Consider the following 288,358-nt stretch of genomic DNA (forward strand, 5'->3'; position numbering starts at 1 on the left):
TTGTGTTTACATTTTTTTTTATTTCTAATTTCTTGAGGTGGCAGCTTAGATTTAAGTGTTTAGTGCCATAAATCCCTTTCTAAAACACTGCTTTAGCCCCAACATACATGTTTCAATGTCTCATGCCATTCAATCAGTATATTTTTTATGTCCTCAATATATTTCCCTCTTAACAGATTGAGTGTGCTGTTTAATTTTCAAGTGATTAAAGATTTCTCTGTGACATTTCTGTTAATTTCTAGTTTGGTTCTTTTATGGTAGTTGGAAAACAGTTCTTTTAATTATTTTTTTAAAATAATTTTATTTTTGACGGTGGTGGGTCTTGCTGCGTGGGCTTTCCTCTCGTTGCAGGAGGTGGGGCTGCTCTCTGATTGCAGTGCACAGCCTTCTCTTGTGAAATTTGAGCTCTAGGGTGAGCAGGCTTCAGTAGTTGCAGCTGCCAGGCTTAGTTGCTCTGTGGCATGTGGGATTGAACTCTGCTGCACTGGCAGATGGATTCTTTACCTCTCAGGCACCAGGGAAACCCTGATTTCAATTCTTTTAAATTTGTCAAGTTTATTCCCCAGAGTGTGATCTATCTTGGTGAATGTTATATATCCGCATGAAAAGAAAGTGTAACCTCCTGTTTCTGGGGTTCCCTAAGTTGATGTCAGTTAGGTCTCATTCCTTGATGTCGTTCAGTTCTATATCATTACCAACTGTACTGTGGATTTGTCTGTTTTCTCCCTTGAGTTCTGTTAGTTTTTGATCATGTATTTTGAAGCTCCAGTATTTGGTACTTACACACTTGGGGTTACATCTTTTTCACAGAATGACCCTTTTATTGTTAGGTAGTATTCTTTGTTCCTGGTAATTTGCTCTGCTTTATGTTCTAGTGTAGCCCCTCCAGATTTCTTTTGATTGGCATTTGCTTGATACTACCTTTTTCCCATTCATTTACTCTATACTTACCGTTATAATTGCATTTGAACTGTTTCCAAAAGTTGACAGCATATAGTTAGGTCACTTTTAAAATCTGTCAGTATCTCCCTTTTAATTAATATATTTATATCACTTAGATTTTCTGTGTGCCATTTTGTTTTTTGGTTCTCTCTTCGTTCCTCTCTTTGCTTTTTCTTGCCTTCCTATGGTTAGTTACCTGACAGTTTATTTAGTATTCCACTTTACCTTGTCTGTTGTTTATCAGCATATCTCTGTAAAGTTTTTGCTTGCTCTGTGGATTACAGTGGACTTCCCAAGTGGCTCAGCAGTTTAAAAAAAAAATCCCTCTGCAATGCAGGTGGTAACGGGTTTGATCTCTGGGTCAGGAAGATCAGCTGGAGGAGAAAATGGCAACCCACTCCAGTATTCTTGCTAGGAAAATCCCATGGGCAGAGGAGCCTGGTGGGCCACAGTCTGGAGGGTTGCAAAGAGTTGGACACAACTGAGCACATGATTATAGTATACATGTATTGCTTTAGTTTTTCCTAAATATTTAGTTTTCCCAAACGAACTGTTAGTGAAGGTAGCTCAGTTGTGTCCAACTCTTTGTGACCCCATGGACTATACTGTTCATGAAATTCTCCAGGCCAGAATACTGGAGTGGGTAGCCTTTCCCTTCTCCAGGGGGGGTCTTCCCAACCCAGGGATCAAACCCAGGTCCCCTGCATTGAAGGAGGAACTGTTTAAAGACTATATTTTTTAGAGAAATCTAAGGTTTACAGGAAAACTGATCAAACTGTATACTTTTACTCCCTTTTAACTTCCCCTATTATTAGCATTTTAGTACATTTGTTACAATGGATGAGCCAACATTAATGCATTATTAACTAAAATCCATGGTTTCCATTAGGGCTCATTCTCGGTATTGTATATTTGAACAAATGTATGATGACATATATTCACCATGACTTAACCATGCAGAATACTTTCACTACCCTGAAAAAAGTCCTCTGTGCTCCACTTAATCCTCCTTTCTTCTCCCTGAACCCCTAGCTCTCATGGATCCTTTTATTGTCTCCATGGTTTTGCCTTTTTGAAAATGTTACATACTTGGAGTCATTTAATGTATAGCTTTTTCACATTGGCAACTCTTCCTTACTAATAAGCATTTAAGGTCCTTTCATATCTTTATGGCTTGCTAGCACATTTATTGCTGGTTAATATCCCATTGTCTGGATGTACCACAGTTTATCTGTTCATCTATTGAAGATTATCTTGGTTGCTTCCAACTTTGGCCATTATAAATAATGCTGAGATAATTTTTGTGTAGATATTTCTGCGGACATAGTTTTCAACTCATTTGGTTAAGTATCATGGAATGTGATTGCTGCATCGTATGGTAAGTGTTTAGCCCTCTAAGAAACTGCCAAACTGTCTCCCATTGGCTTTTGCATTCCCACCAGCAGTGAATGCCCCGAGTCCTCACCTGTATTTGGTATTGTCAGAATTTTAGTCATTCTCTTATTTTAATATTGTAGTTGCATAATAATATATGATCTTGAACATCTTTTTCATATGCTCATTTGCTATCTATATATCTTTGAGTTTTCCATATTTTTGCCCATTTTTAATTGGGTTTTCTAATTATTTAGTTTTAAGAGTCCTTTGTATACTTCAGATGCTAATCCTTTACCCAGATTTTTTTCAAGATTTTTTCTGTGGATTGTTTTTTCATTCTCCTTTTAATGAAATTCACCTTACCAGTTTTTTCTTTCATTGATCATGTCTTTGGTGTTTAAGAAGTCATCATGTCTTTGGTGTTTAAGAAGTCATCTCCAAACACAAAATCACCCTGACTTTCCCCTGTATTATTTTTTAGGAGTTTTACACTTTTACATCTTAAAAAGTTTCCAAATAAATGGATAGTTCTTAATTTTTGTTACTGATTTCCAATTTAACTATTTTATAATCAGAAACCATTCTGTATAACTTCAGTCCTTTAAAATTTGTTGAAACTTGTCTTACAATTCAGGAAATAGTCAAATTTAAATATTCTACCAGTGCATTAATGTATGTGCTGAAATTGTTGCAGCATGTCCTAGAAAAGCCTATTATATTATTTCCATCTTATACACTTTCATTGATTTTTATCTATTTTTTATACTTTTTATTTTTCACATCAAATGAGACAGCTATGTTAAAGTCTCAAGCTGTGACTTTGGACTTAAGTTATATTTTTGCTTTTACTTATGTTGAGAACATATCATTGCATGCTAAGTCACTTCAGTCGTGTCCGACTCTGCGACCCCATGGACTGTAGCCCGCCAGGCTCCTCTGTCCATGGGTTTCTCCAGGCAAGAATACCGGAGTGGGTTGCCTTTTCCTTCTCCCAACATATCAGTGGAAGAATATATATTTAAAATTGTTACATAATATCTTCCTGGCTAAATGAAACTTTATGTAGGCTGTATCCCTAGTCATACGTTTTATTTTACAGATGGTTGTATCTTGACGTAGCCACAGGTAGTGAATGTTACCATGTTCTGCCCAAACCTCCGTCAGGAACTGCCAGCAACCAACAGCTTTTGCTCATCAGCCATGTACAGGAATTGTCCTTGGCTGAAGGAAGTCGTCTCAGCCAAAGGCATGTCCCCTTTCTGGACACAGCCAGCATCCTTTGTTAAGAACAAAATTGCCAAGACCCACCCCCTTGCCAAAGCCCCTCTTTCTCCTCTCCTCTGAGACTCCAGGTAAATCTTTGCACTCACCACCTGTCCTCTCCATGCTTCCCTGTGGGTTTCTTCTAGCCTCTCTTCCAGTTCTCCAATAGCTTTTAACTGTCAAATCTGACATTAAACCTACTTCCATAATTTCTAGTTTTTTCTTTTTTTTCTGTCACTTCTTGTGGTTAATTATTTATTGCTTTTTGAAGTTTGGCTTTATCTCCATGTTTAAGCATGCTCAATCATGTCCAACTTTTCGCTACCCTATGTTATGTAGCCTGCTAGGCTCCTCTGAGGTTGTTTTGTGTTTTTTTTTGCTTAAACTTTCATTTGAGAATTTGTTTTTTGGAAATAATTGAGAACTAAGATGATGGTAGCTTTCTTCAGAATGAGGTTTTGTTTCCTCTGAAAGACCTTGGTATGCCATAATCCCAAAAAGTGAAGCTTGAGATTCTTGAGTTTCCTCTCCAGAGTAAGCCCTTTGGGGACCACACCCACAAAAAGGAAGCGGTGGTAGGTACTGTGGCCTGTGTTACTTAGCGCACGGAGGATGGGCTAAAGAGGAAGGTGCATCTTGCTACTCCAGAGATGATACTCCGTATCGCTCTGCTCCCCTCGTCTGTCACTACCTGAGTGAAAATGCAACAGAGATGCCTTTATAGCTCCTATCACACAGCTCTGTTTTAGCTGCAAAGACTGCTGGAAAACTAGCATTTTAAGGTGTTGTAAAGAGTGTTGCAGACAGAATCCTAAGACAAGCCCCATGATCTCTGCTTCCTAGGTGTTGACATCTCCAGTTAGGTTTACTGCATGGCCAAATAATTACGCAGAACTAATTAAGGTCCCAAATCAGCTGAATTTGAGTTCATAAGGGAGATTTTTCTGAGGGTCTAATAACATGAGTTTTAAAAATTTTCTCCAGCTGGTAGCATAAGATGAGAGAGATTCCACGTGTGAGAAGGACTGAACATGCCACTGCTGCCTTGAAGGTAGAAAGAGCCACACGGCAAGGCAGTCTAGTCCCTGGAAGCGGTGAGCACTGGCCCACCTGCCCTCCCTCCAGCAGCCAGCAAGGAAACGGGCTCCACACAGCAATCACAAGGAATGGAACTCGGCAAGTAATGGGTAGGAGCTGCAAAGCAGTCAGGCCACCGCTGTGATTCCCGTCTTACGAGACTAAATGCAGAGAATTCAGCCAAGCCATCCTAAACTTCTTACGTTAGAACTGAGAAACCATAAAGGAATGTTATTTTAAGCCACTGAGTTTGTGGAAATAATAGTCATTCTTTGTCTTCCACCAAGATTCACAAAGGGGTAAAATGTCCCAAGTACAAAGGTTCAGATACTGGGTGGCCAAAGTGAACAATAAGGTGTTTATTCCAAGGGTTAATAACTGAATGATTTGAGATAAGCTATTCAGTCATGAGGTTTTGTGGAAACTCTTAAGAAATAGGATGGCCCAGTTCTTAAAAATGCCCCAGCGTTTTAGAGCAACTGAGGCCCACAAAAAAGATCAGACAGACAGCTTTCATACTAGCTACAGATACCTTTTGAGTAGAAGTCTGATTTAGCTCAAAATGCAGCAAACTTAAATGTACTAAAATGAACATGTCCTACAGTAAATTAAATCACATCAGCACGAAAGAACAAGTATATACAAAATCTTTATAAACTCACATTTTTGCCAAAAGTGTACAAGCAGTCTCATTTCACTGGGACAAAAAATATTTTTGTTCTCCACAGGTCACTGAAAGAAGTCATTGTACAATTCAGAGAAGCTATACATAGAAACTGAACTGGGTGTGAAAAACAATACTGTGTCACTTACAGTTGAACTGAAACATTGTGAATGTGTTAATACCTGCTATAAAACAATGTTTTATCTAATAAACGGTATTAACCCGCTTGCTAAATAGGCTTTGACTTACGCACGTATTTCCAGAACTGTTCAACATCTCATACTGATACAGGATCCATACAGTTGCTAATTTTTAGTTTTAATAGGGTGTAAGCAAAAAATAATAGAACTGGTCTCTTTGCAAAGCCACACATTTACTTTCCTTCTGTGAAAATGACCCATTAGTTAAATTTTTTTAGCCTCTCCTCCAAAAAGTCTGTGGTGTTTTACCAACCCTGAAACCTCACTAGCTGAGTCCATGGCTACTCTCCACTGACAGACTTGCCCAGACCTCAAGTTGCTCAAGACCTGGAATATCTATACCCAGAAATGTTCCACTGATAAAGGACAGTGGTCCGGGGTGACGCAGCCACAGGTGCCACCCCACCACGGGCTCAACTGCTGCAGTGACAGGACACAAAGCAGGTGAGCCAGGCTCGCTCGCCTCCGGCACTGGGCTTCTGCAGTCACACAGGTAAACTGGTTGGCAGACAGCAGCTGGGGACATGGCAGACAGGACCTGAGTCCTTGAAGGGTGTTCCCTTTGCCAGGCCCTCTGTGGAAGAGAATGGAGTAGGGGTGGAAAGTAGCTGCCCATAAAAAAAATCATTCCTCCCCCTCACTCTTCCAAACCCTCCATTCCCTCTTTATGATAACATTCAATTATAAGAACTCTTCTCTCTCCTTGTACTAGTGGAAGAAATAAAGTTCTACAGATAAGAGTTAAGAGACTTCAGCAAGCAAGGCCTTTAGTGCAAATAAAATGAGTTCCCATTAAGGTCAAAATGTTATGTTGTAATTAAGTACCATGCTGGCTTCTTGATACCTTTTAAGGTCCAATTTTACCTTCTTTGAAATGGTTAAAGTATGTTTCAGCCAACTTCCTTCTGCAAATAGGAGTAGGAACTGTCCAAAACTTCATGTTATTGAAGGCAAAGCGGCCTCACGTCATCTAATCAGCTCAGTTGAGTCTGTTTTTAAAAAGCAGGACCCTTGTCCTATATTCAAGATTTTCTCACGTACGTGAGGCATCTAAATTCTATGTTGTTAGAGTAGCCTATGTTTTATTAGAATATATTTACCTAAGACCAGAGTTAGAAAGAAAAATCTTCTAAGGCTCCTTCCCTTCCAATGAGGAAAGGGGTGACAAAAATTCAAGTGTCAATTTCCCTTTTCTGAGAAGAGGTTTAGAAAGGCTGGGCTCACCTTCAGAACTCTAGCAGTTCCTTTTGAAATCTATCAGATCTAAAATATAAAAGTCAGGAAAAATAGTTACAAAACTGGGCATTTCTTAAAGACATAAAACCTTGGTAATACTGGAAGAACCATGTGAAGGAGATGTTTAAAGAGAGCTAATATACATTCTTGGTTAAATGAAGATAGAGAAAATGAGGATGCAGCATCTTACATATATTTTCTTTTTATGTCAGGACATGATACAATGAGGAGTCGCTGAGGCAGCCTGATCCCTGAAGTGAACTGCTCAGCTATTCTGTTAACCTAAAGAGGTTTGCAAAAGGATTGCTGTGCACAGACTGAGCTTTGCGGACTAACCGTGTCCAGTAGCTGTTCTCCTGAGAGAACAGAACCACCTGGCAAACTTAAAGGCAAGTGTTTCCATTCTTAACTAGGCTATGTTAAAATTAACATCAAAACCAGCTCTGAACCAACCAGCCCACCATGATGTAGTGCAAATCTCGCAGTGGCAGAATACCCTCGGAAAGGCTACACGTTGGTCTCCAGTCCCAGCAAACGTCCCATTCTCTCCACATTCTTATCAATTGTAGCTTGGCACGTTATCTCCTTAGCACATTCCATAGGAAACCAGCCCCGTTCTCCATCTCGAAGTCTTTCCCCTTCATACCAGCCTGCAAAAAAGAGCAGAGGTCTCAGGGGACACCAAGTATTTGGAGGAATCTTGATTGTGTTTGGCTCCAAGGGAGGAGCGTAGGGGCAAATTTCAGAGCCAGCATTCTGCCCCAGGTTGGGTACCACAGATGACGCAAGGTGAGGAGAGAGGTGGAACAGAGGGAAACCTTTCAAGAGGGGATCAATGGCATGTCATGATGAAAGGCAGGACATGATCAGAGGCCCTGAAGTCAGCTGGTTGGGAGAGTTTAGGAGCTTGGGCTGAGTTGAAGAAAGGAATGTTGATGCTTTGGGTAGCGAGAAAGTAATTTTTTTTACTTTTATTTTTTTATTGAAGTATAGCTGATTTACAGTGTTTTGTTAGTTTTAGATGTACAGCAAAGTGATTCAGTTATATATATATATATATATATATATTTTTTTTTTTTTTTTCAGATTCTTTTTTTCCCTTAAAGGTTGGTTATCTCGGAAGTCTCGAACTGTCCTGATTTGTTTTCATTCCTTTATTCTGTTCCATGGCAGTGATTTCCACTACTGTGTATTCCAACTCACTTATCCATTCTTCTGCCTCATTTATTCTCCTGTCGATTCCTTCTAGATATGTTTTTCACTTCAGTTATTGTATCCTCCCACTCTGGTTGTTATCTTTTATAACTTTTTAAAACTCTGTAACTTCTCTGTGCATCTGTTCTTTCCCATATTCTTGGGTCATCTTTATGATCATTACTCAGAATTCTTTCTTGAGTAGATTGCTGATCTCCACATCAGTTAAGTTGCTTTTCTGAGGTTTTATCTTGTTCCCTTGTCTGAAACATATTCCTGCGCCATCTCATTTTGTCTAAACTTCTGTGTGTTTTTTTCGTATATTTGGAAGGTTAGTTGTGTTTCTCAAACTTGGAGAAGTGGCGCTCTACAGGGGATGTCCTGTATGTCTCAACAGTACACTCCGCTCACTCACATCACCCAAGGGCCAGAGGCTAGCTGGTGCCTTCCCACTGGTAGGTGGACCTGGGTCTTGGCTCTCTGGTGGGCCAAGTTAACATGGCCAATCAGCAGGGCCATGTTATGGGTTGTGTCTACAGGTGGCTGTGGGTTCAGGAATTCTTTAGGGAGCCTGTCTGCTTATGTCTGTGGCTGTGTTCCTGCTCTGTTGATTGGCTGGCCTGAGGCTTCCCATTACTGGAGCCTCTGGGATGTTGGGTAGAACCAGGTCTTGGTACTAATAAGCCAGTATGTCAGGCACCAGGATTATCATGTGGTTGAACATAACCCAGTATGCCTGCCACCAGTGTCTATCCAGACAGTGAGCCACAGCTGACTCCTGTTTCCTCAGGAGAACCTCCAAGACCCGCAGGTAGGTCTGATGTAAATTCCTGTGGAGTCACTGCTTTTGCCCTGGGTTCTGCTTACACATGACCTTGTGTATGTCCTCCAAGAGTGAAGTCTTACTTCCCCCCGACCTGTGGAGAGCCTACACTCCCACTGGTTTTTGAAGCCAAATCTCTGGGGGCTACTCCTCCTGATGTCAGACCCCCAGGTGAGGAGCTTGAAGTGGGGCTCAGCACTCACTCCTGTGGGAGAACTCTTGTAATATAATTGTTCTCCAGTTTGTGGATTGCCCACCTGGGCGGAGGGCATATGAGATTTGCTTGTATCGTAAGTGCACCCCTTGATCTTGTTGGGTTTCTTCTTCTTTGTCTTTGGATATACAGTATCTTTTTTTGGTAGGTTCCAGTCTTTTTATTGATGGCTGTTTACCAGTTGTGATTTTTGTGTGCTCAGGAGAGGAGGTGACCTTAGAGTCCTCCGACTGTACCATCTTGTCCCCCATCTGACTTAAATGAGGAAGGAGGAAACTCTGGAGCTGAGAACTAGGTCACTGGGGGACCAGGAAGGAAGGAAACCTTTCATGGTTCCTTTTGACTAACAGCCATGTAACTGCAGCCTATTAAAAAACATTTAGAAACAGTAATGTGTAGATAAAGGAGAGAAAGGTGCATAGGAGAAAACCAAAAAGGTTAGGGAACATAAGCATTGACAATAAAATGAGACCCTGAATGCCGGACCACCACCACCCCACTGAAGCACTCCCACTCACCATCGCTAACACGCTGATAAATAAGGACCACATCCGCCACCTGCAGAGAGAGTTCATCTGGCTGCTTGGCAGTAAATGATCGAATGATTTCCACTTGGGTCAGTGCTGAGGGGGAAAGAGGACATAATGAGAAATGAAACAGGGACAAATCAATAATTTGCATTTACTCAGCCAGCATGGATAGAAAAAAGGTAGGCTCCAAAAAGAAGCAGAAATGAGTTTCTAGGAACTCCCTTACTCGGCCCAGAGCTTCAGTTAGAAGCTCAGAATCAAGAGAGGCCTTTTATGATACATGAATCCCCTCAAAAATAGCCTTGATAAGTCATTAGATACATCACACAATACAACTAGAAACAGCCACGGGGGAAACTGAGGCAAGACAGATTGGGTATGTGCCAAGGCCATGCAGCTGAGGATAAAATCCAAAATCTATGCAGTTCTCCTGGTTCTCACCCAGGGTGCTGCCCCAGCCCACCTAGAAGCACCTGCGAGCTGCCAGAGAAGTGTAGAAATAAAAGAAGTTCCAGCCAAACGTTAGATCCTAACAGACAAACTTTTACTTCAGTGATTTGGTCCTGGCTGACCTGAGTTCTTACTTTGTTTTTTAATATAAAACTTGATTCCAGAGAAATTTCAAGCCAGTCACTAAAGCTTTGACTTTAAGCTGTGATTTGTGAGTGCTCCAGGAGATCCAGTTTTGTTGGCCCAGTTCTTTGAATTTGCCCTTCCAGCTAGAATCACCCAGAGCAGCATAACGTCAAAGCAGAATGCTTAGCACGTGGCACTACCCTTCACTGTGTCAGTTCCTAGCTCCCTAGAAAATTAAAACATTTTTAATATTATTTAATAACAAAAAGTCAAAAGGAAGGGTAAAGTGATTTACCTTAAGGTTAAAAGTACACTTTAGTATGGAGAAGGTTTAAATATGCTACTACTGCCCATTAACAAACTAGAAATGGAGGAGCTTGATAGTATAAGCAAGGCGGTCAATGTACATTTAACTTTATTCTATCATATTATATAAATGGTGCACCTAACTTGCAGGTGATTTAAGAGACTCAGGAAGGCTATGCAATGATGTGCCACATTTATAGAGCAAAGAACTGCACTTGAGGTTGGAATTTGTCCCCTTGTCTTCCAAAGCGGGGTGCACCCAGTGCTGATGTGGGGCAGCAAGAAGGAAACCTTGGAACTTAAAAGCGGGTAGTGTGGAATTTAACCACTAACAACCCAGCAACCAGCAGGGGGCAGAGCTCTCTCTGTTTCAGATTGTCAGCCCTCCGGGTACTTACAGGTCCGATCTGGAGGCTGCTTCCCACTGCTGTGTCCCAGGGCGGTTATCCAACGGGCTCGCTCACTCCTAAACGCAGGGAACATCCAGTTTAGAGATTCGACAGTGCTTAGATACAGAATGAGGTATATTCTAGAATGTAAAGGCTTCTTTCCCCCAAAACAGGGCAGAGATTCTCTAGAAAGGTAAGCACTGGTCTTCAAAACCAATTTTAAAATGATAATCTGGAAAATGTAAATAAGCCCCAAACAAGTCATTGTCAAGAGATTCTGAATGACTCTGTCTTGTTATTAAGTGGAATTTCTCATATGATGGTTTGTTGTTGTTGTTTAGTTGCTAAGTTGTGTCTGAATCTTTTGTGACCCCACAAACTGGAGCCTGCCGGGCTCGCCTGTCCATGGGATTTTCCAGGTGAAAATACTGCAGTGGGTTGCCATTTCCTTCACTAGGGGATCATCTTGTTAACAAATAGCTGATTACACTAATAATCGCAAAAAGATACTCTGTACACTCACAATCTGACATTTAACATTTCAAAATAAAATTTCATGAAAAAAAAAAATCCTAGTAAATCTATCTCTTGCCACTCCCTCCTCTCTTTTCCCTGCACACACACACATTTCCAAATAAATGAGAAAACTGGAAAACTGACATATTTAAAGTTGTTCTGTCCTCCTACAACAAACATTGCCAAATGTAAGCCTTAGTGAACTAGAAATTCTCTGTTCTCAGATGCTTAAAGTGATTTAGTGATTACAGACAAAAGAAATTTTTTAAGGTTTAAAAAAAAGATTTTTTTATATTACGCTATAATTATATGAAACAATAATTATTTAACTAAAAGATCAAAAGTTTAAGATGAGCAAACATTACTCTGTAATACAGTAACCCCAAGTTTCTGATTTGGACAGTCAAATATTAGGACTGTGATTAAATAAACCACACAAACATATACACTTTAAAATCTTTTAGGAAGCATTTGTCAGACATACCACTTGAGATACATTATTTCCTTTAAGTTTCCCAAAAGCCTGTTCAAAGGATGAGAAGACTAAACAGAAGTTCCAAGGTAAGTGACCCAAACCAAGGTCAGTTTCTACTACTATACTCTACCTAAGTAAGGGATTAAGAAAGGGATGCCTTATAATAATACAAAATAACCAGATGGGACCTAATAAAACTTAACAAGGTTTTATACAGAAAAGAAAACCATAAACAAAATGAAAAAATAACCTATGGACTGGGAGAAAATACTTGCAAATGATGGGACCAACACGGGCTTAATCTCCAAAATATACAAACAGCTCATACAGCTCATAGGGCTTCCTTGGTGACTCAAGAGAGTGAAGAGCAATGAAGGAGATGGGTTCAATCCCTGGGTCTAGAAAATCGATCCCTGGCTCGGAAAGATCCCCTGGAATAAGGGAATGGCTACCTACTTCAGTATTCTTGCCTGGAGAATCCCATGGACAGAGGAGCCTAGTGGGTTAGAGTGCAAGGGGTCACAGAGTAGGACTCAACAACTAACTTTCTCACTTTCATACAACTCACTTAAGAAAAACCCAATCAAAAAATGGGCAGAAGACCTAGACACTTCTCCAAGGAAGATGTACAGGTGACCAGTAGGCATATGAAAAGATGTTCAACCTCACTAATTATCAGGGCTCCCCTGGTGGCTCAGACAGTAAAGAGTCTGCCTACAGTGCAGGAGACCCAGGTTTGATTCCTGGGTCGGGAAGATCCCTTGGAGAAGGAAGTGGCAACCCACTCCAGTATCCTTGTCTGGAAAATCCTATGGACAGAGGAGCCTGGCAGGCTACAGTCCATGGGGTCGCAAAGAATCAGACATGACTGAGCGACTAGGCACATAAAAAGATAGCCTCACTAACTATTAGAGAAATGCAAATCAAAACTACAATGACGTATCACTTCACACCAGTTAGAATGGCCATCATTAAAAAGTCTACAAATCACAAATGCTGGAGAGAGTATGGAGAAAAGGGAACCCCTCATACACTGTTGGTGGAAATGCAAGTTGGTACAGCCTCTATGGAGGTTCCTCAGAAAACTAATGAGAACTACCATAAGGATGCCTTAACAGCCTGGACGTGAAAGATGCTTCTGTCATTCCATCTTTATTCTCTGACATGTATCCATCCTTCCATCCAGACCAACTTGTTATAGTCGGGAATTTGACATGCTGTTCCATACCTTTCCTATTCTTCTCAATCTTGAGTGTGACCTTTCCTCTATTTTTAACCAAGCTGTGTCCGCTCATTATCACTACTTAGTTCCCTGTGGTGGCTCAGTGATAAAGAATCCACCTGCCAATGCAGGAGACGCAGGTTTGTTCCCTGGGTCGGGAAGATCCCCTGGAGAAGGAAATGGCAACCCCTTCCAGTATTGCCTGGAAAATCCCATGGACAGAGGTGCCTGGCAGGCTACCGTCCATGTAGTCACAAAAGCACTGGACTAAACAAGATCATATTATTGAAGAACATGCATAAAAAACTGCACTATTAAGTGTATACAGATCTGTAAGTATTACTTAGGTACAACCATGTACTCACACCCCCAGATCAAGACACAGACCTACCAGGAGGTTCCTTTCTGTTCTTTCCAATCAATGAACTCCCGCAAAGGTAACTGCTGTTCTGATTTCCATCACACAGACAAGTTTTGCTTATTTTGAACTTTATGAAAATGGAATCCTATATTGTTGTCCACTTTGATATATCTGGCTTCTTTTGTTCAAAACATTCACCCAATATTGAAAACACAAGGCTCATCTCCTCCAGGTCGGCCTCCTCTGAAGCATGAACCACATTTCTGACGTCATCTCGTTCTGGTAATGCTGTCCCCAGGCCCCCCTCCACATAGCTCTGTCACACTGCTGGGCAGGTACATACTTCCTGAAGGCAAGCACCTTATTTGTGTATCTGCCTGCACATAACAGGAACTAGTAAACACTGACCTCTGCTAAATTGTTACTACGCATTGCACACTGACCCCATCTTTTATGGGCTTATCTGTTTCTCCAACTGGGCCATAGATGCCTCCAGGACAGGAACTGGATCCTGTAAATAGTATCAGGGATTGTGTATATGCCAGGTATGGTGCTTTTTTGTATTTAGTGAGTACCATCTCATCTTTAGAACAGTTTTGAAAATTATTACCATTTTTTTTTTCAGAGGATGAAGCTGAAGTCTGGAGTGTTAAGCACCTGCTCATAGTAAAACTGCTAAGTGGTAAAGTCAGACTGTAAGCCAGGCAGCCAGGGATCAAAGAGGTGGCGCTCCTTAGCAAGTGCTCACAAAATAACCAGGGAGGCAGGAAGGATAGAAACTGCAATTTCCTGAAAGACAGACTTACTTAAAAGAAAAAAATGAGGCCAATCCCTGGTTGAGCTGCTGTGTCAAGTAGTAATATGCAAAGTTCATATAGAAACTCGTGACACAGCCTTGCTTTTAAGAACTTCATCTCTCTCTAATACAGGCCCAGGGCTTTAAGGAGGTTTTATAAGGAGCCAGTAAAGCACTTCCTCTCTCCATACAATCCCTTTGTTAGGTAAGGGATTTTTTTTAATTCAAGCTCAATGAGAATTTCTAAAGTACAAAGGCAATTGAAAACTAAACAGTATCTTAAGGATGGAAGCGCTGTTTGCCAAGCGTAACCTGAAACGATCCATCTGTGTCTCCACACGCCATATCCAAACCTGTCCAGCTCACCATAGCATCTTCACATGGCCCTTACTGCCGTCTGCAGTCCTCAGCGTGGACCCTCTCTGGCCCTGAGTGACTGGTCTCAGCAGCAGCCTCACCCCGCAGCCAGCTTCCAGAAGTCCAGATGAAATCTCGCTCCTGTGGCATACTGCCTGGATGCTAATGGCATCCTTTAGACACAGCAGCCCCTCACAGGGACTCCAGGGCACAGAACAAGACACTCCTTGTTGCCTTGCTGAAAGGAGCCGCTTCTTGAAAGGGCTTCAATGGGATCAGCCCCACCCCCTCTGAGATGCCATCAAAACCGCACGACATTACCCGGGGCTTCCACAGACTGTGCCAAGGAGCTCCCGCCTGTCATGAGGCGGAAAGCACTGCATCTCTAAAGCAGGGAGGAGACTTGCTCCACGTAAAATGGAATTCTAAGAACAAGAAAACCTTGGGTGTAGACATACCCATTATTAAATTTAGATATCAGGTCCAGGGCTCAGAAGCAGACAGCTATTTTCTCTAGGGACAATGAGACAACACAAATTAACAGTCCACACCAAACCTAGTTCATTGAGATTTCCCTCTGCCCAAACAAAGTGCCAGAATCGACAGTCAGTGCCACTAATGGAGACCCGAGGCAGGTCAACTTTTAAGGCACTTCTGACTCCTCCTTTCAACCGGCATTCACCAAGTCCTTGCCTTTGCAGGAGCCCTGTGGTAGGCAGGGGTTGCTAAGTGAGTAGTACGGGGTCTCTTGCTCTTCACAGCCATCAATGAGGGATCAGAGCAAAAGACAAACACACAGAATCCAACGCATCCTGCATTGTGCTGGGATGGCGCCTTCTCTGTAAAACCCATCTGACCAGGAGAGAAAGGGGACTGAGCTGAGGAGAGACCCCTTTGACACAGATATCTGGAAACGCAGTCCTTTCTCTCTACATGCGTGAAATGATGCACCTCCAGTTCCCCACTCAGGAGTCAGCCATCGTAGCACCTTGACCTGTCCCTTATATGATTATGCACAGGTTTAAACTTAATTGCACAAAGGTCAAAGACATAGCCAAGCTGGACTTTCATTGAATATCAGGCATCTGCTAGAAAAGACTGATACATCCTGAGAAAGAGGAAAGCAGACTGAAACAGGCAGGAGTGTGGATGAGATAGAAGGGAATGAATGTGCCCACGGAGGGCTTCACTACTGGAGGGGGTCGTCCTGGTTTTTCAATAGAAGCCCAGAGACTTCAGCTGCTGTTTGACCTTCCTTTATCCCTTTTAAAATGGCATTTGACCAGACCCCTTTTGTGCTCCTTTTCACAGCCTGCAAATTTACTTATGGTTCCTTTTGAAACTCCTGTACCCATGGCCTTTGGAGAAAAAGTCCCCTGAGCCTTCCTAAGGTGACCATGCAGACCGCTGTTTCTGTTCATTCTCTCACACATTCAGTTCAACGAGATGAATTCAATATGTGATCCAAAGAAAACCCGCAGGGCAGAAAACATTTTCATGAATGCTGTGCAACAAAGCCTTATAAAGCTGTACCAGCTCAACTTATTTTAAAAACTCTAACCAAAGCAAAGTAGTTCCCCTAGCTCACTAAGAGTTGTAAAATTCATATTCTGTGACATGTCATATAGTTAAATCAATTGTTTCTTGTCTGTCCTATCAAACAGCTCATGAAACCTAGTCTGGTCCATACATCCTAGAGTTAACTTGAAGTGGGTCAACTACCTGTTTCCTTTAAAAAAAAAAAAAAAAGGCCAACGCCATCACCTGCTCTCGTTTTCCTGGATATTAATGATGAGGAATCACGAAAGATTAAGTATCCTGATGGGCACCTACAAATGTAAAAGATTATTAGACGTAGATTCAAAAAATACTACAACCTAAAATAATTTTTTCCCATACAAAGTGTCATCTCTGGATTTTTCTTAAAGGGTGAAGAGTAGGTTAGACACACTATTTACAGTTTTATTCCATCCTATTTACTTCCTGTTAATTAAGTCATTAACAGAAGCAGGAAGAGAGCAAAAGACTGCCTGCAAACAATGCCCCTTTATCAGGAGGCCCAGGAGTGGGCTGTCTGAATGGCTGACAGGACTAACGACATCCATTAGGCATCTAGTTCATCTTGTGAGACAAATTTTGAGAAGGACCTCTGATTACAGCTTAAGGTGATTATATCTTATAGCAAAATAGAAGATAAAAGTTTGTGTTCATTACTAAACATGTCCTGCACAGGCTGGACCCAAATGCCATCCAAATTCCACTGAGAACACAGGAAGCCAAGGACACCACTTGCCACAGCCTCACTCCATGCCAGCTGCAGCTGTCTGGGCTTCCTTTTAATGAAGGCAGACAAAGGGGGCTCCCGGGCTCCAACATTCCTCTTGAAAGGCCAGGGGGAGAAGCGACAGTAGGAAACCATTCTGCCCTCGTCCTTTTATCAAGGGTCAGCTTCTGTGTTTTCCACAGACTATTGTCTCATTAATAATACAGTGACTTAAGATCTTTAAAAAGCAAACAGATATAACAGTATGGCTTAGAGGTACATCCTTAAAATGGTTTAACCACATCCCTGAGAACAAATGTTGCAAAACAGGTGGAATTTAGATAACACTTGCTCTAGCAGCACAAAACTAACAACAACAAAATCCCAGTGAATAGAGATTGAGAGAGAAGCAGTATTTCCCTGCACTTGGTTGCAAGTCCACCTTGGCTTGGATATAGAAAAATGAATTAGATTAATTGTGGGGCAATTCCAAAAAATACTCATTGGGAACCTGCTATGTACCGAGTGAGAAAAAGACAAAATAAGCCGAGTGTGGGCATTAGTAGTAAAACCATGCAGAAGCGGAGAGAAGAGTTAGAGGCTCTGAGGATGCCTCAAAAGGTAAAGGATATGCGGTTGTCCCGGGGGGAGGTGGTGGGATGGAAACATGTAGGAAGATGCAATACACTTTCATTCAAGAAGAACCAGTCCAGGATGGATCTGTTCAGACCTAGAAGCATCAGAAATGGTACCACGTCTCCCAACTGGATAATGTGAAATTAAAGAAACGGGCATGTTAGGGGAAGCAGAAGGTACCAGTGATGACCAGTTTCAGAAAGGCTGCATTTCTGAAGGGGAAGTGGAGAGGAAAGGTTACATGTGGGGAAAAAATGAGAGTGCACAGATAACAGGTTGAGAAAAATTCAAAAAAGAAGGGTCAGCATAAGAGAGCTGGATGGCTAACGAAATGGCATTAGAAGTAAATAAAAAGGAAATCTGGGCTGCTGGGGGTGGTCCCCAGGAAGCCATTGCTCATCTTCTGATGCAGTGCCCTCAACCGGGCAGCAGAGGAAGACACCATACTGAAGATGGTTAAGGAGTAACTCAGTGTAGGGCATCAGCTGCTCAAACCAAAGCATCATCGATTCCTCTTTCCCTCCCGGCTACCCCAACTCATCCAGTCCTGAAGCTGGCCCTGTTGCCTCTGCCTCCACGGTATGTTTCCATCTCCTCTCACAGACCACAGTCCATGCTGCCATTTGACTCATATAATAGGACCCTAACTGCTCTCCCCCATGAATCTCCTGCCTCCACACCTGCCTCTCCAGCTTATGCAATTCTAAACCAGTGCTTCTCGAAATATCTGGGGTGAACTGGTCTTCACCACCCCAAGACCCCCACCCCTGTTCCAATTCAGTGTGGACCAACTGTTCTCAAATACAATGAAAATGAGTTGCTGTTGAAATAATCACACACTCTGATACTGCAGAAATGTCAAATTGCTGTATGTTTTTAACTGTTTCCCTCAGGCCGGGCCAGGAACAGTTTGAGGACTGGCAGCCCACAGAGCCTACTGGAATAGCTCTGCTGGAATGCTCCAGGCTCCCAGTGTCTCAACTACCCACTCTCCCCTGACTTACTCTGATCTAGTCACTTTCACTACGTTCAGGCCAAGTTTCATGGCAGTTGGGACATGCTGTGCCCTCTGCATGGACCATTCTGGCCATGCCCTTTCCCACAGGTATTCACCTTCATCCCTCAGGGCTCAGTTCAAATGTCCCCGGAGACGTCTTTCTGCGCCATCTAATTTGGAGGACATTCTCCACCCTAGCACCTAACACTCACTCCAGAACACACTGCCTGACTTTACTGTTGCCACTGCACTTTTTTTTTTTTCCACTTATTTTTAATATTAGGTGAAGAGGGCTTCCCTGGTAGCTCAGTGGTAGAGAATCCACCTGCCAATGCAGAAGACATGGGTTTGATCCCCAGTCTGGGGAGACCACACGTGCTGCGGAGCAACTAAGACCGTGCGCCGCAACTACTGAGCCTGAGCGCTAAGGTCCTGGAGACCTCGGTTGGGGGCGGGGGGCGTGGTCAGGAGTGGGAGAGCAGAGGGCGGGTGAGACGGGACTGAAGGGGAAAAATGAACCAACAAGCATGGCGCCTGCAGCAAGCGCTTGGAATTCTCGGGAACAAGGCCGCTCGGTGCTCTCAGGAGCAGCGCTGAGGGGCTCCCTGCAGAGGAAAGACCTGGCACCGGGAGCGAGCCCAAGGACTGAGACATCTGGTAACTTGAGGAGTTCCAAGAAGGGTATTCCAGGAAGTGGGAAAAGTGGGCAAAGGAACAGAAAAGGAAGTTTTTAAGTGGAAAATAACCTGGGGGGTGCAGCATCTATTCAGCCTTATAAAATATTTCAAATCACATGATGCCCTAAATTTACCGCAGACCTTTTCCTTTTTTGAGTCTGTGGACTTACACACTGCACATTTTAGTAGTTTTTCACATTTGATGGCAACTGGCTTCCTGGAGTCTCCCCTTCAGGTCCAGAATAAGGCCAGGTGGGAGTGGGATAGTCTCCTGGCTGGCAGCTCTCAGGAAGAAGCTTAACGTTATTAGAAGGCTAGAATCAGAAAGGTCAAGGTCGAGTCGCATCTTTGTCGGCAACCCATTTCCTGTGTGATTTCAGGCAATTCACTTCACCTTGTGGAATCTCATCTGATATCTGGGGAAAAAGCCGAGGGAGCTGGACATCAGGCTTATAATGAGGGTCACTACATATTGTCTAAAGATGCTCTGGAGAGCCAAACGGGGCTCTTCTTAATTTTGCCAGAACAGACATAACAATGATCCCGAAGAAACCAAGATGCTGTCTTACTTATATGTCATCTTACTTATTACGTGCTTCAAAACTCTGAAGCACCATCCTCGAGAGACACCCACAGCTCCCTTCTTCATGCTCTCTGGCTGGCTTAGTGTCTGGCCCATCCCAGATGCTTGCCAAGTGTTTGCCCCACTTCCTTTCAGTGAGCTTTTCTGCATTCTTTGTGTAATCAAAGCTATTAATCTGTTCTTGCACAATTCCACTGTCTTATGACAGCCGAACTGTCCCTGTGCCAAAGAGCCGCCCCCTTCCTATTGCTGCTTCCTATTCCCAGGTGGCCTCTACTAAGAACAGTTTTTCAAAGAAGGTAAATATTTAGGTACAGACCTCATTCTTTTTCAAACCAAAGAATAGCCAAAGAATGTAAATAATTGATCTGAAATTCTGCAATTAATCAAGGCCAGGGTGGTGATAAAAACCTTGTTTTCTCAACTAGATTGCTAATGGACTATTTTAACCACATATAAAAGCTAAAAAACATTCTCACCTATACCTTTTGCAAACCTTAGATGCAAGGAAAACATTCTACAAAACCAAAACTCTGACTGTTCAAAACCATGTAGCCCAGTGTCAACCTGCACATTTCCAAATACAGCATATGACAGCTTGCCAGGATTTTAAACAGCTGATTTGAAAACAAAAAAAAAAGTGCATTTTGACTGTCCTGTTTTTTTTCAGCACCAAAGTATTTGTCCAGATTTTTACTTTGCAACTGTAACTGAGTTGGGATCAGGGGAGAATGAGGGAGTCATTCCTTCCATACCCAAGGAGAGAGCTACCCGTTCACATCTTCTGGAAAGTTCTCTTGCTATTAAAGAGCTACAAATATGAGTCATACCCACGGGTTTATGGGTGACACAACTAGATATTCTGAGAATTTCTGGTTGAGGAAATGAACATCCATTCAGTCCACGGCAAGAAAAAGGGTGGAACATGGATACAGAAAGTCCCAGGAAAGGACTGAGCGTTGGTATAAAAACTGGACGTGCCGGCTTACTGCCTACTCTCTTGGAATAATCTCAGAAACCAGCAGCAGAGATTACATAAATTATGGATGAGACAGTCAGGAAAAGATCTGTTGATATGTTGGCAAGATCTGAATAAAGAACAAACAATCCTTATAAACACAGAGAAAAGGAAAACATAAGCGAAACCAACAACACTTTCTCCCTTATTAAAAATGACACGAATGTCTTCATTTCTGAATAATTCTTTAGAATGTCTGGACAAGCAGTCATCTCTGAAGTGTTTAAGACTTATTTTCATCCTTAAAGTTCTTTAAGATCTAAAGTTCAGACGTACTAAATTCTCTTTTTTGAGAGAGGCTTCCCCCAAACAGAGGAGATCTAGGTCTGTCTTTACACGCTAAGGGATTTAATCATCTTTTTTAATATAAATTTATTTATTTTAATTGAAGGTTAATACTTTACAATATTGTGTTGGTTTTGCCATACATCAACATGAATCTGCCACGGGTGTACACGTGTTCCCTATCCTGAACCCCCCTCCCTCCTCCCTCCCCGTACCATCCCTCTGGGTCGTCTCAGTGCACCAGCCCCAAGGATCCTGTATCATGCATCGAACCTGGACTGGCGGTTCGTTTCATGTATGATATTCAGTCAGTTCAGTTCAGTTCGGTCGCTCAGTCATGTCCGACTCTTTGTGACCCCATGAATCGCAGCACGCCAGGCTTCCCTGTCCATCACCAACTCCTGGAGTTTAATCATTTTTAAGAGTTGAAGAAATGTCTTCAAGAAATGCCTCAGCCCTGGCCTTAGGTGTGTCCCCCTGCTGGTCACCTGCACAACCCAGTAAGCACCACACCCACCAAAGGTGCCCTCCCCAGATGTGCAAACACAGAGGAGCATCCTTGGAATGCGGCAGGGCTTTCCAGCCCTTTCCTGGAAGAATTCTGGGGCCTGAGGAAGAGGCATTTCTTTGTTTTATAAACAAACACAGGGGATGGCGCTCCTTTTCTTATTCATTCCCTCTGTCAGCTTGAGAAGTGCATTTGGAATACTCCCTTTCTGCTGTTTTTAAATCTCAAATAGCTTTCTATACCCTGCCCCTCTTGGTTTTCTTTACCCTTTGAAAAGTTACTTCTAGTGCCCAAAACATGAAATGATCATTCATCGTTTCACGTGGTTAGCTTTTCCCCTTCTTTTTCTTTTCTTGTATCTCTAACAAACCAGGGTCCCTGTTAAATATTCTTAGAAGAATATTTAAGAAGAATTTAAGAAGAGGGTAGACTTGACAATTAAGCCCCCTTAGCTTACGAATTCTTATATATTAAGAATATTTAAGAAGAATTCTTTCATTAAGATTTTGTTACAGTCTTAGGGTTGTTATTCACCCTGATTCATTTTCATCACACCATGTAAGAGCCAAGTAGGAGAGAGTATAGGAACCCCAGAGAACCAAGGATTAGGGACCTTCTTTCCCTCCAAGGCTTCAACCTCTGACCCAACATAATACCTGCCTATGATGCTATGGTTTTTCCTGTGGTCATGTATGGATGTGAGAGTTGGACTGTGAAGAAGGCTGAGTGCCGAAGAATTGATGCTTTTGAACTGTGGTGTTGGAGAAGACTCTTGAGAGTCCCTTGGACTGCAAGGAGATCCAACCAGTCCATTCTGAAGGAGATCAGCTCTGCGATTTCTTTGGAAGGAATGATGCTAAAGCTGAAACTCCAGTACTTTGGCCACCTCATGCGAAGAGTTGATTCATTGGAAAAGACCCTGATGCTGGGAGGGATTGGGGGCAGGAGGAGAATGGGATGACAGAGGATGAGATGGCTGGATGGCATCACTGACTCGATGGACGTGAGTCTGAGTGAACTCCAGGAGTTGGTGATGGACAGGGAGGCCTGGCGTGCTGCGATTCATGGGGTCGCAAAGAGTCGGCCACGACTGAGTGACTGATCTGATCTGATCTGATGATGATGATTTTAAGAGGAGGCTTCCAGTTTCCAAACAAATTGGTCAACTATCTCTAAGTGGACAAAACTGCAATGTAACCGAATAGGATCCTACAGGGCCTTCTCAGGACAGAACCCCACCCCCAGTGTCCTCTGCTGCAGCTCCTTCCAGAGGTACCTAAATAACAGTATCTGATGCACAGTCTTGAGCTATGTCACAGATACTAAAACCACCACCAAAATGGAAGGAATTAACTACTTGATGATCATGCACCCCCAGACCCACCGGTACCTAAGGATTGATAAGGTAAACCACCCTGTTACCTGAAATCAACCAATCAGAACTGTGCACCAGCTGACCACATACCCTGTAACCCCTTCCCTCACCGGGCCTTTAAAAATGCTTTGCTGAAATCCATCTGGGTGTTTGGGGGTTTTCAGAGCATAAGTCACCCATCCCTGTGTTGGCACCTTTACAGTAAAGGCTGCACATCCCTTCATCACAACCCGGTGTCAGTAGATTGGCCTTACAGTGCACAGGCAAGCCCCGGACTCAAGTTTGGTCAATAAGAGCGAGGGTAGACGACATTTAAGTCCCCTTAGCTTCATCCCATATGGGCTTCCCTGGTGGCTCAGATGGTAAAGAATCTGCCTGCAGTGCAGGAGATCAGGTTCGATCCGTGGGTTGGGAAGATCCCCTGGAAAAGGGAATGGCAACCTACTCCAGTATTCGTGCCTGGAGAATCCTATAGACAGAAGAGCCTGGCAGGCTACAGTCCACAGGGTCACAAAGAGTCGGCCATAACTGAGCAACTAACACTACCGCTACTACCTTCATCCCGCATGAGAATGGACTGCCTACTAACTGCTGCTGAAACCATAGGCACAAACGCGATGACTGTTCTGCCTCTGCATAAACTCTGGACAGGAAAGAGGGTTCATCAAAATGTTCGGGAACCACTGAAGAAAACCACCCACCTTGACCAGGCAAGACGATAACCACTTGCATGAGTTGTCTCACAACAGGAGGGTCCTGATAAGGAACGGGGTGCTGCCCCAAAAAACTAATCAGAAGAATTTGGGAGGGGCCAAAAGGAGGGAGGAGATGCCACCCTATAATGTGAGCCAGCCTCCCAGAAACTGTCATGCCAGAATCCATCATGGCTGAGAGATGTGCATGCCACCAGGGAGGACCCTGAGTCAGACCAGGCATGAGCCAAACAAGATGACTCCTCATGACTATGAAACCTCAGATCGTGCGCTCTGGCAGAGAGGCCCTCCTGGGTTCCCTTACTGCTGCTCTCCACCTGGGCCCCACTTCCCTATCAAGCCTCTTGCTTTGTCAGCACATGTGTCTCCTTGGACAGTTCATTTCCAACTGCAAGACAAGAGCCCACTTTCAAGCCCACTTTCCAACTGCTAGACAAGACCCACCTGCAGGAGGTCCCCCTTCCTATAATAAATATATTTCCCTAAACCCAGTGTCTCTTTTGATAAATCACTGGGCTTTCTGCTGCCTGGCTGAAGGTAGGTGGTTGCAAAATGACTTCAATTTCAGTAGCTAAGGAAACACAGGGCCTAGAATCAAACTACCAGTAAGTCATATTCTAGGGCTCCTGGGTCATATTTTTATCAATAATTAAACTGATTTTTAAACCATTCTGTACGTATAAAAACACACTACCTAAAGCAAAACACATCCATCAGGACTCATGGGGACAAAAATAACATCTCTCTCTCTCAGTACGTTGAGAGGATCAGAGTGAGAAGACGAGTATCTGTATAAAACACCCAGATGCTACGCTTGGTGCATAACAGGCAGGCAATAAAAATACACAGTAGGTAGAGTTTTACTGTTTCTAGGGAGTCTGTGGACCAAGGGTAATTAGACCATCAGCAAATATGCTGAAACCCTCGCCCTGCGCATACTTACTGCGTCTCTGCTCCCAGCAGCATCTCCACTTTCTCATTTGCGTGGTTACTAAGGACGGTCAGCGTAAAGAGGTGACTGGCAGAGTTCTGTCTTGAATAAAGCATTGTGGAGCTGTTCTTCCCTGGAGAAGAATTAAGCTCTTCACTGTCACAAGACTCCACCAGTAGCTGATCTCTTAAAGAATAATCATTGACATTGTAACTTTCTTCACTGTTAAGAAAAGGGAAAAAGAACGTTATCAGGAATTCAGTGGATGAGACTGTGACACTGTCGATTTTCAAGTCACACTTTGGGGGATGTGGAGGGGAATGGAAGGAGGACAGGGAGAGAAGGATTTATTTTAAATAGGAATTGAACTCTGAATTATTCCTACTGATTCTGAGTCAGTATGTGTGCTCATTCACTTCAGTTGTGTCCAACTCTCTGTGACCCCATGGACCGGAGCCCGCCAGGCTCCTCTGTCCATGGGATTCTCCAGGCAAGAATACTGGAGATCTTCAGACCCAGGAGCTGAACCCACATGTGTTATGTCTCCTGCATTGGCAGGCGGGTTCTTTACCTCTGAGCCACCTGGGAAGCCCTATGAGTCAGTATAACCCTCCAAAATGAAAACCTGTTAATTACTATTTTTCTGTTGTATACTGAATTGTATCTTAGGTATCAAAGCAATATCAGGACTCCCCTGGTGGTCCAGCGGCTAAGAGTCGATGCTCTCAATGTAGGGGACCTGGGTTCAGTCCCTGGTCAGGGAACTAGATTGCACACGTCACAACTAAAGATCCCAAGTGCTGTAACTACGACCTGATGCAGCCAAATAAATATCTTTTTTAAGTAATTAAAAGCAATATTAAAAACAATTATTAAACCCCCCAGGTTTCCTTTTCCACTATCCTGGCATTGCTGCAAAAAGTAAAACATACAGACATCATGGTACTGCTTGAACAGCTACTCCCGTCTCACCTCCATCTGCAGGATGAGATCTACTCACACTCTGGGTGGCAAGGCCGCACTACCAGCCTCCAAACCACCAGGCACAGGAGGGAAGACCAGTCCTCTGGCAAGACCCCCAACCCTTCCTCCCAGCATGCACAGCCTCACCACCTGCTTCAGAAAGCACCCACTGATCCCACCACACCCTCTATCCCTGCTTGTGCCCCAGACTGGCCCCCTGGCGGTCTTCATTCCCCCGGATGCACTCTCACCTGCACAGCCTAAGCACGTGCCTAATTGGGCCTCACCTCCCCAAACCTTCAGCTGGTTGCCAAACCCTTCCACTGCGTCTTCTGGAAATCCAGCTAAATCTTCTAAATCCTCAGCCTCTTCTCTGAGCTCTCTCTCTTTACCTTCTTGCCTTAACAGATACTAGGCTCCTTCTAAAGAGCACCGCCTCCCTAGAAGGCTTTCCACCTGCTTGAGTTTCATTATTCCAGACAACAATCACTTCCTCCTCCCAGAATGCCCCCCAGTTTTGTGCTCATGCCATCAGTCTCTATTTTATCATCAAAGTCATCTCCAGGCCCCTGGATCCTGCCTCATCCTCATTCATGAGTGTAGCTGCTGGCTTCCTGGAACTGTCCAACACTCCTTTCTTGAATTTCCATGTGGCAATCCTTCCCCAATCCTGGCCTCTCAGTTCCTTGATTTCCCCTTCAAGGATAGACCCTGTTATCACCAACTGCAACCTCTCTTCAATCCCAATGTCAAAACCACTTCCTAACCAGCCCTGCTAGTCTCTTTGACTCATCTCTTCCAATCCTCAACCCCAACAATTTTAAGCCACCATTCTAACAACCCATTGATTCCACCGCCTTTCCCTCCATCCTTGAACCCTCATGTCCTCTCATTCACTCTTATTCAATTATCCAACTTGAATTTCCTGATACCTAGTTATATAATCACTCCTTGTATACAGTCATTTTCTTGGCAAATCCAACTCTAGTTAGATACAGCTCTCCTCTATCTCTGTCTGTCCTCACAGTTGAACATGGCAGAGCTCAAAAATAACTGGTGAATAAATGGATGACCATGCAATACATTCTAATGCATTCTAAGAACCATATTGAGCAATTAACTTACCTAATAACAAATGCAAATGTATGAACTCAGGAGAGCTAACAAAAGTCCTAGTGCTTAACTATACTAGGAAATTTCAAAAAAGGCCATTTTGCTCAAGATTTCTGAGAAATTTTTTCATCTGGTAGTGGGCATCTGTCAACCATTCCCTTGTAACTCTCCTTTAAAAACTTTATGGTCTTTTTAAAATTTAGTTTGATAGATCCTTCCCCCACCCCAAACCAGCAAATACAGTTGTATCATCCAAAAAAATGCCTTTTGATCAAGGCTGTTTGTTGCTAGGGTAATAATCTGTATTAACTGGAAGTTCACAAGGCAACATCATCTCTGAAACCCGCTGAGACTGCATACTGACCAGCACAACTGTTCTCAGAATATATAAAATATTTCTCATATCAAAATGAGGGTTATCAAAGTTCATGTGACTTTTATAAAAGGAGGAAGCAGGAGGAAATATAACAATATTATATTTTTTAAAGATCTTGTGTACCAGAACCAAAGCAGTCAATTTTGGGCAAAGCAGGTGTGGGGTTGCAGCCTGCAGGCCTACAAGCCTCGTAGTTGCCCAGCCTCAAGACAGACCCAGCAATGACAGAGACGTCAATGGTTTATGGGAGAGGGGATCTCACATCTGAAACAGAAGGGTCCCAGAGTGACAAGTGTGTTGCAGGCGGCAAGTAGACCAGGGCAGCAGTCTTCAGTGTTCGGGGGGAAAAGCTACCATTTACAGGGGGAAGTGACATCAAGTGGGCTCACTGGTTTCCATGAAAATGTCCCTCACAGCACCTCTGGTTAACAATCGTCATGAAGGCAGATGTTTCCCTTAACAGACTAGCATGTGGAGCTGTTCTGGCCAAAGGATCAGAACAATCACCAGCTGGGGCAGTGGGCAAGCACATTCCTGTGAGTTGGGTATAGGTGAGGGAGGGATCCAGCAGGGCATGTACAGAGAATAAGAGAATAGCCATCTTTAGTGGCCTGACCATACAGCAGGTAAGGCTTATAATACTGTCTAGACATCTGAGACACAGATTTAATAAAATCCAGGACTCAGGATAAGACCAAAAGGAAAAAGAATAAAAACGAAAGCAAAACCTCAACAAGAGCTGCAAAAACGAAAGAAAAAAAAATACGAAGCCTTCTTTTGTACTGTCCTCTCTCTTTTGTACTGTCCTCTCTCTGCACCCCTGAGCTACTCTCTTGGTCCAACTCACAAGCTTAAAAAGATCATCTTTTAGTTAAAATCATTTCCAGTTAAAAACAATTCTGCTCAGAGAACTCCAAGCTCCCTAATACTGTGCACATGGAGTATTTAGGCAGTGCCCTATGCCAGGACATTGCATAGGTATTCTCTGTATTCCCAAAGAAATAAAAGGCAAAGAAATCTGCATGCTATGAAGGCATCATTCAAGATGATGCAAATTCCGAAAAGGCTTCAGCATAAAGTGGCTTTACTTACTAGATGGTCCCCAACAGGATTCCAAACCAAGAGTTCATAGGAAACTCATGCAAATGGACATGAATAAGCTACTTAAATCTTTTTTTTTTCCCCTCTTAATTTTCAGAGTTATTACCCCCTGTGTTTGCCTAAATGCAAACAATATCAGCTAGTGTGTTTCACTGATGTGTTGAATCTCTGACCTCAGGAGTAGGTAATTAGAGACAGAAGAAGAAGAAAAATTAATAGAATTTGTTTAAATTGTTCTCTTAAGCCATGACAACTACAATCCCCTTAAGACCTGGGGTGCCCATTTGATCCAGTTTATGCCTGTTGTCCTCTCAAATGTTCAGCCGGGATGGTAAAGAGCGGCCACCTCATTTATAGCCATGCGAGTTCACCTCAAGATATCTGGTTTCCGCATATCTGGGTCACTGAACTTTCCCACTGTTCTAACTTCTGTATCCAAAATAGGGCACAGGAAACAAGTGTGCTGTTTCCTTAACTGATTCAATAGCAGTCACCCAATATCATTATTTTATCTAGACCTGCGAATGTCTTCATTATGTAATAAATAATGTCCACAGCTTCTTCACCCCTCCTTTAACTCACTTAATATAAAAAAAAACTTGATTTAACAGTAGTCAAGTAAGCTATTTATCCTTGTCAGCTACTATTCAAACCCAAAGGAATAAACAAGGAAAAGGAACTCGCTCTTGCTAGCATGTTTGTGCTCTCTCACACAAAATACACACTCACACAATCTCATAAAGGTTCAAATTACTATCTCCCCCTCTCCAAATCTGCTGAATACTGAGTGAATTTCATTCTCCTGATGACAACCAGCACCTACTAACTCTCTCACACTAATACAAAAGGATAACTGTTAAAATATGTGCTTAAGGATTTCTCTGGTAGTACAGGGACTAAGAAGGTGCCTACCAACGGAGCAGACACAGGTTTGATCCCTGGTCCGGTAAGATACCACACGCCTTGGAGCAACTAAGCCCGTATACCTAGAGCCCGTGCTCCACAACACGAAGCCACTGCAATGAGAAACCTCTGCACCGCCACAAAGAGTTAGCCCCTGCTGGCTGCAGCTAGAGCAAGCCTGTGTGCAGCAAGGAAGACCCAGTGCAGCCCAAAATAAATAAATAATGATAAAAATACGTGCATAAGCAGAAGAGGGGGGAATCCAGAGACAGACGCAGCCATTCACAACCCCATTCCCTCCTCTGCTGACCCACCTGTGTCCAGTAAAGTATAAAACAAGCTCAGCTGGGTTGGGAAAGATCCCCCTTCCCTAAGGGAAGTCGATGCTAATCAGACTTCCCCATGTTTGTTTCTTTCATTAGCAAACATATGGTTTCATAGCCTCTGAAACAATCTGGATCATGTATTTAGGAAGTTAAACTGCTCAGAAAAAGGCAAATGGAAAAACCACCTTTCCTTGAGCGGAGCAGTTTACACGTAGACTTCCTCTAATTGTCTTAGCCGCACTCCAAGTTTACCAGCTGCTCATCAAAGAGCAGACGCTTTGTGCAAGCACAGCCTCCTATCAGGCGCAGCAATCAAATCGATACAAGGCTGTGGCTCTGTGGCATAAACAATGATGGGTCTCCCTGTCGAAACTTACAGTCCTAGTATACTTACAGTCCTAGTAACCTTTGGGAAGCCTTTTCTTTTTTTAACATGATAAAAAACTATCAGAAGAGAATGGGATATGGTGGTAAATAAATACCTCAATTATTCTTCCCTCAGAAGGCATTCTTTTGTTAAGCAGCTCAGATACTGTTTGGTTCTACTGCATGCAACCTAGCAGCATGCACTGAATACTTTTCAGCCCATGATACACCTTTTCTGAGAATAGTTGATTCTTAAAGTGAATATTAGGGAGCACTTTTAACTTTCTCTCCTGTCAATTTCTATAAAAGTTGGAATGCTTTCATGATGGGCATATATTTGAAAAAATAAAGCAAAAGTATTAGTCGCTCAGTTGTGCCTGACTCTCTGGAACCCCATCAACTGTAGCCTGCCAGACTCCTCTGTCTGTGGGATTTCCCAGGCAAGAACACTACAGTGGGTTTCCATTTCCTTCTCCAGGGGATCTTCCCTACCCAAGGATCGAACCTGGGTATCCCGCATTGCAGGCAGTCTTTACCATTACCCAGGAAGACCTGGGCATATATTTATTACTTTTAAATAAGGGCAACATTTACAACTTCATACATGCATGAAGTAAAAGTCGCTCAGATGTGTCCGACTCTTTGCATCCCCATGGACTATACAGTCCATGGAATTCTCCAGGCCAGAATACTGGAGTAGGTAGCCTTTTTGTTCTCCAGGGAATCTTCCCAACCCAGGGATCAAACCCAGGTCTCCCGCATTGCAGGCAGGTTCTTTACCAGCTGAGTTACTAGAGAAGCCCACATACATGCATGATGCTAAGTCGCTCAATTGTGTCTGACTCTTTGTGACCCTGTGGACTCTAGCCAACCAGGTTCCTCTGTCCATAGGGATTCTCCAGGCAAGAATACCGGAGTGGGTTGCCAATTCCTCCTCCAGAGAGATCTTCCCAACCCAGCCATCAAACCCCCATCTCCTGTGTCTCTTGCTTTGTAGGCGGGTTCTTTACCGCTGAGCCACTGGGGAAGCCGGTTGCATACAACATACATTTTTAGAATACCAAATTTTACATATTTAGAATATTTAAAATAAAATTTACATATTCAGAATACCAACTTTTAGAATACCAAAGCTGAATGTGTATACACACATTAGTGAGTGCAGGATGACAGACACCCAGCTCAGCACAGGACTTACTTTGGGAAGCAGGGGGAGAAAGAAGGGATGATGATGAAGAGGCTCTAGGTAAACCTGCAATATTATATCAGGACTTTTTTTTTTTTTAAGAGACCTGGCAGTGATATAGCAGGGGAAAAAAAAAAAAAAAAAACTTGTATCTGTTAAACCTGGATTATAGGCATGTTGGTGGTGGTGGTGGTTTAGTCACTAAGTATGTCTGACTCTTACAACCCCATGGACTGTAGCCTGCCAGTCTCCTCTGTCCATGGGATTCTCCAGGCAAGAATATTAGAGTGGGTTGCCATTTAGTGTTTGATAATTTTCTGTACATTTGAAATATTTTGCAATTCAAGGTAAAAAAAAATCTAAATAATAAACGCATAGACGTGAAGACTGTCAGCATTCCAGGTTTTCTGTGGATGCCTGAGGGTACAGGTGAAGGGACTCTTGGGCAATGGAATATTTTTTGCCTTACAAACAACTGATTACTTGCAGATAACATCATTGACTGAAATATATTACAAGGTAAGAGTGAATTCACTAAAATGGCTGGGTTAAAAAAAGGCTTTTCCATATATGAATAACACTCAGAAAATATAATGGAAGAAGCTCTTATTTATAATAGACACAAAACCCACAAAAGATTTAGAATTTTAAATTGAAGTTTCTTCTATATGAAGACAGACTTGAAATACTTTAGAAGAAGGCCTGAATGGATAGAAAAGTTTGATATTAAAGAGATATTAATTCTTCCTGAATTAACATATAATTTTAACATAATTTCCTTGAAAAATCTCGGTTTTGCAGGGGCAGAGAGGAGGGGGAATAGTCAAGCTGATTCTAAAATACGCAGAAAATAAACATCTAAGAACATCCAGATTGTGAAAAAAATGAGAGTGACTAGCCATATGATATATTAAGAACATATTCTAAAGCTACAGTAATTCAAAGACTGAGACTAATGGATATTAGTTGACAGAAGGAGCAGTGAAACAGAACAGTGGGTTCACAACTGACCCTAAATACATCTAGGAATTTTCTACATGATGTAAGTGATATTTCAAATCTGTGGAATATTGATCGTTTAATCAACAAATAATATTGGGACATCTGGAGAAACACCTGAAAAGTTTTAAGAAGCTGGATCCCAACTTCATTCCATTAATCAGGGTATTTCCTTGAACCCAAAGTACGTAAGCATCATGAAGGAGAGGTGGTGATAGAATGAGTCTTTCTGTAGAGCCTTGTGATTAGAGATGAGCTTTTATACATGCAAATACCACAGGAAGAGTTTCCACCTCAACCCTTATGAGCAAACCTCTTAGGTACGTAACAAGGATGACCAGTAATGAGAAACGGGCTGGATAACCAAATGGAACCAGGAGTACAAAAGCAAAGACAGAGACGAGGAAAGCAAGAAGCGTTAGACTTTAAAAGACCAGCTTTCTCCATGCCCTGCTCAAGTCAGCCTTAACTGTCAGTTGTCTTACCTGCCACCTTGCATTTTTCTGGAACTTTCTTTCAGAGCCAAAATCTGACAGACTAGAAGGAGAGCTTCCAATTATTCCTTTTGTAGAAGAATTAAATTTAAAAGGAAAAATGCAAGCAAGGATTACCCAAAACAAAACACAAGGATTTTCTGCCATCTATCGTCAAGAGTAAGATTTATTTTTACCTATTCAACACCTCCCTTTCCACAGGCTTTGTTTAAAACATGCATGCAGCTTCCCTGTCCTGAAAAAATCTTCCCTTGAATCTGTTGGTGAAAATACAAATGTCTACTGAGCTAGCAGCTGCCTGGCATTTTCTCAGACCCTTGTGCCCACCTACCAATGAAATCGCTCTCCAAAGTCATGATGGCCATCACCCCAACAAACCCAGTAACCTGCATATCACCACTGCTCATCTAGGCACTTGACGAGGTTGAGCACATGTGACAACCTGAAACTCTTCCTCTCCTAATGCCTTCCACCACAGTTCTAAGTCATCCTTTTTTTTTAGTGGCCATACTCCAAGTTTCTCTCCTAGACACTCTTGCTTTCCTCAGGGATCTGTAATGGCTCTGCCATGCTCCCTGTATGTGGATTCACAGAAGTTCCTGGGGTTTTACAAAATCAAAGAGATTCTTCCCACTTCCCTTCAAGACATGTACAAGAATTCTTCCTCTGCAGATTTCAACTTGTTTCTCTTTCCCTTCTGAAAACATGATTGCTATTCCCACACTTGATTTTGTGCTTAACTGGAACAAGAACACCCTAGTTTAACATTTCTAGGAAGGAGGAGATAGGATTATGCTGAAGTCTACTTTGAAGTTAAGAGGTTAAAACACTTTCTTCACAGTGACTGAAGTTGATTTTAATTTTAAATCTTGGTATTAGAATTATACAAATTTTTTTACTAGAATAATATACAATTTTAAAGCCGTGAAGTACAGTATAACAGATAAGAGTATAGACTTGATTGAGCGTGTCTGGCTCAATTTCATCACTCATGCACTTTGTGATTTTGAGTAAGTTACTGATCCTTTCTATGTTTTCTCCTATGTAAAAAAATCTCCTGGGGATTACAATACCTCTTAGGATTGTTGGGAGGATTAAATGAAATAATACATTTATTATCTTTTTGCATGTAAAGCTCTTACAATCATGCATGGCTTACAGCAAATGTTGTTAGCTAATATTTTAAATCTTCCTATAGAATATCATGCCTTTATACTGCTTGACATCTTGTTAAAAGCCTAATAATTATATGTACTTTGCAAATAAGCAAGTGGACTAAGCATAATTAGAGCCAAATACCTGGGTCAAAATATTCATTATTTGGCATAGGCTCCAACCAGCAAAACAAGGCATGAAATTTGCCCCAAAACTGGTTTCAAACAGCCTATGTGCTCAATGCCTCAAAATAATTATGAAGACCAACAAACACGCCACACACAGGTTATGAATATTTACTACAAGCCTTTATGAACAGTTTTTATTTCTCTTAGAATGAAACACTGAATGGAATTACTGGGTCATATGGTAGGTTGCTTAGCTTCTTAAGAAACTACTGGGCCACTTTCCAAAGTGGTTGCATCACTGTACATTCCGATGAGCAGTGTATTAGGGCTCCCGTTTCTCCACATCCTTATCAACGCCATCTTTGTCTTTATTATAGTCATCCTAGTGGCTGTGACCCTACTTATTTAACTTATATGCAGAGTACATCATGAGAAACACTGGACTGGAAGAAGCACAAGCTGGAATCAAGATTCCCGGGAGAAATATCAATAACCTCAGATATGCAGATGACACCACCCTTATGGCAGAAAGTGAAGAGGAACTAAAAAGGCTCTTGACGAAAGTGAAAGTGGAGAGTGAAAAAGCTGGCGTAAAGCTCAACATTCAGAAAACGAAGATCATGGCATCCGGTCCCATCACTTCATGGGAAATAGATGGGGAAACAGTGGAAACAGCGTCAGACTTTATTTTCTTGGGCTCCAAAATCACTGCAGATGGTGATTGCAGCCATGAAATTAAAAGACGCTTACTCCTTGGAAGGAAAGTTATGACCAACCTAGACAGCATATTAAAAAGCAGAGATATTACTTTGCCAACAAAGGTCCGTCTAGTCAAGGCTATGGTTTTTCCAGTAGTCGTGTATGGATGTGAGAGTTGGACTGTCAAGAAAGCTGAGCGCCGAAGAATTGATGTTTTTGAATTGTGGTGTTGGAGAAGACTCTTGAGAGTCCCTTGGACTGCAAGGAGATTCAACCAGTCCATCCTAAAGGAGATCGGTCCTGGGTGTTCATTGAAGGACTGATGCTGAAGCTGAAACTCCAATACTTTGACCACCTTATGCGAAGAGTTGATTCATTGGAAAAGACCCTGATGCTGGGAGGGATTGGGGGCAGGAGGAGAAGGGGACGACAGAGGATGAGATGGCTGGATGGCATCACCAACTCGATGGACATGAGTTTGAGTGAACTCTGGGAGTTGGTGATGGACAGGGAGGCCTGGCGCACTGTGATTCATGGGGTCGCAAAGAGCTGGACACGACTGAGCGACTGAACTGAATTGAGTGGCTGTGAAACCTAGTTTTGGTTTTAACTTTCATTTCCCTACTGACTAGTAATGTTGAGCATCTTTTCAAATGCTAAGACATTTAGATATCTTATTGGCTGAAATGTCTATTCAAATGTCTGCCCACTTAAAAATTGAGTTGTCTTACTTTTGAGTTTAAGAACTCTTTATGTAATCAGGGTAAAAGTCCCATATCAAGTATGGCTTGAAAATATTTTATCCCAGTCGGTGGTTTGTAAATTCATTTTCTTAGTTTTAAGGTCCACTTCATAGCACAGCCAGCTTTTAAAGGATAAAGACTAAGTCCAGTGGTTAAGAATCCACCTGCCAATGCAGGGGACATGGATTCGATTCCTGGTCCGGGAAGACTCCATATGCAACTAAGTCTGTGCACCACAGCTACTGAACCAGCATTCTAGAGCCCACACGCCACAACCACTGAGCTCACATGACACACCTACTGAAGCCCCCTCACCCTACAGCCCGTGCTCTGCAACAAGAGAAGCCACCGCAACGAGAAGCCCAAGCACCACAACGAAGAGTAGCCCCTGCTCACCGCAACTAGAGAAAGCCCATGCACGGCAAGGAAGACACAGCGCAGTTAAAAACAAAAAAGTAACTCTTAAAAAAGACTAGACTTCCAAAAACCCAGAAATGTCACACACTTTCTATTTCATTCTTGAGAACGTGACAAATAGTGGAGATGAGGGTCACATTTGTTGGTAAGAATCTGTTATGATTTACTGTCACCCAAAAAGACAGCCAGTGATTCACATAGGATCAGAAAGCCCCCAATCCAGGTTTATCGTCACTGACCTCTCCAAACGAAGGGAAAAACATACTGAACTCACTTCTATCAGCCACGAAGTTACAGTGTCTCCTAATCAAATACGAGGGATGTTACAAGACAACTGCTAATACAAACATGCACACATGAATCAGATCACCATACAAAAGAATAAAAGTTGATCAATGATTATCCCTCAGTCACTTGCCATCTGACACGGGTTCTTGATAGGAAGGGAGAGGCATGGTGTTAAATGCATTTACTCCTAAAGGCCACATTTCAGAGGCCATAATCCAGGTTTGGAGAAGGAAATGGCAACCCACTCCAATATTCTTGCCTTGAAAATTCCATGGACAGAGAAGCCTGGCGGGCTACGGTCCAGGAGGTTGCGAAAGGGTGGGACACGACTTAGCGCCTAAACAACAACAACAATCCAGGTTTGGCCTTGGAGGGCGCCAAACTTTCAGCTGTACAGCAGTGGCTTAAGGTTTCAAGGGTTTCCCTGGTGGCTCAGACGGTTAAGAGCCCATCTGCAATGCAGGAGAACCGGGTTCAATCCCTGGGTTGGGATGATCCTCTGGAGAAGGGAATGGCTACCTCCTCTAGTATTCTTGCCTGGAGCATTCCATGGACCGAGGAGCCTGGTGGGCTACAGTACATGGGGTCAGAAAGAGTTGGACACACTGAGCGACTAACTCTTTCTAAGGTTTCAAACCGTTTTTTAAAATAAGAAAATGTTCTAGAAGTAAAAGAGCAATAATCTGATTTGTGCCAAATCTTTAGAGAAAGACACCCAGTACTAGGAATAATGATGATACCAGCAGGTATCAGTCCCTCAGCAGGGGCCATTCACTGCGTTAAGTGCTCTGTGAGCACTATCTCAATTCTCACAGACACTCCAGGAAGACCATGACATTGCTTGCCTCATTGTACAGATGAGAACACTGAGACTCTGAGAGATCAAAGGCAACCTGCCTAAGGTCAAACGGCCAGGATTTTGAACACCGTTCTGTCTGACACCAGGATATTTATACTGTGCACTTGGTGCAACTTTTGACACTGAATGGCAACAATGACTCTTCTTACAGAGGCAGAGGAAGTAAATACTCTTAGGTCCCAGATGTCAGAGGATCAAGGATGTGTGGGGCAGCAAGAGAAAGAGAAGAGGAAGAAGACGAGAGAGGGTTCTCACATCTCTCCCATCCCATCTCCCATCTTGATCTTAAAATCTGATCCAAGTGATCACAAACAACCAAGCTGTATATTCTAGGAATAAAAGTGATTTGAGTCAGAGCCTTATTGCCTTTTCTTTATCCAGGATACTCAAAAGTTAATTTGCCGAGGAAGGAGTTTATTCTGCAGAGGCAGAGGGACAATGTCAGGTAGCCTCAGCTTTCTATAGCGGCAAAGCTGTCAAAATAGAAAAACTCGAAACGGGGCCAAACTAGGTCATGACCCTTTCCAGGGAGCCCACACCACTTTAAGCTACTGGACATTCAAACTACTTAGGAAAAGGCAAGTTCTAATAACTCTCTGAACTCCTGATAATGATCAGGTAGAATTCTATTACAGAAAAGCCTTTTCTTTAAAACTTGAAGATTTGTAATGTGTCACGGAGTTCAAGTTATGTCAATATACACAATATTTATGGAACTAGGGATCAGGAAGTGGAAAGCTCCGGTCTTAAATATCTGAGGGAAGGAAATGTGAATAGGAAACGCTCTTCCCCACACTCGGATGCTAGATTGGCTAAAGGTAGAGGAAGGCTCACCGTGCACCTCGGGACCCCTTCTAATTTCCTCTCACGACCAGTAAGACTATGAAAATATTCACTTAAACAAAAACCCTCTTTGAAAAATGTGTTATCAAAGCAAATAAAAAAAGGTGCCAGTTTCTAGGCTATTTTTCCAAGAACATTACAGGATGGTAGAAAGGTAAAAATATTCTAGAAAAATGAAATTAAGAATTAATGAACATAAACTGTTAGAAGAGGTTCTGGAGTCAGACTCAGATGAGAATCCTGGCTTTGCTGAGAGACCTTGAAAAAGAGACTTTAATCTTTCTGCCTCAGTGTCCTCATCTGTAAAATGGAAGTAATACTTGATTACTGGGCTAACTCAATGATAGATTCACAAACACTCTGAGCACGGTGAATGGTAAACTATAATGCTCAATAATATAGGCTCTTACCATCATTATCACTACTACTACTCATCTAACTGTAGAGAATACCCCAAACCATCATGGATAGATCATCTGTAGGGACAGAATCCAGGAGAAACTGAAAGAGACACATCACAACATGATTGCATTTACTAGTATGATAAAAAGACTAGATTTCTACATTCCTTTGGTCTTGTGCCCAACACCCACACAAGGTCAATCTATCTGCAGCTCTAAATGTGCTCACGGGCACAGTGGGGCTGGCGGCAGCAAAAAGGCACAGCAAGCAATACACTCACGTGACCACACTGGAGGCCTAGTCCCAGCAAAGGGACGTGGGTTCTACATCTCCAGTCATTTCTGTCTTTTTTGAACCTACCCCCAACCCCATTTATCTTAAAGGCAATGTGTTAGTTCTTTTAAAGAGCTCTTGGGACTTCCTTGGCTGTGCAGTGGTTAGGTCTCTGTGCTCCCACTGTAGGAGGCAACAGTTTAATCCCTGGTGAGAGAACTATAATCCTGCAAGCCATACAGAGTGGCAAAAAAAAAAAAAAAAAATTTCTTTCTCTTTTCCAAACTATCCATTGTCAATTGAGCATCTGTGGAAAAGAAGGCTTCCCAGTTGTGGCTGTAAATGTCTACTACCTAATCCTCTGCCATCTTCCCTTGCTTCGCGGCTAAACTAAAACAATCATGGTTGTCCTATTCCTCTCTGCTATATGCTGGCTTTCCCAGCCTCCTTTGTAAGGTCAAGTCTTGTGACCCAAGACAGATGGGTAAAACACAAGAAGTCTTCTGAAAACTTGTCTGGGAAAGGTTCTCCTCTGCTGAGGAAAAGAAAAGGCACTTGAGAAGAGAGTCCCTTCGTGGTCAGGCTGTATGCCTTGCTCCCCTCCTATGTCCTTGAGTGAAATCGTGATGCCTGGACTTGCAACCATGGCGCTATGAGCACACGGGGCAAAAGCGAACAGCGCACAGAGCATGATGCGGCCAAAGAATGGGAAGGGGCTGGGTTACTGGTGAGCCCGCTCTCGGTCTTCACGTTTGGTGCGAGAGGCAAATGTCTTAATTGCTTGAGCCACTGCAATTTGGGTATCCAGTTACATACAGCCAAGACCCTTCCTAAATAATTTAATAGTAAATTTCCCAAAGTAGAAGAGTATGCAGGGTTTCCCAAGCTCATCTGACTTCTTATGTGTGTGTGTGTGTGTGTGTGTGTGTATGTGTGTGTAATAAATGAACATTTTTATTGCTTAAACCCTTTTGTATGGGTAGCTCAAAACATTAGTTGACACAATAGTACAAAATAAAAGCAAGCCAAAAAAACCAAAAACCAAAAACCCTTCCTCTGCAGAGCGCAATTTTGCAAATACAATCCAAAGTGTTTTTCAGATTGAGGTTATATGTCATTTATGGGTAAGTTTACAGGTAAAATTCTAGAAGATGTGAGAAGCCACATGATAAAGCCCCAGATTTGTTTTTGCCCCGATTAATTAAGCGTGAATCTATAATGGAACAGAACACAAAAATCACATATCTTTTAAAAATAAAAGAGAATTCAAAGAACTTTTAGCTTGGGTGTGGAATGGGGGAAGGCCGCCCACTGAGTAATACTGTCACTGTTTATATTTAACCATCTTCACGACTGGTTCACATTTGACAGATATTTATTAAACGGTCATTATGGGCCAGGCAAAGGCTCAGCACTGAGGATGCAAAGGTCATCACGACAGACATGAGCACATAGTAACATAAATATTATGACAGAGAAAGTGCAGGGCTCTATGGGAACACAGAGCAGTGGAAATAAACCCACTCTGGAGGAATGGATAAGAGCTCCCAGTGGATGTGGCAATTAATCTAAAACCTAAAGAATGAAAAGGACTTTGCCTAGAAAAGATCTGGAGTGGAATGGGGTTATGGGCTAGACAGGAGTATTTAAGGCAGAGAAAGAAGCATGTGCCAGGTTTGGGGGACTAAAAAGGGGAGCATTATTCAGTGAGGCATTTATGCTGAGTGCAAGGTAAATCACGGAAAGGCTGTTTGCAAAGCACAAACTGAGTCTTTTAAAAAGCACACTGTGGCTGTGGAATGTAAACAAATGGAGGGATGGTGGCATGAATCCAGTTCTGGGCGAGTTCAAGGTGGCGGTACAAGGGCGTGGCAACAAGTGAGGTCAAAATCCATCATGGGTAGAAGACTGGGGACTGGACAGATGGGGAGTACGATGAGGAAAAGGGCAAGGAGGGCTTCCAGGTTTACTGAGGAGCAACTGGGTGGATGGAGGCACCTTTTACTAAGGAGGGAATAAACCCTGGAGAAGGGACAGTTTGAAACAGAAGATCTGTATATGAGGGTAACCTGTGAAACCCCCAAGAGCTCTTCAAGTCACATGACCATGATGACATTCAGAAGTGAATGAAAAATGGCATCGTGCATACGTGTTAAGTTGCTTCCGTCATGTCTGACTCTTTGTGACCCCATGAACTGTAGCCCCCCAGGTACCTCTGTCCATGGCTTCTCCAGGGAAGAATACTGGAGTGGGTTGCTGTGCCCTCCTCCAAGAGATCTTCCTGACCCAGGGATTGAACCTGAGTCTCTTATGTCTCCTGCATTAGCAGGTGGGTTTTTTTACCACTAGCACCACCTGGGAAGCTCATGAAAAATGGCATCAATGTTAAAAAAACAAGCAAACGTGTTCTAGAACTGGCTAAGACATTATAGCACACTCCTTCATTCTATGTTTAAGTGAGGCGGTGGTGATTGGCCAAGCAGTACAAGAGACTGAACTCTGGCCCCAAATATATGCTGAAACCTAAACTCCTGGTTCTGTGCACATGACCTGATTTGGAAATCAGGTCTTTCCAGATGGAATCTGTTAAGATGAGCCCATTCTGGAACCTAGAGTGGGCCTGGATCCCAGTAACTGGTGTTCTTACAAGGAGAGGGAGATTTTAAGACACACAGACACACAGGAGAGAAGAAAGCCAGTTGAAAGTGAAGGCAGAGATTGGAGCCACCAAGAGCAGAGGCAAGGAAGGATTTGCTCCTGGATCCTTTGGAGGTGTGTGGCCCTGCCAGCTTCCTGATTTCAGAATATTGCCTGCATGACCATGAAAGACTAAATGCCTATTTTAAGCCACCCGGTTTATGGCACTTTACTACAGCAGCTGTGGAAACTATTACAGGGAGGAAGACTTTGTTTTAGCTCAGAAGAAATTGGAAAGGAAGGCCTAAGGTAGATATAAGGCACTGAATGAGACTGGCAAGACCATTGCAAACTGTTTGGGGAGTCTGGCCCAAGTACTTAGGTCTTGAATTCAGTTTTTATATTTCAAACCTGAAGGCAATAGTACTTAATCTGTGAAGTTGCACATGGGGGTACAGTCTGTGCACTGTCATGGATAATTAATTACAAATATGCTATCGCAAGGCACAAATTAGATAGTACATATATTTATATAGATTATTCTGAGCAACTTCACTTTCACTTTTCACTTTCATGCATTGGACAAGGCAATGGCAACCCACTCCAGTGTTCTTGCCTGGAGAATCCCAGGGATGGGGGAGCCTGGTGGGCTGCCGTCTATGGGGTCGCACGGTGTCGGACATGACTGAAGCAACTTAGCAGCAGCAGCAGCAGCATATAGATTATTCAGTAATCTATGAACACAACATGGCAATCCCTTCCTCTTTTATTATAATATTACTGCTATTGCCATGTCGAGTCTGAGAGATCTGAACATATTCATTCTTCTGAAGGCAAAGCTGGTTGGCAATCTGCCATCATTCTAGCACAGTGATCCTCAACTGGGAGACATATGACAATGTCTAGAGACATTTTTGGTTGTCACAGTACGAAGGAGGTCCTACTAGCAAGCAGTAGGCAGAGGCCAGGGAGGCTGCTAAAACATCCTACACAGAATACGGCACCACCCCCCCACCCACCCCCCCGCCACCCCGCAACAAAGAACTGTCCAGCCTCAACTGTGCCTCTAGAACTCTGATCTGGAAGCACCCGACAACCTGCAGCCAAGCTTCAGGTACCAAGAATACACTTTCTCATCCACAGCAGTCAAACTGATCACATATTCTTCTAAAATGTGACACAAAAGACTATTAATACAGTGACTCACAAGTAGCCAGGAGCTAATGGAAACTTAAGTTCTTCTTGATATCCTAAAAAAGTGAGGATTTCTGTCTTAGAAGCAGCTAGTGACCATGCCGCTCTGAAAGCACCAGCGGGGATACACTTACACACGCTGCAGAGCCGAGGCGTCCACACACCCCACCCGTCAGCATAAACCCTCTGCCAGACTGGATTGGAGGAGGAACAGCAACTGTCCTCCTCAACAGTCCCTCCCAGTAGCTGGGAAACCTCCCTGAAGCTGAGAAATCACTGGAGACCCAGCAGCTGAGCTACCTGACTGAACCCTGGAATTAGGTATTCAGCAGTGGGTAGCTGGATCAGTCCCGCAGTGCTGGCACAGGTAGTTGGTTATCTTTTATCTGGACCTTGTAGCCAAGCCTGAAATACTGCCTCGTTCAAGGCTGCTGTATCTTCTCTGTGGCCGCCTCTGGCACGCGAAGCATTTGTAGTTGCCTCCTTGTAGCTATAATGTAAATACGGCTGTGCATACTGTACATTTTTAACCAAGCCTGTTTATCAAGCCTCTGTGGTCTGCTTGTCTCCCTCACCATGTATTCAAGTCATAAACAACTTGAACCTCCAGTGCTATTCTTGGCGTCAAGAGCACCTTAGAAATAGGATGAGCTAATTGTTAAGGGCAAGAAAACCCCAATTTTGGTAAAGGCAAAATTAGGTACTCAGGGTTGCCCTCTCTGCTGAAGCTGTATGATTTTTTTTATTGACATAGAAGTTCAAACATATCTAAGGAAATAAATGTGCGATAGCTCATAGTGCAACATTAAATGGAAAAATCTCCCAAGGAGGGCAAAGCACACTCCTAAGTAGAACAGCACATAAGTTAATTCTAACTTTGAAAAGTCTGTATTTATTGGTTTCTAGGCAAGTTCAAGGATAAAAGTTGTGCCATACTGGTTTAAATACCCTGAATTTTTCATCACCATAATCAAAACTACATTTACATTTAAAATTGGCTTGGTACTGCCAATGTATCTTTTATCATCAAAATCAAAAGTTTAGTTAAAGCTTTTAGTCCATTGAGACAGAGCAAATATTTCAACAGATGGAAAATGTTAAAAGTCAAGAATTCTGGCATTTGAAGATTCATATATAATTACCCTCCTCTAAAAACAAAACATCATGAAGAAAGCCAAAGAAACATGTTATCTCATAGGAAACCAACAACAAAACACAAAAATACAAAAATTACAATTCCTCTCCAATCTGTAAAATAAAATTTACTGAGCTACTTGAACTTTTTAAACTGCTCCAGATAACAGAGATGATTTCTTCTTGAAGTTATGGGAACACTATTTTCCTAAGTATGAAAAATACTCATCAGCATCTTACTCTATTCATCACAGACACATGGCTTTTCAGGGCAGAACACACAAAATTTTCATGTCACGTTGACAACCAAGCAGCTGAAGCAATTCATAATACAGTCTGATTTGAAGGAGCAGAAAGAAAAGCTCAACCTCTGTTTCAATTCAGTTTGAAAAAGGAGAATTCAAATAACTATTTCATGATAATTTGGACGTTAAATTTATATATTCATAGAAGCCTGTTTCCACGATTCCCTCTGGGCAGTAGTGTGTAGTGCTAGTCGCTCAGTCGTGTCCAACTCTCTGCGACCCCACAGACTGTAGCCCACCAGGCTCCTCTGTCCGTGGGGCTTCTCTGGTGGCTCAGACGGTAAAGAATCTGCCTGCAATGCAGGAGACCCAGGTTCTATGCCTGGGCTGGGGAGATCCCCTGGAGAAGGGAACGGCAACCTACTCCAGTATTCTTGCCTGGAGAATTCCATGATTCCCTCTATCTTGTCTAAACCATACCCTGTGAACTAACAACTGCTATTCCTATTATATGCCATCAAGTCAGCCTACCTTCATCACCTTCATATACGGAAACAAAAACCCCACAGATTTATATTTTAATTCTAAGCTCATATTCTGGGAAAGATAGACTGTCTACAGAGAAATAGCAAGAAGACATTTTATAATCCTATCTATGTAGAGTACATTTAATAAAGAATGCTCCCTAGGGCTTCCCTAGTAGATCAGTGGTAAAGAATCCACCTGCCAATGCAGAAGATAATGGGGTTCAATCCCTGATCTGGGAAGACCTGACATTTCAAGAAGGCACTAAGCCCATGGGCTACAACTATTGAGCCTGTGCTCTAGAGCCTGGGAACCATAACTACTGAGCCCTCACGCTGCAACTACTGAAGCCCACGTGCCCTAGAGCCCTGCTGTGCCAAGAAGAGAAGCCACCGCATTGAGAAGCCCGCACACTGCAACTCGAGAGTAGCTCTCATTGGCCACAACTAGAGAAAAGCCTGTGCAGCAATGAGACCCAGCACAGTATAAATAAATAAATAAAGTTAAAAAAAAAAAAAAAGAAATGCTCCCTAGAGAAAGGTAGCACTAAGGGCCAAGGAGACTGTGTATGTGTGTTTTGAGTGGGGACAGTTAGAACAAATGTCAGGAAAAAAAGGCTTGTACAGTGGTCCTCCTGGAAGTTTCCCTAGAGTAGGCCCTGACGACCCAACCAGAAGTCTAAAGTAAGAAGAAAAAACACTCTGCCAACCATGAGACTGACTTTCTTCCCCAAAGAGGGGAGTACTGGAGCACTGCTAACGTCTTCCCCATCACAGGGAAACTTTTTTGGACTGACAATTTTTAAGAACACTGAATTTTAAATTAAGCTACAAGAAGCACTAGAGTTGCACTTCAGCCTGCTCTCAATCACAGCAACTTTTATCTGTTTCATACAAAGGTCCTACAGCAGAAGTGTGAAAAATGCTGACAGAGAATAATACCATTGAATAATACCATTGCCTCCCTAGGGATGTCAAGAGAATCCAAGGACATAAACGTGTGAAATGCTTAGCACAGAGGTTTGCAGGCTATCAAAGCTCAGCAGCGGTTGGCTAGAACGATGATGCCGATAACAATTCGAATCTGCTGCAGAGGTAATTTAAAGAAAATGAAGCACAGATGTTCGTATGATTCCCTGTGTAGAAATTTTACACTTAACATCTCAAAAGCTTTTAAAAGATGATCACCTTCAATAGTTGCTTGCACCACAGAGTTTTAAAACTGGACGCACAGAGGGCAATGCCACAAAAAGGCTTACCTCTTCTTCTTGGTGATAATGAGCACATCATTAAAAAGGAAGAAGTAGACTTGCTGTTTGGACGTCCTTTTTGAGAAAAGCACCGTGTCTTCCACGTAGGCTGTCAACTCACCTCTTTTTACCAACCACCGGGAAGAGGAGACTAGAGGAAAAGGCTACAAAGAGAGAAACACTCAGTACCCAAAGCCAAAGTTAAGTCTTTTTAGGATTACTGAAAGTAAAGTATAAAACTTACATTCAAACAAATGATATGCCATTATTTTATAATAGTTCATATAATAGGTACATAATGGCAAAAACATAATTAGGGAACACATTCTTCAAGAGAAAATCAAAAGGAACAACTTATTTTCCAAATATAAAAAAACTATTAATATTAACTTGTCTATATAAAAACTGAAAGTCAGAAAATGTTACTGGGTCAACCAAAAACTGTTACCCTTCCATTAACTCTCAACTTTTTGAAAAAGACGACTGATAAGAAGTCACTTAAAAACGAAAAACCTCAAAATGAAATGTATTGGTATCAACTGCAGCCATTTCAAATACCACAAATCAGAATCTAAATATACCAAAAAATATTGTTAACTGTACTTAAAAAGAGACAAATGTAAAATAAGAGATAAATATAAAGGTTTGCATTTAATTCATGAATTAAAAAGACTTTATTCAAAAGGAAAGAAAAAAAAATCCCTGCAAATGTATGTTATGTCTATTGATTATCTACTTAGCTGTATTCTGGAGAACACATATTCTTAAAAGTTTATGGTAGTTTCCCTCATGGAAGTTAGTTCCTGAAAGCATCATGCCACTTTCTGGTTTTGAAAATGAACTTCTTCCAGAATAATCCATCTTAATCTCATAGAAAAGGCTATATTCAAGGAATCACATATTGCCTTTTCTTTATTCAGTTTACAGTTTCCAACTGGAAAACTCTCAAAACCTCAGAATAATCCTTACCCTTGAGAGTTCTTTTTTTTTTTTTTTTAATTACCAGAAATGCTTACTGCCAAAAATCTGATTTGAAACACGACATCCATAAAGTAAGCAAAAGTTCTTGGACACACAAAAGATAACTCTAGTAAGTGTGGTGCAACCAAATGTCAACCATTTCAGAGAATAATGATTAAAAATAGCCAAAGGAAATTGAGGATATAAGGGAGGAAATTTGAAGGCTAAGAAAGGATTTCATTTCTGTTTTTTTTAATTTATAAAGGACGTTTCTAAGAAGTCTGCTCACCAATATATACTTTTTTGGTTGGCCAAAAAGTTCTTTCAGTTTTTAAGTAAAAATAAAAGACACATTTTTCATTCTCATCAAGAACTTTACTGAACAGAATATTCACCATTTTGTTCCACTATCATCTGTCATTTTTCAGGCAACTTCATAATTTCATCTTCCCAAAACTCTTAATTTTTTTAGGCAAAGAACTAAGTGCCTAGAATTGAAATTTTTTTCCATTAAGAGAATTTTGTAAAGAATGAATTAGATGGAAATTCAAAGGTGCAATGTCTTGTGAATATGGCAGATGAATCAGAACCTCCCAGCCACGTTCTAACAGTTTTTGCCTGGTCATCAAAGAAACAGGCGGTCTTGCGTTATCCTGATGAAAGATTATGTGCTTTCTGTTGACTAATTCTGGGCACTTTGTGTTGAGTGCAGGTTTCAGTTGATCTAACTGGGAGCAGAACTTGTTGGAATCAATCCTTTGGTTTTCTGGAAGGAGTGCATAAGAGAGGTGAGCCAATCCAATCCCATCATACACACAACATCACCTTCTTTGAATGAAGACCAGCCTTTGGTATAGGTGGTGGTGGTTTATCATTTGTCCAGTGATCTCTTCCATTTATGTGCAGTGTTCACTTTTCATTGCCCATCACAAAAATGGGGCATTTTCATTATTTAAGTAGAGAATTGCATGGGGAAAGACGGTCAAGAAGTTTTTTTTTTTTCATTTTAACTTATGTAGAACCCAAACATCAAAGCAATTAATATAATCAAGCTGGTGTACATCATTTTCAATGCTTGACTTGGATATTTTGTGTATGTCAGCTATCCCCCATTTGGTATAACATTGAGCTTTCTTAATTAATGTCTTGATTTGGTCGCTATCAATTTCAACTGGTCTACAATTCAGCAAGAAACTTCACAAACCACATCTGATATACTCAATCAGTCACAGCATCTTCTCCATATACCACACCAATCTTTTTTTATTTTTGCATTTTAGTCGCAATTTTACCTTTCCTGAAATAATAAGGCATAATATGCAGAAAACGTTGCTTTTTCTTCCATCTTCAATATTAAAATGGCTACACAAAAATTCATCAATTTTGATGTTTTTTTCCCCTAAATGCACACTGAAGTGACAGCTGTCATAGTACAATCTAACAAAGTTGTTTTGAATTAAGTTAAAGACAACTAAGCATTATTAGAGCTATCTTGTGAAAAAAAAAAAAAAAAAAAACCCAACAACAAAAAAAAAACATTTTGGCCAATCCATATTTTCCTGAAGATTTAACAAAGGAAGATGAAAGATTATGGCTGATCTTAAAATTTCAAAAGTGTCTAATAAAAGAGTTCATATAGTTATCAGCCTCCAAAGTCAAATCAGTCTATGGCTGAGACTTAAAAGTAATTTAGGAGGATCCCCACCAGCAAACACGAGAGGTCACAAATAATCAGCGTCAGGTTAGGTCCTGCCACAGGACTATAATTTACAAGATAACACTGCAATCGTGCCATAGACTGTATAGGACGAACCAATATGTACGTGCCACCCTATGTCTATTCTTAGTTTAGAGGACAAGGGGAGAAAAAGTTTTTTAAACTTTTATTCTTGAAATAGATTGAGTTTTTGTTTTGTCTTATTTTTTAGATTGAGTTTTATGGACACATGGCAACCCACTCCAGTGTTCTTGCCTGGAGAATCCCAGGGACAGAGGAGCCTGGTGGGCTGCCGTCTATGGGGTCGCACAGAGTCGGACACGACTGAAGCGACTTAGCAGCAGCAGCAGCATAACCCACTAGGCAAGAATAAATTTCCCATGTATACCTAAAATTGACAGTGGCTTTCTCCAAAGAAGACATAGAAATGGCCAATAAGCACATGGAAAGATGTTCAACATCACTAGTTATTAGAGAAATGCAAATCAAAACTACAAGAAGGACTTCCCTGGTGGTACAGTGGATAGGAATCCATCTGCCAATGCAGGGGACACAGGTTCAATCCCTGATCTGGGAAGATTCCACATGCTGGGGAACAGCTGAGCCCATGCACCACAACTACTGAGCCTGTGCTCCAGAGCCTGCGAGATACAACTACTGATACTGAGCCCACGTGTTCCACCTACTGAGCTTGTGTGCACAACTACTAAAGCCCACACTCCTGGAGCCTGTGATCTGCAACAAGAGAAGCCACCGAAATGAGAAGCCCACGCACTTCAATCAAGAGTGGCTCCCACACACTGCAACTACAGAAAGCTCACACATGGCAATGAAGACCCAGAGCAGTCAACAAGAAAGAAAGAAAAAACTACAATGAGGTATTACCTAACACTGCTCAAAATGGCCATCATCAAAATTTATACAAACAATAAATGCTGGAAAGGGTGTACAGGAAAGAGAATCCTTCTACATTCCTGTTGGTGGGAATATAGATTGGTACAGCCACTATGGAGAACAATATGGAAGTTCCTGAAAAAATTAAACCATATGAACCAGTAATCCTATTTTTAGGCATATACCCTGAAGAAACCATAATTTGAAAGGATGCGTGCACCCTGATGTTCACTGCAGCATTACTGATGACAGCCAGGACATGGAAGCAACCTAAATGTCCACTGACCAAAGAATGGATAAAGAATATGTGATACATATATACAATGGAATATTACTCAGCCAAAAATAGGAACGAAATAGTGCCATTTGTAGAAACGTGGATGAACCTAGGGACTGTCATTCAGGGTGAAATAAGTCAGAAAGAGAAAAACAAATACTGTATAATATTGCTTATATGTGTAATCTAGAAAAATGGTAGAGATGAACCTGTTTGCAAAGCAGGAATAGAAACAGACATAGAGAACAAACTTTCAGTTACCAAGGGCTGAAGGGAGAGTGGGATGAACTGGGAGACTGAAGTTGACATATATACACTACTGTGCATAAAACAGATAACTGATGAGAATCTACTGTACAGCACAGGGAACTCTATTCAATACTAAATAACAGGAAGAGGGCATTATAACAGACGTGCGTGTGTTGTTTTTAGCGAGTACTCAGCATCTTCTAAGAAAAATCATGGGTCATGTTTCTGCATTTAAAATGTTACAGTCAGGATGTCATAGCGGAACAGTTTACATTAATCTTCAAGTCAGGACATCTAGACCCTCGTCCTGATTCTGCCACCATAAGTCAAACGACCCTATTAGTGATTAATTATTCTCTGGGCTGTATTTTCCTCATTTATAAAAGGGTGTATCAGTGACCCTGAAACCATATGACACAGTAGAGAGTTATCTGCATAAAGCCATCATTACTCTAATTCCGCCACACAAACAAGGAACCCGTTTACTATGAAAAAAATATGACCAGTCACTTAAATTAAATTCAAGAGGCATCAAGAGAAATAAAATCACAACCATGAGCACTCATATCCATTAAGGATTCAACTGTGAGCAACAAAGGACTTGACAATGGCCTAGCTGTCATTTCCTTCTTTGTTTATCCTCTCGTTTGCCCCTGAGCAGTAAGAGACACGCAGCAACATGCAGCACACAGGCAAAAAAAGAATTATGTAGGAAAAACAAAAGTGAAAAGAATAATCCACTAATAATCCTTTCTGCCAACTGGGAAAGGAGCCCCCTTATTTGACTGAGGAGAAATACCCTAGTCCAGTTCATGGGATACCACTATTTTGCAGGACACTTTGGCTCAGACACTAAAGAATCTGCCTACAATGCAGGAGACTCAGGTTCAATCCCTGGGTTGGGAAGATCCCCTGGAGAAGGGAATGGCCACCCACTCCAGTATTCTTGCCTGGAAAATTCCATGGACAGAGCGGCCTGCTGGGCTACAGTCCATACAGTCCATGGAATTAAGAGTTGGACACGACTGAGCAACCAACACTTTCACTTTTTTTTTTTTTTGAGAGCAGGAAAGAAATCTCCTTTCCAGTCTAAAAATTCTATCATTTTACTACGTTACCTCAAGTTTAATCTCTTCTGAGGAGGAAAAAAAAACTTCTAGTTAGATAATACCTAACTCATTGGTTTAGAGAAAGGTCACTTTACCTGGGATAAGCAAGAGCAGAATTACCCACAACAAGGTATCTGCTGCTCTGCCTGCCAGCCTCTGTGTAATCAATTTATGACCCCGCTTTGACAAGCGAATTCCTCTACACTTTGTTATTCTCCACTATCTCCCTATTCACTGAAGATTTCAACAAAAGCAGTAATAAATCTGTTCATGAAGAAGTACGAGAGAGTACCTTAATTTTAAATTCCAGCTGGGAGTTAATTGTGTACATCATTTCCGTCCTTTCCATCTTCCGGGCTCCTTCATTGCAGAGTCGCACCAACTGGAAACAGAATAATCAGGGAGGGTTAAGAGGTGAAGGAGAGAAACCTCACTTTCAAATGCAGATCTTGCAGGAAATAATTAGCACTTTGGAAAACTCCAGACAGTTCAAGAATTTACAGCTTCACAGTCGAGACTCTGCACCCAGTGGGAAGTGGTGTCATTAGGATGTGCAGACAGAGGAAGAATGTCCTGAGAATTTTCAGGGACAGACAGCCTCGTGTTATGTGTGTTACCACATGACATGCTTCACATACATGAGGCAGGTTCGTCGCGTGGTCCAATCTGTCCGTTCTGCCCCCGGTCCTTGCCTTCACCCATGGGAACCCCACCAACCTCAGGGCAAGCTGCACCTCTCTCTCTTCAAATCAGAGCAGCTGAGGGCAGAATACCGGACTTCAAAGGCAAATTCTCAGCTGAATGCTACGCTCAAAACAAGTGACAGGTAAGCTGGATGCTGGAAGAGGACAGCCTTCCACTGGGACCTAATAGTCAGTGATTCTTCAAGCTGAGGGGAATGCAGTTTAATTAGCACTACTGAGTTATCTACAAATAGATGGACTAATAGTCCTTGGATGAGTAGTTGTGATACTGTGATTTGTAATAAAACAGATATTTTTGTCTTTTATCCACTGTTTCTGGCACATGGCTCCTAAAACCCTTGTAATGTCCTATATAAGAGCCTTGGGGGCTTCTTTGGCTATAATTTAGTATTGTTACCAGTTTCTGAAATAGCTCCAGGACATAAAAGTGAAGTGGGTATCTTCTGTTATTCATAACAAGCCCCTTTCAACCTTGTCTGAATTTATATTAATCAGGCGACTTTTGGAAAGTCCCTAAAGATGGGGTTGGTTGTCAGGGGAACCATTCAAATAATTAGAGAAAAGACTGGAACTTTCAGGCCTACCACCTGACCTCCAGGGAGGGAAGAGAGGCTAGATATGACTTGATCACTACCGAGCAGTGGTTTAAATAAATCATGTCCATGTAAAGAAGCCTCCATAAAAACCGCTGAATTTTGGAAAGGGGAGAATTTCCGGGTTGGTAAGAAGATGGCCATCTCAAACTCTGAGGATAGGACATCCGGAGCTTGGGACCCTTCTGGACCTCACCCTATCTCTTCCTCTGGCTGTTCACTCATATTCCTCAGCATCCTTTGTAACAAACCACTAATCTAGTAAGTAAACTGTTTTCCTGAGTTCTATGAGCCCCTCGAGCAAGTTAATCAAACCTAAGCGGGGGGTGGGGGGTGGGAACTTCTGATTTATAACCAGTGGGTCAGAAGCACAGGTAACTTGTGAAGAGTAACTACAGTGAAGTCTGGGGTGTGGCCTGCTGGGCCTGAGTCCTTATCCTGTGGGATGGGCTATCTCCAGGGGGAGTGAAAACTGAATTGAATAGAGTAAGCCACGTGGGCTTCCCAGGCGGCACTAGTGGTAAAGAACCTGCCTGCCAATGCAGGAGACGTAAGAGACACGCATTGGATCCTTGAGTCGGGAAGATCCCCTGGAGGAGGGCACGGCAACCCACTCCAGTATTCTTGCCTGGAGAATCCATGGACAGAGGAGCCTGGTGGGCCACAGAGTCCGTGGGGCCACACAGAGTCGGACACGACTGAAGTGATTTAGCACGCACGCATGCACAAGCCACCCAGCTGGTAGGGCAGAATTGCTCAGTGTGGGGAAAGCCTGCACACATTTGGTGACCACAAGTGTCAGAAGTGAAGCGTTCTGTGGGTAGAGTATTGAGCACAGAGGATCCACCCAAGAGTTTCTCCTTTACATTGTACTTAATATATAATTATTAGTTTGCTGACCTAAACCAAAAGAAATTTTGTATTGTTAATTTCTCATTAACTGAAAAATCTATAAAACATGCCCATAACAAGGATCATTGGCCATAAAGACAGTGTGATTGTTAAAAACAGAAGCTAGAAATTCTGGTTAGATTTACTTTAATATTGGTGCTTTATTATAATGTAGCTCCCACTATCAAAAGAAATGTTAACACATAAGTAAACAAAACAGGCCATAAAAGGCTCTGACCTAGTCCTACTTCATGGAGGTAACTGGAAACAAGATAGGTTACACACTTCCTCTTTTTTTCCCATGATTATATGAACATATAAGTACATACATATAATGTGTAAAAATTCTTTTATTTTTGTAAATGGATTGCCCAATGCTTGTCTGTGACTTAATTTTTTTCACTTGACAATATTTCTCCTTATCATTCACTGAAAAACAAGTTTATTTTGTACCTGGTATATGTCAGGTGCTAGGGTAGGAACATTTAAGAGATATACAATCCCTACTGTCATAAAAGAAGGGCAGACACAATAATCAGAGACTGAAATCTTAAGGAAGAAACTGGGGGGCAGGGGTCCAGGGAGGAAGAAGGTGGGGAGAGAGGCAGGCCCTCTCCTTAAAGGCCCTCTGAGCTGCACCGAAGGACAAAGGTAGCGGTAGCACACAATCAAGGGACAGCACTGTGAACACAGTGCACAATCAAGGGTCCAGGCAGAGTGAACATCAGAAGCAGATTGCTGTGTGCCTGAGAAAGTAAGATCCTGACGCAGGAAAATGGCACAAGAGGAAACTGAAGGACCAGCCAAGGTCAAAGCATGCAGGTTCTTTCGGCGTGTGCGTTGTATTCTAAGTGCAAAGAGAAGCCACCAGCAGGCTTTCAGCAAAGCAGTGGCAGGATGCAATACATGCTGTGAGCACATGTGCTTTCACAGCACACCTATTCCATTCCCAATTGATGGACGCTTGGACGATTTCCAAGCACTTAACAGATACTCTGGGCTTAAAGTGTATGCCTATCTTCAGTTCCAGTATATCTTTAGGTCCCAGTGGTATGAAGAGTTCACTGATGCAGGGACTGATGGTCCACCTGATCAAAGCTAGGAGCTGAGGGACTTCCCTGCTGGTCCAAAGAATCTGCCTTCCAATGTAGGGGACACAGGTCCCATCCCTGGTCGGGCAACTAAGACCCTACATGCCTTGGGGCAACTAGACTGCCCGCTCACAGTAACTACTGAGCCCACACACCACAACTAGAGATGCCCATGTGCTGCACTGAGGAAAGCCTGCACACCTCAACAAAGACCCAGCACAGCCAAACAAGACAACTCAGAAAGCACAGAGCCAAAAACACTCTGGCTGGGCTTAGGAGCAACCTGCAGTTAAAGTATCCTAAAAGGATTCAGACAGATAAATAGCTGAGCTGCTTGGGACATTTTTAAGATTTCTTTTATTTGTAGTTACCCAATCTGTGTTCCCAGACTTCCATCGTGGCTTGTTCCCCAAGCTCTACCTCCAGCTACCTGGATGGTATCTCTTCTCAGATGTACCACTGTCATCTGAAACTCAAAATGGGAATGCCCAAACCTGAACACCACCTTCATCTCTCCCTGTTCCAGCCCCATGTTCTCTACGTCAGTGACTGACCCCAGCATAATCCATTTCCCCAAGTCAAAAAGCTAGGCCCTCACCACTCAGGCGTGCCCCTCTCCCTTGTCCTCTATCCAAACAGTTCATAGTATCTCCTTAATGCTGTGACCTCCAGAAAAACATGTTCAGTCTTTATAAGTTCAAATCTGATCATGTTACTCCTCAGCTTGAAATCTTTAAAAGGCTCTTTGAAGCTTCCAGAATTAAATCTCACCAAGACCAGGATCTGGCACCTACTTACCGGATCCTGCTTCTGCTAAAGGCCTGTCTTGCCAAAGGCCCTCCCTCTCCCATGTCCTTCACACTTTTGATGTGTTTCCCTCCACCTGAATGCCCTTCACCCCACTCTGTCCAACTGACTCCTTCTTATCTAGATTTATACCACTCTATTTGCCTTTCAGATCTCATCTTGGGTATTACTTTTCTTAAAAGACTGGAGAACAGAGACCGAAATGTCCATATCTGTTAGTTAAGTGCCTGGCCCAGTGCCTAAGACACAAGGAATACTCAGCAAATAGCAAATGTTAATGTGTAAACTTTAAGAATTCTTAAAGAGATGGGAATACCAGATCACCTTACCTGCCTCCTGAAAAACCTGTATGCAGGTCAAGAAGCAAGAGTTAGAACTGGACATGGAACAACAGACTGGTTCCAAATCAGGAAAGCAGTACGTCAAGGCTGTATATTGTCACCCTGCTTATTTAACTTATATGTAGAGTACATCATGTAAAATGCCAGGCTGGATGAAGCACAAGCTGGAATCAAGATGGTAGGGAGAAATAGCAATACCTCAGATATGCAAATAACAGCACCCTAATGGCAGAAAGCGAAGAGGAACTAAAGAGCCTCTTAATGAAGGTGAAACAAGAGAATGAAAAAGCTGGCTTGAAACTCAGCATTCAAAAAACTAAGATTATGGAATCCAGTACCATCACTTCATGGCGAATAGATGGGGAAAAAGTGAAAACAGCGACAGACTTTATTTTCTTGGGCTCCAAAATCACTGCAGATGGTGACTGCAGCCACGAAATGAAAAGACACTTGCTCCTTGGAAGGAAAGTTATGACCAACCTAGACAGTGTATTAAAAGCAGAAACATCACTTTGCTGACAAAGGTTTGTCTAGTCAAAGCTATACTTCTTCCAGTATCATGTAGGGATGTGAGAGTTGGACCATAAAGAAGGCTGAGTGCCAAAGAATTGATGCTTTTGAACTGTGATGCTGGAGAAGACTCTTGAGAGTCCCTTGGACTCCAAGGAGATCAAACAGTCAATCCTAAAGGAAATCAGTCCTGAATATTCATTGGAAGGACTGATGCTAAAGGTGAAGCTCCAATACTTTGGCCACATGATGCAAAGAGCTGACTCACTGGAAAAGCCCCTGATGCTGGGAAAGATTGGGGGTAGGAGGACAAGGGGCAACAGAGGATGAGATGGTTGGATGGCATCATCAACTCAATGGACATGAGTTTGAGCAAACTCTTGGAGATAGTGAAGGACAGGAAGCCTGGCATGCTGCAGTACACAAGGTTGCAAAGAGTAGGACACAACTGAACAACAATGCATAAACTGCATTCAGAGATCATTTACAAATACTTTAAAAAAAGGGGGGACATATAGACCAATGGAACAAGATAGAAAGCCCAGAGATAAACCCAGGTATCTATGGACACCTTACCTTTGACAAAGGAGGCAGGAATATAAAATGGGGAAAAGATAGTCTCTTCAATAAGTGGTGCTAGGGAAACTGGACAGCTACATGTAAAAGAATGAAATCAGAACACTTCCTAACCCTATACACAAAGATAAACTCAAAGTGAATTAAGACCTAAATATAAGACCAGAAACCATAAAACTTTTAGAGAAAAACATAGGCATAACAATGTATAATATAAAACATAGAAAGATCCCCTATTACCCACCTCCTAGAATACTGGAAATAAAAACAAAAATAAACAAGTGGCACCTAATTAAGCTTAAAAGCTTTTGCACAGCAAAGAAACTACAAACAAGGTGAAAAGACAGCCCTTAGAATGAGAGAAAATACTAGCAAATGAAATAACTGACAAAGGATTGATTTCCAAAGTATATAAGCAGCTCCTACAACTGAATACCAGAAAAACTCAATCAAAAAGTGGGCAGAAGACCTAAAGAGACATTTCTCCAAAGAAGACTTACAAATGTCTAACAAACATATGAAAAGATGCTCAACATCAAATTGCAAATCAAAACTACAAAGAGGTATCACCTCACACCAGTCAGAATGGCCATCGTCAAAAAGTCTACAAACAATAAATGCTGGAGAGGGTGTGGAGAAAAGGGAACCGTTTTGCAATGTTGGTAGGAATGTAAATTGATACAGCCACTATGGAAGACAATATGGAGATTCCTCAAAAAACTGGGAGTAGAACTACCATATGATCCAGCAATCCCAGTATTGGGCATGTACCCTGAGAAAACCAAAATTGAAAAAGGCACATGTACCCCAATGTTCACTGCAACACTATTTATATAATAGCTAATACATGGTAGCCACCTAGATAGCCAACATCAGATGAATGGATAAAGAATCTGGTACATGTATACAATACAATATTACTTAGTCATAAAAAATGAATCCATTTGAGTCGGTTCTAACGAGCTGGAAGAACCTACAGCCTATTATACGGAGTGAAGTAAGTCAGAAAAACAAATATCGTATATTTCTCATATATATGGAATCTAGAAAGACAGTACTGATGAACCTATTTACAGGGCAACAGTGGAGATACAGACATAGAGAACAGACTTCTGGACATGGGTTAGGAGCAGGAAGGTGAGGGTATGACAAATGGAGAGAGTACAGAAGCATATACCCTGCTATGTATAAAATAGGTAACCAATGGGAATTTGCTGTATGACTCAAGGGCTTTGTAACAACCTAGAGGGGTGAGAAAGGATGGGAGGTGGGAGGGCATTTAAAGAGGGAGGGGACACATGTATACCTGTGGCTGACGCATGTTGATGTATGGCAGAAGCCAACGCAATATTGTGAAGCAATTTTCCTTCAATTAAAAACAAATAAGTTTGGGGGAAAAAAAGGTGGGGAGACAAACTCATTGTAAAAGACCCTGATGCTGCGAAAGACTGAAGGCAAAAGGAGAAGGGAGTAGCAGAGGGTGAGGTGGTTAAATAGCATCACCAACTCAATGGACATGAATTTGAGCAACCTCCAGGAGATAACGGAGGACAGAGGAGCCTGGCGTGATGCAGTCCATGGGGTGGAAAAGAGCTGAACATGACTCAGTGACTGAACAACAACAACTGGCTACTGGCTTCTGCACTGGGTAGTGCAATTCTACAACTGTTTTCCATATCATCTGAGCAAGAAATTGCACCGCTGTTCTTGTGCTGGGAAGTTGCCAGCCCTGAGAAGAGCACAGCTCTAGAATTTCTCATAAGAAAATGGTCTCAGACTTGCTCATGTACCTATGTAGTGTATTCTCTTGATCAACGTTCCTCTTCCTCAAACTACAAGGATAAATGTTAATTTTATACTCTTCGGGTGGGAAATGGTGGCAAACTAATAATGAAAAATTTTCCAAAAGGTAAAAAAATAAATAAATAAATAAAAAGGGGGTGGGGGACAATTCCTTTATCCCTTTTTAAAATGGAAGAGAAAATGGAAAATAAATTCATCATCTTTATTTCCTAAACTTCCAAATATCAAGTTCATCAGCCACCACTTTTGAAGGCATATTAAAAACAAAAACATTCCCCAAGCATCTCAAGCAATGGTATCCTCAGTGGACTCTGTTTAGTGACTATTTTAAGGGACAAGCACTAATTAGGATATGTGTGCTCTCGTATTTTCCGTAAAATCAGCCTCTGCATATTGAAACTGTGCCTTCCTTCAACATCTGTCAAAGCTTTATTAAATTTAGTTCACTAAATTTTTTGCTTCAGGCAAAACTTATGTGGGGAAAAAACCTCAATCTCTCTAATGAAGTATAAATAAAAACAAAATATTTTCAGTTTGTCAAATTCACAAAGATGAAAAGAATATTAGATGCTGGGGAGTATGGAGAAAGATAAGATACTTAGAAATACTTCCGGTTGTCATGGACACAGGGACAATTTTTCTTACAGGTACTTGGGGGCCCTTAAAACATACCAAGCTTTCCTCCCCAATAAACCCACTTCTGGAAACTTTACAACAGAAATCATCGGAGGAGCACAGTCATTTATGCAAGGCCACGCAGCACAATTAGAGCAGTAAATGAAACGGGCACCACATGAATCCATGTTTAAATGTACATTTACATTCACTGGAAGCACACACCATAAAATGACAACAGTCATTACTTTCAACAAGACTACTAATACATTTTGTTTTCTCTTATTTCAAACTTTCAAATTTTCTGTAATGGGCACTTACTACTTTTAAAAATGTACCTTTGTAAACTTTACATACATTCTTTCAGAGCAATACTTAAAGAGTGAAAACAAAACAACAAAACATTAATTCCTCCCTGCCACACTCCTGTCTCTTCACCATCAGCAATCACAGCTGAAAGTTTGAGTGTGATTCTAAATACTATTTCTGACACACATATGGATATAAACGCATTTTATTATCTAGATGTCATTAGGCTATTTGTTCTCTTCTGCAACTTCATGTTCTTCACTTAACAATACAGCTTAGAGATCTTTTCATGTTAACAGATATCTACCTCTTTGTAAACAGCTGAAGCAGTAAGTTACAGGAAAAGATTCAGGAGGACTTGGCTCTTCTGCCACTAGCAGAAGAGCTTAGAACTTAATACTATCTCCAAATAGAAGTAGAATTTTTATGAGGTATGAAGTAAAGCAGTTATCCTCTTTCTGTGGGAGAGTAAATAGAAGACAACAGCAGGGGAGATTTCACTGGCATCAGAAACCATCTCTTAACCACCACTCCTTAGAAACAGACAGCTCTGCACCAGCTAAACTATCAGGCTCCCAGGAAATTTCCCTCCTCGCAGCTTCACCTCCCGCACAGGAGCAGAAAATCAGAAAGTACATACATGTTTCACTTGATAGAAACATCTTGTTTTTGGGTTGTTTGACTAAGTTAATAAGTCTCTCCAAATGCCCCAATTCAGAAAAATTGTCACCATCATTTCATCAATCAGATCAGTCGCTCAGTCGTGTCCGACTCTTTGCGACCCCATGAATCGCAGCACGCCAGGCCTCCCTGTCCATCACCAACTCCCGGAGTTCACTCAGACTCACATCCATCGAGTCAGTGATGCCATCCAGTCATCTCATCCTCTGTCGTCCCCTTCTCCTCCTGCCCCCAATCCCTCCCAGCATCAGAGTCTTTTCCAATGAGTCAACTCTTCGCATGAGGTGGCCAAAGTACTGGAGTTTCAGCTTCAGCATCATTCCTTCCAAAGAAATCCCAGGGCTGATCTCCTTCAGAATGGACTGGTTGGATCTCCTTGCAGTCCAAGGGACTCTCAAGAGTCTTCTTCAACACCACAGTTCAAAAGCATCAATTCTTTGGCACTCAGCCTTCTTCACAGTCCAACTCTCACATCCATACATGACCACAGGAAAAACCATAGCCTTGACTAGACGAACCTTTGTTGGCAAAGTAATGTCTCTGCTTTTGAATATGCTATCTAGGTTGGTCATAACTTTCCTTCCAAGGAGTAAGCGTCTTTTAATTTCATGGCTGCAGTCACCAACTGTAGTGATTTTGGAGCCCAGAAAAATAAAGTCTGACACTGTTTCCACTGTTTCCCCATCTATTTCCCATGAAGTGGTGAGACCAGATGCCATGATCTTTGTTTTCTGAATGTTGAGCTTTAAGCCAACTTTTTCACTCTCCACTTTCACTTTCATCAAGAGGCTTTTGAGTTCCTCTTCACTTTCTGCCATAAGGGTGGTGTCATCTGCATATCATGAACAATTTCACTGAAGTATTACTTGCACTAGGCAAATACATTTCATTAGCATTTTAATCACCAAAAAACATATTACTCATTTTTCCCCAAGAATGAATAACTATTTAGAGAGACTTGCCCAAGGGCCTTAGGTGGAATCTGCTTCTAAAAAATTTGGGCCTCAACACACAAAATTTCACTGTAAAATAAGTGCTGGGAACTCTCAGTTTCTCTCATTTCAGAAAGAGCAAGCAAGTGAAAGTCTGCATTTTGATTTCGAACCATAAACACTCTATGTGCACAATCTTTTTGTTAAGAATACTGACATTGTTTTCCCATCTATAAAAACTCATTGGTAACTTGCACAAATGAAAAAGAAGATGAATCCTTGAGTTGGCGGTACTGATGACCTCAGTTTCCTACAACACTTAGAGACTGAGGTTATAATCCTGATGTTCATGACTCCTACGCAAGAGAGAAAAATGCTGTCCTAGAGAAAACACTTGCTTAGGCCACTCGAACAGCAATTCTTCACAGAGGGTCTTCCATATAGTAAGTATCAAGGTAGTGCCTGCTTAGTTGCTTCCGTCGTGTCTGACTCTGTGCGACCCACAGACTCTAGCCCACCGGCTCCTCTGTCTATGGGATTCTCCAGGCAAGAATACTCGAGTGGGTTCTCATGCTCTCCTCCAGGGGATCTTCCCAACCCAGGAATCAAACCCACGTTTGTTAAGTCTCTTGCATTGGCAGGCAGATTCTTTACCACTACCGTCACCTGGGAAGCCCTGTGTCAAGGTAAGGCAGTTAATTTTTGCCAGCCTGCCCTAAAAGCACCAGAGCCAAATCAAGTGAAACAGAGATGCCTAAAGGAACATAGCAGTCTACTCAAACTGGGACGTGAAAGTCTCGAAAAAATTAGGTATCGTTCCTAATTCAGTTCAATCACTACTACCTTCCTCCTTTTTCTGTGTGAATTTTTTTTCCAGCTTCTCAGTTACAACCAAACAGAATCTGACAATCTCTTTCATATCCAAGACTCAACTTCTCCATGTAGCTTCTCCTAAAGATGCCCCCATCCACTACAGGATTTGGGGTCCTGGAGGAGAAACCCACAGGCAGTAGGACCATAGGCAACTTCATACCTGTCAGGCTAAGTTTCTTCACTTAGTGTTTCGCAAAGTGGGATATGTGTATCTCCTTCTCTGATGGAGCAAGAGATGCATTCAAGTGGTTGGCAGATCACTATGGTTTAAATGTTCACATCCTCCCAAAATACATTTTGAAATCTTAACTCCCAAAGATGATGGTACTACGAAGTGGGGACCTTTGGGAGTTGCTCAGAAGTCATGGTATAGAGCCCACATGAATGGGATTGTGCTTTATATAAGAGGCCCCAAAGAGCCGCCTTGCTTCCTTCTGCCTTGTCAAGGCTATGAGAAGTCTGCAATCTGGCTGCAAGAGGGATCCCAGCCAACTCTGCTTGTTCCCTGCTCTTAGACTTCCATCCTCCAGAACTGAGAAAGAAATTTGCTGTTTATAAGCCAATCAGTCTGTGGTACTTTGTTCTAGCAGCCCAAATGGGCTAAGACACAGATAAACTAATTTTTAGTATAAAAATATGTTAGAAAAATGAACAACTAGCTTATAAAACTCATGATTTTGTAGTAATTATTGGCAAGGATGAGGATAAATAAAATGGAGTCAGTTTAAAGTTGACTGAGGGACTTCCCTGGTGGTCCAGTGGTGGCTCTTTCTTTGCCTTCCAAAGCATGGGGTGCAGGTTCAATCCTTAGTCAGGGAACTAAGATCCCACAAGCCTTGGGGTCAAGAACCCCAAATATAAAAAAGAAGCAATAATGTAGCAAATTCAATAAAGACTTTAAAAACGGTTCACATAAAAGTATTTAAAAAATAAAGTTGAAACAATGAAATTCAACATAAAGTTCAATTGATAAAGTTGATAGAAAGAAACAGTGCTTCATAGTCAAGTATCACAAAGACGCACAAAACTCGAGGCAGCTTAGAGATGCTTAGGATGCTTCTGTGATCATGAGCTTTGCTCTCCTGGGTCTAGCTCATCTCATATCCTCACTGATTCTCAAACCTTCAGCTGCTTTTTCTCAGCGAACTGTTCCTATTAGCATTTAAACATACCCACAATTTTCTAATCTTTAAACAAAAGACCCTCCCTCACTTCCCTTTCAACTATAGCTTCTCTTTCAACTCATTTTACCCTCACAGCCCAATAGTTGAAACAGCTATACTAACTGGCTGCACAGTTTCATCCTCCACTTATTCCTCAACATGCTCCAAACTGGCTTCCACACCTACCCTGCAAGGACACAACTCACCTGATAATAAATACACCCGGTGAATGCATTGATCATTATCTCACTTTGTCTTGGCAGAGCAGCCAATGGGGCTGCCCTTCCTTCCACCAAATTACATGCCATTTGCCAGGCCATTAGAGGGCTTCCCTGATAGCTCAGTTGGTAAAGAATCTGCCTGCAATGCAGGAGACCCCAGTTTAATTCCTGGATCAGGAAGATCCACTGGAGAAGGGACAGGCTACCCACTCCAGTATTCTTGGGCTTCCCTTGTGGCTCAGCTGGTAAAGAATCCGCCTGCAATGTGGGAGACCTGGATTCAATCCCTGAGTTGGGAACATGCCCTGGAGAAGGGAAAAGCTACCCACTCCAGAATTTTGGCCTGGAGAACAGTCCATGGGGTCTCAAAGAGTTGGACACGACTGAGCAACTTTCACTTTCCTACTTTAGTACTTCTGTTGTTTTTCAAGTTTCCTCTGCTGTTTCCTTTTCCCTACACAAGATGAAGCCTGGTGTTCTTCATGGCTGAACCTCAACATTCTTCTTACTCTTCACACTGCTGGGTACTTTTCATCTACTTTTCCAGCTTCAAAAATCATCCCCATACTGATGATCCACAAACCCATGTCTCCAGTTCAAGTCTCTCCACTGAGCTCCTGACTTGGATATTCTATTGGAACCTCACTCAATTCCAACACACCCACAATGGAATCCTCAGCTTCTCCCTATGCTCGTACTATGGAAATAAGAGCATCCATCTAGTTGCCTAAGACAGGGATGATTTTCCTTGGCTCATGTCCATAAATATACCCACCCAAGTCACCTCCACGCCTACCTCCCCAATGTTGTAGGCTTGCTTCTTTGCCTTCTAGTATCATATCAGAATAGGCTCCAGTCATCTGTAACCTAAGCAACTATAAAGGCTTCATCACTGGGGCCCATTCTCACTGTCAACTTCACAGCACACGAATCTGTAGCTTCCACAGCATCCTAGGATAAGGTTCACAATTCCTTAACATGGATCCTCTGTGCTCTCTCTCCTGGACTGGGCTCTAGTCACACGAAGAACATTCTAGTTCAAATTCTACAAATAAGTCTTTGGGTCTTTGCATGTTCCTGAAACACCCTCCCCAGTCCCTGGCTCAAAGCTGCTCTTGCTCCAGGCTTCAGCTTCAACATTTCTATGTTATTCCTCTCATGTCACTCACCATCTTTTATTGTAACTCTTATTTCATGTCTGCCTTCCCCTTTATACAGCACATTCCATGAGGGCAGTAACCACACATGTCTTACTCATCCTCACATTTTCAGGCGCTGGCATTGTCCCTGGCACTGTAGTGGATATGCAATAAATATTTCTTGAATGAGAGAATGAATAAACAGCTATTCAGACACCAAAAGAAAATGAGATCTCTAAAGGCCATTAAGACTGTCTGAAATAGTAAAAATACCAATTTCATTTGAGTGTAGAAAACATAACTTTGTTTTTCAACTACTTAATGAATGGTGCACAAATGGCTGTGAGAATCAACCAGTTTTTAGCATCAAATCCAGACAGGTTCTCTTTGGAGAGATCTGAGTGTTTTACTGTCTGATAAACTACTCAACGGTTACCTTGCTCACTTCCTTTAAGGCTCTTTTGCAGACTTCATATTTCGGAGAATCCTTAGGAGTCTTTTGACAGATAGTCTGCAATGAAATAAAAGAAAAACAAAATCAGCTGATTTATTCTTTTAAGTAAAATAAAACCAATGTCCAGCCATATACTTACTCATAGCAAACTTAACAATGCTGAACACAATACTATGGATTAATATAAAGATGACATTAAAATAGTCTTTAAAAGCATAGGATCCATGTTCATCCAGAGGATGATTTAATAAGAGGATAGACTTCAGAGGTGGGTGAATCTGGTTTCAAATTCTAGATCTGCTCCTTATGAGCTATTTGACCTTGGGTAAGTCACCTTCCCTTATAAGCTACTATAAGCCTAAGTTTTCTCATCTGTAAAATTGGGATAAATCCACCTCTAAAGCCACAAGGCTGTTAAAAAAGTTAAATGATAATGCATGGAAAGTTCTTTATGAATAACCTGCATACATAGGTCTTCAATTAATGACAAAGTTACTTCAATGATCCCTGTTATCATCATCATTATTATTAGAGGTTATTATATTTGCAGATGATATAATGCGAATAAAAAGGTCAAGAAAAAATGGCTGCTGGGTTTTTCTTGATATGCTTATACTGCAATTTTTGTGATGGTAAAATTGAGTTCAAAAAACATCAACTGAAGATATACTGAATTATATATAACTTTTGAAACTATATCTGTTCAAAGCCAACAAAACCATTTCAATTGTTAAAAATGTTAATCTCAATTAACAAGTTTAACTAAATCTCCAAATGAAGTAAAATCGAAGGGATCATGTTTTAAGTACATTTAGATTCTTCCCAGGTGGCCAGATTCTCACACATGGACAACAGATGAGGGCAACTGGCATCTAGCAGAAGCGGAAGATACCAGAAACTAGCAAACCACTGAACCTTACATGCAGAGGAACACCAAGCCTATGAATCTGAAAGTCAGGTGTCAGGAATATTATGTGTGATATGTAAGAAGTACAGACTGGACCACTGGTGGTTTTATATTAATGTACTCAAATTTTTTTCGACTATGACCCCACTGTAAGAAATACTTTTACACTGCAACTAGTACACATGCACACAAAATGAAAGTTTTTTGTGAAATAATATTTAATCACATTATGAACAATGTATATATCATATACTGTGTGTTCTACTCTATATTCATTTTCTAAAAACACTACTCATGTTCCAAAAGTCAACTTCATGACCCACTAATGAGTACAAAAGCAGTTTGAAAAATATTAGTTTTTATTTCTGGGAGCAGGCCACAGTTTCTTTTGTACACTTCAGTTTTATAAATCTTGCACACACTAGGAAGTCATTCTTAAGAATGACTACAGCTTAATCTACAATCTCAAAAGAGTCTCTGACCCCAAAAAGTATCATTTCTTTTTAGACTCTGTGTGATAGACATGATAAATACTGATACAAAAAATCAGAGCTGGATTTGCAAAACTGCAAGTTTCCCAATATTTACAAGAAGAGAAGTCTCTAAATCACACAAGACGGACAAGGATGGGTGTAAAGGTAGCGGACTAGTAGACTGAGGTGGCCCAGGAGAGCAGAAGGTGCTGTGAATTCTGAAAAGACAGCTGAACCTCCTCAACACTGTGCGGCTGGGCCAAGAAAGTGACCATAATCCCACCTTTTTACTAGTTTCTAAATTTCAGTGCTTCTTTGAAATTATTTGGAATTTCAAAATTCCAAAAATTATAATGGAATAGAGAAAATGGAATTTATTTTGTAATCTTAGACAATCATAATTTTTGCTATATTTCTATCCTGTATTTTGACTTATAAAAAGCAAGCACGTCAAAACTGACATTATATTATCATCCAAATTCAAAGCAGAACTGTGCCAAGATATTTTAACTTGATCAAAAAGATACTTTTTGAACTATCATATGATCCAGCAATCCCACTCCTGGGCATATACACGGAAAAAACAAAAACTATAATTCAAAAAGAGACATGCAACCTGATATTCATAGCAGCACTGTTTACAATAGCTAAGACATGGAATCAGCCCAAATGACCATCAACAGACAACTGATTTAAGATGTGGTACGTATATGTAATGGAGTATTGGCCATAAAAAGGATGGAATAATGCCATTTGCAGCAACATGAATAGACCTAGGGATTATCATACGAAGTGAAGTCAGTCTGACAGAGAAAGATAAATACTATATGATATAACATATGTGGAATCCAAAAATCAATACAAACGGATCTAAAGATAAAAGAAAAAACTCATAGACACAGAAAACAAACTTAAAGTTACCAAAGGGGAAAGGAAAGCAGGGGAGGGATAAATTAGGAGTTTGGGATTAACAGATACAAACTACTACACATAAAATAGATAAGGAACAAGGAGTTACTGTATAACAAAGTAAATATCCTATAATAACCTATAATAAAAATAATCTGAAAAAATATATACATATAGTATGTCTGAACCACTTTGCTATACACCTGAAACTAACACAATATCATAAATCAACTATAGTTCAATTTTATTTTTAAAAAAAGGCGCTTGTTGGCATACTAGCTGGATGGGAGTCACGTCAGGGCACCCCATTCTCTTGTGGCTGCCACTGTGGTTTTAGCCCAGCCAGTGTGCGGCCATCCTGGGCCACTGCCTGGCTGTCCTCCCAGCTGTGCTTCCCACCAGTCCGTCTCTGCTCTTCCCGCAGTCACGTCCTGCACTACTCAAAAGCAAATAGCATTTCTTCATGAATGCTCCCTACAATAAGATCAGATGTCTGGATTTTCCTCACTCATTCTGAGCAATGCAAACTAGGGCAGGTTTATGCCTTGTGATGCTGAAGAGACTCCTTCCCGTGTGAAATGGGAGCACTTCAGCAGCTTGGGGCAGCCCAGGTGGCACTAGCGGTAAACAAGCTGTCTCCCAATGCAAGAAGAGATGCGGGTTCAATCCCTGGGTTGGCAAGATCCCCTGGAGGAGGGCATGGCAGCCCACTCCAGTATTCTTGCCTGGAGAATCTCATGAACAGAGGAGCCTGGTGGGCTACAGTCTGTGGCGTTGCAAAGAGTCGAACGTGACTGAAGCAACTGGGCACACACGCAGCAGCTCGGAACATGACCCAACCGAGGAAACTGAGGCCCAAAGAGATGAAGACGTGCCCAAGGTCTCGTGCCTGGTGTTTCAGACGCAAAGGAATTCAGGACTCCTGACTTCAAGAAGTCAATATTCTTCCCATTTCAAAAAATGTTAAGTGAGGGTTGTAATCTAACTTCTTTAGAGTGAACACACAAGCCTAAATTGAAGAGCTTCCCATGTGGGACTTTCTAACCAAACAGCAACTTCTCACGGAATTGGGAACTTTTATAGAAGGGATATAATTTAAGCGGAAGAAGAATAATTTTCTTAATCAGATTTGTTGCAGCAACAATTATCCACAGAGGAAAAAGATACCAGGTCACATCTTACATCCATCAGCAGGGGAAGGCGGGTCACCCTCTGCATGGGAAGAATGAGAAACGAGATCATGGGTAGGTTCCTACAGTCTTCATGGGACTCGATTCGGGACAAAACTTCCTTGAAAGATGGGTTGGTGGCTCTGAGGGGAAAAAAAGAGACAAAACTTCAAAGTATTTCCTCTTTAAGAAGCAAGTCAAAATGTATTATAAAACACTGTGGTAAACTTATAGATTATCAATGATTTTTCAATATATAAACAACATAAACACATAATTTCATAGGTGGACATGGATGGTTTGATTGCCTTTTACAGTCAAGACTGAACATAAGTTTAAGGCAGTAATAAGAATAATAAGATGAAAATATAGGTGCCAGAAATTTTTAGAAGTAGAAAGTAAACAAATGAAGAAACAGTGGTATCATAATGGTGAATATATACATTAAAAATTAGTATACATACTACATCTCATATCTGATCATCTACAAACATTCCACTAAAAAGATGACACATATGCTTTATACCACATCTCTAGCCTGAGATAATAATCCAAGAAAGAAATCTCAGGATTTACTTACTAGGAGGCTTTTGGACTTTTCTAAAGCTTCTGAGACAGAAAACCTTCTGACTATGTCAGCCAGAATATCCTTCCTCTCCCAGGGACATTAGAACAGGGACAACACTGTCACATTTCTACAGAATTTAGCAGAATACACGACATAAAGGATCTCATGTGGCACCATCCATATAACTTTGAAGGGGATTCCAGTAAGAATGTGGAGTCTCAGCAAGGTCCCCAACTTGCCAAATAAAAGACCTAGCATTCGGTGTAGACAGAAGTCCAACCAAGGTCTCTGACTTTCAGTGGGTCCCTGACACAGCATCTCTCATTCTGTCACCTCACTTCACCCTAAGGGTAGCTCTGTGGAGTTACAGTGTGACCCGAGAAGGGGAGGTGGAGGAGGGGTTGGCCCCAGATTCCGTGATCCCCTGGAGAGGGGAGGGGGAGGCCAAGAAGCAGGGTAACGGCAATTGAAACCTTTCTTCAAAAAAATATACTTTGAAACTTAGATGATTTGGTTCAAGGCTGCTAGAAAGAAATCAGGAAATACCCAGAACAGCCAGTTAAAAGAAAGTACTCAGAAATGTTATAATTTCTTTTTCTTAAACTGAGGAGTTAAGTTTCCTGCTAACTTTGAAAAAAAATTTTAGGAAATTAAAAAAGAATCAAATTTTAAGCCAGTTGCATATTTAAATCACTTCTGCCACCTCCAAAGATTCTGAGGAAACCACCCAGTCTAGGATGGACCCCAGGCACTGTTTGTTTGCTGGTTTTCAGATTCCAAAGTTGCAGGTAAAGCTCAAAGTCACAGCCCAAAATGTAAATTTACATTCTGAACACACAACTACTAATTTCCATGTAAAAGCTCAAATGATGATGTCATTGAGCTAATTTAAATAAAACCTTTATTTTTCAAGAGTTACATAAAGTACAACAGTACTTATTCAAGTTTTTTTGTTTTTTTTTTTAATCTTGCAAAACAAAACTTAATTTAGCTCTAATTCCAGGCTTCGGCTTTTACATGTGTCACTTGGATTTTCCAACCATTAAAGAGTAACATTTACATCGCAATTCCCATGGCGGATGAGGGCATCAGGTAACCTCTGGAGACATTCCTGGTTATCAAGGCTGAGGTGAGGCTGTGCTACCAGCAGCTGGTGGACAGGAGCCTGGGGTGCTAGAATGTATAGAACAGTCTAAATGCCCCAGAGTACAGACAAATCCTGCTTTGTGCTAATAACCTCATTTAGGGCTGGCAGCTGTGGGTTTTCCTCCCTGCCTGTACAAGATTTTAAGGAGGATGTGGAGGGGGAATGGGGCGTCATCAGCTCTTCTTGCCCACATGGGGGCTGTTTCTCTAAGTGGCCATGAGGTAATCATCATCATAGGGTCTCTCACATTGTCTAGAGACTGGCCAGCGTGCCACGCTTCGGTTGTAAACACCACAGCTCACAGAAGGATGATAACAGCCAGTCAGCCCCCAAGCTGAGTTTACAGCGATGTCCAACTGTACACGGAGCTCCTTGTGATAAACAAGCCCCGGCCCCAATAAAGCAATACAGACATTGCTGAACCACTGCTGAATGCTTTTCAGACTAGAGATGGCATATTCATCACACCAAAACTCTCAGTAACCTAAATAATACAAAGGGAAAAGGAGTGTGTGGAAATTTAAGGTTTACTTCTTTTTCGTTTCACAATTAGAGCCTTTAAGAACTTAAAAAAAAAAAAAAAAAAAAAAAACCTTCCTTCAGCCCATCCTTGTTCTCCTCACACCTAACCACCTAGAGGTAAAAGATGAGTTATTCCAACTAAATACAGAGTTGTCATTCGAATGGAGGAAGATTAGAATACCAGAGGACACTTTGGCTCCTAGGCACTAGTTCAAGAACTATATCTTGGCCTCAGGCAAACTATTTAATGACCAGATAACAGCTTAGAGAACAACCTTCTCACCATTTAGAATGATGATCACTGATCATCATTACCCGCCCCCACCCCGAGACCCAAGTCTTGCAGGAATTAAAAAAAAAAAGAAACAAAGAAAAAATCAACAAGCTATAATTTCAGAAGAACTTTAAAGAAAATTCTCCACAACTGGGTTTTTCTAATCTAACACCCCTGCCCAAAAGCACTTCTGTTCCCAAAAGACATTTAATTTAAGAGATCAATTAATTTCCATCAACGTGACCCAATTAAAACATGATTAGATCATTAAACCTGCAACATTCAATACTGCTTACAACAATTTTTGCAGTGTCCGCTGTTGGTAGACTTCATTTGTGCAGTATTTCACGTATGGGTCAAATGTGGATGTTGTGTGCTTTTCCACAATGTCACTTATGTCTTCTATGAAGATATTATTCTGATGCCTTGCTTCCAACTCTGTAAAGAATCTAAAAAAAAAAAAAAGAAAAGCATTTACACTGCCTTCCATATGCTTTAATAGACAACAGATTATCCTCATGAAATGTTATTATACAGGGTTTGAAAATACCAGAAGTACACGGTACCAAAAAAATACAAGAAAAAACTATAAAACAGTCTAAATTTAATCTATCATCAGTTCAGTTCAGTTCAGTTCAGTCGCTCAGTCGTGTCCGCATGTGACCCCATGAATTGCAGCACGCCAGGCCTCCCTGTCCATCACCAACTCCCGGAGTCCACCCAAACCCATGTCCATCGAGTCGGTGATGCCATCCAGCCAACTCATCCTCTGTCGTCCCCTTCTCCTCCTGCCCCCAATCCCTCCCAGCATCAGAGTCTTTTCCAATGAGTCAACTCTTTGCATAAGGTGGCCAAAGTATTGGAGTTTCAGCTTTAGCATCAGTCCTTCCAAAGAACACCCAGGACTGATCTCCTTTAGAATGGACTGGTTGGATCTCCTTGCAGTCGAAGGGACTCTCAAGAGTCTTCTCCAGCACCACAGTTCAAAAGCACCAGTTCTTCAGCACTCAGCTTTCTTCACAGTCCAACTTTCACATCCATACCTGACCACTGGAAAAACCATAGCCTTGACTAGATGGACCTTTGTTGGCAAAGTAATGTCTCTGCTTTTCAATATGCTATCTAGGTTGGTCATAACTTTCCTTCCAAGGAGTAAGCATCTTTTAATTTCATGGCTGCAATCACCATCTGCAGTGATTTTGGAGCCCCCAAAATAAAGTCTGACAATGTTTCCACTGTTTCCCCATCTATTTCCCATGAAGTGATGGGACCAGATGCCATGATCTTCATTTTCTGAATGTTGAGCTTTAAGCCAACTTTTTCACTCTCCTCTTTCACTTTCATCAAGAGGCTTTTTAGTTCCTCTTCACTTTCTGCCTTAAGGGTGGTGTCATCTGAATATCTGAGGTTATTGATATTTCTCCTGGCAATCTTGATTCCAGCCTGTGCTTCTTCTAGCCCAGCGTTTCTCATTAACATCTTATTCCTTCATATGAAAGTGAAAGTGTTAGCCACTCAGTCGTTTTGGACTCTTTGTGACCCTATGGACTGTAGTCCACCAGGCTCCTCTGTCTATGGATTTTCCAGGCAAGAACACTGGAGTGGGTTGCCATTTCCTTCACCAACCCAGGGATCTGAGCCACTGGTGAAGCCCATTACTTCATATGGTTAGCTTAAAACACTGATAGTCCAGGACATTTCTGTGCTTTCAGGTATATTTTGGAATGTACAGATTTCACTATTTTTTCAAGAATTCCCTAGATACTTGGGGACGGGGTGCAGCATTAATCCTTACATATATTATTGTATTGAAAAGCATATGAGCAAAATACCTAAATAAGTGCCTAAAAACAAGTCTGAAACAAACCTAATTCTATGGGGCCTTTCTCTCCAAATAAAAATAATCATATCATTTACATCTAATACAATACATGACATTTAAATGACTTTGTAAATGATTTAGATTGCAATTTAGAGTTGCCTTGTGTGTGTGTCTTGTGTGCACTCACACACACCTATATTGTGTCTAGCCCAGTCAAAATTAAATTTCAGATAAACAATGAATAATTTTTAATACAACTATGTGCCAAATACTGCATAGGACATCTTGGGTGTCTTGCATTTCTTCTGTCAACCTTATATTGGATCCAATTTTAACAAAGTATCAAATCAGCTATTTGAAACAGAGTGTTCTTCCTCTGGCCCCCAGACCAGCAGCATTGATACCACTTAAGAGCTTAAGTAAAATGCAGAATTTCACCCCTCACCTCTCCCAGTCTGAACCTGTACTTTATCAAGACTGCCGGATAGTCTGAATCCACGCTAAAAACTGAGAACTTCCCTAGAGCACACTTACTGACCATGTTCAGAGCAGCAGGCAAATCTATCAAAAATAACTATTACCCAGAGACTAAAGGGTTTTCTTAAGAAGGTGAAATCAACAATAATGTCTAATGTTGACTCTAGAATATTAGTACAAGGGAAGGTTAGTTTTGGTATTTAGCACGTCATTGCTCCTTACCAGTTTGTTGGGTGGACTCCATAAAACAAAATTCAAGACAGCCAGTGAATGAGACAACAGAAATTTATACTAGAGTATTAATGGTAAATATGGGCTAACATTTTCTCACATTTATATCTCAGTTCTTTTCAAAGAAAATCCTGGCACTCAGAAACAAAACAATTAAGACATTAAAGATCTTATTTTTATAAGGGTTGGGAAGATCCCCTGGAAGAGGAAATGGCAACTCACACTAGTATTTCTGCCATGAACAGAAGAGCCTGGTGGGCTACAGTCCACGGGGTTGCAAGAGTCAGACACGGCCAAGTGACTGAGCATGAACGCATATTGACACATACATTAAACTCATTTTAATACAAATTGTATTAGCTTGTCATCATTATCTATTCTATTTTTATTTATTTATTTTTTGACTGCACCACACAGCTTGTGGGATTTTAGCTTTCCAATCAGGACTATGCTGAGAAAGTGAAGGGAAACTGCTGAGTCTTACCCACTGTACCACCAAGGAATTACCTTTACTCAATTTTTAAAAGTCTCCAAAGAAGCTTACGAAACAAAGAAATATATTTTAACTTCTTAGAAGAATTAACATTTATATTCTGGGAAAGCACCTACATGTTTATTACCTTTAAAAAGGACTCAGGAAAATAGTCAATATGGCTCCTATCCACATGACCTCATCATCCAAACTCCTTGTTTAAAGAGCAAGAGGAGCAACTAAAAGCACCCTGTGCTAAACTATTCAGCCTTCCTTCCAATGGGATCAGGCTGAATACGCACAGTGTCCCTCAGGATTAGCAGGTCAGAAGAACAGATAGCCGGTCAGAAGAACACATCTATGTTTCAAAACTCAGTCAGTGACTTCATGTCACTTTGTCACGCTGAGTTTATTCATCATTCAAATAAAACATCAAACCCTCTCTAAAAGGTTTCAGAATTTCAAAAATATCCAACTACAAACCCTAAACAAACAAAAACCATGTTATTTCCTATTTAGACTAGTCCTTCACTTCAAGAAATCTGTGATCTATTAAGGCGGTAAGAATGATAAATATAAATGATACACGAAAACAACATGCTTATATATAACTATATGTTGAAACATATATGCATAAGAGTGCTGGTGGCAGTATCTTTTTAAAAAATTATACAAGCTATATATCTTTTATTCTAGTAAAATATATATTACATAAATGTTGTCATTTAAACCATTTTCAATGGCTTTAATTACTGTCACAGTAATTAAACCATCATCAATTATCATCACTATTTCCAACCATCATCATCTATTTCCAAAATACTTTCCTTTCCCCAAACAGAAACGCTGTACCCATAAAGCAACAACTCCCCATTCCCCCCTCTCCTCAGCCCCTGATAACCTCTCATATACTATCTATCTCTGTGACTTTGCCTATTCTAGATATTTCATTGAGTGGAATCACACAACTTCTTCTCTAGCTTATTTCACTTGGTATTGTGTCTCCTAGGTTCATTCATATTGAGGCGTATATCAAAACGTTTTCTTCTTTATGGCTGAATAATATTCCATTGTAGGTACTTACTATAATTTGTTTATAATATTAACAGGTTGTTTCTACCTTTTAGCTACTGTGAATAATGCTTCTGTCAACATACCCATCTGGGTATCTGTGTGAGTGGCAGTTTTCAGTTCTCTGGGATATATATCTACAAGTTGAATTTCAACCTTGCTGACTCTGCTACTAATAGTGTATTCCAAGAAATAATAGTATAATAACAAGAATCAATACAGAAGAAGCTGAGTTAGATGCCAAGGGGAGGTTATTTCATTAAATGAAGGTTGAGCAAGAAATAAAGGATAGAAATGGTACGGACCTAACAGAAGCAGAAGATATTAAGAAAGAAGTGGCAAGAATACACAGAAGAACTGTACAAAAAAAGATCTTAATTTCCCAGATAATCACGATGATGTGATCACTCACCTAGAGCCAGACATCCTGAAGCCAGAGGTCAAGTGGGCTTGAGGAAGCATCACTACGAACAAAGCTAGTAGAGGTGATAGAATTTCAGTTGAGCTATTTCAAGTCCTAAAAGATAATGCTGTGAAAGGGCTGCACTCAGTATGTCAGCAAATTTGGAAAACCTAGCAGTGGAACTGGACTGGAAAAGGTCAGTTTTCATTCCAATCCCAAAGAAAAGCAATGCCAAAGAATGTTCAAACTACCGTACAATCACATTTATCTCATATGCTAGCAAAGTAATGCTCAAAATTCTTCAGGCCAGGCTTCAACAGTACATGAACTGTGCACTTTCAGATGCTCAAGCTGGATTTAGAAAAGGCAGAGGAACCAGACGGAGAAGGCAACGGCACCCCACTCCAGTACTCTTCCCTGGAATATCCCATGAATGGAGGAGCCTGGTAGGCTGCAGTCCATTGGGTCGCTAAGAGTCGGACACGACTGAGCAACTTCACTTTCACTTTTCACTTTCATGCACTGGAGAAGGAAATGGCAACCCACTCCAGTGTTCTTGCCTGGAGAATCCCAGGGACAGGGGAGCCTGGTGGGATGCCGTCTATGGGGTCTCACAGAGTAGGACACGACTGAAGTGACTTAGCAGCAGCAGCAGAGGAACCAGAGATCAAATTGCCAACATCTGTTGGATCATAGAAAAAGCAAGAGAGTTCCAGCAAAAAATCGACTTCTGCTTTACTAACTTCACCAAAGCCTTTGGTTATGTGGATCACAACAAACTAGAAAATTCTTAATGAGATGGGAATACCAGACTACCTTACCTGCCTCCTGAGAAATCTGTATGCAGGTCAAGAAGCAATAGTTAGAGCCAGACATGGAACAATGAACTGGCTGCATATTGGGAAAGAAGTATGTCAAGCCTGTATATTGTCATCCTGCTTATTTAACTTATATGCAGAGTACATCATGAGAAATGCTGGGCTGGATGAAGCACAAGCTGGAATCAAGACTGCTGGGAGAAAGATCAACAACCTCAGATATGCAGATGACATCACTATTATGGGAGAAAGTGAAGAGGAACTGAAGAGCTTCTTGATGAAAGTGAAAGAGGTGAGTGAAAAAGCTGGTTTAAAACTCAACATTCAGAAAACTAAGATCATGGCATCTGGTCCCATCACTTCATGGCAAATAGATGGGGAATCAGTAACAGACTTTATATTTTTGGGCTCCAAAATCACTGCAGATGGTGACTGCAGTCATGAAATTAAAAGCCACTTGCTCCTTGTAAGAAAACCTATGACCAACTTAGACAGCATATTAAAAAGCAGAGACATTACTTTGCTGACAAAGGTCCATCTAGTCAAAGCTATGGTTTTTCCGGTATCATATATGGATGTGAGAATTGGACCATAAAGAAGGCTGAGTGCTGAAGAATTGATGCTTTTGAACTGTGGTGTTGGAGAAGACTCTTGAGAGTCTCTTGGACTGCAAGGAGATCAAATCAGTCAATCCTAAAGGAAATGAGTCCTGCATATTCATTGGAAGGACTGATGGCTGAAGCTGAAGCTCCAATACTTTGGCGACCTGATGCAAAAAACTGACTCATTGGAACTGACTCTGATGCTGGGAAAGACTGAAGGCAGGAAAAGAAGGGAATGGCAGAGGATGAGTCTTGCTCAGACTCATGTCCATCACCGACTCGATGGACACGAGTCTGAGCAAGCTCCAGGAGTTGGTTATCGACAGGGAAGCCTGGCATGGTGTGGCAAAGGGTCAGACACAACTAAGTGACTGAACTTAACTGAGTAAGAAATGGTTCTTTACCTCCTGATGCTCAGAGGTGAGTGGCCCATGGGAGGCAGGGAGCCAATCACTTGCAATATGAGACCTATGACAGGGTCATACAGTGACGACAGTGTAGGGCAGGGCACCTGGAGGCCCGAGGTGAGGAAAGGCGTGAGGGGCCATCAGTGATGAGGACGGTAATGCAGGAGGCCAGGGGACAGAGCAGCTGTAGCAGCACACGATGTGGGCAAAGACATGAATCTCCTTCAGAAAGAATGTGGGGTTAGCAAGGCGAGACGTCAACCACAGGAGGAGCAGGAGCAGAGAATGGGAGTGGCAAAGCAAGTGGGCCTGGGCTAGACTGCACAAGTCTGACTGTCTACTGAGGAGCTTGAACTTAATCTATGGACAAAGAGAACCTGCTGGAGTTGTTGAAGCCAATAAACCATCCCGTTGGAGAGATACAACTGACACAGAAGTGGGGAAGCCCATTTGCAGGCCAGTGAGACGCTAACCTAGGCAAGTAACAATAAAGCCTGCATGGGAAATCAAAAGGAGAGGACACATTAGGGTAACAGTTTGGAGGGAAAGTTAATACAATGGAGAAACTCATTAGATAGAAGAGTCAAGGAAGACACTGCGGTTTCTACTCAAAGTTTCCAGCTGGGCAATAAGTTGGGTCATTAAGCCACCCATGAAGACAGGAACTTAGAAGGAAGAGGGAGAGGAGAGAAAAACACAGTTTAATTTTCCCTGAAAATATACATCTGTGAGAATTCAGAGCCACAGGAATTCTAGGTAGTATGTAACCAGGACTAGTTCATTTTTAGCTGGTTTTCATATAAATGCAAACTATTTGTAATTTCTTTTAGCTCCAAGTGTCCTTTAAGAAAATGTTCAAAGAAAATTGAAAAAATAAGAAACCATTCATAAGATCATTATCATGTAAATCTAAGAAATATCTCAGAGGCAAAGCTCTCTTCCAATTTCTTGTCTTCAGCTAACTGTTAGTCGGAAAGAATGCAACTATATGACCAAAAACAACAGTAACTTGGCTTTTCCCAATGAAAAGGGAAATTCATCTATCACTCTTGAAAGTTTGCCAAAGTACAAGATTAAAAACAAAGCACTAATGAACTATCTGTTTACGCTACTTATTTTGATACAATAGAAACGAAGCCGCCCATCTTTTATTTTGACATAAGCATAATTCAGACATAATTCAAAGCCTTCTATGTTCAATTCTCTATTGGTTATTTTGGGCAAATTTGCATATTTCACTAAAAGAGCTGAGCTACCAACAGGCCAAGAAAGTATTACTAAAGAATGAGGTATTATTTCAATAACCGAGACTGCTGGAGATCCAAATGAAACCTGAAGCAAAAATAAAAGCATTCTGATTCCCTGGGTGAAATCTGAATGGAGTCTGTGAAGCAATCTGGCTTACTTGAAGAACAACTTTTTAATGGAAATCTATTTCAGCCCAATGAATTTTTTTTTCCTGGCACAATACCTTCATTATTTCTTCTTTGTAGCAGTACCAAGATGATCATGTTTTACAACCGATCATGTTACACAGCCTTTCATTTTTTTTTTTCCAACCAAAATTTTAATGTCATCACTAACATCTAGACTTTGAGAAACCTCTGATGGACCAGGAAAGGCCTCTTGGAAGCACTGCCTCTTAACCAGACGCCCCGGTTAACCCTGTCTGACTCTTGACTAACCATCGCCAGCATCCGGTAGCTCCGAATTCTCACAGATGTGTCTTTTCAGCATCTGTTTCACCTCTCTAAAGGGAAATTAAACTGACTGCTTCTTGCTTCTTCTCCCTCTACCTAATCACATCCATACTTCACAGGAGGGCTGCAAATGATTGCAGCCCCTCCAGGAGAGCTCCTTGGCTGAGCAGAGAAAAGGTCGGGGCCACCAAGAAACACCAGGCCAGCCTCCCAGGAGGTGGGGACTTCAAGATGAGAATCACATGGTCATGTCTGAGGAACTGCTCGAGGCCTGTAGCCTCTCCTCTAATATTTCCTATAACTACAGGGACTGCATATTCTTTAGGCCTTTCGTGGTTGCTTTATCAAATGATGGTTTTAATTGTAGCACGACATTTTCAGGGAAAAAGCAAAGTCAACAGGGAAGTAGCCGCTTCTGACACACTCAGTACATATACTTCTGTGAGCATCATTTTCTCCCTTCTGTAGTAGGTGGAAAAGACCTACCATATGAGGATAAACGTTGCCAGACCACAACTAACAGCCTCTTCAAATTCAACTGGTAATGTCAGTGGCATGTCAGGGATGACTAATCCTGAGAGATCTTTGGAGACAGTATATCCACTCATCTACAGAGGAGAGTAAAATTTATTTAATACAGACAACAAATCTGGCTTCAACTGTCAGCCAACAAAATCTCCTCCCATGTGTTTAGCACAGGATGACATGCTTTGACGGATGTCAAGTAGCCAACAATGGATAACCATGAACACCACTCACTGTGCCAAGTCCAGCGCTTCCCACACACTGCCTCATCTAACTTAACCCTCAAGTTGACTTTATGACTGCCAATGAACCCATTTTACAGATAAGAAAACCAAGGCTAAGAGAACTTAAGTCAAAACTCTAAACACGCTTCCATTTGAACGCAGAGCCTGAGTCCAGAGCCTGCTTGAACTACTTCACCTACTGCCTCTGCTCACAAGTACCCACTGCTCTGTTACTACTGGCCAGTCCTCAATCTGAATATCCAGCAAGAAGGCTTACAGCTGGATCTTAGAGAGGAAATACATTACTTTCCAAGAATGACTACCGAATTATCTCAACAAATGATTTACACACATCTACAGAGTAAAGACTTTCACAGTGGATTTATGCCGTGGCAAGAGGTGCGAGAGAGCAGAGGAGCTGACCGTCTCCCCAGATGCTGCCTCCAGGAGGGTGGCAGCCAGTGATGTGTTCTGGCCCTGGTCCACGGAGTGAGAGCCGATATTGGTTAGGGGTGGCTGGTGAAACCCTCTGGGAGTCATTCCTTGACACCCCTCCCCATTCCCTGTTACCTTCCCCTTTGCCCCACTCATCCTTCAAGTCTCAGATTCACTTTCACCCCCTCCAGGAAGCTTTCCCTGACCCTTCTGAGTCGGGTTAGGTCCCCTTATTTTATGTCTTAATAAACCTCTATGCTTTTCTTTTGGTGTGTCTACTATGACTGTAATTAATTATATAATGATTTCGTTTACCTTTATCTCTCTTAGCAAGGGGGCTAGAGGACAGAAGTCATGTCTGTTTTGTTCAACACTCTATGCTTGGGGCCTGGCCATAGGACTTGAAGTATAAAAGACAATTAAATAACTGATGGATGAATAAATCTAATTTGTGTTTTAAACAGTAAATATGAAGATGGAATCCATTCAAGGAATTTTGTTCTAATGCTATTTATACGACACCTACAAAGAAGTCAGTCTCTACCTTGATCTGTGCTGTGTTGTGCTTAGTTGCTCAGCTGTGTCCGACTCTTTGTGACCTCGTGCACTATAGCCCACCAAGCTCCTCTGTCCATTGGGATTCTCCAGGCAAGAACACAGGAATGGGCTGCCATGCCCTCCTCCAGAGGATCCTCCCAACCCAGGGATCAAACCCAGGTCTGCCACATTGCAGGCAGATTCTTTACCCTCTGAGCCACCAGGGAAGCCCCTACCTTGCTTTATTCACTCGTAAATATATATTAATATTTACTGACCACAAACTGAGTTCCCAGAGTTATTCCAGGCACAGTGAAGGTTTCAATGAAGACACAAACTCCCAGCACAAACTTTTACAATCCTGTCAAGTATGGTCAGCGCTTCCCAGGTGGCTCAGTGGTAAGGAACTCACCTGCCAATACAGGAGACGAGGGTTTGCTCCCCAGGTCAGGAAGATACCCTGGAGAAGGAAAAGGCAACCTACTCTAGTACTCTTGCCTGGGAAATTCCATGGACAGAGGAGCCTGGTGGGCTAGAGTCTGTAGCTCACCAGGCTCCTCTGTCCATGGGGTTCTCCAGGAAACCCATGAAGTGGGTTGCCATGCCCTCCTCCAGGGGATATTCCTGACCTAGGAACTGAACCTGCGTCTCTTAGGCTACAGTCCATGGGGCTGCAAGAAAGACAGGATTTAGAGACTCAACAAGTAGGATCACTAAGATGAGACGCAGTTTAGCCCAAGTTTCTTCAGTGCCAGCTGCCCTTACTGAAAACCTTGCCAGACTGGCTCCAGCTTCACCAATTTAGGGAGGATTCCAGGTGACTAAGAAGCTCAGCAGTGAGTGCTCGGGCTGAGGAAGCAGAGAGCAGGGCTCTGGTTATGATCAGCGCAGCCTTGTGCCTTTCTGAGAATGGCATCCTTTCAAGGTACTTTCCCTTCATTAATATGCATGTGCCTAGCAAACTCAAATCATTCCTGGATACCTTCCTCCCTTGGATGAGCTGACAATCTAAGTGGCTATTGTATAGCACTGGAGAGGATGTTACGCCAGAGGCATGTAACATACCAGGAAGGTTTCACATGTCTAAATTGCTATTATATAATAAAAAATATCTTCACTAAACAAAGAAATATTCCAGATAAGTAGCAGCAAACTATGTGCTCCTGGAAATACTTTCCTAACAGATCAACAAGAGAACATTCTGTACTCCACCAAAATGAATTTCTACTCTGCTGAGGATAAGTGAAATTTGAGGCTTATTTGTTTGCATCTTTTGGGGGTTTTGGGGTCTTTTATTTTTTCGGTTTTTTGGTGGTGGTCACGTTGACATTAAAGCAATTTCTTTTAATACAATAGACTGTGGAGAGCAAACTCATGGCAAGAATACCACCACTAACCCACAGCAGATATCATTAACAGATTATGGTGCTCTGCCCATATGCAGAAGCTGTACTCAAGGGAGCCATTATCAGTCAATTAAAATCAATGATGAACATGATGAAGCTCACCTATAAATCCTTTACTGGACTCACTGATGAGAAATCTGTTAATTCAACAGAAATAGAGGGCTGTTGCTGCTCAGTAAGAATACCCTACATCCTGATCTGGTAATGGTCTCACAGGGTTTCCTCCCCAGCAGACTATACATCTTTTCCCATTCCATTTTAGTGTTTTGTGAAACTTTCTCTCTGGATTAATAATAAAGGGACAAGGGCTGAATCAGAAGTGTTTTGGGAATGTGAGAGAAAAAAAAAAATTCTCAACAAAGATGTCCATAACTTCCATCCTGAGAGCGACTGTTTAATCCTGAAAATCTCTAGGATGGATTTTGTTAAAAGATTCTTAACATCTTATCAAAACCTTTTAAATCAACCTGGACCTAGGACAGAGGTGACGGAGGTGAAAGAGATAAACAAAGGGTTTTTTTCTTATCCTTAATACCACACAACACAGAGCCTGCTAGGTTTAAATCCAGCTCCCCGCAGATGCCTTCAGTCCAGGGCATCCAGCAAATCTCAAAGATGAAAGGCGGAGCTGGGGGCTGGGGGAGGGACGGTAGGGAGCGAACACAACACCAAGTGCTCCCGACACTTCCCTGCATCACTTAAGGTTCCTGCTTGCTTAGTTCTTTCTCTCACTGATCACAGACAAGCTAGAGGGAGAAGAAACAGGACCAAAAAATTGTAAAAAAATACTATTTTTAAATTTCTTGAAATTTTAATACCATTAGAACAAGTTTTTACTTAAAAATGAGAATTTAAAGTATTTCTCATATGAATCTGCTTCACAGAAGCTGGAGGAAAGAGGTCTCGTTCCCATGGTAACCTTCTGCATACTCGATTCTTTTCTTTCAGCACTACTCATGAATTCACTCACATTTTAACTTCACTCAGAATGAAGATAACGCTCTAATGAATGACAGGAAGCATTTGCCAGAACTCTTCTCAAAAGACCCTGAGAAGAAGCTTTGTGTAGGCATAGGCCTGGGACGCTTGGGCTATGATGGACAGTTTTGCAGTTTTTAATTATGGTTTTTAAAAATCTGAACACAACTATACATTTCTATCTGAAAGAAAAATCATACACCCTCCCTACAATTTTATATATAACTGTGAAGACGGAATATGCCTGGCTCATCACTGGATTTCCAGGACCTAACAAAGAATGAGGACTCCATCGCTCTGCTGTGCCCCTGAAACTGTCACAACACTGTTAATCAACTATACTTCAATATAAAATAAAAAGTTTTTAAGAAAAAGAAACCTTTAATTTATTATACAATTAGTTCAGATGTGGAGGTGAGAATGTGGAGGTGAAATTCGCCTACTGTTTTCAATCTGCTGACCTAACCAGAAACACTGTTAGCTTATCTTGAAATTTATTTTGATTACAAAATTGAAGGTTACTAATATACAATAAACTTCAAGTGTGTTCAGTTCAGTTCAGTTGCTCAATCGTGTCCGACTCTTTGTGACCCCACGAATTGCCGCACGCCAGGCCTCCCTGCCCATCACCAACTCCCGGAGTTCACCCAAACTCAAGTGTGTTACACACTGTAAATAAAGGGAAAAAAATCATGATTGTTTATTTTCCATGGCTGACCTGATCGCAAACTTTTATTTAGTGTTGTTCTTGAACATTGTTTCCTCGTGATGAATAAAGATTTGGGGCTAATTTAAAGAAAAAAAAAAAAAGAATGAAGACTTGATAACTGAATTGATTGAATCAACACTAGGTTCCTATTATTCCTCCTTGCTCCACTGTTAAAGTGCTGACTTCCAAGGAGAGGAGCAGTGGGTGATAATATGAAACAAGTATCTCCCAGGAACATGAGTTAATAACTTCAGACATGAGTTAAATTATCAGGGTCCTCACAGGGGGGTGGGCAGGGCCGAATGGCCCTAACGGCTGGCAAGCAAGGCAGGTGTGTGTGTGTGCTCCTGACACAGCATGCAAGACACAGGGCATGTAACTCAAGAACAGTTTTGCTAATCCACTGCCTGGCCAAAATTCTTTGAAAACTCCAAACCTAGAAAAAATTTATGACTTTCGGAGGGACTGTTTCCTTTTATTAGATGACAGTTACATAACCAATTCCATGACCCTTTCCCCTTGGCCGCCTGGAAGGGTGTTTTTGTATTTAACCCTCACTCGAGCTAGCAGCTCTAGCAGGAGAGCTGGCTGGGCACACTGGCTACCCCTGTCCTCGCCCTGTTCCCCATTTCCCACTCAAACAGATGGACTGTGTACATGGCATCCACTGTGGGTAGTCTTGAGCCTTTGGTGGATGCAGTTGGAGGATAAAATATCAATTATGAACAAATAAGCCAGGAAAATGTGGATGCTTGGGTGTGCTTGGAAATAGCACCAAGAATAAATTTATAGAACGTTTGAACAATATCAAGTAAAACAATAACATCTTTTCATGCTGAAGCCCCCTTTCCTATTGTGAACTCATCATTCTTGAATAAAATCAACACAGAGAAGGACATGTTTGCCTTCAGACACTCTATCCAGATGCTTTTTAGGTAAGGCCCTCGGTATTTCAAGTGAGAATTTAACCCACAAGGAAGAGTAACATTTCCAATAAGCCCAAAAGCTTTGCATCTTCACTTTTCTTTATTAAATATGCCCCCAAAAGTTGTCTTCCTAAAAGGAGGCAATGTTTTCTATAGTTCCCATCAGTTTCAGCAGAAAGAAAAAGGAACCAGGACACAGAACTTTGAAAAACTCTAGCAGCTGGTTTCCTAAGCCATAATATCCTAAGAAAAAGGATGCCTGTCTGAACGAGGGAGACAGAATTCCATGTCTTGGCTGACATTTTTCAAACCTGCTCCAGTTTATCGGCAGCTGGCTCCAGTCAGGCCCTTTCTCATACAACCCTCTCATTCACCTTTCATCATGGATTTTTTAAATACTTTCTTTTTAGATGGCTATTAGCACTGGCCAGCAAAGTAGCCAAAGAATATGATCTACAGGGTAAACAAGTTCTTAACCTGGTCTTAAGTGGATTTGCGATGATGATAAATTTGTTCCTGCATTTATTAAAATGGAAGGAAACGAGTACAGAAGACTGGTCAACCATTAGCCCTGCAACATGCAGAAATCAGCTCAAGACCAGTGGCAACACAGGGAAGCCAGAAACCACAAGGAAGAGGGGAACAGATGCTACGGCCCAATGGCAGGGGAGCATGAAGACATGAAAAGAGAAAATGTGCAGATATTAAACCTCCTCAATACCAAAGACCAGACTTTTCACTTTCTTCTTTTTCTCAGTCTTTATACTTTTCTCCAACATTAGCTGTATGTGATCTCTTATCTCATGAGTATTAGATAACAGTATCTATAAATCAACACACTTCCAGCTGAAGTCTGTTTTGCGCTGTACCTACTATATAGCAAGCCTATCATGTACCATTCCATCACACCTCCGGAAGATGGATGCAGGGTACTGGTTACAAGTGCAGGCTCTTACAAGACCCAGATGGCCTGGGTTCAAATCCCGACCTGTCTTCTGCTAGCCTTGTAGCCTGAGGCTACTTAATGTCTCCATGACCTATTTCCTCATTCGAAAAGTGGGAATAATAATAGTATGACCTCATGTGGTTCTCACGATGACTTAATGAATTAAAACAAGTGGCCAGAATGTGGTCTGGCATGAGGTATGTGCTCGTTAACACTAATTATTACTCAAGTGCAATAAAATTCCTTTCCCTCCCATGTGAATTTACACAATTCACATGTCTTTTAAATGAAGCCGCTAAGCTTTCTCGATTTTCCAATCCACTCTGTTCAAGGACACCAAGTCTAGCTCCTATATTTCCATCAATTAAGTCCAGGTGGGTAGGTGTAATATCATCTTGCCATACACCAAATCTGCTCAGAGTCATAGGCATACACTTCTTCATCAGCTTACTAGAAATTGTAATAGGTACTTATCAGTGACAAAATTAGAGGAGGATTAGCTCAGTTCTTCATTGGGCTTAAGAACCACTGGCTTTGAATCAAAATAGTTTAAAGTTAAATTTCTAATTATTTGAGAATTTTATATCTCATTAAATTTAAAAATGTCTTCTCACCATAAGTTTGTTTTGGGGGTCTAGGAGTCTGTTTCTGCTTTGCAGATAAATTCCTTTGCATTATTTCATTATTTTTTTAGTTTAGAGAACTCACGGTTACCAAAGGGAAAGGGGAGGGGGAGGAATAAATTAGGAGTATGGTATTAACAGATACACACCACTGTTCAGAAAATAAACAGTAGGATTTACTGTATAGCACAGGAAACTTTAAGGGCTTCCCAGCTGGCACAGTGGTAAAGAATCTTCCTGCCAATGCAGGAGACATGGGTTCCCCTGGAGGAGTAATGGCAACCTACTCTAGGATTCTTGCATAGAAAATTCCGTGGACAGAGGAGTCATGGGGTCATAAAGAGTTGAATGCAACTGAGTGACTGAGGACACACACACAGGAAGCTGTATTTGATATTTTGTAATAACCTATAATGGAAAAGAATGTGAAACCATACCCCTGGAAAAAGTCTGCTCACAGTTCTAGAGTTCAATATCCATCTCATCGATCTCATATCCTACCCCAGTCCTTTCTCTTTCCCTTCATTATCACAGACATCACTTCCATATGAAGAGGTCAGATTCATTCCAACCCTGTGCAACATGACTTTTGCCCATTTCATCCCATAGACATCACTCCCTCAAAAGTCTCTAGAGTTTGACACTATCATTAGGTACTGCTTGCTTTTTAACCTAAACAGATAATTGTAAACGATGTAAAAGAACACCATTTTTACTGAAACCATGATAAATAATTATAAAATCTGCATGTTCTTTAATTTACATTTTAATGACAATATATTAAAATTTTGTAATTTTTAAAGTAATATTTATTCTTATTTATTTATTTGACAGTGCCAGGTCATAGTTGCAGCATGTGGGATCTAGTTCCCTGACCAGTGATCGAACTTGGGCACCCTGCATTGGGAGCATGGAGTCTGAGCCACTAAACCACCAGGGAAGTCCAATTTCATGCATTTTGAATCTAATGCCACTTTACTTTTTTATTGTTTAGATTAGGACTATCCAATAGAAATATAATGTGAGTCACATATGTGAGCTACATAAGTAATTTAAAATGTCCTAGTAATAATATTTTAAAAGTTAAAAAAAAATAGGGGTAAAACTAACTCTAATAATATATTTACCAGTATCTTAAAAACATTATCATATCAAAATATAATCAATATAAAAGTTATGAATTAAATATTTTACCTTTACATATTAAGTCCTGGAATCAGTGTATATTTTACACTTATAGCCCATTTCAATTTCGACAAACCATATTTCAAGTGCTCAGAAGCCACACAGGTCTAGTGGCTACCACATAGGAAATGTATCTTTAGATCACTGGAGTCAACAGAAATTATAAAATATATGAAAAGCTTTATTATAACAACTAAGTTCATGATTTTGCTGACATGAAGGCAAAGAAATCAAATTTTGTGACATAAATGTATAATAATAAAAAGAAAAAAGAACCATTGGCTTTGTATAATGAAAAACCTAACACAGAAAGATTCACAGAAACAGAGAAATTACTGGAACTTGAAATTTTATACCTGTTGCCAGGGCCTAGATTGGGGGAAACTCAGACCGCCATATCAAATAGCTTCAATTCCTTCCTTAAGGAATAGAGAACCACTGAAGTTTCTTCTGTTTTAGGAGAGAAATCTAGAGGTAGCAGGGTGAAGGACAGGATACGGGGCTGAAGATTAAACTGAGGTACTAACAAGAAGGCAAGGAAGCCAATCACAGTCTACACACATGATCCACTTAAGACTAGAGGAGACTGGCAGTTCCTCAAAACGTTAAATGAAGGGTTACCATATGACCCAGCAATCCCACTCTTAGGTATACACCGGGAGAGAAATGAAATGAGAAATGAAATGAAATAAAAGAAATGAAAACATATGGTCACACAAAAACCTGTACACAAATGTTCACAGAAGCATAAGATATAATACCAAAAAGGGAAAACAGCTCATGTCCATTAACTAATGAATGGACACATAAAAAGTGGTATATGCCTACAACGGAATATTACTCAGCAATAAAAATAAAGACTTGCATATATTGCGACATGTATGAACCTTGAAAATATTATGCCAGGTGAAAAAAGCTAGTCATAAAAGATCATATATTATATGATTCTATTAATATGAAATGTCCAGAACAGCTAAATCCAAGAAACACAAAGTAGACAGGTGGTTGCCGAGAGCTGGAGAAGTCTGGGGGGAAATAGGGGTGAGTGCTAATGGATGTTGACTCTCTGTTTGAGGTGATGAAAATGTAAAGTTGATTGTGGTGATGTCTGCTCAACCTGTGAATATGCTGCTGCTGCTGCTGTTGCTGCTAAGTTGCTTCAGTCGTGTCGGACTCTCTGCAACCCCACAGACGGCAGCCCACCAGGCTCCCCCGTCCCTGGGATTCTCCAGGCAAGAACATTGGAGTGGGTTACCATTTCCTTCTCCAATGCATGAAAGTCAAAAGTGAAAGTGAAATACTAAAAATCACCAAATTACACAACTTAAATGCATTATTTGTATGGTATGTGAATCATTCTCTAATAAATCTCTTTTAATAAAAAGGGCAGCCACTGGGAAATGTACAGAAGGGGTAAGAGCTGATATGCACGCATTCTGTTCATGGATAGAGTCCTCTTTTTCTACTTTCCCAGAGAGTGAATTCTGTGTGTGTTTCACCTCTCTTCAAGAGACTCTTAGGAAAAGTCGCAAGATTTAAACAATAAATGAGAGCTGCCCTGGTTCAGGCTGGGTCAGGAGGCCCAGAGTCCAGTTGTTTGGACCAACACCCAACTCAGCCGACCCTAAAACGCCTTCAGGGAATTCCGGGCCCCTGGGAATGCAATCTGAAACCACTTGGTGGATCCAAAGGGCTGAGAGATGTGGGAATGTGAAGCATCTTTGTAGGGTCAGCAAGAGGGAATCCAGCCAGACTCTGCCTAGTCACACCAGGGAACTGGAGACAAGAGTGTCCGCACCAAAGCAGCCCTGCCCACTGCTCACACCTTCAATACAGTGACAACTGTCTGCCCTCTGCCCTCTCACCATACACACCTCCTTGTAATGGGTTCATTTATAGAAAGCTAAGAAAGGTCTGGTTTTACAGCCTCCCTTGAGGTTTTCAAAGTGCTCCAATGATGGTAACTATGTTCAGAAGAGTCAAAATGATCCAAAATCTTACCTGGTATTTGACTATAACCAAGATGCTAGCAGCCTTCAGTTTTCTTTAGTAACAATGAATTTAGAATTACAAAATACATTATAGCATGCATAATGGAGTTTATGTTTCCTGCTGCCAATCTGTAACCTATAAACCATGAGAAGTGATATTTCACCACTGTTTGTGTTCTGTTTTATACATGTACCCCTTTTCTTGCACTTATTTCTCTACCAAAATCCTGGTCCCCAAACACAAGTCTTCAGGAAAAGTATTTTGCGCTTCATGTTACTCCCCACCCTTTTTTTTTTTTTCCTGCTTCAATCCCACTTTTTCAGAACTAACAAAAACCACTTCTAAAAGCTCTGGCCCCATCATCCCATTCCTCAGGACTATCAGTGAGATCCAGCTGTCCGAATCACATCTTCGATTGCTAACTTCTAACCACACAACTGCCTCTGAGAAAAGCCCATGGACGCCCTTCTCCTGTTTCCTTTCTAACCAGCTCTGTGAGCCACTCTGAGCCACCAAGTCAGCCTACTACCTGCACTCACCTACATCTTGCAGAAGGGCAGTGCCATTGCAGAACCTTCATTGCTTCTTAACAATGTTGACAGTAGATCATCACAACTATTCATTCACTAGAATGTGCAATGGCTGTAGAGAGGTATCTATTTGTTTGTAGGGAGTTAGTCACTCCCTCGGAGAAGGCAATGGCACCCCACTCCAGTATTCTTGCCTGGAAAATCCCATGGGCGGAGGAGCTTGGTAGGCTGCAGTCCATAGGGTCGATAAGAGTTGAACACGACTGCGTGACTTCACTTTCACTTTCCACTTTCCTGCATTGGAGAAGGAAATGGCAACCCACTCCAGTGTTCTTGCCTGGAGAATCCCAGGGACGGGGGAGCCTGGTGGGCTGCCATCTATGGGGTCGCATAGAGTCGGACACGACTGAAGCGACTTAGCAGCAGCAGCAGCAGCAGTCACTCCCTAGTTTTCCCTCTTTTTTTTTTTAATTTAATTTTATTTCCAAACTTTACATAATTGTATTAGTTTTGCCAAATATCGAAATGAATCCACCACAGGTATACATGTGCTCCCCATCCCGAACCCTCCTCCCTCCTCCCTCCCCATACCATCCCTCTGGGTCGTCCCAGTGTCTTCACGGTTGTGGTAGAAACAGTTATCAAAAGCTAATCTGGACTTTTAAAAATTTATTGGAGTATAGTTGCTTTACACTGCCATGTTATTTTCTGCAAAGTGAATCAGCTGCACATATACATTATTGTTTAGTCACTAAGCCATGTCCAACTCTTTGTGACCCCATGGACTGTAGCCTGCCAGGCTCCTCTGTCCATGGGATTTCCCAGGCAAGAATACTGGAGTGGGTTGCCATTTCCTTCTCCAGGGGATCTTCCCAACTCAGGTATCAAACCTGCATCTCCTACATTGCAGAGGGATTCTTTACCACTGAGCCACCAGGGAAGCCCATATACACATGCCCCCTCTTTTTCAGATTTCTTTCCATTTAGGTCACCACAGAGCACTGAGTAGAGTTCCCTGTGCTACACAGTAAGTTCTCATTAGTTATCTATTTTACACACGGTAGTGTATATATGTCAGTGTCAATTTCCCTGTCATCCCACCCTCTCTTTTCCCCTTGGTGTCCACATGCTTGTTCTCCAAGATACATATACACTCGCCTTTGGTCACTTCGCCATAGTAGCTCCCAACCATCTTCACTTTCTGACACAGAAGCAGGGAGGGCAGGCTCCCTGCAAGGTGCAGGAACTAGAAAAAGAAACTGCCTACTTTGGCTTACTCGAGGGAGAGCTGCACTGTGATACCTTCATAAGGGGATGGTCTGATGGTCTGGAGTTTAAAAGGAATGTGAGCAGCTATACCTGGAGGAGGGGAGGGAGCAGCTCCCGGAGAGTTGGACCACAGGATCCCCTGCCGAGGCATGTGACGGCTCAAGTTGTCAGCAGCTTCTCTAGTTTCTCTAGAAACTGAAAATGCCTGGGCACCTGTGCTAATACGGTCAGCACGAATTTCAGCCTCAGAACTGTTACCTGTTATTACACCTGATAGCTTAACTAGACATTGTATAGTACTTCACAGTTTCCAAGTGGCTTTCTTCATCTTTCTATTATACAGTAGTACCTTTTCCAAGGGCTGTCTTTGGCTTTTAGCTATGAAAACTAAATCCCCACTGGCTACTTTCTAAAACAAAATGAAACAAAACATACAGTATAAATTCTTTCTAGGAGATGAACTGAAAAATTGTAATTCAGCAATAGAGAACTACTCCATGAGAAGCAATTTCTCAAACAAAAGGTCATTTAGAGGTTTTATTATTTTTAATGCATCAGTGATATCATAAATAAATCAGAGGCAGTCAGCTTTTAATCTCTAGGAATTTTAAAAGAATTCAAGACCTTTGAAAAATATAATTGTATTAAGGTTTGCTTTTCCTTTATAAACCTTCAGGTTTCACTGTATATATATATATATATATATATATTTTTTTTTTTTTTAAGGTTGACTTTAAGATAAACAATAGGAAAAAAAGAAGGAAGTTCTTCATTTCCATGGAAAGTTGATGGACATATGAGGTTCTAGGTAGGAAGAGTCACCACCGTGCCTGCCCTCCTTCCCCAGTGGTCTAAACGGCCTACAATATGGCATGTCCATGCTCTCAGCATTATGTGCAGGCCGCAAGCCAAGTTAAACTTGAATTGTTTGAAGTGCAGCTGCAGGTATGAGGATACAGATCAAAAGTCTAACCCTCCCCTCCTTTTTTTTTCTTTTTGGCCACACCACCCTGCCAGGTGCAACTTTTAGTTCCCCAAACAGGGATCAAACCAGTGCCCTCTGAGATGGAAGCTCAGAGTCCTAACCTCCGGACCACCAGGGAAATCCCTGACCACGTCCTTCTACAGAGACCGATCAAAGGGATGTCGGCACTGTTCCTTAGATTTTCAAAACCTGGACTTCACCCTCTGCTCTATGACACAGGGTAGTAAATTCAATTTTCTAAAAAGTTAACTCTTCAAGCATTCTAAAGTAGGACACTCTTCAGTGGTAAAATCCCGATCTGCAGGTGGATGGTGCTTCCACTACATCTAGGACCTCCAGAGTCAGACTAATACCTTGAAGCCAACTCAAGTTTTTTAACTGTTTTAAGCAGGTGAGGAAAAAAAAAAAGTGTGCATATGTATCTTTTGGGTTTTTTTGTTTGTTTTCCTGTTCCTTTTTTATTTAAAGGGCATTGTTTTTACTCCCATATTAATACTGTAAAAAAAGACAAATCAACCTGATCCCTCAGTTGCTCTAATATTAAAACTTGACAAAGGAGTATTATTTAACCCATCTAATTTTAACAGAGGGGGAAAAATAAAGGAAAAATAAGCATGAGTTATTAAAAATTAAATAACTGTACTTTCTTAATTGGAGAAGGCAATGGCAATCCACTCCAGTACTCTTGCCTGGAAAATTCCATGGATGGAGGAGTCTGGTAGGCTATAGTCCATGGGATCGCAAAGAGTCGGACATGACTGAGCGACTTCACTTTCTTTCTTTCTATAGTTCCTTTTGGAGAAGGAAATGGCAACCCACTCCAGTGTTCTTGCCTGAAGAATCCCGTGGACAGAGGGGTCTGGTGAGCTACAGTCTATGGGGTTGCAAAGAGTCGGACACGACTAAGCAACTAACACACACTTTCTTAATGCCTCAAATTATACAGTATTAGAGACAAAGGTATATTGAAAGTCCTTATGCTTAATTTCCCTAAGTCCTGGTGAAAGCATTCACCCTAATACATGAAAACATATTCCCCTTCCACCCCCTCCATACTTGCTGAGTTGATAGAGAGGGTCTCTGAGGAGCTTCAAGATTGTGACCCTGTGCATTCGCACAGCCCCATCGATTTTCAGGCTAATTCAGAACAAATGATCAAACCAACAAAATGAACACCCGAGCTCTCAAATGGGTGGCTGATAGGTTGAAACTGCCCTACATATGTGTATTTTTAAAAATCTGAATTATCTTCCAACACTTAAAAATCAAGAGACTGTATCCACACACCCAGATTTCCCACTTTTGAAATATCAGCTCTCAACACTGAGCTCATATTCTCACAACAGCCACAGTGGCTGGGGCTGCACTCACAACCCCATGTACAGTGATCCGCACCCCCCCTGCCCCCACCACCACCACTCAGAACCCATCCTGCTTTTCAGCTATGTGACCTGGTCACCAAGACAATTTCTCCCTCTCTAGAGAGGGCTCAGAGTCAGGTTTGGCTCCCAGTTTTGGCTCATCCTTTAGCATCTAAGTACTTACTCAGTCAGCTCAGTTCAGTCACTCAGTTGTGTCTGACTCTTTTTGACCCCATGGACTGCAGCACTCCAGGCTTCCCTGTCCATCACCAACTCCTGAAGCTTGCTCAAACTCATGTCCATCGAGTCGGTGATGCCATCCAACCATCTCATCCTCTGTCATCCCCCCTTCTCCAAGTCTCTAAGTTCCCTTCTTCTCCAAGTAGTAAGTAATACTTACTACTTGGGTGCAATTTACTTAACCTCTATGCTTCTCATCTGCTTAAAAAGATCTATTTCCTGCACAGATCATGGCAAGCATTAAATAACACAAAGTCAAAAAGGACTTAGCATAGTACCTGGCACATGGGGCTGAATAAATGATGATAAATGTTGTCATTAACATCATCATCAAATGAAAAAGCATCCAAGGGACACTTGAGAAGATGCAAATTTCCATGCAAGTCAGAAAGTTTCTGAAATCACTATTTCCACTTTCTTAAATGTATATATTATTTAGAAGAAATCTAAGTTACTAGGGACTCATTAAACTTTTGCTTCCATGTATCAGGATCTTGTAAGCCCAGACTCCACATATGTGGGGAAAAAAAAACAAAAACCTACGTAACACCTGGTTTTCATTTAATTCCTCAGAAGAGCAACATATTGTTCAGAAATTTTTTTTTTACACAAATCAATCTGCCCTATACACAAATCAATCTGCCCTATACCCCTGAGAAACTTCTCCTATTAATATAAAAAGAGAGAATACAAGCTTTTATCAGCTTGAAAAAAACATTATTTAACTGTGAAGAAGAATTAATTGCAGCAATTAGCATCAAATTTTAACAAACATATGGCTGTAAAATGTTTGTCTTTCACTATAAAGGCTTTGGAGTTCACAGATTGCCATAACTGATACCTCTGTAAGAACTGTAATTAATTGGGAACTTTTACAGTTCAATTACAGCAGAATAAAGGAAGAAAAATTCAGCCATCACTTCATAATCTTAATGCAACCTATGTGAGTGGAAATCAGTAGGAAAGTCTTGTCAATTATATTCATAATTTGAGCCAGAAGAAATTAGATGAGAGGCTAAATCCAATTATTTATAGCATTCTGGCAAAAGTCCATAATGAATTTTTAGACGGACTGGGGGAAGAGGGGAAAAAAAACCCCACAGAAACCTTACTAATAAACTCTCTTGCAATGGCCTATTTGGATATTAATAGCACCTGGCTGAACACATCATATTCTGATGGTAAGTTAACTGTGCTATAAAGCCTTCAGTTTTCCTCAAATGTTGATTTTGGCTACTGAATATTTAAGAAAAAAAGAAAATTGGTATAAAAGGGGTTAAATTATGATCCTTATAACCATTTTACTTCAAAGTCAGTAATAGTAAAGCACAGCCCAACCCCTACACAATAATGTGAAGTTATAAGAACAGGCACCTTGTTTATGCAATAGATGTTTTTATAAAGCTAACTTGTTTTTTGTTTTTATTGCAAATCAAGTCACTACAAATGACTAAAAAATACCCTGGATGTTTCATCTTGTAAAAAAGAAACGCAATCTGGGGGTGCAAATGCTCCCCCTTAGAAGGCATCTGTGCTATGTGTCTGGCTCTTAAGCCGGTCTGTTTTTAAACACAACCAGTACTTCCTGCATTCAGAAAACAAGTGAGACCAGAAGAAACGTCCACTCCCACTGCCGCAGCGAAACTCCAACAACAGCACTGTTGCCTCATAGAGTATGCGCTCTCCCTTCCTTTCTCTGTTTAGAAATGATGCCAATTACTCTGACAATCCTGTTAGTCACAAAAGCCACGTGGAGACTAAGGGGTTCTGAAGGTGCATCCTTGATCACTTGGTCCAGAGCAGATTCATCTATTGCTTCCTGTGCAGAACTTTGCATCTCACAGACACGATGCCAAATACAGTTCCTCAAAAGGATTCCACAAGAGACTAATGTCATCGTTAAGGTATGTTGATTTTTTTTTCCATAAAGGAAAAGAACAAAACCTAGATGCCACTTGGCTTCTAGAGCACACCATTCTTCTTGGGTTTCCTTCTGCCCCCACTGGCTGTGCCATCTCAGTCTCCTTTGCTGGCTCCTCCCCCATCTTCAAAATCTCTTAAGAGCTGGAAGGTCCAAGCACTTGGTGCTTGGTGCCCTCTCCTCTGTCTCCATCCTTTCTCCAGGAAACTCATCCACACCATCGCTTGAAATTCCATCTACAAGCCAACCACTCCCCAGTATGTCTCCACCATTCAGACTGGCCCAGTCCAGATTTATATAACGAAATGCCTCTTCAGCAGTACCTCTGACAGCTCCCAGCCATGTCCAAAGGTACAGGGCATGCAGGACAAAGAACATCATCAGTACTCAATGCTTTGTTAAAGGCAAAACTACAGAGACACTAAAAAGATCAGTGGTTGTCAGGTGCCTGAGCAGAGGGAAGGATGAACAGATAGACCACTGAGGATTTTTAAGGCAATGAAAACCATTCTGTATGTTACTGTGATTGCAGATATATGTCATTGTACATTTGACAAAACCCAGAGGCTGTACAACACCAAAAGTGAACCCTAATGTAAGCTAGGACTTTGGACAATGTCAAAGTAGGTTCAGAAGTTGTTTAAATGAGCTTCTCTGGTGAGGATGCTAATAATAAGGGAGGCTGTGCTTGTGGGAGCTCAGAGGGGCTATATAAGAAATCTCTGTACTTTCCACTCAATTTTACTCTAATCCAAAACTGTTCTAAAAAATACAGTATAAGGACTTCCCTGGATGTCCAGTGGTTAAGACTCCACACTTCCAATGCAGGGCACATGGGTTAAATTCCTGGTTGGGGAATTTAAATCCTACATGCTGCATAGCAAAGTCAAAATAAAATTGCAATTTGTTAAAAATAATAACAGCTCAACAGTGAATGAACAAAGTGAAAGACATCGAAAAGCTTATCATTCCATGTCTGTTCCACTGTCCCAGGGTGTATTTCCAGCATCCCAATTAGACAGGCACATAATGCTTTTCCTAAAAGACCTCCAGAAGAAAGGAGAGTCCTAGGCCCCCTTCAGTAGTGTGACATCACTCACCAGTGTATACTTGCTGACATCCACAGGCAACCTGACTCTTCTCATGAGGTTAAAATTTAACACAGGCTTCATGAGAACTTTCTTAACAAGACTCCGATCTCAGCTCCCTTGACCAGCGGTATTTCCCACAAGTTTCTCCCGGCTCCTGAAGAAAAAACTGACCAGTGGGAAAGACATAGACTCTCAATTCTGGTACCAGGGCCAGACTCTGGACCACTCTTTCATAGAGCAGGAAACAAAATGAGTAAGACTCACATAGCTTCGTGCCACATTGTCTATCCCTCTCCTTTTCCACTTCTCCAAGCAGCTGTCCAAAACTAAGAGGAGTGAGTTCTCAAGTTAGTTCTTGAAGAGGATAAAGAAATTAATCATCCCAATTTGTATTTGCAAAAGTAGCCACTGATTAGGTATTAAGTCATACTTAAGAATCATCCTCACAGCTGACTGGCATCACCACCTAATTTATCCTTCAAACTGGGACACCTCTTGAGTGAGAAAAGAGTAATGAATGATTACACCCAACTACTGAAATTAAACTGGGCCATCAAGGATGTGTAGTTATCCTAATAAATTAAAGAGCACTTCTATATACTAGGAACTACTCTAGCTGCTTTTCAAGTATGGACTAATTTAATTTCCACAACAACCCAAAGAGTAGGGACTGCCATCACCTCCACTTTGCACACATGCATACTGAGAAATGACATTAGGAAGCTTGCTCGAGGTCGCACAGGGCAAGTGGAAGAGCCAGGATTGGAACCCAGACGGACTGATGACACTGCTAGTCACCTCCCCAATACTGTCAGTACCACTATGCTTAATGACATTCTAAGAGTCCCAATGTTTACAGTGTTTTAGAATAAACAAGAGTTAATTGTTGTTTTTCACAGTGCTGAGTTATTTCATTCCTGAGAATTTTTTTTTTTCCTCTCACCATCTAACTGAAATTAGTCCTGCCGTACCTCTGGATAGAATGAGCAGAAATAAACCCAGCTAGAGCTAGCAAGCAGCTGGCCACTTAGGTTTTGCACGTGTTGCCTGTTCTTGTTATTTGCGGTAGTTATGGTCTATAAAGTTACTGTGAACACTGAATTAGCAAACACTGAACCATTACTCCTAAGCAGAAATACAGAGATTCCTATAAGCCTCTGATCACAGAAGTTTCATCAACTGATCGATACATAACCTTTGATTTCTTAGCACTACATTCATGCCAACAGCACTGTCAGTTACGCCTGAACAAAGGTTATCTAACACACGTTTTCTCCGTATGATACACTGCAGTCTTCCTGCACTTGGGAACTCGACACAGCGCTTCAGCACTACACGTGAGGGCCATTTTAAACAGCAAAATCACCCACCTCAAAAACCCATAAAAATGCAAAAAATGTGGATTTAAATAGACCACAAGTCTGAATGACTACAAGAGCACAAGCATTGATTTGGCGTTACAAATAAATTTTAGTGGGAGGCAAATGAACAAATATGGATACCACAAATAATAAGTATCAGCTCTTCATGTCCCTCACTCACTAAGGTACCAAGCCTGTGATACAAAAGCAGCACAGAGACTTCAGTTCTAGCCAGCAAATCTGAGTACAAGTCATCAGTCAGACACCCACGACTTGATGGCTGTGGGTAACTTGCTTTAACCTCCCTCCGAGCTGTCTTTCTTCAACTGTTAACTAATCCTGCCCCAAACCTTCTCTTCCTTGGGTCATATAAGAGCGATTTCAGTAGCTTTCAATCTTGAGTTTTATTTTCCATTTCTCATCGTTCTTCACTACCAAGTCTTTACAGAGCTAAGTTCCCATATTTGTCATGTGCTATGGAATTCAGGCTGGGGCTTCCCCAGGGTCTCAAGATGATAAAGAATCTGCCTGCAATGCAGGAGACCTGGGTTTGATCCCTGGGTCAGGAAGATCCTCTGGAGAAGAGAATGGCACCCACTCCAGTATTCTTGGCCTGAAGAATTCCATGGACAGAGGAGCATGGCAGGCTACAGTCCACGGGGTCACAAAGAGTCACACAATTGAATGACTAATACTTTCACTTTCACTTTTTTTTTTCCTTGGAGTCAGGCTAAACAGAGCAACATGGTCCTGCTCTAACTAGCAAATGAAATATGATCTGTAGGTACAGAAGCTTCTCAAAACTTTTCACTTAAACTTCAATGAGAGGGGAAAAAAAGATGCAGAATAGTGTGTATCATCAGTATGCTACATTTTTTAAAAAGGGGGATAGTAAGAACTAATTTGCATTTGCTTGAATTTCCATAAAGAAATGCTGGAAGCTGAAACAAGACATCTAATACATTAATAGGAAGTGAAGGGTTAACAGGGTTGACAGAGAGAGGGAGTGAGCAGGTGTCTCCGAATACAAGTAGGTATCATTTGATATGGTTGTACTTTTACACCATGTCAATATATACCTTATTAAAACCACAATGAAATATCCTTTCCTGTAAAATAATGAGCCAAGAGTTAAAGGTTCCAGGTTCTAGCCTTACCTCTGATTCTAGTTAGCTGTGAGGCCTGAGGTAGTCTGTGAGTCCCAGAATGGGATAGATGGCCTCTAAGCTCCCTCTCTATCCCAAAACTGCACAGAAGTAATCAGTCACAAGACAAAATAAAAGAGTAAACCGAGCTTGTACCAAAGTGTTTACTAAGAGAATAAATTAACAGCAGGTGAGGTCTCTCTTAGCCAAGCTAACATGACTGACATGTTTTACAATTTCTATCTCCTATTTCAAATAAATTATCTGAATTTTTAAAAACAAGATAGTAATCATGAGAAATTTTAACAAAACCAAATGTTACCTAAGGACATGATACAAAAGGAGTTCTTAGTAAAACTGAAGCATAAATGACTTTCCCTTAAGCTAGATTAACTGAAGGTGTCCAAATCTCCCAGATTTGTAAATAATTCAGAAGCAAGGAAACTGAAGAATTATGCACTCTAGCTAGAAGTATGTTCAGTGTTTTGAACCAAGACATAACCCAGACTCTATTATTTTTCAAGTAAAAATCTTCATATTGTAGTTAAATGACCAATTTAATATGCTGTAGAAATGTTTATTAAGTTCCACTCTGTACATCCCAATTGCCCATTCATTAAAGTTACCAGCAAATATAAAATCAATAATAACAAATGACTAGTGTGGGACTTCTACATATACAGACTAGGTTGACTTACATTTGACCTAAAACATCTATTAACAAAGTACAGCATGGGGACGTACAGCATGGGGACTATAGTTAATAACATTTTACTGTATTTTTGATAGCTGCTGAGAATGAAGCTCTTAAACATCTTTATCACAAGAAAAAAATGTTACCACTATGTACAGTGATGGAGCTTAACTAGATTTATTGTGATCACTTCACAATAGTTTATACGAATATCAAATCATTACATTGTACACCTGAAACTAATGTTATATGTCAATTGTATCTAAATTAAAATTAAAATATATTAAAGATCATTAATATATTAAAGACCAGGCTTCCCTGGTGGCTCAGAGGTTAACGCGTCTGCCTGCAATGCAGGAGACCTGGGTTCGATCCCTGGGTCGGGAAGATCCCCTGGAGAAGGAAACGGCAACCCACCCCAGTATCCTTGCTTGGAGAATCCCATGGACGGAGGAGCTTGGTGGGCTACAGGTCGCAAAGAGTCAGACACGACTCAGCGACTTCACTTAAAGACCATTAATCTTAGGAGACTAATATGATGAGGGAGCATAAGGAGAGACAAGTAATTAAGAGTTAGAGAAAAGACCCTTCCCTGGTCCCCCCACTGCAAGGTCTTGCTTTGAGGGGTATCCTGTTCTCAGGTTTCTGTACTATGTGCATCTATCCCACCAGATCACCAGGACAAAGATTTTTGCCTGCCATCTTCACTGTTGTACTTCCAGTGCCTAGCACGTTGTCTGGTACACAGCAGGTCCCCGATAAATGACATTAAAGACAGTTAACTCTAAAATACTTCATTAAAGAATAAAGACGTAATGCTCAATAAAAATCTCATATTCAGAATAATGCCTAGCTCCCCAAGAAAATAAACCCCATAACTCGTGTGGAACCACTCATTTAAAGTTCCTGAATAGAAGAAACTAGGCAGAGGTCACCCTGGCTTACTTTAAGTATAGGAAGAGAAAAAAATGGATATCTACTGTTTGTCTTCATTTAAGACTCTGGCTATTTTAAAGACTGAAAGAAAAGTAAAACATCAGTGCATAATAGTGTGGACAATAGGCTATCATTGTATTTTTTAAATAATTTATCTTTGGCTGTGCTGGGTCTTCACCGCTATATGGGCTTTTCTCTAGTTTCAGCAAGCAGGGGCTACTCTCTAGTTGCGGTGAGTGGGCTTCTCATTGAGGTGGCTTCTCCTGCTCTAGGGTGCGTGGGCTTCAGTAGTTGCGGCACATGGGCTCAGTAGTTGCAGTTCTCAGGCTCTAGAGCTCAGGCTCAACTGTTGTGGCACACAGGCTTAGTTAATCCCCTGTATGTGGGATATTCCCAGTTCAAGGATCGAACCCAGGTCTCCTGCATTGGCAGGTGGATTCTTTACCACTGAGCCACCAGAGAAGCCCTATAACTGTATTTTAGAAATCATACTTATATATGCAGAGAACATCTCTGGAAGCTACATCACAAACCAGCTGTATGGGGGACTTCTCACTGCATACCCTTTGGCAGAATTTGAATTTTTCACCAGGTTATGTATTATTCTGGGCAGTAGTGGGTGGGATGTCTCACCCACTGTCTGTTGGATGAAAGCAGAGCAGCCTCCCCCACAGGAATCAACACCAAGCCAGCCCTTGACGAGGACATACAAGGCTCACGAGGGAAAAGCACACAGAAAATGTCAAACGGACCACAGACGTTCTAGACAAGTCGAACAGGTATCATGTCAAACTTTGCCTACTGCTCAATCCTAGGCTTGTTGAAAGAAACATATCCACTGAGATTATCAAAATGCCACGCCACGTTTCCCCAAATGCGGTCAGTGTTCAATGGTTCCCAGGGGAAGGAAAAGGCAGCCCTGCGTCATCTGTTTTTCATAGCTTGGATGTTCACTCTCAGAAAACTGTTTCCATATATCACCCTCGTATTAGAGGATTATTCACATCTCTACTTCCTCCAGGCTCTCTTTCCCACATTCAAAAGACGCAACGTGTACATTTTTTCATACCGTCCCTGAAAGGCTTTTTACTATAACCAGGCTCTCTAATGGAAGTCAGATTTCTGAGCTTAAGCTGGCATTTGCAAAGTCCACCCTCTGTGAGACCAACCTGCCCAAGTTCATATGCTGTACAGAGAATATACTGTGTAGAAAAAGCACTGATAGGAATAAGTAATTCTCCAGTGTGAGCTGTGATAATAGACTCACAGCAGGCTAGGACCTCAGTGACCTGGTTTTTGATTCTTCAGTTATTCCCATCACCATTAGCTTGCTGCTTATGGAGCAGCTGACATGCAAAGGGATGAAGTGATCTTCCTAAGGATATTAGGAGAATTCCTTATTCAGGCCTCAGGAAAGAGAAACGTGTTCAATAAAGACTCATCTTCAATGTTGGGAATTAAGTTCATGCCAAGAAATTCTGCAATAAAACAAAGGAAGACAAAGTTCCTCCAATTTGAACATCTAAGTTTCCAAATACAGAAGGTCTTCAAGGAGTCCAGAAGAATCTGTTGTATTCAACAGTATGCAGGGGAAGAGTTTATGGAGTCTAAAGAACTATACTTCCCTCGCTAAGTTGGAAATGATACCTCATGAGCAAAAAACAGATTGCTCAGTCTACCTTTCAGAAGTATCAATAAAATAATACTCTGATCTTTAAATGTACTAATAAATCGGTAAAATTCTGATACTCTAAAAAAATTTCATTCTGGTCACAAAAACTGTTCTATGGAAGTAAACTGGATATTAGCCAGGAAGACTAAAAAAGAAAAAGGGATTAAGGGATAAACAAAGGTTAAAACAGAAATGATTTTAACACAAGTGAGCTCCTGGGACAGCAAAAACACAAACAAGGTAAATTCTTAACCCGTATTTAACATGAATTCTCAAGCGACTCAGATGCTCCAAAATTTATACATACAGTAGCTAAATCATATAGGTTTTTAAAAAACCTTCCTCCTAAAGTTTTTTAACTTAATGCCACTTAGTGAAATCCAAGAGAACAAATTCACGGTTTAATCATTTCTGATCTCTTTGGAACTGGACAGATGCAAGGAAAATTGCAATTTGTTGAGAACGACTTTCAAAGATATCCTGGAAAACATCTTATTCCTGGCAGATTTTTCAAAGATATCTGCATGCACACACAAATACATACCTAAGTATCTATATAACTAAGTGTCATGCATCAAATAGACACGCGATAGAAGAAAAGTAGGAGTTACATGGCAGGACAACTTCAGCAGATAAACACAAACACTACTATTGTAGCCTGTTCTGGTTGTTCATATCACTTCTCTGCTAGAAAAGAAATTCCAATGAACTCCCGATATACAGACAGTTTTCTCGCTACAAAGGGACTTTTGTTTGAATCCCCCACAAGTGACAAGGTCAATCTTAACCAATCTTGACATTTCTATGGAACCTTTCCACCAAATTTTTTTCCAAGTTCAAATCATTTCCTGAAACCTATTTGAAATCCAAAGAAAACACTTCATAGATAAAGTATAGGGTAAATTCTTTAACAAATGCCATTCATGACACACATTTTCCTCAGTATTTTTCTACAAATATACTTGCAAAATCTAAAATCACAAGGCTTGATTGTGATTTAATCCACATCCTTAAAAAGTTAGACTCAGAGTATGGTAATAATACACTGAATTAATATTTAAAACTGTGTTCACCTGTATTCCTAGCATATGGAAAGTGATTTCAGAATTTTTTTAATAAAACCATATTTTCACAGCTTTTACACAAGTTGACATTTTCAAAAGTTAAAACATTTTACCATGGGGTTTCTCTGTATTTACATAACTAACTAAGGGATAAAGAATTCTTTCATTTAAGTCCTAAGAAAGACTTGCAAACTCATTTTTTATGAAAGTTTATTTTGGAAACATTAGTTTTTCAAAGAAGCAGAAAAGTATAATCTGAATTCAGACAGCATTTCCCAAATAAGCATTTTCTTTTCTTCCTTGGAGTTTACTATAAGCAACTTGGATATCTTTTTAATTTTACTGTACTGTTGAATGTTGGGGCATCTGATGAGATAGCAACTATGTAGGGCACTTCTGTAATCAACTGGCTTATTTCTAGAGAATACTGCAACATTTCAACCATGGAGAAGCATTCAGATACTGCTTATGATAAAGATACTGGAAAATACCCCTCACTTAGAGAACACTATCCACAGGGAAATGACAAGCCAATGATGTCTATGACATGCCTCGGAGCTGTGTCAGACAACTGGATGCTCTTTGCTTTTAAGGTATCCACATTCTAAGGGGTCAAAGACATTCAAGTTGAAAATGCGTCTCATCACTCTCCACGACTAGCTTCATGGGTGATATATATCAAAAAGAGCAAATCCTAATATTTTTCCAGATAAGTAATCCTTAGCAGAAGCCCAAAGTGAAATTTAGTTCTTTGGGCTGAAACCTTAAACATACTTAGAATACATGTAATTTTGCAAACATGGTCTAGGAGAATGCATTCTAAAGAAAGAAAAAACTCACTATGAGTTTCAATTTCATTTAAGTAAATTATCTTAAGTTTTCATAAAAGTAATTGGGGTCTCAGTCTCCTCACCTGCAAAAGGGAAATGATGGTGCATCACAGGACACTCTAAAGGATTAAATCAGATAAAACAAGAATTGTTGGAAAAACACACAATTGATGCCCAGAGGCTGAAGAGTAATGCACAGCAATTAGAGGCAAGATCCCACAATAAACAAGCAATCAGAAAGCTTGAAAGAGCTTGCTTTTGAAACATAATTCATCAACCATCTTCCTTGTTCTTAAATCAAGTGCTAGATTTAACTTGGCTAAATCACAAAGTTTACATTAAAATCTTTTCCATCAGCCAGAAAAACTGTGTGGTCCTGTGCTTGTTTAACTTACAACTGGCAAAGTCAAAAATCCATTTAATGGTTCAAAATCCACAGTTGCAAATGCAGTGCAGATGAAATACAGCAACTAAAATCCAGCCATTGTTTCTTTTTCCACAAAGTTCTACCCTAGTTTAAGATTGATAACTGCTAGTGACTAAGCTTGGTAACACTTTCGTCTGTCCCAACCAGGATCGTTAGCCAAGTTTAAATCTCCATGTGACAACTCAGAATCCACAGACTCTTGGAGCTTGCAAAAGCAATGCAAAAAGGCAAAAAAGTACATAATGGCCCAAATGTCTGCAAAAAATAACCAGGAGAACAGCCTGGTTGGCAGCTGGAGCATGTCAGGGCCTGTTTTGAAGCCCTGGTCCAAAGAATGTACTACACACAAGCAAACACCAGTCTGAAAAGAAGCAAATAGCTCAGCTTTAATCCTAAGTCATGATTAATACACTTTATGATTAGGGAAGAATCCATTTATTTTGAAATCATTCAACGTCAAAATAAAGATGATCACTACATGTTGCAAAGCTCGCCACAACCGTCTTGAATTATAAACATGCACACCATTGCCCAAGAGTCTTTACAAAACAAGACCTGTTCTTTAACCTAGTCCTAGACCAATGCCATCAGAGGCTAATACAGACAGGACGTACGATATATACCAAAGTCAATAAATACAAAATCTAGAGATAGTTCAGATTACCAGATTAGATGATCAAAATGACAATAACAATATCAACAAAACCATTGCTATTTGAGAGCTTACCAAGTATTGAACTAACCCCTCTACATGTATTATCTCATTTAATTCTATACCAACCCAAGGAGGTTAGATATACTATTATCCCCACTAGACATCAGGAAACACTTAAGATTTAGAGTTAATAAGTACTTGCCTAACATATTACTGAAATGGCTATATATATATATATATATATATATATATATATATAAATTTGTATTTTTTTTTTACATCTTGGCTATACCACAAGACATATAGGATCTTAGTTCCCCAGGGATTGAATCCATACCCTCTGCAGTGGAAGCCAGGAGTCTTAATTGCTGGACTGCCAGTGAAGTCCCAAAATGGATATATACTTTAAAGTTTGAGGCTTTATTTGTGCTGTACACCTACAAAGCTTAATAATAATAACAAGTTTGAATATAAACATTCTAGTTGAAAATTATAAAATATTACTTAACTTGAATTAATGCCAGTCACCATTTGACAAGAATAGGGTGAAGGTAGCACGTATGTCTTGTTGCCAGGGTTCCAAAAGGAGAGTTAGGGCAGAAGCCTTCAGGTGTCAATAATCAGTATATCCTTGTTTCCTGTACGCTGGCCACTTCCTCACCTGGAGCTGGGTCTCCTGAATCTCTTGATCCAGTGTTCATCTATTTCGCCCCACTGCTGGGTTGAAGTGAGGTATCCTCCAGTGGTGTGGAGACAAAAAGGGAATCTGGGCTCTGACTACAGCTCAAATAGGCTGTGACGAAAACTCCTGTTTATAGTCACACCTTTACTCCAACTTCATCAATTCCTGCACCTTCCAGAGGTGCTGGGTTTAAATCTGGTTCCTTCTTGGCTTTCTTCACTCCCAATTTAAACTTTCTCAGATTACCTGAAGTAATCACTGCGAGTCTTTATGCTTTTTTTAGGTTTCAAAATATCATTCATTGCTGATATCTCTTTCTTGGTTTTGTTTAATTTTCTAAAAGCTTTTGTGCCTTTGTGCATTGACTATCCCATCATTTTTAATGGGATATCAGAAGGGAATAAACGTTAGAGCACATGGCTACTCAGTCATCTGCCTTCCATTAACTTTTACAGAGACTTTAGATACCCTCCCTGCTTTTCTTCAGTCTTAACTAAAAGGACTGGATCTACTAATAAAATATTTGGGGGCTCCCTGCCAGTCAAGTGGTTAAAACTCCATGCGTCCACTGCAGGGGGGCTCAATTCCTGTTTGAAGAACTAAGATCTTACACGCCGTTCAACATGCAAAAAACAATTAAATTTAAAAAATAAATATTTGTTGTCTTTATGCCTCTACTTGAAATGATACTTAAATAATGACTATTTATTACTTCAGACACTGGTTATTAGTAAAAGCTGAATAATGGGGACTAAAATACCCACATTATTGTAGAGTTCTTGAGGTGAATTTCAAATTAATTTCTTTGTTGATTCATCTCAGAATAGAGAAAAAGTCATCATATAAGTAACTTCTGAATGTCACTGTCTCAAATGTCAGCTAAAGATGTTTGGTTTTAGAAAGAACAGTTTTTCTGTTACATCTGTGAAATCGGGCAATTGCTTTAGATACCAAAAAGCTTTGTAAAGTTGGTACCAAATAAAGTTGGTAAACTTATACTGGATATTGTGGAAGCAAAGAACATTTGCTAATGAAAAACAATGGCAATAGCCATTACTTCAGGGCAAAACTTAAACAGGTTCTACAACGTAAGGAATTCCATACTCTCTGGCCAAGTTAAACTTAATATATTTTTCTTTTAAAATTTAGTTTTATGAACTAGTCAGGAAAGACGAAATGCTAGTATTAATACTACAAAACTTTTGATAGTTTACTATCGATGTCTTCAAGCTGACAATTCTAATTACCAAATAGAGAAAACACTGCACAATATAGATACATTGTGCTGTTACTCGAGTAAAATGTCATTTTCTGTGTAATATAGTCATTTTATAAAATAATATTGAAACGTGCATTTAACAGTATCCAGGGTTCCATGATATTTTAATTTTAATATAATCTGATTAAAATTAGATAAAAGAATCTTCTGGAGAAGCAAGTTCTGGGCGAGTCCCATTTTGTCTGTTTACTATTACCGTAATTTACTTCTCCACACAAAGCAGAAACTGGAGAATCTGGCATTAGCTGCTCATTATATGTTGGGAACAAATTCAGTTCCTCAGGACACAAAAGCACATTGATGGATATTTTTATTCTACTCGGCAGAAATTGAAGACAGCATAGTTTTAGCTTTCAATTACTTCCCAAAGAAATACCAATGTTTTAACTTTGTAATGAGAACAAGAAAAACAGCATGTCCCAAAGTTCTTTAGCAGCATAATTTTATAGGTTACAAATAATAGTATATACTATTATTGAAAAATGTAAAAGAAATAGCATAATCTAGACATTTAGAATGAAAACTCAGAATTAAGATTGAAAACATATTGTGTTATAAAAAATCAAAGAGAGTTTCATCTAGTCTTCATTTTGCAGAAAACTTTTTAATACAGAAGACCTTACTTAGACCTTAACCCCATAGCAGTGGGGTTAATAATTTAGCCTTACACAAAAGGCAATTTCCTTTTCTGACAGTATCAGTCCTTTACCATCAGTAGAGCTTAAACTTAAAAACAAGTGGAATTAAGATCATATTCTGTCCCAAATTCATGTAAATTAATCATACTTGGTCTTTTTCTATTAATGTGACATCTAGCTATAAATTACTGTAAATAAACAGATATGTGAAAGCAGAACCCCACCCCCCAAAAAAAATCAAAACAGTTGAAAGTGTTAGTTGATCAGTCGTGTCCAACTCTGCAATCCCATGGACTGCAGCCTGCCAGAATTCCTGTCCATGGAATTCTCCAGGCAAGAATACTGGAGAGGGTTGCCATTTCCTTCTCCAGAGGATAAGGATGTATACAAACAGACGAAGTATGTACTATATGTGATGTTTTATAATGAATTAAGCATTCATTCCTAAACAAAAGATATCTAGTACTACATTTTTTTCATGGGATGTTTAGGGTTTTAGGACATCTTTGGGCCTCAAAAGACAGAGAGCCATGAACCCAGGGCGATTTCCTGCATCTAAGTCAGAGGGAAATGGGCACAGTCACAGGGGGAAGGAAGTAGATCCACAGCTGGGAGGTCAAAGACTCTGCCTTAACACTGGGACAGGATTTAGCTCTTAATCATCCCAAGAAAAAGAAAAAAGCCACACTCTTTGTAGGAGGGGTCAAATACAAGACCAGTGGGGTTCCAACTGCCTCCCCGTGTATGCTTTTAAAGAAGGTTACAAAGCTAACAGCTGCCTGGCCTTTGGCACTGACACAGGGGGTGACAGGTAGGCATTAAAGAGAAGGGCAATTCTCCACAGTCAAGGGGTTTGAGAAAGGTCCATGCAGTGCTTCTTACCCTATCTGCTTCAATTTTGCCCCACCCTCCAGGTTCCTTAAATGTTTCTGTGCCAAAATTCTGACCATGGCTTTCCTTTTCTCTATCCATGCTTCTCAAGGAGGACACAACTAGCATTTGGGTGGGACAATTCACGCTTGTCTGGGGGCAGTCCTACTAACATATCTGGCAGTTTCAGCCCCCATCTACCGATGCTAGTACAGTCCCAAGGTCACTGGAGCAAGCAAAAATACATTCTGAATGCCCCAAGGAGGCAAACACAACGAGCACCACCAGTTCAAAACCAATGCTACAAGCTCTAGTATCTCCTTCAAACCCACAGTGCCAAGAACGTACACGACTCAAATCTACATCTTGTGTCAAGATTTTCCTGGATTTCTAAACTCTTTCTCCTTTCAACTAGACATCTTCCCCTCATGCTCCACAGTTATTTTGCACTTGCCCCAAATTGAATTCCCTTATCTCCCTCAATAAGCCTCAACCTGCTTTTCTTACACCCTGGCTAATAAAACCATCATTCAAGGTCAACGAGGCAGAAACTGGGAGGCAAACAAAACTCTTCCTTTTTCTCGACAAGTCCTCAGAATTGTAAGTTCTAAATATCCCTCAAGTCCTTTCTCTTAGGACTGCTATCAGATTCCCATCATCTCTGGCTGTGTTTAGCAATGGGCCCAAATTTTTCACCATCTTCACCTCCTCTCTAATGTAAACACTGTACTACTATCATCTCCCAGGCCACCAGTTCACTTCCCAACTTAATTGCTCATTGTGCCCACCCAGCCTTCAGGAAACAGAAAAAGATCCTCAGCAGGAACACAAAAGCCTTCACCACCTCGTCTCATCTTCGCCTCTGATTCTCACCAGGGGCTCTAGGCGCACAAACTTTAGCTTGACCTAAATCTGCCCAACTGGGGGAAGCACCCTAGTCTAGGATGCCTCTGCACACACACTGGGGAAGCTTCACTGGCAACCACTGACCAGTGAGAACCAAGAGCCACAGGGCAGATGCTTCCTAGCCGAAATGCTCTAGAACCCAGGCATCTGGCAGAATAAGAGGCTCCACATGTATTGACTGAAATGAACAATTCTTTATATAGAAAATTCAGTAGGAATATCCACTGACAAATGCATACACCCAGAATCAGAATGGTCTTGTCTGTTTTCATATAATGTCATCTTACACAGAAAGGCTTCTTGGTGACACTTACTGGCAAACAGTGAAGAACTCAAGGAATTTATAAGGAGGACCAGACATCACACTATTGAGTCAAATGCTGAGTATGCAGTGAGCTCAGTCTCCACTAAATATCCCATCACCTACAGCGACAATTTTTCATCAGGTAAAAGTAAAGCAATGAAGACAGTCTTGATTATGCCACACTTAATAATGCCACACAATCAGTAATCAGTTTAGACATTGTTCATTAGTTTAGTCAAGGAAAAAAATGAAAATTTTATGATTTCTTAAGACTGGAAACTCTTTCATGGGTAGCACACTGAGAGTCACTCTTGGAGCCCAAACGCTGAAAATTCAACAAGCAGGCATTACATAATTACATAGGTTTTGTAAATCTTCTGAGCACTTTGAATTTTAAAAAGGCCATATTTAAGCCTTCCCTGGTGGGTCCAGTGGCTACAATTCTGCATTCCCAATGCAGGGGGCCCACGTTCAATCCCTGGTCAGGGAACAAGAGTTCACATGCTGCAACTAAAGATCCCGAACGCCACAACTAAGACTCAGCACAGGTGAAGTTGCTCAGTCATGTTTGACTCCTTGCAATCCCATGGACTGTAGCCTACCAGGCTCCTCCGTCCATGGAATTTTCCGGCAAGAGTACTGGAGTGGGTTGCCATTTCCTCCTCCAGGGGATCTTCTCGAACCAGGGATCAAAACCAGGTCTCCCACATTGCCGGCATATGCTTTACCATCTGAGCGATCAGGGACTCAGCACAGCCAGATAAAAAAATTAAAATAAAATTAAAAAAAAACACTGTATCTAAAATGAGTGTTTCAAACTTAAACTTTTGTAATGTAAGTTATTATGATACAGACATAGGATTACCATGTAGAAGCTAATCATTCTTAGTTGAAATATAACAAGAGATTAAATTACACAGGTAGGCATCTCTCCAAACTAAAACACTGCATTTCAAATAAAAACAGAAAAAAAAAAAAAATGTAAAGGATAACGATGTTTCTTTTTTATCATTTAATGGAGGTTGAGATGTTTTTGTTTTAAAAATTAAAAATAGACAAAAAATGTCCAGAATAGCCTCTTAATTATAAGTTACTATCAAAATGAAAACATTTAGATAAAATCGTAAGAGATTTAAATTTTGTCAGGGAAATTAAAATAATAAAATGTTCATCTATAATTGAAATGAAATGACTTATTTCAGGGTTAACCAATTATGCTTTTTTTTTTTAATCTCCATTTTATAGCTAAGTTGGAGAGGTTCAGAAACCTTCTCAAGCCTAACCTACTACCTGCTGGGGACCAGGCTCTTTCTAAATCACGCTCTGATACATGAGCAGTGTGATCAAGGACCCAGAACATCCTCTGTTCAAGAACTTGCTGTTACTCAACAATCAGAATTGACTAGCAGCTTTCTCGAGAGCCATTGATAGGCTGTGAGAAGTGGACTCATGGCCACACAATTCAAAGAACAGTTCCAAAGAGGAGTAAAAATGTGCACCATGATTTTCAGAAAATAAATTCTAATTAAAATCATAACTTACATGTTATAGTTATCAAAACAGTAATAATTCTGTGTAGCAATATAACTAATATAGAGATTTATTGTCATAGTTAAACCAAAGTACAAGTTAAAATGAAAGAGACTCTTTGAAATCTGAACACCTGTTGAACCAGGACACACCATCTAAGGCTCTCCTTTTGTTCTCTTCACTAAAAGGAGAACGATTTTTCATTTCTCTTAACAAAATGGGCGTTCTCTTAACAAGAATGGTGCCCCCCAAAAAGCAATGGGCTGAACACAAGCAACGACTCAGGTTCTAAAGAGGACTTTTCAAGCTGCAGCACATGTCACCACCTGCACACCACAGGCCTTTCTTCTCTAAGGTTCAACGGGTCCTCTGAACATGAATTTTTAAGTATCCGTGTCAGACACAAGATTGCCAAGATCTTTTCTTGTGGCAGAATCTGGCTTCAGAAGTTGTGTAACTAGCATAAAATACTAGGAGCACTCACTGATCTGACCATGAATCCCATCTCTGCAGTAGCCCAAACTCACACACTAACCTGTTCATCACAGAATGTTCAATCTTGTAATTCCAAAGGAAAATCTATTATACCTGCACACAGAGATGGAGCCAGGAACACCTTCGCATTACCATCACTGCCTACCTGGCTCTGTCCTAAAGTGACAAATGAACAACGTCCAGATTCACCAAGGATATTCACGCCCTTGTGGCAGGTCCAGCCTTTGTGGGCCCTGAAGCCTATACAATTCGGAGGCCCTCTAAGAAGAAATCAGGCACTATAGCAAATATTTAAAAGATGCCCTTGCAAAGTAAGCAGACTTAAAGCTTAAGCTTCACAAGTTGAACGATAAACCTACCTTTGACTCAAATAAAAAACTGCCAATATTCAAGCCATTTTGACCACCCAAAACAGCAACTTTGCACAGCTCAATTTAGTGCACTGCTGCACAAGGCTCCAGTAGAACCATGTAGCTCCTCAGGGCAGAAGAGTTCACAACTGAGGTACAAACTGAGCTTCCTGCCCTCATTAAAAATGTAACAATAATGAAAGCTCTTCTAACAGTGCTTATGGAAAGTAAAACAAGGAAAACCTACAGAAATCATTATGGACACTATGACTGCACTTTAAAAATAATATATACATATCTTAACAAAGCAAGAGTGTGAAAATGTAAACAAATAATTTTTGTATTTAAATGTTATGATCGTGAGTTACTTTTTTCTTTTCCAACTAAATGTTGTTATATTACTGGCATAATTAAAAAGGGAAAATAAAAGGGATAAAGTAGGGAGAAAAACAAGGAATATGGAGACCTCAGATACAAACGTCTGCTGTGTCGATTTACTATACACTCAGCATCTATTTACACATCAGCAACTTGAAACAGACCTTAAAATTTACTTCAAGGGACAAAGATAAAAGCCAATTGAACAAATGAGAGGCTTCACACCTCTCCTTTTTAGAGAACCCAGATGTTTGTTAGTAAGGAGTATCTAAAGGCAAATGAAAGTGAACTTACTTTTTGCTTGCCTCACAGACATCTGTAATATTGGAGAAAAGATGGTGACTCTCGGTTTTGGTCATTGTATCACTCAGTGCTTTAGAATTTTTAAACATTCGTATCAAGATCTCCAAACTGAGTAAATATGAATGTTCAGAGGATATGACTTCAAAAATAGCCTGAAGAGGAGGAAGAAGAAATGAACTGTTAATTCTTTCAATTAAAGAATTTAAATCGAGCTCTCATAATTCTGCTGTAGGAATAACAGTATTTTTAAAAATGCAAAACTGTAAGTATTAAAAAAAAAAAAGTACATTACCAAACTACTGTCTTTATACAAGGCACATATATATACCCAAATTTTGAGAAGCACAGTCACTGCCTAGAGTGTAAATAGGAAAATATGAAAGCACTTGGCATCCTGAGGTCATGTTTTGCCAGAGGGCAGAATCTCCGGGAGGAAGCTAGGGCAGGTCGTAAAACCTCAGGGTGACATTCATTAACCTTTGGGGTCATCTCCTCCAGCCCTGATTTCAAAGCAAGCTGTTCTGGGACAGTGAAGATTTATGGACCTCCCTTGGGATTCAGAGACAATTTCTCACAAATCCATTTCTTCCCTCCCCTGTGGGTCCTTTCTCTCCCTGTGTTTTAATTCAACTAATTTGTAGTTAATATGAGCAAATATTCTGGGTGTATTAAAGAGCATGACTGGACCTACCCTCAAAAGGTTCTTATCAGCCACAGGAATTCTTTTATATAAACTCATACAATCGAAAGTAATTCTGTCCAATAAGCCACTCTTTCTGCCCTCTTCAGTGTCTCAAGAAGGAGTGAAGGACCCTCAGCAGAAACTCTTGGTGTCAGGCATACAGTGGTGGTTCACCTGATAGGCCTTCATTAACGATGAAAAGCTAACCCACATATGTGGAGAGATACCAACGCCCTGTGTAAGGAATTCATCTCGGGCCTTAACAAAATCAGATTCTCCTAGAATGGCCAGGCAGAGAGAATTCCTCCTCAGGGAGGGGTGAACATCCTTGCAATTCCCATCCTTCCTGGAGATCTTCCCTAATAACAGAGCCATCATCACCTTGGCCTCCAGGGCTCCTCCCCTTAGGGCTTGGCCCAGAGGGACCCAGAAGAGTCTCCTTATAAGAACTAATGCTCCAGCTGAGGTCAGGTGGGAGCAGGCAGGTGGATGCCCCGCTGCTGGTGGGTGGGCCATACTCTGTAAATCTGTAAATACTCTGTAACTGTAAATCAGGTTAGTGGTGCTAATCTCATTGTCCACCTCTATTCTTAGCATCCATAATCATTTAGGTAAGTCTTACTTCAACCTGCTGATCTAACATTGGTTGTGTTCCAGGGACTTTAAGTGATATAACCATCCAATGATTATGTCATTAGATGTAAAGACAAGGATGTTAATAAGAGTTTCATTTAACTTGTATCTTGTGTGATTCTACTCAATTAATAAAATTATCCCCAGGAAATGTAATACAGACTAAAGAAAGTTCACTCTTCCTGACCAAAAATAATGGATTTCAGGTTGTTGATGGATATGGTGCCTTGGAATGATTAAAAACATTTCAAAGTAGGGGCTTTTGTAATCAAATCCAAAATGTGAAGATTCAAACAAAATGATATGATAAACTATACAGAATCGATCACAGGAAAACATGAGTATGTGGTAGTTTAATATACTACATTTAATGTAATAATTTAAAACATCCTGCAATAGAAACATCAACTACTTAAAGGCAAATCACATTAGATCTGTTAAATATCAGTATAAGAACAGAAATAAATCATAATTAGATTTGCTGCTATCATTACATTTTTATATCACAAATCTGAATAAATATTCTCAAAATGTAGGGGAAATGGAATAGATCTAAAAGAAAAGAAATATTCTAATGGGATCAGGACCCTGGAGAAGCTCTTGAGCTGTTTATGTCACAATGTTAACAGTAAAAAAAAAAAAAAAATACCGCCTACCGTCCATCATTAAGAGAACATATTTTCTTTAGAAGTATTTATAGAATGGAATACTATATAGTAGTTTGAATAAATGACCTAGGTTAATATGTCTTTACATGGATAAATCTCAAAAACAATGTTAAATGTAAAAAGCAGTCAACCAAAACATACGTTCAGAATCATATCATCTACCTACATCTTAACAGGCACACACAAACATATGTACATAAATAGATGTAATACATGAACAGATGGATACACATAGATCCATAATTATAGTTGTCTCTAGGGAGGAGAGGAAAGGAATGAAAGGAGGAGAATGTAAGACTTCTATTTTATTGAGAGTCATATTTTCTTTAGAAAAATTAGAAAAATTATAAATGTAATACTTTTTAAAATTCTCTGTGATGTATACAGCAATGTTATACACTATTCTGATTTTTTTTTAATAGTCCTATAATTCACCCTTATATTTTTGTGTTATTGCAAGCCAATGAAATAAGAAAGGGGTACTTCATATCCTCTATGGAACTTATTTATACGCATATATATGGCTAAGCTTATTTATCTCCAAACTCATATGCATAAGACAGAAAGAAAGTGCTTTGAGAACTTCAAAATATTATTACAATGAGCAATTTTCTTAAGCTGCATTTACTAAATTTCAAGTTATGAAACTATTGCTATCTGTTCTATTTTTTATTAAGCAAATGTGTTTTGGTATAATTTTAGATTTCTAGAAATCTTGCAAAGAGGGTTCAGAGTTTTTCCACTATCGTCCTTTTTCAGTTCCAGAATCTAATCAATGTCTTTTCCGTTTTTCAACATATTTCTTCCAATGTAAATATTATACCTGGACTAGGTGCTTTGTTAAGTTAAAATGACATTTTGTTTTTAGTTTTTCTTTGCTTAATTGCTCAGTCATGTCCAACTTTTTGCAATCCCATAGACTGCAGGGTCCTCTGTTCATGGGACTCTCTAGGAAAGAATACTGGAGTGGGGAGCCATTCCCTTCTCCAGGGGATCTTCCTGACCCAGCAATTGAACCTGGGTCTCCTGCATTGCAGGCAGATTCTTTACAGTCTGAACCACCAGGGACTAGGTGCTTTGTTAAATTAAAATGACACTGGGATATTTTAAATTTTCTTTTCTGGGAGCTTACATGTAATTTTATTTGACAATAATCACATAACCTTTTTGTAAAAAAAAGAAAAGAAAATGCATACGCTGTCAGAGGAAAATGCTCAACAAAACAGGTACCCCTGAGAATCCTAAAGAATCTGCTTGGTAGAAAATATACCTTTTGGAACTTCCCTGGTGGTCCAGTAAGACTCTGTGCTCCCAATTCAGGGGACCCGGGTTCAGTTCCTGGTTAGGGGACTTGATCCCACAAGCTGCAACTAAGATCCAGCACAGCCAAATAAATTAATTAAATTTCAAAAAAAAAAAATACCTCTTGTCGCTTTCTTTCCTCCTGGCTAACTGTTTGAGATAATCCATTTCTTTTCACCTAGAGCAAAAAGCAAAATAAAGTTGAGCTCATTTACTTTCATAAACAACTTATTTATTATGTAAGGCATAATTTTATGCCCTTCAAATATGAATTAACTGCAAAATGCTGAATTCAGTACATAATAATTTTGAGTCTCATATCCCTCAGATGACATTTAATCACATTAATAAATTAGCATAGTACAACATTAAAGGAATTAAAAGTGTCTAGAACACTACCCAATGGGTTTGAGTTAATTTGTTCTGGTCTTAGTTCTGGCTATTCCTAAAGTACTTATGGAATTAATCTCCCAATTCATAAGAAGTCCCTGATAATAAAAGAAAGGAAGCCACTGCCTAAGTTTACTGCTTAGAAATGCTGGTCAGTGATATAGTGTCCTTATTACATTGACAGTGTAATTTTAAAACTATGTGAACCCTCTGTGAAAACAGAGACTCAACGGAACACCAATGCTCTTTATAAAAACCCAATCAAACAAGAAAACACAGTCCTCTTGGCCCAATTTCAACAGGTTTTGGGGCGTATTTAATTTTGACAAATAAGGATGTTAATCTGATATTCTTTGATGAAGCAAGAGTACCTGCAAGAGCCAAGAATGCCAGTACCATACCTGGAATAATGCAGTTGTGTCCCTCGTTGAATTCCGAAGTCCTTATCTCAACTGTTATACATTTCTACTTGATTGCTGCAGTTCCTACCAAAATTCAGTCTCTAACTCAGAACAGAGGTTGAATTATGAACCCCATGAAGGCAGGACCTGGAGTCTGTTCTAATATACCTGGCCCTGAGTCCAGCACGTGAAAGATATTCATGTTTTTCAGTTAAAGTTTAATTAACGAAAAGTAAGGCATGTACACAATACCAACCAATTAGATCTTGCACTTAACAGAAGAGCAGCAAAAAAGGAGAATGTCCTCCCCTTGTGTGAAAAAGCAATAGCAATAAAATGCAACAGAGGTCTTCAAACGTTTTGCTATCTACTTCCTAAAAAAACTAAAAAACCATGTTTCCTTAGACCCATTTTATGTTGACATTTCAAATTTTCATCCAAAATTTAAAGAATCTTAAAGACATATCTTCCACTTGATTGTAAATCTAGATATTTTAACCATGTGCTATCATATTCTTTTAAATGGGTCGCCAAGAGTCAGACACGACTAAGCGACTTCACTTTCACTTTTCACTTTGATGCATTGGAGAGGGAAATGGCAACCCACTGCAGTATTCTTTTTTTTTTTTTTTCTCCAATTTTATTTTATTTTTAAACTTTACATAATTGTATTAGTTTTGCCAAATATCAAAATGAATCCGCCACAGGTATACATGTGTTCCCCATCCCGAACCCTCCTCCCTCCTCCCTCCCCATACCATCCCTCTGGGCCGTCCCAGTGCACCAGCCCCAAGCATCCAGCATCATGCATCGAACCTGGACTGGCAACTCGTTTCCCACATGATACTTTACATGTTTCATTGCCATTCTCCCAAATCTTCCCACCCTCTCCCTCTCCCACAGAATCCATAAGACCGTTCTATACATCAGTGTCTCTTTTGCTGTCTCGTACACCGGGTTATTGTTACCATCTTTCTAAATTCCATATATATGCGTTAGTATACTGTATTTATGTTTTTCCTTCTGGCTTACTTCACTCTGTATAATAGGCTCCAGTTTCATCCACCTCATTAGAACTGATTCAAATGTATTCTTTTTAATGGCTGAGTAATACTCCATTGTGTATATGTACCACAGCTTTCTTATCCATTCATCTGCTGATGGACATCTAGGTTGCTTCCATGTCTTGGCTATTATAAACAGTGCTGCGATGAACATTGGGGTACACGTGTCTCTTTCCTGCCTGGAGAATCCCAGGGACGGTGGAGCCTGAGACCCCATAGGCTGTCGTCTATGGGGTCGCACAGAGTCGGACACGACTGAAGCGACCGCAGCAGCAGCAGCAGCAGTGGAATATAAAAACCATGATGACAATATCCACCATCAACCATTTAAAACATATGGAGATTTTACATTATTCTTCTTTCTCCTTGAAAACCCATTTCTATGTCAATTTTCCCTCCAAATTTCCTGATGTAATTCTGTGTCAGAGCATTTAATTAGTCACTTTAGCATATTTAGGGCATAGGTTTTTACATTTAATTTTCTAAAATTTCTTGTGATCAATGAGCTTTAAGTATAAAGACTCTTCTGGATTGTATAATCACTACAAACACCATTAATAATCCATAATCAAAATGATGCAATTATTTCCAATTTCAATGCATTAAGCACTAAAAGTAAAATTTTACTAAGAATGCAAGTCTGAGTGAGACAGGGATAGGGGTGTATGGTGGCTTCATTAAAGGAGGTTTTGCTGAAACCAATATTTCAAATTGACCCCATTTTATTTTGTGCTGTGATTTAACATGCTGACACAGGGCATCAAACACCAAAGTAAGATTTGAGATGGGCTTTCTTTAGAAAAATGGCAAAATGGGTAACTGAGAAAACTGGAATTTGGACAACAAAATCTGGTGTAACACTTTAACTGCAGATACACTCTCAGTTTTACAGAAAAGAATGCCTAGGAATTGAGGATCTGGAAAATGGTCCCCTTAAAACTATTCCTGCCCACCTCGCCTGGTCTTGCTGAATGCAGGTGTGTGATGTGTACCGCAGTATGAAGACCGCTGGCATACAGTTCTTTACATGGTGGGGTCAGGGAAATAAAGACAACTATATGTTACTGCCTTCAATCTGGTTGTTAGAAAAGATTATAGAGAGTAGTACGTTAGAGTAGAAAGAGTCCTAAGTCAATAGTAAAATCAACAATCATTTACTGACTGCCAGGAAATACGCCAAGTATTTTATATCCCTGTGATCACTGAATCCTCAGAAAAACTCTAAAAAGCCAATACTATTCTTATGCCCATTTCCCAGACAGTAATAACAACGAAGACTTAGGATTCCAGATCACATAGCTAACAGATAAGAAGGCCAGGATCCTCATCCAGGTGTACCAACTCAAGGGCTCCCGCTCTTAATCATGATTTTATCAGGGATAGGGGACCCCCAGTTTTCCATGAAGGCACCTTACTTCTAAGGTTGGGTGACTGTCACTAATGATGATCCCTTCTAATGCCAGGTCTGCACCAAGTCTCCATATGTTTGTTGTCATTGCACATATCACGGAATGTTCTCAGCCGTATCTACCATGCTGATACTGGGTCAGCCTGTCAGCAAGAATTCACGGTTAAAAAGACTTCTTCATACATTTTAATAAGGGAGGAGACTGGCCAAAAGAATGAAACCGTTCAGAGCTGCTCCCATTTGGTTAACGTTGAGCAGGAATTTCACAGGATTTCCTGCCTGACTCAAAGCCCAGCAGATCAATATCCTGGCGCTGTGCCCACAGTCTTGGCAGGTGATGTCACCAGCAAGAATTTCCACGCCACCAGCATCTCCATCCACAGCTACTACTGAGTTCAAACCCGGAAATCTTAAGGGGAAGAAAGTAAAGCATGTGGGCTTAGAGACCTACCTAGATACAGCTAGGTCACTGAGGGATTAAGAATACCTCTACCTATCAAAAAGAAAAAAAAAAAAAAAAAGAAATCCCCAGCTGAAGTAGTTGTCCTTCTGAGGGAGAAGAGAGAAGGCAGTTTTGAAAAAGGCAAAACACTCATAGATAGAATTATCATCTTTCACCAACACTAATAAAAAATGATCAACACTCCTTTAACCAAGAAGTCATCAACTAGAAACGAGTAGCCCATACAGAACTGACCGATTAAGAAAACAAAAGGTTCTAGAAAGTATATTCTTGGGTTATAATTAAGAAAACTGACACACTCAAGGATCCAGAAGGCCAGGTCTGGAGTTATGACAAGCCAGCTCCACCTGGCTGACTGCCAGACCACGGCTTGGGGCCCGGCTGGACAGGTTCTTCTCCGGAGCCAAGAGGAAGCTTTTTTTCCACCTGAGATCTTCCATATGCAACTCTAAATTACACAGTACCTGAGAGCAGGTGCCTGGAGGCAGAAGATCAAGAGTGGGCAAGAGGATTTCAGAGACTGAAGAATGTGGAAAACGAAACCGGAAAAAGAAGGGGAGAGGGGATATATAAGAGGGCCCCACAGAGACTGGCAGAAGACAGGCAGGAGAAAACTGGGGAGAATGAAAACATAGAGCAAAATGTCAAGTGGAAAGAAACAAGGAAAGAAGGGGGAGGAAGGGAGAGAGGGAAACAAAAGAAGGAGAAAGACTGTGTACAACGATTTTAATAGTATGTATCTCTGGAAATTTTCTATTCAAAACCAATGACCTATTGCTAAACCGAAATAAAAATCACTGGTAAGCCCAGGCTTTTCTTTTGCACAAGCACACAAATATCTGTGTAAAACATATGTTTACAATAATATCTACAGTTTTTACATTTACATGTTTTCTGCAGTTTGCACACTTTTGCTAAGAGAATTAAAATATCAACTTTATCACAATTCTCCAAGTGTTCTCCTTGTTTTCACGTGTGGAAAAGATAATACACCAGCTTCCAAAATGGGATTCCTATTCTGTCATCTAAAACGAAATAAACTAAATCATACAGGCTCTTTTTTAAAACTTTTTACATATGTATCTTGTGGCGGCTCCAGCCCAGCACAAACAGGAACACACTGACTGCCAAGCAAAAAGCCCTTACAACTGTCTTCTGACCTCACTAGAACTTGCTCATTGCTTTATTTTTCCTATTTAACTATATCATCAATAAGTACAGTTACAAATGTAGTTGAATGAAACATTAAGTACTATACTCAGTTTGAGGTTCTTGGTTTTATACAATCCAACTAATTCACAAAACTGTTCAAATCTTGCCATGGCAGATTCTATACTCTTAGGAGAACATGTGAATATATGTTAATATCTATTTGACATATACGACATATATTCAAATAAAAGTGGATAAAAATTAATTCAAATAAAACAAAACTGTAGCCCACAACTACAGTTCTGACATATGTTAAAAAATATGAACATATATTATGCGACTTGTCAAGGCAGTGAATGCAGGGAACTAACTAATCTCATAATAGTTCTAAATTAATAATTATAAATTATATTTTTACTGCTGTAATTGGTATTAAAATTCTCCACCTATGATTTTTTGTAATCAACATATTTTCCATGTTCAAAAGAGACAAAAATTAATGATTACCTAAAACTAATAAAGAACAGTAGGAGATACTTCTCCAATGGATATACTGTCTAACTGGCCCCAAGATACAGTTTTTGAAATTTAAGGTAAACTCCCCAAAGGATAGATCCAAAAGTTACTCCACCTAAAACTGATGCCAAGTTACTCTGAGAAAGACAAATATCATATGATATGACTTATATGTAGAATCTACAAAAATTACATAAATGAACTTATTTACAAAATAGAAACAGATTCACAGACATAGAAAGCAAATTTATGGCTACCAAATGGGAAAGGAGAAGGAGAGATAAATAAGGAATTTGTGATTAACAGGTGCACACTTCAACACAGAAAACAGATAAACAGCAAGGACCTGATATATAGCACAGGGAACTATACTCAGTACTTTATAATAATCTATATGGGAAAAGAATCTAAAAAGGAATAGATATATGTACATGTACAACTGAATCACTTTGCTCTACACCTGAAACATGACATTGTAAATTAACCATGCTTCATTTTTTTATAATTAAAAAAATTAATAAAATGGATTCTAATTTCCTTCATGATCTTTTGCAAGTCTGAGCTTGTTAGATGACTATCTCATGAAGGAACAAGCAGGCTTTAGGCAGTAATTCCACTTCTGCACTCATCACAGCTACAGGTGATTTCACCTTGTGAAAAACTGTCTTAAGAAAACCTAGGCAATGTTCCTTGGCTTCTGACGCCATTGACTACAGTAGGTAGTAAAAGCCGGGTTCTCTAAGTCTCTAAAAGAATCCTGAGGTTGCCATGTATAACTAAGCCTATCTACAGGATAGAGCCTGCCCTGTAACTGTGTACAGAGCCAAGAGGAATTACCCCAGTCTCTAGGCTGATGGGATCATTTTCTATGGGGTAAACAGGGATATGACCTCAGGCCCTCTATGACTTGACGTTGTTTCTATATAGATAAGATGGGTGCACATTCTTTCTCTTTTTCCCACCAGCCAAAGAAACCAGAATAGGAGGGCCTGCAAAAGACTGACCAACCAAAGAGGCTCAGAAAAGTAGTCAATTAAAAATGAGATCAGATATTTATAATCCAAGTTCACTCAGGCTCCATAAAGCACTGATGTCCACTGAATACCCACTGGAGCTAAGACCTTCAAACTTAAGAGTTATCCATTCGCTGAAAACCAGCTGGTTTATTCATGCCTCCTGGTGACTTGCTATTCATGGGCTTCTATTCTGGAGAGTTCAAGTGGGAAGAGAATGAATTGCAAAGTAAAATTATACCACTAGACACAATCACTCCTAGGTCTTTTCTACAGACTTAATACAAATTGAACAGTCCCAGAATTTCCAATGAGTTACGAGTTCTTTCACTTCAACAACATAGAACAGCAGCTCTTTGAGAATATGCTTGAAGTTCCTAAAATGAAAAATCTGCCGAGAGCCTGAAACCGTCTTCTGAAAATAGCCCCCGCAGGTTGTCTCAGGCCCCGCCGCGTCCACTGAGAAATCACTGAGACACTGTCCACCTAAGTCACAAGCTGCTGCAGAACACCCATACCAAGGGCCAGAAATCCAGATGATCAAAGATGAGATAACTGAGGTCAAGATGGGGACGGTGCCATATTTTTAAGGAGAAACAGGTACACAGATCACTATTTTTTAGAATAATGAGAGGTAGAAGACAATGGCCCATTTAATAAAATCATATGCTTAATTTAAAAAGATCTCCAGTGACATGCCAGGGATCTCATCATTTGTTCAAAACACCAGAGTGCCTCTCTCATCTACTGCTGTTAAAACAGTAAAATTCTATAATCTTAAAACTATAAATTCTATAAACTTAAAACTGAAAATTCTATAATCCTCACCAAAATTCTTGAATCTCAAGAAACAGCAAGCTCGCCAGCCTCCCAAAGGTAACTTCGGGTCTGCTAAAACTGTGGCAAACTCAGATAAGGCAAGGCAGGGCTCGGGGCTTTGACCCTGCAATGGCCTGTGTCACCCTCTATAGTCAGAGCCAGCATTCCTGACTGAGTCCCAGCTACTTCAATACAGATATGAGGCAGAGAGTACAGACCACAAACAGCAAGGTCATTAAATAAACTGCTGTGCCTTGTAGAATTTAGGAGACAAGAGTACATGTGTTACTTTGTAGCCAGCCCCTGTAAACCAGCATCCTTTATTTAGCCAGGACCTGATTCAGAGTTCTGCTGGTTCCTCTTGTATTTCTCCAACTACTGATGTATCCAATGCTTACCATGCACCAGGCATGTTCTTTCCATGCATCTAAACCTTCTAACAATTCCACAAGAAAGGTATTACTACTGCTGTTTCACAAATAAGAAAACAGAGACAAAGGCAAGTTAAGTCATCGTGAGCCCTAATAAGTGGGCAAGCTGGTATTCAACTCAGGCGTGCCTGCTGCCCACAAGGACTAACTTCTTTACACTAACTTCTCACACTTCTGAATTTCTTCGAGGTGTGTGTGACCCGCAGCTACCCTTCCTTTAAACTAAGGTCCCCCCCTTGGATACCTCAGAAACTGCCTCCCCAAATGAATTCTCAGCTCTTGCTCCAGAGACAGCTAAGCTGTTGGCAGGGTGCCTGGCAATTTAACTTGTTGATTAGTCCTGACAGCCGTGGAATCTCCACAAATTCCTCTACTTGCGGCTCTCAATACCATTCACTCCTCTGTGCGCTACTGAGCCTGGACCCAGGTGGACTCAATCTCTATCCCCCAGTGAGAGAGAAACCCACTTCTGCTTTTTCTATCAGCAACCAAGGGGAGAAAATGAGATCAGGACATACATGAAAAGCTAATGTCACAGAAGTAAGATAAAAAGGAAAACTGGTTTTAGGGGGAAAAGGCAATTCTATAAAATTATTTCATAAAAGGTGAGCAGTTTTTAAAACTGGAATATTTAATAAAATACTGAGGAAGAGACCAGACTAATAATGGTGGTGAACAGTGAAGGGAGTTGGGAATGGCGGTAAAACCATTTTCAGTCTTTTGTGTTTTGTGTTTTGTGCAACTTTCAGTCTTATTGTGTTCAGTTTTGTAATAAGGTGAATGCACCTGCATTACCTTTGTAATTTAAAAATGACTATTTCAAAGAACTTAATTTAAATTTTGTATTAAGAACAAACTAATGACTAACTAAGGGGAATTGGTTAAAAGAACCAAACATTAAAAAAACAAACAAACAAACATCTACCTATTTGATGAAATATAAATATGGGCTTTACAAAGGTTGTTATGGAAGAAAGTTTAATGACATGAAAAGTCATTCACAGCGTTGTTAAGAGAAAAAAAAATGGGTTAAAAAACAGCAGGTTTATTGATGAGCAAATATTTACAACATTATTAAAGGGAAAATATGAGCAAAAAGACAATATTATTTTATTAATTTTTGCTTAAAGGAAGAGGAAAATTCTAAATACACATTAAGGGAAAAAAAAAGTCTGAAAAGTTATATACCAAAATATCCACAGTGACTACACGGGAAGGATTTCAAACAATTTTTATTTTCTTCTTTTTATCTATTGGTAGTTTTTAATTTTTCACTAATAAACATCTCTTAGCTTTGGAATTAAAGCATCGCTTTTAATAAAAACTAAGTTTCAAAGTCTTCTCTCAAAAAAAGAAACAAAGCAAGTAGGGTAGGCAAATGGAACTGTTTAGAGATGCCAACAATACCTGCATTTCTTAGTTGCTGCCCACAGGAAAGCTCATGAGAGGTAACCATTCACAGATAAAAGTAGCTAAGATAAACACAGGCAATGAGAAAGGTTTCAGTCAAGCCCAAACCAGGCAGTGGCTTATGAGGCAGTGTTGACAATGAGTGATGACAGGCAGGTGCGCAGATGGGCGAACAGAGGAGGACAGGGCTAGAGGTGCGTAACTGACAGTGAAGCCGACGACACGTGGCTGAAGGCATGAGTCAGGAAGGGGCTGACGAAGGCAGAACAGGTCTGAGCGCTCTTCTTGCAGAAAAGGACACCTGTTTATAAAGGAGGTGCCAACATCTTTGTTGCCATTCTGTTTTTGCTTGTTATTTTTGTCAAGTGGCAGATGGATAGGAATGATCACCTCCAAACAGTAAACTCCTTAGAACAACACTGACACTGAAGTTAGTTTTCTAGATTTGCAATATAATCTAAACTTGAGCAAAACTGGTTTCGGAAAAGTGGGTACTAAAGTGAACTGATGTTTTACATGCAATGTTCAAAGCACGCCAGATCCCACTGGACAGGAATTACCTTATATGGAGGAGATCTGAGAAACAGGCATAGAATTACCAATATTCTCCCATTTACCTATATTTCAAGTTTCATTTTCAATTCAATTATTCAAGCAATTATTTTATACTTCTATTGTTTTTATTTTTGACTCTTCACCCATCTAGCCCATCTAGATTTAGTCATAATCTTTAGAGAGCACTTTCCTGACCTTTACTGCTTTCCATGACCTCTATCTGTGTCACTCATTTCTGCATTTTGCCCTAAATTCTTTCAAAAACATCTCTTAGACCTTTCATTTCTATTGTCTCCTAAACCAGCTTCTAAGTTCCCACGGAGTAGGTACTGGCTTTAGGTTTGTTTTGTTTGCCCCATTCATCCCGATGCAGTGGAATACACACGAATTTTGGAGTCAGATACTGGCGTTTCCAAACTACAAACTTATAATCACTTAGTGAATGGCAAAACACAGCCCCAAAATTTCTGATTGTCATCTACGTCAGGGTAACAAAACAGAAAGGACAGGACAGAAAATACCATAGTGCACTGTGTGTATTAAGGGTAACTTCTACTTTGTGAAGCTTTTGTTTGACATACACAGACACGTGCACCCATGAACACACATACTAGGTGATAAGTAAAATGTATTTCTCATTATGTTAAGCTACCGATATAGACCATGGTTGCAGGATAACTCCACCATGTGTAAATTCCCAGTAGATATGTCAGTCATGTCACTTTACACTCTCATTCACATGTAAAAGAAAAGCTGTAGTGCTCAGAGATTCTGCAGAAGCAGCAGCCCAAGTGGCCAGATTTCTCATCATGTGGGAGGTCAAAACAGATTGGAACAGGGCTGGTTAAGCACCTGATCAAATAACAGTAAATGTTTAAATGACCTATTTAAGTGGGGGGGGGGGGGGGGGGGGGGGGGAGGGGCAGGATTAGTGTCTAAGTCTATATGATTCTCTCTTAAGAAACTCAACAGGTAGCTATCCATGGAAGCTGAAAGAGTAACATGAGGAGGGCCAGGACATGCTAGGTAATCTCAAGTCTAAGTTACAAGAAGTCAGAAACTGTGTGTGTGCAGGAGCTCTCAGTAGAGCAGACAGACCAGGCGAAAAGGGAAAATAAGAAGACAGCCAACAGGCCACTTCTGAGATGAAGTCACGTTATTAGCCAGGTACCCACCTGATGGAAATGCGGTTTCTGCTCTTTCAGGGCCCTAGGTACATGTCCGTTATTTAGACAAACTTGAAAGGCTCTGCTCCAGGTAACCTCAAGACCATAAGAAAAACAGTAGGAGAGTAACCATTTTTGTCATCTCAGAGTCTCAGCTGCCTCAATATATGGTGGAGAAACAGCAGTCACCCTCATGGTATTGTCACAAGGATGATATAAGCTGAGTGAAATGACCTAGTTCAACCCCCGGAGCACGGTATCCTCTGCAAATACTGGGTTAATACTTCACCTACATGTAAAAAAATTAATATCATGATGATCCAATGACAGGTCCCAGAGCTACAGCCACCCTGCAAGTCAGCCTCTACACTGCCTGTTCACACTGAGACCAGCGGAGTATGAGTTTAGCAGACAGCAGCCATAAACCTTTGTATATCACTACCAGAAGCAGGGTTTCCTGCTGCCCCAAACGGGTACTGTTCCATTTTTATTATTGCAGTCAGATGAGTAGTCGAGTTTATCTCCTACACCAAAGGGGAAAATAATCTTCAATTTCCTTTCACTGGCAATAATACTTCCTTCTGCAGAAGCTGTCCACTGGCTATATAGTCCTTATGCCCCCAAATAACAGATATATAGGTAACAAATGCCAAAATGATCCTAAGACAGAAGAGTACAGATTAATCATGCAGAAAATCAACAGGCTTTAAGTATTCTGGATAAATCAAACAAATTTAGAAACAAACTTTTAAGCACTAGCTCCATATTTATAGATTCAGTAGTAATTTCAATGACGACAATTTCTCTATTCAATCATCTTGGAGACAAATGGCTCTGTGGATGTGGAATGGCCCCATCACTGGACCAAGAGAAGACACACCAGAAGGGGACATCTTAAGGTCAAGAGGGCAAACACAAGAGTCTGATGGATGATTTCCACAAGCCCAAGCTTAGTACTATAGAGCTCTTCCCCATAGTTATTCAGAACTCCTCAAGCAACTGAGCTGGGACTTTCCCTGGTGGTCCAGTGGTTAAGAATCCACCTTGCGATGCAGGGAACATGAGTTCAATTCCTGGTCGGGGAACTAAGATCCTATATGCCGTGGAGCAACTAAGCCCAAGCACCACAACCACTGAACTGGCATACCACAACTAGAGTTCATGAGCCTCAATGAAAGATCCCACGTGCTGCAACTGAGACTAAATGCAAATTAACACATAAAAAAGTAAAAGTAACTGAGCCTTCTTTCCTTTTACTTAATTACACTGTATTCCTATAGACCCCTATTGTTCTTAGATGCATCCCACCTGCCTCCCCAAAAGAAATTATCAAGTGGAGGACAAGGCTGTAATTTAATTTGATTTCATAGTGTGCAAACACCTAACATAGGTAGTTTTAAACTATGAACATACCAAATTTCCTAATGTATCAAAGACATTTATTAAATCCAGGATGTAGCCAAGCAAATGTCAAGAACTTTTCTTTTAAAATAAAAATTTAAAACAGTCTTCCACATAGTCCCTAAATAGGAAACTTTCTGGCTATTTTAACTGCTGGGTAACTTTCTGTTATTTTCACTTATGGGATTAGGTTTTGTCTTCATTCATTCACTCATAAATTCATCACAGATTTACTGCAAGCCTACTGTAATTCAGGCACTGTTTCATGTGTTAGGGATAAAATAGAGAATATAACAGATAAAAATCTGCCTTCATGGAGTTTTTATTTCGATGGGAAAATATGGACAATTAACAAGAAAAGTAAATCACATAGTATGTTACAGGGGTAAGTGTCAGGAAGAGGATAAGAAAAGTTAAGGAGGTGGTAGTGAAAGAGTCATGTGTAAGTTGAGGAGACAGCAAGTGCAAAGGTCCTGAGGCAGAGTGCACCTCGCCCTGGAGGAACATCAGTATAACTGAGCAACAAGCAAGACAGAAGCAAGAGAGGAGTTCAGAAGAGTAACCAGGGGCCGACACACAGTCTCACCAGCCTCTGTAAGGCTTGGTCTTTACTTTGAGTGGAGTTAAGAAATCACTTAGCACTTCAGAAAAAACATGATAACTTAGTACACTGTAACAGGATCACAAATCAACAATATAATTATATAGCTGCTGTTTGGAGAAGAGACCTATAGGCACAGAGGCAGATGCAGGGAGCTGAGCTGGGAAGCACAGGGGACAATGCCCCTCCATGCTGACAGAATGGCAGCAGCAAAGCAGCTCTATTCTGAAGGTACAGGCAACAGGCTTTGCACCAAATTGGAAGTAGGTTATGGGAGACAGAGAAATGTGAGGAATGGCTCCAAGGGTTTTAATCTTCAAGACTGGAAAATGCAGTCATTATTTGCTGAGGAAAAGAAGAGATTGTGAGAGAAGCTGATTTGAGTGGGAGAGAAGGGAGTGATCAGAAGTCACCTTTTGGACAGGTTAACTTTGAGATGCTGGCTGCTGCTGCTACGTCGCCTCAGTCATGTCCAACTCTATGTGACCCCATAGACGGCAGCCCGCCAGGCTCCTCTGTCCCTGGGATTCTCCAAGCAAGAACACTGGAGTGGGTTGCCATTTCCTTCTCCAATGCATGAAAGCGAAAAGTGAAAGTGAAGCTGCTCAGTCGTACCCACTCTTAGCAACCCCATGGACTGCAGCCTACCAGGCTCCTTTGTCCATGAGATTTTCCAGGCAAGAGTACTGGAGTGGGGTGCCATTGCCTTCTCCTGAGATGCTGGCTAGATACCAGAAATGAAGTTGGAGATCCTTGTGTGATGCTCAAGGAAAGGTCCAGTCTACAGATAGAAACCTAGAGATCATCAGATGCAGATGATGTATTTAAAGCCACAAAACTAGAAGCAATCAACCTGGGAGTGCAGATCAGGGAGGAGCCCCAAAGATGGAGCCTTCGGACTCCCATCAGTTAGTGACTGGAAGAATAAGAAGTACTCACAAGGAGATCAAGAAGCTCCAGGTGCACTGACTTGATCTCAAATCCCCTGACCCTCTATCACCTCAAAGGGTCTGTGTACGTGATGTTTCCCTGCCTGGGACTCCTCCACCCTGCACCCACCCCCTCCAACAACAACTCTGCCCTGACATTTATCTTGCAGCTGATCAGATGGCAGCTTTCGTCACCTTCTTTGCCACCTTCCCTTGACTGACAGCAATGTGCCCAAACAGATGCCCTTCCCCACAGGATCTCAGAGCAGCACAAGCACAGCCTTCATGGCAGTCACACAGCAATTCTGCATGTATTTATGGGATTATTTGGTGTCTGTCTTACCAGTTAGGGTGTCTGCAAGGACAGGAAAGCAGGTGGGGTCTATTTGTACTCCATCACCAGTGTCTAGAATAGGGCCCTCCATAAAGAATAGGGGAATGAAGGAATCCTTGATCAACATCTCTCTCATCAATTTTCTGTTAAATGAAATAAGACCCTCTTTGTGTGGGTCCCAGGTCAAGGTTTTCAGTTGAAACATCTCCTTTTGTACTTACGCCAACCAAAATAAAATTCCCTTGTGCTCATGTCCTCCCACTTTCTTGGAGCACCTGTCTCTTCTGCCCCCTACCTCCCCTTGGGGCCTCAGGGATACACACCCATATTTTCACAACCCATTGTTCTCCCCAGAGAATAAATATTGGCACATAAATTAGTGTACTTATTTGCCCTTACTTACTAAGCTCAAGCCAGAATATTTATTTTTATTCTCAATCTCTATATATTTCCAAAAAGGGTTATATAGTTCAAGTTCCACCATCACTATTATTGAGAAAAAATACCATTTCTAATAGTGATATGAACAACATGAAATGCACTGAGCTATACTGATGTGTCCCCAGTATTTGGAGATAAAAGAAAAAACACTCCCAAACTGGAACTGAAAAAAAAAAAATTATAAACACACACTTCAAATATATATGTGTGTACATTTTTCTAAAGAGAAGGTCTGTGGCTCATAGCTTTTACCAGATTCTCAAAGCAGATAACAGCTCCCTAGAAAAGAACGATGACAAAGTGCACTTCCATCCTACAGACTAACACTGAGACTAGAAAGAACACTGAAATCATCATGTATAGACATGAAATAATTTTTAAGAACAAGTTTTAATATCTGCACAGGCTTCCTTGGTGACTCAGTGGTAAAGAACCCACCTGCCAACACAGGAGACTTGAGAGACATGGGTTTGATCCCTGGGTTGGGAAGGTCCCCTGGAGTAGTAAATGGCAACCCACTCCAGTAAAACCCCATGGACAGAGGAGCCTGGTGGGCTACACAGTCCATGGGGTCGCAAAGAGTCAGACACAATTTAGTGACTAAACAACAGCAACAATATCTGCACAGTATATTATTTATGTAAATGCATGTATTCTTTATTTCTTCTCCTTACATGTATATACATGGATTTTGAGAGGAGTGTTACCAAATTGAGAAGAAATTTCTCTCCCTAGAGAGAAAGGGAAAGACTGGGATTGAAGATATGATCAAGAGAGACTTTGGTCTTATCTGAAATGGTTTAATTTTTTTTTTTCATGGAGAATGTGTTAAGTATTGCTTATATAGTCAAAATTAGCTTTCAAACATGTTAAGGGAATACCTTAATTTAATTGTACTCAAATGGCAAGAGAGTAACAGAGCTCTGTCCTTGCCTCAGACTAAGCAGACCCCAGCTCCAGCCCTCTTGGCTGGACCAGGATCTCTGCTAGGGGTCTCAGGTCATGCCCACATAGACCTCCAGTTCTGCTTATAAAGATACAAACACTCCAAGAGACCTATTGTCCAACTTAAAAGCTTGCACCAGTACACACCTAAAGCCCTGACTGTTTACATGGTGAGTACTGAAAGTAAGCCAGATGTGAAAAATGAGAATTTTTTTTCTATTTTTTTTAAACATAAAAGATAGATATGATAAAAGACATTAATCACCATTTAAGGTAAAAAAAATAATTTTATGAGGCTGCTGTGTTGCAAAAATGTAAATGGAAAACTCTATGACTAAAGAGATTATTTTAAGCAGCAAGTCACTGAACAACTGAAAATTAATTCAGACAAGTGTGAAAATGTAAGGGGAAACGATGAAAATTTCAATGACCTCTAAATACTTTAAGCATTTCTGCAAACAGAAGGATATTCAGGTTTATTACATCTGCTGAGCACTGATTTTCAGTAGAAAACAGTCTGTCTTTTACAATAAACATAGTATAAATTCTAAAAGAATAAGTCCCACCAGATGGAACTGCTAAGACTCCAAAGTGTGTTATATTATAAGTATAATGAAATTATACTTATAATCAAATAGCCAGTTTTCAAATCATCCTTTCTAGTTCAGCAGTTCCAGAAAATCATCCAGAGCAAACTATGTGTGTCTTAGGAGCGAAGTCCAGTACTCAAGAGATCAAAGTCCTAATTCTGGTTACGAACCTAGTTGGCCACACTAGGGACAGCCGAAGACATACCTCACAGAACACGTACAGAAGCAGTTCCAGAATAAAGTGTTTAAAATTTCTGAGCACACTGAAAAAATATGCAAAGCGAGCAGGATTACTGAGAAGTCGCCTGTCAGCAAGTCCAAAGGAATAGTCCAGTAAGAGGGTGACTGTATGAGGCATGTATCTGGTGACTGCATTCGGTATTGAGCCCAAGTAGAGTTCTTGCCTCTGGAGCCTGAACACCCTTGTCAAAGGTACCTGGCGTGTCAAGGCTATGGGAATTACACAAACACTCCATGGCAAACAAATGGGGTCAGGGCAAGTGTGGCTTTGGGACTGTCACCAAACTTAACAAATACTAGTTTCGCAACTGTCATTTTTTCAATCTAATGCATAGTACCTGAAAGGGGGAAGGGTCGAGTTATGACAAAAGGCAAAAAGACACCAGGCAAGGTTTATTTTTTATTTTCTGTAATACTGTAAAGCCTTCCGGGATCCTATGAAAGGATAAAACTTATTAAAAACCGGAAGCTCTCTGCAGGGGGTGCTCAGCTGCTATGCACCTGGCACTAACTGCTACAGGTATGTAGTGTTCTATCCCATACCAGTAACACAATCAATATTTTTCTTCAAACCCACAAGCCCAGAAATCCAAGCACTGTGCTCTTAGTCTCCACAATGCCAGTTTAGGTGAGTTGTTGAGTAAATCACCTGTGGATGGCAGGTTCCTTTGTCTCTGGGCACAGATCTCCAGAGGACAGAAAATTAGTTTTTCAAATTGAAACTTCAAGTTTCATTTCAAACCAAGAAAAACCTGAAAACCACGATCATTTAAGTTATTTTGCATACATTAGTATTCCCCAAGACCTGAAGTGAAAGTGAAGTCACTCAGTCATGTCTGACTCTTTGCGATCCCATGAACGGTAGCCTAACAGGTTCCTCCATCCATGGGATTTTCCAGGCAAGAATACTGGAGTGCGTTGCCATTTCCTTCTCCAGATCTTTCCGACCCAGGGGTTGAACCCTGGTCTTCCACATTGTAGGCAGACACTTTACCATCTGAGCCACCAGGGAAGCTCAAAGAGCAGCGAAAAGTTATGTTCCCTGGAATAATGAAGAAATCCTGTATTTCCAGTGAAGAAAAGATTGATGTACTCTGACAATCAAGTAAAGGAAAATAAGTCTGGCACCATCTGATGACATTAAGGAGCCCAGGCTGTGTTCCTGACACGGGAGAAAACCCCACTTCTACGTGGGGGGGGGAACCTGCCAACAAAGCCACATTGATACACACATTCACCAAGTCACTGTAATCCAATCAGGGAAGCCCGAGGCAACCTAAACTTTCTCTACTATGTTAAGGCCCAATTAAAAGCCTCTCTTACTCATTCCTAGGTGACGACAACACTCCAGTTAAAACTGTCGCAACACCTTACACGGAGAACCACCTCTTGCCTATGTGGTTGTCCAATGAAACTGAAGGAGACGCATCATAAACAAATGCACTAAGACAAATTTCACACAGACTGAAGGTTTCAACACCTTACAAAACAAACAGAAGTGACTGCAAACTGCTGCTCTTTTAAAGTCTCCCACACACTGGATGCTTCTTACAGTTAACTGATAAGACAAGTTTCATCATCTCAGGAGGCAGTCAGGAGTTGGCAACAGAGATAAGTCGTTTTCACAGCATAGGACAATCAACAGCAGCTAACACACAGGTGTGCTCATAAGCACCCCTTCCCAAGTAGAAAGTCAAGATAGATCCAAATAGAGAGCTAACCGCTTTGCCAGAAAACCCTTTGTGCTACTCCCTTTCTGGAATCAAGGCCCCACTCAGAGAAGAGTTTTGTGTTAAAGACTGGATGGGGACAACCTTACTTATTTGGTATTATTAAAAATTAAGCATGGAAAGATGATGCAAAAAAATACAAAAAGTCGAAGTGCTCCAAAACCTACCTTAAACACTGTAGCCCCTTTACCAGAAGAAATCAGGGCACAATATCAGACCGAGATAATGGAGGTGCTGACTGCTTATGGAAAATATCCTGACATTTTTCATAATTCACGAAGCCTCTTTTCTTTAGGGTCCTAACTGCCACCTGGATATTTACTAACTACTAGAATTTTTAAAAAGTAACAGCTGCTTTTTGTTGTTAAAAGTATCCAGTTTTTAAAAAAGCCTAAGTGGACTGCCACTTTTTAGTGGACAGGAAACCCATGTGGGAAGGACAGAATACAACTTCAGGACAGTAATGACACCTGGGGAGGCAGGAAGGAGAAAAGGACTGGAGAGGAGGATGGTTAACAGGATCTGCCTTAAAAACTAGAGGCCTGAATATTAAAATGTTAACATCTGTTCAAGCTGGTACTTGTGTGGCAGGTACATGGAGATCTATTACACAGACTTACATGTTAGTTTATCTGCACGCTTGCCCTCTTGCCTTTCAAGATGGCCCACACTCTTGTCCATGGAGTGTGTTTCTCTCTAAATAAATCCACGTCTTACCTATCACTCAGTCTCCTACTGAACTCCTTCTGCCACAAGACATTGAGAGCTTCAATAAATCCTGAGACGAGGCATGATCTCAGTTAAAAGACCATGAGTTCAAGTTCCAGATCAGGGATTTAGCTAGGGTCAAGTTCAAGGCCCAATTTGAATTACATGGTTTCAGAGGGTACATTACAGATGAAACGACTTAAGAAATATGATTAAGTAATCACAATGTACGACCTTATGCAGATTCCCATTTAAATAAATCTTAAAAAAATATGAAAATTGAGAAAATGTGAATACTGACTGGGCACTGGATGGTATTAAGAATTTTTTTCTGAATTTTTAGTTGTAGCAATTTTGATTATTTTTTATTTGAAAAATCTGTATTTCTCTGAGATATATAATGAAATATTATTTACAGATAATTTTTCTGCATACTTGAAGTTGTTGTTGTTCAGTCACTAAGTTGTGTCTGACTCTTTACAACCCCAGGGACTATAGCCTCCAGGCTCCTCTGTCCATGGGATTTCCCAGGCAAGAATACTAGAGTGGGTTGCCATTTCCTTCTCCAAGGGATCTTTTTGGACCAGGAATCAAACCCACATTTCCTGCACTGGCAGGTGGATTTTTTTACACTGAGCCACCAGGGAAGCCCCGAGCTTGAATTTAAAAAAAAAAAAAAAAAACTTAAAGTGTTTAAAAGTGAAACAGAGACACAGAAGGGCCAAAGAAAACGCAGGCTGGAGCCCAAGTGATGCAAAGGGCAAAGTCCAATCATGATGCTTTGGTTAAATGTAATTGCCAAGCAACACAATAAAAACATACAAGCCCTGGGAACATTCAAATCCAAGATAACACAGTTCTGCAGTCAGAATCTACATTTTATCACCAGATAGTCTTCTAATATCAATTTTGTTAACAAAAGGCACAACAGTACATTGATCCTTTGCCAAATAAAATGCATGCCCATATTTGAAGTACTGAAAGTTTGAAAGATACAAAGTGTTATTTAAATTTCCATATGTTAATCTAAATGAAAGCCAAACTCCAGGAAGCATAAATATGGCAGCCTGACTTTCGGTACTAAAGCTAAGTTGGAGAAGTGTGTAAGTGACAGAGAAGTACATGTTTTTATTGAGTATTCAGAGATAAACAGCAAGATTTAGGCCTGGGCTAACAAATACAGCTGCTGCCCTAGAGAGAAAACTCAAAAAATTCAGTTTTCTTCTCGAGTATCCCCTACCAAATGGGCTACACCAACAATAGAATGACAGTCATCTAGGGTCAACTTGGCCTGTTACGTTGCCAACAAAGGTCCATCTAGTCAAAGTTTTGGTTTTTCCAGTAGTAATGTATGGATGTGAGACTTGGACTATAAAGAAAGCTGAGTGCCGAAGAACTGATGCTTTTGAACTGTGGTGTTGGAGGAGTCTCTTGAGAGTCCCTTGGACTGCAAGGAGATCAAACCAGTCAATCCTAAAAGAAATCAGACCTGCATATTCATTGGAAGGACTGATGCTGAAGCTGATACTCCAGTACTTTAACAACCTGCTGCAAAGAACTGACTCACTGGAGAAGTCCCTGATGTTGGGACAGACTGAAGGCAGGAGGAGAAGGGGATGACAGAGGATGAGATGGTTGGATGGCATCACCAACTTGATGGACATGAGTTTGAGCAAGTTCTGGGAGTTGGTGATGGACAGGGAAGCCTGGTGTGCTACAGTCCATGGGGTCAAAAAGAGTCAGACACGACTGAGTGACTGAACTGAACTGGCCTGTGTGGGGGCCTCCCAGGTGGCACTAGTGGTAAAAAATCTGCCTGCCAATGCAGGAGACACAAGAGACACAGGTCTGATCTCTGGGTCAGGAAGATCCCCTGGAAGAGGGCAGGGCAACTCATTCCAGTATTCTTGCCTGGAGAATCCTATGGATAGAGAAGCCTGGTGGGCTACATACAGTCCATGGGGTCGCAAAGAGTCGGACACGACTGAGCAACTACTGGCCCAGAGATAGTCTTGGGCTCATGAAACATTTTTTAAAACTTAAATTAGGATGATACTTGAAGGGACTTCCCTGGTGGTCCAATGGCTAAGATTCTACGCTCCGCATGAAGGAGCTGGAGTTTGATCCCTGGTCAGAGAACTAGATCCCACATGCCGCAACTAAAGATCCTGCATGCTGCAACAAAGATTGAAGATCGTGTGCCACAAGTAAGACCTGGCACAGCCAAATAAACAAACATTAAAGAAGACAAACAAACGGGATTTTACTGTTGTTGTTCACTCACTGAGTTGTGTCCAACTTTTTGGGACCCCATGGACTGCAGCACACTAGACTTCCTGTCCCTCAATATCTCCCGGAGTTTGCTCAAACTCAAAAGTCTGACTTTCTGTATTCTCTTTTCTAAATATCAGAAAATATTGCAACACTGAACTGGTTTGAACTAAGCGGCAGCTGTTCAACTTATACAAGGCCTGTGGATCACATTTCCCGCCACTGCCCATCACCCACCCTCACCAGCATCACTTATAACACTACTTGGCCTGCCTCCCTGTGGGCATTTTAATCTGTGGTGTAACACTAAGGATGTCACTCCATGGTGTGACACTATTAATACATAACTTCCCCTTAGCACAAAATTAGGGGGTAGAAGGGAGAAAAGGTTTGGTTTTTTGAATTCTGAATTCCAATGCAGTGCAGAGAGGGGAGGAAAAACCCGAGCCAGATGTCATCTCCATAATCAACATACACGCATTTCCATGGTCAAGTTTACAAGTGCTTCTTCACTTACGCTGACGGTACACTTAGGGAAGTACACTTACGTACTTCCCTAAGTACGTGAGATTCCTCATTCTGGACTACGCTCATTTCGGCTTAAGAGAGAATCACTTCTGCTTCCATGTTGCTAAATGACTCACAGAGGTGCACTAGCTTGTTTTTCATGCAACATTCCCACCACCCAAGCCAGTTATGGGAACTCTTTCCTACCTACAAACGCTGTACCCAAACTCACATCACATAAACTAAGCGTCACACTGTGACACTGTTAAGCCAGGAGGAAAAGAAATTATGGCTAAACACTAAAGCGGTTTGATGCAGAGAGGAGAATTTACTCAATACAAAAGTAAGTATCAGACACTGGCCCACAAAAGATGCACATGTAGAGACAGGACAGATGCCATTCATTAACCAATTTCAAGAAAATATAAATGTGTCTCTATCAAATGAAATTTCCAAGGAAGAAGTGTAACACATTCCCTGTTTTACATAGGTACTATACATACAAATATCATACATACATATATATTGTTGTCATTCAGTCGCTAAGTCATGTCCAACTCTTTATGACCCCAGTGGACTGTAACCCGCCAGGCTCCCCTGTTCATTTTTCAGGCAAGAATACTGGAGTGGATTGCCATTTCCTTCTCCAAGGGATCTTCCTGGATCAGGGATGGAACCTGAGCCTCCTGCATTGGCAGGTTCATTCTTTACCACTGAGCCACCAAGGAAGCCCCCAAACATACGCGCACACAGCCATAATTATGATACAGTTTAGATATATTAAGAGATATTAAGCTATCCCTTAATGTAGATATATTAAGCTACCACTACATACACACTATATAAAAAACAAGAAAATATGCTGAGAAAGAACAGTTTCCAGAGTCCATAGTACATCAGTCTTAAAGCACTTTATTTTATAAAAACATGATAAATTTTCCTGATCAGAATTGTCAAAGCTCACTTTCTCACTGCAGAGTTTCAAGAAATATTTCACAATCTAAAAGGAAGAATCTTTCTCCTTAGAGTTACAGGATCACTGGTAAAAAAAAAAAATTAAAACCACAACCAGGTATAATTTCCACAACTTGGTCTCTTTACTCCCACAGATAGAAAAACATAAGGTACACACTCACCGCAGACAGCTGGCTCCACGTGGACCTCAGAGGCTTGTGGTGAATCACAATTTTTTCATCGGATTTCTGTTCTTTTGGCTCTGACTCCTCATCGGAGTCGATGTCAAGGGCCTTTTCTTTGTAGTTCTGATACAGGACAGCGTTTTCTGCAAAAAAGGAACCAAACCCTACACATCACTAATTGTCACCACCCCCCATCATGTTGCTACTTGTTCTAAAGAAACCCAATATTTATATAATGTTTGGCCTCCAGTTTAATAAACAAGAGATAAATGGATTTCTTCATGAAGAGTCATGATCAAAAATTTATTTTCTCACTCATACAGCTCTATCCCCCCATTCATCTGCAGGGGACAGGGAAGTGCCTGTACATCAAATGCCAACTGAAGCAAAGTTTCCATGACTCTGTCTACCACTCATGAAGGTCATGTCTATTACCTAATTGTTTTTTAGGTTAAATTGAATTTACACCCTTTTATTTTTCAATTTAACAAATATTTATAGTACATCTACAATGTGCCAAGGGCTGGGAGTAAATAGAAAATAAAAGACACTTTCCGTGCCCTCGTGAGCCAAAAATTTAATTAGAAATATAGTAAAAGTCAGTCATTCATGAATTCATTCAACTGATACTTAGAAAATGTCTACTAGACGCCAGTAAATGCTAGGTGCTGCGGATACAACAAAGAACAACAACAAAAAAAGAGAAAAATCTCATTCTTCAAGGAGCTGACATTAGAGTGATGAAAGAAAGAAAATAAATAAACAAGCAACTTTTATAATATGGCATATGCTGAAAAGTAACATGGCGAAAAATCAAACAGAGAAAGGGTGTTATAAAGGGTGACATGTAGATTTTAAACAGGGTAGTTTAGGAAGGTCTCATAGAGGTGACATTGAAGCAAAGATCTAAAAGAGGTTAAGGAAAGAAACCATCTCTACAACTGGCAACAACAGAGACATCAGCAAACAGAGACAACAGCAAGTACAAAGGCCCCGGGGCAGGAGTCTGCTTGGTGTGTCTTACGATTTGTACAACGATCAGCAAGGAGGCCTGTGTGGCTGGAATAAGTTAAGGGAGGGGAGGAAGTATAGGAGATGGGGGTTGGGATGACTAAAGGGCTGACCATATAGGGTCTTGCCTCAATGCCATTGAAAGGACTTTTGTTTTTTACTCTAAGTAAGACAGCAAGTCATTTTAAGGTTGAGGACACAATGATCTGGCACAAATACATATCTACAAACCAAAAGATTTATACACAAGTACTCTGAGAACAGACTGTCAGCAGGACATGATTTAGTCTGGGGGTCAGAGAGGTGTTAATGAAGAAAATCTTAAGATCTGAAAGCTGAGAAACCACGGAGCTACAGGAAAAAACCACCTCCAAAAGCAAGAGGAAATAAATTACCTTAGAAGAACAAAAGAGGTCACGAACTGGAGTGCAGGTGTCAATCAGACAAAGGGTGTAAGGTGAGTTTAGGGAGAAGAGCCAGACAGTTCAAACCAGACAGAACTGGGTTTTATCCTGAGCCCAAAAGCCAGAGTTTCTTTCATACTGTAAAAGTTGTATTTTATCCCGACTGCAATGAAAATCCACTGAAAGACATTTTTAGATTGGAAGAGCAAAACATTGACTAGTTAAGGAACTAATTAGGGTGCTCTTGAAGTGGTCAGTGAAAAGCAGTGGAGACTTGAGGGGGTCGGACTGGATACAGGGGTCAGACTGGCTGTGGTGGTCAGGATATTTTCTAGCTCTGTTAAGTCCCACAACTGAAGTGGAAGAAGGGAACTCCAGAAGAGATTCAGCTTTAGTGGAAAGATTATGAGTTTGGTTTTGGAACATACTGAGTTTGAAATGCTTTTCCCATCTACTGAAGCCAGCAAACATCTGCCTCATTTCTCATCAACTATGGCATGTTCTGTATGCATCATCACTAAATACTGAGAGTTCATGCAAGATTTTACTGTTCTTGATTGGTCTGCATATGAAAGCAGATTGTAAGGGTATAGATCTCTGCAGAACCCTTTAAAGTACTTAATGTGTGACATAAAATGCATTTGGACATTGTTGATATGATGTCTCATTCATCTCACAACAATGTAGGCAATTATTAGCTTCATTTTACACAGGATAAAACAGGCTCAGTGAAGTTGAGAGGCTTGTTTAATGTCACTCAACTGATGACTAGAAGCAGCAGGACAGAAACTCAGGTCTCCGGTTCCAATATCACAGGATCTTACCACTCAACCACACAGCTTCCTGACTTACATTCTTGTTAGTCATCAACTGCTAAGACTCCTGCATTCCTCATGTACATATATGTGAAAAAGAATGTCTAGGTCATCATATTTAAGAAGAGAGGAGAGGGTGCACAGAAACAGCTCCTTGTAAAAGGAAACAGCATAAAACTAGTTATAATGAAGGTCTGTCCTCAGACTTCAAAAAAGCTCAACATTTTTAACTATTTGAAGCAAAGGTCTCAAAACTAATGCCAAATTCCAGAAGATGCAAAACATCTCTCATGATTGATATTAGATAGATGCTCTGTTCACTTCACAGTCATAACAGGGTACAAGAGAAAGCAAAGTGCGTGAGAACCAGGTGTCTGTCCTGGTCCTGGCTGTGCGACAGTGGATAAGGTACTAAGCCTCTTTGAGATTTCCAGATTCCTCGGTTATAAAATCTGGACGATGACTTTATCCCAGCCAGCAAAAATACTCTATCTGGGTTTCTTCCCCATAGAAAACATTTTTCTAAGATGAATACAATAAGTACATTTTTATAAACTGGTCATATTTAAATGATAAAATGGGAACTGATTTTTATAAGAATGATATGGGGAAATGTTTTGTAATCAGCCAAGTTGATATAACTTTGGGTGGTTTTACCTTTGATTTACTTACAGAGGGGCATACCCTTCTTCACTGTTCTTTTAAAGGCAGGAAAATCTTACCATTTCAAAGAATGACAGGAAGTAACTACCCTCACCTCCACCACACTCCCCCAGCTCTACAAGCTCTTCTGGTCCATTGACACTGGATCCATTTACACAAAGTCCCCTAATCTGATTAGGGTCTGAACACCTGGTGAAAGCAGCTTTTTTTTCCATCCTTCACAAAAACACTATATGAGGTTGAAACTCTTAGCAGTAGGGTTCTGTTAATGAAGTGAGTTCAATTTCCTCCAAATTGAAACTTGGTTATGAAACCATATTAATGATATTAAAATGTAGAAATATGGGGATAAGAACATTAAGTCAAAGGATATATGACCTAAGGAAATACGGACATAAGATCTACATGCCAAACCTTCAGAATTTTAAATTGAAGAGCTAGAGTTTATCCTTAATCTTTCTTCATTTTTTGAGGGAGGTGGGGATGGAGCCAGAGTAGAGGAGAATTAAAAATCCCAGAACACTGGTCTGACAAAGTCATCGGCTTACAAAGAATGCCATTAATTTTATTCACTGCTGGTATTACTGGATGAAAATTTAGCTTAGTGCAGAGCTTTGTGCTGTATAATTTGAGAAGTTGTACATTTTTCTCATCTTGTGTTTTTGTTACTTCAGTTGGATTTCAACTTATAATTGATATTCCACATTGAAACAGCAATAAAAGTCTGGAAAATCAAATGCTTACCTTCCCCATCAAATGTTCCTTGTCCTTTCAGCATTTTTTTCTAAGAAACAAGAAAAGCAAAAAGAAGAAAAGCAAAGCAAACTATGTATGAATGAGCCAAACAGAAAATACAGCTATTTCAAGAAAAAGTACTTTTTTTGTGGTCACATTCATTAGATTTCCAACAGCATGCACAGATGATCCCTGGAGCAGTCATATGACTACTACCACTCACTAAAAAGATGAAATAAAATGTACAATATCCCCCATGCTCAGCCAATACAGCTTGAGAATCCTCAAATGACCAATAGTTTTTAGCTTATTACTGATGATTCACCATCACTGTTAAATTGAACTCTGCTATACTTGCAGAGTTGGAGGGGTGGGGAAGCACATAAAATGTTATGTAATTTCTTTATTTAGAAATTAGTTTGCTTAGTCGCTAAGTCATGTCCTATTCTTTGTGACCCCATGAGTTGAAGCCCTCCAGGCTCCTCTGTCCAGGGGACTTTTCAGGCAAGAATACTGGAGTTGAGAAGACATTCCCTTCTCCAGGGGATCTTCCCAACCCAGGGACTGAACCCAGGTCTCCTGCATTGCAGGCGGATTCTTTACCATCTGAGCCACCAGGGAAGCCCACTCATGATTCACCACCACTGTTAAATTGAAATTTGTTAAACTTGCAAAGTTGGAGGGGGAAAAAAAATACACATAAAATGTTATGTAATTTAAGGCCATAGGATCTAAAATAAAACAGGCTCACTTGTGTATTACATATGTGACATTTATATAGACTGGTTCCAGCTTTCTGATTAATCAGAAAAAGATGTGGCTGCCAAAATGAATTTCTGCCCTATTGCTGAGATCTGTCTTGTGTCTGGAGAAGGCAGCACATGCACACTCCAAAATCTCCTTCCCTAGTCTTCCCTATTTCTTCATGTCATATTTGGTAATATTTTAAGGAGTGCAACTCCTAGGTCTTTATCTGGGAGCAACGCCACACCATTCACTCCAACCTGAAGTTTCAAGCTACCAACTTGTTAAATGCACTCAAGGGTCAAGTGGGCACAAAATGGGAATGAGATGCAACCAAAGCCACTGGTGAAAGAAGCCAGAAAGAACAAAGATGACTACTATGTCTTTTGTGATTCTGGCAATTGACTTTTACGATTCACATTTTACCTGGACGGTATTTAGTATGTGGTCATTACGGAAAGGAAAAATATTTCAGTAATTAAATCACTAATGTAAGTACTTAAAATAATCAACCGGCTGAAAGGAAATCAGTGTTTTCCTGTATCAGCTGTGGTGAATCAGCAACCAGTAATAGACACTTCTAAACAAGCACCACACTGGCGTGACCACTTAATCAAGAGTGCAGATCCACGCCTGCTTGCCACCCCCTTTGCAGCTACCTGTATTAAAAGTGTTCAAGATTCACTCCACCAATACCTAATTTGCTGGGTTTTTTCTCCTACTTGTTCCCCACATTTTGCCAAACTTAGAAAATGAATACAGTGATAAGAGTTTCAGTTCCTCCCATGAAACTGCATTAACCTGGGCTGTGCCTACCAGCAATAAAATGGCCAAGAGATAGATTGCAGGGGTCTGATCAACAAACAATAAAATTAAAAAAGAACAATAACCTTTGGTTCCCTCTGTGCCCCTCCTCCCCACCCCAAACATCTTCACTGGCGGCTTAATGCCTGCCTAACATGCGACACTCTTGCCCACTTTTACCTTTATCCTTCCCAGGCTGGAAAACTTCTCCTTGTCTTCCATCACTGCTTTCAGAACCGGCTGGGACATCCTGTTCTTCTTCTTCGAGGTGCCAGGACTGTCAAAATCAACGCCACTGACCACCGCCCTGCGATAGGAGGTGGACCGCAAGCCTCTCCGCAGAGACCCGGGGCTGTCCAAGTCGTGCTCCGCCTCGCCCTCGTCCTCTGCTGGGCCCAGGGGGGCCCCAAGGCCCTCCACCATGCTGCGCACCTTGAGCAGTCTCTTGTGAGGTTCCACGTTCAGACTGTTGGATTTACTAATTTTAATTTCCGAGGCCAAGCTCTTCGGAATGATCTGCTGTTTTCCCACTTTGAGGGCGGCGGGGCTGTTTGTGCTCAAAACCACCGAAGGATTCTCCAGGAGTTCGTTTTCCGGTGAGGGCAGCCTTTGGAGCGGCAGTTTTTGTTCCAAAGACCTTTTGGGGAGCGAAGGAGAGAGTCTCGAGGGTCCTCGTTCAGGGTCCTTAGCCATACTGCCGGAGAGCGAACCGGCGCCTTGGGAGGAGATATTAGGGGAAAGCCCATTTGCAGCCGGCGAAGGCAGGGGGCTGGTGGGGAATCCGGTCTTGTCCCCCTCGGGGCTGCAGGGGGAGGGCGCTCGAGGAGTCCGCGGGGGGTGCAGCTGCTGAGGCGCTGGCTTGGTCACTGTGCCGTTCGCTGGGGACTTGGGGGAGCCGCCTGACGCCACTCTGGGTACTTGGGGTGACTTAGGCCGTCGAAGCCGAGGAGAGACAGCCCTGTACTCCTGGGAGACGGTCCTCCCATTGGTCACCGCCCTCCGATGGGCGCATAGAAGCAGGGGGCTCCTCTGGACCGTCCTGCCGTCTGAGGCGCCGGGCACTTCGGCCAGAGTCTGCGCCGCAGGGAGCGTCTCTCGGTCCTCCACCGGGAAATCCGTGATCAGCAACCCGCTGGGGCTCTGATAGGACTGGGGCCTCGGCTTGCTCCGGCCCAGGAGCTGGAGCTGAGGGGTTGAACGCCTCCGCCACAAAGGGGTTAAGCTGTTGCTGGAAAAATCCACTTCGCTCTCGGTGTCCATAGCGGAGCCTCGGGGGTCAGCCCCCGGGGGGGTGGGGGACAGCACCTAGTCAGTCTTGCCTAAAGAGGAAAGAAGTCATGGAGCTTGGTCTCCGGACTACCAGGCACGCCTTGCAGACGCGCGCGCTCTGAGCCCGGGGATCACCCGGCTGCCGAGGGACACAACTGCGTTCAATTACCCACCCTTTCTGGGGCAAAAACTGCGCCCACCGCGGCGAGGGGTCCAGTACAGAAACCTGGGTCGCCCCCAGGCGAATTAATCCAATCACCTCCACGCCTCTCTCGCGGCCCAAGACCACCCGCACAGAAACAGACCGCCACCAAATCGCCGGTGCAAACTGATGCACAGGAAACTTGGGACGAGTTCAGCTTTCTTGGGAAACTTGTCGCGGGACGCTCCCCTCCGCCGCCATCCAGCGGCCCGCCCCCGTCGTAGGTCCCCTAGAGCTCCAGCAGCCCGTCTCCCAGGCGGATTTACCTTCAGGGCTTGTAGCGCCCGGGGCCGACGAGCACCCCAGCCCAGTGGGTGGCCCGGGTCCCGGACCGAATCTTTGCAGCCGGAGTTCTGGAGAGCTCAGCAGCGGACCCAGCGTCGGCTCCGCCCCCAAGCTTGATCCCGCCTACGGCATTGGCCACGCCCCGGCCCGCCTCAGTCGCTGCCTTCTGGGAGCCGCTGTCTTCCCGCCCTGGTCTCTCGTTAAAACACTCAAGCGCACCTGGGCTGTGTGCCGAGCTCCGGGTTCCCGGCCACGAGATGCGGGGAGGGGGCGGCGTGGGAGCTGCGGGCGCGCAAGGCTGTTGCTCGGAGCACAGCGTGGGAACAAACGTAGGAGCCCTGCCAGAATGTAATTTGCGAAGTCCTGGGCCCCCCGGGGGATCTCCCTGGTAGAAGCTCGGAATGCCGAGCGTAGTGAGGTCCGTGAGGCTGGAACGCGTAGCTCTGAACGCAGAAAGCCAGGCGCCTCTCAGTATTCGGGGGGTCTTAAATCCGATGTCCTACTCCTCTGCTTAAAATATCTTATGGACTGATAGGCTTGCTTGTGCCTGGAGTATTTCTGGAGAGATACTTATAGCCAGTTCGGGGGAGGACAACTGGGTGGCTAGGAAACCGGAGGGACGGAGTGTTTTCATTCAGTCATCTTTGGATCTTGTATGCTTTACCTATTAAAAATAACCATAATTTAAATTGCAAAAAAAAAAAAAGCGTACTGGTTTCTAAGCGTACACAGGATAAAATTCAAAATCCTCTCCAAGGCCCTATAGGACTTGGCAACTGAGCACAAGCACACCAACAGGAAGTGCTTACCTCTGTAGCCTAGACTCCCCCAACCCCTGCACTTGTTCCTTCACTAGTTTTAGGCCGTACCCACCAAGTTTGACAGCCTCAATCCTTCCCTTTTGTTTCTCCTTGACCTTCTGACCTGTCCGTCAGAGAGGACTTCCCTCCTGAATCTGATTATGGCTCGCTTATTTACTTTCCCGGCCACCTTTTCTCATCTATCGACACTCATCGCAAATGTGTTTAATCATATATTTAGTTTTATGTTTATTATCTGCTTTGTCTTCTTTTGACTGAAAGCTGCAAGAGGGCAGGGGCCATGTTTCTGTATTGCCCCCTCTGTATTCCAGGCACAAAGAGTGGCACTTAATGAATATTTGTCGAATGTATGAATGAATGAGAGGGTGACCTGAATGAAGACAGTGACCAACCACCACAGAGTACTCTGTTGCCAAGTAGTAGAAAGCTGGCTGTGTCCTGGACAAGCTCCAGCATTGTGAGAAGAATAAGGCAAACTTGAGAAGACAGATGATTTTTAGAATGTAAGATCTGTGTAATTAATTCTATTACCAAGACATATGGGCTGTTCTCCAAACTCTTTTTTGGCATTCACAAATTCAACAAGGGGTGTACTGCACATCCACGAAGTGTTCCTGTTTTCCCTGGATAGGCTGAATTTGATGACCAAAAATAGTAAAAGGCAGTTTCTGGGTGGTGATGAGATGAATGTTTTTCATGCTTATTTATACTTTGCTATACTTTCCAAATACTGTACATTAAATATATGTTGCTTTGATTTGAGATGTTTTCATAAGTAGAAGAAATGGCATCAAAATATTTATAAGAAATTTTTCTAAAAAAAGAAATTTACCAAATATTTTGATTAGAAGATATGGCTGATTATATACTCATACCTATGCACTTTTTAATATAGGGTATTTTTCATACTAACGTGTATTACTTGTATATTGGGAAAATATAATAAAGTTAATTTTTAAAGTGCTTAGTTAATGACAGATGAAGTGTTATCTAATTCAGGATGCAATCTGTGACTTACATTAAGAAGTTTTAAATGGTGATGTGAGAAACTAGCTTCTCTTCAAATTATGCTGGTTCTGCAAACAAGCGTAGCTGATGATTATGAAGAAATTGCAGGATATTCATACCTCATTCCTAAGCAACAACATAATACCCACCAAAACAACAACAAGGAAAAAACATGAAGTTCTGTTCCTTCGCTAAGCTTTGAAATCCACAGATCTACTGCCCATTTTATGGTCTATTCAATTTATCATAATTATTCAAATCTAGGGCATTTTTGATAGCATGTGCTATCAAGAAAAAAAAGAGCTGTGAATTAAATTATGACGCAGTGTGTTGTAACATAGGATCTTTATAATACTTATGGTTTTAAATTTAGATATGATTTTTTCAGTAATGTACATATTTAGAAAAGGAAAATATAAGCAAAAGAAATTGATTAACTATTTCTACAAATTCTGTACACGAGTCTAATTTTCCTAAATCCCTCTTCACATAGAACATCATGCACTTGTCCACACAGTATCATTGATATACATGCAGTATTTCCTAAAAGGATGGCCTAACCATGTCTCTGGGATTTGCTTCCTAGCCAGACATTCATTCTTCAAGTTTGATGCTGGCACATTCCTATTAGATTAAAAGCATAGTTTTCTTGTTCAACTGAATTGTATGTCACTACAACCTATGTAGGGCTTCCCTGATAGCTTAGCTGGTACAGAATCCACCTGGAATGTAGAAGACCCTGGTTCAATTCCTGGGTTGGGAGATCCCACTCTGGTATTCATGGGCTTCCCTGGTGGCTCACATGGTAAAGAATCTGCCTGCAATGCAGGAGACCTGGGTTCAATCCCTGAGTTGGAAAGATCCCCTGGAGGAGGGCATAGCAACCCATTCCAATATTCTCGCCTGGAGAATCGCCATGGACAGAGGAGCCTGACGGGCTACAGTCCATGGGGTTTCAGAGAATCAGACACGACTGAGCGACTAAGCACAGCACAGAACAGCATAGTACAACCTACATATCCTCTCTATTAATGGCCAGAAAGAAGTTTCTGACAAACTGAAGTTCCAGGCCCTCGCTGCAATCCTGTGTGATCCATGAGTTGGTTATATTACCCTCTTGTTCCTTTGCAATTTCTTTCATCTAATCTGACACATCTGGCAATTTCTCCTGCCTTCAACTGCAGTTCTTAGCATATGGTTTTGACACATGTAGTATTAAATTGCATAGAACTCAGTGAAATGATGACAATTCAAATAGTTATAACTATGTTCACAAATGCAAAGGCAATGCCAACTATATCAGGACTGCCCCATGGCCAATGGCTATTTCTTAACATTATAGTAAGATGAGTCGCTGGTAATGCAGTTGGTAAAAAAAAATCCACCTGCAATGCAGGAGGCCATCTGCAATGCAAGAGGCCTGGGTTTGATCCCTGGGTTGGACAATCCCCTGGAGAAGGAAATGGCAACCCACTCCAGTATTTTTGCCTGGGAAATCTCATGGACAGAGGAGCCTGGCAGGCTACAGTTTATAGGATCACAAAAATCAGACATGACCTAGCGACTAAACCACCACCACCACCACCATCATCACACACCCCAGTTTCAGAGATGTTAAAAATGTGAGACCAAAGTGCTTCTTAGAATTGGAGAAATACAGGTCCGTCTAGTCAAGGCTATGGTTTTTCCTGTGGTCGTGTATGGATGTGAGAGTTGGACTGTCAAGAAAGCTGAGTGCCAAAGAATTGCTGCTTTTGAACTGTGGTGTTGGAGAAGACTCTTGAGAGTCCCTTGGACTGCAAGGAGATCCAACCAGTCCATTCTAAAGGAGATCAGTCCTGGAAGGACTGATGTTGAAGCTGAAACTCTAATACTTTGCCACCTTATGCGAAGAGCTGACTCATTTGAAAAGACCCTGATGCTGGGAAAGATTGAGGGTAGGAGGAGAAGCAGACGACAGAGGATGAGATGGTTGGATGGCATCACCGACTCAATGGACATGGGTTTGAGTGGACTGTGGGAGTTGGTGATGGACAGGGAGGCCTGGGGTGCTGCGGTTCATGGGGCCGCAAAGAGTCGGACACAACTAAGCAACTGAACTGAAGTTGAGTAAGGTGTATGATGAAGCTCCCTGTTCCCTGAAAGCCTCTGTGAAGGAGTCTGGGTGGAAGTGGACCTGAAGAATATGTAAAATGTCATGAGACAGAGGGGAGGAAAAGGATATCTTAGAGCCATGTCCCAGAATGAATAGAAACACAAGGGCATGGCTTGAGAACTAATATTTACTAAGTGCCAACTATATTTCAGGAACTAATCTCAAATTAATCCTCTCTCCACTTAAATAGGAAGAAGCCGAGGGTCTAAAAGCTTTTCTTGTACTGTTGGTAAGCGGTTGAGTCAGAATCCTATTAATAACTGGGATCTGTCAGACTCCAGAGCTCTGGAGCTCCACATACCAGAAACTAAAGTCACAAGAACAGGGAATTTGCATTAAGAAGTTGTCGGAGATTGATTTGGCTAAATAGAGACTAGATTGCGGTGTGTGACATAAACTGAGGGGTCTGAATTTTACTTGGATAACATCTGACACTCTGAAAGTATTTAAACTTTGCTGTCTTTTAAAACAATATACCTGATAACACCAATTTCAGAGATAAAATAAATAAAAATAAACAGATTTGTTTGTGCATTAAAAAAAAATCCACCTAAACCCATAAAATCTGAGGGAAATCTTCTCTTGGAAAGAAACTATAGAAAAATACTTAAATATATGCATAACAGACAAATATTAGTATCTAATCACTCACAAATCTTTAAGGAGAAGACTAACAGTGGAAAAATACGCAGAGTGAGAATAATTTTAGAGTAGACACGAGTGCTTTCTATACATAAAAATACACTCAGCCCCAATTGGTAACAACAAAATTAAAACAGTAATGAGATCATAGTTTTTCATTCATTAGATCAACAAAGATTAAAAAAAAAAAAAAAAACATGGTAAAAGTGCACGGAAAAGAGGATTCTAACTCATTCATGGTAAGAATGTAAACAACTTTTCTGAAAAGCAATTAGATGATACTTAATCAAAACCTTGAAAACAGGCATATCTTCAACCAAGTAATTCCATGCCCAGGAAATAACCCTGAGGAAATCATCTTTGATGTGTAAAAATATATATGTTCAAAGATGTCTATTAAAGCATTTCTTACAGTAGCAAAAAATCAGAATCTGACTCTTTACCAAGAGATTTGTTAATAAATCATGATGTAAAATGCAACAACCAAAAATAATAGTGTAGACATAAATTACTCATACAAAAATTCAAAATACTGTATGGTAAGTAGGAGAGAAGAGTTATTTTTGAACGCATTATGCAGAATGTCCTACATTGAGTTTTTTTTTTTTTTTTTTTAATGCAAACAGCTGTGTATAACTACTTAATGATAGAGAATCTGCCTGCAATGTGGGAGACCCAGGTTCGATCCCCAAGTTGGGAAGATTCCCTGGCAAAGGAAGTGGCAACCCACTTCAGTATTCTTGCCTGGAAAATCCCACAGAGAAGCCTGCTGAACTACAGTCCTTGGGTTGCAAAGAGTCAGACACGAATGAGTGAATTAACACAACTACTTAATATCTAGATTTGTAATATTCAAAATGTTAGCATGTCTACCTCTGGGACAAAATTAAAGGTGGTATTTCGTGCTTTGCTGTAAAACAAACCACCTCACCACTTAGTGGCTTAAAATAGCAAATTGGGAGAATGGCATTGAAACATGTATAATATCATGTATGAAATGAGTTGCCAGTCCAGGTTCGATGCACGATACTGCATGCTTGGGGCTGGTGCACTGGGACGACCCAGAAGGATGGTATGGGGAGGGAGGAGGGAGGAGGGTTCAGGATGGGGAACACATGTATACCTGTGGCGGATTCATTTCGATATTTGGCCAACTAATATAATTTTGTAAAGTTTAAAAACAAAATAAAATTAAAAACAATTAAAAACAAAAAATAAAATAAAATATTTTCCAATTTAAAAAAAAATAGCAAATTGTATTATTTTTATTGTTCCTCACCTCTCTGTGAACTGGTATGGTGGGTTCTTCTGAGGGTCTCCCCAGGCTCTCCCACATGGCCACATCCAGCTGTGGGGTAGGCTGGATCAGATGCACAGATGGACAAGGACAGCCTCACTCAGTTGGCTGAGGGTTGGTTGGTGCTGGCCGTTAACAGGTTCCTCAGTTCTCCCATTCTCAGATCTTAAACATCCTGGACAAGCTTAGTAACCCTGGTACAATGAAGTAATGAGTCAAAATGACAAAGAAAAAATTGGAAAGGATATTTGAAAAAGAGAATTTGAGAACTGATTAATTCTCACTGGGAAAAAAGTTCTTAAAAAGATACTTTCTTACAGCACTTATAATAATGATTAATATATTACCTTCTGCTTTTTAAAACATTTTTTGAGCATTTGCAATATGGCAATGGCACCCCACTCCAGTACTCTTGCCTGGAAAATCCCATGGACGGAGGAGCCTGGTGGGCTGCAGTCCATGGCGTCGCTAGGAGTCGGACACGGCTGAGCGACTTCACTTTTACTTTTCACTTTCATGCATTGGAGGAGGAAATGGCAACCCACTCCAGTGTTCTTGCCTGGAGAATCCCAGGGACGGGGGAGCCTGGTGGGCTGCTGTCTATGGGGTCGCACAGAGTCGGACACGACTGAAGTGACTTAGCAGCAGCGGCAGCAATATACCAGACACTCTTTGAAGTGCTTCAGCTATATCATTAATACATGACTTAACCTTCACAATGACCTTAGGAGGTAGGAACTACCACTGTCTCCAGTTTATAGGAAGGAAACTAAAATGCAGAGAGGTTAAGTACACATGCAGTCTGGCTCCAATCTGCCTCATAACTATCACTGCTGCTGCTGCTGCTAAGTCGCTTCAGTCGTGTCTGACTCTGTGTGACCCCATAGACGGCAGCCCACCAGGCCCCGCCGTCCCTGGGATTCTCCAGGCAAGAAGGCTCCTCCGTCCATGGGATTTTCCAGGCAAGAGTACTGGAGTGGGGTGCCACTGCCTTCTCCGCATAACTATCACGTCATTATATTATTTGTGATTCCATTATTCACTTATATTCTTTTCCCACAAATAAAACATAAGCACCCCACTGTCGGTTCTTCCTCTATCTCCTATAGAACTTCAGTAAAATGAACAGATTGATCAATCAGTGATAATGTTAGTCCAGAGGAAGAGGAGGCACACCAATCAGGGTCATCCAATCAGAAAATAAATGCAAACGCCTTGGAAAGGAAGACTTTCTGAAAGGAAAGTCAGTCCCGTTGACCAGCTAGTATTTTTTTGGCTCCTGATGGGTATCAGGCTCTGGACTTGTAGATATAGTGGTAAAGAACGTAGGCATGATTCTGCTAACTGTCCCTGCCATAGTCTTGCTAACAACCTATCAGGAAAGACCAACCCCAGGTGGCATCTAACCCATGGTGCTCACATAGTGCTCTTTCAACCAGCCCCTCTCGTCTTGGTGGGCATGGAGCCCAACATACAGGGCTTCTGGAGAAAACGGGCAGCCTGAAAACAGTGCAGGCACTTAACTGCAAGTGTGGGAATTCTGACAGTAAAAGGAAAAGAGAAAACAGAGCAGTTGCTGGAGGGAAAGGGAGAAATAAGCAGTTTTATTTCAAGACTGGGGACACTTGGCTGGAAGTCAGGCAGCTGTCTTTTAGTTTGTGTCTGCTGCTTTCTAACTGTGGGAATGAGGACAAGTCACTGAACTTCTAGACTGCAGTTTCTTCAACTGCAAATATGAAATTGTTCCTCTTCTCAGCACAGTTTGAGAAATACTGGTCAGTTAGAATAATTTGGATGTGGCCAGCCCAATGGCTGGGGAAAATGGGGTGCAGGAGTCAGGGGGAGAGGAAGGGAGGCCATCTGAACTGTACAAAACAAATTCCTAATCACCTTTTCTCTATTTTGAACAGAGGGGCTTCCCTGATGGCTCAGATGGTAAAGAATCAGCCTGCCAAGGCAGGAGACTTGGATTCGATCCCTGGGTCAGGACGACTCCCTGGAGAAGGAAATGACAACCCACTCCAGTATTTTTGCCTGGGAAATCCCATGGACAGAGGAGCCTGGTGGGCTCCAGTCCATGGGGTCCCATGAGTTGGACATGACTTAGTGCCTAAACAACAACAATCTTGAACAGAACATAATCAGAATAAAATTCTGTTGTTTCCAACTCTAGTATAAAGGAAAAGGATCATAGTGAGAAAAGGATGCTGAAAATGGCTCAGAGGACTCTTGTTATAGGACCCAAGGAAATTATAAGAGAGAAAAGGCTTCTTTTAGCCAGTCTTAGCCAGCAGCATCTAACCTATTAATTCATAGCTATGACTCTGAGAATGAGTCACATCTGATTGACCCCCCAGTGATGCTGGGTTTTTGAGGGGAAGCTCTCCATTTAACTAGGGTGATTAAGATCCTAGGTAAACTACAAAGTCAAGGTAGACAGTGACTCCCTGAACTGTTAGGCCCCTAACAGTTAGGCTCCCTAACCTGTTAGGTCCCCAAAGAACAACTGTTCACTGTTGTTCTTTGAATTATAGGGATAAGAAAAACCACTGAGCAGCCACTTTCTTCAGTAGATTCTAGTCTGAGGTCACCTCATGGCTTGAACAGACCTTTCACCTCTTTAAGCAATAGTTTCCTTGCAGTTTTGGTCTTTTTTTTTTTTTTTCCTTTTAAAATTTTAATACATTCATTTGGTAAAAATTGGGATTGTACAAAAGTAAAACATATCTCCAGCTCTTGTCTCTGGTTTCCTACCCCGCCCTCTAGAGGCATTCACTGTTAACTGTTTGTGTATTTTATGATTTTCAGATTTATGGTGGGACATAAATAAGCATATATATCCCCACATACCTTGGACACCCCCACACGCACTAGCATCCTATAACGACGTTCTGTAATTTATCGTTTACGTGGGATATTATTCTCCACCAGTAATTACAGAGCCACTATCTATTTTCAACATCTGAACAGAATTAAGAAGAATCAGATGCACTAACAATTTCATATGGTTCCACCTAATCTTACATCACTTATTGGCAAATTTCCTGTTGATAAACATTTAACTTACTTCTTCACAAAATCTGAGCACCAAGAAGGAAAAAAAAAGTTTTAAATTTTTAGTTTTAAATTTCCATAATTCTTTTTTTATTCCCATTCTTCAATGCCTGGGTCAGGTAAGGTAGTAAAAGAGAACACTTTATTGAACAAAGATACAAGGATGATTTAATTCTGTGACGAGTAATTAGGAGTCTGCTCTTAACACAGTTAATGGTGATATATGGCGAACATCCTCTAAGTGTGTCTCTTTTGGGGGAAACTAGATTAGCCGTGCCATCATCACTATTACTGATTTCCCTTGCTAATAATTTCCCAGTCTCTCTCTCTTTAGTCTCCTGGTTTACCCAATTCTTCGCAGTTCCTCTGTCCATGGAATTCTCCAGGCAAGAATGCTGGAGTGGGTAGCCATTCTCTTCTCCAGAGGATCTTCCCGAACCAGGGATCAAACCGGAGTCTCCTGCATTGGCAGGCAGATTCTTTACCATCTGAGCCACCAGGGAAGCCCTATGCCCCTTCTATACTGTCCTTCTCTGAATCCTGCTCTTTCTTTGAATTATCAAAGCAGTATGAAGAATCACAACTCTTGTTTCATGAAGTTTGCTAAGTAATTTGAACAAAGAATTATCTGAATAGGCCATAATGTTCCTTTTGTGTGAAGTATTTGATGTTTGCAAAAAGAACTCGAGATAAAAAAAAATTCTTCTGTGTGCCCTCATTTTCCAGGTAAAACTCTATCAGGAATCACGTGGGGATACATAAAGCTAGCCAACACATTTCAAGTTTTCTTCTGCCCAGATTTGTTTGGAAGAAGTCCAGTCTTACCTATCTCAAAAATTCAGCAGGGAAAAATAGCTGAAATAAATTAAAACCGTGATTACTAAATTCTGTGTTTACCTAGACAGTCTGGCATTTGGCTTAAAAGACAAAGCTTTTTAGAAAGTGTTATTTAAACTCGGTTTCGCTACAGATTTTAAATTGGAAGAAAAATGGTGAGAGGGGAAAGCTCTATAAGCCATACACGTTTAGGCTCATTACCAAGTACTCCCACCAAGCAGTACTAATAGAATTTCAAAAATGCTTTCCTGAGTTGAAATCTGCCACCTAGCAACCACTGTGAAATGCTTCCTGCGCTGGCCCAAGACAACTCAAAGTGCCCAGCTTTAAAATTGGTGAGGTGTTTCTTTAAAATTGATGGGGTGTTTTGCTGTGCATGGGCCACAGTCATTGAAGGGAGGATTTAAACTTTGTTTTTAGGGCAAAGATATGCAGATTAGAAGGACTGTTTAATTTAACTGCTCAGCTGAGTTTTGGAACAGAGTTGGCCGATTAAATGCAGATTAAAGATGGCAGTAGACCGATTATAGTAAAGATTATTTGTAGTTTATCTGAAATTCAAATTTGACTGTGCATGCTGTATTTTTATTTGTTCAATCTGGCCACTCAGTTCTGAAGAAAATTTTGTAGTACAGAGCAGGGGAATATTTATAGAATATACATCACTTATGGGCTTCCTCTGTAGCTCGGCAGTAAAGAATCTGCCTGCAATGCAGGAGCCGCAGGAGACACAGGTTCGATCCCTAGATTGGAAGATCCCCTGGAGGAGGGCATGGCAACCCTCTCCAGTATTCTTGTCCGGAGAATTCCATGGACAGAAGAGTCTGGTGGGCTACAGTCCATGGGGTCGCAGAGTCGGACATGACTGAAGCAACTTGGCACGCACGCATGCACACAGATACGCATACATCATATATATTAACTTGATCCCCAAAGCTAAAGATGTTATGGATCTAAAATGCCTTTACAAGAGCACTGGCAATTGGATAGGAGGGAGCATGAAGCATAGGAGGCCACAAGTAGGGTGGGAGCTAACAGAAGGGGACAAGCAATCAATCCAGTGTTGCTCCTGTGAAAGCTAAATGAGAGGAGGACAGGCGAAGGAAGGGGTTAACTGTGTGAGAGCAGGGATGCCCCAGAGTGTAATGGTGCCAGGTGAGGAGAGGGGGCTGCCTAGACTTCTGGGAGGAAGAGGAAGTGGGGTGATGTCAGCATTCATTTCATTTTTAAGGGGTGGAAGGAGGAGAAAGCCCACCATGTAAATGTGCCTTCTGAAGCTTGGACGAAGATGGAGTAGTGCAAGAGGTCACTGCCACCTCCAGGCAGCACCCAAACAATCCTCAGGCTGCTTGCAGATGCAGAGCCAGCCTGGGGCTGAGAGGCTTTGTCAAGGCCCTACCCTTCCCGCTTCACCTGGCCCAACTCTGAGCCTGGGAGAGGCTGTCACTTTGTCTTCAATCCAGATCACAGCCCCTCATCCCCACCTGAGAAATCTGCAGCTCATTAACTCAGCAGCACAAAATACTTTAGACAGAATGCATATATAATTCCTATGTGTTTGCACATGATTGAACATCTCCTAAAGGACACATAAGAAACTGCTAAATGGGGTGTGGAGAAAAGGATTTCCTTCTACACTGTTGGTGGGAATGTAATTGGTGCAGCCACTATGAAGAACAGGATGGGGGTTCCATAAAAAAAAATAAATAAAACATAGAGTTGCCATATGATCCAGCAATCCCACTTCTGGGCATATATCTGGAGAAAACTCTAATTTGAAAAGATTCCTGCACCCCAATGTTCATTGCAGCACTAATTACAATATAATTACAATAGATAACACATGGAAGCAATATAAATATTCATCAATGGAGGAATGGATAAAGACGATATGGTATGTATACAGTACAATTGGGATTCCCTGGTGGCTCAGAGGGTGAAGCATCTGCCTGCAATACTGTTGTTGTTTAATTGCTAAGTCGTGTTCGACCCTTTTCTGACCCTATGGACTGTAGCGCCCCAGGCTCTTCTGTCCATGGAATTTCCTAGGGAAGAATATTGAATGGGTTGCCATTTCCTTCTCCAGGAGATCTTCCTGACCCAGGGATTAAATCCATGTCTCCTGCATTGCAGGAGGATTCTCTACTGCTGAGCCACCAGGGAGCCCCACTGGAATATTACTCAGCCATAAAAGAATGAAATAATGCCATTTGCAGCAATGTGGATGAACCTAGAGATGATCATACAAAGAGAAGTCCAACAGACAAAGACAAATATATGATACCACTTATATATGGAATCTGAAAAAGTGATACAAATGAACTTATTAACAAAACAGAAACAGACTCACAGACATAGAAAACAAACTTCTGGCTACCAAAGGGAAAAGGGGGTAGGGATAAGTCAGAAGTTTGGGATTAACATATTTACACTACTATATATAAAAAAGATAAATGACAAGATCCTATGTGTGGTACAGGGGGAAATATTCAATATCTTGTAATAAGCTATAATGGAAAAAAATCTGACAAAGAATATACGTGTATACATGTGTGTGCTTGTGTGGTAAGTCGCTTCAATCATGTCGGACTCTGTGTGACCCTAAGGATTGCAGCACACCAGGATCCTCTGTCCAAGGGATTCTCCAGGCAAGAATATTGGAGTGGGTTTCCATGCCCTCCTCCAGGGGACCCTCCTGATACATGTGTATATATTTATATGCATATGTGTGTGTGTGTAAACTGAATAATTTCTCTGTACACCAGAAATTAACACAACATTGTAAATCAACTATACTTCAATTTAAGAATTATTTTTTTAAAAAAGAAACTGCTAACTGTGGCTACCGGGGTGGGGAGGACTGGAGTAAGGCAGTGGTTGCAGGGGGGGCGTGGGTTCCGAAATGGAGGTATATTTGCTCACATACTTTACATACCCACTGATTTATTTTCCTACGTGTGTTTATTACTCACTCATAATAAAAATTCAAATTTAATGACTATAATAAATTCAGTCCAGAATCTGATTCATGTTTCAACTTGAATCTTTGATTTAAGATGACTCATGGCAATAAGGTGTTTTAAAATAAATATCTCTATACACAGTGTCTGTTAAAGAGCTGACATTTCGGCACACTTTCTGGAAAACTTGCTGTTGAAATCAATGACAAAAATCAACCCTTGGCAGAAAGTTTTGCTTATTGTTTTACACGTTCACTCTGAATTATGTGCCATGTTGTTTTATATATAGGTATGTAAAAGCTCAAAATGAAAATCTGATGGAGATTAAATCTGAGGCTTTTTTTTTTTAAAGTAAAAGCAATATTAAATCCCACCTTGTAAGTTCTGCTAGGTCAGGTGTCAGCTTCTGTTCAGTAATGGAGCCCTAGGACCTAGAGCAGCTTATTGGCACATATTAAATGCTCAATAAATAATTGTTGAATGAAGCAATATATGATTCATATAAAAATTCAAATATTACATAAAAAGATTGTCTAGAATGTACAATACCCTCTAATCTCTTTCCTCTTTATAATCTGCTATTCTAGTCTTGTAAAATAAAAGAACAAATCATTTACTTCTTAAAGAGTGAAAGTTTCATCCTAAGTATGCTTTTAAAAGATAGTTAATTGAATGATGCCATAAAGAATGAAAAGACAAGCAACAGAATGCAAGAAAATGTAATAGATATAACTGGCAAAGGACCAGCACCGAAAGTATGCAAGAACTCCAATCAATTAGAGAAACTGGCAAAATACTTGAATACACATTTCATGTTAAGAGTAGCCCCTAACTGCCAAAATCAAACGAAAAGCACTCTTTTATTTAGTCAGGAGAGAAATGAAAATTAAAACTACATAGTCGGGTTTCCCTGGTGGGCCAGTGGTAAAGAATCCACCTGCCAATGCAGGGGACACAGGTTCAATCCCTGGCCTGGGAAGACCCCACATGCCAAGGAGCAACTAAGCCTGTGTGCCACAACTACTGAGCCGGTGCCCTAGAGCCCATGCTCTGCAACAAGAGAAAACCACTGAAATAAGAAGCCCTCCCATCGCAATGAAGAGTAGCCCGTGGTCACCACAACTAGAGAAAGCCCCTACACAACCAAAAATAAATAAACAAAAAGCACATAAATCTAAATTTTAAAAAACCTACACAGTCAATAGATGGACAAAATTGCTTAAGTCTTACAATAGGAAATATTGGTGAGGATCCTGAGCAACAGGAATGCTCATATATAGTCTTGAGTGAGGAAACTGGTTAACCCAGTGTAGAAAACTACATGACATTATCTTCCAAAGCTGAAGATTCAGCAATTCCATCCCTAGTGTGCAAGAGAAATTCATTAACATAGCAAAGTTGAAATAGGCCAAAATTGAAAAATACCCAATTACCTCCCAACAGAAGAATGGATCTAAAAATGTGGTATCATCTCACCATGAAATTCTATATGGCAATGACAAGGAACAAAAAGCATCTTCAGGCAACAATATGGATGAATCTCACTGCTTACAGTCATCACAGAGCTCTGCTATGATTTCCCTAAGGGGATCAGCAGCTCATTTCAGAGGGCAGACCATTCTAGCAATTCAGAAATGCCCCAGTGCTGGAATAGTTCCTTGGAGACAGCAAGCTCTACCTGAGGGCTGAGGGGTTATGGAGGCTCTCTGCTGGGAGGAGAGGCGCACACAATTTCACTAAAGGGATGTGTGGGTGGAGGGTAGACTGTGAAGCCAGGGACACATTCTGACAGTGGCATGAAGTCCCTGACACAGAGATGAGAGGATAAGTCTGGGCTAAGGTTGTCAGAACCTCTACTGGGGGGTCTCTGCCCTGGGGCTCCCAGGACTGCTGTGGGTCAATAAACATGGGCTGTAGAAACCCTCACATTCAGGGATCCACAGAGGCAGAGGCTTTGGTGCTCGATCCTTGTCTATAGCCTGGAGTCATTACTTCTGTTCTGACTGCTGCTGCCTCTACAGCTGAGGGTCTTTGGTTCAGTTGTTCTTGAAGGGCATGTGAACTTGTGCTCAACTCAGGTTTTGTTTCAGACACGCCTCCCTTTCTTTGTAAAATGGCCACCTTGTCTTCCCCAAGTGTTTCTGTTAACTCCTATTGCTGTCTTCTGCTGCAGTGGTGTGTTCCTGGCCCTGCTTTGCTTTGGGAACAACTGTGTGGTCATGTACCTCTCTCTTACCTGTGACACTGGCTCTTTCCTCTAGACCACAGGTGTCTGAGGTGCTCTCTTCCTTCACTACTGCCATTTATGCCTGTTGTCATCAGTCTGTTCTGAATAACTGCCACGAGTTTGTTCTACAAAGAGAAAGAACTGTGAATTTTAGGGGGTTTCTGTGAGGGGTGGAGACGGAGTTTGTACTTGTGAAAAGAGGAGTAAAATCTGAGCTCCACTATTCTCTAGGTTAGTCTCTGAGCCAGTCTAAATCTCTCAATTTTATTTCCTTATCTTTCACTTCAGTTCAGTCAGTCATGTCTGACTCTTTGCAACCCCATGGACTGTGGCACTCCAGGATTCCCTGTCCATCACCAACTCCCAGAGTGTGCTCAAACTCATGTCCATCGAGTCAGTGATGCCATCCAACCATCTCATCCTCTGTCATCCCCTTCTCCTCCCGCCTTCAATCTTTCCCAGCATCAGGGGCTTTTCCAATGAGTCAGTTCTTCACAATACTTCCTGGCCAAAGTATTGGAGTTTCAGCTTCAGCATCAGTCCTTCCAATGAATATTCAGGACTGATTTCCTTCCTTATCTTTAAGTGGGGCTAATAATACCTGCCATGACAATCATCCTGATGTAATGTGAATTTGGAATTAGAAAACTACTTGTGTAAGAAGGTTCCCTTACACTGTTGGTGGGAATGCAGACCAGTACAGCTACTATGGAGAAGAGTGTTCTTAAAAAACTGGAAAAAGAACTGCCATATGACCCAGCAATCTCACTGCTGGGCATGCATACCGAGGAAACCAGAATTGAAAGAGACACATGTGCCCCAATGTTCATTGCAGCACTGTTTACAATAAGCTAGGACATGGAAGCAACCTAGATGTCTATTGGCAGGTGAATGAATAAGAAAGTTGTGGACAATACACACAATGGAATATTACTCAGCTATTAAAAACGCATTTGAGTCCGTTCTAATGAGGTAGATGAAACTGGAGCCTATTATACAGAGTGAAGTAAGTCAGAAAGAAAAATACCAGTACAGTATATTAACATATATATATGGAATTTAGAAAGTTGGTAATGACAACCCTATATGCAAGACAGCAAAAGAGACACAGATATAAAGAACAGACTTTTAGACTCTGTGGGAGAAGGCAAGGGTGGGGTGATTTGAGAGAATAACATTGAAACATGTTTATTATGATATGTGAAATAGATTATCAGTCCAAGTTTCATGCATGAAACAGGGCACTCAAAGCTGGTGCACTGGGACAACCCAGAGGGATGGGATGGGGAGGGAGGTCGGAGGGGGTTTTGGGACAGGAGGACACATGTACACCCGTGGCTGATTCATGTTGATGTATGGCAAAACCCACCACAATATTGTAAAGTAATTAGCCTGCAATTAAAATAAATTAATTTTTAAAAAATAAAAATACTTGTCGAAAACACTCTGTAAACTCTATGCAAAACAAAGGTGAATATTTTACTACTGACTCACTGCAATGTGGGAGACTTGGGTTAGATCTCTGGGTTGGGAAGATCCCATGAAGAAGGGAAAGGTTATCCACTGCAGTATTCGACCTGGAGAATTCCATGGACTATATAGTCCATGGGGTTACAAAGAGTCAGACACAACTGAATGACTTTCACTTCACAGGGGTAGAATTCTTAAAGGCAAGTCCCATAGGAATCGCCTTGAGAAGTATTTTCAAAGGACTCAAGGTCAGCTTGCCTAGACAACCATGGTCTTCTGGTGTCCAGGAGATTTTCACTTTGTAGTCTGAGTCAGTGCCCATGAATCTGTATTTCATAAAGCATTCATATGAGTTTAATGAACGTGATCCTTTGACCTCACGTTGAGAAAACACTGGTTCCACTTTAGGTAATATTACCTTTGCCTTCAGCTTTTAGCTTCTAAAACATCTGGGAATGCAACATCCAGGCATCGTGGAATGTGAAGTTAAGTGGGCCTTAGGAAGCATCACTAAGAACAAAGCTACTGGAGATGATGGAATTCCAGTTAAGCTATTTCAAATCCTAAAAAATGTGTTATGAAAGTGCTGTACTCAATATGCTAGCAAATTTGAAAAACTCAGCAGTGGCCACAGGACTGGAAAAGGTCAGTTTTCATTCCAGTCCCAAAGAAAGGCAATGCCAAAAAATGTTCAAACTACTGCACAATTGCACTCATCTCACATGCTAGCAAAGTAATGCTCAAAATTCTCCAAGCCAGGCTTCAACAGTACGTGAACCATGAACTTCCAGATGTTCAAGTTGGATCTAGAAAAGGCAGAGGAACCAGAGATTAAATTAACAACATCCACTGATCATCAAAAAAGCAAGAGGGTTCCAAAAAAACATCTACTTCTGCTTTATTGACTATGTCAAAGCCTTTGACTGTGTGGATCACAACAAACTGTGGAAAATTCTGAAAGAGATGGGAATACCAGACCATTTTATGTGCCTCCTGAGAAATCTGTATGCAGGTCAAGAAGCAACAGTTAGAACTGGACATGGAACAACAGACTGGTTCCAAATAGGGAAAGGAGTACGTCAAGGCTGTATATTGTCACCCTGCCTTTTTAACTTCTATGTAGAGTACATCATGAGAAATGCTGAGCTGGATGAAGCACAAGCTGGAATCAAGATTACCAGGAGAAATATCTATAACCTCAGATATGCAGATGACACCACCCTTATGGCAGAGAGCGAGAGCCTCTTGGTGAAAGTGAAAGAGGAGAAGTGAAAAAGTTGGCTTAAAACTCAACATTCAGAAAACTAAGATCATGGCATCTGGTCCCATCTCTTCAAGGCCAATAGATGGAAACAATGGAAACAACGAGAGACTTTATATTTTGTGGCTCCAAAATCACTGCAGATGGTGATTTCAGCCATGAAATTAAGATGCTTGGTCCTTGGAAGAAAAGCTATGACCAACCTAGACAGCATATTCAAAAGCAGAGACATTACTTTGCCAATAAAGGTCTGTCTAGTCAAAGCTATGATTTTTCCAGTAGTCATATATGGATGTGAGAGTTGGACCATAGAGAAAGCTGAGTGCTGAGGAATTGATGCTTTTGAACTATGGTGTTGGAGAAGACTCTTGAGAGTCCCTTGGACTGAAAGGAGATCCAACCAGTCAATCCTAAAGTAAATCAGTCCTGGTAATTCATTGGAAGGACTGATGCTGAAGCTGAAACTCCAATACTTTGGTCACTTGATGCGAAGAACTTACTCATTGGAAAAGACCCTGATGCTGGGAAAGATTGAAGGCAGGAGGAGAAGGGGATGACAGAGGATGAGATGGTTGGATGGCATCACTGACTCAATGGACATGAGTTTGAGCACACTCTGGGAGTTGGTGATGTACAGGGAAGCCTGGCGTGCTGCAGTCCATGGGGTCGTAAAGAGTCGGCCATGACTGAGTGACTGAACTGAACTGAACTGAATATTACCTATTTCATATACAGACATTATTTGTTGAAAGAAATGTGCTCATTGCTTTACTCATCCAAATAAAATATTTCAGTATTTTCTTTTATGTCATAATTAAAAAGGTCTATCCCATTCTATGATTGTTTTAAAAATTACCCATGGTTTCTTCTGGGCAGTTATGGCCAGAGGGTATTTTGGCACTAGCCATAGGGACGTCAACAAATACGGTCTTTCCCTTCTTTCCACTTAAGGTCTATAAATCATTGAATCAGTTGCTTTATTTATAATAACTCTTAATTTTACTATCTCATCGGATGTTACTGTCTGAACTTTACTATGAAACCTAGAGAAGTCTTCAAATGAATAGAATTCTCCTTCTTCCCCTATCCTCTGAGACAGCTTAAATAGCACAAGACCTGTGTGTGTTTTAGAAGCTGGAAAAGTTAATAATGAAACAGCTTGAACCAGACTTTTGGGTGGGCAGTTTTTTATACTCCTTGCAGAATTACTCAGCTACTTAGATTTTACACCTTTTCTTGAGTCAGTCTTTGTTTCTGTATTTTCCTAAATTCATTTTTTTCTTAACCATCTTAAGTGCCTCTAAGATCAGTTTTATTTTATGTACCATTATTAATATTCTGCATTTTTTGCATTATTATTTAACACTGCCATACAAGTTTATCTGTTTATATACGGCATTGTTTTCCAAATGATTCTCAAGTTTATTTAATCAATCCTACTGACCTAATCTTTCCAAATGTATTAATTTCTGTTATCTTTAATCATGTTTTTATTTTTCTTTGTTTTGTTCTTTTTCTAATTTCTTGAACAGTTTGTTCACACATTATATCGATCTGTATCCAATTAGGAGAGGAAAAGCATATAATAATTTACACAGGAAAGGTTTAGTATGAAGAATTATTAACCACAACGAACGATTAAAGTGATTACAGATTGTTTCAGTTCAGTTCAGTTCAGTTGCTCAGTTGTGTCCGACTCTTTGCGACCCCATGAATCGCAGCACGCCAGGCCTCCCTGTCCATCACCAACTCCCGGAGTTCGCTCAGATTCACATCCATCGAGTCAGTGATGCCATCCAGCCATCTCATCCTCTGTCATCCTCTTCTCCTCTTGCCCCCAATCCCTCCCAGCATCAGAGTCTTTTCCAATGAGTCAACTCTTCACATGAGGTGGCCAAAGTACTGGAGTTTCAGCTTCAGCATCATTCCTTCCAAAGAAATCCCAGGGCTGATCTCCTTCAGAATGGACTGGTTGGGTCTCCTTGCAGTCCAAGGGACTCTCAAGAGTCTTCTCCAACACCACAGTTCAAAAGCATCAATTCTTTGTCTCTCAGCCTTCTTCACAGTCCAACTCTCACATCCATACATGACTACTGGAAAAACCATAGCCTTGACTAGATGGACCTTTGTTGACAAAGTAATGTCTCTGCTTTTGAATATGCTATCTAGGTTGGACATAACTTTCCTTCCAAGGAGTAAGCGTCTTTTAATTTCATGGCTGCAGTCACCATCTGTAGTGATTTTGGAGTCCCACAAAATAAAGTCTGACACTGTTTCCACTGTTTCCCCATCTATTTCCCATGAAGTGATGGGACTGGATGCTATGATCTTCATTTTCTGAATGTTGAGCTTTAAGCCAACTTTTTCACTCTCCACTTTCACTTTCATCAAGAGGCTTTTTAGTTCCTCTTCACTTTCTGCCATAAGGGTGGTGTCATCTGCATATATGAGGTTACTGATATTTCTCCCAGAAATCTTGATTCCAGCTTGTGTTTCTTCCAGTCCAGCGTTTCTCATGATGTACTATGCATAGAAGTTAAATAAGCAGGGTGACAATATACAGCCTTGACGAACTCCTTTTCCTATTTGGAACCAGTCTGTTGTTCCATGTCCAGTTCTAACTGTTGCTTCCTGACCTGCATACAAATTTCTCAAGAGGCAGATCAGGTGGTCTGGTATTCCCATCTCTTTCAGAATTTCCCACAGTTGATCGTGATCCACACAGTCAAAGACTTTGGCATAGTCAATAAAGCAGAAATAGATGTTTATCTGGAACTCTCTTGCTTTTTCTATGCTCCAGCGGATGTTGGCAATTTGATCTCTGGCTCCTCTGCCTTTTCTAAAACCAGCTTGAACATCAGGAAGTTCACGGTTCACATATTGCTGAAGCCTGGCTTGGAGAATTTTGAGCGTTACTTTACTAGTGTGTGAGATGAGTGCAATTGTGTGGTAGTTTGAGCATTCTTTGGCATTGCCTTTCTTTGGGATTGGAAACCTATTAAACTGATTTCATGACTATGCATGTTTGAAAAACATGACTGTAAACTTTCTCTTTTTTTCCTTTATTTCAGATACTTCTGAGTTCAATCTGTTTTTTTTTTTTCCTTAGAGAAATAACTTGGTTTTTTTTTCCACTTGGGTGCTCTTAGAAATGTTTTTCCTTTATCTTTGAAAGTAATTTGAGTTTACAGATATTTTATATGTACTTTCAGTTTGAAGAATGACATGTTTTCTGGGTACAGGGATATTTTCTCCTATGTATTTTATTAAATCAAAAAGTTTATTATCATTTTTCATAGCTTAATGTCTTTATCTTTTGCTCTAAAATCTGGGAGAATTTCTTGAATAACCTTCTAAATAACTGATTATGTTTTCTGTAATATTTAATGGGTTTTTCATTACTGAAATCATATTTTAAAATTGAATTTGCTTTCAAATATGTATAAGCTTTTTTATGCCATTTGATTATCCCCATACATACTTGCATAACATGTATTTCATAAAGGACTTTTATCTATAATATATAAATTACTCATATGTAAAGCTACTCAGTAAAAACATGAGCAAATAATGTGAACATACACTTAACTAGAAAAGATGTACAAATGGCAAATATGCACATAAAAAAATGTTCTACACCATTGGTCATTAGGAAAATGTAAATTAAAACCATAATGAGATACTGCACACCTACTGGAATGGCTGAAATTTAAAAGACTGATAATATCAAGGGTAGACAAGTTGCAAGTAACTCAAAACCACATAACTTGCTGATGGAAATCAGTTTGGCAGTTTCTTATAAAGTTAAATACACAATTTACCATGTGACCTAGCAATATTGTTCCTAAGAATATAACCAAGAGGAACAAAAATATATTCCTTCAAAGATTTGTATGTTTATAACGCCTTTATTCATAGTAGCTCTAAAGTGGAAACAACCAAAATTTCCATCAACCAGTGAATGAATAAACAAATTATAGTGCATTCACACAATGAAATAGAACAAACTACTTATACATGCAACATGAATTAATCTCAAAATCATTATATTAAGTGAAAAAAGCCAAACACAAAAGGCTATATTCTGTGGAAAAGGCAAATCTATAGTGACAGAAAAAAGATCAGTGTTTCTTAGGGGTCTCAGTGTGAGGGCAGGGGTTTGACTACAAAGGAGCTGGAAGAAATTCTGTGGAGTGATAGAAATGTTTAATATGTTGATTGTGGTACTGTATACATTTGTTAAAATCCAAACTTTAACAAATTTTACATTTGTTAAAATTCATGGAGACTTTTCACTTTAAAAAGGTGAATTGTAGTCTATGTAAATTATATCTCAATAAATTTGACTTTAAAACCAGATGAAGGGGAGAGCAACCAAGATGTAGAAGTAAGTAGAAAGATGCTGAACTCACCTCCTTTCATGAGCACACCAAAATAACTATCTGCAGAACAACTACTGATGAAAAAATAGTGGAACCTACTAGAAAAGATCTTTGACAACTAAATATGTAAAGAAGGAACCACAGCGAGATGGGTAGGAGGAACAGACTCATAGTATAATCAAATCCCATACCACTAGGTAGGTGACTCACAAACTAGAAAATAATTATATTTCAGAGGTTACCCCACAGGAGTGAGAATTCTGAGCCCTATGTCAGGCTCCCCAGCCCAGGAGTCCAGCACCTAGAAGATGAGCCCCTATAGTATTTGTCTTTGAAGGCCAGTGGGGCTTAACTGCAGAAGCCTCCTCTCCACATCCCCCTAAAAGGGTTTAACTCTTAAATGGTACATACAAAATCTCACATGCACCAGGACCCAGGGAAAAAGCAGTAATTTGATTGGAGCTGGGACCAGACCTACCTGCTGGTCTTAGATAGTCTCCTGAAGAGGCAGAGGGTGGCCGCAGCTCACCCTGGGGGTGTAGACTCAGGCATTATCCAAACTCCTAGGGATATATCTGGAAAAGATGAAAACTCTAATTTGAAAATATGCATGCACCCTAATGTTAGTAGAAGTACCAATTATAGTAGCCAAGATATAGAAGCAAACTAAATATCCAAAGACAGATGAATGGATAAAGATGCGTATGTGTGTATAGTGTGTACACACACACACACACAAACAATCAAGGAATATTCAGTTTGGTTCAGTTCAGTTCAGTTGGGAATATTACACAGTCATAAAAAGAAATGAAGTAAAGTCATTTGCAGCAACATAGATGGATCCAGAGATCATCATACTAAGTGAAGTAAGTCAGAGAAAAATAAATGCTATCATATGATAGCACTTATTTATGGAATCTAAAAAAATGATACAAATGAACTTCCTTATAAAATAGAAATAGACTTCAGTTCAGTTGCTCATCGTGTCCAACTCTTTGCAACCCCATGAATCGCAGCCTGCCAGGCCTCTCTGTCCATCACCAACTCCCAGAGTCCACCCAAACCCATGTCCATCGAGTCGGTGATGCCATCCAAACATCTCATCCTCTGTTGTCCCCTTCTCCTCCTGCCCTCAATCTTTCCCAGCATCAGGGTATTTTCAAATGAGTCAGCTCTTTGCATCAGGTGGCCAAAGTATTGGAGTTTCAGCTTCAACATCAGTCCTTCCGATGAACACCCAGGACTTATCTCCTTTAAGATGGACTGGTTGGATCTCCTTGCAGTCCAAGGGACTCTCAAGAGTCTTCTCCAACACCACAGTTCAAAAGCACCAATTCTTCGGCGCTCAGCTTTCTTTACAGTCCAACTCTCACAGCCATAGATCACCACTGGAAAAACCATAGCCTTGACTAGATGAACCTTAGTTGGCAAAGTAATTTCTCTGCTTTTGAATATGCTATCTAGGTTGGTCATAACTTTCCTTCCAAGGAATAAGCGTCTTCTAATTTCATGGCTGAAATCACCATCTGCAGTGATTTTGGAGCCCAGAAAAATAAAGTCAGTCACTCTTGCCACTGTTTCCCCATCTATTTGCCATGAAGTGATGGGACCGGATGCCATGATCTTCGTCTTCTGAATGTTGATCTTTAAGCCAACTTTTTCACTCTCCACTTTCACTTTCATCAAGAGGCTTTTGAGTTCCTCTTCACTTTCTGCCATAAGGGTGGTGTCATCTGCATATATGAGGTTACTGATATTTCTCCCAGAAATCTTGATTCCAGCTTGTGTTTCTTCCAGTCCAGCGTTTGTCATGATGTACTCTGCATAGAAGTTAAATAAGCAGGGTGACAATATACAGCCTTGACGGACTCCTTTTCCTATTTGGAACCAGTCTGTTGTTCCATGTCCAGTTCTAACTGTTGCTTCCTGACCTGCATACAAATTTCTCAAGAGGCAGATCAGGTGGTCTGGTATTCCCATCTCTTTCAGAATTTCCCATAGTTTATTGTGATGCATACAGTCAAAGGCTTTGGCATAGTCAATAAAGCAGAAATAGATGCTTTTCTGGAACTCTCTTGCTTTTTCGATGATCCAGCAGATGTTGGCAATTTGATCTCTGGTTCCTCTGCCTTTTCTAAAACCAGCTTGAACATCAGGAAGTTCACGGTTCACATACTGCTGAAGCCTGGCTTGGAGAATTTTGAGCATTAGGTCCTTTTATTTTCTTTTTTTTTCCACCCTTTTTATATATAGCACTGTGTATCTATTAATCCCCAAATTCTAACTTATCCCTCCCCACTTTTGGTAACTGTTAAGCTTGATTTCTGTGTCTGTTCAAGAAAATTAGAGATACCAAGGGGACATTTCATGCAAAGATAGGCTCAATAAAGGACAGAAATGGTATGGACCTAACAGAAACAGAAGATAGTAAGAAGAGGTGGCAAGAATACACAGAAGAACTGTACAAAAAACATCTTCATGACCCAGATAATCACCATGGTGTGATCACTCACCTAGAGCCAGACATCCTGGAAAGTGAAGTCAAGTGGGCCTTAGAAATCATCACTATGAACAAAGCTAGTGGACGTGACGGAATTCCAGTTGAGCTATTTCAAATTCTAAAAGATGATGCTGAGAAAGTGCTGTGCTCAATATGCCAGCAAATTTGGAAAACTCAGCAGTGGCCACAGGACTGGAAAAGGTCAGTTTTTGTTCCAATCCCAAAGAAAGGCAATGCCAAAGAATGCTCAAACTACCGCACAATAGCACTCATCTCACATGCTAGCAAAGTAATGCTTAAAATTCTCCAAGCCAGGCTTCAGCAATACGTGAACCATGAACTTCCAGATGTTCAAGCTGGCTTTAGAAAAGGCAGAGGAACCAGAGATCAAATTGCCAACATCTGCTGGATCATCGAAAAAGCAAGAGAGTTCCAGAAAAGCATCTATTTCTGCTTTATTGACTATGCCAAAGCCTTTGACTGTGTGGATCACAATAAACTGTGGGAAATTCTGAAAGAGATGGGAATACCAGACCACCTGATCTGCCTCTTGAGAAATTTGTATGCAGGTCAAGAAGCAACAGTTAGAACTGGACATGGAACAACAGACTGGTTCCAAATAGGAAAAGGAGTCCGTCAAGGCTGTATATTGTCACCCTGCTTATTTAACTTCTATGCAGAGTACATCATGAGAAACTACAATATCTTGTAGTACCCTATAATGGAAAGAATCTGAAAAAGAATATCTATATGTCTATATATATAGATATATATATGGCTATGTGAAAGTTGCTTAGTCGTGGCCAACTCTTTGTGACCTCATGGACTATACACTCCATGGAATTCTCCAGGCTAGAATACTGGAGTGGGTGGCTGTTACCTTTTCCAGGGGAACTTTCCTAACCCAGTGATTGAACCCAGGTCTCCCACATTGCAGGCAGATCCTTTACCATCTGAGCCACCAGGTATACCAAGCTATAGAAAAAGAACAAAATAATGCCACTTGCAGCAACACGGATGGACCTAGAGATTATGCTAAGCCAAGTAAGTCAGAAAGGGAAAGACAAATACCGTATGATATCAGTTATGTGTGGAATCTAAAATATGACACAAATGAACATAGCTACAAAATAAACAAACTCACTGACATAAAGAACAGACTTGTTGTTGCAAATAGGGAGGGAAGGATTAGGAGTTTGGGATTAGCCGATGTAAACTATTATATATAGAATGGATAAACAACAAGGTCCTACTGTATAGCACTGGGCATTATATTCAATATCGTGTGATGAACCATAATGGAAAAGAATGGAAAAGCATATATATATGTATAACTGAACCACTTTGCTGTATAGCAGAAATTATAAATCACACTGTAAAGCAACTACACTTTAATAAAAATTTTTAGAAGAATATATATATATGAATGACTTTGCTGTACACCTGAAATCCTATAAATCAACTGTACTTCAATTTAAAAAATTTAAAGAAAACAGATAAAGAAAATTTGGTCATTGCTTTTTCTTCTGTTAAAACCTCTTCAGACCTTAGAATGTACTCACAATAGAAACAATATCCTTTAGACATTTACAGAGACTACGAATTAGAAATTTCTTAGAAAGATTTTTGGTTTCTTGAAGTAAATTTGCTTGCTAAGGAGTACAATTTCTCAGATTAATCCCTTCCCTTTGTACTTTTGATCCTTTTGACTATTGATTTTTTTCTACTCATACTTAAACAATTAGGATTACGATTTGCCAATTAAAGAAAAACTTTGTCATGTTAAAACTTAGCCTATAATGATAAAGGGGAAAGGAAGAAGTTTCCATTCTCTGAAGTTTTCCATTCCAGATAGGGTATTCAGTTGAGTCTGCACATAGAGCCTGTGCAAAGTAGCTCTGGATTAGGCTGTTACTTCCTTAGCCACAATTTACAGCATTTCTGCCATCTGGAGTGCAAGATCAGTGCTGGGGAAGCTCGATTGTTACCATATTGAGGGCATGAGCACTGTGGGTGGGCAAGTTCATATCCAGGCCTTGAGACTGATCACAGACTAATGAGTCTACAGAGGCCTAAAGGTAACTTACCTGTGCAAAATAGCCTGTGGAGATCTGTGGGAGTCTGGAAAATGGACGCCTTGTCTAACAGGAGTGGCTGCTACTCAGCTTCAGTGTATTGTTGCCACGTGGGAATGTGGGCTTGGCACTGCCAGAGGGAGAGCTTCTGATTCAAGAGAAGCCAGAAACCTAGATTTTTTTTTTTTAATGCAAAATCTCCTAATTTTTAAAGCCTTAGTAGCTAGTTTGAAATCTTAAAAATATTCTGTGGACCAGCAATGTGTGGTCCTAACAAAATCCATCTGTGGCCTACCAGTTTCTGACCTCTGCACTAAGAATTGTTTCAGAGGAGGCTGCATTTATTTAGAGAAGGTGGTGGTAAATCAAGGTTTAATGGCTAAGAGCCTGGACTAATTTTTTAAAATGCTGAACAGCTTCATCATCCCTCAGACAGAGATTCCTTTTAAAGGCATTACATGGTCATTGTGATTGTGTTTTTGGTATCTGTTCTGCTCCTTCTCTTATGTGCAATAACCATATGGTTTTGTTACCAAGTCCAAGCTCGTACTGCTCACTGAATGACAGGCCAACCAATTGAGAGACGAGTTGCTGGGGCAAAGAACAGAGACTTTATTTGGAAAGCCAGAAGATGGCTTCATCCTTCCAGCAGATGCTTCCTGTGAGCTAAAAAAGATATTTTTTTAACTTTATTTTTCATCGAAGGATAATTGCTTTACAGAATGTTGTTGTTTTCTGTCAAATCTCAACATGAATCAGCCATAGGTATACATACACCACCTCCCTTTTGAACCTCCCCCACCTTCTCCCTCCCCACCCCACCTTTCTAGGTTGATACAGAGACCCTGTTTGAGTTTCCTGAGCCATACAACAAATTCCCGTCGGTTATTTTACATATGGTAATATAAGTTTCCATGTTACTCTTTCCATACATCTCACCCTCTCCCCATGTCCATAAGTCTATTCTCTATGTCTGTTTCTCCATTGCTGCCCTGTAAATAAATTCTTCAGTCCCATTTTTTTTTAGATTCCATACATATGCATTAGAATATGATATTTATCTTTCTCTTTTTGACTTACTTCACTCTGTATAATAGGTTCTAGGTTCATCCACATCATTAGAGCTGACTCAAATGCGTTTCTTTTTAGGGCTGAGTAATATTCCACTGTGTATATATACCACAATTTCTTTATCCATTCATCTGTTGATGGACATCTAGGTTGCTTCCTTGTTCTAGCTATTCTAAGTAGTGCTGCAATGAACAATGGGATACGTGTGTCTTTTTCAGTTTTGGTTTCCTCAGGGTATATGCTTAGGAGTGGGATTGCTGGGTCATATGGTGGTTTTTATTCCTAGTTTTTTAAGGAATCCCCAAATTGTCTTCCACAGTAGCTGCATCAATTTACATTCCTACCAACAGTGCAAGAGTGTTCTCTTTTCTCCACACTCACTCCAGCATTTATTGTTTGTAGACGTTTTGACAATGCCCATTCTGACCAGTGTGAGGCGATATCTCATTGTAGTTTTGATTTGCATTTCTCTGATAGTGATGTTGAGCATGTTTTCATGTGTTTGTTAGCCATCTGTATGTCTTTGGAGAAATGTCTGTTTAGGTCTTTTTTCCACTTTTTGATTGGGTTGTTTGTTTTTCTGGCATTGAGTTGTCTGAGCTGCTTGTTTATTTTGAAAATTAATCCTTTGTCAGTTGTTTTATTTGCTATCATTTTCTCCCATTCTGAGGGTTGTCTTTTCACTTCGCTTATAGTTTCCTTTGCTGTGCAAAAGCTTTTAAGTTTAATCAGGTTCCACTTGTTTACTTTTGGCTTTATTTCCATTACTCTAGGAAGTGGGTTATAGAGGATCTTGTTTTGATTTATGACATCGAGTGTTCTGCCTATGTTTTCCTCTAAGAGTTGTATAGTTTCTGGTCTTACATTTAGGTCTTTAATCCATTTTGAGTTTATCTTTGTGTATGGTGTTAGGAAGTGTTCCAATTTCGTTCTTTTACATGTAGCTGTTCAGTTTTCCCAGCACCATTTATTGAAGAGGCTGTCTTTGCCCCATTGTATATTCTTGCCTCCTTTATTAATAATAAGGTACCCATAGGTGTATGGGTTTATCTCTGGGCTTTCTATCTTGTTCTATTGGTCTATATTTCTGTTTTTGTGCCAATACTATACTGTCATCATGACTGTAGCTTTATTGTATAATCTGAAGTCAGGAAGGTTGATTCCTCCAGCTACATTCTTCTTTCTCAAGACTTCTTTGGCTATTTGGGGTCTTTTGTGTTTCCACATGAATTGTGAAATTTTTTGTTCTAGTTCTGTGAAAAATGCCATTGGTAATTTGATAGGGATTGCATTGAAGCTGTAGATTGTGTTTGGTAGTATAGTCATTTTTGCAATATTTATTTTTCCTACCCAGGAACATGGAATATCCCTCCATCTCTTTATGTCATCTTTGATTTCTTTCATTAGTGTCTCATAATTTTCTGCATATAGTTCTTTTGTTTCCTTAGGTAAGTTTATTCCTAGATATCTAATTTTTTTTGTCGCAACAGTGAATGGTATTGATTTCTTAATTTCTCTTTCTGATTTTCCATTGTTAGTACATAGAAATGCAAGTGATTTCTGTGTATTGATTTTGTATCCTGCAACTTTGCTAAATTCACTAATTAGCTCTAGTAATTTTCTGATACTATCTTTAGGGTTTTCTATGTACAATATCATGTTATCTGCAAACAGTGAGAGCTTTACTTCTTCTTTTCCAATCTGGATTCCTTTTATTTCTTTCTCTTCTCTGATTGCTGTAGCTAGGACTTCTAGAACTATGTTGAATAATAGTGGTGAAAGTGGACACTCTTGTCTTGTTCCTGATCTTAGGGGAAATGCTTTCAGTTTTCCACCATTGAGAATAATGTTTGCTGTAGGCTTATCATATATGGCCTTTACTATGTTGAGGTAGGTCCCTTCTATGCCTATTTTTTTGAGTTTTAATCATAAATAGGTGCTGAATTTTGTCAAAGGCTTTTTCTGCATCTATTGAGATTATCATATGGTTTTTATATTTCAGTTTGTTAATATGGTCTATCACATTGATTGATTTGCATATATTGAACAATCCTTGCATTCCTGGAATAAACCCAACTCGGTCATGGTGTATGAGCTTTTTGATGTACTGCTGAATTCTGTTTGCTAAAGTATTCTTGAGGATTTTTGCATCTATGTTCATCAGTGATATTGGCCTGTAGTTTTCTTTTTTGTGTGTTGTCTTTGTCTGGTTTTGGTATCAGTGTGAAGGTGGTCTCATAGAATGAGTTTGGAAATGTTCCTTCCTCTGAAATTTTTTGAAAGGGTTTTAGAAGGATAGGCATTAGCTCATCTCTAAATGTTTGATAGAATTCTCCTGTGAAGCCATCTGGTCCTGGGCTTTTGTCTTTGGGGAGATTTTTGATCACAGCTTCAATTTCAGTGCTTGTAATTGGGTTGTTCATAATTTATATTTCTTCCTGGTTCAGTCTTGGAAGATGGAACTTTTCTAAGAATCTGTCCATTTCTTCCAGGTTATCCATTTTATTGCCATATTGTTGCCCATTATAGTATCTTATAATCCTTTGTATTTCTGCATTATCTATTGTAACCTCTCCTTTTTCATTTCTAATTTTGTTGATTTGATTCTTCCCTTTTTTTCTTGATGAGTCTGGCTAAAGGTTTGTCATTTTGTTTATCTTCTCAAAGAATCAGCTTTTAGTTTTATTAATCTTTACCATTGTTTCTTTCATTTCTTTTTCATATCTTTCTGCTCAAATCTTTATGATTGCTTTCCTTCTACTAATTTTGGGGATTTTTTTGTTTTGCTTTTCCCAGTTGCTTTAGGTGTGAAGTCAGGTTGTCTATTTAATATTTTTCTTGTTTCTTGGGTAGGATTGTGTTGTTATAAACTTCCCTCTTAGAACTGCTTTTGCTGTATCCCATAGGTTTTGAGTTGTCATGTTTTCATTGTCATTTGTTTCTAGAAACTTTTTGATTTTCCTTTTGATTTCTTTAGTAACCTATTGGTTATTTAGAAGCATATTGTTTAATCTCCATGTGTTTGTGTTTCTTACTGTTTTTTTCTTGGTATCTAGTCTCATAGCATTCTGGTCAGAGAAGATGCTTGATAACAATTTCAATTTTTCTTAAATTTACTGAGGTTTGATTTGTGACCCAAGATGTGGTCTATCCTGGAGAATGTTCCATGTGTGCTTGAGAAGAAGGTGTATTCTTCTGCATTTGGATGGAATGTCCTGAAGATATCAATGAGATCCATGTCATCTAATGTATCATTTAAGACTTGTGTTTTCTTATTAATTTTCATTTTGATAATCTGTCCATTAGTGTGAGTGGGGTGTTAAAATCTCCTGCTGTTATTGTGTTACTGTCAATTTCTCCTTTTATGTCTGTTAGTGTTTGTCTTATGTATTGAGGTGCTCCTATGTTGAGTGCATAGATATTTACAATTGTTATGTTTTCCTCTTGGATTGATCCTTTGATCATTATGTAGTGTCCTTCCTTATCTCTTGTAATCTTCTTCATTTTAAGGTCTATTGTCTGATATGAGGATTGCTACTCCAGCTTTCTTTTGCTTCCCATTTTCATGGAATATATTTTTCCATCCTCTCATGTTCAGTCTATATATGTCTTGAGGTCTGAAGTGGGTTTCTTGTAGTTGGCATATATGTGGGTCTTGCTTTTATATCCATTCAGCCAGTCTGTGTCTTTTGGTTGGAGCATTTAATCCATTTACATTTAAGGTAATTATTGATATATAAGTTCCTATTGCCATTTTCTTAATTGTTTGGGATTGATTTTGTAGATCTTTTTCCTTCTCTTGTATCTCTTGACTATATAAATCCCTTTAACATTTGTTGTAAAGCTGGTTTTCTGGTACTGAATTCTCTTAACTTTTGCTTGTCTGAAAAGCTTTTTATTTCTCCATCAATTTTGAATTAGATTCTTGCTGGGTACACTAATCTTGGTTGTAGATTTTTCCGTTTTACTACTTTAAATATATCCTGCCATTCCCTTCTGGCCTGCAGAGTTTCTGCTGAAAGATCAGCTGTTAAATGTATGGGGTTTCCCTTGTATGCTTTTGTTGCTTTTCCCTGGCTGCTTTCAATATTCTTTCTTTGTGTTTAGTCTTTGTTAGTTTGATTAATATGTACCTTGGTGTGTTTCTCCTTGGGTTTATCCTGTATGTGACTTTATGTGCCTCTTGGACTTGATTGACTATGTCTTTTTCCATATTGTGGAAATTTTCAACTATAATCTCTTCAAATTTTTTTCATACCCTTTTTCTCTTCTTCTTCTGGAACCCCTATAATTTGAATGTTGATGTCTTTGATATTGTCCCAGAAGTCTCTGAGACTATCCTTAGTTCTTTTCATTCTTTTTACTTTATTCTGCTATTTAGAAGTTATTTCCACCATTTTATCTTCCAGTTCACTGATTCATTCTTCTGCCTCAGATATTCTGCTATTGACTCCTTCTAGAGTATTTTTCAGAGAAGGCAATGGTAATCTACTCCACTACTCTTGCCTGGAAAATCCCATGGATGGAGGAGCCTAGTAGGCTGCAGTCCACGGGGTCGCTAAGAGTTGGGCACGACTGAGCGACTTCACTTTCACTTTTCACTTTCATGCATTGGAGAAGGAAATGGCAACCCACTCCAATGTTCTTGCCTGGAGAATCCCAAGGACGGCAGAGCCTGGTGGGCTGCGGTCTATGGGGTCGCACAGATTCGGACACGACTGAAGCGACTTAGCAACAGCAGCAGCAGAGTATTTTTAATTTCAGTAATTGTGTTGTTTGTCTCTGTATGTTTATTCTTTAATTCTTCTAGGTCTTTGTTAAATGATTCTTGCATTTTCTCCATTTTGTTTTCAAGGTCATCTTTTGATCATCTTTACTATCATTATTCTGAATTCTTTTTCAGGTAGTTTGCCTATTTCCTCTTCATTTATTTGGACTTTTGTGTTTCTAGTTTGTTCTTTCACTTGTGTAGTATTTCTCTGCCTTTCCATTATTTTGTTTTAACTTATTGTGCTTGATGTCTCCTTTTCCCAGGCTTCAAGATTGAATTCTTTCTTCCTTTTGGTTTCTGTCCTCCTAAGGTTGGTCCAGTGGTTTGTATAAGCTTCCTATAGGGTGAGATTTATGCTGAGTTTTTGTTTGTTTGTTTTTCCTCCAATGAGAAAGGCTGAATGAGGTGGTAATCTTGTCTGCTGGTGATTGGGTTTGTATTTTTTGTTTTGTTTGTTGTTTAGATGAGGCGTCCTGCACAAGGTGCTACTGGGGGTTGGGTTGTGCCCCGCCTTGTATTCAAGTGGTTTCTTTTGTGTGAGTTCTCACTATTTGATACTCCCTAGGGTTAGTTCTCTGGTAGTCTAGTGTCTTGGAGTCAGCGCTACCACTCCAAAGCCTCAGGGCTTGATTTCTGGTCAGGAAAGAAGATTCCACAAGTGGTTTGTTATGGCATTAAGTGAGATGAAACAAATACCCCAAAATGAGAAATCAAAGATGAACCCCAGAAAAATGGCAGTTATAAAATCAGGCTAATAATAATTAAAATAATGGAATATACACATATACACATACACCCATAAGCAAAGTCAAATAGTCCCAACAAAAATAAAGTACAGCAATTTGACCTGGCAAACAAAGGAAATAAAAAATTATATTTACCAGTTAAGAAGAAAACTAACTAAAGTACAAACTGGAAAACAAAAGTAAAGCAAGGTGCCAAGTGGGGAATACATCAATGAAAACAAAACAAACAAATATGTTGAGAGGAAAGGAAAGAAAGAAGAGATATGCAAAGTTAAATAGAGTTAAATAAAGATTTATATACATTAAAGATTAACTGCAAGGGGAAAAGAATAGTAGGAAAGGCAAAAAAAGGAATAAATGTAGAAAAACATAGTAGATTAAAAAATTAAAATTATAAAAAGAGAATAGAAAAAAATAAAGGACAACTCCACAGAACTGCAAAAACCCCAACATGGAGGCAGAATTTTATAACAAAAATAAAAAGTGTGACTGACTATACATATCCACATATACACCCATAAGCAAGATCAAAACAGTCCAACAAAAATAAAGTACAATAGATTGACCTGGTGAAGAAAGGAAACCAAAAATTATATCTACCAGTTAAGAACAAAACTAACTAAAACACAAACTGGAAAACAAAACTATAGCAAGATGCCAATTGGGGAATAAAGCAATGAAAACAAAACTAACAAATATTGAGAGGAAAGAAAAGAAAGAAAGAATGTATATGCAAAGTTAAATCAGATCAGAGATTAGATCAGATCAGATCAGTCACTCAATCGTGTCCAACTCTTTGCGACCCCATGAATCACAGCACGCCAGGCCCCCCTGTCCATCACCAACTCCCGGAGTTCACTCAGACTCACGTCCATCGAGTCAGTGATGCCATCCAGCCATCTCATCCTCTGTCATCCCCTTCTCCTCCTGCCCCCAATCCCTCCCAGCATCAGAGTCTTTTCCAATGAGTCAACTCTTCACATGAGGTGGCCAAAGTACTGGAGTTTCAGCTTTAGCATCATTCCTTCCAAAGAAATCCCAGGGCTGATCTCCTTCAGAATGGACTGGTTGGATCTCCTTGCAGTCCAAGGGACTCTCAAGAGTCTTCTCCAACACCACAGTTCAAAAGCATCAATTCTTTGTCTCTCAGCCTTCTTCACAGTCCAACTCTCACATCCATACCTGACCACAGGAAAAACCATAGCCTTGACTAGACGGACCTTTGTTGGCAAAGTAATGTCTCTGCTTTTGAATATGCTATCTAGGTTGGTCATAACTTTCCTTCCAAGGAGTAAGCATCTTTTAATTTCATGGCTGCAGTCACCATCTGTAGTGATTTTGGAGCCCAGAAAAATAAAGTCTGACACTGTTTCCACTGTTTCCCCATCTATTTCCCATGAAGTGATGGGACTGGATGCTATGATCTTCATTTTCTGAATGTTGAGCTTTAAGCCAACTTTTTCACTCTCCACTTTCACTTTCATCAAGAGGCTCTTTAATTTCTCTTCACTTTCTGCCATAAGGGTGGTGTCATCTGCATATTTGAGGTTATTGATATTTCTCCCAGCAATCTTGATTCCAGCTTGTGTTTCTTCCAGTCCAGCGTTTGTCATGATGTACTCTGCATAGAAGTTAAATAAGCAGGGTGACAATATACAGCCTTGACGAACTCCTTTTCCTATTTGGAACCAGTCTGTTGTTCCATGTCCAGTTCTAACTGTTGCTTCTTGACCTGCATACAAATTTCTCAAGAGGCAGATCAGGTGGTCTGGTATTCCCATCTCTTTCAGAATTTTCCACAGTTTGTTGTGATCCACACAGTCAAAGGCTTTGGCATAGTCAATAAAGCAGAAATAGATGTTTTCCTGAAACTCTCTTGCTTTTTCCATGATCCAGCGGATGTTGGCAATTTGATCTCTGATTCCTCTGCCTTTTCTAAAACCAGCTTGAACATTAGGAAGTTCACAGTTCACATATTGCTGAAGCCTGGCTTGGAGAATTTTGAGCATTACTTTACTAGCGTGTGAGATGAGTGCAATTGTGCAGTAGTTTGAGCATTCTTTGGCATTGCCTTTCTTTGGAATTGGAATGAAAACTGACCTTTTCCAGTCCTTTGGATTTATAAACATTAAAGATTAACTGCATGGGGAAAAGAATGGCAGGAAAAACAAGGAAAAGAATAAATGTAGAAAAAGTACTAATAGGTTTAAAAAATTAAACATTAAAATAAAAAAAGAGAGAGAGAGAAAAAAAAAGGAAAACTCCACAGAACTGCAAAAGCCCAACTTAGAAGCAGAGGTTTATAACAACAGTAAAAAATGTGACTGGGGAAAAAAAAAAACTCAAAAGCTTAATTGGATTTCATAGTGCCAATAAAATCGATATCTACAAAAAGAGGGGGAAGAAAAAGAAAAAGAAAAAAAATCCAAAAGAATCTACTGAAGAAATCAAAACATAAGAATAATAAATGTTTTTCTTGAGTCACTGCTGTCAGAGTCCTTTCCCTTGCTGGGAGTCACAGTCCACCTCACCTCCCTAGGATGCCCTCCAACATTGTGCTGATCTCTGGACCTGCTGTGGGGGCAGCTCAGATTCTAATCTGGTCCTACTCCTGTGTATTCTTGCCTCCAATGTCCACAGCTATCAGAACGAGTGCATTTTCTTTTGTGGGAGCTCTCAATGTCCTTTTATATACTCCATAGACAGAGTCTGCCTAGTTGATTGTGTGGATTTAATCTGCAGCTTGTACAGCTGGTGGGAAGGTTTGGGTCTTCTTCCTTAGTCACACTGCCCCTGGGTTTCAATTGTGGTTTTATTTCCACCTCTGCATGTGGGTTGTCCACTGGGGTTTGCTAATGAGGCTGCCCTGGAAGACTTGGGTTTGCCCCTGTGAGGGCCAGGTGTGGAGGTGGTGCAGCTGCTTTGGTCGCAGGGCTTCTGGCAGCACCAGGTACTCAGGGGAGTTGGCAGCTAGGGCAGCAGAAAATATATTGCTCTAGAAGGGTATGGCAACCAGTATTGGCCAATACGTTTCAGTATTCTTGCCTAGAGACCCCCCCCCACCCCCCAATAGAGAAGCCTGGCAGACCACAGTCTACAGGGTTGCAAAGAACTGGAGACGACCGAAGCAACCCTGTGTGCATAGATGCAAGACTTTCCTTGCCTGTGGCAGTTCTGCCCCAGTGAGAGTTGAGCGTGAAGGTGGTGCAGTTGCTTGGCCTGCAGGGACCCTGGCATTGCCAAGTGTGCAGGGACACAGATTGCCTCTGCTACTGGAGTTATGGCCTTATCAGGGTCTTTTTTCAAGCCTCTTGTAGCTGGTGATCAGAAGGCCTCTTTGGCCAGTCTTTCTCTGTAGCTCTGCCCATTCAGGCACTTAGAGGGCTCCCTTGCCTGGGGTCCTTCTCTGTTATTTGGCATGTTAGGCACATTAGAGGGGCCCCCCTGGCTGGGGTCCTACTCTAGTTCAGCACATCAGTCACTTAAAGGAGAACCCTGGGTGGGGTCCTACTCTGTAGTTCAGTGCATCAGGAACTGATGGGCCAGCCTCTCTATTGTTCAGCTGCCGATGCTGGCATGTGGGGAGAGAGAGACTATGGTGATGGCTCTACCCCCTACACATGACTAAGCAGTATTGCCTTGCTTCCATGGCTGCCTGGCTTTCCTCCGCAGGTATTTCCTGCCACAGTCTCCTCCCTCACATCCCCTTGATCTATCTCTCCACAGTCCAAAGCACCCCTCACCCTGGGATTGCTCCACAATCCCTAAACTCCATCTCCCAGCCGGTGCGCCTTCTAGGGGACCTGCAGCCTTGTTCAGAGTATGTATAGCTCCAGCAAGGACTATCTGATTCTTATTCTTCTTAGGCTGCCACAGATCAGCTGTTTCACTCTCGGCCTTAAAAGTTTCTCCTCTGGCTCAGACAATTGCCCTGATATGGGGATCAGACCTCTGCTTCAGTTCCCCTACCCACTGAGGGCAGGTCCAGCCCTACTAACACTCCTGTCTTTCCCCCTAGTTCCTTCATCCTACCGAGTTTTGTGTGGGTCTATAAATTCTTTTCCGCTGGTCAGGTACTCCTGTCTGCTCTCAGCTGGTGTTCTGCATGCACTTCTGAGTCTGAAGGTGTAGTCCCGATGTATATGTGGAGAGAAATGTACTCCACATCCACCTACTCCTCTGCTGTCTTATTCTCTCTCTTAAAAAAAAGGTATTTTAGCTTTACACTAATTGCCTGGGAGCAGGGTTCCCAGAGAAGGGCCATTATATATAATTTAAGCTTATAGGCAACACCCCTTTAGTGATTAACTTGTAATAGAATACAAAGTTTCTTTCTTATTACATTTTAGGGGCAATTGATCCTTTCTCTACTTCTGGTACACTATTCCCCTTTCCCACATCAACAGATAGTAACTCAGGCCTGAGCCAACCAGCAAACAATATTTCTGAGACACAGATAAGACCACGGTGACTTTACTGGGTGAGGTTCACAGATTTTAGGGGCTTCCTTGGTGGGTCAGTGATAAAGAATCCCCCGCCAATGCAGGACACACAGGTTTGATGTCTGGGTTGGGAGGATGCCCTAGAGAAGGACGTGGCTACCACTGAGAAATCCAATGGACAAAGGAATTTGGTGAGTACAGTGAATGGGGTCGCAAAAGAGTCAGACATGACTTAGCAACTAAACACCATCACCAAGAATAGATTTAAGAACTAAAAGAGACTCTGGAGTCTAACCAGTTACTTTCAGATGAGGAAATGAAGCTTCAAAGAAGTGATATGATTTGGCCAAGGGTGTGCAGCTGTCTAGAGGTAGAAATGAGGCCATAACTAGTCTCCATACTCTACCCGCTTCATTTATTACGTTACCTTTAAATACAAACAACATCCTTAGAGGTATTTTGCATTGATAATTCTTTTACAACTGTTACTACTTATGTACTTTTATAACTTGACCTAATCCCCATCCTACTATCATATTTCATTCATATAAAACACTTCCTTCCTCTGAACTCTAGATAATATGTTGTTAATACCACTCATTTGACAACTGTATCAATCGAGCCTCAATTACTAGAGGCAAAAAGCCAAGCACACTTGCCTTAGCCCCAAACTTTTTTTTTTCCCCCCAACTGAGCAATCCACCGGTGACACTGCTGGAAGCAGGGATTCATGATGTCACTAGTTGTCTCTGCTTCTCTCGGTGGGCTGGCTTCTTTCATTCTGAAGCCAAAAGCTTCCTCTATGCAGCTGGGAAGACGGCTGCCAGAAACTCCAGGCTTAATCATACTTTAATAACCATGTGGAGGGAAGTCTATTCTCTCAAATTTGTATGTCTCTCAGAGGGAGACTTCTTGCATCTTGTGTCTGGCCCCTGGACCAATTTCTGTGTCCGGAAGAACATGCTACTATTTTCTAGGTTCAGATTGGATCTTGTTTCCCTGTCTCCTGCCAGGGAGAAAGAGGAGGTACTGAGATGGAATCCTTCACTAGGAAAATGGGGATGGTCAAGAGGATTGATAAGAAATATCTATCAGAGACCAGGAAAACAATTGCACAACCAATACTGTTGCATCCCAGGATGGTTATGTTTGGGAAATAAACTGGATCCTGCTCAGTTCCAGTGCATCCGAGAGTTAGGCTTGGCTGAAGTCCAGGAGAGTATATCCAGTGATGCCAAGAATGGTTAGTGATGAGGAAATAGAATATTCTTTTTATTTATTGATTTTTGGCTGCATTGGGTCTTTGTTGCTGGGTGGGCTTTTCACTAGTTGTGGTGAGCAGGGGCTACTCTATAGTTGTGGCGCATGAGCTTCTCATTCTAGTGGCTTCTCTTGTTGTAGAGCAAGGGCTCAAGGGTGCAAGGGCTTCAGTAGTTGTGAGTCCTGGGATCTAGAGCATAGGCTCAATAGTTGCTCTGCAGCATGTGGGATCTTCCTGGACCAGGGATTGAACCCATGTCTCCTGCATTGGCAGGCAGATTCTTTACCACTGAGCCACCAAGCCCTGGAAACAGAATACACTAAGGAGAGATATAAAGCCATGTCAAGAACAGGAGAGAGAGATGTGGGTAGGAGAGATGGAGATGAGGCAGGGAATGCTTTCATGAGATGTGCACAGAGCCGTCTTGGTTGGTCTTAGCATGACAACAGTAACTTGTCCTACAAATGGGTTTTTAAGTTAATAGAAAACTCCTGACAAATAACACTTTCGAACAGATGCCAGATGTAGAGCAATTGCTGGGAGAAAGTGTAAATTGGTTTAAACTTTTTGAAGTTTACAATGAATATGCCCTTTGACTCAGCCATTCTTCTTCTCAGAATTAACCCTAAGGAAATATTTATATATGGAGATTGTGCTGTAAACTGTTAATTGCTGTTATAAGTCAAAAAAAGATGGAGACAACCTAAACATTTCACAATATAAGACTGGGTAAGCAAAGAAATCATTACAAATACAAACAAAGGAATGTATTGCAGCCATTTAAAATGCTATTATGAAAGCGTATTTAAAGAAATGAAAATCTGTTCATAATATGTTACATGAAAAAACAACTTCCAAAATGGCTCAAGATTAATTACTTTTATTATACTCTACTATATACCAGACAGTTGTATGATCTGATTTAATCTTTACAATTCTAGGCAGTGGTTATTATCTTTTCTCCCATATTACTTAACTCCTCCTAACTTCATTTCCTTCTCTATAAATGTGATATAGTTGAGGCAGTCAGCTGGAAGCCACATGCCTGGATTTAGAGCTGGCTCTGTTACTTACTATCTATGTGACTTTGGACAAGCTGCTTTTTTCATTACCAGCACTTTAAAAAATATGCTTTATATTGCAAATCAGGACTCACATGCACACACAGATGCAAAATATAAATGGAAAGAAAAATTTGCAAACCAATACTTATTCTTCCTATCTTGGATGCATTCTTGTATTTTCTTTTCTATACAAATCCATTTCATTCTGATCTACTTTATTCTATTCCATTTTATTTTTTTAATGATGGTTATAGCCCATCAAAAGAACCCACTAATGGTAGCATGACTGACATTCTTTAGATGCTCAATAAATGGCAGCTACTATTTTTTCTGAGTTAAATTCACCCATTCCAGTCCATTTTAGTTCGCTGATTGCTAGAATGTTGACATTCACTCTTGAATTTAACTCAGATGACCATTATATCTACTACTGCGGGCAGGAATCCCTTAGGAGAAATGGAATAGCCATCATGGTCAACAAAAGAATCTGAAATGCAGTACTTGGATGCAATCTCAAAAATGACAGAATGATCTCTGTTCATTTCCAAGGCAAACCATTCAATATCACAGTAATCCAAGTCTATTACCCAACCAGTAATGCTGAAGAAGCTGAAGTTGAACAGTTCTATGAAGACCTACAAGATCTTTTAGAACTAACACCCAAAAAAGATGTCCTTTTCATTATAGGGGACTGGAATGCAAAAGTAGGAAGTCAAGAAACACCTGGGGTAACAGGTGAATTTGGCCTTGGAATACAGAATGAAGCAGGGCAAATACTAACAGAGTTTTGTCAAGAGAACGCAATGGTCATAGCAAATACCCTTTTCCAACAACACAAGAGCAGACTCTACACATGGACATCACCAGATGGTCAACACCGAAATCAAATTGATTATATTCTTTGCAGCCAAAGATGGAGAAGCTCTATACAGTCAGCAAAAACAGGACTGGGAGCTGACTGTGGCTCAGATCATAAATTCCTTATTTCCAAATTCAGACTTAAATTGAAGAAAGTAGGGAAAACTACTAGACCACTCAGGTATGACCTAAATCAAATCCCTTATGATTATACAGTTGAAATGAGAAATAGATTTAAGGGACTAGATCTGATAGACAGAGTGCTTGATGAACTATGGACGGAGGTTTGTGACATTGTATAGGAGACAGGGATCAAGACCATCCCCATGGAAAAGAAATGCAAAAAAGCAAAATGGCCGTCTGGGGAGGCCTTACAAATAGCTGTGAAAAGAAGAGAAGTGAAAAGCCAAGGAGAAAAGGAAAGATATAAGCATCTGAATGCAGAGTTCCAAAGAATAGCAAGGAGAGATAAGAAAGCCTTCCTCAGTGATCAATGCAAAGAAATAGAGGAAAACAACAGAATGGGAAAGACTAGAGATCTCTTCAAGAAAACTAGAGATACCAAGGGAACATTTCATGCAAAGATGGGCTTGATAAAGGACAGAAATGGTATGGACCTAACAGAAGTAGAAGATTTTAAGAAGAGGTGGCAAGAATACACAGAAGAACTGTACAAAAAAACATCTTCACAACCTAGATAATCACGATGGTGTGATCACTCACCTAGAGCCAAACATCCTGGAATGTGAAGTCAAGTGGGCCTTCGGAAGCATCACTACAAACAAAGCTAGTGGAGATGATGGAATTCCAGTTGAGCTATTTCAAATCCTGGAAGATAATGCTGTGAAAGTGCTGCACTCAGTATGCCAGCAAATTTGGAAAACTTAGCAGTGGCCACAGGACTGCAAAAGGTCAGTTTTCATTCCAATCTCAAAGAAAGGCCACGCCAAAGGATGCTCAAACTACTGCACAATTGCACTCATCTCACACGCTAGTAGAGATGAGGGCTTCCCTGGTGGCTCAGAGGTTAAAGCATCTGCCTGCAATGTGGGAGACCTGGGTTCAATCCCAGGGTTGGGAAGATCTCCTGGAGAAGGAAATGGCAACCCACTCCAGTATTCTTGCCTGGAGAATCCCATGGATGGAGGAGCCTGGTAGGCTGCAGTCCATGGGGTAGCAAAGAGTCGGACACGACTTAGACTTAACTTTCACACGCTAGTAAAGTAATGCTCAAAATTCTCCAAGTCAGGCTTCAGCAATACGTGAACCGTAAACTTCCAGATGTTCAAGCTGGTTTTAGAAAAGGCAGAGGAATCAGAGATCAAATTGCCAACATCCACTGGATCATCAAAAAAGCAAGAGAGTTCCAGAAAAACATCTATTTCTGCTTTATTGACTATGTCAAAGCCTTTGACTGTGTGGATCACAATAAACTGTGGAAAATTCTGAAAGAGATGGGAATACCAGACCACCTGACCTGCCTCTTGAGAAACCTATATGCAGGGGAGGAAGCAACAGTTAGAACTGGACATGGAACAACAGACTGGTTCCAAATAGGAAAAGGAGTACGTCAAAGCTGTATATTGTCACCCTGTTTATTTAACTTCTATGCAGAGTACATCATGAGAAACACTGGGCTGGAAGAAGCACAAGCTGGAATCAAGATTGCTGGGAGAAATATCAATAACCTCAAGTATGCAGATAACACCACCCTTATGGCAGAAAGTGAAGAGGAACTAAAAAGCTTCTTGATGAAGGTAAAAGAGGAGAGTGAAAAAGCTGGCTTAAAGTTCAACATTCAGAAAACGAAGATCATGGCATCTGGTCCCATCACTTCATGGGAAATAGATGGGGAAACAGTGGAAACAGTGTCAGACTTTATTTTTGGGGGCTTCAAAATCACTGCAGATGGTGATTGCAGCTATGAAATTAAAAGACGCTTACTCCTTGGAAGGAAAGTTATGACCAACCTAGATGGCATATTGAAAAGCAGAGACATTACTTTGCCAGCAAAGGTCCATCTACTCAAGGCTATGGTTTTTCCTGTGGTCATATATGGATGTGAGAGTTGGACTGTGAAGAAAGCTGAGCGTCGAAGAATTGGTGCTTTTGAACTGTGGTGTTGGAGAAGACTCTTGAGAGTCCCTTGGACTGCAAGGAGATCCAACCAGTCCATTCTAAAGGGGATCAGTCCTGGATGTTCATTTGAAGGACTGATGCTAAAGCTGAAACTCCAATACTTTGGCCACCTCATGCGAAGAGTTGACTCATTGGAAAAGGACCTGATGCTGGGAGGGATTGGGGGCAGGAGGAGAAAGGGACGACAGAGGATGAGATGGCTGGATGGCATTACCGACTCGATGGACATGAGTTTGGGTAAACTCCGGGAGTTGGTGATGGACAGGGAGGCCTGGGGTGCTGCAAATTCATGGGGTCACAAAGAGTCGGACATGACTGAATGACTGAACTGACTATTTTTTCTGTTCTACTTCTTTCTTCTTCTTCTCCTCCACCTCCTCCCTCTCCCCCTGCTCATCTTTCTTCTCCTTCTTCTTGTTACTATTATTGGTAGTAGTAGTAGTAGCATGATCGTGACAGAAGGTGGTAAAGGCAATGCCCTTTGAAAGAGTAGATTCCCAGCTTCAGAGTGTGGAAGTTTATAAATACAAGTCAAATTGCCACAGTCATTATAAATGTAACTTCTAACAAAACAGATGGGTTTATCCTGTACTTAAGAAGTCCAACTGTCATTGGTGGCTATAAAGCTGAAAATCTGTTGTAGGAAGTCAGCAATACTCCCTGGAGGAGTCAGAAGACTAGACTGACTGTCAAACTTCAGTGGTACTAGGACTCATTCAGTTACAGGTGACCGAATATCAAAACCAGGATTTTTGGAAAAAAGAATTTATTGACTTACATACAGAATGAGGCAGTAGTAAATCTACCGGCTTCGGCATTGTTAATGCTTCCCTGGTGGTCAGACAGTTAAAGACCTTTTTGCAATGCAGGAAACCAGGATTCGATCTCTGGGTCAGGAAGATCCCCTAAAGAAGGGAAAAGCAACCCACTTCAGTATTCTTGCTTAGAGAATTCCATGCACAGAGGAGCCTGGCGGGCTACAGTCCGTGGGGTAGCAAAGAGTCAGACATGACTGAGAGACTTTCTCAGTACTGTTAGATCCAGATGCTCAACAGGGTCCTCAGAAAATTCTTTTCTAAGTTTCAGTTATACTTTACTACATTGGCTTCCCTCTCTGCCAGATATTTTTTAATGGTGGCCCCTGACGACTGAAGCTTTAAGTCTGGAAGAAGGAAACAATCTCTCTTACCAAGTTCCAATAAGTCTTGGGCCTGGCTCTCCTTCACTCACATTGTGTTCCATCTTGGACCTAGCTGCTGCAAGCAGGGGGTTAAGTTGCTCTGGCTGGCCAGGATCCCCAGAACCATATGGGCTAAATGAAAAATAGGTGGGCTGTCAAAGGAAACCAGGTTGCTGCCACCAGTAGTAGGGAGTAAAGATGTGGGTGCACAAAAATGTCTACTATAGTTAGTAATGGGCTTCCCAGGTGGTGTTAGTGGTAAAGAACACGCCTGCCAATGCAGAAGACATAAGAGACGTGGGTTTGACCCCTGGGTCGGGGAGATCCCTTGGAAGAGGGCATGGCATCCCACTCCAGTATTCTTGTCTGGAGAATCTCATGGACAGAGAAGCCTGGTGGGCAAAGAGTTGGACACAACTGAAGCAACTTAGCACACACACATGAATAGTTAGTAATATTTCAGAGTAAGACAGAGGATCTCAGAAACCCACATAAAGTGAGTGGTCAGAAGGGGTTAAAATCCAGGCATGAGCCACAGACAAATGTTCGAGCATCAATAACAAAAGAACTCCAGAAATCCCTATGTACTTTGTCCATCTGCACGTGCAGAGATCAGGAGCATCCTTCTGAGATAAGGAGTAAGGAAGGGAACTAGGGCTAGGAAATTGCATTGAACTAGTTAGGTTGATTAAATGAGATAATACTTAACGTATTATCTCATTTAATCAACCAAAAGTTGGTCCTTAGGTGGATAGTGGTATTTCCATATAGGCACAGGGGAAAACTGAGATCATACATCTAGAAAGTGATGGAGTTGATATTTCAACACAAGTTTTGTCTTACCCAAAGCCCACACTCATTGCCTCTGCCTGAAACTCTTTCCATATTTTCCTGACTATGAATTTCCAATTACACTTAAGCTTGTCAAGATTTATCATGCATCTCAGGGCTCCCTTACACTCAATTCACAGCCCTGCAGAATCTTTTAACAGGTCTCCAGACTTCATTAATCATACACTTCTATTGGTCAGAACTTTGGGGTAGCCTACTCTATTTTTTTTATTTATTTATACTTACATATGTTTATAATAGAAATATACTTATTACATGTTTATCATACTGACGTTGGTATTTACATAAGATGGTGAGACCCTTGAGGGCAGTGGCTATTATGTCATCTTCAGCCAGTACCTAGCACAGTATCTGATACATGCTATGATGACAAAATTCTCAAATAAAAATTTTTGAACATCTGCTTTTGCACATGATCATGATATAATCACTTGGTGTATATAGACATTTGTTCTAGGTTTCAGAAAATGTAATCCTCATATTAATTCTAAAAGGTAAGACCTATGTTTCCCATTTGACAGCTGAGGAATCTGCCACCTAGTTGATGGCAAAAATCATATTCTAGTCCAGGTTCTTAGATGCCTAAATGGTGTTACTGCTAAACACATTGTTAAGGTCTGTTTTAATACATAAAGTGACAATGAGTCAGAATTTAAATTGATGCTGTCCTGGAGAATTTAGAATATATGGCTAAATAGCCTTGTGTTACGGACATTTCTCCTAGTTTCCTGTTTTGCCTTCCTAACTAGATCGTAAGGGCCTATGAATGCAAGATGTTTTACTTTTTTCTACCCCTCCTTGCATTGCTCAGATGCTTCGCTGAGCCACTGTTTTTGGCTGGATTATTTCTGAGAATGACCAGGGAAAGGTGTGCTCAGGAGTGTGGAGATATAGGATGTAGGGGTGGAGAGGTGTCAGTCAAGTGGAGATGAAGTAGTTGACAATGGGCCTGCCCTTAAACCACTTTCCACATATCACACACCATAGGCTGCTAAGCCTGGTGGCCATGGGGAAAACTCTTGTTCCCAACTGCTTGATTAACAGGAGTATCTAGTTGAAAAGAGACACTTCTACAGAATATTAGGTACTAAGATTTCAAAATTCATGGGTGAGAGAGACATAGAAATGATCACTCTGAGTTACTGAGAATGTTTATTTTTTAAAAAATTCTTCAAGATTAACTGTCAGTAAGAAGTTGAAGGGAAAAGAAATGGGAAGATTTCAGCAGGGAAACGGTGTCTGTGGTACTGACTAGAAGTTGTGAAAAGCAAAGGAACTGGTTAAGAATGAAATAGAAATCAGAGGTGAGTAGACATATTGTCCCATTTTAAATGTTACAACATAACAGAGAACCAGAAAAACTTAAAAATGACATTGGAATCCAGAAACTGGAAAGTGCTTGACTTTGCTGACAGCACTTTTTTCCTGCTACTAAATCATCTGTATCAGGCAAGGCACCTACTTGGAAATGAACTCATTTATCTATTATGTTGCAACGGTGAAGTGAAGGTATAAACCTTTAGATATAAAATTGGAGAAATTCCCTTATTTTCACATGGCTGCGAACAGCCCAGCTGTGCCCTCTAGTGATCATGCTGTCCTGTTGCTTTATTAGGAGACGAAAAATACTGAAGCAAATGCATTCTGAGTGCCTCTTCCACCTTAGAAATTAGCTTTCTTAGAAATTAGAAATTTCTGTGTGGGATGATTGCTTCTATGGAAAATAAATGTTTCTAAAGAAATATATATAGTGAAGGTAAATCACAAATTTCTTTAATTCTGTTCCCTGGAGCACCCTTTTCCTTCACTTATAGATTCCTTTATAAATTTGGGTCATTGGTGAAACTGATGTTTTCAATTTCACCTAGTCAGTTACCAGGGGATTGGATTGAAGTAAAAAGAATTTTTCACAGATCCAGTATTGCAAATAAATCGGATCAGGTTAGGACAATCATTTCTAAAAGGGGGTATTACCTTACTTATACACGTTGGGATATATGGTATGGCAAGAGGCTGCCAGGGTAGAGGAATTTTCAGTCAAATTCGACTCTCAACTTGATTTAATTTTACCAGGAATATGTGTGTACCAGTCTTAATTTCTTTGCTTGGTTGTAATTTCTATGTATATAAGTCTTGTATATTCCAGAACTTGGTATTTTGTACTGTATTTCAAATTAGGCCTTGCATACAGAAGGTTTAAAAATTTTTGAAACTTTCATAAAAGGTACAAGTATTCTTCTTTTTTTTTTTTTTTCTGGACCACTTAAGAGAATGTTGCATATACAATGACACTCCTGAGTATTTTAACATGTATTTCCTACAAATCAAGATATCTCCTATACAACCACAATGCCATCCAAATCAGAAAATTAACATTGATGTGTTACTAAACCTCATACCTATTTAAGTTTTGCCTGTTGTCTTGTTAATGTCCATTAGAACACAAAGATCAATTTCAGTATAATGTGTTCAGTTCAGTTCAGTTCACTCACTCAGTCGTGTCCAACTCTTTGCGACCCCATGAATTGCAGCACGCCAAGCCTCCCTGTCCATCACCAACTCCTGGAGTTCACCCAAACTCAGTCCATCGAGTCGGTGATGCCATCCAGCCATCTCATCCTCTGTCGTCCCCTTTTCCTCCTGCCCCCAATCCCTCCCAGCATCAGAGTCTTTTCCAATGAGTCAACTCTTCGCATGAGGTGGCCAAAGTATTGGAGTTTCAGCTTTAGCATCAGTCCTTCCAATGAACACCCAGGACTGATCTCCTTTAGAATGGACTGGTTGGATCTCCTTGTAGTTGAAGGGACTCTCAAGAGTCTTCTCCAACACCACGGTTCAAAAGCATCAATTCTTCGGCGCCCAGCTTTCTTCACAGTCTAATTCTCACATCCATACATGACCACTGGAAAAACCATAGCCTTGACTAGACTTTGTTGGCAAAGTAATTTCTCTGCTTTTGAATATGCTGTCGAGGTTGGTCATAACTTTCCTTCCAAGGAGTAAGCATCTTTTAATTTCATGGCTGCAGTCACCATCTGCAGTGATTTTGGAGCCCAGAAAAATAAAGTCTGACACTGTTTCCACTGTTTCCCCATCTATTTGCCATGAAGTGATGGGACCGGATGCCATGATCTTAGTTTTCTGAATGTTGAGCTTTAAGCCAACTTTTTCACTCTCCTCCTTCACTTTCATCAAGAGGCTTTTTAGTTCCTCTTCACTTTCTGCCATAAGGGTGGTGTCATCTGCATATCTGAAGTTATTGATATTTCTCCCAGCAATCTTGATTCCAGCTTGTGCTTCTTCCAGCCCAGTGTTTCTCATGATGTACTCTGCATAGAAGTTAAATAAGCAGGGTGACAATATGGAGCCTTGATGTACTTCTTTTCCTATTTGGAACCAGTCTGTTGTTCCATGTCCAGTTCTAACTGTTGCTTCCTCCCCTGCATATAGGTTTCTCAAGAGGCAGGTCAGGTGGTCTGGTATTCCCATCTCTTTCAGAATTTTCCACAGTTTATTGTGATCCACACAGTCAAAGGCTTTGACATAGTCAATAAAGCAGAAATAGATGTTTTTCTGGAACTCTCTTGCTTTTTTGATGATCCAGCAGATGTTGGCAATTTGATCTCTGATTCCTCTGCCTTTTCTAAAACCAGCTTGAACATCTGGAAGTTCATGGTTCACGTATTGCTGAAGCCTGACTTGGAGAATTTTGAGCATTACTTTACTAGCATGTGAGATGAGTGCAATTATGCAGTAGTTTGAGCATTTTTTGGCATTGGCTATTTCTCTGTAGTCTCACTCTGGAACAGTTTTTCATGTTTTTCACTTTCATGACCTTGATAACTTTTGACAAATATTTGCTGATTGTTTTCTAGAATCGTCCTTTATTGGATTTGTCTGGTGTTTCTTCACGATTAGGTTTAGGCTGTACATCGTAGGCATCAGTGTGACAGAGTAATGCTGTATTTATCTGTCAGGTGACACTTGTTTTCATTTTGTCCCATTATTAATGATTTTCACTTTCATCACCTGATTAAAGTGGTGTCTCAGGTGTTTCCAGTGTAAAATTACTCTTTTCACTTGGTAATTTATATGTGCTTTGTTTGGAGTTCTTTTTGCCTATATATTGTTTTTTTTATTTTTTAAATTTTATTTTATTTTTAAACTTTACATAATTGTATTAGTTTTGCCAAATATCAAAATGAATCCATCACAGGTATACAAGTGTTCCCCATCCTGAACCCTCCTCCCTCCTCCCTCCCCATACCATCCCTCTGGGTCGTCCCAGTGCACTAGCCCCAAGCATCCAGTATCGTGCATCGAACCTGGACTGGCATCTCATTTCATACATGATATTTTACATGTTTCAATGCCATTCTCCCAAATCTTCCCACCCTCTCCCTCTCCCACAGAGTCCAAAGCCCAGAGATAAATCCACGCACATATGGACACCTTATCTTTGACAAAGGAGGCAAGAATAAACAATGGATTAAAGACAATCTCTTTAACAAGTGGTACTGGGAAATCTGGTCAACCACTTGTAAAAGAATGAAACTAGAACACTTTCTAACACCATACACAAAAATAAACTCAAAATGGATTAAAGATCTAAACATAAGACCAGAAACTATAAAACTCCTAGAGGAGAACATAGGCAAAACACTCTCTGACATACATCACAGCAGGATCCTCTATGACCCACCTCCCAGAATATTGGAAATAAAAGCAAAAATAAACAAATGGGACCTAATTAACCTTAAAAGCTTCTGCACATCAAAGGAAACTATCAGCAAGGTGAAAAGACAGCCTTCAGAATGGGAGAAAATAATAGCAAATGAAGCAACTGACAAACAACTAATCTCCAAAATATACAAGCAACTCTGTTTTTCATTAAACTTCCAATTTACTCACTTACTTATATCTCTTTAGATTCATTTCTTAAAATTTTATTCAATTGAATTAATTTTATTCAATGATTCATTAGTAACATTATTTATTCTGCTCAAAATTTCCCAGTTTGGTCAATGGGAACCCCCACAAGTTGATTTCTGTGTCCTGATATGTTTCCATTGTTTTTTGAGAGTTTTAAAATAGTTTATTTATTTTTTATTGAAATATAGTTGATTTAAAATATTGTATTGATTCCAGGTATACAGTAGTTAATATATATATATATATATTTTTTTTTTTTCAGATTCTTTTCCCATTCTGGTTATTGTAAAATATTGAATATAGCTCACTGTGTTATACAGCAGGTCCTCGTGTATTTTATATATATAGTTGGACTGTGAAGAAGGCTGAGCGCCGAAGAATTGATGCTTTTGAACTGTGGTGTTGGAGAAGACTCTTGAGAGTCCCTTGGACTGCAAGGAGATCCAACCAGTCCATTCTGAAGGAGATCAGCCCTGGGATTTCTTTGGAAGGAACGATGCTAAAGCTGAAACTCCATTACTTTGGCCACCTCATGCGAAGAGTTGACTCATTGGAAAAGACTCGGATGCTGGGAGGGAATTGGGGGCAGGAGGAGAAGGGGACGACAGAGGATGAGATGGCTGGATGGTATCACTGACTCGATGGACGTGAGTCTGAGTGAACTCCAGGAGTTGGTGATGGACAGGGAGGCCTGGCATGCTGCGATTCATGGGGTCGCAGGGAGTCGGACATGACTGAGTGACTGATCTGATCTGATCTGATCTGAATGTGTACATTTTACTCCCAAATTCCTAATTTATGCTCCCAATCACCTTTCCCCTTTGATAACCATAAGTTTGTTTTCTATGTCTGTGAGTCTGTTTCTGTTTTGTAAATAAGTTCATCTGTATCATTTTTTAGATTCCACATATAAGTGCTATCATGTGGTATTTGTCTTTGTCAGACTTACTTCACTTACTATGATAACTATGGGTTACTATCTGGGTTACTATCAGGGTTACTATCTGTGGGTCTATCCATATTGCTGTAAATGGCATTATTTCATTCTATTTTATGGCTGAGTAATATTCCATTGTATGTGTGTATGTATATATACACACACACACCCCACATCTTCTTTAGCCAATCACCCACTGATGGACATTTAGCTTCCTTCCATGTCTTGGCTATTGTAAATAGTGCTGCAGTGAACACTGGGTATATGCTCAGTCGTGGGATTGCCAGATCATACGGTAGTTCTTCTTTTACTTTTTAAGGAAATTCCATACTGTTCTCCATAGTGCCTATACCAATTTACATTCCCACCAACTGTAGGAGGCCTCCCTTTTCTCCACACCCTCTCCAGAATTTATTGTTTGCAGAGTTTTGATGATGGCCCTCCTGACTGGTATGAAGTGATACCTCACTGTAGTTTTGATTTGCATTTCTAAAATAATTAGCACTGTTGAGTATCTTTTCATTTGTCTTTTGGCCATCTGACTCATTTGAAAAGTCTCTGATGCTGGGAAAGATTGAAGGCGGGAGGAGAATGGGACGGCAGAGGATGAGATGGTTGGATGGCATCACCGACTCAATGGACATGAGTTTGAGTAAACTCCAGGAGTTGGTGATGGACAGGGAGGCCTGGCGTGCTGCAGTCCATGAGGTTGTGAAGAGTCGGACACAACTGAGTGACTGAACTGAACTGATGTCTTCTTTGGAAAAATGTCTATTTATATCTGCCCATTTGTTGATTGAGTTGTTTTTTTATTTTTATTTTTTATTTTATTATTTTATTTTTATTTATTTATTATTTTTATTTATTTATTATTATTATTTTTATTATTTTTTATATTTTTATTTTATTTTATTTTATTATATTTTATATATTTTATTATATTTTATTATATTATTTATTATATTTATTATTATATTTTATTATTTATTATTTATTTATTATTATTATTTATTATTATTTATTTATTATTATTATTTTTTTTTTTATTTAATTTTTTAACTTTACAATATTGTATTGGTTTTGCCATGTATCAACATGAATCTGCCATGGGTGTACACGTGTTCCCCATCCTGAACCTTCCTCCCTCCTTCCTCCCTGTACCATCCCTCTGAGTCGTCCCAGTGCACTGATGTATAGAACAGTCTTGTGGACTCTGTGGGAGAGGGAAAGGGTGGGATGATTTGGGAGAATGGCACTGAAACATGAATAATATCATATATGAAACGAGTTGCCAGTCCAGGTTCCATGATTGAGTTGTTTTTTTATTTGATATTGAACCATATAAATTTTTTTATATTTTGAAAATTAATCCCTTGTTGGTCATACCCTTTGCAAATATTTTCTCTCATGGTGTAGACTGTCTTTTCATTTTGCTTATGGTTTCCTTTGCTGTTCACAAGCTTTTAAGTTTAAGTGGGTCTCATTTGTTTAACTTTGTTTTTTTGTTTTTGTTTGGGGGTATTGATCATCTTATACCCTTTCCCAGTCCCAGTCCTGGAATGAGTCATTTTTCCAAGGAGGTCCTGAATCCTTTTAGTACAGAATGGTATTTAGAAACCAAGATCTGGGCAAGGTGCTCTTTTTGCCCTCTCAGAAATCTGAGCTAAAGACTAGACGTGGTACACCCCCTCCCCATATTTCTATATCTATCTATATTTATTCAAGACTGTAAGTGCATACTGATTCCAGTTCAATGTGGAGTTAATTCTAGTTGTGTTTTTTCCTTTGTTGTAGTTCCCTTCTATGAGAGTGAGAAACCTGGCCCTTGTTTTCCTTGGTAGATTTACTTAATCAGCTTGCCTTGATGTTGCTCCTACACATGTCTGCTCTCCTCAGCCCAGTTCTAACACCCTGAAGGGTTACCATCATATGGGCATCCTCTGTGTCCAGGTGGCTCCCTGACTTCCCATTTTGAGCTGCCCCTGGCATTCCAGCCCTGCTCACCTTCATCAGGCTCTACCATCCCATTCCAAGTTTCCCACATTCAAGAACACACTCCTCACTTGGGCTCCTTTAGACCCTGTGGTTGGTAGGGGGAACAATAATGATCCCTGGAGCTTTAGGACTAACATTCAGGAAAGAAAAGGAAAGTAAGGATGAAGGGAAAGAACTTTTAAATTTTTTCCTTGAGATGTGTTTGAATGACTAGCTGAATGAGTGAATGGTATATTAGTTTCTTAGGGCGATTAGAACAAATTGCCACAAAGTGGCTATATTAAAACAATAGACATTTGTAGTCTTACCGCCCTGGAGATCAGAAGTCTGAAATTAAGGTGTAAGCAGGGCCATGCCCTTTCTGAAGGCTCTAGGAGGGGATTCCCCCTTAACTCTTCCCAGCTCCTGATGGTTGCCAGCCGTCCTTGGTGTTCCTTGGCTTTTAGCTGCATAACTTCAGCCTCTGCCTCTGTCACATGGCCTTCTTCCTGGATGTCTGCATCTCTCTGTGCTTCTTTTAAAAAAACTACCATGTTCAAAATAAACAAGCCACAGAGATATACTACACAGCACAGAGAATATAGCCAACATTCTACAATAACCCTAGATGAAGTATAGTCTACAAAAATACTGAATCACTATGTTGTACACAAGAAACCAGCACAATACTGCAAATCAACTATACTTCCATAAAAATAAAATAGAAGACGTAGTTTTTGAATTTATAAAAAGAACTTCACACATCAGATTTTTCTAGGGCACAAGACAAAAATAAAACTTGATTATTTAAACCATGATTTGTTTTTCTATGCATCTCATATCTTCTCTTCCTATAAGGACACCAGTTTTATTAGATTAAGGGCCCACTTTACTTGTTAACTAACTGAATCTTATCAACCAACTAACTAAAGAATGATTGAATCAATGGTATTTAGAAATCAAGATCTGGGTGCTAGGGATTCCTGTCACTTGGCCACTTTTAAGTCACTTCCCCCTAACTTGGAGATGCTAATGCTTAGGGCTCCATGTTGAGTCCCTTTTATCTTTACCATCAGCTCTCTCAACTATTTCTGTGCTTTCCTATATCATCTCTATAACAATTTCCAATACTATACCACTTCCAACGTAGACCTCACTTCTAAGCTTCAGATTTTATATCACACACTACCTACATACCCCCATTTGACTGTTTTACATATTCAGAACCAAATTTTTATTTCTCCCTACTCATCCACCTCCATCTAAAACTGCACCTTCTCCCATATTTTCCATAATAGGTAGATTAAGCCACACCTGCCTGTCATACTCGATACTAACCTTCCCTCTAATATCTTTTCCCAAGTCATTGCCACAAATTGTCATATCTGTTTACTCTTTGTCATCTTTCCAACTTAGCAGTCACCATCCTAGTCAAAACTTCCAGTATTTCTCATCTCATTGACTGCATTTGCCCCTAACGTATAATCCCAATTCTGATTATTTCCCCTTTCAATCTATTGTCCACCATAGGGTGATTCTTTAAATAAATGAACAAATTTTTTAAATAATTTTTTTTAGCCATATCCAAAAGTAGAAAAAAATAGTGCAATGACCTCATATAACCCATTAACAAGAATCAACAATTACCAGCATCTTGCCACACTTGCTTAATTGATTAATCTATGCCTTTTTTTCTTCTTTCCATCCTCCTTCTTTTCTTTTCTTTCTTCCTCCCTACCTCCCCCACTTATTTCTCTCTTTATACCTCTTCTTTTTACTTATTTATTTTTGCTGGTATATTCTACAGGAAATTCTTGACATCATAAAATTTCACCTCTACTTGAGAAACACCTCTAAATAATAAAGAATAAGGATATTTTTCTTATATAGCCAAACACCACTAACACTATACACCAAATTAAAAATAATTCCTCAACATCATCCACTTCTCAGTCCATATTAAAATTTCTCTAATTGTCTCAAAAATCTTTTGACATTTTGCTTGTTTGTTATAATACTCATTTAAAAATAAGAATCATGTTTAAGATTGGGTAGCCCCATGCTTTCCAACTCCTCCCCTTACAACTAAAAATACCCCTGAAGACAACACAACAAACAGCATAGAAGATTCTGAAAAATGGAAAGAAGGCAATGGTCCAAGGACCTCAGGACTTGAGGAAGGACACAGCAATGAGTCCCTGGGTTTCTTTATTGCCTTTCATGTGTTCCAGACAGGTTGTTCCCTCCAAACTGGAACTGCCAACAGGCACAGACAGAAAAGCTCCAAGAAAAATCCTGTTTCCATAGCCAAAGGATCAGGAAAAGGATGGCCAAACAACAGAAAATCTTTTTGGCAATACCTGCCCTACTCCAGCCAAACATCTACAGAAATACTGCCTGGCTTCCTGTGGTTTCAATGGGGTCAAACAGCAAGCTGATTTTTCCATTTCTCCTCTGTGCTCACTCGTGGAAGCAGACAGTGGTACTCTGATTCTCTTGCCTGTGGGGGTGAAGTCGGTGAGACTGAACGAGGAGCTGACCTTCTGTCTTCCGCTCGGTGGAAGCAGCTGATGCTCTGACCCCCTTGCCTAGTTAGTGTCAGCTGGGCTGAGTGAGGAGCTGATCTTTCCACTGGAAGTTGACTTTGCTCCCCTTCTCCTGCCAGGGTAGTATTGGGGAGGTCCACAGTATCAGGGAGGTTCAGTGGCAAGTTGAGCCTCCATTCCCATCAGGCAATGAGATTGAATGTATTAGTACTTCATTATCTCCCAGCCAGGCAACAGCAGGGGTCAGTGGGGAGGGGAGCTTCTGTTCAGAAACTGCAGCAACAATGTGTGTGACTTTGCACTCTCATTCCCTCTTCCCTGAGGTTAGTGGAGCCTAACAGAGAGCTGAGCTTACACCCCTACTAGGATACAATGAGACAGAATCGTTAGTTCTCCACTTTCAAGAGGAAGTTGTCACCAGGGCTGAGGAGGAACTGAAGTCTCCTGCTCCCATGTGGTACGATAAGGCAGTGTAAATTGGCATTCTACTTTTGGGGGGTGTTGTTGGCAGGGCCCAGAGTCAAGGCAAGCCTGTAGAACCACACAGCTCCTGCATTACATCTCAACAGGGAGTTGTTGTGATTCAGTCACAAAGTCGTGTCTGACTCTTTGTGATTCCATGGACTGTAACCTACCAGGCTCCTCTGTGCGATTTTCCAGGCAAGAATACTGGAGTGGGCTGCCATGTTCTTTCTCCAGATTATCTTCTTGACCCAGTGTCTCCTGCATTGAACCCGTGTCTTCTGCATCGGCGGGCAGATGTTTTACCACTGAGCCACCAGGGAAGCCTCTCAACAGGGAGACTGCTTGCTGAAAAAGAAGATTAAGGAGGATCCATAGTTTTATTTAGGGCTGCTGTGGATCTTTGTTGCTATGCACAGCCCTTCTCTAGGGGCAGCAAGTGGGGGCTGCTCTCCAGTTGCAGTGCACAGGCTTCTCACTGCGGTGGTTTCTCTTATTGTGGAGCATGGACCCCAGGCCCACGGACTTCAGTAGTTGAGGTGAACAGGCTTAGTTGTTCCATGGCATGTGGGATCTTCTCAGATGTGGGATTGAACCCACGTGCCCTGAATTGGCAGGTGGATTCTTAACCACTGGACCACCAGGGAAGCCTCTACATGGGTTAACTTAATCAATACCCGTAACAACACTGAGGTGAGTGCTATTATTATACTCACCCATTATTTTTATCTTACTTTGAAGAATGCTGTTGTAGAGTGACTAACTCACCCAAGGTGACACATCTTGCCCGTGGAGGAGGAACCAGGATGCAGGCCAGCAAAAGGAAATCACTTTGAGACTGGATGACTGAAAGACAGGCCAGTACACTTGGCTTGGATGCAAAATTTTTAAAAGACTTAGAGAAGGGGTGTGACCAAATATAAAGGTCAGTTAGATTTTAGTAAACAGGTTGGGTGGATCAGACTAAGAGAGCTTCTAATGAGGAGATTATGGAACAACAGGGGTCCAGGACACTTGGTGGCTATGAGAATGAACCAGAAAGTACTGAATAACAGCATCTAGTAACAGATGAGAAATAGATGTGAAGAGGATAAAAATGCCTCTCATGTCAGAAATCAAGGGATGTCAAAGATCCCTGGATTACGACATGAGAGATGTGAGCTTGGTCAGGGTTTTGTCATTTACTAGTTGTGTGTGCCTTTTGGCATGACACTTCAACTCTTAATCCTGTCTTCTCAGTTTTCAAATGAAAGTCTATTAGAGGCTCTAAAGCAGAAGCTACCAGGACTTGCCTGGTGGTTCAGTGGTTAAGACTCTGTGCTCCCAAGGCAGGGGGCCTGGGTTTGATCCCACATGCTACAACTAAGACCTGGTGCAGCTAAAAAAGAAATAAAAAAGGTAATCATAAAGTAGAAGTGACCCTAATTTGGGACTTCCCTGGTGGCTCAGATGGTAAAGAATCTGCCTACAATGCAGGAGACCCAGGTTTGATCCCTGGGTCAGGAAGATCCCCTGGAGAAGGGAATGGCTACCCTCTCCAGTATTCTTGCCTGGAGAATTCCATGTACAGAGAAGCCTAGTGGGCTACAGTCCATACAGTAAGTCCATGGGGTTGCAAAGATTCAGCCATAATTGAGAGACTTTCACTTTTCCCCTACTTTATTGTTGCTGTTTTCATTAAAGAAATCAATAAACCATTTTTATAGTAATTTAAATTATATCTGTCAACATTTGAACATTGAGATTACACACAAATCTGGATTTCTGTCTTTTCATGAAAAACCAGAAGATCTGGTAACACCAGGCTCCTGATCTCACATGATAGCCATGTGCTTCACCTTGAGAAGCAGCTATCCCTCTAGCCAGGTCACCTGCTTTCTGCCTTTCCATCCCTCAAGTTTGCTTCAGCTGTATCAATCATACATCTCTGGGCTCTGTAAGTATTCAAATATTTTTAGCCCTGAACTAGTTGATTTTCCAGTTTCTTTTATTTGTGAGACTTGCAAATCTGTAACTTTCATATGTATCCTAAAAGCAGGGCGAGGAAGAGGTAACAGTAATAGGTTTAAGAGCTTACCTAGTGCACTATATTTTAAGTGCTTTACATATATTATTTCATTTAATCCAAATTTCATTTGGCTTCATCACTATTATTTTTTGTCATACCCAAAAAACACCCAGAAGGCTAATTTGCCTAAGGTCATACGATAGTTGTGTTGTTAAGTCAGGATTTGAACCCAACTGTCTGACTCCAGATCTAATGCTTCATAATCATTAAGCTCTGAAATTTGAAGGTCAGTGAATTTTGGAAAAAGACTAGTTGGTTCTCAGTGTATGAGAGGCTGATAGTCTGTGTACCCTGGCCGTGAAGGTGATGAAGTGATCCAGATACTTGCTACCCTAGGCAGAAGAGTGAAAACCCTTAGCCCTTATAATTCTTCACACCACCTGTTCAAGTGCTAGAACAAAGACTCCGTGTAGTCCTGGTGGTAATGAAGTGTTAAGAGCTGGGGGGATGAGAAAGGCTTTGAAGGGATTTAAGAATTGGAGGGGAATGGGAGCCAAAGCGACAGCTTGAAGTGAGGGGAGCTGGCATGGTAAAGCTGGACGCATGCTCGTCCTTTTACTCTGCCAAAAGCTGTAGGTGCAAACCTGAGGTCTGGACAAGGCCAAACAGGTGAGCTACTGGCTGCACACCCATCAAAGCAAGTTTGCAAACTATGGTGAGAGAGCTATTTTTCCAAAACTATCCCAAGTACTGCTGGGTAATAGAGTTACAGGGAGGGTATAATGGCTGTTTTAATTTGCTGCTTTATCAACTATGATATCTATTAATAAAATATAACACAATTCAGTAACATATAGAAAAATGTACATAAGTCTTCAGGAACTTATAAACTATGAAAAATCTTAAATATGAGACCACAGGTGGCATATTTTCCCTCAATCGTATATGTGAGCATTTTCCTTCTTGGATTATCATAATTTTCCTTTTTCTGTTTCATTTTGTATTCCTTTTGTGGGATAAAACAGTTATGAGAAATTACTTTAAAGTTATATAATTAATGAGAGTCAAATGGAGCATATACATAAATGGAAATAATAGCCTTTTATAATAACTGGGCCCACTGATATATAAATTAGAGAACCATTTTATCTGCTATGATATATTTTTCAAAGAGTTGCTAATAAACTAAATTCATAACTTTTATTTTTCTACTTGGGAAATATTTCTTAAGCACCTGTTTTATGCTGGGATCTAGGTGTGAGGCAGAGGGAAGAAGATAATGCTGAAGACTCAGCACAGGCTTCAAAGAATCTATAATATGCTCCAGTTCTCTGAGGTCTGGTGACAGTGACTGATATTTAGTTTGGCTCTTTTGAGGTGAAGGATTATCTGCCCCAAGGTTTGGATTGATCTACTGCCCTAAAATCTTCCCCTATTTACCTGACACTGTGGGCTGTATGTTAGGATGGAATCAGGGACCATCCTGAGCTAATAGCTGATCTCTAGTCTGATACATAAGCAATGACTCACTTCCTTTTTTCCAAATTGTGAAAAATATGTGTAAGTTGTAATTTCTGTTTTTCTAATCAACTCATAAAGTGAAAAATGGTTAAGCCAGCTCTGTATAAACTGGCCCTGTTCTCTACGTCTGTTAAAACTGCTTTTAAAAGTATACAGAGTGTTTTTAGGCCAGTACTCATGGCTTATGCTGTTTTTTAACTTCAGGAAAAGATTAAGACAACCATGACCAGGATTGGCAAGCCAGGAATTTGTGAAAAAAGTGAAATAAGATTTTGGATCAGCTCCTGTGACCAAATCCTACCAGTTTCTAAAAGTACTATAATCAGCTGTGGCTTCCCTGGTGACTGCAGTGGTAAAGAATCTGCCTGCCAATGCAGGAGACGACGCAAGAGACATGAGTTTGATCCTTAGGTTGGGAAGATCCCCTGGAGTAGGAAGTGGCAACCCACTCCAGTATTTCCTGGAAAATTACATGGACAGAGGAGCCTGGAGGGCAACAGTCCATGGCGGCCTAAAGAGTCAGACATGACTGAGTGAGCGCACATACAATCAGTTGATGTGTCTAAGGGGTGGCTTGGCCTGATTTTTATCACTGTCCCCAAAGTCATTCCAAGTAAATTTCCTGTACAATCTATGGAAGAACTGGGTTTGCTAGGCAAATGAAGGTTGAAGGAAAGCCCCACGGTACCCCCTTTTCAGAGAATGACTCCTCTGAGTGCCTCTTACAAAAAAATTCTGGAGCAGCCACCAGCTAAAATTCATTTTACAGAAGTTGTAAACCAGCTGCAAAGATCTGACCCTGACTTTGTCCAGTGTTATCAATAGAGTCCTTCATCAGGCCTAACAAAGTTTTTTTTTTTTTTTTTTAAACAAGCAAACCCTCCTGCAAGGACTAAATAATGATGTACAGTGAAGGAAGTTTTGGTTTGACCAATTAATTAATTTTTAGGGTTTTATGTATCTGGGAAGACTAGAGAAGGAAAGTGTTCTGATGGTGGAAAACAATGTGAATCTTTATCACTATCCAGAAAAGCTGGCCTGCTTGGGTGTGGGGCTATATGAAAACCTGCAGAATGGAACCAAGACCCTGAGATATTTTCCCTTCATTTCAGAATTCTGTCTTGAATGGTGAGTAACAGTGAATCAAAGAGAGCTGACCCTTAGAGCATAGTAGGTCCTCATCCTAAAATAGGTCACGTGGTCTTTCATTTAGGCTCCTTTATTGATTTGTATGTACACTTGGGCAGATCACTCAATGCAACTTACCAGAGTGTTGTCCTCATCTGCTAAGTGAAGGCCCTGGACTTTCAATATTCATGCCTTCTTCCAATTCTGGGCACCTGTTTCTAGTTAGGATCCTTTGCAGTTGACAGGTTCAAAGGATGCGATGATGTCCATATCAGATGTTTGGAATGGTTCTCTTTATCACAAATGATAAAGGGCTGTCCTAATATAAGAAAGGGGAAACAAAAAAGAGATTAGCTTGGTATTCTGAGCTTCAAGCAGAATCTACATTTTGGTGAGTGAAGTGAGTTTCATTTGGTTTAGGGTATTCAGAATGCATGGGTTTCTTTATCTCATGCAGGGCCTCTAATTACAGAGAACTGGCTAAGTTACAGTGTGGTGGTGGTGGTTTAGTCGCTAAGTCTTGTCCAGCTCTTGTGACTCCATGGACTACAGCCCAAGAGGCTCCTCCGTCCATGGGATTCTCCAGGCAAGAATACTGGAGTGGGTTGCCATTTCCTTCTCCAGGGTATCTTCCCAACCCAGAGATTAAACTCAGTTCTCCTGCATTGCAGGCCGATTCTTTACCCACTGAGCCACCAGGGCAGTTGCAGTGAATCCACTGCAATTGTCAAAGAAAATGTGATTTAAACCTTCAAGAGTGAAACAGGCTATAACAGGAATAAGCTGATTCTTTTAGTCTGACTGAAAGACTTAAACGTTGCCATTCTTGAGTTCTTTACACTGTTCATACAAACAAAGCTTCTTAAAACTTTTTTTGAGAAACAAGAAATTTAATACATAAACCCTAAAAATTAATGTGACTAAACCCCCATATTTATACATCTCAGATATGTCTGTGCTATGTTAAAACAAGGATGTGTAACTAATATTGTAAGAATATGGCAAGTGGGGTGGAGAAGGAAATATATTTTAAAATAAATTTTCGAGTCACTGTAATTAATAGAAGGAAATACATAAGCTATTTTCACGTAATCAAATCCACATGGACAGTTTCCACTTGCATCTTGGGTGTGGATCTGAAGGCAACATGAAATAAGGAAGGAGCCAGCTTTAAAGATGTTTATTTTTTCAGTTTATGTGGAACATGTGGAGTTAACTCTATAGAAATACTCATCTGAAAACTAAATAACTGCACCAACAAGTCAACATTCAATTCTTTGTGGGCAGAAATGGCCTCATTCAGTTTTTAATTCTTAGTATGGCCAATAGTACTTGCTAACCAAAAGGCATGTGGTACATTTTGAGAGAGGAAGCAGAACTTTTTCCCCGAAAAACAGTTAGGAAAGAGCTCACTTTTGCTTGACTCTGAGGAAGAACTAATCATTTTCAAAAAGTGGATTTTTAAAACTTCACAAATAAAAGCCAGATCATTTTATTGAATACAGTTGAAGTTACCCTTTTGCCAAAGGTTTATTTTTTGATTCCAATGGGCTGGATAATGTACAAGGGCTGACACAGCTCAGAAGAGGAATAAGACACTCCTTGCCCTCAGGGGATAGTGAATAGTGAATCAAATAGTGGAGAAAAACATGCACAATCAAACGGTAACAAAGATATAGTGGTATAAAGGTGTGCTATGCTGTGTACATGTTCAAGAGAGCAACTACTTTTGGCTGATTGAATTGGTTGATTACCTATTACAGGCTGGGCACTTTAAAAATTATTTCTTTCGCAAAGATGGGCATTATGATTTCTACGTAACAGGATGAGACTGAGGCTCAGAAATGTATGCAAGTGAAGAATTCATAGCTGTCACTTAATGCAGGATGCATGGGGCTCTTTTAATTAACACATGTGGCCTTTCAGGAGCAGAGAAGGTACATGCGGGAAGTAACTTGGGGGCTGGGCCTTACAGACCTTGTCCTTAGCAGATTCCTGTCCCCTAAGGTTTCCCCTCTGATCAGTGCTCTGTGACCTTCTTTTTGTCCCTTCCTCCACTGTCCCACTTTAAGCCAGGTCAGTTAGAGTCCTCCCTTGAGAATTAGACTGAATTTTAAGGAATAGAAGCAATCACACTTGTGTGTAGGAACTGTGGAGAATAGTGTATTCTCATCTTCTGAGATGGTCCACACTCTCCCTGTGGAGTATGTCTCTCTAAACAAATCCATTTCTTACCTATCACTCTGTCTCTCACTGAATTCTTTCAGCAATGAGACATCAAGAACCTGAGTTTCATTGTCTTGAAACCAGGCATGTGATCTCAGTTAAAAGATCATGGGGTCAAGTTCCAACTAGAGTTGCATGGTTTCATTACGATTACTTTATTACTTGTACTGCTACTACTGAAGGTCTTCAAAAAAAGTAGTGTTGCCATAAGGGTATATAAGATGGGTTAGAATGGGAGAGAGATTGGAGGAGGAGAGACCAGGGGTGCATATTTGAGTGTATTAAATGAATTAATCTGAAGGCTATTGAAATAACTCAGATAAGCAGGTAAATAAAGCTGGTTAGTGCATTTTATAAAATCCTGTGGTTCTCTAGATGTCTTTGGTTTTCTTTTTTTGATTAAAAAAGCATGGATATAGAAAAACATTTCTATACCAAAAGAAGATCAAATATAAGTGGCAACTGAATCTTGGTCTTGGTATTAGAGAGATAATAGGAAGCAGTAGGGACCGAGGGAAACTGGAGAGTGTACACACACTGTAAAGAAACTACTATTGCTCAGAAGCAGTTGATTAATTCCATGTGAGAAATCGGGCCCAGTGCTGGCACACCTTTGGATTTTTGGAATGGCTGAAATCCTGAGAATTGCATGAAATCACTCACATTTTAAATGTTGGCTCCAATTTTTCTATAATATCATGTGAGCCAAAGAATACATTTCTAAAGGCCTCGTGTAGGCCATGATTGTTAATTTGCAATTTCTGTGAGTAGCGGGGAGGCTCAGAAACCAGAGTATAAGGATGTGACTTCCCAGAGTGCTGCTACCATATCTTATTGTTTATTTATTTTTAGAGTTCTATTTATTTAGGCCGCACTGCATGACCTGTGGGGTCTTAATTCCCCAACCAGGGATTGAACCCGTACCTGCCGCACTGGAAAATGGACTCAACCACTGGACCACCAGGGAAGTCCCTACCGTATCTTACTGATATTTGTGTATTCAGTGTTAGTAGCACTTCTCAGGTACAAATATCAGTAAAATGATCCTTCTCTTAAAACTTAGGTGGGAGATAGACACATAAGCATATATTCATAATACAATGTGATAAATGTGATGACAGAGTTGTGTCAAGATATTAGGAGAGCACAGAGGTAGAGCAAAAAACAAGGCAGGCTATATCTAGCAAGTCTTCTTGGAGGAGGTGATGGGGCATTGCTAGGCAGTAATGAGAAAACCTAAGAGGTCAGATATACATCTTTTTTCAACATTTATTTTAATTATCATTTAGAGTGGTAAAAGCAAATTTTGAAATTTGAAGAATCATTTAGTAATTCTATACCTTATTCTGCTTCACACTGTGGAAAACAATCAGTGCATAATATTTTAACTCAGGAATGAAAATGTTTGGGGAAGCAAGAGAAAGTTGTTTGCCAAATAGTGAAAAATTTTATTTCCTTAGAAAATAATCACATCATCTGACAGGAAAAGTTATTTCAAAATTACAAGAGTGGCTGTTCAGTCAACATTAAAGGAGGCCGATGTTATAGTTATTCTTTCATTTACTTCTCAGACTCTGAAAATATGTCAGACCTTTATCTGATTATCAGATAAGACTACTTTTTCCTTAGTAAGAGAAACAGATTTTATTGTCAGGAGATAATACAGAATGTTTATATGCATATTTCAGTCGTGGAATAATTAAATGTTTTAGAAAAATCAGTCAAATGTACGGTTGCTTTTGAAGATCTTCATGATCTTTTTGAGATCTAAAATTCTGCTTTCTTTTTCTTTTTGTATGAAAAAGACATTTTGTTCTTGATATAGATGTATCCTATTAAAAAAGAAACCTGAATAAATGTGCAATAAAAAACCTGCTGGACTAGTTTAATTAGCATTTTAACAATCATTAACCTGAGCAACACAAAGGTTTTGAAATGGAAAGATCACATTGTTTTGAGTCAACTCCTATAGTGTATTATTTTTAATTCTTTTTCTTTTCTTTTTTTGATGAAGGATGTAAGAGAGACATTTTAGAAGAGAATGGAAGACAGAAATCTTCAGAACTAGAAACTACATAATTTACCTTACCTACTTAGAATTCTGGCTCCAAGAGCTAGTTCCTGTAAAATGGTTCTGTAAAATGTTAGTAATTCTGGCTTTGGATAATTCATAATTTATAATAAACCAGATGGGTCACGAGGTAAAACTTGTTTTTGAACCATGTAAGACAGGGTAAAAGAATTTTAAAGCAGCTTAAGGTTATAAATGAGTCTGCAGATGAGATGTTTAAGATGATTTGAAAAAAAGAACAAGCTGTTCTCAAACACTTTGGAAGTATGGACTTAAACAAACAGATGAGCCATGTGCAAATTATTTCAACTTTTCCTAAGCTCTGTCATATTTGAAGGGAACCTTGAAAGGTTATTTCATGGCATTCTAGTTTCACAATCATAAATATCTTTATTTGAGAATACTTTGCTTAAAATATCACTAGTTAATCATATAATTACTTTTCTTAAAGTACTCTATAATGATCACTATTCTTTTTAGAAAGGAGTCTAAATCAGTGTTTTTTCAAAGTAATATCTGTAAACTATTTTGAATTTTATTTAGATTTTCCCTCTTCCTAAAGATATAACTTTAAGGTTTAAAAAATCTATTTGTTTACTTATTTTTTAATAACATATCTTGGGTTTGGTGCAGCAGCACCTCAACAAACTATGACAGGTGGACTGGAGTGCAGAGTTGGAGGTAGCCCTTCACTTGGCCTGTGAATAGACCTGGTGACAGATGCTCAGTGGATCAATCTGATGAGCAGGTTAGGGTAGTCCAAATGGTATAGATAAGGAAAATTAAGTGTTGAGGTTTCAAGAAAGTATCCTCAGAGATTCATGGGGCAGAGTAAAAAGAAATCAAGTGCTGGTCTATCATCCAAAGCCCAGATATTCAACCTCAGTGAAGTTAGTTAGTAGATCTCAGTACTCAGATCTATAGCAGAAGTGTTGGAAAGAATAAGGAAAGACCCATCACTATATAGCATGGGTAAGAAAGCAGGCAACTAAGAAAAAAAAAAAAAAAGACTAGGTCCAGAGTCAAGGCAAAAAACACTGACCCAAGAACTGAGGTAGTTGGGGTGGACAACTGTCCACAGTGCCCAGCGTCCATTCCCTTTTTTCTTACCATAGGTCTGCTTTGAGAAGCCAGACAGATAATGAGCATGGAATTGATCATACCCAGTTCCTGGGATGAGCCCTGGATGACTTAAGCTGAGCAGCATAAAGTCTATGGCTAAGTTGGATTAATCATAGTGACTGATGGGACTTTAAGACTATTAGCGTTACAGTCTCCTCTCTTTGGAACTACTGAAGTCAACTCTAGTTTCATGGCGGGGACCCATATTAAGGAAAAAACTGACAAGGTTTATGGACATGAAAGACTGGAAAAAGGGCAAGGAAATGAAGACAAATCCCTAAAGATACAGCAAACCCATGTATCTTGTGATGACTAAAGATAGCACTATTCCCCTAGACCTGTTAGTTGTCTGGACCAATGAATTCCCTTTTTGTTGCAGCCATTTGGGTTGGGATTTCTGGTACTTGTGACTGAAAGCACCTGGTACATTAGATGCTGGCCAAGAATAAAGAAGAAACCCAGTTGTTAGAAGATGATTCATGGTGGGGACCAAGTCTCAGGGATAAGACCAGTCTGGTTATGATTTGAGTGACTTGAGGTTAGAGACGTCCTGATGTTAAATCCCAAAGTACTGAACAAGAACTACTTAAATTTCTTTTGCTGAAGATTAGGATTGGTTGCATCTTAATTGGTTGAATTTACAGTGAAAACTGAGCCTGAAGATGGCAAAAAATTTGCCAGGAGGAAGATGGTCTAAGAAATAGGCTGCGTGAGTCCACTTACAGCATTCCTCAGTTAGTCAGTTCAGTTGTCAGTCATGTCCAACTCTTTGTGACCCCATGGACTGCAGCACACCAGGCTTCCCTGTCCGTCACCAACTCCTGGAGCCTACTCAAACTATGTCCATCGTGTCGGTGATACAAGCCAACCATCTCAGCCTCTGTTGTCCCCTTCTTCTGCCTTCAATCTTTCCCAGAATCAGGGTCTTTTCCAATGAGTTGGTTCTCTGCATCAGGTGGCCAAACTTGATTTATTCTTGGAACTGGGGGCAAAGATTTTGAGAGACACTTAGGATCCTGGAATGTGAAGTCAAGTGGGCCTTAGGAAGCATCACTATGAACAAAGCTAATGGAGATGATGGAATTCCAGTTGAGCTATTTCAAATCCTGAAAGATGATGCTGTGAAAGTGCTGCACACAATATGCCAGCAAATTTGGAAAACTCAGCAGTGGCCACAGAACTGGAAAAGGTCAGTTTTCATTCCAAATCCCAAAGAAAGGCAATGCCAAAGAATGCTCAAACTACCGCACAATTGCACTCATCTCACACGCTAGTAAAGTAATGCTTAAAATTCTCCAAGCCAGGCTTCAGTAATACATGAACCATGAGCTTCCAGATATTCAAGCTGGTTTTAGAAAATGCAGAGGAACCAGAGATCAAATTGCCAACATCCACTAGATCATTAAAAAAGCAAGAGAGTTTCAGGAAAACATCTATTTCTGCTTTATTGACTATGCCAAAGCCTTTGACTGTGTGGATCACAACAAACTGTGGAAAATTCAAGAGATGGGAATACCAGACCATCTGACCTGCCTCTTGAGAAACCTGTATGCAGGTCAGGAAGCAACAGTTAGAACTGGACATGGAACAACAAACTGGTTCCAAATAGGAAAAGGAGTTCGTCAAGGCTGTATATTGTCACCCTGCTTATTTAACTTCTATGCAGAGTACATCATGACAAACGCTGGACTGGAAGAAACACAAGCTGGAATCAAGATTGCTGGGAGAAATATCAATAACCTCAGATATGCAGATGACACCACCCTTATGGCAGAAAGTGAAGAGGAACTAAAGAGCCTCTTGATGAAAGTGAAAGAGGAGAGGAAAAAGTTGGCTTAGAGCTCAACATTCAGAAAACGAAGATCATGGCATCTGGTCCCATCACTTCATGGGAAATAGATGGGGAAACAGTGGAAACAGTGTCAGATTTTATATTTTTGGGCTCCAAAATCACTGCAGATGGTGATTGCAGCCATGAAATTAAAAGACACTTATTCCTTGGTAGAAAGTTATGACCAACCTAGATAGCATATTGAAAAGCAGAGACATTACTTTGCCAACAAAGGTCCGTCTAGTCAAGGCTATGGTTTTTCCAGTGGTCATGTATGAATGTGAGAGTTGGACTATAAAGAAAGCTGAGCACAGAAGAATTGATGCTTTTGAACTGTGGTGTTGGAGAAGACTCGTGAGAGTCCCTTGGACTGCAAGGAGGTCCAACCAGTCCATTCTAAAGGAGATCAATCCTGGGTGTTCATTGGAAGGACTGATGTTGAAACTGAAACTCCAATACTTTGGCCACCTTTTGCGAAGAGCTGACTCATTTGAAAAGATTGCTGGGAAAGATTGAGGGCAGGAGGAGAAGGGGGACAACAGAGGATGAGATGGTTGGATGGCATCACTGACTCAATGGACATGGGTTTGGGTGGACTCTGGGAGTTGGTGATGGACAGGGAGGCCTGGCGTGCTGTGGTTCATGGGGTCGCAAAGAGTCAGACACGACTGAGCGACTGAACTGAACTGAACTGGGTCTAATTCATAATGTATGACAAAGGAAGACATAAATGTACAAAAATACATTAATTGTTTTGAAATAAAATATTTTATATATATCTATATAAATATATATATACACCAACTTTTCCAGTAGTCACATATAGATGTGAGAGTTGGACCATAAAGAAGACTGAGCACTGAAAAATTGATGCTTTTGAACTGTGGTGCTGGAGAAGACTCCTGAGAGTCCCTCACAGCAAAGAGATCAAATCAGTTGATCCTAAAGGAAATCAACCCTGAATATTCATTGGACACTCTGATGCTGAAGCTGAAACTCCAATACTTTGGCTACCTGATGTGAGGAGGTGACTCACTGGCAAAGACCCTTATACTGGAAAGAATGAAGGCAGGAAAAGGATACAACAGAGGGCAAGGTGGTTGGATGGCATCACTGACTCAATCGACCTGAGTTTGAGCAAGTTCCAAGAGGTGGTGAAGGACAGGGAAGCCTGGCGTGCTGCAGTCCATGGGGTTGAAAAGAGTTGGACAGGACTGAGTGACTGACCAATTTATCAGAAAGTGAGGCAGACTTATATAATCAATCTCTTTATTTTAATTTGTATGAAGAATGCACATGAGACTAATATGGTGACAATTTTAATTAATTAGAAGTTAAATTTCCTTGCTATTCTCTCTCAGAAAGACCCTTCTAATTATGTTTATAGTATCTAGAAAAATTATTGTTTGCCAAATTGAATAGATAATTTGGTTGTCTTCTTATAGGCTCTCTCAAAAGTTGACTTTGACATAAGGACTTGGGCAGAGGTGGTTTATTTCAGATGTGAATTCAGATGGCCAAGCAAGGAAGTAGAGAACTGAAATAGGGGAAGGAGAGGAATGAATAAAAGACATGTTAATAAGCCAGCCACCACTATAGGCAACAGGACTTCAATCACACAGTGGATATTGAAGAAATCATGTGGAACATGCCTCAGAATTTTTTCCCGTGGATATTGGGAAAACTACAACTACTTTGCCTTCCACATCTCATTTCTCACTAGGTGGGGCTGACTCCATTCTAGACATACTTGTGTTGCGTCTGTCTGTGGTGGCCTAAGCTACTACAGTGTACAGAAAGCCCTCTGGCAGAGGAATGGAGACAGCCAGGAACTTGAGATGGGGAGCTGAGTCTCTGCCAGAAACAATCTATCACAGCAACAGGTGAACTTTGAGGCAGATCAAGAGGACATCTATGGCATCTGCCACACTGGTAACCAGGACATCTGTTTTCATCTGGCCAATATCTCTTCCCCACCACTTTAGGTCATGGCATTTCCCCTTTACCTGGTAGACTGATACTCCTCCCCACCATGCATTTCTGTGTCTGTCAATGAAGCATTTCTGGATTCCCTCTTACTGCCTTAGACTCTTGTATGTGGAACTTGGGAAGATGAGAAGATCTCTCTTTCCTCTGAGTTCACAAACTTAAATGATTCATAACTGGACTCATGAAATTAAAAGACACTTGCTCCTTGGAAGGAAAACTATAACAAATCTAGACAAAGTATTAAAAAGCAAAGACATCACTTTGCTGACAAAAGTCCATTTAGTCAAAGCTATGGCTTTTCCAATAGTCATGTACAGATGTGACAGTTGGACCATAAAGAAGGCTGAGTGCCAAAGAATTGATGCTTTTGAATTGTGGTGTTGGAGAAGACTCTTGAGAGTCCCTCAGACAGCAAGGAGACTAAACCAGTCAATCCTAAAGGAAACCAACCCTAAGAATTCATTGGAAGGACTGATGCTGAAGCTGAAGCTCAAGCTCCAATATTTTGGCCACCTGATGCAAAGAGCTGACTCATTGGAAAAGCCCCTGATGCTGGGAAAGACTGAAGGCAAAAGGAGAAGAGGCCAGCAGAGGATGACATGGTTAGATAGCATCACTGACTCAATGGACCTGAATTTGAGCAAACTTCAGGAATTAGTGAAGGACAGGGAAGCCTGGTATGCTCCAATGCATGGGGTTGCAAAGAGTTGGACATGACTTAGTGACTGAACAACAATAACATGTGCAGCCATGCTGCAAGAGGGAAGCCATATATAGAGAGATGGAACCAATATTTACAGAGAGAAGCAAAATTAAAGAATGGAGAGAACCATAACATAGACAAAGTTGAGTTCTAAAGTGAAGTTATTTCTTTTTTTAAAATTTATTTTTAATTGAAGGATAATCAAGATTGCCGGGAGAAATATCAATAACCTCAGATATGCAGATGACACCACCTTTATGGCAGAAAGTGAAGAATAACTAAAGGGCCTCTTGATGAAAGTGAAAGAGGAGAGTGAAAATATTGGTTTAAAGCTCAACATTCAGAAAACTAAGATCATAGCATCTGGTCCCATCACTTCATGGCAAATAGATGGGGAAACAGTGGCTGACTTTAGCCATGAAATTATAAGATGCTTACTCCTTGGAAGGAAAGTTATGACTAACCTAGACAGCATATTAAAAAGAAGAGACATTACTTTGTCAACAAAGGTCCATCTAGTCAAGGCTATAGTTTTTCCAGTAGTCACATATGGATGTGAGAGTTGGACTATTAAGAAAGCTGAGCAGCGAAGAATTGATGCTTTTGAACTGTGGTGTTCGAGAAGATGCTTGAGAGTCCCTTGGACTGCAAGGAGATCCAACCAGTCCATTCTAAAGGGGATCAGTCCTGGGTGTTCATTAGAAGGACTGATGTTGAAACTGAAACTCCAATACTTGGCCACCTGATGCAAAGAGCTGACTCATTTGAAAAGACTCTGATGCTGGGAAAGATTGAGAGCAGGAGGAGAAGGGGACAACAGAGGATGAGATGGTTGGATGGCATCACTGACTCAATGGACATGGGTTTGGGTGGACTCTGGGAGTTGGTGATGGACAGGGAGGCCTGGCGTGCTGTGGTTCATGGGGTCGCAAAGAGTTGGACACGACTGAGTGACTGAACTGAACTGAACTGAAATTGCTTTACAATATTGTACTGAGATTTGCCATACATTGACATGCATCAGCCATAGGTATACATATGTCTCCTCCCTCTTTAACCTTTCTCCCACCCCATCCCACCTCTCTAGGTTGTCACAGAGTACCAGTTTGAGCTCCCTGAGACATGCAGCATATTCCCACTGGCTATCTATTTTACAAGTGGTAATATATATGTTTTCATGCTACTCTCGCCATTCGTCTCACTCTCTCCTTCCCTCCTTGTGTCCACAAATCTGTTTTCTCTGTCTGTGTCTCCATTCTGCCCTGCAAATAGGTTCATCAGTATCATCTTTCCAGATTTCATATATATGCTTTAACATATGATATTTTTCTCTTTCTGATTTACTTAAAGTGAAGTCATTCCTTAAGGCTGATCTACTCCTGTCAGGAAAGTTCCCCTGACTCACCTAGTCTCATGAGGAAATCAGTTTTCCACTCTACTCCACCCCCAGATTTTGTCTTTGGATATTCTAAACTGAATTAGCTTTTTCTAACTAACAACCAAGATAGTATTACACAATGTACTTTCTTTCCTGTTGGCTCAGGCAGTAAAGATATCGCCTGCAATGAGGGAGACCTGGGTTTGATTCCTGGGTGGGGAAGATCCCCTGGAGAAGGCAATGGCCACCCACTTCATTATTTCTTGCCTGGGAAATCACATGGAGAGAGGAGCCTGGGGGGCTACAGTCATGGGGTCACAAAGAGTCAGACACGATTAAGCGACTAACACTTTCAACTTTCTTTCAACATACTTGCTTAAAGCAAGAAACCACGTGGTTGAAATAGAGTAAGGATTAGTTTCTAGGAGGCAGAGAATCCTAAAATGTACAACACAAACCTCATCTATCCTAATAGAAAAGCAGCTGGGAAGAAAATACTTACCTCTGCTCCAGGGAGAGAGAAAAATGACACAAATCTTGTGTGATCTACAGAAGAACAAATCACTGTAGAAGATCCTGAGTCAAGTACATATAAAGGTGGGTTTTATACACGTTTTGTTGTTTGTTTGTTTTAAGATGCTAAAACACTGAGGGATCATGTTGGGAGGAATCCTTCAAGAAAAGCTTTATGTCAGCAATTGTCCTTGTCTTTTGTATGTTATTCTAAAGGTCTTTTTAAAAGTTTTACTATGTATTTATTATCTTAATTATAAATTAGTACTTCACAATGACATCTTAAACACTCCTGCTTTTGCCTCTTCAACTACTATAAACAAATAGAGAAATAAATAGCTTAACAACATTGTTACCTACCTTATAAGGCTTTTAAAAAATTATTATTTTTCTTTGGCTAAATAGAAAATTCCTATACTTCTTTCAATCTGTTGCTATAAAACCCTGTTACTTGATTTTCTGACACTTTCATAGCATTTATTCACATTGAAAAAATAGCTCCAATTATTTGTATTGTACACAACCCAGGAAATTTCACATAAAAACAGGAAATCAGGTTTTGAGAATGCATAAAAAATTGACAAATGCATGATTCTGATGAGAAACCATGGTGCTTAATATCATTTAAAAAACTTTTGAGTAGCTGATGCTGGGACTATGATAGACTGAAAATAATAGGCTGCATGTCTAGGTTTCATATAAAGCCTGGCAGATAATTCTTGTTACTGGAGAAGTAATATCAAGAGATTACTGTGAGGTTTGGTTATCTTCCCTGCAATGGAGTTCTGAGAAAGCAAATCTAGAACCATGGGATCGATAACCTGATATTTCCATCCCACTGCCACGGGGACATTGACCCCTGCCCGTGAATAGTTATGTTACTCTGAACAACTGGAGCCAGCAAGTTGCAGGGAGAGCACAAGGAACAGTTAAGAAGAAAAGGAGGGAGGTCGTGGTGGGACTGAGTATCAGGTCTGGAGGAGGTTAGGGCAGTAAACAGGAAATGAGTTTTGAGATGACAAGAGGGAGTGCTGAGAAAAAACTGGATCAAGAGAGTGAGTGTTAACTGTGTAAACAGAGGATTGAAGATCCACTTTTCTGGTATGCCCACAGGAAAGAACCTGATAGCTCAAAGGAGCCATTCACAAGCAGATATCATCCACAAATCAAAGAACTGAAAAACAACGGAAGCAGTCTATCAGTTTACTTACAAAATGCCAAACGACTTGCTAGATTAAATTGCTTCTCTCAAAGTCATTGAAACAACTTACATTCCCACCTGAACTGTATGGAAATTTTAGTTGCTCCACATCCTCACCAACAGTTGGTATTGTCAGTCTTTTTTATTTTAGGATCATCAATATTAAAAGAAAAGGACCTCACATGTCTCATGAGGAGCAAGGTTGAGAACAAGTTTTCTATAATATGAGAGAATCATACTAGATAGATAAGAATATTTAATAGAAACTGACATTTAGAATAGACAGAGGGAAAATTACTTGATTGCTTCATGTTTAGCGATTCTCATTTATAAAATTAGGATAATACTTCATAATGTTGCTGTGAGCATCTGAGTGTGTAAAGACAAGCAAAGCACAATGTGTTTGCAGTTTTAACTATTGCTATTATATCTGCCATGCTGCTGCTAAGTCACTTCAGTCGTGTCCGACTCTATGCGATCCCATAGACGGCAGCCCACCAGGCTCCCCCGTCCCTGGGATCCTCCAGGCAAGAACACTGGAGTGGGTTGCCATTTCCTCCTCCAATGTATGAAAGTGAAAAGTGAAAGTGAAGTCGCTCAGTCGTGTCCGACCCTTAGCATGCACTGCAGCCTACCAGGCTCCTCCGTCCATGGGATTTTCCAGGCAAGAGTACTGGAGTGGGGTGCCATTGCCTTCAACCAAATAGTAGACAAACATTCCTGGTACGTTCTCCCACAGGTTATGTGAGACCTCCCCAAACACTCCTGCCTTCTATAGGTTATGCAGTCACTCACTCATTCATCAGGCAGGAAGGTTACAAAAGGCATGTTTTTTGTCATTATCTGATAATGACAGACCAAGAAAAAAAAATACATGATGAGAAAAAATGGTTGAATAGGTGACAAGGGAAAATGAGGACAGATTTATGTTCTTTATAATTTCCATTATTATATATAAACTCATGAAAATTATGAACAGCCAGAAACATTCATTTTCTCTCAGATTTGAACCATTGTTTTAAGAGATATGTGTCTTAAATTTTAAAGTCTTCAAAATAAAATGGAGAAAATGACATTTGAAAATCACTTCTTACATGTACCCCATCTTCTTTATCCATTCGCCTGTCAATGTATATTTAGTTTGCTTCCTTGTCTTGACCATTGTAAATAGTGCTGCTATAAATATTGGGGTGCATGTATCTTTTCAAATTAGAGTTTTCTCTGGATATATGCCCAGGAGTGGGATTGTTGGATCATATGGTAACTCTATTTTCAGTTTTTTAAGGAACTTCTATACTGTTTTCGATCATTGCTGCCCCAATTCACATTCCTATCAACAGTGTAGGAGGGCTCCCCTTACACCACACCCTCTCCATCACTTATTATTTGTAAGCTTTTTTATGATGGCCATTCTGACTGGTAATAGGTGATACCTCATTGTAGTTTTGAATTGCATTTCTTTAATAAGTAGCGATGCTGAGCATCTTTTCTTGTGCCCATTGGCCATATATCTCTCTTTTGTTGAGAAATGTCTATTGGGACCTTCTGCTTACTTTTTCATTGGGTTGTTTTTATATTGAGCTGTATGAGCTGTTTGTATGTTTTGGAAATTAAACCTTTCATTTGCAAATATTTTCTCCCATTCTGTAGGTTGTCTTTTCCTGTTTATGGTTCCTGTGTGGTGCAAAAGCTTTTAAGTTTAATTTGGTCCCATTTGTTTATCCTCATTTTTATTTCCATTACTCTAGGAGACAGATTCAAAAAGATATTGCTGCAATTTAAATCAAAGAGTTTATACCTATGTTTTTCTCTAGGAGTTTTATAGTATCTGGCCTTAACTTTAGTCTTTAAACCATTTTGAGTTTATTTTTGAAAAGAGTGTTAGAGAATGTTCTAATTTCCTACTTTTATATGTGACTGTCCAGTTTTCGCAGCACCACCTTTTGAAATTGACCATGGGTCTGTGGATTTATTTCTGGGCTTTCTGTCCTGTTCCATTGATCTTTATTTCTGTTTTTGTGCCAGTACCATACTGTTTTGATTATTTATAGCTTTGTAGTATAGTCTGAGACCACAGCACCTAATTCCTCCAGCTCTGTTTTGTTTCTCAAGATTACTTTGGCTATTTGAAGTCTTTTCTGCTTCCATACAAATTAAAATTTTTTTCTTCTAGTTTTGTGAAAAATACCAGTTAAATACCAATTAATTGGTAATTTGATAGACTTAACAAATTGAATAATCTGATTGAATCTGTAGATTGCCTTGGGTAGTATAATCATTTTGATAATATTCATCCTTCCAATCCAAGAACACAGTATATCTTTCCATCTGTTTGTGTTGTATTCAATTTGTTACATCAGCATCTTAAAGTTTTTGGAGTACAGGTCTTTTGACTCCTTAGATAGGTTTATTCCTAGGTATTGTAGTTTTTTTTGTTTTTTTTTTTTTAACATGATGGTAAATGAAATTGTTTCTTTAATTTCATTTTCTGATCTTTTGTTGTTAGTATATAGAAATGCAACAGATTTCTGGGTTATTAATTTTGTATGCTGCTACTTTATCAAATTCGTTTATGAGATCTAGTAGTTTTCTGATGGCAGCTTTAGAATTTTCTATTTATAGTATCATGTCATCTGCAAACAGTGACAGTTTTACTTCTTCTTTTCCAATTTGGGTTCCCTTTATTTTTTTTTTCTTTTCAGATTGTTGTGGCTAGGACTTCCAATAGTATGTTGAATAAAAGTGGCTAGAGTGGGCATCCTTGTATGGTTCCTGATTTTAAAAGATATGCTTTCAGCTTTTCATTGTTGAGTATGATGTTAGCCATAGGTTTGTCATATATGGCTTTTATTATATTGAGGTATTTTCCTTCTATGCCTTCTTTCTGGAGAGTTTTTAATCAGAAATTGATGTTAAATCTTAACAAAAGCTTTTTTCTGCATCTATTGAGATGATCATATGGTTTTAGCTTTCCAATTTGTTAATGTAGTATATCATATGAACTTATTTACACACACAGATGAACTTACTTACAAAACATAAATAGACCCACAGACAGAAAACAAACTTATGGTTACCAAAGGTGAAAGGGGTGGGAGAGGAATAAGTTAGGAGTTTGGGATTAACGTATCCACAATATTATATATAAAATGGGGCTTTCAGATGGCTCAGTGTATAGAATCTGCCTGCCAAGGCAGGAGATGAGGGTTTGACCCCTGGGTTGGGAAGATCTCCTGGAGAAGGAAATGGCAACCTACTCCAGTATTCTTGCCTGGAAAATTCTGTGGACAGGAGAACCTGGTAGGCAACAGTCCATGGGGTTGCAAAGAGTTGGACACAACTTAGCAACTGAGCATAGCACCAGCATATATAAAATAGAGAGCCAAAAAAAAACTTACTGTATATCACAGGGAGATAGACTCAATATTTTATAATAACCTATAAGGTAAAAGAATCTGAAAAAGTATGTTTTATGTATATGTATATATATACATACATACATATATATCTTAATCACTGTCATGTACACCTGAAACGAACACATCTTGTAAATCAACTGTAACTTCAATTAAAAAAATACCATATTTTGCTTGTGGTTATTCAGTATGCAGGAACAAACAGATCAAGCTTTACTCTTGAGGCAAGGTTGTGAATAAATCAACAATTTTAACTTGCTACCTACATCATAACCAGAACAAATTACCTTTCCATGTAAGAGTCCAACATACATTATCACATTTTTTGCTCTGATTATGTATATATTACTTTATAAATAACTTATATGTAACCCTATAACAAAGATATAACTTGAAACCCTACTACCACTGTTTTGGTGTTCATATTTGAATGTTAACACTAACATCTCTCTTTGTCTTATTGGGTTCTCCAGGTTCAGATACAATACCTTCGAATAGACAGTATAATATGTTCACCTGTTGGATGCTCTGCTCTATCCATTCTTTCCTTCCTCTTTTCCAAAAATACTTCAAAACCATCAGTGGATTGTTGTGGTTCTTGGTCACTGTCAGCCAGACAGCATATTAGCCCAAGTGGGTACCAATAAGCTAGGCCGATTAGGAGGACCCATGAGACTAAGTTCTTGGATTCCAATTGTGGGAAGTGACTTGCCCTTTTCTGTTGGAAACATGTAGCCTGGAGACCTTCTTGAAATGTCAAGAGGAATACCTTTTGAGAATGGAGAAACCACCAAAGAAATACTGCTGAGGAATGAGGGCAGCAACTACATTCCACTCACATTGTTTTAATCATTTCATCAAACTTCTGAAACAAAACCTACTCTGGACTTTTCAGTTATGTGAGACAATAAATTCCCTGTATTGTTTAATCTAGTTTGAGCTGGATTTTCAGTTATTTGCAGCAAGGAAGGAAGAAAGGAGGGAATGAAGACAGTCAGTCCTTGTTGGAGATAAACTTGAAAATTTAAAACACTCAGAAAAGCTGTTGGCCATTTTCAAAACGGAATATTTTAATCACTGTTTCAGTGAACTTTTTAGACAAGGGCAGATACAGTATGGCATTTTGTACTTCTTGCTCCCATGTATTTGCTCCTTTCTTTTCAGGCTCTGTTCAACTGACATTTTCTTCCCAGAAGTCCTCTCTAATCCTGTCAGCACAGAGGAATCTGACAATCTTAAGATGCACACAATAGTCACTGTTATGTTATTTATTATTTTTAAGAGCCAAATTCTCCTTACTTGGTTGCAAACTCAGAGAGGCGGGATTTGTCTGGTGCATATCTCCCCCAACAGGCCAAACATGATGCCTCAGAAAGGTCTGTTGAATGAGAAAGCTTTGTTTTCTTTCCCTAACCCTATAATGAAAGACACTATGATGCAATTCTGCTCTTTCTGGCTCTTGTTGTAAGAAGCAACCACAACAAATTTTTCTATAAACCTCCTCATTTAGAGGCAGCAGTTCCAGTCTGCAAGTTCTGAAACCAAAGCAGGAAAGGACATTATGTATTGATGTTAGAAATCCACAAATGCTTCAGTTTCAAATACTTTCCACTGTTTTTTTCCCCTTTTCATCAAATGAAATCTTTCCATGTTTTTTTTTAAACTCTCAGAGAGATTAAGCACATTCAATCTAATTATGCAACTCACTGACAAAAGCAATCTAAATGTGAAACACTCTGCTAGTTGTATTTCACAGTTGCCATTGGAAACAGACAAGTTTGGAAAACTGCAAGTCAAGTCTGAGCCTTGGCATTCTAATGCCTCTGAGGGAAGGCATTACCTGGCTGTATTCTTTCTTCCCTTTGTTTGTGAGCTGTGTGTGTCCAGTCGGCCTCTACAAATAACCAGAAACAACTGCATTGAGATGGGACTACCATATATGCTTAAAAAACGAAGAAGAGCTCTAAAAGTTAAACAAATAAGCAAACAAACAAATAAGACTGCCAGGGAGTCTGAGACTTGATATCTTCTGAAAACAGGTAGAATACGATTTGTCTGATGTTGGGGAATAACAGTCTTCCTGGCATTAAAAAAAAATTTCCATACTTCATCATTCATGGGAGCTCCTCAGGCTCCCAATTCAACCTGATGTATTACAGTTGCAGCTGTAGGTTTTGTCTTTTACCCTGGCAGTATGTTATATTCAGACACAGAAGAGATTCACTACTTCTCAAACACATTTCTTAATTAATTTTTACTCACTTGAGGCTAGCAAAATTATGAATAGTCTATTTTCTTAGTAAAAATAATTTTGCAGACTATTTTGATTTCTAGGCTGAGTTTATAGGAGAGCTCTAATATATTTTGGAAGTAGAAAAGTGAATGCTGGCATCCATGTGGGAATCCATTAAGATGCACAAAATGGATTCCTTGAAATGAGAGCGCTCAGCCATGGAAAGACAGTGGGTTTGACCGGTTTCTCTTGCCCTCAACTCTCCAGCCTCTCATATGTTATCCGACTGGAACAGTCTTTGGAACTGACTGACAGGTCTGACAAACCCTTGCAGGATTGCTCTTTGTAATAGAAACCAAGCTCCGTGTTAACTTCTCCATAAACTCTGAGCACCCAAGCATTCGTCTCAGCAGTCTGGACTGTTTTCCTGAGCTCCTCACCTCACAGCAAGCCCCGCGCTCATATGTGCTATAGAGGAGGCAAGATTTTCTCCGGCCCTCGCTTCCTCCGCTTTTCTTCTGGCCTGGGATACTGAAGTCCCAGAATGCCTTGAGGTGGGACCCACCCAAGGGATGGCTTGAATAGACTAATTTGCACAAATCTTGAAACCATTAAGAATGCTGTTTCTACATTCTATTTCATGTCTCAGTCTTGTACTATTAGCCTCCACCCAAGACCTCCCAGCTGGAATCACAGTGCTTCCCAGCTGTAGGATTAGCACTGACAATTTCCATTCATTCATTTATATATTCACTCATCCAGTTATCTCTCCATGCTGTCACTAAACAAATATGTCTGTGGATCACTGCTATAGACTGAATGTTTATGCCCCCCCAAATCTGTATATTGAAACCTAAATCCCCAGAGTGATGGTATTTGGAAATGGGAACTTTTGGAGGGCTCTGCCCTCATAAATGGAATTAGTGTCCTCAAAAAAAGAGACTCTAGAGAGCTCCTTAACTTCTTCACCACATGAGGACACAGCAAGAAGACTGTAGGCCGTAAATCAGGAAGAGGGCTCTCACCAGACGCCAAATCAGCCGGCACATTAATCTTGCACTTTCCATACTCTAGACGGTGAGGAATGAGTGTCTGTGCTTTATAAGCCTCCTGGTCTCTAGGGTATTCTGTTAGAGCAGCCTGCACTAAGACAATCTTGTATCATACACAGTATGGCAATACAGTGATAAGCAAAAGCAGACACAGTGATCTTACAGTCCACTGAGGGTGGGGCATAACCATACTCCTGCAAAACATTTAAAACTAGAAATGAGGTAGGTTCTGTGAAGACAAGGTACATCTGGCTATGAAAGAGCTTATCAAGTTGAAGCAGGGAGAGGTGGGGTAAGCAGAAAGGTTTTCCAGTTTGTGTGAGGTGAGCTGGAGTTATACTGACAAAGGAGTGAGTTGGGGGTGGGGAGAGTACTTCCTACAGAGGGAGTCATCCACAAAGCTCCTCCGTAGGAAGAGGCTCGGCTTCCCAGGAACTGAAGTAACAGCAGCCTGACAACAGTGCAGAGTGAGAGGAAGTAGCATGGGAGAGGATCCAGAGGAGGGCTTGTAGATCAGGACAAAGACTCTGAGGAGTAGGCTAAGAGAAATGACTGGAGACTTTAAATTGTGACAGTGGACTGGTCAGACTTATGCATATTTTTTTTTAATTTAATGTAATTTTATTTTGGCCATGTGGCATGCAGGATCTTAGCTCCCCAACCAGGGATCGTAGCCATGTTCCCTGCATTGGAAGCTCAGATCTTACCCCCTGGACCACCAGGGAAGTCCCTGGACTTATGCTTATTTTTAAAGATTATCTTGGCTACTATGTTGAAAACATAAGTTGGAGTGGAGGTAGGAATGAGAAGGGTGATGATAACCATGGTACAGATGAAGATCCTGGGACCGTGGTGGTTGTGGATATAAACAGTGGTAGAGGGATGTCAGAGATTTTCCAAGTCAACTTCACTGGCAAGTTATGTATTACATAGGAAGTATAAAGGACAGGATTCTGGGATCGAACTTTCTGACTAGGTCAATCACTCATGGAAGGGGAACTGGAGGTGGGTCCATCTGGAAGAGAAAAACCATCAAAGCACTTGGGGACATTTTGAGTTGAGTCACTTAACTGGAGATGTCCAGTAGGTATTTGGACATTCAAGTCTCAGGTTCCGGGGAGTGATCTGGGCTGGAACGACACACTTGTAGATTACTGCTGTATATACATAGGTGTTAATCACACCTGTAAGTATGGATGAGCTCTGCTAAGGAGATGCTGTGGAGTAAGAAGACAAGAGGACCTAGAACTGGAACATTCCAACGTCTAACTAACAAAGAGAATGGAGAAATGTTGTCAGACAAATTAGGAGAAAACCAGGAGAGGAGTGTGCTGGCTATTCTCCATTTCTCTTTCCTCCCTTCTCCATGCTGTTCAGTGCCCTTGGGAACTCATTTCTATGAGCTGTGTCATCCAGGCTCCCTTGCCTCAGTTTGATGCTGGGCTCAGCCAACAAGAGAAGAGAGAGATCAGATATATGTCCCCGGTTCCTTCCTGTTATGCTGTAGTTTTACAGTGGTTTCATTTCTCTGACATCAACAGTTTGTATTTTGGCATGAGTTAAAAAGTATATTGAAGGAAAAAAAAGAGTGAAAGAGAATATGTACTGATGAATCTTAAGAGACATTCTATATGGCCTTAAGCAGAAGAATACAGCCAAATCAGATCACAGCACAGCAGCCTGGGTTTGAGGATCCTGTACATAAAAAGCATCTGTTGAGATTTTCCTGTCCTGTGTCTTTATCCTTTTCCACATCTCGCATATTGCTCTTCAGCTTACTCTAATCTGTGAACTCACCAACATCTTGCATAAAAGGGAAGAGTCATAAGAAAATACCTAGAGGTGACTATGGGTCCAAAGGACAGTTAAACACCACCACCAACAATCCTTAATCAGGTCAAGAAGTATATTTAAGCTTCAGGATCAACATACGGTAGAGATCTGGAACCAATGCAGTCTGTAGGTCTAGTGTCTAGTGTGCAACGGAAGAGCCTCGCACACACATCCAAACAACCTGGCGTGTGTTGCTTTTCTCCATTCCTCCCCCCGATGTCCCAGTGTGTCTGATCAGGTCCCTGCTTGCTTACCTTGTTTGCCTCTCTGGGGCAAATGAGGTCTTTATTTGGTCTTGACAAAAATAAAGAAGTGGGTCTATTTAGTTCTAATAATCCTAAAGGCTGGAGGGTTCTTAGTTTGAAATGCTTTAGCAGCAAAAATCGGACACGATGGAGTGACTGAACTGAACTGAACTGAGCAGCAAAAAGAAATTAAAATGGCTAAGCCTATATTTTGGAAGGCTAACTATATAAACTGTTCTGTAGAGTTAATAATGAATCATGAATGATGAACTAATTGTGAAATTAATATTTATATCTTACCTTTTAAGTCCTTGCTAAAACTTTGAGCCGAGTGAAGTGAAGTGTTAGTCACTCAGTCGTGTCCGACTCTTTATGACCCCATGGACTGTAGCCCACCAGGCTCTTCTGTCCATGGGATTCTTCAGCGAAGAATACTGGAGTGGGTTGCCATTTTCTTCTCCAGGGGATCTTCCTGATCCAGGAATTGAACCCAGGTTTACTGCATTGTAGGCAGATTCTTTACCATCTGAGCTACTGGGCAAGTCCAAATGAAGTTATACATTTATCTCTGATCTTGTTTTCTTTACTTGGGTTATCTGTGTTGTTCTGACATATGCCTCTTGCTTTCTGCTTATCTGTGCTAGGAAGGTGATATCCTTGAGTCTGTGCCTTAATTGCCAATAACAGAGGGTTTTAAATTATTTTTAATTATAGTTCTGAGTTCATTTTAAGTATTGAAACACTTTATTTTTAAAGGAAGGGGCTTCTACCCAGGCTTTCTGCAAAATGCCTTCCACTAAGTCCAATTATTCCCTGGAAATGGTTTCTTTTTCAGTTGCTGGAATGCAACATTTGGCTTAAAAAAAAAAAACAAAACTCTCTATGGCCTCTGAATTCTACCTGTGTGTTGCAATGTGAAGGGATTTATTTCACTTATTTTGTGATGGGAAAGTAATTTGCAGTTTGAGTTTGAGCTGCAAAAGACCTCCCGCTGGGCAAGAACAGTAATGCTATGCTCATTCCTGTTTAAGTCTGTTAAGTATCCTTTCTGGATGCAGGAGCTCGGGAGTTTGTTTTACAGCCAATATCATGTGGGCTATTTAGATACCAAAATTTGGATATAGACAAAGGAGTTTTAAAAAGTAAGGGTACAGAAAAGGAGTTTTAAACTAAACTGAATTTCAAATATGAAACATTCCAGTTCCAAATTCTCTAGCTCGCTAGGTATTTTATACTTGGGGGATAAAATAGTCCTCATAAATTTTATGTTGTCAGAGCTTCTTATAATGGGCCCATAGCCACCTCTATGGAGTAAGCACACACACACACAAAAGTCTGTGGATTTGGATCAAATTTGCCATTCTGGCTTAGCACTTCTATTCATACTCATCCATAACCTGGACCCTGGACTCTGCCCAGGTATCTGCTTCCTGACTGCTTTACATTAGCTGAGATTCCCTAGATTCTACTACTTGTCTACCCAAACTCTATCATGACCCTTCTGATTTGTCCAAGTTCCCAATCTGGGCCCTTCGTAACCAAGGGACTTCCTGACCCTTGCCACATTCTGTATGGCACTAGTGAGACCACAAGATATCATGAAAAGGCACTGAATTTAGGATGAAATTACAGGGTGCACTGGCACATTAAAGCAGATGAGCAAATGATTATTGTTAATAAAAACTGACATGCAGTTCTACTATCCTTACTTACGAACATAGTATAAGCATACAGCATGTAGACAAATTAACACATGCCATTTGATGCAGATGTTCAGCCAAGATTTAAATATCAAGGAGGAGACTTGGACACTTCACTATAAATATCCTGGGCTACAAACATGCTCATTCTTAAAGTTAAGAAGAAAGAGAGTATATATTTCCTTAAAGAGTGTTGTTATAACTAAGTGAATACGATCTTTGCAGTCATTTGGGGATTTTGAACAAAGGGTGGAGTTTTTTTTTTTCTTTCAAGTCACCTGTGTAATAGGAATGTCCAGTTCAGTTCAGTTCAGTCGCTTAGTCGTGTCCAACTCTTTGTGACCCCATGAACTGCAGCATGCCAGACCTCCCTGTCCATCACCAACTCCCAGAGTTCACTCAGACTCAGGTCCATCGAGTTGGTGATGTCATCCAGCCATCTCATCCTCTGTCGTCCCCTTTTCCTCCTGCCCCCAATCCCTCCCAGCATCAGAGTCTTTTCCAATGAGTCAACTCTTCGCATCAGGTGGCCAAAGTACTGGAGTTTCAGCTTCAGCATCAGTCCTTCCAAAGAACACCCAGGGCTGATCTCCTTTAGGATGGACTGGTTGGATCTCCTTGCAGTCCAAGGGACTCTCAAGAGTCTTCTCCAACATCACAGTTCAAAAGCATCAATTCTTCGGCACTCAGCTTTATTCACAGTCCAACTCTCACATCTATACATGACCACTGGAAAAACCATAGCCTTGACTAGATGGACCTTTGTTGGCAAAGTAATATCTCTGCTTTTCAATATGCTGTCTAGGTGTCATAACTTTCCTTCCAAGGAGTAAGCGTCTTTTAATTTCATGGCTGCAGTCACCATCTGCAGTGATTTTGGAGTCCCCCAAAATAAAGTCTGACACTGTTTCCACTGTTTCCCCATCTATTTGCCATGAAGTGATGGGACCGGATGCCATGATCTTCGTTTTCTGAATGTTGAGCTTTAAGCCAACTTTTCACTCTCCTCTTTCATTTTCATCAAGAAGCTTTTTAGTTCCTCTTCACTTTCTGCCATAAGGGTGGTGTCATCTGCACATCTGAGGTTATTGATATTTCTCCCGGGAATCTTGATTCCAGCTTGTGCTTCTTCCAGCCCAGAGTTTCTCATGATGTACTCTGCATAGAAGTTAAATAAGCAGGATGACAGTATACAGTCTTGACATGCTCCTTTTCCTATTTGGAACCAGTCTGTTGTTCCATGTCCAGTTCTAACTGTTGCTTCCTGACCTGCATATAGGTTTCTCAGGAGGCAGGTCAGGGAGTCTGGTATTCCCATCTCTTGAAGAATTTTTCAGTTTGTTGTGATCCACACAGTCAAAGGCTTTGGCATAGTCAATAAAGCAGAAATAGATGCTTTTCTGGAAATCTCTTGCTTTTTCAATGATCCAGCAGATGTTGGCAATTTGATCTCTGATTCCTCTGCCTTTTCTAAAACCAGCTTGAACATCTGGAAGTTCATGGTTCACATATTGCTGAAGCCTGGCTTGGAGAATTTTGAGCATTACTTTACTAGTGTGTGAGATGAATGCAATTGTGCAGTAGTTTGAGCATTCTTTGGCATTGCCTTTCTTTGGGATTGGAACAAAAACTGACCTTTTCCAGTCCTGTGGCCACTGTTGAGTTTTCTAAATTTGCTGGCATATTGAGTGCAACACTTTCACAGCATTGTCTTCCAGGATTTGGAATAGCTCAACTGGAATTCCATCACCTCCACTAGCTTTGTTCGTAGTGATGCTTTCTAAGGCCCACTTGATTTCACATTCCAGGATGCCTGGCTCTAGGTAAGTGATCATACCATTGTGATTATCTTGGTCGTGAAGATCTTTTTTGTACAGTTCTTCTGTGTATTCTATTGCAGTATAATTACACATTTAATTTAAAGAATCTCAAAGTTTGGCTTTCTTCTCTTTATAATTTAAATGAGATTGTCTCATTTAGTTTATAAATACTAAAGTAATAAACTGTAGAAAGTATGAATTTTTGACCTCTTTTAATTACACTGAATTTTCTCAAAACTTTTGTAATTTAATGGTTTTATATATTTTGATGTCTTTTTTAGGTGCATACAAATTAGAATTATTATCTCTTATTGGTTAATTGATACTTCAAAAATTATCAGTCCTCTAAGGAAAAAGCAGCTTCAAATTCTTCAAAGACTCACTTCTCTTATTGTTGTTGTTTAGTCACCAATCCCAAAGAAAGGCAATGCTGAAGAATGTTCAACTACCACATAATTGCACTCATCTCACACACTAGCAAAGTAATGCTCAAAATTCTCTAAGTCAGTCTTCAACAGTATGTGAACTGTGAACTTCCAGATGTTCAAGCTGGACTTAGAAAAGGCAAAGGGACCAGAGAATCTGTTGGATCATCGAAAAAGCAAGAGAGCTCCAGAAAAACATCTATATTGACTATGCCAAAGCCTTTGACTGTGTGGATCACAACAAACTGTGGAAAATTCTTCAAGAGATGGGAATACCAGGTCACCTGACCTGCCTCCTGAGAAATCTGTATGCAGGTCAAGAAGCAACAGTTAGAACTGGACATGGAACAACAGACTGGTTCCAAATCGGGAACAATGCTATATATTTTCACCCAGCTTATTTAACTCATATGGAGAGTACATTATGTGAAATGCCAGACTGGATGAAGCACAAGCTGGAATCAGGATTGCTGGAGAAATATCAATAACCTCAGATATGCAGATGACACCACTCTTATGGCAGAAAGAGAAGAACTAAAGAGCCTCTTGATGAAGATGAAAGAGGAGAGTGAAAATGTTGGCTTAAAATTCATCATTCTTGATGCAGGATACAGGAAGCTTGGGGCTGGTGCACTGCGATGACCCAGAGGGATGGTATGCGGAGGGAGGTGGGAGGGGGGTTCAGAATGGGGAACACATGTACACCCGTGGTGGATGCATGTTGATGTTTGGCAACCCAATACAATATTGTAAAGTAAAACAAAAAATAATAATAAAAATTAAAAAAAAACCTCATCATTCAGAAAATTAAGATCATAGAATCTGGTCCCATCACTTCAGGGCAAATAGATGGGGAAACAGTTGAAACAGTGGCAGACTTTATTTTTGGGGGCTCCAAAATCACTGCAGCCAAGCTTGCTCCTTGGAATAAAAGCTATGACCAACCTAGACAACATATTAAAAAGCAGAGACATTACTTTGCCAACAAAGGTCCACCCAGTAAAAGCTATGGTTTTTCCAGTATCATGTATGGATGTGAGAGTTGAACCATAAATAAGGCTGAGCACTGAGGAATTGACTTTTGAACTATGGTGTTGGAGAAGACTCTTGAGAGTCCCTTGGACTGCAAGGATATCCAACCAGTCAATCCTAAAGGAAATCAGTCCTGAATATTCATCGGAAGGACTGATGGCTGAATCCGAAGCTCCAATACTTTGGCCACCTGATGCAAAGAACTGACTCATTGGAAAAGACCCTGATGCTGGAAAAGATTGAAGGCAGGAGGAGAAGGGGATGGCAGAGGATAAGATGGTTGGATGGCATCACTGACTTAATGGACATATGTTTGAGCATGCTCCAGGAGTTAGTAATGGACAGGGAAGCCTGGTGTGCTGCAATCCATGGGGTCACAAAGAGTTGGACATGACTCAGCAACTGAACTGAGCTGAGTCACTAACTTATATCTGACTCTTTACGAATCCATGGACTGTAGCTCCTCTGTCCATAGGATTCTTTGGGCAAAAATACTAGAGTGAGTTGCCATTCCCTTCTCCAGGCAATCTTTCTGATCCAGGCAGTTTCTTCCAATCACAGATCTTAGCTGTTCAACTTCTCTTTGTGTCATTAGTTATTTGATGCCTCAAAAGTATACTTTATGTTTAATTTATCTTTTCTAACTGTTCCCAATGAGTAGATTTGTACAAAACAACTTAGTCATTGCTCTATGACAGAATTTTAAAAATATACATTTTTGTATTGCACAGACATTAAATTTGCAATAAACACACACATGATTCCAAAGTAAATTCTGTAATTCAAGAGAAATATTCGATATCAATTATGTGGCTTCTTCTTTATTGAAATAAACATGGTGTGTTCAGTGCCAACTGGATTTATTCTTTTCCAAACATTTTCCAAAGTATTTCTAACACCATACACCAAAATAAACTCAAAATGGATTAAAGATCTAAACATAAGACCAGAAACTATAAAACTGCTAGAGGAGAACATAGGCAAAACACTCTCTGACATACATCACAGCAGGATCCTCTATGACTCACCTCCCAGAATATTGGAAATAAAAGGAAAAATAAACAAATGGTACCTAATTAAAATTTAAAGCTTCTGAATAACAAAGGAAACTATAAACAAGGTGAAAAGAACAGCCTTCAGAATGGGAGAAAATAATAGCAAATGAAGCAACTGACAAACAACTAATCTCAAAAATATACAAGCAACTCCTACAGCTCAACTCCAGAAAAATAAACGACTCAATCAAAAAATGGGCCAAAGAACTAAACAGACAGTTCTCCAAAGAAGACATACAGATGGCTAACAAACACATGAAAAGATGCTCAACATCACTCATTATCAGAGAAATGCAAATCAATACCACAATGAGGTACCATTTCACGCCAGTCAGAATGGCTGTGATCCAAAAGTCTACAAGCAATAAATGCTGGAGAGGGTATGGAGAAAACGAACCCTCTTACACTGTTGGTGGGAATGCAAACTAGTACAGCCACTATGGAGAACAGTGTGGAGATTCCTTAAAAAACTGGAAACAGAACTGCCTTATGACCCAGCAATCTCACTGCTGGGCATACACACTGAGGAAACCAGAATTGAAAGAGACACGTGTACCCCAATGTTCATCGCAGCACTGTTTATAATAGCCAGGACATGGAAGCAACCTAGATGTCCATCAGCAGATGAATGGATAAGAAAGCAGTGGTACATATACACAATGGAGTATTACTCAGCCATTAAAAAGAATACATTTGAATCAATTCTAATGAGGTGGATGAAACTGGAGCCTATTATACAGAGCGAAGTAAGCCAGAAAGAAAAACACCAATACAGTATACTAACACATATATATGGAATTCAGAAAGATGGTAATGATAACCCTGTATGCGAGACAGCAAAAGAGACACAGATATATAGAACAGTCTTTTGGACTCTGGGAGAGGGAAAGGGTGGGATGATTTGGGAGAATGGCATTGAAACATGTATAATATCATATAAGAAATGAATTGCCAGTCCAGGTTCGATGCAGGATACAGGATGCTTGCGGCTGGTGCAGTGGGATGACCCAGAGGGATGATACGGGGAGGGAGGTGGGAGGGGGGTTCAGGATGGGGAGCACATGTACACCTGTGGCAGATTCATGTTGATGTACGGCAAAACCAATACAATATTGTAAAGTAATTAACCTCCAATTAAAATAAATAAATTTAAATTAAAAAAAACGCATACATGCAGCTGATGATGAATAAAGTAATTTAGAGGAAATGCACTATAAACATATTTTCAGATGTTAATGTATTTTCAGGGAGGGATAATGCAAAATTACTGAAATACTTTATATTTTGTGACTGTCCCATGGAATTTTAAAGAAAGAAATATGCATTTAAAAATTTCATTTCTACTTAATTTTTTCCACTATAAAAGCAAGATAAAATTCTTGTCAAGTGTATTATATGCTGCTGCTATGACACTTCACTCGTGTCCAACTCTGTGCAACCCCATAGATGGTAGTCCACCAGGCTCCTCTGTCCCTGGGATTCTCCAGGCAAGAATACTGGAGTGGGTTGCTATTTCCTTCTCCGTAGGTCATGCTTTATACTTATTTGATATATCTAGAGGCAAACATCAAGTGTCCTATTATAGTGAATCAAGTTTGATAACCTGCTTAAAGTGATGTCAGCCAGATATCTCTATTGTAAAAAAAAAATATTTCTTTGTTATTAAGAAATTTGTGGGAGGATATGAGATTTATGGGTATAGTCTTGTCTAACAGAATTATAAGGGCTTCCCCATTGGCTCAGCAGCAAAGCATCTGCCTGCAATGTAGGAGACGTGAGTTTGATCACTGGGTTGGGAAGATCCCCTAGAGGAGGGCACGACAACCCACTCCAGTGTTCTTGTCTGGAGAATCCCATGGACAGAGGAGCCAAGCAGGCTATGGTCACAAAGAGTTGGATATGACTGAAGTGGCTTAGCATGCATGCACAACAGGATTATAAGAAATGATTTTTGTAACAACTGGTGGTCTTTGCTGAAAGAACGTATAAATTGTGGATTATAAAATGATGATTTTCTAATGCTATCATTCTTTCTCTTGGCTGGCATTTGCTAAAGAAGATTCTTTTTTGAGAATCACAGAGAGTTCTTTCTTCCTTGACACTGTGAGGAGCACTGGCTCCAGGTGACCCTGGCATACATCCTCAGTCCTGTATTCCACAAAGAATAGTCCTTCAGTAGTTCAGCTACCCTTTTAATAATAATCCTTCCAATCTTTCTTTTTATTTAAGTTGATCAGTCAATTTTTAAAGTTGGCACCAATTTTCAAAACCACTAGCAGTGTTTGAAAATACAGTTTATCTGTACAGTATTATATGTTTCTCTGTTAAATACTAAACCCATCATAAAATAATTATATCTACCTTTAAAAATATTTTCACCTACTGGAAATATAAGCTTAAATTGTGAGAAGATTAAAATGTTGCTGTTTCTATTTAAACATTTTATCAACTTTTTAAAGAAGTAAATTCTTCTTGGACAATTCCACAAATATTCACTGAGCATGTTAGCTAGGGATTGGAGCCTTAGTAATGACAGAGAAAGACATGGTTTGTATTTTTGTAGCTTTCAATCCAGTGGAAGAGACAAACTAAACAAGCAATTACATTATAAAGAACTTGTGTTTCAAAGAATCGCAGGTACTTTGATGCTTTTTCAATTACTGTATATCAGAAGCTCCCAGCAGAAAGCTTTGATACAACTATGCCATGATTGCCACCTGGCTGACAACAACTGCAAGATGTTATCAATTATATGACAACTCCTCATTTCAGAAATGTAAAAATATGAATTCCATCTTGAAATTCATTGGGAAAGACACAGAAATGGTCAGGAAGGTGGACATCCACAGTGGAAGAAGTCTTTTCTGAAGGAAGTAAGGTCTAGTCTGAGATGTGAAGGATGAGGGGGAAGTTGTGAAGAAAGTGGGAAAGAGGGTTCCAGGCAGAAATTACTTTCCATGACATTTTCCTCATCTTTGAATTTGGGAGTTTAGGGGGATTAGGATATATGTATTATTTTAGTTCTTTATTTTGTGTTGGCAGCAAATTTTTGAAAGGAAATTCTATCTGTAATCCTAATACATAACACATATAAATGGGTAGTTGCTTTTATCAAGAAGGTGGGGGTGGGGTTGAGCTCTATTCATTTCCCTCCACTTCTCCCCTTGAGGGGGCTCCCAGGAATGTAGTTTGAAAGCCACTGGACTAGATGATACCAAGATCCCTCCTACTTGTAATACTCTATAATGCAGTGTGACAAGTTCATCTGGACACTATCCAAAGCTCAACTCAGCTTCAGAAATTTATATAACTGGTAAGTGACAAAGGCTAGCAGATACCCTGATTCCAACATTTGCACTTTTAACCTGATATTATACTGACTCCAATAGTATTACTGGTATTTCTTTGATATGTAAAATGGGGATAACACTATATTCTAAGGCCATTGAACACATGAGTTTCATCTGTGCATTAGTGGTGTTTGGGTATGCCCATAAAGACATTGTGCATCACTGCATAACAAATAGCCCCTGAATTCTGTGGCTTTGGACAATACTAATTTTATTTCTTACATGAGTTTGGGAATTTAGGCAAGTTTTGACTCCACATGATGCAGACTACCCTTAGGATCTTCCTTGATGGTCTCTCCTCTTTTATCTAACGGCTGTGGGTGCCAAGAGTGAATAATTCTAAGAGAGAGAAAGTGGAAGCTTTCAGTCTCTTAAGGGCTGGGCCCAGAGACTAACACAGCATCACTCTCGCCATATGCTACTTGTCTGCACATTCACAGAAGCAGCCATATTCAAGGGATGGGACCACAGATATAATCTTTTGATGAGCAGAGTACCAGAGAGTTGAAGCCATCTTTAATCTGCCAGAGACTCAGCTGAGGAAGAAGTCCATCAGTGCACAGGCAGCAAAGCACAGATGGACCGCAGTCTGGATTTATATTTTCCCCCTTTGCTTTCAGGGGTGTGGAAATTACAGTATGCTAGAGGATTTATGAAGCAATTCACTTAGTCAACCAAGTGTGAAGTTAGTTCTTTATCTTGGGGAAGGAAAGGCTCAATATAGGACTGCCACGGCCTGTTTGAGGAAGTCAGTGGTCTCAGGAAAAGTGGGGGGCCACTGTGAATAAGGTAACTATGGCAAAGGCAGAAGAAGATATTGCTCAGATGGAAAAGGTTTAAGGTTAAATGTTCTTTTACTGCAGCTCAAGAAATGACTTCATTGTCAAATATGGAGCTCTTGGGATAGAGGAAAGGGATACTATCTTTAAGTGTCTTCTTTAAGAGATGGGGCTGTGGTAACCTATGAGAAAAGATGACTGGTTATGTAAATACTCATGATTGGCACGGGAAGAAAGGAGAGGGTAGAAAGAATGTAAAGTGGAAGAAGGTCAAATAGAACAAATGAGATGGTAACAGCTATTAAACGAATGGAGAGAAACTACCTGAAGCTTGAAAGGAAGAGGAAAAATAGTGGATTTCATTTCAGGAATTAATACAAACAAGTTGTGGATTTTGGAAAGCATATGGGGAAACGTGAAGGTAGAATTGAGTGTAATGTAGCAAGAAACTCAGAAGGGAGCTCTTGCAGTCAAAGGGAAACAGTGGAACGTGGCTTTGTGAATAGAAGAGAACAGGAAGATGGGAAAAAAGTGTAGAAGAGCTCACAGATGGAAAGACCAGAACAAATGACACCAAGAGACCCAAGGCTGACAGAGCAAAGCCCTAGAAGTAGGAACACGAAGTAGGAACAGTTGGAGGAGGTGGAAGAATCTGACAGCTGAGGTGAATGAGAGGGTTAAAGAGAAGACTGCAATTATTGTCAATGCCACTATGGTTGTCTTTATCAATGTGGTTACTGGTATTGTTGTTATTTCTTCGTAATTTCCTAGAGGAGTTAGGAAACCATTTCAGGAAACCATTTCAAACCTAGAGGAGTTTGAAACCATTTCAAATGGTTTCCGCTCTTTAAACTATAATCTTTTTTTTTTTTTTTAACTCTAATTTTATTCTCAGCCAGTAACAGTAATGCCTATTCTATTGAGAAGGGTGAGGCAATGATATGAACTCCACCAACTTCCGTCAAGTTTACATCAAATTGTCAATGTATCTAGTAATCATCTTTTCTTTTTTTAATAATTTTTAAATGTCCCTTCTTTTTCAAGGTACCTTGGTGCCACTCCCTCCAATCTGTTGTAGGAGCTCTTTAATTATCCATTTTTTTCCCCACGTATACAACACCTTCCTTCTTTCTGGGGAGAAGCATTTTCCTGTCTCTCCTGGGCTGAAAATATCTTGTTCCTTTATTTTCTATAACCATGAACTATACATTTTTATTTATTTCATTTCACTAATAGCTTCTTGTAAAAGAAAGGTTATATATTTTCAATCCACAGGTTAAATATTTAGTTTTAAAATGGGAAAGAAAAAGTGTACCATTGCTAAAGAAAAGAAAGTCATGCAGAAGGAAAACTGCAGTCTACTCTTCCACCCTACTACATCTCAGCCAAAGATGAAGACAGTGGAGCCAGTTCCCAATGGTTCTTGGTGGATGAAGGAAGTGAGAGGAAGGATTTTGTCAGACTGCGTACTATACACTACGTCTGCAGTCTATTCTGAAGAAAGAGAACAAGGTAGACAGGAGAGTCATAATCATGAGGATAAAGACCACACTAAACCTAATTCCATGGAAAATGAGAAATATATAGAAAGTAACGCACATACTCCTAGGTGGCTCTGTGGTAAAAGATCCGCCTGCCAATGCAGGAGATGCAGGAGACATGAATTTGATCCCTGGGTAGGAAAGATCCCCTGGAGAAGAAATAGCAACCCACTCCAGTATTCTTGCCTGGAAAATTCCAAAGAAAGAGGAGCCTGGTGTGCTACAGTGCATGAGGTCGCAAAGAGTCAGACACGACTGAGCATGCAGGCATGCAACACACACACACACGCATGAAAAAGAAACAGAAGGACACGTGTGCCTGTGTGGATATGTCTTTGAGTGTTTGTGGTGTTTTATAAGTGATAGAGAATATTTTTGAAATTTTGTCAGTTTGAAAGATAAATTATAAATATATACCATAAGTAAGTATTCATCTTAAGCCACATGGCCAACTTTGCAAGACAAGTGCATTACTTTACTTCCTTCAAATCAACTTAAACCATACCCTGGTTTCTCCATTCTGAGACCTGGCTGAGAAATGAAGAGTCAGTTCTGATCTTGACTCTCTCCTCTCTCTAGGACAAGGCAGAGATTCAGAGGTTTCTGTGGTACTTAGCAAATAAAGGCTGGGTCTCAGATCTCTTGTCTATTGTGGTTGCTACTGATATCCTTATAGCGCAAGCACCCATGAACCCTTGAATGCAGCAATTTTATTTTTGGTGCCATCTGTTGAACAAACCTCCTGTCTGGGCTTGCCATGTGCCCTGGACCTTTGCCAGGGAGCAGGATGTAGACTTTCCAGAACTCTCTCTCCTTCCCCAAACTGCTTCCCCCACCAAAATCCATGTCCTACCTCCAGTGCAAACACAGATGAACACATACACACACACCCTCAAAGGGACTCCAGGAGAACTAGTGTGGTATATCTGCTGAGTATAGACTTTCACAAAAGACTGCCTCCCAGCCACCCTACAAATATCCCTGTGGAGGCAGGTTTGGGTCTGAGGATAGGTAAAAACTATAATCCAGACCCTGTTTACTTCTGAAGCAGAGTAAAAGCAGAGCATAAATGCACGGGCAATGTCACAAGTGTGAAGATGCAGCTCTCCACTGCCTACCTTGTATCTGACAGACATATATCCAATCTCTGGGATCTTAGCAGGCCCTGAAAAGGGAAATATCCACCAGGTTGGAGCGTCACTGCCTTCTATATTTCTAGCCACATCAGCACCCAGAAACAAGAAGTTACCATAAAAGGTAATTCTTCAGCCTCCTTGGCAAACCAGTTCAGAAATATGGGTTCCAGGCCTTGGAATGGTTGTTCTGCCAGCACATAGACTCTCCTTATCTGAGTTTCCCATTTAAGTCTGCTTAGGGATGTCTGTGGGCAGCCCTGGCAGCAGCCACCACACTGAAGGAAGGATATTAGAGAGAGCCTGTCTACCTTCTTGGAAAGAAAGAAGGGAAAATACAGAAGGAAAAAACAGATTAATCCACCAATAACTTCTGCCAGACATATGTAAATATCTTTTATTATGTAGGGGGAGAAAATTAAAGTATGTATGTAAAAATGTTCAGATAAATGGATTGCTGCCCTTGAACATGTTTGATTTCTGTTTTTCAAATTACAGCTTCCAAATATCCTGAGTAAGGTTTATGACAAAGACATAACTTCCATTTAGACAGTTGGATTTGTAGCAGTTTATTTTAATCATCTATTTTAGGAATTCATTTCTTGCATAATGAGTAAGATAATGTTTTATTTTGAGCCTGAGTGTTGCTCATTGAAAGAGAAATATTGTCAAAACCATAATTAACTGGCAAGTAATTAACTAGAATTATATACAGGGATATTGGCTACAATAATTGCTCAATTAATGTCATGCTTTCTTTGAAAACATCACTTTGATTGATGAGATTTCTGAAGCACCTTTACTCGGAACATTTAGGAAAATAATCAATAGAGATCAGTTGTCAAACTCTAATATTTATATACAGACTAAGCAATTATTTCTAATTCCTCTTATAAGTAACATAATTCTCTTCATTTATGATACAGCAACATAGTCTTTCACAGGAAATTATGGCTTACTGTACCCACCATTCTCAGTAAGCGGTAGATTTTGAGTTTTCCCTTAGTGGCATGGAATGGATTTATATTGAAGAATTCATGTTTCTCCAGTTTCCACTGCAACTAATTTCACATATCTGTAGTTGGCTGACTGTCCATCAGAGTGCTGTCCCAGAAAGTCCCTCCACTATAAGAGGGACCAGAACACAGCAATCTGCTGGGCTAACCAGAAGTTAATTCCCACCTACCCCTACTAAGGCCAGAGTAGGAAGAATGGAAACAGACAATGTGTGAAAAGATTTCTTAAATGTGATGAAATACACAAATTTAGAAATTTTGATAATCACAACAAATTCTAATCATACTTGGATAAACCTTGGTAGAATGACAGAAATCTAAAAGTAAAGAGGAGATTTTAAAAATAAGAGATCAGATGCAATTTTTTTAAAAATTAGATTAACAGCAAACTTTTTAGGAACAATAACAGATCCAGAATGTGGTGGGGATATTTATTTAAACTGTTGATGCAAAATAAACATTAATCTAGAACTATAATCTATGGTAAATTTTTAAGAACAAAAATAAAGACATTTTCAGACATAAAGAATAAAAAAATTGCAACCACTAGGTATCCGCTAAAGGAAAACGCGGGCTTCCCTGGTGGCTCAGACAGTAAAGAATCTGCCCACAATGTGGGAGACCTGAGTTTAATCCCTGGGCTGAGAAGATCCCCTGGAGGAAGGGATGGCAACCCCCTCTAGTATTCTCGCCTGGAGAATCCCATGGACAGAGGAGCCTGGTGGGCTACAGTCCGACCCTTGGGGTCACAAAGAGTCGGACACAATTGAGTGACTCAGCACACCACAATAGCAAAGGAAAACTTAGGAAATGTGCTTGAAGATAGTGTTTCTTTTAAGGAGTGAGAAAAGTGTTCTAGAATTGATTGTGGTGATGGCTGCAAATCTCTGAATATCAAAAAAATCCCCATTGTATTGTACATTTGTGTGCAAGCTAAGTTGCTTCAGTTGAACAGTTGCTTCAGGCAAGAACACTGGAGAGGGTTGCTATGCCCTCCTCCAGGGAATCTTCCCAACTCAGGGATTGAACTCCTGTCTGTTTATGTCTCCTGCATTGGCTGGTGCGTTCTTTACCACTAGTACCCCCTGAGAAGCCCAGGTTCACTTAATTGTGTACGAATGGTTGAATTGCATGATATGTGTACAGGTTTGAATGCGGTCCCCCCATCCCAAATTCATGTCTACCTGGAACCTGATAATGTGACCTTATTTGGAAATAGAGTATTTGCAGATGTAATTAGATAAAGTTCTCAAGATGAATGGAGTCAGAGAATGAATTATGCTTCCACAAGCCAAGGAATACTGGAAGCTATCAGAAGTTGGAAGAGGAAAAAATTGGTTTTTGCCCTAAAACCTCTGGAGGAAGCAAAGACCTGTCAACACCTTGATTTCAGACTTCTAGCCTTTGTACTGTGAAAGAATAAATTTATATTGATTTAAGTGGTAATTTGTTATGCAACCCCAGGAAATTAATACAATATGTGAATTATATGGCACTAAAGCTGATACACATGATGTTCTTGAAGAAGAAAGTAAAATTTCCAAGATTTATGAGAGGCAAGAAGGACTGATGAGCAAGGAAATTGGGAAATTTAGAGGTAAATCTGGAAAAAATGATTTGATTGTAAAAATACTAATATTTGAGTTGGATAATTAAATCAAGATAGAACATAAATATGGAGCATAATTAACATGTAAAAAGAAGGAGAGATAATAGGAATTAAAGGTAAAATATTTGTGCTTGGGAAGAGGTTTGAAATAGTGAGAAATTTTAGATGTTAAAATAAGTTTGCATGTTGAAATCTTAAGGCTAACAATTGAGTATAAATAGTATGTTCAACTTTCAAAACTATATAAAGAAAAAAATTAAACTTACAAACGAAGAAAGTGAGAAAAGAGGCTAAACTCACAACTAGAAGACAGATGTTGTTAAGTTAAATTAAAACAGGGTTTAAGATATGCAGTCACCAAGAAGTATCTAAAACGAAAAAAAGACATACACACAAAAGCAACCTAGATGTCCATCATCAGATGAATGGATAAAGAAACTGTGGTACATATATACAACAGGATATTACTCACCCATAAAAAGGAATGTGTTTGAGTCAGTTCTAATGAGGCGGATGAACCTAGGACCTATTATACAGAATGAAGTAAGTCAGAAAGAGAGAAACAAATATTGTGTATTAACACATATATATGAAATCTAGAAAGATGGTACTGATGAAACTATCTGCAGACCAGCAATGGAGACACAGGCATAGAGTACAGACTTGTGGACACAGCTGGGGAAGGAGAGGGAGGGACGACTTGAAAGAGTAATATGTAAAAGACAACCAGTGAGAATTTGCTGTATGATGAAGGGAGCTCAAACCCGGTGCTTTGTGACAGGGTAGAGAAGACAGGGTAGAGAAGTGGGATGGGATGAGAGGTGAGAGGGAGGTTCAAGAGGGAGGGGACATATACATACCTATGGCTGATTCATGTTGATGTATGTCAGAAACTAACAATATTATAAAGCAGTCATTCTCCAATTAAAAAAGTAAACAGATGTAAAATTTTAAGGAAAGTCAAAATGAAAAGACAGAACCAGTTATACGGTGACTACATTTTGATTTGCCCTAATCTCTCTGCTTTTGTGTTGTGTATGTTTGGAAATGTCCATAATAAATAGGCAAGCCAAAGAAAAAGGGTGTCATTGGAAGCAAGAGTCTGACATGACTTAGCGACAAAACAACACAATCCTAATTATTTCTACAGTTCTTCCTTGTCATTGCTTTTTGGTATTCAACTGAATGAATATATGACAACTTCTTTATCCATTTACTTTTTATGGACATGAGTTGTTTTCAGTACTTGGCTGTTACGACTGCTATTATGAACATTTGGCACAAGTCTCCTAAGCATATGAGGGGCCATACCTAAGAGTGGAATTGCTGAGTAACAGGATATGTGTATGTTCAACCTTGTAGTTAATGCCAAATGATTTTCCAATTTGTTGACCAATTTGTATTCTTAGCAGTGGAGTGTAAGAATTTTCACTGTTTTCATTTTAGTCATTCGATAAGTACACAGTGAGAACTCACTGTGACTTTAATTTGCAATTCCTTGATTACTAATGAGGTTGAACCTGTGTTTTTCTGTTTGTTAGTCATTTGAAAGTCTTTTTAAAAAAATTTCTTATTCAAGTTTCTTGTCCATTTTTTCTGTGGTCATCTCTCTTTCTTACTGGTTTGCAGAAATACTTAGCATATTCCTGATATGAACCCTTGGTTAGATTATGTCTTTTCTGTCATTCAATAACTTGTATTTTCACTCTTTAATGGTATTTTGGATTATCAGAAGTTCTTCATTTTAATGTAGTCCAATTTATCAGTTTTATCCTTTTTATTTATTCCCTTTTCATTATTTAACTGGCTTGGTCAACCAATATAATGTTGAATAGAAGCAGGGACAGCAGGTATCTTTGTCTGGTTCTCAATCTCAAAAGGAAAGTACACTTTCAATTCTGTATGTAAGGAGTCCAGAAGTCATCACTCTGTCCTGATAAGTAAAAAGCCAAACAAATTGAAAAATCAACTCTTCTTAGACATGTAAGAAAAGTGAATTCATAAGGAAGATGATTGCCTCCCAAGTTGAAAAGACAGACGGGAGGATACAGAGAATCACAGTATATTGGAACAGAAATTTCTGTTGGAAGCAGTGCTGTGGTAGGAAAACCTGAACTACAATTAATGAATTGCTGGAAGCTCAGTGTGGACAAAATTGAGAATTAAAAACTCCAGGAGGTCCCACTAATGGAGGAGCCCCATTCTTTTGCAGCTTTATCTCCAGGTGCTCAAACAGATTTTCACAGTAAATATCAGAGAAATTTCCCCTCATGTTTCTAGCAGGAGGAAGGGAAAAGAAACTTTCAATTTTGCAGTGAACCTAAAAATGCTATAGGAAAAGGAAAACTTACATTATTTTATCATAGTGTACAAATGTTTTCTGTTTGAGATTGAAGTCATCATCTCTATTCTTACCTGCTGCTGCTGCTGCTGCTAAGTCACGTCAGTCGTGTCTGACTCTGTGCGATCCCATAGGCGGCAGCCTACCAGGCTCCCCCATCCCTGGGATTCTCCAGGCAAGAAGACTTAAAATAAAAAAAAAGGATTACAATTTGAATTTCATTAGTTATATATTTATTTTTGTAATGATTGAAATTTTTGTATGATTTTTAAACTGTGGTTTTAAAGATAAACTTCATTGAACTTAAAATTGTTGGCTGATAGCATTTTTATTTTCTGCAGCCGTTTTAATGTTGTTCCAATGTCTTCTGGCTTTCACAGTTTCTGAGAAGTCAGCTCTTAATCTTATTATTCTATATAGGTGTAATTTTTCTATAATTGATTTTGAGGTTTTCCCTTTGTCTTTGACTTTCAGCAATCTGACTACAACATGTCTAGGGGGGGATGTCTTTGTGCTTTTCTTGCTTGAGTTGTTGAGTTTCTTAGATATGTAAAATTTTTCATCAATTTTGTTCAAAGTTTTCAGCCATTGTTTCTTCAAATGTTTTTTTCTGCTCTTTTTTCTCTCTCTTTTCCTGTGATTCCAGCTACTCATGTGTTACACTATTTTTTACTGTCTCGTTGGACCCTATGGTTCTATTTACTTTTCTTTAGTCTTATTCTTTTTTCTATTTTTCTAACTACAGTTGCAGTCCTTAAGTTCTCCTTGTTTTTCTACCATCTCCAGGCTGCTGTAGTGTTCATCCAGAGATTTTATAACTTTAATATTTGTACTTTGCAGCTTGATAATTATCATTTAAAATAGTATTTACAAGTTTATTGAGATAGCCTATCTTCTTAATCATTGATACCATATTTTCCTTTAGTTCTTTGAACATATTTATAGATATGATAATTCTCTCTGTGGTGAAGCCTCCATAAATGCCTAAATACTTGGATCACGACCAAAAGGACATAGGAGAAATCCACAGAGGACTAGGTTAAAAAGGAGGGCAAAAAAACAAGAACAGGGCAAAAAAGCAAGGGAAGATTCTAAGGATACAAGTAATTTGTTTGCTTTGGAATCTACATTCTGTTTGCTTTGGAATCTATATTCTGACCTTGAGATTTCTGCTACTTGATCGTCCCAAAATTTGGAATGCGTTCCTTTAAGAAGGGGATTAAATTCACATATCCAGCTCAGCATCACTCTATTTACAAGAATAGATTTCTCTCTGTTTTCTATCTGCTTTTCTGTGGTTTCCCCACAACACATGAATAGTTTAGCTTTGAGTCAGGGATCTGGGAAGTTTAGTTTCTAAATTTGGGTCTGTTGTTTTCATGCTGTGAGTTCAAAACTCTTAGTCCTTTTAGTGCTTGTAGTTTTCTTGAGTTTATTTATGCTTTTAGATATTTCTTAGTGAATTTAAATAATTTTATTTAAAAATTTCCCCTATGTTTTATAATTGTTATCTGTTGCAGGTTCATGAGACCACCTTTTCCTCTCTTTCCTCTACCATTACTAGAAGTTAATCTTGAATTAACTTTGAATAGTCTCAGTTTTTTATAACCTAAAAATGTACTTTTCCACTCTATATTTGAAGAATAATATTGCTGTGTATAAAATTTTACATTGTCAGTTATTTTTCTCTCAGTATGTTAAGATATTTTACTCTTTAAGCTTCCATTGTTGCTCTTGTGGAGTCAGATGTTAGCTTAAATTTCAAATACTGTTTCCCTCTCACCTGATATACTGCCTATTGCTGTATTGTTTTATCTCTTTCCTTAGCAGGTATTACCATCTAACCTACTGCATGTTTTCATATTTTTTATAAATCTTATTGGATGCCTCTCTTTCACCTAAAATGTGGTCTATGGAAGCAGAATTTTTTCCTATTTTGTTCATTGCTTTACCCCCAAGAAAATAGAGGATGCCATATGATAAGTATTTGGTAAACATTTGTTGAAGGAATCATAGGAGAAGCTTTGTCCTTAAGGTGGGCTAGCCATGAGTTGTAGTCTATTTAAGGAAAGTTTCTCTAAGTTCCTTAAGAAACTTAATACTGGTCAAGTATTATTTTTATTAAGATTAAAATGTAAAATGAAAAAACAATGATCTATGGGAGCTGGTGACTAATATACTAGTAATTAATAAACAGTAAAGAAATAGTTATTAAAGTTTAGCTTGTTTAAAAAGATAAGGATTCTTAATAAAATAAAGGTTCCTGGAAAGTTCCTTTAGCAGAGATTCTAAGTCAGCTAGGAGGGAGAAATGGCCATTTTACACTAACATCTCAAACTTAGAAAACTTCGGTATGAAGAATCACAATTTGTTCCTTGAAGCATGGAGATGAGTCATTAGTAGCTGAATTTGATAAAATATTTCTTTCTCTGACCATTGTGATTATACGACTAGTGCATATCCTGTTTCAGTGTCCAGTTTATAATCTCCACAATACTTTGCTGGAATTCCCAGGAAAAGGCCAACTTCTTCACATTCTAGTTTTCTTTTCTGTGAATTAATTATGGACTCACACCTACTATCTGATATTTACAAAGTGGTGAAAGTGCATTCCTGGAGTGGAACTGAATACATTAAAATATCTGATAATAAATAGAGATTGCATTGTGGAGAAGTTCATGGGGCAGTACTTCATTCTTTTGGACTAGTAATATTTAAATGCTTACCATCTGTGTTCAATCAATATTTATTTCTTTCACATTTGAATGTAATTCCCAACTTGGAGACAAAGAGCTAAGAAATATATTCTAAATTTGATCAGAAAGAGAATTAACCACCTAACCTCATACCTCTTCTCCACTGACCTATTTTTTTCAGGCTCCATTTCAGTAATCCACAAATCTGATACCCGAATACCAAGTATTAAAGTGTTGATCGCAAAGTCTTTGTTTTTAGGGGTCAGGGAAGGGTTACAACATCCTGGGACTGGATTTTATTCTTTTCTAGACTTCCTGTGTAATATTATACCCTTTCCATAATATTGCACTAAGTGTTCTAATAGAATAAAAGAGAGATTTCAGTCACTTTCTTTCATTGGGTTGTAACTGCATTTCTAATAACAACTTTCCAACAGAGGTGCAGGTGCTCATGTAAAGAAAGGCCATTCTTACAACATCTTGAATTTAAAATACATTTAGGAGAAGCTTTCTGCTTTCCGCCCTGCCTGCCCTTACAGCCACTATGGAGAACAGTGTGGAGATTCCTTAAAAAACTGGAAATAGAACTGCCTGATGATCCAGCAATCCCACTGCTGGGCATACACACTGAGGAAACTAGAAGGGAAAGAGACACGTGTACCCCAATGTTCATCGCAGCACTGTTTATAATAGCCAGGACATGGAAGCAACCTAGATGTCCATCAGCAGATGAATGGATAAGAAAGCAGTGGTACATATACACAATGGAGTATTACTCAGCCATTAAAAAGAATACATTTGAATCAGTTCTAATGAGGTGGATGAAACTGGAGCCTATTATACAGAGCGAAGTAAGCCAGAAAGAAAAATACCAATACAGCATACTAACGCATATATATGGAATTTAGAAAGATGATAACAATAACCCTGTGTACGAGACAGCAAAAGAGACACTGATGTATAGAACAGTCTTATGGACTCTGTGGGAGAGGGAGAGGGTGGGAAGATTTGGGAGAATGGCATTGAAACATGTAAAATATCATGTATGAAACGAGTTGCCAGTCCAGGTTCGATGCACGATACTGGATGCTTGGGGCTAGTGCACTGGGACGACCCAGAGGGATGGTATGGGGAGGGAGGCGGGAGGAGGGTTCAGGATGGGGAATACATGTATACCTGTGGCAGATTCATTTTGATATTTGGCAAAACGAATACAATTATGTAAAGTTTAAAAATAAAATTTAAAAAAAATAAAAAAATAAATAAAACAAGTGAGTCTTCCCCTTATCCCAAAACTATTGTGAGAATTCTTCTACTAATCTATTGAATTGAAACATTTTTTGAGGGTCTATGAGGATAGTGGCATAAATATGTGACAGTTATTGTTTTTAGACATACAGTAAGTTTTTCTATGTGCTCCGCCCAACTTCATAAAATGGGTACTTTCTTTATCCACCCCAACATTCATGAATAGGAAGGAGATCCAATCTTATCCAATAGGTGAACCTATTCCCCTGGCCATATAAATATGTTCAGAGTTGAGTTAAATGACATCAGCCAACCAAATTCTTTGGGATATTTCTACTGTACAAAGGTAGAAAATTCTTTCCTGTTTTGTGATCCCTTTGCTAGAAGAATATAAATCTAAGATTGCTAGCAACTACCCTCCTCAGCATGTGGATGGAATCTGCCAACAACAGAGAAAATGAGGCCCAGCCTCAGATGGAAGAAAGTGAAAGTGAAGTCACTCAGTTGTGTCCAACTCTTTGTGACCCCATGCACTGTAGCCTACCAGGCTCCTTCATCTATGGAATGTTCCAGGCAAGAGTACTGGAGTGGGCTGCCATTTCCTTCTCCAGGGGAATCTTCCCAACCCAGGGATTGAACCCCAGGTCTCCTGCATTGCAGGAAGATGCTTTACCATCTGAGCCACCCGGGAAGCCTCAGATGGAAGAGCCAATACCCAAATGAAAGGATCCTCATGACATGGTCTGGAACATGTTTATGCTTGATGCTGTGGCCAGGCTTTCACTTCCCAGTGACATGGTCAATAATTTCCTTTTTTTTTTTTTTAAACTTAAGCTAGTTGAATTGGGTTTTTGTTACTCATAAATGAAAATGTCCAGACTAAGCAATGACAAAAAGCAATAAACAGAAATGGAAATTTTTAAAAAAAATGAAACTACTTAATAATCTCTTGAATTGTATAAATGAATTTTTTGGATACATCACAGACCTTGCCATTTTCATTTGTACCTTAGTTTTGTGTCAGAATTCCTTTACTCCTCATGTATCCAACATTAATAATTTTCTATTTTTCAGTGAGGGAAACAGGAAACTTTTACAATATTAAGTTTAGGTAGATCTCAGAAAATTAGTCTTCGCAAACTCTTTCATAATCTGGCTACACTGTCACCCTAATCTTAGGAAGCCAAAAATAATGGAGATAAAAGAGTCTCTTTCCTGAGGGGAGAATTCCAGAGTAGCTGAACAGGTTTGTTCTCTTTGGGAATCATGATTCCTGGCTCCACCTTTTTAACACTTTAAGGGGAATTTTACATTTGCCACTGAAGATGTTATTTCAGTGCTTACAAATCAGATGGATTAAAGACAGAGTGTAGTTTATCATACATGCTGGGACACTTTTAATGAAAGAGGCCTTTGTTAAAAAATTAGATGTGGGACAATAGAGTCACATCAAGAACATGCTGGGGAAAGAGGGGGTATATGGTCATTCTAGCCCAAAATAGTAGTTTTCAAACTGGCTTTGCATCATATTTGCCTGGGAAAATAAAAAAATAAAAAGAAGCCAGATCTCTCTACCTGAGATTTTTGATTGAATTACCTAGGGTGAACTCTGAGAATTTCACTTTAAAACAGTAATTCCTCTGCTGATTTTATTGTACAGCCAGATTTGAGAAATATAACATCTCTGGTTGAGTTTAACTATTTTAACTACAGTATATAAGTATATAAACCTGAGACTCAAAAGGTTAGGACCTGGTCCCTCTTCTTCCGTTAACTACATAGGTGATCTTGGACAAATAATTTTCTGGGTTTAGTGGCTTCATCTATTAAATGAGGGACTTACACTAGAAAAACTCTAAGACCCATTGAACTCTACAATTCTGATCCTGTTAAAGAATTCTTCTTTCAAGGGATTAAAAACTCTTGAAATCAGAATCTACTTCCTCCAATCTTGGATCACAATGGAACATTACTTGGAGGAAGGATAAATGAAGTTGATTTTTTAAAAGCCAAGGATTGGATTTGTGGTATAAGTGAAGTGATAGAACATACCCGCACATTTGTTCCAGGGCTGTTTGACAGTGCTTAGCTGTTTTTATGCCAGCTAAGAGGATGAAAGGACTGCAGCCCTCAGAGAGATTATGTAATTTTTGCAATCTAATCTGCACAACATTCAACAACTAAAATGTCCAAGGATGGGGTTACTTTCCCCAGAAAGAATGTTTATAGTTTTACATAATAGAGGCACCGCACTGGGTGTCTTGTTAATGGTCTAATTCTGTGTGTTCTTCTGTCTACAAATAGAGACAAACTGAGGGATACACAGCTTGTTTAGAACAGAAGGCATAGTTCAGGGTGTGAAATGTATTTTGTTAAGTCATTTTATGACTCAGTTTCTCATTCTCTTTAAAAACAAGATTCTTTAAGGCCTTAACACTAGTACTGAATTACTTTAAGAACCATAATCCCATAAAACCCCTCTCACCCGTCTGCTCCTTTTGCCCTGTCTGGGTGAACGTATCAGGTGTGTGCATGCTCAGTTGCTCAGTCATATCTGATTCTTGTGACCCCATGGACTATAGCTTGCTAGGCTCTTCTGTCCCTGGATTTTCCAGGCAACAACACCGGAGTGAGTTGCCATTTCCTTCTTCAGGAGATCTTCCTGACCCATTGAACCCATGGGATTGAACCCATGGCTCCTGAGTTTCCTGCTTTGGCAGATGGATTCTTTGCCATTGTACCCTGGGAAGCCCAATGTACCAGGTAAGACATGTTAAACCTGCCCTTTTCTGTCCCACTCTATGGAAGTCTTTTTCAAACTCACTAACTAGCAATTCTCCTTTTCCTTAAATATCCTTTTCCATTCTTCTATAGAATAATCCCTAATAAATAAAAATGACGGGACCACCTCACTACTTAACATTTAACTCCTGAGTTAACCATATATAGCTTATTTGTCCAAACACATGCTTGAGTTCATACTAGACCTTTAAGTTTAGTATTGCCCCAAGATTTTTTTTTTAAATGTATCTCTGTATCAAGGCCTATAAGACCCCACAAAGTAATCCATGCTGCAAAACACTATTCTTCTAGGTCTAAAAACTTCAAAGAACCACCCCCTTTCCTGGCAATAGTATCAGCTAAGAATTAAGGGAAAACAATCAGACTTAATTAATGTGCATTACTCTTTAAATAGGATAACCAATTCTATGCATTCTATTTAGCTACTTATAATCCTTTGTTCTTTTTCCACATGTTCTCTATAACAATTCTAAGCTTTCCCCTCATATGCATTTCTCAGAACAAGCTGAGTTTGCATTTGGGGGCACTTGGTGCGTATTTCCCCAAAAAGTGAAGCTATTCATCAGTTCCCCCGAAATCCACTTAATGCTTCTTGTAAAGTATAAACAGAACTATTAGTAAGTGTTGCGTAAGTGAAAAACTGAATAGAAGCTAGGCAAGACTTCTTTCCATTACATCCTACATTCATCACTACAGCCTTGCTCACAGAAGGCCTCTTTGCTCTAGTATTGCCTATTTCTTCTCGAAGTGTTAGTCACTCAGTCATATCCAACTCTTTGCGATCCCATGGACAGTTCAGTTAGCTTCTATTTGTTTATTTTTGCTTTTCTTTCTATTGCCTTGGTACACTAATCTAAGAAAATGTTGCTACAATTTACATCAGAGAATATTCTATGTTCTCTTCTAGGAGTTTTATGGTGCATGTTTTATATTTAAGTCTTTAAACCACTTCAAGTTTAATTTTGTGTATGGTGTGAGGGTGGGCTCTAACTTCATTTATTTTCATGTGACTGTCCAACCTTCTCAACACCATTTGCTGAAGAGACTGTCTTTTTTCCATTGTATATTCTTGCCTCCTTTACCGAAGCTTGCTGGTAGGTGTGTGGGTTTATTTCTGGGCTGTCTATTTTGTTCCGTTGATCTATATGTCTCTTTTGTGCCAATTTCACACTGTTTTGATTACTGTACCTTAATAGTATTTTCTGAAGTCTGGGAGGGTTATGCTTCCTGTGTTATTCTTTTTCCCCAAGATTGCTTTAGCAATTTTTGGTCTTTTTACGGTTCTTATAAATTTTGGGATTAGAAAGTAATTTGATTTAAATATAAGACTCCAAGATTGTTTGTACTTTAAAAGAACATATATGTAACCCCAAAATGTGCCTAGTAGAGGCATTTTACACAGCCTGCCTAATTAAATCACCCAGTCCAGGCAGTGTGAGGGACTATATTTTGGTCAAGGGGCTAACCTACCTAGAGTCCTGCCTATATCTCTCTCTCCAGAGCTACCTCCCCTTTCATATCTTTTCGTCTTTCCTTTAAAATAGTAAATTATGGAATTTGTCTACATAGCTCATTGATCTGGACAATAGAATGAATTTTTCAAATATTTTAAAATTTATTCATCATTTTCATTTTTTTAAATCCATGCAAGAATAATTGTCTATTTGCTCTTAGGCATCAGTGCATTAGTACCAGGTAATGGTGTGATCCAGGAGGCTGAGAACCTGGGGCAGGAGGCAGTGGGTGCTGAACCACAGCATGGGTGCTACTGTTGCCAGAATGGGTGTGACCAAGTAGATTATCATGGGGAGACCAAAGATACTCTCAGAGGCCATTTTATGAAATAAAAATCATTTATCACTGAGCAGGAGGTATCCAAGTTATAGAAGCCAAAGGAAAAATTTGCTAAGCAAAGATGAGGAAGATCACATGGCTTGGTCTTTCCAAGTACTGCTACGTCATTTTTTCCACAGTCTTGTGTGTGTGCTGCATCTACATACACGTAGTCAGTGATTCTGACACATTGCACATGCACATCAGCACAAACTTCCCCTAAAGTACACATTACAAAGAGCTTCAGTGATTGTGAAATGTTTTTGTTAGTGCCACTTTTTTAAGGAGGTAAATATTCATTTTGACTTCTGATTTTTGTTGCAAAAATAAGTAAAATGTACTCGCTAAGGTTTTGTGGGTAACCACTTAGTTTTGTTTTTTTTTCTAGAGGTGAACCTGGGATAATTTCAAGTGAAGCAAAACTATTCAAGAATCAACTCCTAATCCACTAGTGTTCTCCCCCTCTACCTATATTCATCAATACAGCTAAAAAGGGCAAGAGGCCGGAGGACCCAAGGAAAGGGTTTGAATCCTTACATAAAAGAGAAGGGACAAAGAAAGAAACAGTTCTGGACCAGGGCTTAAAGAGAAAATAATTTCTTTTTTTCATTTTGTTTTGTTTTTCCCTTCCCTTTGTTTTGGCAAATGAGAGGCTCTAATGGGTACGACTGAGTTCCTTCACTTTCACTTTTCACTTTCATGCATTGGAGAAGGCAATGGCAACCCACTGCAGTGTTCTTGCCTGGAGAATCCCAGGGACGTGGGAGCCTGGTGGGCTGCCGTCTATGGGGTCGCGCAGAGTTGGACACGACTGAAGCGACTTAGCCGCAGTAGCAGCAATGGGTATGTAATTTGAGAGGACTAGAAAGGAGGAAGGAAGTGAGACATGTCAACAGCAAAGTTGGCCAAGCCCTCAGAAATGGAGCCCCTTTGCTGTCTTTACAGAGATTTAACTAAGAATGGAATTTGCAAGTCTGGATGGATATCTTTGTTAGATGCTACTCTGGGGCTAAATCTCATGGGTTACAATCAGAAAGGGTTAGACTCCATTTCTTCTTCAATTGAATACATGAAATAATTGTATTACATAAAAAAGTGAAGACAAATACATTTAATACTCATTTTTATACCTTATATCCCTTAGTACACCTCTAAAGCTCTGAAATTTTTCCTTCCCCTCCACCAATACTGAGCTTTTGTCTAAAATTCAAAAATATGAATCCAGAGAAGTATATATTCTCTGAACATTCCTGAAAACAATCTTTCATTATAAAAGTAATATAATCAATTTATAGAAAATTTGGGGGAAAAAAGAAAAATACCACCTACAATAGTATTATCATGATGTAAACTGCCACAAATGAATATGATACTATTTTGTCTATTTTATCTCTCATTTTTTGCTTAATAAAATCCTATTAATTATTATATTAAATACTTTACCTTAGACAAAGCATTCAGGTTCACCTTACAGAGTAATACAATGAGTCTCAGGAATTTGGGATCTAAGGAGGATGATTGTTAATAGCTATTTTATACATGTGTGCTATGCTGTGCTAAGTGACTTCAGTCATGTCCAACTCTGTGGGACCCTATGGACTGTAGCCCGCCAGGCTCCTCTGTCCATGGGCATTCTCCAGGCAAGAATACTGGAGTGGGTTGCCATGCCCTCCTCCAGAGGCTCTTCCCAACTCAGGGATTGGACCCAAATCCCTTATGTCTCCTGCATTGGCAGGCAGGTTCTTTACCACTAGTACCACCTGCAAAGCCCACTATTTTATACACATCAGGAGTTTATATGTCAGAATCAGGTTGTTCAATAGGTTCATGTTAAGGTCTATTCAATTCTGAAAGTCCTGGGACAAAGTCTACATTTATCCTTAGAAAAAAATGGCAATCCTGATAATGCCAAAAAAATAAAATTTCTTAATGAGACATCATTATAATGCCCATATTTTTGATATACCTAACATTATGAGACTGTATATTTGCCTCTTACATTCTTGTCCGGATAGCAAGATGATGTGCCAAAGCATCTTGTCAGGATGTTGCTACATCATGATGTAGTCAAAGATACTGGAGTAGGTGCAGAGACACTTGTTTTACCCTTTGGGGGGGTCCAATTTCCACATTTTGTAATAATTTCCACATTTTGTAAGAATTAGATGATCTCTAAGGTTCTGTCCTATTTCAGCAATATAGGCTGTAGAGTTGAGAACTTGAAGAGTTTCTTTGGTTTAGTACAGGATTATTTTTAGACAGAAATGGCTTTTGTGTTCTCAAGACACATGAGACTAGGCTTCTAACATTTTCCCCTTAAATATCTGTTAAAAGAATTTTGAAAAAATATACATTCTCTTGCCCATCTAAATGTACATTTAAAATTTCTCAACATAATTATAAACAAAGGATACAATTTCCAGTACAATGTAAATATTGCCTTTTTAAAATAAAGCTATTTAAAAAGCACTCGGTATAACTTAAAATCATACCAGTGTGCTGCTAACCATAATCCATTAAAAAAAAAAAAAATCACTGAATAAAACCTTTCAAACTAGAAATTCCACTTTTAGTTTGCTTTGTGCTTATGTTTCCATTCCACACCGCCCACAGAATTTCATCCAAATGTAATATATTGTATGCTTAAAAATCTTTTATTAATTATTAGATTACTCTGTAATAAAGTTAAGTGTACCAATTTGGAAGTACGTTTTTAAAGATTTGTGTCCGTGAGGGTCTAACGATTCTTTGAAGTGAGTTTTGTTACAGTTGTGCGTGCATGCTAAGTTGCTTCAGTCATGTCCAACTCTTTGCATCCCCATGGGCTGTAGCCTGCCAGGCTCCTCTGTCCATGAGATTCTTCAGGAAAGAATCCTGGAGTGGGTTGCCATGTCCTCCTCCAGGGGTTCTTTCTGACCCAGGGATCGAACCCATATCTCCTTTGGATCCCATATTTCAGGCGGATTCTTTATTGCTGAGCCACAACAGAAGCCCTTGTTACGGTTATTAGTACACAATTGAACTAAGCAGCAGAAATATATATTATAAAAGTTGATACATTATTATTCAGGAAACGCATTCCTTAGGAAGTACATGCATGCATGCTCAGTCATTCAGAAGTGTCTGACTCTTTGTGACCCCATGGACTGTAACCTGCCAGGCTCCTCTGTCCATGGAATTTTCCAGACAAGAATACTGGAGTGAGCTGCCGTCTCCTCCTTCAGGAGATCTTCCTGACCCAGGAATCAAACCCACGTTTCCTCTGTCTCCTGCACTGGCAGACAGATTCTTTACTGCTGAGCCACTGGGGAAGCCCTTTTAGGGAGATAGATGGACATTTTTTTTTACAAATAATCCTATGTAGACATAGACAAATAATCCTATGTAGATGTTTCTGTGAAGGCACTTGTGAAAATGATTAACATTTATCATCATCTGACTTTAACATAATGGGTCTCATCCAATCAGCTGAAGGCTTTAAGAGCAAAGACTGAAGTTTTCTAAAGAAGCAGTTCTGCTTCAAGATTGCAGCATAGAAATTCTGCCCGAATTTTTAGCATGCTGGTCTGCCCTGCAGAGTTTAGGCTCAGTTGCTAAAGTTAGATAACATGCTGCCCAAGAAGAATAAATCTAGTCAAGATACTCTGTAAATCTTTCCTTAAGAAAGAGACATATCCATCTCCATAATTATTTTTGACTCCTTAAGCTTTAAGGTGACAGTGTAGCCAGGTTATGAAAATATGTGGAAAGACCATTTTTTTCTGGCATTTGCTTAAATGCTATAATGTAAAATATGTATTTCCTACTGGTTCTGTTTCTCTGGAGAACCCTGACAATCTTAAAAATATGTTTAATGATCTATCATATGACATCTGATTTAGGTCCTTTTAAAATTTTTTAAGACAAGGAACTGAATACTCCCTGATTAAAAAAAAAGAAAAAGATTTCTTACCCAGTGTTTAACTTTCTCAACACCTACACCAATATGTCAGATTAGTGTCTTTGGTGCTCCAGAGGTTTTTATATCTCTAAAGCAATGCCCTTTCTCCTGTGAAGCAGAAGGACAATCATGAAAGAGAACTACTTTAAGCAGATTTATTTTTGTAAAACAATCTTTGTCCCAATACTCTATGGGAAATCTATGGTAGCCTCAGGATTACTATATTCTAGTTGGAAAACAGCTGATATCAACCATCTTGCTACCTACCTAAGTATCATTCTACTTGCTACCTAAGTGTCATTCTTAAATATGTCTTCTATTATATATTTGTGAACAGCATTTCAGCTGTGGTAGAAATTAAACATACTAAGAATGACTAAGCTTAGAAATAAGAAAAAATCCAATGACGATCATTTATTTGGAAGTAGTGATATTTTAGTAATATTAATGATATTATTGATATTCAGTTAAATGTATTTCAACACTAGAGTACTTTGACCAAATTCCTTCTGGTACATTTGTACTTAATAATAAATTTTTACACATTTCTAGTTAAATATACCAAACTCAACTGAGTAATTGATGTTCATCACTTATTTTACTACCAAGAGCACACATTTAAGTTATGCTTTGGAATTATTGTTTACTACAATATATCTAAAACTCTCTTTTAAGTCATTCATCAGGAAAAGGATATAAACAACATTTTAGGACATCTAACTCAAGAATTTTTGAGGCAATAGCCCATGGTTTCTCCTAGACCTAACATGAAGTAGGGGCTTCATAAACATTTGATGATTAAATGAAAGTACAAAAGTCAGATTCTTCAGTATTAAGTACTCAGAATTATGGCTGTATCTGAAAGTAAGAAATCACTTTCAGGATAATAACTCCTTTTATAATTGACATGATGTTAAAATAATAAACTGTCTTTTTAAAAAGGGACAACAGGGGCTTCCCTGGTGGCTCAGTGGTAAAGAATCCGCCTGCCAATGTAGGAGACACGGGTTTGATCCCTAATCCAGGAAGATCCCACACGCTGCAGAACAACTAAGCCCTTGGACCACAACTACTCAGTCTGTGCTCTAGGGCATGGAAACTGCAACTACTGAGTCCATGTGTTGCAGCTACTGAAGCTTGCCTGCCCTGGAGCCTGTGCTTGGCAACAAGGGAAGCCAGCACAATGAGAAGCCAGCACACCACAACGAGAGAGTGGCCCCTACTTACCACAACTTGAGAAAAGCCCATGCAGCAGCAAAGACCTAACACAGTCAAAAATAAATAAAGTTTTTTAAATTAAAAAAAAATACAAAGGGCCAACAGATAGCAAAAGTTTGACACTTATTACCTGTAAGCTATTTCATTTCCCTTAGATAATTAATGTACCAGTACTGTGGAATAATCTTACTAGTGAAATGTAATCTTAATTAATTTCATAAAATATAATCTAAAAATCCTTAAGTGGATTAATATGTGTAAGTGTTAGTTACCATTACTGTGGTTATCATCCACTAACTTGCTTTGTTCTTTTCATAGGTGGGATGCCATCCTACTTATCAAATTTCCTGGCTGTGCTAGTTAAACTGGCAGTATTGATTAATGTTTGACATATCATCTAAATTTCTTTCTTTTTGAAAATTCTGTATTTAAGAACTGGTATAATTAATAAAATCGAATAGAACAAATTTGCCAATGTTTAGAAAATGATGTCTTGTTTCAAAACTTTGAATAGCAATTAGATGATAGAATAACTTAAGGAAAAACCAGGTTTCATGCCCTCTAGCTTCCCAATTAAAAGGAGCTCATTTCTAGGCTGGGAGAAAATGCTGGTTAGATCATTCCTCCTATTTGAAAATCATACAAAACTTTTCAGAGTCACACAGACTGGGAGTACAGATGAATGACGTCCCTTCACATCTATAAAAGCTGTTGTCTGCTTTAAAAGGAAAAGCTCTCAGCATGACTTAAAAGTTGCATTTCTGAAATACAGCTTGAGGCTCTTCTCAGGGCTGAGCAGAACCATGAAGGTAATGATTATTATCTACTTCGTATTAAAAAAAAAAAAAACCCACTGACTCAAAGATCTGCTTATTGTCTTTAGGCTCTGCTTTAAGGAGCCCGATAAAATATTTCTTTAAAATCTGCTTTTATTCTTTAGAGTTACCTATGACTATGGTGTTGATTTTTCTCTTGTGCTATTATATTCACTCATCTCCAGATGAGGTCTGATAGTATAAAAAGATGATACTTGTGCTACAAAATTTTTACCTAGGTAAAAATATAATGAGTAGATCATAAAAGGTTACATTTACCATAAATCACACCCTGAACTACATATTTAGATTAGCAAGATACAGATAGGACTATCAATTCAATTTTGATGGTACAAGAGTATCCCCCACTATTCCCCCAACACACAAACAACTGGTGTGCTGGAATTGGTTTGCACTGGCTTTTGAGAACAGATTGTGAAATTTTCAGGACTCATGTAGGCAGCTTGATATCTGTCATGAAGGGAGTATGAAAACCAGCAAACATTATAAATCAGCACTTTTCTTTTCCAGAGAAGCCAGTTCTTAAACATTAACCAGCATATCTATGTGTACACACACACACACACACACACACACACACAGTGAAGTTTGTATGGTTTGGGGTTAAAAAAAAAAAGAACGATTATTATCCAATTGTCTATTTCTCTGTTAAATTATGAATCAAATATTTTTGGAAGATAAAGGCTGTACAAAAGATGAATATCTTACAGAAAATTTATAAATTGATTTTAGAACATACAGTTGTAGATTTTCTCTTCAACTGAAAACATGTTCAGTGAAAATGAATAACTGGTTTATCAGCTTAAGAAACAAGGGCTCTATTTACAACTAAGCCACTGTCTTTTTTAGGGGAAACTTCTTATAAGATTCTTCTGTCCTCAAAAAGGAGCCCAAACTTAGATTCACTTCCCATTTAATCTGAGACAATGTTTCTTGGCAAAGCAAGAGAATTATAAAGCTATTCTGCCAACATGGCATTAGCCTCAAGGCACCCTGTCCCCAGTACTATTGCTTATATTGTTCCCAGTTACAAGGGCCTTCATTGTAACTAATGGAATACACACACAGGGAAAGGAAAGAGTCAGTACTGGTGGTGGTCTTATGAATTGCACACATTTGCTTCCTAGGCAGTTATGTGCAGCAAGACTGGGCAATGTGTGAATTAGCTGACATTAGTATCCATTGTGCCTAAATAGCCTTCCAAATGTAATACTGAAATTGCTCTCTTCTACCCTAGAGTTCACATGTTAACAGTTGTTGATTTTAGAGGCTTGTGAGATTGATACGCAGACCAGTGAAATCCAAGATTCTCTCCAGGCTGCTTTTAAGAAAACTTCTGAGACTTTAGTTCACATTTCTATTCTTTCAAATTTTTGTTTTCACAATGACAGCTCCTAAGCAACAATTAGAGCTTTATTACAGTCTTGTATAATTTTATCTTTAATAAATCAGAGTGCAGTGTAATTATTGTAGAAATCAATTGTTCACTCATTATTGACAGGCACCTATAATTATATGATAATTTGGCTTCTTATCTTCAGTAAAGGGTTTTAAAATTTTATTTTTACATAATTTGAAATAAAATTATGTAGCATGTAATTACATTTTGTAAATATCCCATTTATTTTTGAACAGAATGTATATTTTCTGTGTGAGAGAACTCATGAAAGTTTCTTCACATGATAAGGTCTTGCCAATTTCTCAACTGATTTCTATACTTTGAAGACATACTTGGCTGTTTTTCCTTCTTGGTAAAATTATTTCTTTGATAAATTTGAAATAACTGTGTCCTTATTAAGTATCTTAAAATCTACTTTAAAAATATTAAACACTAATATTAATACATAAGATTTGTCTTTGTTAATATTCACCTGTTATGTTATTTATATAGATTTTTTCATCAACTATCTTAAATCTTTTGTATCAGTCTCCTTAAATGGGCCTTTTAGAAATCCTACAAAATAGATTTAGAACTGAACTATATCTCAGAATTTCTGTCTTTTAAGAAGTAAATTTAAGCCACTTGCATTTAAAAAGAATTACTGATAAGTTTGGACTTATTTTTACCATGTCATACTTTGTACTCCACTTACCATGTTTTTTATTTCTTGGTGTTCCCTTTTCTATTTATTTTTGGGTTGGTCAATCATTCTGTTTTTATTTGTTTTTATTTGCATTCATAGTTTGAAAGTTCTAAATTTAAATACATTCTATTTTTAAGGGTTCTCTAAACTTTTGAAAATTTACTGATTTAAAGGCAAGAAATCACAAACATACAACTTGATTTTTTTAAAAGAATGTATCTTTAACAGAAGTTTTGGGTTTTAAAAAAATGAGAGAAAGGTACAGAGCTTTCCCTTATGCCCACTACTCTCACATAGGCACTCATCAGAATGGTACATTTATTGCCAAGGATGAACCTACATTGACACATCTTAGTTATCTAAAGTCCATACAACTGTAAGCTTCACTGTTGATGTACCTTCTACACTTTTGGACAAAAGTATAATGACATATATCCAGCATTGTAGTATCATACAAAGTATTTTCACTGCCCTAAACTCTTCTGTGCTTGGCCTGTTCACTCCCCCATCACTCTCTTTTTCCTAGCAACCTAACCACAGATCTTTTTGTTTCCATAGTTCTGCCTTTTGCAGAATGTCATATAGTTGGAATCATACAGTATGTAGCCTTTTCAGATTGGCTTCTTTCGCTTAGTAATATGCATTTAAGATTCTCCTATTTCTTTTCTTGGCTTGATAGCTCATTTCTTTCTAGCACTGAATATTACATTATCTGGATGTACCACAGTTTATTTATCCATTCACCTACTGAAGTACAGCTTGACTGCTTCCGAGCTTTGGCAATTACAAATAAAGTTGCTATAAACATGCATGTGCAGGGTTTTGTGTGGACATAAATTTCCAACTCCTTTGGGTAAACAGGAAGAAGTGTAATGGCTGAATCATATGTTAACAATGTGTTTAGTTTTGTAAGAAACCTCCAAACTGTCTTCCAACATAGTTGTGGTGCAAAGTTTTGGCCACTCTAATAGGTATATAGTGGTATCTCACTGTTGTTGTTGTTTTTTTAATTTGTAATAAATCCTGATGACATAGGATGACCACATGCTTATTTGCCATCTGTTTATCTTCTTTGGAAAAGGTGTCTATTAAGGTCTTTGGCTCATTTTTAAATTATATTGTTTCTTATTGTTGAATTTTAAGAGTTCTTTAACTTCATGATTTTTCATACTCAGATGAAGACCAGAGATCTTTAGTAGCGTCCAGAGGTTCCCTGTACCTGCATGCATGCTAAGTCACTTCAGTCATGTCCAGCTCTTTCCGACCCTATAGACTGTAGCCTGCCAGTCTCCTCTGTCCATGGGATTAAACAGGCAAGAATATTTGAGGAGGTTGCCATGTCCTTCTCCAGGGGATCTTCCCAACCCAGGAATCAAACCCAGGTCTCCCACATTGCAGGCAGATTCTTTACTGTCTGAGCCCACCAGGGAAGTCCTGAGATTCCCTGTTGTTGTTCAGTTGCTAAGTTGTGTCTGACTCTTTGCGACCCTATGGACTGCAGCACGCCAGGCTTCCCTGTCCTTTACCCTGAGCCCCCTTCAGTTCTAATCCTCTTCCCAAGAATAACCACTTTTCTGACTTCTACCATACAGACTTTTGAACTTTATACAAATGGAGTCATGTAGTATCTTTTTTTGTTGTTGCTGTTAACATTATGTTTGTGAGATTCTGTTACATGTAGTTTTAGTTTGCTCATTCTCATTATCGCACAGTATCATATCACTATGCCAAAATCCATTCTACTGTTAATGGACACTTGGATCATTTCTAGTGTTTGGCAGTTACATATAATGCAGCCATGAATAGTATGTGAAAGTGAAGTTGCTCAGTCGTGTCCGACTGTTTGTGACCCCGTGGACTGTAGCCTACCAGGCTCTTCTGTCCATGGGATTCTCCAGGCAAGAATACTAAAGTGGGTTGCCATTTCCTTCTCCGGAGGATCTTCCTGACCCAGGGATGGAACCTGGGTCTCCCGCATTGGAGGCAGATGCTTTAACCTCTGAGCCACCAGGGAAGCCATGAATAGTATGGCTATTTGTAAATAGTAGTACAAGTCTTTTGATGTACATTTGTACCATTTCTGATATTGTATTTCTATAAACAAAATTACGGAGTCATACAGCTTTTGTGTAAGTTTAGCTTTTATAGACAGGACCAGTTTGCTAAAGTGATTGCACCAATCTGAGCTTTCACCACGGTGTAGGAAAGTTCTATTTGCTCCATATTCTTGTCAACACTTGATACTGCATGTCTTTTTCATTTTAGCATATATATTTTATATTTTAAAAATTTACCACATATTTAAATATACTTTTAAAGTAACGCTGGGTTAATACTAGCCATCCTCTTCATGGATCAGTGCCTCGTCATGGTGAAGGGGCTAGGGTAATTCAATGAAGCTATGAAGATGCCATGCAGGGTCACGCAAGATGGATGGGTCATAGTGGAGAGTGCTGATAAAATGTGATCCACTGGAGGAGAGAATGGCAAACTACCCCAGTATACTTGCTGTGAGAACCCCACAAACTGTATAAAAAGGCAAAAAGATATGACACCAAAAGATGAGGCCCCAGGTCAGAACGTGTCCAATATGTTTTGGGTAAGAGTGGAGGACAACTCCTAATAGCTCCAGCAAGAATGAAGTGGGTGGGCCCAAGCTGAAATGACACTCAGTCGTGGATCCATCTGGTGATGAAAGTAAAATCCAGTCCTATAAAGAACAGTATTGCATAGGAACCTGGAATGTTCGATCCATAAATCAAAGTAAATTGGACATGGTCAACCAGGAGACAGCAAGAATAAACACTGACATCTTCGGAATCAGTGAACTAATATGGATGGGAATGGGAGAATTTAATTCAGATGACCATTATATCTACTACTGTGGAAGGTAGTAGAAGTAGATGTGAACGGCCAACTCATTGGTAAAAACTCTGATGCTGGGAAAGATTGAAGGCAGAAGGAGAAGAGGGCAATAGAGGATGAGAAGGTTGGATGGCATCATCAGTTTAATGGACATGAACTTGGGCAAACTCTAGGATATGGTGAAGGACAGGGAAATCTGGCGTGCTGCAGTCCATGGGATTCCAGAATTGGACACAATTTGGTGACTGAACAACAACAATCCTATCCAAAAAGCCTGTCTTTTTTTCTTACTTCCTCTTTCTGTCCATATTGTGATCATCTGGGATTTTGCTTGCAATTTTTATTATTACTCTGTATAAACAATATTTAACATTTAACATTACTTCTTTTTGTTTTATATCTGATTTTTTCTTAAGCAAATTTCTTAATCTTTCAGGGAGAGTTTATGAATATTATATTAACTGAGAATGTCTTTGCCTTTTCATGTAAATGATATGAAATCCTGGCTGCAAAATTATTTATCTATGAAGAGTTTTGTAAAAGGGCACAAACTTTTAGTTATAAGATGAATAAAGTTGAAGATCTAAATGTATGACACGGTGACTATAGTAGATAACACTGTATTATATAATTGAAACTTGATAAAAAAGTAGACTATAAAAGTTCTCACACACACAAAAGGAATAAATATGTGCGATGATAGATGTGTTAATTAGATGGAGAGGATACATTCACAATATATAGGATACCAAATCATCATGTTGTATACTTTAAATAACTTACAATTTTATCTGTCAATTATAACTCAATAAAGCTGAAAAAAACCTATTTCTCTCTTAGACCACTGGAGATATTTTTTATGTTGCTATGTACTCATTTTTACCAGAGACGTTTGTTATATGTCATTTCAATTCTTTTCTCCTCTCTGAAGGATTTTGAGAATTTTTTTTTGGTGTCCTGAAATTTTACCATAATGTGTCCAGGAAATGGTTATTTTTCATGTATTCTACTCACTAAGCATTTTTAAATTTCCTGCCTTCTAAAAATTATGAAATTAAAACAAAAATTATAACTATTTCCCCTTTCTATTTCCTTTGGTCTCTCCATTTGTATTTTCAGTGACATTTTTGAAAGCTTTAGATGTACTTCCCTGGCCTTTTTATGCTGCCCTTTCAGTGAAATATTAAGCCTATATGTGTGTATATGTTTTCTGCCTGTATATATTGAAACCCCATACATCTATCAATCTCAAAATTGTCAACATTTTCCACTGTGTTTGAATCTATTTCTACACATGTACCATATACATATATACCTATGGACACATATGGTACATGTGTAGAAAGAAAATATTATATATTACACATATAATTATTTGCTGAGGTATTTTTAAAGCAAATACAAGACATATCTTATATTGCAACCTTGTACATGAAATTTATAGTTTTAAATAAGTAACAAAAGAAAGTAATAAGTAATTTAGGTTGAATTTATTTATTTTATAAATAAGTATTCTTTAGGGATTAAACTTGAATTCAGCTAATGGGATTTAGGGTATTATTAATCACTCTAATTTAAAAAATTAAAGTATAACTAAGTATATTTGACACAGGCTTCCCAGTTGGCACAGTAGTAAAAAAATCCACCTGCTATTGCAGGAGACACAGTAGATGTGAGTTCAATCCCTGGGTCAGGAAGATCCCCTGGAGAAGGAAAGGGCAACCTGGTCCAGTATTTTCGCCTGGGAAATCCCATGAATGGAAGAGCCAGGTGGGCTACAGTCCATGGGGTCACAAAGTTGGACAAGACTTTGTGACTAAACAACAGTGACAACAAGATATAGCACTCCATTTATAAGTTCTTAAACATTTCTCACAGAGAAAGATTTTCAATTTAACTACAGTACCATTATCATTCTTAAGAGAATTATAATCTAATTCCTTAATATCATTTAAAACCCATCTAGTAAACAATTTTCTCTGAGTACATATATCAGTTGGATTGTTCAAATAAGAGTAAGTTTACATAGCACATTTGGTTAATTTGTCTCTTAAGTCCATTTAATCTATAATAGTCCCCACTCATTTAAAAAAATGCTACCTGTTAATTGAATGAATTATTTGTTCTGTAGAACTTCTCATATTTTGGATTTTGTTCATTATATTTTGTGGTATCATTTAACACCATTTTCTGTCATCTGATTTTTCTGTAAACTAACATTTTGATTCAATTACTTGATGAGATTCAGATTCAGTTTTTGACACCTATGTATTAGGTTATATAGGTGATGCTAGGTGTGTAATTGGAGAAGGCGATGGCGCCCCACTCCAGTGCTCTTGCCTGGAAAATCCCATGGATGGAGGAGCCTGGTAGGCTGCAGTCCATGGGGTCGCTGAGGGTCGGACACAACTGAGCGACTTCACTTTCACTTTTCACTTTCATGCATTGGAGAAGGCAATGGCACCCACTCCAGTGCTCTTGCCTGGAAAATCCCATGGACGGAGGAGCCTGGTGGGCTGCAGTCCATGGGGTTGCTAGGAGTCGGGCACAACTGAGCGACTTTGCTTTCACTTTTTACTTTCATGCATTGGAGAAGGAAATGGCAACCCACTCCAGTGTTCTTGCCTGGAGAATCCCAGGGACAGGGGAGCCTGGTGGGCTGCCGTCTATGGGGTCGCACAGAGTCGGACACGACTGAAGTGACTTAGCAGCAGCAGCAGCAGCAGCAGCAGGTGTGTAATACAAAAACAGCTCATTCTTAGTGATGCTAAATCATTCACTGGATTCAGGTATTGTCTACTTGATCCAGCCATTAGAAAGATCCTTATCAACCTTTTATCTAGTATTTTTTGCAACCATTAATAACCTTGTACTAACCATTATTAGCCCCAGAAAATGTTGATTTTTCTAGTAATAGAAATAATTATTCTACAAAGCAGAAGATTCCCTTATCAACTTCTTAGTTACCCTGCAATAGTTTGTGCAGAAAAGATAAGATAAATACTGATAATTTCACTTTATTTTATAGTTTTCAGAATGAGATTTGATGGCTCTAACAACCTCTCAAGATTGTTAGGCATAGAGATTTTGGAGTTTTGTTATGAACTCATGGATTTTTATATATATTATGTGTTTCTATCCATTATAGTTATGATTATTTTCTAATGTTCAAATGTCTATTCTTTAGCCAGTGGGAGTCAAACTTGGCTTTGGATCTTTTTTGAAATGATACCAATAGTCCTTGATAGCTTCCTTGCTTTTTAGCACAATAAGATGTTTCAGACTTATCCAGTACATTTTCTGCCAGGCTCAGACTGAGCATTCTTAGGGGAATCTTGGTCTTTTTCACTGATAAAAGATATTTGGAGATCATAATCTGGTATTAGGCACATCCATCGCTATTGGGTTTTCACTGTCCTATGCCCTTTAAGCAGACAGAGCTAAGAAATGTGTTATCTATTGATATCTTCAACTCAAAGAGATTTTTTCTGGAATTTTAAAAAGAATATTACAGAGTTTTAAATTTCTTTGATTTTATTTTCTATTTCACTAGAATCTTGATTGTTAATGATAGCATAATTTTTATTCATTTTTTCTATTATATATTTAAGCATTCTAAACTAAAAATATTATTAAAATAAGTATGTTTTACTGTTATTATGGAATAATTACATTTTATAGTCAATTCTGTCATTTTTTTTCATGGATGTGGTAATATCTTGTATTTATCTCAGAATGTTATACTTCATTTATAGTTTTCTTTCTTTTGTTCTGTTGACTTTTCTGCATCAGACTCTATTTATTCTACCTTTTTTGAGGCCTCACTTTAACAGTTTGGTTTTTCTTGAAAAATTGCTTATCCTTGAATTTCAGATTCCTTTTACCCTGGTGAATGTACATGTAGTACCGCTTCCGTTCAGTTCAGTTCATTTCAGTCACTCAGTCATGTCCGACACTTTGCGACGCCATGGACCGCAGCACGCCAGGCCTCCTTGTCCTTCACCAACTCCCAGAGTTTACCCAATGTCTATTGAGTTGGTGATGTCATCTAACCATCTCATCCTCTGTCATTCCCTTCTCCTCCTGCCTTCAATCTTTCCCAGAATCAGGGTCTTTTCAAATGAGTCAGCTCTTTGCATCAGGTGGCCAAAATATTGGAGTTTCAGCTTTAGCATCAGTCCTTCCAATGAACACCCAGGACTGATTTACTTTAGAATGGACTGGTTGGATCTCCTTGCAGTCTAAGGGACTCTCAAGAGTCTTCTCCAACACCACAGTTCAAAAGCATCAGTTCTTCTGTGCTCAGCTTTCTTTATAGTCCAACTCTCATATCCATACATGACCACTGGAAAAACAATAGCCTTGACTAGATGGACCTTTGTTGGCAAAATAATGTCTCTGCTTTTGAATATGCTGTCTATGTTGGTCATAACTTTCCTTCCAAGGAGAAAGTGTCTTTTAATTTCATGGCTGCAATCACCATCTGCAGTGATTTTGGAGCCCAGAAAAAAAAGTCACCCACTGTTTTCCCATCTATTTGCCACGAAGTGATGGGACTGGATGCCATGATTTTAGTTTTCTGAATGTTGAGCTTTAAGCCAACTTTTTCACTCTCCTCTTTCACTTTCATCAGGAGGCTCTTTAGTTCCTCTTTACTTTCTGCCATAAGGGTGGTGTCATCTGCATATCTGAGGTTATTGATATTTCTCCTGGCAATCTTGATTCCAGCTTGTGCTTCTTCCAGCCCAGCGTTTCTCATGATGTATTCTGCATAGAAGATAAATAAGCAGGGTGACAATATACAGCCTTGACGTACTCCTTTTCCTATTTGGAACCAGTCTGTTGTTCCATGTCCAGTTCTACCTGTTGCTTCCTGACCTGCATACAAGTTTTTCAAGAGGCAAGTCAGGTGGTGTGGTATTCTCATCTTTTCAGCATTTTCCACAGTTTGTGATGATCCACACAGTCAAAGGCTTTGGCATAGTCAATAAAGCAGAAATAGATGTTTTTCTGCTTACTTCAGTACTTAAGTAAGTACAGCTTACTTCAGCCTATATTGAGTAATTATGGGATAGAGGCAGGGTTCGATATGCCAGGAGCTAGAAAGATTTCCTTCTTCCTCCTGGGTCTTGGGAGCCACCTTGGTTTCTCCCATTCCACCATAAGCACCTCCCAGCACTGTTACCACCTCTGTTCTGTAGTCCATTTGGCACATCAAGGAAGAGGCATGAGGGTCTCAGTGGTTTGGAGCAAACTGGCCACCTGCCACCTCTGCAATCTCCCAATCGATTGCCCTGATCACTGTCCTAGAGCTAGCTCACAATTGAGAAGTTTGGCCCAGTTCTTACTGTTTCCTACTTTATTGGCAATAGGGCTCTCTTGTGTTTTGGGTGTGCTTTTGCCTTTCAGTTCAATCATATCTACCTGTTTCGTCTTTCAGAAACTTATTTCTGGTCATCCAGTGTTCTCACTTCTTATTTTTTTTTGTGCTTTTTTCTGTTTCTTTAGTGTGTGTGTATGTGTGTGTGTGTGTGGGGGGTGGGCCACGTTGTATGGCTTGAGAGATGTTAGTTCCCAGACTAGGGATTGAATCCAGGTCTTTAGCAGTGAAAGAGCATAGTTCTAACCACTGGACCACCAGGAAATCCCCTCACTGTTTTTCCTTTGAAAATTTTAAAGCATATAATAAGTTTAACAAGGGCTTCTCAGGTGGCACTAGTGGTCAGAACCCGCCTGCCGATGCAGGAGACATACGAGACATGGGTTTGATCCCTGGGTTGGGAAGATCCCCTGTAGGACTGCATGGAAACCCACTCCAGTATTCTTGCCTGGAGAATCCCGTGGACAGAGGAGCCTAGAGGGCTACAGTCCCAGGGTTGCAAAGAGTTGAACACAACTGAAGCGATTTAGCACGTATGCAAGCTGAACATATAATAACTATTCAAATATATCTGTTATCATATGGAAACATATGCTATCATACAGAAATACATAATATGCTCTCATAAGGAAATAAATCATTCATTGTCATATAGAAAATTTAAACACATGTTCAGCAGTCATCACAACTGTGGTAGCCTTGCTTCAGACCCAACCTCAACTTTTTTTTCTAGATTATTTTATACAAATTGTATGCAAGTCATCTTTTTGTCTAAATATATGTATTTAGGCTATGTAATGGGATCATTGGAGAAGGAAATGGCAACCCACTCCAGTGTTCTTGCCTGGAGAATCCCAGGGACAGCGGAGCCTGGTAGGCTGCCATCTATGGGGTCGCACAGAGTCGGACACGACTAACACGACTCAGCAGCAGCAGCGGGATCCTAAATTATCTTACCCAAAATACTTTCCTCAGGACTAAAAAATGAGTCCAGGGGCAGTTGGGTTATGATCCTCTCTAACAAAAAACAATTTCATCTTGGATCCACATTTAAATGTCTATGCTGGACAACAAATAATCTCAAATTAAGTAAATTAAAAACAGCACTCATTTATTATCTCACAGTTCTGGAGATGAGAAGTTCAGGCAGTCTTCAGGTCCTCCACCTAAGCCTCACAAGGCTGAAACAAAGTGTCAGCCTGAATAGGTGCTTATCTGGAAGATGTGAGGAAACTCACAAGAAGTGTCCCAGAAAGAATCTGTTTCTAAGAAAATTCAGGTACCTGGCAGAATGTAGTTCCTTGTGACGGTAGGACTGAGATCCACATTTCCTCAGTGGCTGTCTGCTAGGAGTCACTCTCACTCCTAGAGGTCTCTCTCCAAACAATGTACACAGGTCCTCTCCATCTTCACAGCCATCAGTGGAGCTCCAGGTCCTGTGCTGCGAGTCCTCTGACTTCTTCTTCTACCACCAACCAGACAAACTTCTCTGTCTTTGAAGGGCTTGCGTGATTAGATCAGGTGCATGGAAATAAACTTGGCTTACGCTGAGCATCAAAATATTGATGCTTTTGAACTGTGGTGTTGAAGACTCTTGAGAGTCCCTTGGACTGCAAGGAGATCCAACTAGTCCATCCTAAAGGAAATCAGTCCTGAATATTCATTGGAAGGACTGATGCTGAAGCTGAAACTCCAATACTTTGGACACCTGATGTGAAGAACTGACTCATTTGAAAAGGTCCTGATGCTGGGAAAGATTGAAGGTGGGAGGAGAAGGGGATGACAGAGGATGAGATGGTTGGATGGTATCACTGACTCAATGGACATGAATTTGAGTAAACTCTGGGAGTTGGTGATGGACAGGTAGGCCTGGCGTACTGCTGTCCACGGGGTCGAAAAGTGTCGGACACGACTGAGCAACTGAACTGAACTTGGTTATTTCAAAATCAAGTGATTAGAAACTTTAAATCCTTCTGGAAATCCCTTTCCCATGTAAGATGATATATCACAGGTGTGCTAGTTCATTATATTAACAAATCAGAGTATTAGGGAAGAAAGTCTTCAGGAGTGATTTTGGAGTCACGCCTACTGCAGAACTGCTCATTTTTACTTCCCTCTTCATCCTTTAAGGATGATTTAGCTTCCAAAAACCTTCTGAAAAATAGGCTTCTGATGGATCCCCACCCCTAGCTTGAAAGTTTGTATCAGAATTTCAAATGATGCTGTAGTTGAAACATGCACACTTCATATATTCAAAGGATAAGTACATATTCAAAAGAATTTTTGACTGTTAATATTAGTCTCTCATTTGGAGGAATGCTTAAATTTTCCTCCATAAAAATGTTTAGTTCCTTTTATAATGTTACTTTTGAGAAGAAGACTATCATTGAAAAAAACATGCTCAAATATAACTATTGAGAGTGTTGCAGTAAGCACAGAAAACTATTTTCTAAATCCTTTCAAAATGCCAACACTTTCTGATAAATGAAAGGTCATGTTAATTCTTTTGGCATTTAAATCAGCACCTTTAACATGATTAATTGATGTGGCATTTAATACATGATTGTACTTGTATTCTACTGTTATTATATGGAAATACTGATTTGAATCCAGAAGAATATTAAACAATCATTAGTTGATTCTTATTGTGCTAATTCCTGCAATTAATTCTGTCCTGTTATTTTAATGAAATGAAAAAAAAATTTGCTCTTATAAAATGAACCTGGTTTGGATTTTAGTTTATGCTTATGAAAATTAAATGTATAGAAAGTCTCATAATAAAGACATGACCATGATACTGACTATTTCCAATGTGAAAGTTATATGACCATTTGTGTTCAAAGGACAAAGGCTTTAAAAAACAGTATTTTATTTTCAAGGAAAAACAACTGCAGAAAGAACTTTGAGTTTTTTTGCCATCTAGAGATGATTCATGCTAATTTAGAAAGTGGAAATTCTCTTATAATCTATTTTAGTTCCTATCCTTTACATTAGGAAGAATAATGTAGATGAGTCTATTGAATAGAATGCAAGCTCTGTTTTGACCCAGAATCTCTTTGCAAAACTTAACTCCCAATAAGATTGGTACGTTGTCCTCCCCAGGGAAATTGAGTTCAGTTCAGTTCAGTCACTCAGTCGTGTCCATCTCTTTGTCCGACTCCATGAACCACAGAATGCCAGGCCTCCCTGTCCATCACCAACTCCTGGAGTCCACCCAAACCCCTGTCCATTGAGTCAGTGATACCATCCAAATATCTCTTCCTCTGTCGTCCCCTTCTCCTCCTGCCCTCAGTCTTTCCCAGCATCAGAGTCTTTTCAAATGAGTCAGCTCTTTGCATCAGGTGGTCAAAGTATCGGAGTTTCAGCTTCAACATCAGTCCTTCCAATGAACATCCAGAACTGATCTCTTTTAGGATGGACTGGTTGGATCTTCTTGCAGTCCAATGGACTCTCAAGAGTCTTCTCCAACACCACAGTTCAAAAGCATCAGTTCTTCTGTGCTCAGCTTTCTTTATAGTCCAACTCTCACATCCATACATGACCACTGGAAAAACCATAGCCTTGACTAGACTTTGTTGGCAAAGTAATGTCTCTACTTTTTAATATGATGTCTAGGTTGGTCATAACTTTCTTTCCAAGGAGTAAGCATCTTTTAATTTCATGGCTGCAGTCACCATCTGCAGTGATTTTGGAGCCCAGAAAAATAAAGTTACCCACTGTTTCCACTCTTTCCCTATCTATTTCCCATGAAGTGATGGGACTGGATGCCATGATCTTAGTTTTCTGAATGTTGAGCTTTAAGCCAACTTTTCCACTCTCCTCTTTCACTTTCATCAAGAGGCTTTTTAATTCCTCTCCACTTTCTGCCATAAGGGTGGTGTCATCTGCATACCTGAGGTTATTGATATTTCTCCCAGCAATCTTGACTCCAGCTTGTGCTTCCTCCAGCCCAGCGTTTCTCTTTATGTACTCTGCATATAAGTTAAATAAGTAGGGTGACAATATACAGCCTTGATGTACTACTTTTCCTATTTGGAACCAGTCTGTTGTTCCATGTCCAGTTCTACCTGTTGCTTCCTGACCTGCATACAGATTTCCCAAGAGGCAGGTCAGGTGGTCTGATATTCTGATCTCTTTCAGAATTTTCCACAGTTTATTTTGATCCACACAGTCAAAGGCTTTGGAATAGTCAATAAAGCAGAGATATATGTTTTTCTGGAACTCTCTTGCTTATTCAATGATCCAGCAGATATTGGCAATTTGATCTCTGTTCATTTCCAAGGCAAACCATTCAATATCATGGTAATCCAAGTCTATGCCCCAACCAGTAATGCTGAAGTAGCTGAAGTTGAACAGTTCTATGAAGACCTGCAAGACCTTCTAGAACTAACACCCAAAAAAGATGTCCTTTTCATTATAAGGGACTGGAATGCAAAAGTAGGAAGTCAAGAAACACCTGGAGTAACAGGCGAATTTGGCCTTGGAGTACAGAATGAATCAGGGCAAAGGCTAATAGAGTTCTGCCAAGAGAACGCACTGGTCATAGCAAACACCCTCTTCCAACAACACAAGAGAAGACTCTACACATGGACATCACCAGATGGTCAACACCGAAATCAAACTGATTATTTTCTTTGCAGCCAAAGATGGAGAAGCTCTATACAGTCAGCAAAAACAAGACCAGGAGCTGACTGTGGCTCAGATCATGAACTCCTTATTGCCAAATTCAGACTTAAATTGAAGAAAGTGGAGAAAACCACTAGACCACTCAGGTATGACCTAAATCAAATCCCTTATGACTATACAGTGGAAGTGAGAAATAGATTTAAGGGACTAGATCTGGTAGACAGAGTGCCTGATGAACTATGGATGGAGGTTCATGACATTGTACAGGAGACAGGGATCAAGACCATCCCCAAGAAAAAGAAATGCAAAAAAGCAAAATGGCTGTCTGAGGAGGCCTTACAAATAGCTGTGAAAAGAAGGGAAGCAAAAAGCAAAGGAGAAAAGGAAAGATATTCCCATTTGAAGGCAGAGTTCCAAAGAATAGCAAGGAGAGATAAGAAAGCCTTCCTCCATGATCAGTGCAAAGAAATAGAGGAAAACAATAGAATGGGAAAGACTAGAGATCTCTTCAAGAAAATTAGAGATACCAAGGGAACATTTCATGCAAAGATGGGCTCGATAAAGGACAGAAATGATATGGACCTAACAGAAGCAGAAGGTATTAAGAAGATGTGGCAAGAATACACAGAAGAACTGTACAAAAAAGATCTTCATGACCCAGATAATCACAATGGTATGATCACTAACCTAGAGCCAGACATCCTGGAATGTGAAGTCAAGTGGGCCTTCGGAAGCATCACTACGAACAAAGCTAGTGGAGGTGATGGAATTCCAGTTGAGCTATTTCAAATTCTGAAAGATGATGCTGTGAAAGTGTTGCACTCAACATGCCATCAAATTTGGAAAACTCAGTAGGGGCCACAGGACCGGAAAAGGTCAGTTTTCATTCCAATCCCAAAGAAAGGCAATGCCAAAGAATGCTCAAACTACTGCACAATTGCACTCATCTCACACGCTAGTTGATGCTTAAACTGAGCCTGGGATTTTGTAATTTTATCATTATGGTGAGCATTTCTTGACTTCACTCAACATTCATGGGCTGTTCCTTTCATAACAGCCACTACATTTCCTTTAGGAAATTCCCTTATGCCTTTGCCTTAGTTTTCCCCTAGCCATCAGATGCTTTCTTCCTGGATGAAAACAGTTGAGACTGATACATTCCCAGTATTAATACTCTCAAGAAACAACCTATTTACTGCTACTAGAAGTAGCCTAATTACTGCTACTAGATCCCTGGAGTTTTTCAGATTTTTATCGTTCCTAAAGCCTTCTATACCTTTTCTTTCAATTCTTTGAACCATGTCTATAGACTTTCAGTATATTTCCTTCCCTCCTCCCCTCAAGTTAGCAAGAGTTACATTCCTTTTCCTGCAGCCAAGGAAATCTAATTGATACATTCACTAAGGTGTATGAAATGAAATTCAATTCCATATTCACTAAACTTATCATATAATCATCATGTTACTATCCTCAAAGGCCCCAATATCCCAAGGCAGTAAGAATTCAACTGAACTTGGCCAAGATTTTTCCCCACTGCTGTTTTAATTGATGAGAGACTCAAATGTTAACACATAGGGACTACTCAAATTTTCTTTTTGTGCTGCTGAAATCCTAAACACTAAGTCTGGATAACAACAAAAGGACATAGAGATCAATTCTACATTTTGGGGGAACATTACCTTTGTTTGGAGGTGTGTGCTCAGTTGCTTCAGTCGTGTCCAACTCTTTGCAACCCTATGGACTGTAGCCCACCAGGCTCCTCTGTCCATGGGATTTCCCAGACAAGAATACTGGAGTGAGTTGCCATGTCCTTCTCCAGGGGATCTTCCCAACCCAGGGATTGGACCCACATTTCCTGTGTCTCCTTCTTGCAGGTGAATTCTTTGCCACTGAGCCACAGGGGAAGCCCATATTTGGAGGAGATAGTAGGAAATCATCTGACAGGCTGAAGAATGAGGGTAGTTTCTGGGAGTCTGAGAAACTTGGTCAGTAGCCCATGGCAAGCCAGATCTAGAAAGTAGAAAGGCAAAGGGGGCAGGTACTTGTTGCCTCCTGCCACCCTCTCCTGATGCTATCTCTGGCTCTCTGCTGGGTATTCCCCTGATCACCATTGTACGTTCTAGTGATTTCCAGCATCCTCATTTAATTTTAACTGATATTAAGTAAAAGAAAAAGAAAAGTAATGGCATTTTTGTGGGTGCTAAATATAGAGTGTCAAGGTTACATCTCAGCTACTAAATGTAATAATCAAAAAGGTTAAAGAGTAAATCATACCTAGTGAAGTCAGAAAGAAAAACAAATAATCATATATTAATGTATATATGTGGAAAAAGGGTATGCTGCTGCTAAGTCACTTCAGTTGTGTCCAACTCTGTGTGACCCCATAGACGGCAGCCGATCAGGTTCCCCTGTCCCTGGGATTCTCCAAACAAGAAAATTGGAGTGGGTTGCCATTTTCTTCTCCAATGCATGAAAGTGAAAAGTGAAAGTGAAGTTGCTCAGTCGTGTCCAACCCTAAGCGACCCCATGGACCGCAGCCTACCAGGCTCCTCCATCTGTGGGATTTTCCAGGCAAGAGTACTGGAGTGAGGTGCCAGTATAGATTATCTTATTTGCAAAGCAGAGAAAGAGATACAGATGTGGAGAACTAACGTTTGGAAACCAAGGTGGAGGGAGGTGTTAGGAAGAATTGTGAGATTTTAATTGACATATATACACTATTGATACTATCTATAAAATAAGCAACTAATGAGGACATACTTCATAGCACAGGGAACTCTGCTTAATGCACTGTGGTGACCTGAATGAGAAGGAAGTACAAAGGGAGGGGATCTATGTATATGTATGGCAGGAAAAGAAGGGGACGACAGAGGATGAGATGGTTGGATGGCATCGCCAACTCAATGGACATGAGTTTGAGCAAACTCTGGGAGATGGTGAAAGACAGGGAAGTCTGGCATGCTGCAGTCCATGGGGTCCAAACAGCTGGACACAACTGAGTGACTGAACAACAACATGGCTGATTCATTTTGCTGAACAGTAGAAACTAACACAACATTGTAAAGCAACCAATTCCCAATAAAATTAATTTTTAAAAAGAGTAAATGAATTAAGACTGAAGATGTAAAACTAAACCAGAAATAAGAATCTTAAATTAATAGGCATTATGAGAGCCTATTGTGGGCAGAGTCCCTTGAAGCAATAGTTACTGACCAAAATCAGCAGAGGAATTGGAGCACAAAGCACATGGGAGAATATGCAAGGTTGATGTGGCCCAGGAAGGATGAGACGGGAAAAACTGGCGTGAAGTCCCAGGTACATATCAAGAATTGGAAAGTCGGGCTTGTTTCTGATGTTTTTTAGAGCATTTTTGAAGCAACTTAGAAATTATTTTTAGTAAACTAGGCTTTGATGTTGTTGTTTATGTTTTTCTTCTAAAATCCAAGCTGTCCATCAAATCTTAAATAATACATTTTAGTAACATTGGCTCCATACTCTTCCCATCACTTTGGAGTATTTATAGACCTCAAATATAAATGTGATTATTAAAAACAAGGCAGATTTTTGGCTCTCAAACAGAACATCATGAAAACATGCCTTAAAGGCAATTTATCAAACTTATAGATCAAGTCTTTTTTTCTATGAACTCTCAAATTTAAGATAAAGTTTCTTGGAATCTAGGTCACATATAAAATGAGTATGTTTGTGTTTACAGTATGTATCTCGATCAGAAGGTAGAGCATAAAATAAAAAAGCATGAATTAGATCATGGAAGACCTAAATTCTACCATTGGCTCTAGTACTAATTTGACTCCTCAATTTGTGTAAGTTAATTAATATCCCCGAGCCTCAGCTTATGTATCTGTAAAGCTGATTGTGGAACAATCATACTATTACTTTATTTTTAAGAAAAGATATGCTTATAAACTAATACTAAAGTGACAGAAGCTCACAGTAAAAAGGTCAAATAGTATCAAAATGGCAAAAGTAAAATATTTGATTCCTTCATCAGATCCTCAATTCTTACTTTTTTTTTTTTTTATTCTTCCAATTTTATTTTATTTTTAAACTTTACATAATTGTATTAGTTTTGCCAAATATCAAAATGAATCCGCCACAGGTATACATGTGTTCCCCATCCCGAACCCTCCTCCCTCCTCCCTCCCCATACCATCCCTCTGGGCCGTCCCAGTGCACCAGCCCCAAGCATCCAGCATCATGCATCGAACCTGGACTGGCAACTCGTTTCCTACATGATATTTTACATGTTTCACTGCCATTCTCCCACATCTTCCCACCCTCTCCCTCTCCCACAGAGTCCATAAGACTGTTCTATACATCAGTGTCTCTTTTGCTGTCTCGTACACCGGGTTATTGTTACCATCTTTCTAAATTCCATATATATGCGTTAGTATACTGTATTTATGTTTTTCCTTCTGGCTTACTTCACTCTGTATAATAGGCTCCAGTTTCATCCACCTCATTAGAACTGATTCAAATGTATTCTTTTTAATGGCTGAGTAATACTCCATTGTGTATATGTACCACAGCTTTCTTATCCATTCATCTGCTGATGGACATCTAGGTTGCTTCCACGTCTTGGCTATTACAAACAGTGCTGCGATGAACATTGGGGTACACGTGTCTCTTTCCCTTCTGGTTTCCTCAGTGTGTATGCCCAGCAGTGGGATTGCTGGATCATAAGGCAGTTCTATTTCCAGTTTTTTAAGGAATCTCCACACTGTTCTCCATAGTGGCTGTACTAGTTTGCATTCCCACCAACAGTGTAAGAGGGTTCCCTTTTCTCCACACCCTCTCCAGCATTTATTATTTGTAGACTTTTGGATCGCAGCCATTCTGACTGGTGTGAAATGGTACCTCATAGTGGTTTTGATTTGCATTTCTCTGATAATGAGTGATGTTGAGCATCTTTTCATGTGTTTGTTAGCCATCTGTATGTCTTTTTTGGAGAAATGTCTATTTAGTTCTTTGGCCCATTTTTTGATTGGGTCGTTTATTTTTCTGGAGTTGAGCTGTAGGAGTTGCTTGTATATTTTTGAGATTAGTTGTTTGTCGGTTGCTTCATTTGCTATTATTTTCTCCCATTCTGAAGACTGTCTTTTCACCTTGCTAATAGTTTCCTTTGATGTGCAGAAGCTTTTAAGGTTAATTAGGTCCCATTTGTTTATTTTTGCTTTTATTTCCAATATTCTGGGAGGTGGGTCATAGAGGATACTGCTGTGATGTATGTCGGAGAGTGTTTTGCCTATGTTCTCCTCTAGGAGTTTTATAGTTTCTGGTCTTACGTTTAGATCTTTAATCCATTTTGAGTTTATTTTTGTGTATGGTGTTAGAAAGTGGTCCAGTTTCATTCTTTTACAAGTGGTTGACCAGATTTCCCAGCACCACTTGTTAAAGAGATTGTCTTTAATCCATTGTATATTCTTGCCTCCTTTGTCGAAGATAAGGTGTCCATATGTGCGTGGATTTATCTCTGGGCTTTCTATTTTATTCCATTGATCAATATTTCTGTCTTTGTGCCAGTACCATACTGTCTTGATAACTGTGGCTTTGTAGTAGAGCCTGAAGTCAGGTAAGTTGATTCCTCCAGTTCCATTCTTCTTTCTCAAGATCGCTTTGGCTATTCGAGGTTTTTTGTATTTCCATACAAATTGTGAAATTATTTGTTCTAGCTCTGTGAAGAATACTGTTGGTAGCTTGATAGGGATTGCGTTGAATCTATAAATCAATTCTTACTTTTTATTCACCAGTAATAATCTCCTTGGGCTTCCCTGGTACCTCAGCTGGTAAAGAATCCGCCTGCAATGAGGTAACCCCAGTTCAATTCCTGGGTCAGGAAGACCCCCTGGAGAAGGAATAAGCTGCCCACTCCAGTAGTTTTGGGCATCCTTGGTGGCTCAGATGGCAAAGAATCTGCCTGCAATGTAGGAGGCCTGGGTTCGATCCCTGGGTTTGGTAGATCCCCTGGAGGGGGGCAAGGCAACCCACTGCAGTATTCTTGCCTGGAGAATCCTCGTGGACAGAGAAGCCTGGCAGGCTACAGTCCATGGGGTGGCAAAGAGTCGGACGTGACTGAGTGACTAAACACAGCACAATAATCCCTCTTACTAGAAACTTGCAGACTTTCAGTAATTTTACCTGCATATCCAAATGGAGAAATTCTTAGGCCCAGATGGAAAAAGAGATCAGATCCTAGTTCCCAGACTGGCCCATGGTTGGGTCTCAGTAAAGGACTTGAGAATGACTGATGGATGCCCGAATGCCTTCATCCTTGTGCCCCAGGTCCTGCCTTATAAATGGGGTGGCACTCAATTTCTCCTCCTTCCTTGTCCTGCCTTTTTTTTTTTTTTTTTTGCATCTCCTTCACTGCTGGGCCTTTGAGGTCTGCCCATGAAGCTCAGTCTATGGCTGGGACTCTGCTAACTCCTGAAAAAATTTTTCTGAGCCAAGAACGGCTTCCCATCTGGTAGCAGCATGGCACCACTGGGCACACCCAGTACTTGTTTTCATCTAAGCCATCTCCCCTGCAATCTTGTTAACTCTTCCAAGCATGGTGGCTGTGCCATAAGAAGACACATAACAGTATGGGTATTTTTAGGTCTGTGGTATTTTTTCATGTGTCTGCTGTACAGTTGGACCATAAATGGGCAACCCAGGCCAGCACAATCATCTGGAGGCTATGACATAAGTACAGTGGGGCTGCAGTTTATTGGCTCTGAGTTTTCCCAGCATGACCTCAAACTATCACTTAGGTCTTTATAAAAGCAAACAGACGGTTGGCTGCCTACACGTTCTGGTACAGATGCCTAGAGGAGTGACATAAAATATGCAGCAGATTAACCGTCTAGAGGGACTACATGTGGAATTTGAAACCATCAAAATATCCTTGGGCTGTCTCAAAATAACTGTTCTGGAAGTGATGTTTCTGTGTCAGCTAATCCATCTGTCTGACAGGCCACTGTAATAAATGCACAGGGTCATGAAAATGCTTTTGCATATTCGGTTTGAATTTAAAATTTCATTAAATATAAATGGTTAGCTGCTAAACATTATTCTTTTGTAACTTATTGTCCTTCACATTATGTTAGACATTCATTTATTCTGATACATTTGGCTTTAGTTCTTTAAACTGATGTGTAGTATGCCATTATATGAATACGTTAAAATGTCATCCATTCTCCCCTTGAGCTACGAGCATGAGGATAATTATAGCTTCACACCACTGGCTGTTGAGTGGTTTGTTATGCAGCTTTATTTTGGCAATAGCTAACTGATACACAAGATATGTACACCAATTTCACTAAATACTGAAAAATTGCTATTCCAGCTGTTTGTACCTTTTGTAGTCCTATGACAGCTTCTCAACATATTTGCCAAAACTTGATTGCTATATATTGTTACATTTGTGTTAATTTGATGAGTGGGAAATGGTATCTCATTGCTTTAAATTGCACTCTCCTGATTGTTGGTCAGTGTAATTGTCTTTTCCCATGTTTCCTTTTTTGGTCATTTAGATTTCCTATTCTGTGACTAGTATCTGTTCTAATTCTTTATGTATTTTAAAACTTTATTATGAAAATTATTTTTTATATATTTTCTTTAATACTTTTTTGTTTGACTGTACCTGGTCTTAGCTGTGGCCCTTGGGACCTAGGTTCTCTGACCAGGGATCGAACCCCGGTCTCCTGCATTGGCAGCACAGAGTCTGAGCCACTGGACCAGCAGGGAAGTCCCATGAATATTACTTTTATTAATTTTAGGAATTCATGTGTTTATTCTGGGTACCAGTGCTTTTTCAGTAATGTGCTGCAAATATCTTCTCCTACCCTTAGCTTTTGATCTAAAGCTTTTAATCATGTCAATTTTTTTTTTTTACTTCTTCTATGATTTGTGCAGTTTATGTCTTGTTTAGGGAATTTTTTCTTATGCCATGCCATAAAAATTCTATATTCTGTTCAAAAGTTTTAAAATTTTGTTTTTAACATTTTAGCTTTTAATTCTTTGACATTTATTTGATATATATGGTATAGGGTAGAAATATGAGTGACTTTTCATTTTGAATAACCAATTGTCCTAGCCCTATTTACTGAATTATTTGCAATGCCACCTCTGTTATGGATGAAGTCCATATATTCCTCTGCTTCTGAACTCTATTCTGTTCCTGGCCTGTTAGTGTTCCCCTGTGTCAATGCTCTCCTAGCTTAAATGATAAAACTTTAAAAATTAAATATCTTAATATCTGTTTAGCTTTTGTTCTTTATGTTTTTTGGTTATTATTCTTTCCCATTTATTTTTCACATGATTTTTAGGATGAAAAACTCTGTTGAGCTCTAGGTTGGAATTATGTTTATATATTGATTTGGGGACTTGTTACATTTAACTGGTTTTAAGCCTTGTCATTCATAACTACAGTACTGCTACTCTTTTCTTTAGATCTTCAATGATGTCTTCCAAATTTCTCCACAGTTTTTGTTAGTTTTTATTTTTGGATTTTAAAAACATTTTTAAATGTTATTGCTGTAGAGAATGGTATTTTTTCCTATTACCTTTTAAACTACTTATTAATGTCAATAAAAGGCTATTTTAATTTGCTGATTTCTATTCAGCAACCCTTCTGAACTCTCTCATTAATCTGAATGAAAGGTCTGAAAGCTCTTCTAGATTTTCCATGTAGACAGTCATATTGTCAGCAGAGGACTGTTTTGTATATTCCTTTCCTATTATTATCTTCTTTCTATGGCCTAGTTTCTCCCTAATGATGAAGGGAAGCAATGTGGCTTTGAGAATTTTGTTTTCATGCCTCTGGACTAAAGAGAGAGGCAGGAAAAATAGAACCATAAATTACACAGCTGGAAATGTCCTTTCATAAATTTATTCCTTTGGAAAATATTGTGCCAAATCTTCAACAAAAATTATATTTTTCAAATGATAATAAGTTAATGGCAGAGTTAGGATGAGACTATAGGCTTCTGCAGTATTCACTCTTCTAAAATTTGACATAAATTTATTTGTTTTACCTTTATCTTGTGAATTATGTATGAACATTCCTACCTACAGATAAGAAAACTGAGGCACAGAGAGGTAAAATGATTTCACAAAGGTCACACAACTAGTAAGTGGCTGAGCCAGAATTTGAACCCAGGTTGTTTCATGAGGGAAAGAGTTCATTTTTCTGCTTTGCTCAATTATGATATCAAGTCTAATACTTGCAAAGATTTCCCCAATTTGGGCAGGAGGGCCCTATGGAGGGTGAAACCCATCTTTAGAATTAGAGAGGTTTGAGTTCAAATTTCAGCTTTAGCCATACAGCTTTGCAAAATTCCTTACAACAACTTGAACCTCAGCTTCCTCACTCATAAAATGGGCATATAATCTCATCTTTCTTCAAGGGATGCAAAAACTCTCCCATGGATTATTCCAGAGCATGGGGTGTGAGCACAAAGAGTAACAAAGACTCTGCTTTGTCTGATGGGGTGCTTGGATCACCTAGGAAATGAGCATCCTTTGGGTTCTGGGCTTTGGCTCCCTACCCACCTGGTTCCTCTTTCCTTTCACAGGTTCTCTGCCATGTCAGTTCTGGTGATCATAAAGTAACCCAGGGGTGCTATTACAGAAGAGTGAGGTGAGAGCAGGACAGCAACGAGGGACAACGGGAAGGCTGTGTTGAGAGGCAGATGGGGAACTGGGAATGAGCCACATCATCTTTTCATTGTTTTTCTGGATATTTCAATAGGATGCTGAATAAAAGTGGTGATGGGTGTGTTCTTGTTTTTGATATCGAGGGGAAAGCCTTTAATGTTTCTTTGGGTTGCTGATAGATATCCAGCATGCTGATCATTTGTGTATTTGTTCTCAAATCTCTGCCCTTTTCCTGTCATCTATATCTCCCAGACACTCTCAACTGGATTTTGGCTATTCTTGGCTAATAGAATGCACAGCTAGGAGACTAGAGTGGCAGGAAGGGAGAAGTCACAGAGTTTCTCCCCCTCTCTTGACTCAGCAGAGCTCTATCTTCTCCATGGTGTTACCTCCTGCTAGACAATCCCTTACTTTGTGGTCACAGCTTATACATGATAGCCTCCCTGTAGCTCTAGCTGCCTGGAGGCTTCAGATCTTGGACTCTACTTACCCTGCTTCCTCCCTCTGTCTCTTCACTAAGGATGTTAGAGCTTCTTGAGCTTTACTAATGTCTGTCACCCCTCTGGCTTCCAGCTGTCCCCACGTCTTGAACTTGTTCCCTAAGGTAATTTCCTTTATGGGACTTTTGGCATGGGCCCTATATTCCTGACTGGATCCCAACTAAAACATTAGATTGGAAAAGTTCTAAACCATTCTTCATTTGTTTATGGCTTTATTTGTTTTTCTTTGTTTTAATAAAAAAGTTTAATATTATATTTTACCAAATACGTTTAGTGTTGAGTTGCTATATGTTAGCAACTTTGGAGAGCTTTATATGTTATTTCTATTTTCTTCTGTTAATATGGTATATTAAATTTAATAGACTTCCTCAATACAAACCATCTTTGCACTCCTTGAGTAGACCCTGTTTGTTATTATACTGTTGTTTAAAAACAGTATGCTGAATTGTTTGCTATATTTCAAAAGATTTGCATTTATATTCAGAAGCATAATTGTTCTATAATTTTCTGTTTTAATACTTCTGTTAGTGTAGTAGTGCAATTTCTATATTCACAGCTTAATTTCTGCCCCATTTTCGTTCTATATAAAACAAATAGAAAAAAATAGTTTGCTATTTGTTTTTGCTTTTAGAATTAAGTCTTCACTTTTGATGATTACAGTTTTACCATGATTTTATATTTTGAGATATTTATCTTTTAAAAATTTACTTCTTACTTTCACATTGTTTTATCTATCCTTTTCTTGTATTCCTATGAGATTTACATTGGACACACTCTCACCTCTATGCTTTTTAAAACTTAAGTGTTTATAACATGTTTTTATTTAATTTTTGCAAGTTTGGATTTCTAAAGTCTTTATTTTTAAAATTTTTACATTTTCTCACTCTTAAAACTGAAGCAGAATTGATTTACAATATTATACTAGTTTCAGGAATATAGCTAGTGATGTAATATTTTTTGCCAATTATACTCCAATATAGGTTATTACAGGATAATGAGTATAATTCCCTGTGCTATTCAGTATACCTTTGCTGTTTATCTATTTTATATATAGTTTGTATCTATTAATCTGTTAATACCCTTAATTTGTTCATTCCCTACTATCCCTTCCCCTTTAGTAACCAAAAGTTCATTTTCCATATCTGAGTTAGACTCAGATATATTCGCTTATATATCTATGTAAATGAATGTTTACATAGACATTAATTTGTATTACTTTTTATGTTCCAAATATAAGTGATATCATTTAGCATTTGGGTTTGTCTGACTTATTTCACTAAGGATTTTTCAGTTGTTTTTGAAGTTCTTCTCTGTTCATTTCTTCTTTTTGCTTTTCCTATTGTGGTTTGATGATTTTCTTTTGTAGTATGCTTGTGTAAGAAAGGATTTCTTTCTGGTTTTGTGTATATATTTTGGGTTTTTGATTTGTGGTTACCGTGGAGTTCACACATGTTGACCCATAATTATATCCACTAGATTTGAACTGTTAGTAATTTAAGTTCAAACATATTCTAAAAGAAACACATTTTTTACTCCCCTCCCTCACATTTTGTTTTTGATGTCATATTTTCCACTTCATACTTATCCCTTTTTCTCTAAACTTTTAAATTAATTTTTTCCATGGGTAAGATTCCTTTTTCAATTTCAATATCATCAGTTCAGTTCAGTTCAGTTGCTCAGTCGTGTCCGACTCTTTGCGACCCTATGAATCGCAGCATGCCAGGCCTCCCTGTCCATCACCAACTCCTGGAGTTCACTCAGACTCATGTCCATCGAATCAGTGATGCCATCCAGCCATCTCATCCTCTGTCGTCCCCTTCTCCTCCTGCCCCCAATCCCTCCCAGCATCAGGGTCTTTTCCAATGAGTCAACTCTTCGCATGAGGTGGCCAAAGTACTGGAGTTTCAGCTTTAGCATCATTCCTTCCAAAGAACACCCAGGACTGATCTCTTTTAGAATGAACTGGTTGGATCTCCTTGCAGCCCATGGGACTCTCAAGAGTCTTCTCCAACACCACAGTTCAAAAGCATCAATTCTTTGGCGCTCAGCTTTCTTCACAGTCCAACTCTCACATTCATACATGACTACGAGAAAAACCATAGCCTTGACTAAATGGACCTTTGTTGGTTCAATACCATAATATATGATTAAAAATTCTTTGTCAGTTTGCTCAACAAAATTAATTTTGTCCTTAGTAAATTAACATTCTGATTGTATATTTTGCTGGTTGTCTTTCTGAGCATTATATTTTGTTGTAATATTTAGATTTTCAGTCTCATTTTGAATGGTATTTTTTTTTTTTGGCCCCTTCTCTCTTCTTCTAGATTAGTCTTCTCTGATGAGTATATTGCTGTTGTCTTCAGGTAGGCTGCAGACCCACACTGAGGACTAGATATTCTAACATATATTGATGCCTCTGTACTGAGGCAAGTTTAGTGATTTTGCAGATCCTATCATTAAGCCTATTACTAAGTTGGTTTAGTTTGTAAACTTGAGCCTGTGTTTATGTCTTACTGATATGACAACTGTATCAGACAGAAAAGTGGCCCCTAATGATGCCTAGATCCTAAGCCTTAGAACTTGTGAGTATGCTACTTTATACTGTATAGTAAAAGAAACTGCAGATGTGATAAAGGCTAAGGACCTTGATTTGGGGAGGTTATTCATGTGGACCCAATATAATCATAATCACATAAACCTTTAAAATCAGAGAAGCTTTACCATCTGCACTCAGTGAGAGAGAAGTGTGATGACTGGGAGAAGGGTCAGAGAGTTGCTGGCTTTGAAGATAGAGGAGGGAGACCAAGAGTTAAGGAATGATGGATGAACAGTGTGTAGGAGCTGAAAAAATAAGGAAACAGAGTCTTCTTTACAGCTTCCAGAAGGGCATGCTGACATCTGGTTTAAGCCCCATGAGAATTGTAAGATAATAAATTTCAGTTGTTTTAGGCCATTATCAGAGAAGGCAATGGCACCCCACTCCAGTACTCTTGCCTGGAAAATCCCATGGACGGAGGACCCTGGTGGGCTGCAGTCCATGGGGTCGCTAAGAGTCGGGCACGACTGAACGACTTCACTTTCAATCTTCACTTTCATGCATTGGAGAAGGAAATGGCAACCCACTCCAGTGTTCTTGCCTGGAGAATCCCAGGGACGGGGGAGCCTGGTGGGCTGCCGTCTATGGGGTCGCACAGAGTTGGACACGACTGAAGTGACTTAGCAGCAGTAG

General features: G+C 40.0%; 1 protein-coding gene across 2 annotated transcripts; it reads right to left on the reverse strand.

Moving 5' to 3' along the window:
• Positions 1-5,288: 5,288 nt before the first annotated feature.
• ARHGEF26 (Rho guanine nucleotide exchange factor 26) lies at positions 5,289-167,916 on the reverse strand. 2 transcript variants are annotated; one of them, XM_027543192.1, is made up of 18 exons: positions 167,839-167,915; positions 160,257-160,372; positions 151,152-151,363; positions 145,228-145,910; positions 143,671-144,809; positions 141,952-141,991; positions 138,312-138,457; positions 115,812-115,868; positions 112,397-112,557; positions 70,297-70,449; positions 67,503-67,632; positions 64,014-64,088; positions 50,621-50,710; positions 45,132-45,286; positions 24,517-24,726; positions 10,801-10,868; positions 9,509-9,613; positions 5,289-7,409 (listed from the first exon to the last, which is right to left on the reverse strand). In XM_027543192.1, the coding sequence occupies exons 5-18, from the start codon at positions 144,748-144,750 to the stop codon at positions 7,267-7,269; spliced, it is 2,613 nt and encodes an 870-aa protein (XP_027398993.1). In that variant the 5' UTR covers positions 144,751-144,809; positions 145,228-145,910; positions 151,152-151,363; positions 160,257-160,372; positions 167,839-167,915; the 3' UTR covers positions 5,289-7,266. The 2 variants fall into 2 exon arrangements, with proteins under 2 accessions (XP_027398993.1, XP_027398999.1); XM_027543198.1 differs by having other exon boundaries at positions 143,671-145,910; positions 167,839-167,916.
• Positions 167,917-288,358: the final 120,442 nt, after the last annotated feature.

The sequence above is a fragment of the Bos indicus x Bos taurus genome, chromosome 1 (genome assembly GCF_003369695.1).
Source record: "Bos indicus x Bos taurus breed Angus x Brahman F1 hybrid chromosome 1, Bos_hybrid_MaternalHap_v2.0, whole genome shotgun sequence".
Lineage (NCBI taxonomy): Eukaryota > Metazoa > Chordata > Mammalia > Artiodactyla > Bovidae > Bos > Bos indicus x Bos taurus.

Excerpts from the sequence above, each read along its gene's own strand:
- ARHGEF26 (XM_027543198.1), bottom strand. The coding sequence starts at position 144,750 with ATGGACACCGAGAGCGAAGTGGATTTTTCCAGCAACAGCTTAACCCCT. Across the intron at positions 112,558-115,811 it reads AGGAAAGAAAGCGACAAGAG|GCTATTTTTGAAGTCATATC; the intron begins GTATTTTTTTTT and ends CCTCCTCTTCAG. Across the intron at positions 70,450-112,396 it reads GTCTGTGAGGCAAGCAAAAA|ATTCTTTACAGAGTTGGAAG; the intron begins GTAAGTTCACTT and ends TTTTTTTTTTAG.